The 254,456-nt window shown below is 43.9% G+C and overlaps 1 protein-coding gene across 1 annotated transcript; it reads left to right on the top strand.

Moving 5' to 3' along the window:
- The first annotated feature begins 62,171 nt into the window (after nt 1-62,171).
- ELP1 (elongator acetyltransferase complex subunit 1) lies at nt 62,172-225,023 on the top strand. Its single transcript, XM_077272515.1, has 37 exons — nt 62,172-62,261; nt 89,643-89,812; nt 98,738-98,890; nt 104,258-104,339; nt 105,324-105,404; nt 105,506-105,591; nt 119,199-119,298; nt 120,929-121,019; nt 122,511-122,634; nt 124,120-124,210; nt 127,059-127,289; nt 128,001-128,171; nt 128,261-128,354; nt 148,609-148,767; nt 148,868-148,977; nt 150,423-150,526; nt 154,189-154,242; nt 154,902-155,007; nt 155,169-155,284; nt 158,527-158,600; nt 164,349-164,427; nt 164,511-164,590; nt 165,172-165,309; nt 167,945-168,030; nt 174,523-174,668; nt 176,257-176,380; nt 176,936-177,033; nt 178,033-178,234; nt 178,355-178,416; nt 179,449-179,511; nt 190,593-190,653; nt 190,759-190,872; nt 193,341-193,452; nt 193,540-193,667; nt 196,476-196,630; nt 215,497-215,575; nt 223,408-225,023. The coding sequence occupies exons 2-37, from the start codon at nt 89,663-89,665 to the stop codon at nt 223,473-223,475; spliced, it is 3,972 nt and encodes a 1,323-aa protein (XP_077128630.1). The 5' UTR covers nt 62,172-62,261; nt 89,643-89,662; the 3' UTR covers nt 223,476-225,023.
- The last annotated feature ends 29,433 nt before the right edge of the window (nt 225,024-254,456 follow it).

Below are 254,456 nucleotides of genomic sequence, written 5' to 3' on the forward strand. Positions count from 1 at the left end.
TTAGCTGAATTGGCAGCAGAGCATGAGGAACCAGAGAGAGATGCAATCCCTCCAAGAACAATGGACAACTGGCCAGGAGTAATGAATCCTGCACACCTAAATACCTAGTAGAGCTGCAATCAGCAGAAACACCTGCCCTGGATTACAACCCCAAGACAACTGCACTACCATTAACAACAACCGGAGGGAGCCCAAGAGCAGAATTCACAACAGTACCCCCCCCTTGAAGAGGGGTCACCGAACCCTCACCAGAGCCCCCAGGCCGATCAGGACGAGCCAGATGAAAGGCACGGACCAAATCAGCAGCATAGACATCAGAGGCAAAACCCCAAGAATTATCCTCCTGGCCATAACCCTTCCATTTGACAAGGTACTGAAGCCTCCGCCTCGAAAGGCGAGAATCCAAAATCTTCTCAACCACATACTCCAACTCCCCATCAACCAACACAGGAGCAGAAGGATCAAAAGAGGGAACAACGGGCACCACATATTTCCGCAATAAAGATCTATGGAAAACATTATGGATGGCAAAAGAGGCCGGAAGGGCCAAACAAAAAGATAATCTCAGAAATCCTATAAGGACCAATAAACCGAGGCTTAAACTTAGGGGAAGAAACCTTCATAGGAACATGACGGGAAGACAACCAGACCAAATCCCCAACCCGAAGCCGGGAACCAACACACCGACGACGGTTAGCAAAACGCTGAGCCTCCTCCTGAGACAACACCAAATTGTCCACCACATGAGCCCAAATCAGCTGCAACCTGTCAACCACAGAATCCACACCAGGACAATCAGAAGGCTCAACCTGCCCCGAAGAAAAACGAGGATGAAAACCAAAATTACAAAAGAAGGGTGAAACCAAGGTAGCCGAACTAGCCCGATTATTAAGGGCGAACTCGGCCAATGGCAAGAAAGCCACCCAATCATCCTGATCAGCAGACACAAAGCATCTCAAATAAGTTTCCAAAGTCTGATTAGTTCGCTCGGTCTGGCCATTTGTCTGCGGATGAAATGCGGAAGAAAAAGACAAATCAATGCCCAGCCTAGCACAAAAGGCCCACCAAAACCTAGAAACAAACTGGGAACCTCTGTCGGACACAATATTCTCCGGAATACCATGCAAACGAACCACATGCTGAAAAAACAACGTAACCAAATCAGAAGAGGAAGGCAATTTAGGCAAAGGCACCAAATGAACCATCTTAGAGAACCGGTCACAAACCACCCAGATAACCGACATCCTCTGGGAAACCAGAAGATCTGAAATAAAATCCATAGAAATATGCGTCCAGGGCCTCTCAGGTACTGGCAAAGGCAAAAGCAACCCGCTAGCACGGGAACAACAAGGCTTGGCCCGCGCACAAGTCCCACAGGACTGCACAAAAGAACGCACATCACGTGACAAAGAAGGCCACCAAAAGGATCTACCAACCAAATCTCTGGTACCAAAAATACCAGGATGGCCTGCCAACACAGAACAATGAACCTCACAAATCACTCTACTAGTCCATCTGTCAGGAACAAACAGTTTGCCCACTGGACAACGGTCAGGTTTGTCAGCCTGAAATTCCTGCAGAACCCGTCGCAAATCAGGGGAAATGGCCGAAAGGACCACCCCTTCCTTCAGAATGCCGACCGGTTCCAGTACCTCAGGAGAATCAGGCAAAAAACTCCTAGAGAGGGCATCAGCCTTAATATTCTTAGAACCCGGAAGATACGAGACCACGAAATCAAAACGGGAGAAAAACAAGGACCATCGAGCCTGTCTAGGATTCACCCGTTTGGCAGACTCGAGGTAAATCAGACTTTTATGATCGGTCAAGACCACAATACGGTGCTTGGCTCCCTGTTGTGAATTCTGCTCTTGGGCTCCCTCCGGTGGTTATAAGTGGTAGCGCTGCTGTCTCTGGATCGCAGCATTCATCAGGTGTGACCACTTTTTGCAAATCTGACTGGGCTATTTAGTCTTGCTTGACCCTTTAGTCAGTGCCAGTTGTCCATTGTTCCTGGAGGATTCACATCCCTGCCTGGTCTCTCCTGCTTTGCTGTTCATTTCAACAAAGATAAGTTCTGGCCTTGATTTTTGCAGTCCAAATGCTGTGGGCCTTATTGTTCAGTTCTTTTCCATGTTTTTGTCTTGTCCAGTTTGGTCTGTATAAGGATTTGTTTAGCCAAGCTGGTATCTCTGGAGATGCAGATATACCCTCCATATCTTTAGTTAGATGTGGAGATTTTGTATTTTCTGTGGTGGATATTTTCTAGAGTTTTAATACTGACTGCATAGTACTCTGTCCTATCCTTTCTATTTAGCTAGAAGTGGCCTCCTTTGCTAAATTCTGATTTCAGTCTGTGTATGTTTTTTCCCTCTCCTCTCACAGTCAATATTTGTGGGGGGCTGTCTATCCTTTGGGGATTTTCTCTGAGGCAAGATAGTTTTCCCTTTTCTATCTCTAGGGCTAATTAGTCCTCCGGCTGTGTCGAGATGTCTAGGGAGTGATAGGTACATTCCACGGCTACCTCTAGTTGCGGTGTTAAGTTCAGGGTCTGCGGTCAGTACAGGTACCACCTTCTCCAGAGTACGTCTCATGCTGCTCCTAGGCCACCAGATCATAACAGTACAACTGGCCAACAATGAGTTAACCGCATCTCAGAAGAAGGGAAGGAAAGTGCTGAGCCATTTTTTTTTCTGTAGTCTGTTGTGTTTTTTTTTCCCTCTTTACCTCTGGGTGGCTCAGGAGTTTGGCGCTGGCATGGATGTTCAGGGATTGGCTTCTCGTGTGGATCAACTTGCTGCTAGAGTACAGGGTATTTCCGATTATATCATTCAGACTCCGGTTTTAGAGCCTAGAATTCCAACTCCTGATTTGTTTTTTGGGGACAGGTCCAAATTTTTGAGCTTTAAAAATAACTGTAAACTGTTTTTTGCTCTGAAACCCCGTTCCTCTGGTGATCCCATCCAGCAGGTTAAAATTGTTATATCTCTGCTGCGTGGTGACCCCCAGGATTGGGCATTTGCCCTGGAACCTGGGAATCCGGCTTTGCTTAATGTAGACACCTTTTTCCAGGCGCTTGGGTTATTGTATGATGAACCTAATTCAGTGGATCATGCTGAGAAGACCTTGTTGGCCCTGTGTCAGGGCCAAGAAGCGGCAGAATCATATTGCCAGAAATTTAGAAAATGGTCTGTGCTGACTAAATGGAATGAGGATGCCTTGGCGGCAATTTTCAGAAAGGGTCTTTCTGAATCCGTTAAAGATGTTATGGTGGGGTTCCCCACGCCTGCTGGTCTGAGTGATTCTATGTCTCTGGCCATTCAGATTGATCGGCGCTTGCGCGAGCGCAGAGTTATGCACACTATGGCATTGTCTTCCGAGCGGAGTCCTGAGCCTATGCAGTGTGATAGGATTGTGTCTAGAGCTGAACGACAAGGATTCAGACGTCAGAATAGGTTGTGTTTTTACTGCGGCGATTCTGCTCATGTTATTTCTGATTGCCCTAAGCGTACCAAGAGAATTGCTAGTTCTGTTACCATCAGTACTGTACAACCTAAATTTCTGTTATCTGTGACCCTGATCTGCTCATTATCGTCATTTTCTGTCATGGCATTTGTGGATTCAGGCGCCGCTCTAAATTTAATGGACTTAGAATTTGCCAGACGTTGTGGTTTCCCCTTGCAGCCTTTGCAGAGTCCTATTCCTTTGAGGGACATTGATGCTACACCGTTGGCTAAAAATAAACCTCAGTTTTGGACACAGCTGACCATGTGCATGGCGCCAGCCCATCAGGAAGATTATCATTTTCTGGTGTTGCATAATTTGCATGATGCTATTGTGCTGGGTTTCCCATGGTTACAGGTGCATAATCCGGTATTAGATTGGAAATCTATGTCTGTGACTAGTTGGGGTTGTCAGGGGGTTCATGGTGACGTTCCTTTGATGTCAATTGCCTCCTCCCCCTCTTCTGAAATTCCTGAGTTTTTGTCAGATTTCCAGGATGTATTCAATCAGGCCAAGTCCAGTTCCCTTCCACCGCATAGGGACTGTGATTGTGCTATTGATTTGATTCCAGGCTGTAAGTTCCCTAAGGGCCGACTTTTCAACCTGTCTGTGCCAGAACATACCGCCATGCGGAGCTATGTTAAGGAGTCTTTGGAGAAGGGGCATATTCGGCCATCTTCTTCACCATTGGGAGCAGGTTTTTTTTTGTTGCCAAGAAGGATGGCTCCTTGAGACCCTGTATTGATTATCGCCTCTTGAATAAGATCACGGTCAAATTCCAATACCCTTTGCCTTTGCTTTCTGATCTGTTTGCTAGGATTAAGGGGGCTAGTTGGTTTACTAAGATTGACCTTCGAGGGGCATATAATCTTGTTCATATTAAGCAGGGTGACGAATGGAAAACTGCGTTTAATACGCCCGAAGGCCATTTTGAATACCTTGTGATGCCATTCGGACTCTCTAATGCTCCATCTGTATTTCAGTCCTTCATGCATGATATATTTCGGAATTATCTTGATAAATTCATGATTGTATATTTGGATGATATTTTGATTATTTCAGATGATTGGGAGTCTCATGTGAAACAAGTCAGGATGGTATTTCAGATCCTTCGTGATAATGCCTTGTTTGTGAAGGGGTCTAAGTGCTTCTTTGGAGTACAGAAGGTTTCTTTTTTGGGCTTCATTTTTTCTCCCTTATCTATAGAAATGGATCCGGTTAAGGTTCAGGCCATTCATGATTGGATCCAGCCCACATCCGTGAAGAGCCTTCAGAAATTTTTGGCCTTTGCTAATTTTTATCGCCGTTTCATTGCCAACTTCTCCAGTGTGGTTAAACCCCTGACCGATTTGACGAAGAAAAAGGCGCTGATGTGACGAATTGGTCCTCTGCGGCTGTTTCTGCCTTTCAGGAGCTTAAACGCCGATTTACTTCTGCCCCTGTGTTGCGTCAGTCGGATGTTTCTCTTCCTTTTCAGGTTGAGGTTGACGCTTCTGAGATTGGGGCAGGGGCCGTTTTGTCTCAGAGGAATTCTGATGGTTCCTTGATGAAACCGTGTGCCTTCTTTTCTCGAAAGTTTTCGCCTGCGGAACGCAATTATGATGTCGGCAATCGTGAGTTGTTGGCTATGAAGTGGGCATTTGAGGAGTGGCGACATTGGCTTGAGGGGGCCAAGCACCGTATTGTGGTCTTGACCGATCATAAGAATCTGATTTACCTCGAGTCTGCCAAACGGCTGAATCCTAGACAGGCCCGATGGTCCCTGTTTTTCTCCCGTTTTGATTTTGTGGTCTCGTATCTTCCGGGTTCTAGGAATGTTAAGGCTGATGCCCTCTCTAGGAGCTTTTTGCCTGATTCTCCTGGGGTCCTTGAGCCGGTCGGCATTCTGAAGGAAGGGGTGATTCTTTCTGCCATCTCCCCTGATTTACGACGGGTTCTTCAGGAATTTCAGGCTGATAAACCTGACCGCTGTCCAGTGGGGAAACTGTTTGTTCCTGACAGATGGCCTAGTAAAGTGATTTCTGAGGTTCATTGTTCTGTGTTGGCTGGTCATCCTGGGATTTTTGGTACCAGAGATTTGGTTGGTAGGTCCTTTTGGTGGCCTTCTTTGTCACGGGATGTGCGTTCTTTTGTGCAGTTCTGTGGGACTTGTGCGCGGGCCAAGCCTTGCTGTTCCCGCGCTAGCGGGTTGCTTTTGCCTTTGCCGGTCCCTGAGAGGCCTTGGACGCATATTTCTATGGATTTTATTTCGGATCTTCCGGTTTCCCAGAGGATGTCGGTTATCTGGGTGGTTTGTGACCGGTTTTCTAAGATGGTTCATTTGGTACCTTTGCCTAAATTGCCTTCCTCTTCTGATTTGGTTCCGTTGTTTTTTCAGCATGTGGTTCGTTTGCATGGCATTCCGGAGAATATTGTGTCCGATAGAGGTTCCCAGTTTATTTCTAGGTTTTGGCGGGCCTTTTGTGCTAGGCTGGGCATTGATTTGTCTTTTTCTTCCGCATTTCATCCTCAGACAAATGGCCAAACCGAGCGAACTAATCAGACTTTGGAAACTTATTTGAGATGCTTTGTGTCTGCTGATCAGGATGATTGGGTGGCTTTCTTGCCATTGGCCGAGTTTGCCCTTAATAATCGGGCTAGTTCTGCTACCTTGGTTTCACCCTTCTTTTGTAACTCTGGTTTTCATCCTCATTTTTCTTCAGGGCAGGTTGAGCCTTCTGATTGTCCTGGGGTGGACTCTGTGGTTAACAGGTTGCAGCAAATTTGGGCTCATGTTGTTGACAATTTGGTGTTGTCTCAGGAGAGGGCTCAGCGTTTTGCTAACCGTCGTCGGTGTGTTGGTTCCCGGCTTTGGGTTGGGGATTTGGTCTGGTTGTCTTCCCGTCATGTTCCTATGAAGGTTTCTTCCCCTAAGTTCAAGCCTCGGTTTATTGGCCCTTATAGGATTTCTGAGATTATCAATCCAGTGTCTTTTCGTTTGGCCCTTCCAGCCTCTTTTTCCATCCATAATGTTTTTCATAGATCTTTGTTGCGGAAATATGTGGTGCCCGTTGTTCCCTCTGTTGATCCTCCTGCCCCGGTGTTGATTGATGGGGAGTTGGAGTATGTGGTTGAGAATATTTTGGATTCTCGTTTTTCGAGGCGGAAGCTTCAGTATCTTGTCAAATGGAAGGGTTATGGCCAGGAGGATAATTCTTGGGTTGTTGCCTCCGATCTTCATGCTAAGGATTTGGTTCGTGCCTTTCATTTGGCTCGTCTGGATCGGCCTGGGGGCTCTGGTGAGGGTTCGGTGACCCCTCCTCAAGGGGGGGTACTGTTGTGAATTCTGCTCTTGGGCTCCCTCCGGTGGTTATAAGTGGTAGCGCTGCTGTCTCTGGATCACAGCATTCATCAGGTGTGTCCACTTTTTGCAAATCTGACTGGGCTATTTAGTCTTGCTTGACCCTTTAGTCAGTGTCAGTTGTCCATTGTTCCTGGAGGATTCACATCCCTGCCTGGTCTCTCCTGCTTTGCTGTTCATTTCAACAAAGATAAGTTCTGGCCTTGATTTTTGCAGTCCACATGCTGTGGGCCTTATTGTTCAGTCCTTTTCCATGTTTTTGTCTTGTCCAGTTTGGTCTGTATAAGGATTTGTTTAGCCAAGCTGGTATCTCTGGAGATGGAGATGTACTCTCTATATCTTTAGTTAGATGTGGAGATTTTGTATTTTCTGTGGTGGATATTTTCTAGTGTTTTAATACTGACCGCATAGTACTCTGTCCTATCCTTTCTATTTAGCTAGAAGTGGCCTCCTTTGCTAAATTCTGATTTCAGTCTGTGTATGTTTTTTCCCTCTCCTCTCACAGTCAATATTTGTGGGGGCCTGTCTATACTTTGTGGATTTTCTCTGAGGCAAGATAGTTTTCCCTTTTCTATCTCTAGGGGTAATTAGTCCTCCGGCTGTGTCGAGATGTCTAGGGAGTGATAGGTACATTCCACGGCTACTTCTAGTTGCGGTGTTAAGTTCAGGGTCTGCGGTCAGTACAGGTACCACCTTCTCCAGAGTACGTCTCATGCTGCTCCTAGGCCACCAGATCATAACAGCTCCCTCAAGCCAATGTCGCCATTCCTCAAACGCCCACTTCACAGCCAACAACTCCCGATTGCCGACATTATAATTGCGTTCCGCAGGCGAAAACTTACGGGAAAAGAAGGCACACGGTTTCATCAAGGAACCAACAGAATTCCTCTGTGACAAAACGGACCCTGCCCCAATCTCAGAAGCGTCAACCTCAACCAGAAACGGAAGAGAAACATCTGGCTGACGCAACACCGGGGCAGAAGTGAATCGGCGTTTAAGCTCCTGAAAGGCAGAGACAGCCACAGAGGACCAATTCGTTACATCAGCGCCTTTCTTCGTCAAATCGGTCAGGGGTTTAACCACACTGGAGAAGTTAGCAATAAAACGGCGATAAAAATTAGCAAAGCCCAAAAATTTCTGAAGGCTCGTCATGGATGTGGGCTGAATCCAATCATGAATGGCCTCAACCTTAACCGGATCCATCTCTATAGATGAGGGAGAAAAAATGAAGCCCAAAAAAGAAACCTTCTGCACTCCAAAGAGACACTTAGACCCCTTCACAAACAAAGCATTATCACGAAGGATCTGAAACACCATCCTGACCTGTTTCACATGAGACTCCCAATCATCGGAAAAAATCAAGATATCATCCAAATATACAATCATGAATTTATCAAGATAATTCCGGAAGATATCATGCATGAAGGACTGAAAAACAGATGGAGCATTAGAGAGTCCGAATGGCATCACAAGGTATTCAAAATGGCCTTCGGGCGTATTAAACGCAGTTTTCCATTCATCACCCTGCTTAATAAGAACAAGATTATATGCCCCCCGAAGGTCAATCTTAGTAAACCAACTAGCCCCCTTAATCCTGGCAAACAAATCGGAAAGCAAAGGTAAAGGGTATTGAAACTTGACCATGATCTTATTCAAGAGGCGATAATCAATACAGGGTCTCAAGGGGCCATCCTTCTTAGCAACAAAAAAAAATCCCGCTCCCAATGGTGAAGATGTCCGAATATGCCCCTTCTCCAAAGACTCCTTAACATAACTCCGCATGGCGGTATGTTCAGGCACAGACAGGTTAAAAAGTCGGCCCTTGGGAAACTTACAGCCTGGAATCAAGTCAATAGCACAATCACAGTCCCTATGCGGTGGAAAGGAACTGGACTTGGGCTCATCGAATACATCCTGAAAATCAGACAAAAACTCTGGAACCTCAGGAGAGGTGGAAGAGGAGATTGACATCAAAGGAACGTCATTATGAACCCCCTGACAACCCCAACTAGTCACAGACATAGACTTCCAATCCAACACAGGATTATGTATCTGCAACCATGGAAAACCCAGCACAATAGCATCATGCAAATTATGCAACACCAGAAAACGACAATCTTCCTGATGGGCTGGCGCCATGCACATGGTCACCTGTGTCCAAAACTGGGGTTTATTTTTAGCCAGAGGTGTAGCATCAATGCCCTTTAAAGGAATAGGGTTCTGCAAAGACTGCAAGGGGAAACCACAACGCCTGGCAAATTCAAAGTCCATTAAGTTCAAAGCGGCGCCTGAATCCACAAACGCCATGACAGAAAATGACGACAATGAGCAGATCAAGGTCACAGATAACAGAAATTTAGGTTGTACAGTACTGATGGTGACTGAACTAGCGATTCTCTTTGTACGCTTAGGGCAGACTGAAATGACATGAGAAGCATCGCCACAATAAAAATACAACCTATTCTGACGTCTGAATCCTTGCTGTTCCGTTCTAGACAGAATCCTATCACACTGCATAGGCTCAGGCATCTGCTCTGAGGACAACGCCACAGCGCGCACAGTTCTGCGCTCCTGCAAGCGCCGATCAATCTGAATGGCCAGAGACATAGAATCACTCAGACCAACAGGCGTGGGAAACCCCACCATAACATCTTTAACAGATTCAGAAAGACCCTTTCTGAAAATTGCAGCCAAAGCATCATCATTCCATTTAGTCAGCACAGACCATTTTCTAAATTTCTGACAATACAATTCTGCCGCTTCTTGACCCTGAGACAGGGCCAACAAGGTCTTCTCCGCTTGATCCACAGAATTTGGTTCATCATATAATAATCCTAGAGCCTGAAAAAAGGCGTCTATATTAAGCAAGGCCGGATTCCCAGATTCCAGTGAAAATGCCCAATCCTGAGGGTCGCCACGCAACAGGGAGATGACAATTTTAACCTGCTGAATGGGATCACCAGAGGAACGAGGTTTCAGAGCAAAAAACAGTTTACAGTTATTTTTAAAACTCAAAAATTTGGACCTGTCCCCAAAAAACAAATCAGGAGCAGGAATCCTAGGCTCTAAAAGCGGAGTCTGAACAATATAATCAGAAATACCCTGTACCCTAGCAGCAAGCTGGTCTACACGAGAAACTAATCCCTGAACATCCATGCTAGCACAAGTTTCCTTAGTCACCCAGAGGAAAAGAGGGAAGGAAAAAAAAAACAGGCTACAGAAAAAAAAATGGCTCAACACCTTTCTTCCCTTCTTCTGAGATGCATTTAACTCATTGTGGGCCAGTTGTACTGTTATGATCCGGTGACCTTGGAGCCGCACGAGAGACTTTCTCAGGAGTAAGTGGTATCTGTACTGACCGCAAACCCTAAACTGACACCGCAACTAGAAGTAGCCGTGGGGTGTGCCTAACACGTCCTAGACACCTCGACACAGCCGGAGGACTAAATACCCCTATAGGTGGAAATGGGAATTCTATCTTGCCTCAGAGCAGAATCCCAAAGGATAGGCAGCCCCCCACAAATATTGACTGTGAGTATAAGAGGAAAGACACACGCAGGCAGAAAAACAGAATTTAGCAAAAGAGGCACTTCTAGCTAAATAGAAAAGGATAGGACAGAATTCTAAGCGGTCAGTATTAAAATCCTAAAAATATCCACAGCAGAAAATACAAATATTCTACATCTAACTAAAGACATGGCAAGTATATCTGCAACTCCTGAGAATCCAGCATGACTGAAAAATCCAAACAAAGTCTAAGCTGGACAAAAACACAATGAATTGCACTGAATTGCAAAGCACACTGCATGTGTGCACAGAGACAAAAAAACAGACACTTATCTTAGCTGAATTGGCAGCAGAGCATGAGGAACCAGAGGGAGATGCAATCCCTCCAAGGACAATGGACAACTGGCCAATCAGTGATTTGTGTCACTGATCAGCACTCGGCAGCTGCAGGATGCACACACAAAAGAAAACAATAAATGAATGGTCATTTACAACCTGTGCCATAACAAGATTAGCAGGTTCCTGACCACTACCATTCTGACCACCACCAGCATGCTCAGGAACATGTAATCCAAGCACTCAACTAAGTTGGCCGAAAGTCTGGTTCCCCAATCAGTGTCTGTGGGTAACTCTACTGTCTCTTCACCTGTGCTACATGCTTGCCAATCCCCTGTCCAGGAGACAGGAGCGGATGGCTCCCGTCCTGCAAATGTTGTTGCAAATACGCAACCAGCATCAGCAACCTGTTATGATCCTAGTGGCTTAGGATCACAAATCTAACCAGCTAAGTAGAAAATAATAGGACGAGCTCTGGGGATGTGGTAACTGGACTAACCGCAAACCTGATCCTAACCGCACACACTATAGGCAGCCGTGGAACGTTTCCTGAAATCCTAGACGTCTCTTCACGGCCTGAGAAACTGACTACCCCTAAAGAGAAAGTAAAGACCTCACTTGCCTCAGAGAAATCCCCCAGAGATATAGAAGCCCCCCACAAATAATAACGGTGAGTTAAGAGGAAAAGACAAACGCAGAGATGAAACAGGTTAAGCAAATGAGGCCCGCTAACGCTAGATAGCAGAAAATAGCAAGGGATCTGTGCGGTCAGTAAAAAACCCTATGCAAAAATATCCACGCAGAGAATGCGAGAACCCCCACACCAACTAACGATGTGGGGGGAGCAACTCAGCACCCCAGAGCACCAGCAAGCAGGGAAATCACATATTAGCAAGCTGGACAAAAACTCATCATATACTAGGAAACATCTTGAACACAGATGAGCAAAAATAAGCAAACAGAACTTAGCTTCTCTTGGAGAGACTGATAACGGATGTAGACAGGAGCAATCAGAATAGCACTGAATACAACGGCAACAGGCAAGGAATGAAGGACCAGGTGGATTAAATAGGAAACCTAACTAGCAGATGACGAGACAGCTGATCCTGCCAGAAACCTGCAAAATAACAAAAAGAGCCACCAGGAGGAGCCCAAAGAGAGAACTCACACAGTACCACTCATGACCACAGGAGAGAGCCCGGAAACAGAGTTCACAACAGTACCCCCCCCTTGAGGAGGGGTCACCGAACCCTCACCAGAACCCCCAGGGCGATCAGGGTGAGCCACATGGAAGGCACGAACCAAATCGGCCGCATGAACATCAGAGGCGACAACCCAGGAATTATCCTCCTGACCATAGCCCTTCCACTTAACCAAATACTGAAGCCTCCGTCTTGAAATACGAGAATCCAAGATCTTCTCCACCACGTATTCCAATTCTCCCTCAACCAGCACCGGAGCAGGAGGCTCAACAGAAGGAACCACAGGCACCACATACTTCCGCAACAAAGACCTATGGAACACATTATGGATGGTAAACGATGCCGGGAGGTCCAAGCGAAATGACACAGGGTTGAGGATTTCCAAAATTTTATAAGGACCGATAAAACGAGGTTTAAACTTAGGAGAAGAAACCTTCATATGAACATAACGAGAAGACAACCACACCAAATCCCCCACACGAAGTCGGGGACCCACACAGCGACGACGGTTAGCAAAGCGCTGAGCCTTCTCTTGTGACAACATCAAATTGTCCACCACATGGTTCCAAATCTGCTGCAACCTATCCACCACAGAATCCACCCCAGGACAGTCAGAAAGACTCAACCTGACCCGAGGAAAAACGAGGATGAAAACCAGAATTACAAAAAAAAGGTGAAACCAAAGTAGCCGAACTAGCCCGATTATTAAGGGCAAACTCAGCCAATGGCAAAAAAGTCACCCAATCATCCTGGTCAGCAGAAACAAAACATCTCAAATAAGTTTCCAAGGTCTGGTTAGTTCGCTCGGTTTGGCCATTCGTCTGAGGATGGAAGGCCGACGAAAAAGACAAATCAATGCCCATCTTAGCACAAAAGGACCGCCAAAATCTGGACACAAACTGGGATCCTCTGTCAGACACAATGTTTTCAGGGATGCCGTGCAGACGAACCACATTCTGAAAAAATAACGGAACCAAATCGGAGGAAGAAGGCAACTTAGGCAAGGGCACCAAATGGACCATTTTAGAAAAACGATCACAAACCACCCAGATGACAGACATTCTCTGAGAGACCGGAAGATCCGAAATAAAATCCATGGAAATATGCGTCCAAGGCCTCTTAGGAACCGGCAAAGGCAAAAGCAAACCACTGGCACGAGAACAGCAAGGCTTAGCCCGAGCACAAATCCCACAGGACTGCACAAAGGAACGCACATCCCGCGACAAGGAAGGCCACCAGAAGGATCTAGCCACCAAATCTCTGGTACCAAAAATCCCAGGATGACCCGCCAACACTGAAGAATGGACCTCGGAAATAACTCTGCTGGTCCATCTATCTGGGACAAACAGTCTCTCTGATGGACAACGGTCAGGTCTATCTGCCTGAAATTCCTGTAACACCCGTCGCAAATCTGGGGAAATGGCAGACAAAATTACCCCCTCTTTGAGGATACCAACCGGCTCAGAAACTCCAGGGGAGTCAGGCACAAAACTCCTAGAAAGAGCATCAGCCTTCACGTTCTTCGAACCAGGAAGGTACGAGACCACGAAATCGAAACGTGAGAAAAACAACGACCAACGAGCCTGTCTAGGATTCAACCGCTTGGCCGACTCAAGATAAATCAAATTTTTATGATCAGTCAAGACTACCACACGATGCTTAGCTCCCTCTAGCCAGTGTCGCCATTCCTCAAATGCCCACTTCATTGCCAACAACTCCCGATTACCAACATCATAATTTCGTTCAGCCGGCGAAAATTTTCTTGAAAAGAATGTACATGGCTTAATCACAGAGCAATCAGAGCTTCTCTGTGACAAAACAGCCCCTGCTCCAATTTCAGAAGCATCAACCTCGACCTGGAGGGGAAGAGAGACATCTGGCTGACATAAAACTGGAGCCGAAGAAAACCGGCGCTTCAGCTCCTGAAAGGCCTCAACGGCCGCAGGAGACCAGTTAGTCACATCAGAACCCTTCTTGGTCAAATCCGTCAAAGGTTTAACCACACCAGAAAAATTAGCAATGAAGCGACGGTAAAAATTAGCAAAACCCAAGAACTTCTGAAGACTCTTAACCGATGTAGGTTGAGTCCAATCATCAATAGCCTGGACCTTGACTGGGTCCATCTCAATAGAAGAAGGAGAAAAAATAAAGCCCAAAAAGGAAACCTTCTGGACTCCGAAGAGACATTTGGAACCCTTCACAAACAAGGCATTGGCACGCAGGACCTGAAATACCATCCTGACCTGCTTCACGTGGGATTCCCAATCATCTGAAAATACCAAAATATCATCCAGATACACAATCATAAATTTATCCAGATATTCTCGGAAGATATTGTGCATGAAGGACTGAAACACAGAAGGGGCATTAGAAAGCCCAAAAGGCATCACCAAGTACTCAAAATGGCCTTCGGGCGTATTAAATGCTGTTTTCCATTCATCGAACCTGTTTTATACGCACAAGATTATACGCACCGCGAAGATCTATCTTGGTGAACCAACTAGACCCCCTAATCCGAGCAAACAGATCAGACAACAATGGCAAGGGATACTGGAATTTGACCGTGATTTTATTTAGAAGGCGATAATCTATACAGGGTCTCAACGAACCATCCTTCTTGGCCACAAAAAAGAATCCCGCACCAAGAGGGGACGAGGAGGGGCGAATATGTCCCTTCTCCAAAGACTCCTTTACATAGCTCCGCATAGCGGCATGCTCTGGTACAGACAAATTAAACAGTCGTCCCTTAGGGAACTTACTACCAGGAATCTAATTTATAGCACAATCACAATCCCTATGAGGAGGTAGGGCACTGGATTTGGGCTCATCAAATACATCCTGGTAGTCCGACAAAAACTCAGGGACTTCAGAAGGAGTAGAGGAAGCAATTGATACCAAGGGAGCATCGCCATGAATTCCCTGGCAACCCCAACTCAACACAGACATAGCTTTCCAATCCAGGACTGGATTATGAGCCTGCAACCATGGCAGACCCAACACGACAACGTCATGCAAATTATATAACACAAGAAAGCGATTCACCTCCTGATGTGCAGGAGTCATACACATGGTCACTTGAGTCCAGTATTGAGGTTTATTCTTGGCCAATGGTGTAGCATCAATTCCCTTCAATGGAATAGGGAACTGTAATGGCTCAAGGATAAAACCACAGCGCTTGGCAAATGACAAATCCATCAGATTCAGGGCGGCACCTGAATCTACAAAAGCCATAACTGAGTAGGATGACAGAGAGCAAATCAAAGTAACAGACAAAATGAATTTAGGCTGTACAGTACCAATGGTGACAGATCTAGCAAAGTTTTTTGTGCGCTTAGAGCATTCTGAGATAACATGAGCTGAATCACCACAGTAAAAGCACAACCCATTCTGACGTCTATGATTTTGCCGTTCAATTCTGGTCAGAATCCTATCACATTGCATAGACTCAGGTTTCTGTTCAGAAAACACCGCCAGATGGTGCGCAGGTTTGCGCTCCCGCAAACGCCGATCAATCTGAATGGCCAAAGCCATTGACTCATTCAGACTCGCAGGCGTGGGGAACCCCACCATAACATTCTTAATGGCTTCAGAAAGACCTTCTCTGAAATTTGCAGCCAGGGCACACTCATTCCATTGAGTAAGCACCGACCATTTCCGAAATTTTTGACAATACACCTCAGCTTCATCCTGACCCTGAGAGAGAGCCAGCAAGGCCTTTTCTGCCTGGTTCTCCAGATTAGGTTCCTCATAAAGCAATCCAAGCGCCAGAAAAAATGCATCCACATTCAGCAATGCAGGATCTCCTGGCGCCAGGGAGAAGGCCCAATCTTGAGGGTCGCCGCGTAACAGAGAGATAACAATTCTAACTTGCTGAGCAGAATCACCAGAGGAACGAGGTCTCAAAGAAAGAAATAATTTACAATTATTCTTAAAATTCAGAAACCTAGATCTATCTCCAGTAAAAAACTAGGTACTTTTGGCTCAGACATAGGACTGTGAACAACAAAATCCTGAATGCTTTGCACCCTTGCAGCAAGATGATCCACACTAGAAGTCAGACTCTGAATATCCATGTCTGCAGCAGAACTCAAAGCCACCCAGAGATTAAGGGGAGGAGAGAAGCAGGACAGACTGCAGAGCAGAAAAAAAAAATTGAACTCAGGATTTCTCTTATCCTACTTTTGCGATGCATTTAACACTTTTGGCCTGTTGCACTGTTATGATCCTAGTGGCTTAGGATCACAAATCTAACCAGCTAAGTAGAAAATAATAGGACGAGCTCTGGGGATGTGGTAACTGGACTAACCACAAACCTGATCCTAACCGCACACACTATAGGCAGCCGTGGAACGTTTCCTGAAATCCTAGACGTCTCTTCACGGCCTGAGAAACTGACTACCCCTAAAGAGAAAGTAAAGACCTCACTTGCCTCAGAGAAATCCCCCAGAGATATAGAAGCCCCCCACAAATAATAACGGTGAGTTAAGAGGAAAAGACAAACGCAGAGATGAAACAGGTTAAGTGTTGTGAATTTGCTTTTTGGCTCCCTCTAGTGGTTACTAGTGATTTGACTCTGGGTATGTCAGTCATCCCTTGTATGCTCACCTGGGCCGTTAGTTCAGGGGTGTTGCTATATAAGCTCCCTGGACCTTCAGTTCAATGCCTGGCAACGTTGTAATCAGAGCTAATCTGTTGTGCTCTTGTCTACTGATCCTGGTTCCTGCTAGATTAAGCTAAGTCTGCTTTCTTGCTTTTTGCTATTTGTTTTTGTTTGCATTTTTGTCCAGCTTGTACTTAATCTGTATCCTGTCCTTGCTGGAAGCTCTAGGGAGCTGGTGTTCTCCCCCCGGGCCGTTAGACGGTTCGGGGGTTCTTGAATTTCCAGCGTGGATGTTTGATAGGGTTTTCGTTGACCATATAAGTTATCTTACTACATTCTGCTATTAGTAAGCGGGCCTCTCTTTGCTAAACCTAGTTCATTTCTATGTTTGTCATTTCCTCTTACCTCACCGTTATTATTTGTGGGGGGCTTGTATCCTACTTTTGGGGTCCTTTCTCTGGAGGCAAGAGAGGTCTTTGTTTTCCTCTTCTAGGGGTAGTTAGTTCTCCGGCTGGCGCGAGACATCTAGCGACCAACGTAGGCATGTTCCCCGGCTACTTCTAGTGTTGGCGTTAGGAGTAGATATATGGTCAACCCAGTTACCACTGCCCTATGAGCTGGATTTTTGTACTTCGCAGACTTACCTATTTCTCTGAGACCCTCGCCATTGGGGTCATAAGAGTTTGCCAGGCCAGTATTAAATGTTAAATGCATTGCAGAAGCGGGATTATAAGAAAGAAAATTCTGAGTTTTTTTTTTTCCTCTCTCTCATTTTTTTTTTTCTTTTCCCCTTTACCTCTGAGTGGCTCAAGCTTGCTGTAGACATGAATGTCCAGACCTTGATTACAAGTGTGGACCAGATTGCTGCTCGTGTGCAGGGCATACAAGATTATGTTACCAGAAATCCTATGTCAGAACCTAAGATACCGATTCCTGAATTGTTTTTCGGAGACCGATTTAAGTTTAGAAATTTCAGGAATAATTGTAAATTATTTTTGTCCCTGAGACCCTGTTCATCTGGAGACTCCGCTCAGCAAGTGAAAATTGTTATTTCTTTTTTACGGGGCGACCCTCAGGATTGGGCCTTCTCGCTGGCGCCAGGAGATGCGGCATTGGCGGATATTGATGCGTTTTTTCTGGCGCTCGGTTTACTTTATGAGGAACCCAATCTTGAGATTCAGGCAGAAAAAGCCTTGCTGGCTATGTCTCAGGGCCAGGACGAGGCTGAAGTGTATTGCCAAAAATTTCGGAAATGGTCCGTGCTGACTCAGTGGAACGAGTGTGCACTGGCCGCAAATTTTAGAAATGGCCTTTCTGAAGCCATTAAGAATGTGATGGTGGGTTTCCCTATTCCCACAGGTCTAAATGATTCCATGGCCCTGGCTATTCAAATTGACCGGCGGTTGCGGGAGCGCAAAACCGCAAATTCCCTTATGGTGTTGTCTGAACAGGCACCTGATTTAAGGCAATGTGATAGAAAAACCGCAAATTCACCTATGGTGCTGTCTGAACAAACACCTGATTTAATGCAATGTGATAGAATCCTGACTAGAAATGAGCGGAAAATTCATAGACGCCAGAATGGCTTGTGTTACTACTGTGGTGATTCTACACATGTTATCTCAGCATGCTCTAAACGTCTAACTAAGGTTGTTAGTCCTGTCACCGTTGGTAATTTGCAACCTAAATTTATTCTATCTGTAACTTTGATTTGTTCACTGTCATCTTATCCTGCCATGGCGTTTGTAGATTCAGGTGCTGCCCTGAGTCTTATGGATCTGTCATTTGCCAAGCGCTGTGGTTTTGTTCTTGAGCCATTAGAAAATCCTATCCCTCTTAGGGGTATTGATGCTACGCCGTTGGCAGAAAATAAACCGCAGTTTTGGACACAGGTTACCATGTGTATGACTCCTGAACATCGAGAGGTTATACGTTTTCTTGTTTTGCATAAAATGCATGATTTGGTTGTTTTGGGGTTGCCATGGTTGCAGACCCATAATCCAGTCTTGGATTGGAAGGCCATGTCAGTGTCAAGTTGGGGATGCCGTGGAAATCATGGGGATTCCCTGCCCGTGTCTATTGCTTCTTCTACGCCTTCGGAAGTTCCGGAGTATTTGTCTGATTATCAGGATGTTTTCAGCGAGTCCAGGTCCAGTGCACTGCCTTCTCATAGGGAGTGTGACTGCGCAATAGAGTTGATTCCAGGCAGTAAGTTTCCTAAGGGAAGATTATTTAACCTGTCGGTACCTGAACATACCGCTATGCGTTCATATATTAGAGAGTCTCTGGAGAAGGGGCATATCCGTCCTTCTTCTTCCCCTCTTGGTGCGGGATTCTTTTTTGTGGCCAAAAAGGACGGATCTTTGAGGCCTTGTATTGACTATCGGCTCTTAAATAAGATCACTGTCAAATTTCAGTATCCTTTGCCGCTGTTGTCAGACTTGTTTGCCCGGATTAAAGGTGCCAAGTGGTTCACCAAGATAGATCTTCGTGGTGCGTATAACCTTGTGCGCATTAAGCAAGGAGATGAATGGAAAACCGCATTCAATACGCCCGAAGGTCATTTTGAGTACTTGGTGATGCCTTTTGGGCTCTCTAATGCGCCTTTAGTTTTTCAGTCCTTTATGCATGACATTTTCCGGAAGTATCTGGATAAATTTTTGATCGTTTATCTGGACGATATTCTGTTTTTTTCTGATGATTGGGACTCGCATGTAGAACAGGTCAGGATGGTTTTCAAGATTTTGCGTGAAAATTCTTTGTTTGTTAAAGGCTCAAAGTGTCTCTTTGGTGTACAGAAGGTTCCCTTTTTAGGGTTCATTTTTTCCCCTTCTGCTGTGGAGATGGACCCAGTCAAGGTCCGAGCTATTCATGATTGGACTCAGCCCTCGTCAGTTAAGAGTCTTCAGAAGTTCTTGGGTTTTGCTAACTTTTACCGTCGTTTTATCGCTAATTTTTCTAGCGTTGTTAAACCTTTGACGGATATGACCAAGAAAGGCTCTGATGTAGCTAACTGGGCTCCTGCTGCCGTGGAGGCTTTCCAGGAGTTGAAACGCCGGTTTACTTCGGCGCCTGTTTTGTGCCAGCCTGATGTCTCACTGCCCTTTCTGTTGTGAATTTGGATTCTGGGCTCCCCCGGTGGCTACTGGTGGAATTGAACTGGTGTCTTCATCTTCTCTGTTCACCTGTTCCCATCAAGATGTGGGAGTCGCTATATAACCTTGCTGCTTTGTTAGTTGCTTGCCGGTCAACAATGTTATCAGAAGCCTCTCTGTGCTTGTTCCTGCTCCTAGACAACTACTAGATAAGTTGGACTCTTGTCCATGTTTGTTTTTGCATTTTTGTTCCAGTTCACAGCTGTAGTTTCGTTACTGTGTCTGGAAAGCTCTTGTGAACAGGAATTGCCACTCTGGTGTTATGAGTTAATGCCAGAGTTTTAAAGTAATTTCTGGATGGTGTTTTGATAGGGTTTTTAGCTGACCATGAAAGTGTTCTTTCTGTCTTCTGCTATGTAGTAAGTGGACCTCAAATTTGCTAAACCTATTTTCATACTACGTTTTGTTATTTCATCTTAATTCACCGCCAATACATGTGGGGGGCCTCTGTCTCCTTTCGGGGTATTTCTCTAGAGGTGAGCTAGGACTTATTTTCCTCTGCTAGCATTATTTAGTCCTCCGGCTGGTGCTGGGCATCTAGAATCAACGTAGGCATGCTACCCGGCCACTGCTAGTTGTGTGTTAGGTTTAGTTCATGGTCAACTCAGTTCCCATCTTCCAAGAGCTAGTTCCTATATATGCTGATGCTATGTTCTCTTGCCATTGAGATCATGACAGTTTGACCGGCCCACAAAGTGTTAATTGTTTGGGCTGAAGCAGGAGATAGAGAAGTGTTTAAGGGAAATTTTTTTTTTTTTTTTTTTTTTCCCTTCAGAGTTTTGCTGTCTAGCCCTTAATTGCTGTCTAGCTGCTTCTTACCTCCTCTTAACCCTTGAATGGCTCTGTGTCCACCTGTTTGTAATGGATCTTCAGAGTGTAACTGCAGGTTTGAATAATCTCGCCACGAAGGTACAAAATTTGCAAGATTTTGTTTGTCATGCACCTGTATCTGAGCCGAGAATTCCTTTGCCGGAATTTTTCTCGGGGAATAGATCTGGGTTTCAGAATTTTCGAAATAATTGCAAATTATTTTTGTCCCTGAAATCTCGCTCTGCCGGAGACCCTGCACAGCAGGTCAGGATTGTGATTTCCTTGCTCCGGGGCGACCCTCAAGACTGGGCTTTTTCATTGACACCAGGGGATCCTGCGTTGCTCAATGTGGATGCGTTTTTTCTGGCCTTGGGGTTGCTTTATGACGAACCTCATTTGGAGCTTCAGGCAGAAAAAACTTTGATGTCCCTATCTCAGGGGCAAGATGAAGCGGAAATTTACTGCCAAAGATTCCGTAAATGGTCTGTGCTTACTCAGTGGAATGAGTGCGCCCTGGCGGCGACTTTCAGAGAGGGTCTCTCTGATGCCATTAAGGATGTTATGGTGGGGTTCCCTGTGCCTGCGGGTCTGAATGAGTCCATGACAATGGCTATTCAGATCGATAGGCGTTTGCGGGAGCGCAAACCAGTGCACCATCTGGCGGTGTCCACTGAGAAGTCGCCAGAGAGTATGCAGTGTGATAGAATTCTGTCCCGAAGCGAGCGGCAGAATTTTAGACGGAAAAATGGGTTGTGTTTCTATTGTGGTGATTCTACTCATGTTATATCAGCATGCTCTAAACGCACTAAAAAGCTTGGTAAATCTGTTTCCATTTGCACCTCACCGTCTAAGTTTATTCTATCTGTGACCCTGATTTGCTCTTTGTCATCTATTACCACGGACGCCTATGTCGACTCTGGCGCCGCTTTGAGTCTTATGGATTGGTCCTTTGCCAAACGCTGTGGGTATGATTTAGAGCCTTTGGAGACTCCTATTCCTCTGAAGGGGATTGACTCCACCCCATTGGCTAATAATAAACCACAATACTGGACACAAGTAACTATGCGTATTAATCCGGATCACCAGGAGATTATTCGCTTTCTGGTGCTGTATAATCTACATGATGATTTGGTGCTAGGATTGCCTTGGCTGCAATCTCACAACCCAGTCCTCGACTGGAGAGCTATGTCTGTGTTGAGCTGGGGATGTAAGGGGGCTCATGGGGATGTACCTGTGGTTTCCATTTCATCATCTATTCCCTCTGAAATTCCTGAGTTCCTGTCTGACTATCGTGACGTCTTTGAAGAATCCAAGCTTGGTTCGTTACCTCCGCACCGAGAGTGCGATTGTGCCATAGATTTAATCCCGGGTAGTAAATACCCAAAGGGTCGTTTATTTAATCTGTCTGTGCCTGAACATGCTGCTATGCGAGAATATATAAAGGAGTCCTTGGAAAAGGGACATATTCGTCCATCGTCATCTCCCTTAGGAGCCGGTTTTTTCTTTGTGTCAAAAAAAAGACGGCTCTTTGAGACCATGTATTGATTATCGGCTTTTGAATAAAATCACTGTTAAATATCAATACCCATTGCCGTTGCTGACTGATTTGTTTGCTCGCATAAAGGGGGCCAAGTGGTTCTCTAAGATTGACCTTCGTGGGGCGTATAATTTGGTGCGAATCAGGCAGGGGGATGAGTGGAAAACCGCATTTAATACGCCCGAGGGCCACTTTGAGTATTTAGTGATGCCTTTTGGTCTTTCAAATGCTCCGTCAGTTTTCCAGTCCTTTATGCATGATATTTTTCGCGATTATTTGGATAAATTTATGATTGTGTATCTGGATGATATTCTGATTTTTTCGGATGACTGGGACTCTCATGTCCAGCAAGTCAGGAGGGTTTTTCAGGTTTTGCGGTCTAATTCTTTGTGTGTGAAGGGTTCTAAGTGTGTTTTTGGGGTACAGAGGATTTCCTTTTTGGGATATATTTTTTCCCCCTCTTCCATTGAAATGGATCCTGTCAAGGTTCAAGCTATTTGTGATTGGACGCAGCCCTCTTCTCTTAAGAGTCTTCAGAAATTTTTGGGCTTTGCTAACTTTTATCGTCGATTTATTGCTGGTTTTTCGGATATTGCTAAGCCATTGACCGATTTGACTAAGAAGGGTGCTGATGTTGCTGATTGGTCCCCTGATGCTGTGGAGGCCTTTCGGGAGCTTAAGCGCCGTTTTTCCTCTGCCCCTGTGTTGCGTCAGCCTGATGTTGCTCTACCTTTTCAGGTTGAGGTCGACGCTTCTGAGATCGGAGCTGGGGCAGTGTTGTCGCAGAAAAGTTCTGACTGCTCCGTGATGAGGCCTTGTGCCTTCTTTTCCCGTAAATTTTCGCCCGCTGAGCGGAATTATGATGTTGGGAATCGGGAGCTTTTGGCCATGAAGTGGGCTTTTGAGGAGTGGCGCCATTGGCTTGAGGGGGCCAGACATCAGGTGGTGGTATTGACGGACCACAAAAATTTGATTTATCTTGAGACCGCCAGGCGCCTGAATCCTAGACAGGCGCGCTGGTCATTATTTTTCTCTCGGTTTAATTTTGTGGTGTCATACCTACCGGGTACTAAGAATGTTAAGGCGGATGCCCTTTCTAGGAGTTTTGAGCCTGACTCGCCTGGTAACTCTGAGCCCACAGGTATCCTTAAGGATGGAGTGGTATTGTCAGCCGTTTCTCCAGACCTGCGGCGGGCCTTGCAGGAGTTTCAGGCGGATAGACCTGATCGTTGCCCACCTGATAAACTGTTTGTTCCTGATGATTGGACCAGTGGAGTAATCTCTGAGGTTCATTCTTCTGCGTTGGCAGGTCATCCTGGCATTTTTGGTACCAGGGATTTGGTGGCAAGGTCCTTCTGGTGGCCTTCCCTGTCACGAGATGTGCGAGGCTTTGTGCAGTCTTGTGACGTTTGTGCTCGGGCCAAGCCTTGTTGTTCTCGGGCTAGTGGATTATTGTTGCCCTTGCCTATTCCTAAGAGGCCTTGGACGCACATCTCGATGGATTTTATTTCAGATCTGCCTGTTTCTCAGAAGATGTCTGTCATCTGGGTGGTGTGTGACCGTTTCTCTAAGATGGTCCATTTGGTTCCTCTGCCCAAGTTGCCTTCTTCTTCCGAGTTGGTTCCTCTGTTTTTTCAAAATGTTGTTCGTTTGCATGGTATTCCTGAGAATATCGTTTCTGACAGAGGGACTCAATTCGTGTCTAGATTTTGGCGGGCATTCTGTGCTAGGATGGGCATAGATTTATCTTTTTCGTCCGCTTTCCATCCTCAGACGAATGGCCAGACCGAGCGGATTAATCAGACCCTGGAGACATATCTGAGGTGTTTTGTGTCTGCTGACCAGGATGATTGGGTTGCTTTTTTGCCATTGGCGGAGTTCGCTCTCAATAATCGGGCCAGCTCTGCCACTTTGGTGTCCCCGTTTTTCTGTAATTCGGGGTTTCATCCTCGATTTTCCTCTGGTCAGGTGGAATCTTCGGATTGTCCTGGAGTGGATGCTGTGGTGGAGAGATTGCATCAGATCTGGGGGCAGGTGGTGGACAATTTGAGGTTGTCCCAGGAGAAGACTCAGCTTTTTGCCAACCGCCACCGTCGTGTTGGTCCTCGGCTTTGTGTTGGGGATTTGGTGTGGTTGTCTTCTCGTTTTGTCCCTATGAGGGTCTCTTCTCCTAAGTTTAAGCCTCGGTTCATCGGCCCGTATAAGATATTGGAGATTCTTAACCCTGTTTCCTTCCGTTTGGACCTCCCTGCATCCTTTTCTATTCATAACGTTTTTCATCGGTCATTATTGCGCAGGTATGAGGTACCGGTTGTGCCTTCCGTTGAGCCTCCTGCTCCGGTGTTGGTTGAGGGTGAGTTGGAGTACGTTGTGGAGAAAATCTTAGACTCTCGTGTTTCCAGACGGAGACTCCAGTATCTGGTCAAGTGGAAGGGATACGGCCAGGAGGATAATTCTTGGGTGAATGCATCTGATGTTCATGCCTCTGATCTGGTTCGTGCCTTTCATAGGGCCCATCCTGATCGCCCTGGTGGTTCTGGTGAGGGTTCGGTGCCCCCTCCTTGAGGGGGGGGTACTGTTGTGAATTTGGATTCTGGGCTCCCCCGGTGGCTACTGGTGGAATTGAACTGGTGTCTTCATCTTCTCTGTTCACCTGTTCCCATCAAGATGTGGGAGTCGCTATATAACCTTGCTGCTTTGTTAGTTGCTTGCCGGTCAACAATGTTATCAGAAGCCTCTCTGTGCTTGTTCCTGCTCCTAGACAACTACTAGATAAGTTGGACTCTTGTCCATGTTTGTTTTTGCATTTTTGTTCCAGTTCACAGCTGTAGTTTCGTTACTGTGTCTGGAAAGCTCTTGTGAACAGGAATTGCCACTCTGGTGTTATGAGTTAATGCCAGAGTTTTAAAGTAATTTCTGGATGGTGTTTTGATAGGGTTTTTAGCTGACCATGAAAGTGTTCTTTCTGTCTTCTGCTATGTAGTAAGTGGACCTCAAATTTGCTAAACCTATTTTCATACTACGTTTTGTTATTTCATCTTAATTCACCGCCAATACATGTGGGGGGCCTCTGTCTCCTTTCGGGGTATTTCTCTAGAGGTGAGCTAGGACTTATTTTCCTCTGCTAGCATTATTTAGTCCTCCGGCTGGTGCTGGGCATCTAGAATCAACGTAGGCATGCTACCCGGCCACTGCTAGTTGTGTGTTAGGTTTAGTTCATGGTCAGCTCAGTTCCCATCTTCCAAGAGCTAGTTCCTATATATGCTGATGCTATGTTCTCTTGCCATTGAGATCATGACACCTTTCAGGTTGAGGTGGATGCTTCGGAGATTGGGGCAGGGGCCGTTTTGTCTCAGAAAGGTCCTGGTTGCTCTACTATGAGACCTTGTGCCTTTTTCTCTAGGAAGTTTTCACCTGCAGAGCGAAATTATGATGTGGGCAATCGGGAGTTGTTGGCCATGAAGTGGGCATTTGAGGAGTGGCGTCATTGGCTCGAGGGTGCTAAGCATTGTGTGGTGGTTTTGACTGATCACAAAAATCTGATGTATCTCGAGTCTGCTAAACGCCTGAATCCTAGACAGGCCCGCTGGTCATTGTTTTTCTCCCGTTTTGACTTTGTGGTCTCGTATTTACCAGGTTCGAAGAAAGTGAAGGCCGATGCTCTGTCTAGGATCTTTGTGCCTGATGCTCCTGGAGTCGCTGAACCTGTGGGTATTCTTAAGGAAGGAGTTATCTTGTCAGCTATTTCTCCGGATCTGCGACGTGTGTTGCAGAGATTTCAGGCTGGTAGGCCTGACTCTTGTCCATCTGACAGATTGTTTGTGCCTGCTAGGTGGACCAGTAGAGTCATTTCCGAGGTCCATTCCTCGGTGTTGGCAGGGCACCCGGGAATTTTTGGCACCAGGGATCTGGTGGCCAGGTCCTTTTGGTGGCCGTCCTTGTCAAGGGATGTGCGGTCTTTTGTGCAGTCCTGTGGGACTTGTGCTCGAGCTAAGCCTTGCTGTTCTCGTGCCAGCGGGTTGCTCTTGCCCTTGCCTGTCCCGAAGAGACCTTGGACACACATCTCTATGGATTTCATTTCTGATCTTCCGGTGTCTCGGGGCATGTCTGTCATCTGGGTGATATGTGATCGTTTCTCCAAGATGGTCCATTTGGTTCCTTTGCCTAAGCTGCCTTCCTCTTCCGATCTGGTTCCTGTGTTCCTCCAGAACGTGGTCCGTTTACACAGCATTCCTGAGAATATTGTGTCGGACAGAGGATCCCAGTTTGTTTCCAGGTTCTGGCGATCCTTTTGTGGTAGGATGGGCATTGATTTGTCGTTTTCGTCCGCTTTTCATCCACAGACTAATGGACAAACGGAGCGAACTAATCAGACTCTGGAGGCTTATTTGAGGTGTTTTGTCTCTTCTGATCAGGATGATTGGGTGACCTTCTTGCCGTTGGCTGAATTTTCCCTTAATAATCGGGCTAGTTCCGCCACCTTGGTTTCGCCATTTTTCTGCAACTCTGGTTTCCATCCTCGTTTTTCCTCGGGACATGTGGAGCCTTCTGACTGTCCTGGGGTGGATTCTGTGGTAGATAGGTTGCAGCAGATCTGGAATCATGTGGTGGACAACTTGAAGTTGTCACAGGAGAAGGCTCAGCGTTTTGCCAACCGCCGCCGCGGTGTGGGTCCCCGACTTCGTGTTGGGGATTTGGTATGGCTGTCTTCTCGATTTGTTCCTATGAAGGTCTCCTCTGCCAAATTTAAGCCTCGCTTCATTGGTCCGTACAAGATATTGGAAATCCTTAATCCTGTGTCCTTTCGCCTGGATCTTCCGGTGTCGTTTGCCATTCACAACGTATTTCATAGGTCCTTGTTGCGGCGGTACGTTGTGCCTGTGGTTCCTTCTGCTGAGCCTCCTGCTCCGGTGTTGGTTGAGGGCGAGTTGGAGTACGTGGTGGAGAAGATCTTAGATTCTCGTCTCTCCAGGCGGAGGCTTCAGTACCTGGTCAAGTGGAAGGGTTATGGTCAGGAGGATAATTCCTGGGTGGTCGCCTCTGATGTGCATGCGGCCGATTTAGTTCGGGCCTTTCACGCCGCTCATCCTGATCGCCCTGGTGGTCTTGGTGAGGGTTCGGTGACCCCTCACTAAGGGGGGGGGTACTGTTGTGAATTTGCTTTTTGGCTCCCTCTAGTGGTTACTAGTGATTTGACTCTGGGTATGTCAGTCATCCCTTGTATGCTCACCTGGGCCGTTAGTTCAGGGGTGTTGCTATATAAGCTCCCTGGACCTTCAGTTCAATGCCTGGCAACGTTGTAATCAGAGCTAATCTGTTGTGCTCTTGTCTACTGATCCTGGTTCCTGCTAGATTAAGCTAAGTCTGCTTTCTTGCTTTTTGCTATTTGTTTTTGTTTGCATTTTTGTCCAGCTTGTACTTAATCTGTATCCTGTCCTTGCTGGAAGCTCTAGGGAGCTGGTGTTCTCCCCCCGGGCCGTTAGACGGTTCGGGGGTTCTTGAATTTCCAGCGTGGATGTTTGATAGGGTTTTCGTTGACCATATAAGTTATCTTACTACATTCTGCTATTAGTAAGCGGGCCTCTCTTTGCTAAACCTAGTTCATTTCTATGTTTGTCATTTCCTCTTACCTCACCGTTATTATTTGTGGGGGGCTTGTATCCTACTTTTGGGGTCCTTTCTCTGGAGGCAAGAGAGGTCTTTGTTTTCCTCTTCTAGGGGTAGTTAGTTCTCCGGCTGGCGCGAGACATCTAGCGACCAACGTAGGCATGTTCCCCGGCTACTTCTAGTGTTGGCGTTAGGAGTAGATATATGGTCAACCCAGTTACCACTGCCCTATGAGCTGGATTTTTGTACTTCGCAGACTTACCTATTTCTCTGAGACCCTCGCCATTGGGGTCATAACAGTTAAGCAAATGAGGCCCGCTAACGCTAGATAGCAGAAAATAGCAAGGGATCTGTGCGGTCAGTAAAAAACCCTATGCAAAAATATCCACGCAGAGAATGCGAGAACCCCCACACCAACTAACGATGTGGGGGGAGCAACTCAGCACCCCAGAGCACCAGCAAGCAGGGAAATCACATATTAGCAAGCTGGACAAAAACTCATCATATACTAGGAAACATCTTGAACACAGATGAGCAAAAATAAGCAAACAGAACTTAGCTTCTCTTGGAGAGACTGATAACGGATGTAGACAGGAGCAATCAGAATAGCACTGAATACAACGGCAACAGGCAAGGAATGAAGGACCAGGTGGATTAAATAGAAACCTAACTAGCAGATGACGAGACAGGTGATCCTGCCAGAAACCTGCAAAATAACAAAAAGAGCCACCAGGAGGAGCCCAAAGAGAGAACTCACACAGTACCACTCATGACCACAGGAGGGAGCCCGGAAACAGAGTTCACAACAGCAACCATGTCGACTTCCTTGTCCGAGCACAGGATTCAGCTATCCCTACAACAGGCCTTGGAACACAAGCACAAATATGGAGCCACTCATTAATTGGCCTAAACACTAAACAATCACATTTCAAGATTCCTTGCCCTGGAGATGTTGCTGTTTAGGCTTGTGAGGCCTTTTGCAACCTAATGGGGGCAGCCGTCCCTTGGTACTCGCTACCCAGCCGATACTATTTATCCAGGAAAGCCATACCCACCTCACACCAGCATGTGTCCCATAACATTACCTGTGCCCTGTCTAATGTAGTTACTCGGAAGGTCCACTTAACAACTGACACGTGAACAAGTGCTTGTGTTCCTGCACCCCTTCCATTTCAGAATTTACAACAGCTGACATGTGCCCTCAATGGGCGCGAGTGGAATCGAGATCTGCCCGCGCCCATTAACTAGTTAAATGCCGCTGTAAAACTCTGACAGGAGCATTTAACAAGCGTTGCCGGCCGCGTGGCGGTAGTACGCACATTGCTGTAATTCAGCTACATAGAGGTTATCTGTGCATCACCTCTATGTAGCAGAGGCGATCTAGTAGTGGATGCTTCTAGCCTCCCATGGAGGATATTGAAGCATGCCAAAATAAAAAAAAATGTGTTTATAAATATTAAAAAATATATATCTATATATATAATTGTCTAAGGTCCACTTCCGTCTGTCTGTCACGGAAATCCCGCGTCGCTGATTGGTCACGGCCGGCTGGGCGTGACCAATCAGCGACAGGCACAGTCCGGCCGTGAATTGGCCCCTCCCTACTCCCCTCCCTTCCCTCCAGTCAGTGCCCCCTCGATACTCCCCTCCAGTCAGCGCCCACATAGCATTTTAGCAGTCCGTTAAATGGACTGCATTACACCGCGGCATAACGCGGTGTCACGCAGTCCGTTAACGCTGACATTAACCCTGTAAGTGTGACCAACGTTTTACTATTGATGCTGCCTATGCAGCATCAATAGTAAAAACATATAATGCTAAAAATAATAGTAAAAAAAAATCATTAAATTCTCACCTTCCGGCACCCGCGGCAGCCTTTCCCGCTCCTCGCAATGCTCCGGTCCCAATAATGCATTGCAGCAATGAACCCAGATGACGTAGCGGTCTCGCGAGACCGCTACATCATCACGGGTTATTGCCGCAAGGTATTACTGGGAACGGAGCATCGTTAGGAACATCGCAAAAGGCCTGGGCTGGATCCAGGGGCTGCTGGAAGGTGAGTATATAACTATTTTTTATTTTAATTATTGTTTTAACAGGGATATGGTGCCCACATTGCTATATACTACATGGGCTGTGCAATATAATACGTGGGCTGTGCAATATAATACGTGGGCTGTGCAATATACTACGTGGGCTGTGCAATATACTGTGTGGGCTGTGTTATATACTGTGTGGGCTGTGCTATATACTACGTGGCTGTGCAATATACTACGTGGCTGTGCAATATACTATGCGGGCTGTGCTATATACTACGGGGCTGTGCAATATACTACGTGGCTGTGCAATATACTACGTGGCTGTGCTATATACTACGTGGCTGTGTTATATACTATGTAGCTGTGCTATATACTACGTGGATGTGCTATATACTACGTGGCTGTGCTATATACTACATGGGCTGTGTTATATACTATGTGGGCTGTGAGACTCTTTCGCCCGGGGCCCTCAAAAACCTGGAGCTCATCCTGGCTTCACTGATTGGTCGTGCCTGGCCAGCCGTGAACAATCAGTGACAGATGCAGTCCGTCCGTGAATTGGCGTGGGATTTGAACAACGTTTCGCTAATTAGTCGATCCCGGATGGCCGAATCATGTGTATTCATTGCATTATTTTGAAATCTTCATAAATAAACTACATACATATTCTAGAATACCCGATGCGTTATAATCGGGCCACCATCTAGTATATATATAAAAGTTCAAATCACCACCCTTTCGCCCCAATCAAAATAAAACAATAAAAAAATCAAACCTACAGATATATGGTACTGCCGAGTTCAGAATCGCCCGATCTATCAAGAAAAAAAAAGGATTAACCTGATCGCTAAACGGTGTAGCGAGAAAAAAATTAAAACACCAAAATTACGTTTTTTTGGTTGCCACGACATTGTATTAAAATGCAATAATGGGCGATCAAAAGAACGTTTCTGCACAAAAGTGGTATATTTAAAATCGTTAGCCCGGCATGCAAAAAATAAGCCCTCACCCAACCCCAGATCATGAAAATTGGGGAAGGTACCAGTATTGGAATATTGCACCATTTTTTTTTTTTTTTTTAGCAAAATTTGGAAAACAATTTTTTAGATAAAAGAGAACCTAGACATGTTTGGTGTCTATGAACTCATAATAACATACAGAATCATAACAGCAGGTCAGTTTTAGCATTTAGTGAACCTACCAAAAAAGCCAAACAAAAAATAAGTGTGGGATTGCACTTTTTTTTGCAATTTCATAGCACTTGGAATTTTTTTCCAGTTTTCTTTTACATGACATGGTATCGTTCAAAAGTACAACTCGTCCTGCAAAAAAGAAGCCCTCATATGGCCATATTGATGGAAAAATAAAATAGTTATGGCTCTGGAAATAAGGGGAGCGAAAAACGAAAATGAAAAAAGCCCCCGGGGTTAAGGGGTTAAACTCATATGTTTACGTGACAAACAGCACACTGTGGCAGAGTTATTGAAAGGTTTAACAGACCAGACAGATCTGTGGCTCTGGTCGCTGAACCTACAACCTTGCATGGTCATGTGTGCCAATGGCCATAACCTGGTGGCGAGTCTGAAGCTTGGCAACCTTGCACAGGTACCATGCCTTGCCCACGTGCTCAATTTAGTGGCTCAGCGCTTTCCAAAAACCTACCTACCCCAATTTGCCGGAGCTACTTGTCAAGGTACACTAGTTTTACAGTGTTGGCGCAGCGTTTGCAACTCCCACATCACAGACTGGTTTGTGTCATGATCTCTGCAGGCAGAGATCATAGCAAGCCTATAGAGGGACAAGCTCTCGGAAGATGGAACTATACTGACCATGAACTAAGCCTGCCGCGCAACTAGAAATAGCCAGGTAGCATTTCCTATTTATCGCTAGATGCCCAGCTCTGGCCTAAGACCTAAATAGCTAGCAGAGGGAAATATAAGACCTGGCTCACCTCTAGAGAAATATTCCAAAGAAGACAGTAGCCCCCCACATATAATGACGGTGAGTTCAGATGAAACAACAAACGTAGCAGGAAAATAGTCTTAGCAAATTTGAGGTCCGCTTACTAGATAGCAGAAGACAGATAGTATACTTTCATGGTCAGCAGAAAAACACTAACAAAACACCATCCAGAGATTACCTTAAACTCTGGCATTAACTCATAACGCCAGAGTAGCAATCCCTGATCAACGAGAGCTTTCCAGACACAGTAACAAAACTTCAGCTGTGAACTGGAACAAATAGGCAAAACAAAACATGGACAAAAGTCCAACTTATCTAGTAGTTGTCTAGAAGCAGGAACAAGCACTGAGAGGCATCAGATAACATTGTTGACCGGCAAGAAACCACCAGAGAAATGAGCTTAAATAGCGACACCCACTACTGATGGAACCAGGTGAAACAGGAAAGAGGATGACAAGTCCAATTCCACAAGCGGCCACCGGGGGAGCCCAGAATCCAAATTCACAACAGTACCCCCCCCTCAAGGAGGGGGCACCGAACCCTCACCAGATCCACCAGGGCGACCAGGATGAGCCCTATGGAAGGCACGAACAAGATCAGAAGCATGAACATCAGATGCATTGACCCAAGAATTATCCTCCTGGCCGTAACCCTTCCAGTTGACCAGATACTGGAGTTTCCGTCTGGAAACACGAGAGTCCAAAATTTTCTCCACAACGTACTCCAACTCACCCTCAACCAACACCGGAGCAGGAGGCTCAACTGAAGGTACAACAGGTACCTCATACCTGCGCAATAACGACCGATGAAAAACGTTATGAATGGAAAAGGACGCAGGGAGGTCCAAACGGAAAGAAACAGGATTAAGAATCTCCAATATTCTATAAGGGCCGATGAACCGAGGTTTAAACTTAGGAGAAGAGACCCTCATAGGGACAAAACGAGAAGACAACCACACTAAATCTCCAACACAAAGCCGAGAACCAACACGACGATGACGGTTGGCAAAACGCTGAGTCTTCTCCTGGGACAACTTCAAATTGTCCATAACCTGCCCCCAGATGTGATGCAATCTCTCCACCACCGCATCCACTCCAGGACAATCCGAGGATTCCACCTGACCGGAGGAAAATCGAGGGTGAAACCCCGAATTACAGAAAAACGGGGACACCAAGGTGGAAGAACTGGCCCGATTATTGAGGGCGAACTCTGCCAATGGCAAAAAAGCAACCCAATCATCCTGGTCAGCAGAGACAAAACACCTCAGATATGTCTCAAGGGTCTGATTAGTCCGCTCGGTCTGGCCATTAGTCTGAGGGTGAAAAGCAGATGAAAAAGACAAATCTATGCCCATCCTAGCACAGAATGCCCGCCAAAATCTAGACACAAATTGGGTACCTCTGTCAGAAACAATATTCTCAGGAATACCGTGCAATCGGACAACATTCTGAAAAAACAGAGGAACCAACTCAGAAGAAGAAGGCAACTTGGGCAGAGGAACCAAATGGACCATTTTAGAGAAACGGTCACAGACCACCCAGATGACAGACATCTTCTGGGAAACAGGCAGATCTGAAATAAAATCCATCGAGATGTGTGTCCAAGGCCTCTTAGGAATAGGCAAGGGCAACAGCAGTCCGCTAGCCCGAGAACTACAAGACTTGGCCCGAGCACAAACGTCACATGACTGCACAAAGACTCGCACATCTCGTGACAGGGAAGGCCACCAGAAGGATCTTGCCACCAAATCCCTGGTACCAAAAATTCCGGGATGACCTGCCAATGCAGAAGAATGTACCTCAGAGATGACTCTGCTGGTCCAATCATCCGGAACAAACAGTCTATCAGGCGGACAACGATCCGGTCTATCCGCCTGAAACTCTTGCAAGGACCGCCGCAGATCAGGAGAAACGGCCGACAAAATTACTCCCTCCCTAAGGATACCTGTGGGTTCAGAATTACCAGGAGAGTCCGGGTCAAAACTCCTAGAAAGGGCATCTGCCTTAACATTCTTAGAACCCGGTAGGTATGACACCACAAAATTAAAGCGAGAAAAAAATAAAGACCAGCGCGCCTGTCTAGGATTCAGGCGTCTGGCAGTCTCAAGATAAATCAAATTTTTGTGGTCAGTCAATACCACCACCTGATGCCTAGCCCCCTCGAGCCAATGGCGCCACTCCTCAAACGCCCACTTCATGGCCAAAAGCTCCCGATTCCCAACATCATAATTCCGCTCTGCGGGCGAAAATTTGCGAGAAAAGAAGGCACAAGGCCTAATGACGGAGCAGTCGGAACCTTTCTGCGACAACACTGCCCCAGCTCCGATCTCCGAAGCGTCAACCTCAACCTGAAAAGGCAGATTCACATCAGGCTGACGCAACACAGGGGCAGAGGCAAAACGGCGCTTAAGCTCCTGAAAGGCCTCTACAGCATGAGGGGACCAATTAGCAACATCAGCGCCTTGTCTGGTCAAATCAGTCAGTGGTTTAACGACATCCGAAAAACCAGCAATAAATCGGCGGTAAAAGTTGGCAAAGCCCAAAAATCTCTGAAGACCCTTAAGAGAGGAGGGCTGAGTCCAGTCACAAATAGCTTGCACCTTGACGGGATCCATCTCAATGGAAGAGGGAGAAAAAATATACCCCAAAAAGGAAATTTTCTGGACCCCAAAAACGCACTTAGACCCCTTCACACATAAAGAATTAGACCGCAGAACCTGAAAAACTCTCCTGACCTGCTGGACATGAGAGTCCCAGTCATCAGAAAAAATCAGAATATCATCCAGATATATTATCATAAATTTATCCAGAAAATCGCGGAAAATATCATGCATAAAAGACTGGAAAACTGAAGGGGCATTAGAAAGACCAAAAGGCATGACCAAATACTCAAAGTGGCCCTCGGGCGTATTAAATGCGGTCTTCCACTCATCCCCCTGCCTGATCCGCACCAAATTATACGCCCCACGAAGATCAATTTTAGAGAACCACTTAGCACCCTCTATACGAGCAAACAAATCAGTAAGCAATGGCAATGGGTATTGATACCTAACAGTGATCTTATTCAGAAGCCGATAATCAATACATGGTCTCAAAGAGCCGTCTTTTTTTGAGACAAAGAAAAACCCAGCTCCCAAGGGAGAAGAAGATGGACGAATATGTCCCTTTTCCAAAGACTCCTTTATATATTCCCGCATAGCAGCATGTTCCGGCACAGACAAATTAAACAAACGACCCTTTGGATATTTACAACCCGGTATCAAATCTATGGCACAATCGCACTCACGGTGCGGAGGTAACGACCCAAGCTTGGGTTCGTCAAAGACGTCTTGATAATCAGAGAGGAACTCAGGGACTTCAGAGGGAATGGACGACGAAATAGAAACCAAAGGTACGTCCCCATGAATACCCTTACATCCCCAGCTCAACACAGACACTGCTCTCCAGTCCAAGACTGGGTTGTGAGACTGCAACCATGGCAATCCCAGTACCAAATCGTCATGTAAATTATACAGCACCAGGAAACGAATAATCTCCTGGTGATCCGGATTGATACGCATGGTTACTTGTGTCCAGTATTGTGGTTTATTATTAGCCAATGGGGTGGAGTCAATCCCCTTCAGAGGAATAAGAGTCTCCAAAGGCTCTAAATCAAAACCACAACGATTGGCAAAGGACCAATCCATAAGACTCAGAGCGGCGCCAGAGTCAACATAGGCGTCCGTGGCAATGGATGACAAAGAACAAATCAGGGTTACAGACAAAATAAACTTAGACTGAATGGTGCCAATGGAAACAGACTTATCAAGCTTCTTTGTACGCCTAGAGCATGCTGATATAACATGAGTAGAATCCCCACAATAGAAACACAATCCATTCTTCCGTCTAAAATTCTGTCGCTCGCTCCTGGACAGAATTCTATCACACTGCATACTTTCTGGCGTCTTTTCCATAGACACCGCCAGATGGTGCACCGGTTTGCGCTCCCGCAGACGCCTATCAATCTGAATAGCCATTGTCATGGACTCATTCAGACCTGCAGGCAAAGGGAACCCCACCATAACATCCTTAACGGCATCAGAGAGACCTTCTCTGAAAGTTGCCGCCAAGGCGCACTCATTCCACTGAGTAAGCACAGACCATTTACGGAATTTTTGGCAGAAAACTTCAGCTTCGTCTTGCCCCTGAGATAGTGCCATCAAAGTTTTTTCTGCCTGAAGTTCCAAATGAGGTTCCTCATAAAGCAAGCCCAAGGCCAGAAAAAACGCATCCACATCGCGTAACGCAGGATCCCCTGCTGGCAATGAGAAGGCCCAATCTTGAGGGTCACCCCTGAGCAAGGAAATCACAATCCTAACCTGCTGAGCAGGGTCTCCAGCTGAACGAGACTTCAGGGACAAATAAAGCTTACAATTATTTCGGAAATTCTGGAAGCTAGCTCTATTCCCTGTGAAGAACTCCGGCAAAGGAATTCTCGGCTCAGATACCGGAGCATGTACCACAAAATCTTGTAAATTTTGTACTTTCGTGATGAGATTATTCAAACCCGCAGTTACACTCTGGAGATCCATTATTGTCAGGTGCACACAGAGCATACAGAGATTAGGAGGAGAGAGAGAAAAAAGACTGCAGCAAGGCAGACTGGAGGAAAAAAAAAAAAAAAAAATTCCAGCAGACTTCTTATAACTCTCCTTTCTCAACCTGGGTCTTTAACACTTTATGGGCCGGTCAAACTGTCATGATCTCTGCAGGCAGAGATCATAGCAAGCCTATAGAGGGACAAGCTCTCGGAAGATGGAACTATACTGACCATGAACTAAGCCTGCCGCGCAACTAGAAATAGCCAGGTAGCATTTCCTATTTATCGCTAGATGCCCAGCTCTGGCCTAAGACCTAAATAGCTAGCAGAGGGAAATATAAGACCTGGCTCACCTCTAGAGAAATATTCCAAAGAAGACAGTAGCCCCCCACATATAATGACGGTGAGTTCAGATGAAACAACAAACGTAGCAGGAAAATAGTCTTAGCAAATTTGAGGTCCGCTTACTAGATAGCAGAAGACAGATAGTATACTTTCATGGTCAGCAGAAAAACACTAACAAAACACCATCCAGAGATTACCTTAAACTCTGGCATTAACTCATAACGCCAGAGTAGCAATCCCTGATCAACGAGAGCTTTCCAGACACAGTAACAAAACTTCAGCTGTGAACTGGAACAAATAGGCAAAACAAAACATGGACAAAAGTCCAACTTATCTAGTAGTTGTCTAGAAGCAGGAACAAGCACTGAGAGGCATCAGATAACATTGTTGACCGGCAAGAAACCACCAGAGAAATGAGCTTAAATAGCGACACCCACTACTGATGGAACCAGGTGAAACAGGAAAGAGGATGACAAGTCCAATTCCACAAGCGGCCACCGGGGGAGCCCAGAATCCAAATTCACAACAGGTTTGCAACTTGCCCACATGCTAGAACTCAACATGGCATATGTTAGCAAGGTTTTGTGAGCCTGCAGAGAGCAGAAGTTGAATACCAGCTACAACATGCCCATCAGTATTCCACTCAGCCTCAGCACATAACAATTGACAATTGTCCATTGATGTCTGACATCTGTGCGGTATTCCAAAACTTTGAGGAATCAACCTAGATGGTGAGAGGCGATTATTACATAATTAGCATGACTATCCAGCTTCTGTGTCTACTGAAATGCTTGCTGCTCACAAGGAAAGATGAAGCTTTGCATGCGGGGCAGCACGGTGGCTTAGTGGTTAGCACTGCAGCCTTGCAGTGCTGGAGTCCCGTGTTCAAAACCCACCAAGGACAACATCTGCAAAGAGTTTGTATGTTCTCTCCATGTTTGCGTGGGTTTCCTCCGGGCACTCCGGTTTCCTCCCACATTCCAAAGACATACTGATAGGGAATTTAGACTGTGAGCCCCATTGGGGACGATAATGTCTGTAAAGTGCTGCAAAATATGTTAGCGATATATAAAAAAAATAAAGAAAAAAATAAAGATGCGGACCAGGTGGCAATGGAGGAAGAAAGTAGACAGGGTGATACTACCCAGTCCTGCCTCAGCTCATCTTCTCAGCACGAATTGGGTGATAATGAGGAGAAGGAGGCTGAGGAGGAACAGAAGATGATTACTTGAGCTACAGATGGTACTATCAACACCAACTTCTTGTCAGTTCAGCATGAATGGCCCGAAGAGGAGATGGAAAGTCATCCTCCTGGTGCGGACAGTGAAATCTTGACCGTTGGGAGTCTGGCACACATGGCTGACTTTAGGTCCCGCTACCTTTCATGTGACCCTTGCATTAGATGAATTTTGGGCACCACTTGCTACTGGTTGTTTACTCTACTCAAGTTCAACCCATGCTACATTTCATCTCTCCCTCCTGCGGTGGAGAGGGCTACTAAAATGGTGTAATACCAGAAGGCCTTAGTAGAATTGGTATAAAAATTCCCATTTGGCAATGCTAGCAGCAGAAATCAGAGATAGAGAGGAGGGAGACACACAACAGTTCCAGCAGCGGCAGGGGAACACTATCAAATGTTTGGGACAGTTTCATCAAACCCTCCCAGCGACCAGGCAGTAGTTTGCAGGGTATTCTGACAAGGAAGGAAAGTTAATGAAGATGGTAAATGAGTACCTAGCTGACTATTCTAGCATTCCTCCGTGATTTGGTGTCCAAGCTGGACACGTGGCTGAACTGTCCCTCTATGCCATGGAGGTGCTGGCCCACCCTGCCGCTAGTGTTTTGTCAGAGCGGGTTTTTAGTGCTGCTGGGGGCATAATAACTGATAGGAGCATCCGACTGTGAAAATGCTGACATGATATCCTTCCATAAGCTTCTCACAATAGCTGGTTTGAATTTTGGCCCATTCCTCCTGATAAAACTGATGTAACTGATCCAGGTTTGTAGGTCACCTTGCTCGCACCTGCCTTTTCAGCTTTGGCCATAAATTTTCAATTGGATTGAGATTAGGGCTTTATGATAGCCACTCTAAAACATTTACTTTGTTATCCTTAAACCACTTTGTTACCATTTTGGCAGTATGCTTTGGGTCATTGTCTATTTGGAAGACCCATTTCCGCCAAAGCTTTAACTTCCTGGCTGATGTCTTGAGATGTTGCTTCAGTATTGCCACAATCTTCTTTGCTCATGATGCCATCTATTTTGTGAAGTGCACCACTCCTTCCTGCAGCAAAACAACCCCACAACATGATGCTGCCACCCTAGTGTTTCACCTTTGGGATGGTGTTCTTAGGCTTCCAAGCTTCTCCCTTTTTCCTTCAAATGTAACGATGGTCATTATGCGCAAAAAGTTAAATTTCAGTTTCATCAGACCACAGGACATGTCTACAAAAGTTAAGGTCTTTGTTCCTGTTTACATTTGCAAACATTAATCTGGCTTTTTTATGTTTCTTTTGGAGTAATGGTTTCTTCATGGCAGTACTCATTTCACTGTGGATATTGACACAATCTTACCAGCTTCCACTATCATCTTCACAAGGTCTTTCGCGTTTGTCATTAGGTTGATATACACACGCCGGACAAAAGCACGTTCATCTCTGGGACACAGAACCCATCTGCTTCCTGAGCGGTATGATGGCTGGACATTCCCATCTTGTTTGTACGTGCGTTCAATAGTTTGTACAGATGAATGAGGCACTTTCAGGTATCTTGAAATTGTACCCAAGGATGAGCCAGACATGGGCAAGTCCACAGTTCTCTTCCTGATATTTTGGCTGATTTCTTGAGACTTTCCCATGACGCTACACAAAGAAGAAGTGTGTTTCATGTGTGCATTAAAAAACATCTACAGGTGTGTCTCTAATTAACTCAGATGTTGCCAAAAAACCTCAGGTGTGTCTCTAATTAACTCAGATGTTGCCAAAAAACCTATCAGAAGCTTCCAAACACATGGCATCATCATATGGGCAGTCCAAATTTTTTTTTAAAGGCAACGTAATCTTAGTGTATGTAAACTTTTGACTTGCACTAAGTAATACAAATGCCTTAAAACATTCTATCTCTATCTCATTATTCTGGCATTTGGCAGATGTTGCCAAAAAACCTCAGGTGTGTCTCTAATTAACTCAGATGTTGCCAAAAAACCTATCAGAAGCTTCCAAACACATGGCATCATCATATGGGCAGTCCAAATTTTTTTTTAAAGGCAACGTAATCTTAGTGTATGTAAACTTTTGACTTGCACTAAGTAATACAAATGCCTTAAAACATTCTATCTCTATCTCATTATTCTGGCATTTGGCAAATATTAATAATTATGATAATCCTAATTTACCTAAAAAGTGAAAGGTTTATTTTGATCTCATGTCAGATATTGAGAAAAACATGCATATGTGTCTTTTTATATAGTGTATGTATACTTCTTGTTTCAACTCTATAGTTTCAGTATTTTCTGAGGCCTTTCTCTATGTCTCTTCCAGGATGTATCAGTGATTCATTCTAAATTTTGGCATCCCTTGCACGTACTGCATCTGCTTTACCACTCTAAGAGTCACACTCCTTACCAACGGTAAAACAATGTTTTCTGAGGACCTTCTCTGTCTCTTCTAGGGTGTACTGCAATCTCTAGTTTAAATGTTTCCTAGTACTTGCACTAAGTGCATAGGCATTAGCAGTGTAGAAGTTACACTGGTTTTAAAATTATCACTCATAATTGTTAACTGCCGGTTCATGGGTGGCGCTATCATTCTGCACTGATTAGCGTAGGGACAGGTCTGGAGTGAGGGGCAGTGTCAGGCTCTGTTGGTGGAATTGTAAAATAGCCTATGTGTGCAACTGTGCACCAGACTGTGTGGGGAAAATTTTCAAAACACAGTATTGCTTCTTTCAAAAACTGTAATGAAAGCAGGAATAATTTTCTGGCACATCAGTTTAAAGTGTTGCAATGATTTTAAATAATCTGTTTCACTGTCTTTTTTTTAGATTTTTTTCATCAACAATCCTAAAGTGTTAGCAGTACCTTTACTTGTAACAGATGCAAATTTTTTCCTTCTTTTTAATTTCGCGTAGTTATTCTTAGATTATAAGACTTTTTATTTGAACATTTACATGAAGGTCTAATAAGGGATGAAGCCTGTTTCCTGATTTGAGAAAACATTGTTTTGGAGGCATGTCCTACCACTTTTTTTTGTTTTGAACTCTTTCACACTCCACAGCATGAGGCCTTCTTTCTAGTGATGAGCAAACATGCTCAGTACTGCTTGTTATTTGTTCGAGCATTACGGTACTCAAGATTCTTGTTACTGGTACGAACATCCGGGTACTCGTCCGTCACGTTTGATTTGAAGTCCAGCACTTTTAGTGGCTGTTTTTCAGCCAATAAACATGGGTGGATTGCTTGAAAATCACGGTAATGCTATAGCCATCTTTGCTACTGGCATTACTGTGATTGGCAAGCTGTATCGCCTCATCGGGTCTATATTAGATCCGGTGATACCATGTTGGGCACAATGTATCCGGAGATAGTGTAGTGAGAGGTGCTGTTGGAGAAAGGACAGTGTGTCTGCTTTGTGGTACCTGCTGGTGCAAGATTAAACAAACAGTCCTTATCAGGGCTAATTCACAATGTTGCTGTTAGCTGTAATTAGTGGAGGCTTATCCATGGATTATTGATACCTTACAGTCCTTCATGCTGCGACCAAAAAACCGACAGTCCTTATCAGGGTTAGATGTATTGTATTCTACTCCCTACTGTATGTATGTTAACTGCATTTAGTATAGGGATAGGTGCCGGATAATAGGAGGAAGACACTAAAAATAATAAAACATGAACCGTATACCCTTTTGTGGGTGTGAAGCACTCAAAAAAAAGCAATACCTAAAACTTGGCATGGGAACTAGTTGTGTGTCGGTGCTCTGTGTTTCTCATTCTAGCCACCCAACTGCCTCTTTATGCCTGTTATGGTGCTGCTGATCCCTCCACCTCTGCACTGCTTCGTTCGCTCTTCATGTCACCTTGCCAGGTTGGGTCAGTGACTAAATCCTGACTTGTTGACTTAACAACATCACTTGTTGTCAACTGTGTCTCATTATCATCAACCTCTTGAGACTCATATTGACATAGCACACAGTCATCTTCTGACCATGGCTCCACAAATATTTGGCTATCACTGCACACGATCTCCTCATGTTCCTTTTGAAATGTCCAGGGCAAGAGGCTGGAATCAATAAATGCAAATGTCAACACTCGCTCCTCGGAATGCCCGAGTGTGGAATCACTTGTCTCCTTGCTATGGTGGGAAGAAGGAGGTTGATGATTAGGTGGATGAGCATATTTGTTGTGCTCCAAAATTATTTATTTATGAGTGAGGGCTGGCTGCTGGCCCACCAAAATTTATGAGTGTATTTATGAGTTCTCCTCAGAGCGTGGGTCCAGAAGGGTGAAACAAGTACTCAGTGTTGTCCAGAATGCATATAACGTGTGGATCGTGGGAAAAGCAGCAGGACATAAAGTTAGTGATGTCTGCCAGACTCCCAACAGTCAAGACTTCCCTGTCCCCACAAAAAGGAGGACTCTCCATCTCCCACTTCTCTTCCTAACATTTCAGTATTGTTGCTGTCCAAAATTTTTGAAAAATTTAGCAAAAAGCCAGAGACAGTTAATTTGAATGACAACACTGTCAACCGATGATCTGCCCAAAATGATTACTGCCATAAATGCAGCTTTATTAAATAATAAAGGCCCTCCCAAAATTAAGTGAGGGCCAAATGAGGGCCCTCCCAAATTAATAGTATAAGGCCACCTGAAGGCTGCCCCAAATTAAAGGTATAGGGCTGCCTGAAGGCACTCCCAAATGTATGGCAGAGTGCCGCCTAAGGGTTCTCCCAAATGTATGAGTGAGGGCCGCCTGATGGCCCTCCCAAAATCCTGGTTGAGAGCTGCATGATGGCCCTCCCAAATTTTTGGGAAAGCTGATGTTCAGCGGAGCGCCATTGTGTAATTTTAGGGTGTCAACATCCACGGTCTGGTAAAGACAAATCAGGATCAGGGTTAGGCAACTTCTATCCTGTATAGGGTCATTTGGTTATATCTCCTTTGCTTTGTACATCCTTGTGTGCATAAGGATGCAGTCATAAAAGAAAGGTAGCATCCCTGTCCACAAGCACTTGTTCACATGACGATCGTTAAGTGGACATTTACAGTAACAGTGTTAGTCAGGGAACGGGTGTTGTTATGAGTAGTGACGGGTGAATCCGTGGATGTTCGGATCTGGCGGGTTAGGCCGGTACCCAAACCCCATTCAGATGAATGAGGGGCCCAAAAACTAATTGTTTGCCACGCTGTCATCTGAATGACAGCATGGCAAACATGGGCTCTGATCGGCAGTAAGATCATTACAGCCGGTCAAAGAGCCGCGGTCCCCATGCTGTCAGATGACAGCATAAGAGCCAGCAGCTGGGACTGGTGGTAAAAAGGTTACCTCCTAGTAAAAAGTCCGATCTACATCGAGACACGCAGAAAATATTTTTAGGAGTCCTCCTCGACTCACATCGCATGATATCCTATCTACCCCTTATAAAGAGGGAAGAAATCAGAAACAGGATTTGATCCTTTCAAAGGAAAAGAAAAGTATCAGTCACATATGTTATGAAAATCCTAGGATTGATGATATCTTGCATCCCAGGCATGTGGCGGAGTCAGGCCCACTCGAGTGGGCTGCAGGGAGCAATTCTGTCAGCCTGGAACAGATATCCATCCGTGTTAGACAAGAAAATGAGCATATTTACTGATCTAAGATCCTCCCTGTCATTGTGGACGTCTCTGATAAAGCTACAGGAAGGGATTCCATGGATCCTATCCCATTTGTCTGGATAACTATCTATACAAGCCAACTAGGCTGTGGAGCAGCAGTAGAGGGTCGGTACCTTCAGGGCACATGGTCCCCCGGAGGAACGAAGGAGGTCATCCAAATACAGAGAATTAAGGGCAGTGTGGGATAAGCTCCAGCAGTGCCAGGACATTCTCAGAGATCAACATGTGAAGATCTTCTCGGGCAAGATCATGACTGTCTCCTTTCTCCGGCATCATGGAGGTCTGAAAGGCCAGCTTTTGCAGGCCCTAGCTGGGTAAATATATAAATGGCCAGAGAAAACTGTACTCTCCATTTCCGCTGTCCAACTAAGGGGTTCCCAGAACAAATTTGCAGACTTTCTCAGCAGGAATACAGTATGATCCTCTGAGTGAGAGCTAATCGAGGACGCTTTTCATTAGCTGACCCAACAAAGTGGTAACCCAGATGTGGGTCTACTTGCACCTAGAAGAAATACGAAAGTGGCAAGATTCATCTCCATAGATCCAGAGGACAGCCTGAATGAGGTGGATGCAATATCTCAGAGATGGGAGGAAAATCTTCTATATGCATTTTCTCCTTATTCTTTGATCCCAAGAATTCTAAGGAAGATCCAAGAAGATTGAGCCACAGTAATACTAGTGGCTCCCTCCTGGCCCAAAAGAAGTTGGATTCCATTGTTAAACCACATAGCTCCAGAGGATCCTCTTCCCCTTCCAGAGAGATACGACCTTCTGTCCTAGGTTCCCCTCATACATCAGGATATACACCTTCTGCTCCTAACAGCCTGGATCCTGAGAGGCAGATCTTCATTTTCAAAGACAGGTTGGATTGAGTAATCACAACAATGCAGGCAAGTAGAAAACTGGTTACTTCAGCCATTTGTGCCAAAATATAGAAAAGATTAAGCTCCCATGCCAGAGAATCTGTGGAAATTTCTTCCCAGGTTGACATGCCTAAGATCTTAAGGTACCTTCACACTGAACAACTTAACAACGATAACGACAGCGATCCATGACGCTGCAGCATCCTGGATAAGCGATATAGTTGTGTTTGACACGCAGCAGCGATCTGGATCCCGCTGTGATATCGTTGGTCGGAGCTAGAAGGCCAGCACCTTATTTCGTCGCTGGATCACCCGCTGACATCGCTGAATCGGTGTGTGTGACGCGGATTCAGCGATGTCTTCACTGGTAACCAGGGTAAACATCGGGTTACTAAGTGCAAGGCCGCGCTTAGTAACCCGATATTTACCCTGGTTACCAGTGTAAATGTAAAAATAAATAAACACTACATACTGTACTTACATTCCGGTGTCTGTCGGGTCCCCCGGCGTCCGCTTCCCTGCACTGTGTCAGCACCACGACGAAACAGCGACGCTGCAGCGATCGGCATCGTTGTCTATATCGCTGCAGCGTCGCTTAATGTGACGGTACCTTTAGAGTTTCTCCAGCTAGGATTTGAGAAAGGATTAAGCCCTATCACTCTGGAAGTGTAAAGGTCAGCTCTTAGCGCCTTCTTAGATTACCCACTAGTGGATCATCCTTGGGTAGCTACATGTGTTCGAGCAATCATCAAATTGAAACCTACAATTAGGGAGTCAGTGCCACCATGGGAAATAAATCGAGTTCTAGGCACTTTGTGTAAACCCCTCTTTGAGCCTCAAAAAGAGGAGGATATCAGATTACTTTTAGTGATGAGCAAGCACTAATATGCTCAGGTACTCGTTACTCGAGTCGAGCAAATCGTAATAATCAGGTGCTCGGAGCAAGTAACATTGGAAGTCAATGGTAAAACTAGCATTTTTCTGGTGACCCCCCAGAGGTCTGGAGGAGGTCTAAAAATTGCTGAAAAAGATGTAAACAGTGCTGAACAGCAAGGAGAAAACCCCTGGAAGCATCTCTGAATCCCAGGTCGGTGCTGAAAACAATGTTGTCAGAGTATCCACTTTTACGGGCTGACAAAAAACATACAAAACCGCACTTAAAATGGATATGACTGAAAAAATGTTAAAGGGAACCTGTCAGCAGGATTCTGCATAGTAACCTACACATAGTGTCAGGTCGGCGCCGTTATACTGATTAAAATGATAGCTTGGCTTATGAAATCCGTCTTATGCTCCTTTTTTAATCTTTATTTTCAGTCTGTAGTTAATGATATACTCGTTGATATACTCGTGCCCTAAGGCAGGCCTGGGGGGATCTTCATGTGATGCTCTGATTAGATATTCATAATGCAGACTGCTGACAGGTCACTGCTCCCTCAGAGACATGCCCCCTAGTTTGCATAATGAATATACTGTGTGTATTTGAAAAAAACATGTCACTTCATCAAAATGGCGGCGTCTGCGCACTATGACTTGTCAGTTAGTGCTTACTATGTTGCTGTGCTGAAAAGCGCATCAAAATGGCGCAGTCGGCTGTGCCTGCTGTTAGCATTTATCACGTTCTTATAGATGCTACTGCGCAAGCGCCTCCGCCCACCCCTTGTTGCTGCAGCCCAAAAAATTTACACCACAACAAAATGGAGCCGGAAGCGGCGCATGCGCAGTAGCATCTATCAGTACGTGATAGATGCTAATGCGCAGACGATGGCGCCATTTTTATGTAGTGTAATTTTTTTGGCTGCAGCAACAAGGACCCGGCAGAGGCGCTTGCGCAGTAGTATCTATCAGAACGTGATAGATGCTAATGCGCAGGCGCAGTAGATGGCACCATTTTGATGTAGTGCTATTTCTTTTGGCTTCAGCAACAAAGAGCCGGCGGAGGCGCTTGTGCAGTAGCATCTATCGGAACACGATAGATGCTAATGCGCAGGCGACGGCGCCATTTTGATGGTGATTTTTTTTTCTTTTCAGCACAGCAATATAATAGGCACTAACTGACAAGACGGATTTCCTCAACCAACGTATCATTTTAATCAGTATAACAGCACCATCCTGACACTGTGTGTAGGTTACTATGCAGAATCCAGCTGACAGGTTCCCTTTAAGAAACATTATTTCCGGGTTAATGACTTGTATATACAGTTATGCTAAAACATTTACATACCCCGGCAGAATTTTTGCTTTCTTGGCCTTTTTTCAGAGAATATGAATGATAACACCAAAACTTTTTCTCCACTCATGGTTAGTGGTTGGGTGAAGCCATTTATTGTCAAATTACTGTGTTTTCTCTTTTCAGATCATAATGACAACCCAAAACATCCAAAAAACCCTGATCAAAAGTTCACATACCACATTTCTTAATACCGTGTATTGCCCCTTCTAACATCAATGACAGCTTGAAGTCTTTTGTGGTAGTTGTGGATCAGGTCCTTTATTTTCTCAGATGGTAAAGCACTCTTCTTGGCAAAAAGCCTCCAGTTCCTGTAAATTCCTGGGCTGTCTAGCATGAACTGCAAGCTTGAGATCTCCCCAGAGTCGCTCAATGATATTGAGGTCAGGAGACTGAGATGGCCACTCCAGAACCTTCACTTTATTCTGCTGTGGCTAATGACAGGTCAACTTGGCCTTGTGTTTTGGATCGTTGTCATGTTGGAACGTCCAAGTACGTCCCACGCGGAGCTTCCGGGCTGATGAGTGCAAATTTGCCTCCAGTATTTGCTGAAAACGTGCTGCATTCCTTTGTAGCTTACAAATCCCCAAAACATCAGCAATCCATCTCTGTGCTTTACAGTAAGAATGGTGTTCCTTTCATCAAAGGCCTTGTTGACCTCTCCAAATGTAACATTTATGGTTGTGGCCAAAAAGTTAAGTTTTGGTCTCATCAATCCAAATTACCTTGTTCCAGAAGTTTTGAGGCTTGTCTCTGTGCTGTTTTGCATATTGTAGGTGAGATACTTTTGTGCCATTTGTGCAGTAACGGCTTCCTTCTGGCGAGTTGACCATGCAGCCCATTTTTCTTCAAGTGCCTCCTTATTGTGTATCTTGAAACAACCACACCGCTAGTTTTCAGAGAGTCCTGTATTGCAGCTGATGTTATTTGTGGACTTTTCTTTGCATCCTGAACAATTTTCCTGGCAGTTGTGGATGACATTTTTATTGGTCTACCTTACTGTGGTTTTGTTTTTACAGAGCCCCTAATTTTCCATTAGTCAATCACAGTTTGAACGCCGCTGACTGGCATTATCAATTCCTTGGATATCTTTTTGTATCCCTTTCCTGTTTTATACAGTTCAACTACCTTTTCCAGTAGATCCGTTGACAATTCTTTTGCTGTCCCCATGGCTCACAATACAGAAACGTCAGTGGCTGGATGAAAGATGCAAGAGCCTGTCTAGATCCCAGAAACTCAGTTAGCTTTTATGCACACACTGATTACAAGCAAACAGGTCACAGGTGAGGATGTTACCTTTAGTAGCCATTCAAACCGATTTGTGTCAACTTCTATGCATGCTATCAGGCCAAAGTCACCAGGGTATGTGAACTTTTGATCAGGGTCATTTGGATTTTTTGAGTTGTCATTATGATTTAAAAAGAGAAAACACAGTAGTTTGACAATAAATGCCTTCACCCAACCACTAACCATGGGTAGAGATAAAGTTCTTGTGTTATCATTCATATCCTCTGAAAAAAGGCCAAGAAAGCAAAAATTCTGCCAAGGTATGTAAACTTTTGAGCACAACTGTAAGGCAAAATAAATAAGAGAAAAAAATGCTCCTCCACACCTTTTGCTATGTTCACGTGCAGTGTTTCTGCACATTTGCATTGCTGTCAATGGTGAAAAAAACATTCAACAAGAAATGTAATTTTATCATTTTAATATCTAATCTGGCCATGTGGTGTGTGAGACATGATCAGACCAATTGAAAGTCACAATTTTTTTTTCAGGGCCATCAGTTCGGCCATCACTATTTGTAGAGGGCCATCAGGTGGCCCTTTCTATTGTTAGAAGGCCAGCTGGTGTTTTGTGGACAGATGAGACCAAGATAGAGTTTTTAGGCAAAGCACTATTCAAATTGCCTCTTCTGAGAAAAAGAGGACTTAAACTCTATAGCGCCACCTGTTGGAAGTAGCAATCCTACAAGTCACAATCAACCCTTTAACGAGTCGTGCAATATGACTTAGGATAAAAGCCAAATCAGTATCTCAATTTGCAGACACGGTGTTTCGGGCTGTTGGCCCTCGTCAGTGCGAAGCATGAGAACTGATTTGGCTAGGTGAGAGGCTCTGGACTGGGGTCTAAGGGGTAGCGTTTCTCCTTATGGAGAGTGACATACCAGCTGGCTTGTCAAGGTAAGGAGGCTTATTCGCCGTGCAATGCTCCTCTGGGAAATTAAATATTCAAATTGCCTCTTCTGAGAAAAAGAGGACTGAAACTCTATAGCGCCACCTGTTGGAAGTAGCAATCCTACAAGTCACCATCAACCCTTTAACGAGTCGTGCAATATGACTTAGGATAAAAGCCAAATCAGTATCTCAATTTGCAGACACGGTGTTTCGGGCTGTTGGCCCTTGTCAGTGTGAAGCACATAATTCTACTGTTTACTGCAAATGGTGTGGCAGGTTGGCTCACTCAGCTGGTCCCTGAGGTAGACACAGAAACACTTGCTATTAAAGTCTCTGGGTGGTTTATTGCTTCTTAAACCAGAAATCAAAGTAATAACACAAAAACAGCCTTTCTGGCACAAATGAAAATAAAAAGTCCATACAGTCCTTTCCAGTATGGCTCCAGCCCTCTCACATGCAACACACTTTAACTCCCACTGGAGCTAGCATCTGGAGACTTCCTTCCTCCAAACAAACAGAGAAAAAAAAACTCCGTCGCTGGATATTTAACTCTACCAACCACACCCTTGAGGTGGAGATATAGTGAGTAGGAGTCCCGCTCATCTCTCATCTACTCACAAAAAACCCAGACCCTTGTAACAACTGTTTTATCCCCCTTCAGCACATTGTATTCTGGAGAGAAACGTATAGATTTTAGATCACAGAAGAAAGCAATCTTCATGATACATATGCTCCCACACACACAACGCCAGGGACCCTGTCACATATCCCCCCTCTGCCCAAAGCTGGGGGTTTTGGCACCTTTAGACGTCAAACGGGAAACTCAGGAGAGAGCATCTGCGTTAACATGTAACTTCCTGGGTCTATGCTCTACGTGGAAACCGAAATTTTGGAGGCCTAAGAACCACTTAGTCACCTGGGCATTCTTACCCTTATTTTCTCTCAACCATTTCAGTCGCAGCAGACCATTTGATCATCGTCAATTTTGTGCCTTTAAGGAGATCCATCAAAGGTGCAGCAATTATGGCGAAACTTGGGATAAACCGCCGGTAATAACCCACAATTCCATGAAACGTCCTGACTTCTTGGAAAGCGGTTGTGGTTACTTCTGAATCGCCTCAACCTTGTTTATTTGTGCCTTGATTTCACCACTCCCGATGACATAGCCTAAGTACTTGGCCTCTTCCATCCCTATAGCACATTTTTCCAGGTTTTTGGTGAACCCCACATTTCTCAACGCATTCAGGATTGCCTATACCTTTGGTAGATGACTGCCCCAGTCAAAGTTACTTTTATGCGGAGCTAGGATCCGATCCATAGCCCTCTGGAAGGTTGCTGGCGCCCCCTGCAGTCAGTAGGGCATTCTGGTGTATTGGAAGCACACATCAGGCATCAAGAAGGCTGTCTTTTCCTTGGTACTCTGGGACTTGGGGATCTGGCAGTAGCCCTTCGTCAGGTCGGGGTTGAAATGTACCTTGCGGTTCCAAGTCTCTCAATGAGTTCATCCATGCAGGGCATCGGATACGGATCACAACTGTAGACCTCATTCAGCATGCAGTAATCATTACAAAACAGCCACTAACAGTCAGGGTTTGGCATGTGCATGATGGGACTCGACAATTCACTTTTCGACTCCTCTATCACTCCGAGGTCTAACATTCTCTTCACTTCATTTGATGCTACCTCCCATCGTGCTTCAGGAATTCTATAGGGCTTGAGGTTCACCCTCACATGCGGCTCTGTCAACACGTCATGGTCCACCACCTGCGTATGCCCTGGCAACTCTGAGAACTGGTCTCTGTTCCACTGAAGAGCTCCCAACAATGTTGCCTCTGGGCTGGCATTAGAGTTTCTGCAATTGTGACATTGTCCACTGTGGCTTTGGGACTGGCTCCCAGGCAAGGGGTTTCCAGCGATTCCCGATCTCGCCATGACTTGAGCAAGTTCACATAAAATATTTGGTGCGGCTTCCTTCGACCTAGAAGGTGTACCTTGTAATTCACCTCGCCCAGTTTTTCCACCACCTTGTATGAGCCTCACCACTTGGCTAGGAACTTGCTCTCTACAGTGGGGATAAGCACTAGCACGCGGTTATACACCCTTGCCTTTGCCTGGAGAAGATGCGTCTTTACGATAGGCATTACTTTCGCCATCCTCTCCTGTAACTGGGCGCCATGCTCTATGATGCTCCGGTGTGGCATGACCTCAGCTTCCCTGGTTTCCTTGGTGAGGTCCAGGATCCCTCGCGGATGTTGACCATACAAAAGCTCGAACAGCGAGAAGCCAGTGGAGGCTTGAGGAACTTCTCTGACGAAGAGCAGAAGAGGAAGCAGAGAGTACCAGCCTCGATCATCCATCTCAATGAGCTTCTTGAGCATGGCCTTTAAGGTCTTATTGAAGCGCTCTACTAGTCTGTCTGTCTGCGCATGGTAGACTGAGTTTCGCAGCTGGGCAATCTGAAGGACCTTACACAACTCTCTCATCACCTTGCTCATGAAAGGGGTTCCCTGATCTGTCAAAATCTCTTTCAGCAGGCCTGTCCTAGCAAAAATATGGACAAGTTCACAGGCAATACTCTTGACCAAAGAGTTCCTTGGTGGTATTGCTTTAGGGTACCGGGTCGCATAGTCCATTACCACTAGGATGTATTGTTGCCCTCTTGCAGATTTAACTAGAGGACCCACTAGGTCTATGGCAATTCTTTCTAATGAGACCTCTATTACAGGTAACGGGACTAGGTGACTTCGGAAGTGAGTAGAGGGAGCGGTTATCTGGCAGTTGGGCAGGACCTACAATAATTAAGGATCTCCCGGTAACAACCTGGCCAATAGAACCTCTGCATTATTCTCTCCTGCATTTTCTATATCCCCTGATGTACCCCTAAAACATGTGAATGGGCCATGTCTAAAACCCTCCACTGGTAGGGTCCTGGAACCAACAGCTGCTCCACTATCTCCCTTTTCCTCAGTGTGGTCACCCAATACAGTAACTGTCCATTGAATGCAAAGTGTGGGAACCTTGTGTCAGTCCCCTTCTCTTGTGCAACCCCATCTATCACAGACACATTTTCAAATGTCCCTTTTACTGTAAGATCCCACATTTGGGCAGTCCCCAAATTTTCCCCAGAAACCCCCAGTTCAGGTAACTCGGCCTCACTGGCCAACATCTCATCCTCGTCACCTGCCAGGACACACAAGGGGAACTAATCCATCTTTGATAGCGATGGGGATTTATCAGGGTTGAGCTGGCTCTTGTCTGAGTCACTTAGCATCCCCGACTTTCCTCACAAGTCCCAAAACAGGCTGAGGTCCCGCCCGATAATCACGGGGTGTAGTACATCTTTAACAACTCTGACTTCATGGACTCAGTATCCCAGCTCATTTTTATAGACATTCAATGGGGTATTCCTTGGCGTTCCTGTGGATACAGCGGACACCCACGTATTTTCCTGAGCTCAAGAGGTGGAGGAGTGTGGCCCTTATAAGGGTCACCAAACTCCCTGAGTCCAAAAGTCCTTACACCAGCACCTCATTTATAGTCACAGGACATACCTGTGGCCCCTCTCCTGGCTGATAGTCAAAACGGCTGGCAGAATAGACATAATAAGAACAGCGCCTCCCTAGGCTGCAGTCCATCTGCTTGGAGGACATAGGACAATGGGCGGCTGTGTCCAGTATCGTGGCATCTTCAGCAGACCAGGTCTTTACCAGCAGCCTTTGGCAACTCCTCAGCTACTCTTTGGGATTTTGGACTCCCCCAAGTGGAGGCTCTGTTACCCGTCTTTTGAGAGTTGGGCTCCTGCTGGATCTGGATACCCCAGTATGGAGATGCATCATGCCCCGACTTCGTTATAGATCTCTCGACCACCTGGTACCTTTCTATGAGGCCCACCAGATCATCTGCATTCCGGGAGTCTCCCTGGACAAACCAGGTCTGCACTGGCCTAGAGAGGGAGTGAATAAATATGTCCATGACCATCCGCTCAACCATCTGGGCTGGAGTGGAGGACATGCAGTTTGTCCCCAGCTGCTACTCGTGTTCCCAGAACATTGCCCACATCAAAAACACCACTTGTGGCAGGTCAGCTCACTCAGCTACTCTCCAAGATAGATACAGGAACTCTTGGTATTAAAGTTCTCTGGGTGGTTTATTGCTTCATAAACCACAAAGCAAAGTGATAACTTTAAAACAGCCTTTCCAGCACAAATTAAAATAAAATGTCCAAACAGTCCTTCACAGTATGGTTCCAGCCCTCTGGAATGTAACACACTTCAATTCCTGCTGGAGCTTGTGTCTGGAGACTTCCTTCCTAAAAAAACAGAAGAGAAAAAATACAGTCGCTGGACATTTACCGCTGTCAACCACACCCTTGAGGGGGAGATATGGTGAGTATCCTGCCCATCTCTCACCTACTCATTAAAAACCCAGACCCTTGTAACAACTAGTTTAACCCCCTTCGGCACTTAGTATGCTGGAAACGTTTTAGATCATGGAAGAAAGCAATTTTCGTGACACATGTGTCCCCTCATACACAGCGCCAGTGACCCTCTCTACAAATAAAAGAACACAGCAGTTACAGTCAAATATGGTAGAGGTTCAAAGATATTTTTGGGGTTGTTTTACTGCCTCTGGCCCTGGGTTGCTTCACTGTGTACAAGGCGTCATGAAATGTGAAAATTACGAAAGGATTTTGGGTCGGAATGTATTGCCAGAGGTCAGAAAGCTGGGTTTGCATCGCAGTAGGTCATGGGTCTTCCAGCAGGACAATAACCCCAAACAGACATCAAGAAGCACACAGAAATAGATGGAAACAAAGCACTAGAGGGTTCAGAAGTGGTAATTCCAGCTCCAGTAGCGTAAAGTCTCCCACCTCTACCTCTTTCTTACATACAGATGCACGGCCATGCGCTAGTATCATTTGTGTTTGGCAGTTGCCAGTGGATACTCTACCACGCTGTATATATGTGGTGTGAGTCTGTTTAGCTTTGGGGCTGTACACTCAGGCAGGCAGCTAGCGTCAGTGGAGGCAATTGGCCTTGGCTTAGCATCTGGTCCCTTCATGTGTGCGGTTAGCACAGAAGAGTTCCAGAGCAAGCACAACCCTAGTTAGGGTATTAGTTTCTGTGTACAGCGCGACTCTGTGAAGCAACAGAGGTCGCTTACATTTCACACGGGGTGAAGTTTAACCCACGTGTGAGCTCAGTGTCCATCCGCCATTACTTTACCCCCTGCCGGTGGTAGACAGGCCCTGGGAGATGGTCGGGATGGACTTCGTGGTGGGCTTACCCAAGTCTCGTAGCTGCACGGATATCTGGGTAGTCACCAACCATTTTTCTAAAATGGTGCACTTGGTGCCGCTTCCGCGGTTACCTTCTGCACGGGCCTTGGCGGCGTTGTTCGTTAAACATGTTTTCCGTCTACATGGCATACCTGACAAAATTGTCAGTGACCGGGGTCCCCAGTTTGCGTCTCAGTTTTGGAGAGAGCTCTGTCGTTTACTCAGCATTGAGCTGAATCTCTCTTCTGCGTACCATCCTGAGACGAATGGGTTGGTAGAGAGGGCCAACCAGACTCTGGTCACATACCTGCAACATTTTGTCTCCGCCAGGCAGGATGACTGGGCATCTTTGTTACCTTGGGCGGAATTTGCTTTGAACAACGCCGTAGCCGACTCCACCGGGCAAACTCCATTTCTCCTAAATTTGGGCCAGCATCCGCGTGTCCCTGCGCCCATGCCCGTGTCATCCACCGATTCTAGGGTGGCAGACTGGGCGGTGGAGGCACGTGACATTTGGGCCTCCAAGGAGAGAATGAGGGTTTCTGTAGATGCACACCGGCGCCCCGCTCCGACCTTTGCTCCTGGCGACTTAGTGTTGCTCTCTGCCCGTATCATCAGGCTGCGAGTTGAGTCAACTAACTTTGCGCCTCGCTATATAGGCCCTTTCAAGGTTCTGGAACAGGTTAACCCTGTGGTCTACCGTTCGGCTATTCCTCCGCGCCTAGGTATCACCAACACTTTTCATGTATCCCTCTTAAAGCCTGTCTATATGTCCCGGTTTTCCGAGTCATCTGTCGGAACATCGGGTTCGTCCACGGATGAGTACGAGGTGAACTCTATCTTGGGGTGCAAGGTGGTACGTGGCAAAAAATACTATCTGGTGGACTGGAAGGGCCACTGCCGAGGACAGAACCTGGGAACCTGTGGAGTACATTCGGGCTCCGCTGTTCATTGCAGCCTTTGAACGTAGCGAGGCCCAAGGAGGGGGGTTGCCCTAGGAGGGGGGGTAATGTTAGGTGTCGAGTTCCTGCTGCTGCACAGGGGGAATTTCGAACCATGTCCGCTGCGTTCTCCCATTCTTCTCCAGCCGCAGTGGAGCCTGCTCAGTGGAGACGTCAGTCCCAGCGCTTGGCTGGGACAGATACTGCACGTTTGGTTACTGCTGCTCTTCCAGGTTCAGCCATTGTAACCAGTACTGTTCGGCGGCGAGCAGGCACTCCTGGGACAAAGTCCTGCTTTTCTCCTTCTGAGCATGCCCAAGGGAAGAACTCTCATAGGAGGTCGGGGGTCAGACGCTCAGGTCCTGTAGCAGCTCCTATTGGTCCACTAGGAAGGTCCTGAAGAGCTACAACTATAAAAGGTTCGCATGGCCGCACGGCCATGCACTAGTATCATTTGTGTTTGGCTGTTGCCAGTGGATACTCTACTGTAAAGCACGGAGGTAGAACACCGATGTTTTGGGGATGTGTGAGCTAAAAAGGCACAGGAAACTTGGTTAAAGTTGAAGGAAAGATGAATGCAGCACATTATCAGCAAAAACTGGAGGCAAATTTGCACTCATCAGCCTGGAAGCTGTGCATGGGACGTACTTGGACGTTCCAACATGACAACGATCCAAAACACAACGCCAATTTGACTTGTCATTGGCTACAGCAGAACAAAGTGAAGGTTCTGGAGAGGCCATCTCAGTCTCCTGACCTCAATATCATTGAGCCACTCTGGGGAGATCTCAGGCACACAGTTCATGCTAGACAGCCCAGGAATTTACAGGAACTGGAGGTTTTTTCCCAAGAAGAGTGGGCAACTTTACCATCTGAGAAAATAAAGAACCTCATCCACAACTACCACAAAAGACATCTAGCTCTCATTGATGTTAGAGGGGGTAAAACACAGTATTAAGAAGTGGGGCATGTGAACTTTTGAGAGCTATAATTTTTCCATATTTCAGCCGACAGTCATGTTATGGGTTTTTTTGTGGGACACATGACATTTTTTGATCATTTTCTATTCTGATTTTTAGGAGGCAGAATGAACAAAAAACAGAAATTCGGGAATTTTTAATTTTTTTTATGTCATTCCGTGTGGGGTAAAATTGAAATGGCAGCTTTATTCTTTGGGTCAGTACGATTACAGCGATACTCCATTGATATGTTTTTTTTATTTTTGGAACTTTCACAATAAAAACTATTTTATAGAAAAAACAATTAATTTTGCATTGCTTTATTCTGAGAGCTATAACTTTTTTATTTTTCTGCTGATAGAGCTATAGGGCAGCTTGTTTTTTGCGAGACAAAATGACGCTTTCAGCATTTTTTATTGCCTTTTATTGCACTTTTTGTTCAGCGGTATGAAAATAAAGCATTGTTTATGGCCTCGTTTTTTATGGTGTTCACTGTAGGGGTTAACTAGTGGGACAGTTTTATAAATAAATATTTTTACACTTTTTAATAATTTTTTTACATTGTCCCAGGATGGAACATTACTATACAGTAACAGGTCGCTGATCTGATACTCTGTAATGCCTCTGCACTGCAGAGCATCGGAGCAGCCTCTGACAGGTAGGAAAGGAAGCATGTCAGCACCTACTCATCAGGCGCTCACAAGCCACCTTCCCTGCAGGACTTCGCAGCCATCTTGGGGCTGGGGGTCTCCATGGAGACCATAAGAACAACGAGATCGCATTGTCATGATTGACAGCGGCATCAGAGGGGTTAAACGCTAGCTAGCACTGATCATGGCTGTTGCTGCAGGGTGTCAGCTCTCACACAGACCTGCTCCCGCAAAGCAGTATATGTACGGTGCATGTTGGGAAAGGGTTAAATGGGATGTTCAGGACTTTAAATAATAAAATGTGCCTAAGAACTAACAGGCATATAGCTGCTAACAGTGGCAACTACCTGCCTGTTGCAACCTTGGAGCCAGTTATTGACCTCTCCTGGAGGAGATTCAGCAGCGCCCTGTCAACAGCACAACAGTTTCTCTACCTGTTGACAGGGCGGGACTACTGGCATCATGCTGATTGACAGCTGGCTTCCCCCAATTAGGCAGCGGGTAGCTGGGTGTCTATCAGGATGACGCCAGTAGTCCCGCCCTGACAACAGAAAAAGAAACTGCTGTTCTGTTGACGTGACGTCAGCAGAAGTCTGTGATCACTCTGTGATGGCGGAGAAAGTTTTAGCAACTACCTGCCTGTTATTCAGGTCTGTGGAGTCTGGAAGTGTGTTATTGGATCTCAGGAGCTCACTAGTAGCTCATATTTGGTATCCTAGTCTCGAAAGCTTGCAATTTGTTACCATCTTTTCAGTTAGCCATTAAAAGGTATCAACCACTGAGGATTCTCAATTCTAAACATTTTAGTAGCTCATAGACATTTTAGACGATTATTGATCATACACAAGAAAGATAAAACAGTCTTTAAATCATGAGATTTTTATGACAAGTAATTTCATGTTAACATGTCATGCGCATTCATCCTCCATCTATAACCGCTGCAGCAAAACACTGAACTAGAAGGAAAAATAGAGGAATGTGTCCAGGAGGAACTATGGAGAACGAGCACAATGCAGAAGAACTCTGCAAAAAAATTTGGGGGAATATAAAGTTTAGCTGTTCTAGTAGGATTTTTTTTTACATTTTCTTAGTTGCATTTTATAGTGAAAGCCATGATCCATAAACAGCTTACAACACAGTAAAGGGATCTCATTGTTGAACGTTATCTGTCAGGAGAAGAGTACAAAAATATTTTTAAGGCATTAGAGATAACTTGGAACGTTGTGAAGATTAAAGTAAAGAATTAGCATACATTTGGCAAAACAGTGACATTAAATGGAACTGGAAGTCCCTTAAAACTTGATGAAAAGATAAGAAGAAAATTGGTCCGGGAGTCTGTCAGGCCTAAAGCAGCTGTAGAAATTTCTGGCAAGTACTGCACATGAAAACAATTCCCGTGTTCTTCATAAGTCTGGCTTGTGAGGTAGGTTGGCAAGACAGAAGCTTTTTCTTACAAAGTAAAACATCCAAGCCAGGTTTTGCTTTCCCAAAACCTACATCCAAACTGCCAAAAATGTGGTAAAAGGTGTAATGCTCTGATGAGACAGAGGTTGAACTTTTTGGCCATAATCCCAAAAGGTTTGATTGGCACAAAGCCAAGACTGCACATCACCAAAAAAACACAATACCTACAGTGAAGCATGGTGGAGGCAGCATTATTCTTTGGGGCTGTTTTTGGCAGCTGAAGCTGGGGCTCTAGGCAAGGTGGAACGTATTATGAACAGTTCCAAATATCAGCCAATTTTGCATCAAAATATTCATGCTTCTGCTGAAAATGAAAAGAAATTTGACCTTTCAGTACTTTAATAACCCAAAGCATACCTCCAAAAGAACAAAAAAAAAGCTATGCTAGAAGATCACAGTTTTGGAATGGCCCAGCCTACACCTGTTGTTGCTGATACCAGTGAGACAAGCCGGCAGCTGGTGGGAGTTTTCATCACCCGCCGCCTGCGCTATAAATAAAAAAATTGACAGCTGGGCGTTGCAACCCTCAGCTGTCAGCTTCAGCAAGGCTGGTTATCAAGAATAGAGGGGTCCCCACGCTGTTTATTTATTTAAATAATTTAAAAAAAAAACAGTTTGGGGTCCCCCATTTTTGACAACCAGCCAAGCTAAAGCTGACAACTGGGGGCTGGTATTCTCAGGCTGGTAAGAGGCCATGGATATTGACCCCCCCAGCCTAAAAATAGCAGCCCGCAGCTGCCCTGAAAAGGCACATCCACTAGAAATTCTGGCACTTTGTTCGACTCTTCTCACTTGTCCTAACGGTGGCAAGTGGGGTTCATATTTGTGGGGTTGATGTCACCTTTGTATTGTCAGGTGACATCAAGCCCACAGCTTAGTAATGGAGAGGTCCTATAGTCATATATTAAAGACACAGCAAGTATAAAATCCTTTATTTGAAATAAAACAAAACTTTTACTAATACCACTGAATCCCTCGTCTCCTATAATTAAACAAAAATAAAAAAAAAGATATCCCTCACCTGTCCTTCGTTCTGTCCCATGCCGTAATCCATGTCGGGGGACAAATAGTTTTCGACCTAGACAGTGCCAAGATGCAACCGTCCAGGGTGAGAACCAGTGAGCTGCTGCGAGACATGTGACATCAAGTTTACCACCTGTCACGGAAGCTGCGTTCCCAGCAAGGCTGAAATGCGGTGACCTCAGTGCTGTGGGAAAAAGTCACTGAGTTCACCGCAGTTCAACTCAGTGAGCTCACCGCAGATTTTCACAGTGATTTGCGGTGAACTCACTGAGCTGAACTGCGGTGAACTCAGTGACATTTTCCCACGCCTTTTCTGGGTAGCTACTATTTTTAGGCGAGGTGGTCAGTATCCATGGTCCCTTAACAGCCAGAGAAAACCCTAGCTACCAGCTTTAGTTTGGCTGGTTGTCAAAAATGGGGGGGAACCGACGCCACTTTTTTAAACTATTAAAAAAAATGTGTGGACCCCCTCTATTCTTGATAACCAGCCTTGCTGAAGCTGACAGCTAAGGGTTGCAGGCGGTGGGTGATGAATACTACCATCAGCCACCGGCTCTCACTGGTCTTAGCGGCAGCAGGTGTAGTCTGATGGGAGTATTAATCCGCCTACTGTCGCTGTTATCAGTTGAATACAACTCTCACCATTCTCCCCAGCTTGCGCTGATCGCCGGCATAGCAGGGGAGAATGAGGAGAGCCGACTTTAGCACATGGTGCCATGGAACAGCGTTAACTGTATCGCTGCTTCTCAGGTGCCGGTACGTGTCACACTGATGCCATCCCTATGTGTCATCCATGTGCAGGATCTTTTGTGGCCCGTGCTGCTGTTAAAGAATGGACATGTCAGCGTATTTTGCCCACGGAAACACAGCCTGTGGAAACACACTGACGTGCACAGAGCTATTCACTTGAATGGGTCACGTATGGCAAGAAATAATTCCTTATATGGCTACTTCAGTGGAAATTAAAAATAATACATCATCAAGGGGTTACAGGGATTGTCTGTAAACATCGTGAATGTCTAATAGGCACACAAGACCCCAGAAAGTGTCCAATAGATGCCAAGAGGTCACAATTATATATATATATATATATATATATATATATATATATATATATATATATATATATATATACTAGCTGTACTACCCGGCTTCGCCCGGGTTAATGACGTTTGTTGGCAAAATAGAATGTGTTAACAAAAATTTATTCTGCACACAAAAACCACAAAACAAATAGATAGAAATGTAATTATTAAAAGGCAAAAACTAAGCTAATAGAAACATTTCTTAACATATATTAGCTTTGTTATACAGAGAATGTCTTTGTTGCCTATATTAACCAATCAGAGCTCAGATTAATTAACTGTAGCAAAATAGAAGCTGAGCTGTGATTGGTTGCTATTGGCAGCCTGATAAATCCCCAGCCAACAGTAAGCCCTCCCCCTGGCAGTATATATTAGCTCACACATACACATAATAGACTGGTCATGTGACTGAGAGCTGCCGGATTCCTATATGGTACAATTGTTGCTCTTGTAGTTTGTCTGCTTATTAATCAGATTTTTATTTTTGAAGGATAATACCAGACTTGTGTGTGTTTTAGGGCGAGTTTCATGTGTCAAGTTGTGTGTGTTGAGTTGCGTGTGGAGACATGCATGTAGCGACTTTTGTGAGATGAGTTGTGTGGCGACATGCGTGTAGCAACATTTTGTGTGTCGAGTTGCATGTGACAGGTTAGTGTAGCAAGTTGTGTGCAGCAAGTTTTGCGCATGGCGAGTTTTGCGCGTGGCGAGTTTTATGTGTGGTGCGTTTTGAGTATGTGCAAGTTTTGTGTGAGGCAACTTTTGCATGTGGTGCAACTTTTGTGCATGTGGCAATTTTTCCGCGTGTGCAAGTTTTGCATGAGGCGAGTTTTCCATGAGGTGAGTTTTGCACGTGTGGCGAGTTTTGCATGTGGAGAGTTTTGCGCGTGGCGAGTTTTGAGCGGCGACTTTTGTGTTTCGACTTTGATGTGGCGAGGTTGGTGTATGTGTGGTGAAATGTGCGCTGAGGGTGGTATATGTGTTTGAGCACGTGGTAGTGTGTGGCGCATTTTGTGTGTGTGTTCATATCCCCGTGGTGGTGTGGTGATTATCCCATGTCGGGGCCCCACCTTAGCAACTGTACAGTATATACTCTTTGGCGCCATCACTCTCATTCTTTAAGTCCCCCTTGTTCACATCTGGCAGCTGTTAATTTGCCTCCAACACTTTTCCTTTCACTTTTTCCCCATTATGTAGATAGGGGCAAAATTGTTTGGTGAACTGGAAAGCGCGGGGTTAAAATTTCGCCTCACAACATAGCCTATGACGCTCTCGGGGTCCAGACGTGTGACTGTGCAAAATGTTGTGCCTGTAGCTGCGACGGTTCAGATGCCAATCCCAGACATACACACATACACACATTCAGCTTTATATATTAGATATATACAGCTGCACATTATGAGAGCGAGTAATAATGGAATTGTCCAGGAGAAAAATCTGCAGTAACTCTATGTGAATCATAACAGTGTGTGGTGTGCGCACTATGATTACTCTCCTATATTCCCCAGGCCGGTGAGTGGTCACTTATTCACTAGTCTAACCTGGCTTCTCTCAATAACTGCGGGCATCGGGTCCACATCTGTCTGCAAATCTGCATAGATGATCAGCAACCCGCACAGTGACTATGAGGGAATCCCGACAGCGTGCACACCAATTACTAAGGCTGCAGTCCCATAGAGTGAGTGCACAGAGACTTCTGAGATTGGACAACCCCTTTAAAATTCAGGAAGTAATGAAAATAGAACCATTCATTACAGTACGCAGAAATCTTGAAAACAGTCAGGACTGAGAACACACAGATTGTACATTAGAAGGATATAGACCTGTACAATATAGGATGAAGGCGTTTATTGGACATAACACAAAGACGAACAACAAGACAAAAACAAAACAAGAAGCTGCAAGCAAAGCTCATGTAACAATCCCCCCAGAAGCCACCGCGGCTCTGCGGGCAGGACCCAGCATTGAAAGTTCCTCTGTGATCACTAGAGGCACAACAGCTGACTCTTCTCTGTCTCTAGCGCCGGCGCCATTTTGGTAATGTCATTTGTAATGCAGATTAGGAGGCTTGGTCTCCGGAAAGATGTCTACCGCACTAGATTTACAGCTACGAAGTAGCGGACAGAAGCCGTGTGCAAGCTTTGCTCTGACGCCTTATTCCTGAGTCCAGTGCTACTGTCAGTGTGGTATACGAGAAACGTGGACAGGTATAGTACAGCTGCTGCGCCAGGAGATTATTGTTACCATGGTCTGTATCCATGTAAATAACCCATGTCATATAGGGGGTCAGTGTTACCATGGTCTGTATCCATGTAAATAACCCATGTCATATAGGGGGTCAGTGTTACCATGGTCTGTATCCATGTAAATAACCCATGTTATATAGGGGGTCAGTGTTACCATGGTCTGTATCCATGTAAATAACCCATGTTATATAGGGGGTCAGTGTTACCACAGTCTGTATCCATGTAAATAACCCATGTTATATAGGGGGTCAGTGTTACCACAGTCTGTATCCATGTAAATAACCCATGTTATATAGGGGGTCAGTGTTACCACAGTCTGTATCCATGTAAATAACCCATGTCATATAGGGGGTCAGTGTTACCACAGTCTGTATCCATGTAAATAACCCATGTTATATAGGGGGTCAGTGTTACCACAGTCTGTATCCATGTAAATAACCCATGTCATATAGGGGGTCAGTGTTACCACAGTCTGTATCCATGTAAATAGCCCATGTCATATAGGGGGTCAGTGTTACCACAGTCTGTATCCATGTAAATAGCCCATGTCATATAGGGGGTCAGTGTTACCACAGTCTGTATCCATGTAAATAACCCATGTCATATAGGGGGTCAGTGTTACCATGGTCTGTATCCATGTAAATAATCCATGTTATGTAGGGGGTCAGTGTTACCACAGTCTGTATCCATGTAAATAACCCATGTCATATAGGGGGTCAGTGTTACCATGGTCTGTATCCATGTAAATAACCCATGTTATATAGGGGGTCAGTGTTACCACGGTCTGTATCCATGTAAATAACCCATGTTATGTAGGGGGTCAGTGTTACCACAGTCTGTATCCATGTAAATAACCCATGTTATATAGGGGGTCAGTGTTACCACGGTCTGTATCCATGTAAATAATCCATGTTATATAGGGGGTCAGTGTTACCATGGTCTGTATCCATGTAAATAACCCATGTTATATAGGGCTCAGTGTTACCACAGTCTGTATCCATGTAAATGACCCATGTCATAAAGCAGGTCAGTGTTACCATGGTCTGTATCCGTGTAAATAACCCATGTGATTTAGGGGGTCTATGTGATACCATGGTCTGTATCCATGTAAATGACCCATGTCATTTAGGGGGTCAGTGATACTATTCTCTGTATCCATGTAAATGACCCCTGTTGTATAGGGAGTCAGTGTTACTATGGTCTTTATCCATGTAAATGACCCATGTCATATACAGTTTTGGCCAAAAGTATTGACACCCCTGCAATTCTGTCAGATAATACTCAGTTTCTTCCTGAAAATGATTGCAAACACAAATTCTTTGTTATTATTATCTTCATTTAATTTGTCTTCAATGAAAAAACACAAAAAGAATTGTCCTAAAGCCAAATTGGATATAATTCCACGCCAAACATAAAAAAGGGGGTGGACAAAAGTATTGGCACTGTTCGAAAAATCATGTGATGCTTCTCTAATTTGTGTAATTAACAGCACCTGTAACTTACCTGTGGCACCTAACAGGTGTTGGCAATAACTAAATCACACTTGCAGCCAGTTGACATGGATGAAAGTTAACTCAACCTCTGTCCTTGTGTGTACCACATTGAGCATGGAGAAAAGAAAGAAGACCAAAGAACTGTCTGAGGACTTGAGAAACCAAATTGTGAGGAAGCATGAGCAATCTCAAGGCTACAAGTCCATCTCCAAAGACCTGAATGTTCCTGTGTCTACCGTGCGCAGTGTCATCAAGAAGTTTAAAGCCCATGGCACTGTGGCTAACCTCCCTAGATGTGGACGGAAAAGAAAAATTGACAAGAGATTTCAACGCAAGATTGTGCGGATGTTGGACAAAGAACCTCGACTAACATCCAAACAAGTTCAAGCTGCCCTGCAGTCCGAGGGTACAACAGTGTCAACCCGTACTATCCGTTAGCGTCTGAATGAAAAGGGACTGTATGGTAGGAGACCCAGGAAGACCCCACTTCTTACCCCGAGACATAGAAAAGCCAGGCTAGAGTTTGCCAAAACTTACCTGAAAAAGCCTAAAATGTTTTGGAAGAATGTTCTCTGGTCAGATGAGACAAAAGTAGAGCTTTTTGGGCAAAGGCATCAACATAGAGTTTACAGGAGAAAAAAGAGGCATTCAAAGAAAAGAACACGGTCCCTACAGTCAAACATGGCGGAGGTTCCCTTATGTTTTGGGGTTGCTTTGCGGCCTCTGGCACTGGACTGCTTGACCGTGTGCATGGCATTATGAAGTCTGAAGACTACCAACAAATTTTGCAGCATAATGTAGGGCCCAGTGTGAGAAAGCTGGGTCTCCCTCAGAGGTCATAGGTCTTCCAGCAGGACAATGACCCAAAACACACTTCAAAAAGCACTAGAAAATGGTTTGAGAGAAAGCACTAGAGACTTCTAAGGTGGCCAGCAATGAGTCCAGACCTGAATCCCATAGAACACCTGCGGAGAGATCTAAAAATGGCAGTTTGGAGAAGGCACCCTTCAAATATCAGGGACCTGGAGCAGTTTGCCAAAGAAGAATGGTCTAAAATTCCAGCAGAGCATTGTAAGAAACTCATTGATGGTTACCAGAAGTGGTTGGCCGCAGTTATTTTGGCTAAAGGTTGTGCAACCAAGTATTAGGCTGAGGGTGCCAATACTTTTGTCTGGCCCATTTTTGAAATTTTGTGTGAAATGATCAATGTTTTGCTTTTTGCTTCATTCTCTTTTGTGTTTTTTCATTTAAGACAAATTTAAATGAAGATAATACCAAAGAATTTGTGTTTGCAATCATTTTCAGGAAGAAACTGAGTATTATCTGACAGAATTGCAGGGGTGTCAATACTTTTGGCCACAACTGTAGGGGGTCAGTGTTACCATGGTCTGTATCCATGTAAATAACCCATGTTGTATAGGGGGTCAGTGTTACCATGTTCTGTATCCATGTAAATGACCCATGTCATGAAAACCCTTCATCCAATTTTAATGTGGATACCCTCAAATGAAAGCTGAAAGTTTGAACTTCATCGGCATCTGAATTGTTTTGTTTAAAATTAATTGTGGTAATGTCTATAACCAAAATTAGAAAAATGTTGTCTCTGTCCAAATATATGGACCTAACTGTAGGGGGTCAGTGTCACCATGTTCTGTATCCATGTAAATAACCCCTTGTCCTATAGGAGGTCAGTGTTACTATGGTCTGTATCCATGTAAATGATCCATGTCATATAGGGGGTCAATGTTACCACGGATGGTATCCATGTACAGTACAGACCAAAAGTTTGGACACACCTTCTCATTTAAAGATTTTTCTGTATTTTCATGACTATGAAAATTGTACATTCACACTGAAGGCATCAAAACTATGAATTTACACATGTGGAATTATATACTTAACAAAAAAGTGTGAAACAACTGAAATTATGTCTTATATTCTAGGTTCTTCAAAGTAGCCGCCTTTTGCTTTGATGACTGTTTTGCACACTCTTGGCATTCTCTTAATGAGCTTCAAGAGGTAGTCACCGGGAATGGTTTTCACTTCACAGGTGTGCCCTGTCAGGTTTAATAAGTGGGATTTCTTGCCTTATAAATGGGATTGGGACCATCAGTTGTGTTGTGCAGAAGTCTGGTGGATACACAGCTGATAGTCCTACTGAATAGACTGTTAGAATTTGTATTATGGCAAGAAAAAAGCAGCTAAGTAAAGAAAAACGAGAGGCCATCATTACTTTAAGAAATGAAGGTCAGTCAGTCCGAAAAATTGGGAAAACTTTAAAAGTGTCCCCAAGTGCAGTTGCAAAAACCATCAAGCGCTACAAAGAAACTGGCTCACATGAGGACCACCCCAGGAAAGGAAGACCAAGAGTCACCTCTGCTTCTGAGGATAAGTTTATCCGAGTCACCAGCCACAGAAATCGCAGGTTAACAGCAGCTCAGTTTAGAGACCAGGTCAATGCCACACAGAGTTCTAGCAGCAGACACATCTCTACAAAAACTGTTAAGAGGAGACTTTGTGCAGCAGGCCTTCATGGTAAAATAGCTGCTAGGAAACCACTGCTAAGGACAGGCAACAAGCAGAAGAGACTTTTTTGGGCTAAAGAACACAAGGAATGGACATTAGACCAGTGGAAATCTGTGCTTTGGTCTGATGAGTCAAAATTTGAGATCTTTGGTTCCAACCACCGTGTCTTTGTGCGACGCAGAAAAGGTGAACGGATGGACTCTACATGCCTGGTTCCCACCGTGAAGCATGGAGGAGGAGGTGTGATGGTGTGGGGGTGCTTTGCTGGTGACACTGTTGGGGATTTATTCAAAATTGAAGGCATACTGAACCAGCATGGCTACCACAGCATCTTGCAGCGGCATGCTATTCCATCCGGTTTGTGTTTAGTTGGACCATCATTTATTTTTCAACAGGACAATGACCCCAAACACACCTCCAGGCTGTGTAAGGGCTATTTGACCAAGAAGGAGAGTGATGGGGTGCTACGCCAGATGACATGGCCTCCACAGTGACCAGACCTGAACCCAATCGAGATGGTTTGGGGTGAGCTGGACCGCAGAGTGAAGGCAAAAGGGCCAACAAGTGCTAAGCATCTCTGGGAACTCCTTCAAGATTATTGGAAGACCATTCCCGGTGACTACCTCTTGAAGCTCATCAAGAGAATGCCAAGAGTGTGCAAAGCAGTCATCAAAGCAAAAGGTGGCTACTTTGAAGAATCTATTTAAAAACACAGAACACCCGAAACTATCCAAAAATCTAATATATATCAGTGATATTGAATAAAATGAACATGCAATTGTTGTGTACTGTGAGGGTTGTCAGTGGAAACCACTACAGAGACGAGACCAAGACCAAAGCAATACAGAACAAGAGACCACCAGAAAGTATACAGGCTAGAGAATAATTAAAATATGCCTTTATTTATAAAAATTGGCAATTGGTTACATAAAATAAAATAAGACAAAAGTGAACAAGAGCAGGACTAGACAGGATATTAAATAATATAATTATTCGCAGCAACCCCAGAATATATATATATATATATATATATTTGTCTAAGGGTCACTTCCGTCTGTCTGTCCTTCTTTCTGTCTTTCTTTCTGTCACGGATATTCATTGGTCGCGGCCTCTGTTTGTCATGGAATCCAAGTCGCTGATTGGTCGTGGCAAAACGCCCACGACCATTGCCACGACCAATCAGCGACGCGCACAGTCCGGAAGAAAATGGCCACTCCTTACTCCCCGCACTCAGTGCCCGCATACACCCCTCCGGTCACCGCTCACACAGGGTTAATGCCGGCGGTAACGGACCGCGTTATGCTGCGGGTAACGCACTCTGTTACCGCCGCTATTAACCCTGTGTGACCAAGTTTTTACTATCCTATATAATTTTCTGCAATAGTTTCACTCTTGTGGGGTTTTTTGTTTACCTTGCACAATGCTTGACCCTTAATTGTGGTCATTGCACTCTAGCACTTTATTTATCTATTTTATGATTGATTTTTTGGTACACATATTACATTTGGCTCAGTTTTGTGATGCACACTAGCACCTTATTTTGGCAAATTATTTGTTCTTGATTGATTTTTTTTTTTTTGACTGATTTCTTACACATTCCACATGTTTTAATCATTGTCTTTTTGCACAATATGGTATGCATAGCCGAGTAATACACTATGTTCCAAATTATTATGCAAATGACATTTTTCTCTGATTTTCCTAAATGGTTGGTGCAAATGACAATCCGTCTAATAAAAGTAATCACCCGATAGAGTATACATCGAATTTTATTGAAGAAACTTCCCAGTGATAACAGTATAATCTCCAAAATGAATAAAAACTCAAAATGCACTGTTCCAAATTATTAGGCACAGTAGTATTTCTAAACATTTGATATGTTTTAAAGAACTGAAAATGCTCATTTGAAGAATTTTCAGCATTAGGAGGTCACATTCACTGAGCAAAAAAGCTATTTAACTCCAAAACCTCCTAACAGGCCAAGTTACATGTTAACATAGGAGCCCTTCTTTGATATCACCTTCACAATTCTTGCATCCATTGAACTTGTGAGTTTTTGGAGAGTTTCTGCTTGTATTTCTTTGCATGAAGTCAGAATAGCCTCCCAGACCTGCTGTTGTGATGTGAACTGCCTCCCACCCTCATAGATCTTTAGCTTGATGATAATCCAAAGGTTCTCGATAGGGTTGAGGTCAGGGGAAGATGGTGGCCACACCATGAGTTTATCTCCCTTTATGCCCATAGCAGCCAATGACTCAGAGGGATTCTTTGCAGCAGGAGATGGTGCATTGTCATGCATGAAGATTCTTCTGCTCCTGAAGGCATGTTTCTGCTTTTTTTACCATGGAAGAAAGTTGTCAGTCAGAAACTCTATACACTTTGCAGAGGTCATTTTCACACCTTCAGGAACCTTAAAGGGCCCTACCAGCTGTTCTGGACCAAAACATGACTCCTCAACCTCCTTGCTGACGTTGCAGCCTTGTTGGGACATGGTGGCCATCAACCATCCACTACTCCATCCATCTGGACCGTCCAGAGTTGCTCGACACTCATCAGTAAACAAGACTGCTTGAAAAATAGTCTTCATATATGTCTGGGCCCACTGCAACCGTTTCTGCTTGTGATCACTGTTTAGGGGTGGCCGAATAGTAGGTTTATGCACCACAGCAAGCCTTTGAAGGATCCTACACCTTGAGGTTTGAGGGACTCCAGAGGCACCAGCAACTTCAAATAACTTTTTGCTGCTTTGTAATGGTATTTTGGCAGCTGCTTTCTTAATTCAATGAATTTGTCTGGCAGAAACCTTCCTCAATATGCCTTTATCTGCATGAACTCTGTTTCAGTCATAAATCTCTTCATAGTATGATGATCACTCCTGTTTTCGTGAAATATCTAATGTTTTCAGACCTTGTCCAAGGCATTGCACTATTTAACACTTTTCAGCAGCAGAGAGATCCTTTTTATTTCCCATATTGCTTGAAACCTGTGACTTGCTTAATAATGTGGAACATCATTTTTAAGTAGTTTTCCTTTAATTAGAATCACCTGGAAAACTAATTATCACATGTATTTAAGATTGATTTCAGTGATCCATTGAGCCCTGAGACACAATACCATCCATGAGTTTATTTGAAAAACAAAACGATTAAATCTTTATGACACAAATCCAATTTGCATAATAATTTGGAACACAGTGTATATAATAATCCCTTTATTGAGGTATTCTGGGGTTGCTGTGAATAATTATATATAATATCCTGTCTAGTCCTGCTCTTGTGCACTTTTGTCTTGTTTTATTTTATGTAACCAATTGCAAATTTTTATAAATAAAGGCATATTTTAATTATTCTCTAGCCTGTATACTTTCTGGTGGTCTCTTGTTCTGTATTGCTTTGGTTTTGGTCTCTTCTTTGAAGAACCTAGAATATAAGACATATTTTCAGTTGTTTCACACTTTTTTTTGTTAAGTACCGTATTTTACGCTTTGTAAGACGCACTTTATTTCCCCCAAATTTGGGGGGGGGAAATGTGGGTGCGTCTAACAAAGCGGATATACCGCTTACCATTACAGGCTGGGATGAGGGGGTGTCCGCCGCCGCTACCGCCCGCCGCCGCTGTCGGGGTTGTCCGCTGCTGCCCCGGGTGATGCTGGAGGCTCCGGTGCTGCGGGGGGCTCTGGCGACATTTTGTGACAGACCAGAGCCCCCCGGCAGTTCGTCCATGCGTTCCAGTATGACTAATTCCGGGAAAATGGCCGCCGGAATCTCGGGAGATGAGATTTCAGCGCTGAGATCTCATCTCTCGAGATTCCGGCGGCCATTTTCCTGGAGTCAGTCATACAGGAACGCATGGACGAACTGCTGGGGGCTCTGGCCTTTCACAAAATGTCACCAGAGCCCCCCGCAGCACCGGAGACAGCCCTACAGCATTGGAGACAGCCCTGCAGCACAGGAGCCCCCTGCAGACCCCTCATCCCAGCTTGCAGCACAGGAGCCCCCCTGCAGACCCCTCATCCCAGCCTGCAGCACAGGAGCCCCCCTGCAGCACAGGAGCCCCCTGCAGACCCCCTCATCCCAGCCTGCAGCAATGCTCCACTCCTGCCTCCAGCAACGACCCTGGGACCCTGATCCACCACAGCCACAACCCCTGGAAGTAATAAGACGCATGGATTATAAGACACCCCACCAATTTATTAAAAAAAGTTTTTTCCTATTTTTCTCCTCAAAATTTGGGGTGCGTCTTATAATCCGGAGCGTCTTACCAAAGCGAAAAATACGGTATATAATTTCACATGTGTTATGTTCTGTCCATTTTAACAAGGACCGTATGGTTCCAATTATCCATCAAAAAGTTTTAGTACTATAGTTTTGGTTTTGCTGTGTTATAGCACCATCTAGCGGTGGTTACATTTATAACCTGTGTTTTTAGTAATAATTAGTGTTGCATTGTGGGATTGCACCAAGGTATCATGGGATAGGGAAACTCCATTTTCTCTCTGTGTATTTCCCTGGACACACGTGTTAATCTGCTGTGTTGGAACTACCTCACTTACTTGCCATCCTGGTTAAGTTTATCCGGTAAGATTGTTACCTCTGTTCTTGCAATATAGTGTTCTACAGAATGTGATTTATTGCACAGCAGCTAGTACTGTCTCACAGTGGCACTTGGGTCGCTACGACGGCACGATCCGTGACGCTCCAGCGTCGCTCCATTATCGCTCCAGCGTCGTATACTGCGGTCACACGTTGCAATACACGGCGCTGGAGCGATAATTTCATGACGTATTTGCGATGTAGAAGCCGTTGGTTACTGTGCGCACATCGTATACAACCTTTGTTACACGATGCGATCATGCCGCCACAGCGGGACACTTGACGAGGAAAGAAAGTTTCAAACGATCTGCTACGACGTACGATTCTCAGCGGGGTCCCTGATCGCAGTAGCGTGTCAGACACAGCGAGATCGTAACTATATCGCTGGAACGTCACGAATCGTGCCGTCGTAGCGACCAAAGTGCCACTGTGAGACAGTACCCTTAGGAAATCTATTATCAGTCACTTGCTGTATGTACCGTATTTTCTGGTGTATAAGATGACTGGGCGTATAAGACGACCCCCAACTTTTCCATATAAAATATGGAATTTGGGATATGCCTGCTGTATAAGACGGGGGTCAACTTATACACTCAGTCATCTTATACGGCGTGTGGTTCCCGGGGTCTGAGGAGAGGAAACTCTTCTTCAGGCCCTGGGATCCATATTCATGTAAAAAATAAAGAATAAAAATAAAAAATATGGATATACTCACCCCTCCGACGGACCCTGGACCTCAGCGGTGCAAGTGTCTGCCTCCGTTACTAAGAATGCAGTGAGTGAAGGACCTTCGATGACGTCGCGGTCACGCGACCGTGACGTCATCGAAGGTCCTGTTCACTCACTGCATTCTTAGAAACGGAGGCAGACGCTTGCACCGCTGAGGTCCAGGGTCCGTCGGAGGGGTGAGTATATCCATATTTTTTATTTTTATTCTTTATTTTTTACATGAATATGGATCCCAGGGCCTGAAGAGGAGTCTCCTCTCCTTCAGACCCTGGGAACCATCCAGGATCGCTCTGTACACCCGTACCTGGCGTATAAGACGACCCCCGACTTTTGGGACAATTTTTAGGGGTTAAAAAGTAGTCTTATACGCCGGAAAATACAGTAGTTATATGTAGAAGTTGCATCATCCTGTATATTTTTTCCTGCTAGTTGTAAAGTATCAGCTGTGCTGTTATTTGGCTCAATACTTATCCATATAATTTGTATTCTTATAGTTTTACCACATTTTCAATACCTGTTACTGTTATGCTGTAAGAATCAGGCTGCACTCAGATGTCACCCGAGTGCAGTCCTATTTAAGTGTGACGATTCAAAGAGGGAAAACGGAGAGTGGACCCTCTAGACCGCGACGACGAACCCCTCACGGACGAGCTGACCAGATAGACCGCCCCCTATACAGGGAGAGTTAGGGGCAGGCCCGTGAGGGACTATCGCCACGGAAGCTGGAGGACCAGGACGGGAGAAGACCAAGAAGAGGCGGAGATAGTAGGACCACAGGAAAGGTGAGTACTGCAGAGAAACAGGACTGATGGGTAAAACAGGACTGATGGGTAAAACAGGACTGATGGGTAAACTGCAGCAGTGCAGGGACTGGCGGAGGAGCTGAGGAAACGCAGAGGCTAGCAGGATACAGGAAAGACAGGATAAACCCAAAGTCAGAGGGAAAACGAACTTCACAGAGACTAAGAGCGGCCAGGAACACCTGAAGGAACAAATGATAACCAGGCACAGATGGACGGCAGGAAGCAGTTTAAATACCTAAAGGCAGGGTAGCACTTCCGGGTAACAGACCTCCAGAACCATAGAGAGGACAATAAGGAGGACCGACTTCCAGGTACTAGTCCTCCAGGACCATAGAGGAGACGAAGAGGAGCGCCAACAGAAGATCAGAAGTGCACACGCGCAGCACTGAACCTGGTATGCGCGCACGCACGAGAAGCAGAGGCCGGGAGCGAACGAGGAGGCGGCAGCAGCGGTATGATAGTTACCAATAAACAAGTTAGACTACAGAGAACAGTCTGCTTATTTGGAAGACAGAAGTGGTTTATGCTGTATGTTGGATCACACACCGTATCAACGTGTATGAAGACAGAACATGTTAATTCATAGTTTTGATGCCTTCAGTGTGAATTTACAATTTTCATAGTCATGAAAATACAGAAAAATCTTTAAACGAGAAGGTGTGTCCAAACTTTTGGTCTGTACTGTAAATGATCCATGTCATATAGTGGGTCTGCTTTTCTAAAATCTTGATGTAAACTGAACACCTCTATCAGAAATTACATTGTCAGCAATTCCATGCAGCCTAAATATATCTATTTTACCATTAAATCTGCACTTTTTTCCGCAATAGGAATCCCTTTAATGGAAATATAATGGGTCATCTTTGTGAGCCAATCCAACACACCAAGAATAACGGAGGGAGGTAGATCCATGATAAAATTCATTTAGATTGATCCTCAAAGCCTGGATGGAACTGGAAGAGGTTGAAGAAGTCCTAGAGGAGAAGATTGTGGTGTCTTGTTCCATGCACATGTTAAACTGGAGGAGACATACAGGTGCATCTCACAAAATTAGAATATAATCAAGAAGTTAATTTATTTCCGTTCTTCAATACAAAATGTGAAACTGATATATTATATAGAGTCATTATAAACATTGATGTTTTTCAAGTGTTTATTTCTGTTAAGGTTGATGATTATGGCTCACAGCCAATGAAAACCCAAAAGTCATTGTCTCAGTAAATTAGAATCTATATATATATATATATATATATATATATATATATAATTGTCTAAGGGTTTTTCTGTCTGTCCTGGAAATCCCGCGTCTCTGATTGGTCGAGGCCTGGCGGCCTCAACCAATCAGCGACGGGCACAGTATCGACGTAGATGTCATAATGGTTGCCATGGCGACGATGATGTCATAAAGGTTGCCTCGACTAATCAGCGACGGGCACAGTCTGCCGCGAATTCTGGAATCATCATTGTCCATATACTACGGGAACATGCATATTCTAGAATACCCGATGCGTTAGAATCGGGCCACAATCTAGTACTTTATAACACCTGCTTGAAAAAATGATTTTAACATTTGAAATGTTGGCCTACTGAAATGTATGTTCAGTAAATGCAATCAATACTTGGTCGGGGCTCCTTTTGCTTCAATTACTGCATCAATGTGGCGTGGCATGGAGGCGATCAGCCTGTGGCACTGCTGAGGTGTTATGGAAGCTCAGGTTGCTTTGATAGCAGCCTTCAGCTCGTCTGCATTGTTGGGTCTGGTATCTCATCTTCCTCTAGACAATACCCCATAGATTCTCTATGGGGTTAAGGTCAGGCGAGTTTGCAGGCCAATCAAGCACAGAGATACTGTTGTTTTTAAACCAGGTATTGGTACTTTGACAGTGTGGACAGGTGCCAAGTCCTGCTGGAGAATTACATTTCCATCTCCAAAAAGCATGTCGGCAGAGGGAAGCAAGAAGTGCTCTTAAATTTCCTGGTAGACGACTGCACTGACTTTGGTCTTTATAAAACAGTGTACCTATACCAGCAGATGACATGGCTCCGCAAACCATCACTGACTGTGGAAACTTCACACTAGACTTCAAGCAGCTTGGATTGTCTGTCTCTCCACTCTTCCTCCAGACTCTGGGACCTTGATTTCCAAGGTCTAGTGTGTAGTATCAACAATCAATGATGGTTTCGAGAGCCATGTCATCTGCTGGTGTAGGTCCACTGTGTTTTATCAAGACCAAAGTCAGCGCAGGCATCTGCCAGGAAATTTTAGAACACTTCATGATTCCCTCTGCAGACAAGCTTTCTGGAGATGGAAATGTAATTCTCCAGCAGGATTTGGCACCTGTTCATACTGCCAAAAGTACGAATACCTAGTTTAAAAACAACAGTATCACTGTGCTTGATTGGCCAGCAAACTCGTCTGACCTTAACCCCATAGAGAATCTATGGGGAATTGTCAAGAGGAAGATGAGACCCCAGACCCAGCAATGCAGACGAACTGAAGGCTGCTATCAAAGCAACCTGGGCTTCCATAACACCTCAGCAGTGCCACAGGTTGATCGCCTCCATGCCACGCCGCAGGGATGCAGTAATTGATGCAAAAGGAGCCCCGACCAAGTATTCAGTCAACGTAATGAACATACGTTTCAGTACGCCAACATTTTGGAAGTTAAAATCATTTTTTCAAGCTAGTGTTATAAAGTATTCTAATTTAGTGAGATAATCACTTTTGGGTTTTCATTGGCTGTAAGCCATATTCATCAATATTAACAGAAATAAACACTTGAAATACATCAGTCTGTTTGTAATGACTCTATATAATATATGAGTTTCACTTTTTGTATTGAAGAACTGAAATAAATTAACTTTTTGATGATATTCTAATTTTGTGAGATGCGCTTGTATTTTCTCACATCCGTCCTACAATTTGGCCACCAAAAAGAACGTAACAGTAGTTCTTGCATTTTTCATGACTTCAGGGTGTCCTACAAGTTTAGAATCATGGACAGGTTTGAGGACTTCAAGTCGAACAGATTTGGGGACCTATATTTGGTGGTTCTGCATTCAGAAAGATCAACGTCTTTAGAAGGATGGTAAAGAAAGTCAGTTTGGTATTTATCTTTAATCTGCGTAAAAAAATTATTTGGTGTCCAGTATTCCCCAAAACATTTTTGGATGTATGATGGTACAGTCAGTGCTGGTCCTCTCCTGATGTCCAGGTTCAGTAAATATCCTGGGCAGAGTATCAGCCTTGCCTTTTCTTCAACCAGGCTGATAAGAAATTATAAAATTAAACCTGGAGAAAAATAAGGCCCAATGTGGTTGATTTGTAGACAACCTCTTTGCTGTACAGATGAATTCAAAATTTTTGTGGTCAGTAAGGACACTCACCGGATGATTGGCCCCTTCCAAAAGATGTCTCAATTCTGAGAAGGCGACTTTAAGGGTATGTGCACACGATGAGTAAATGCTGCCGGTTGGATGCTGCATACTGGTGCGGTGTCCAACCCGCAATGTCCAGCTGTTACAGCATAGTGGATGGGATTTCAAGAAATCCCATGCCCACTATGCGTCCAGAGACACCCGTGTCTCACCCGTGGAGGCCGACATGCGGTTGTCATGTCGGACGCTGTTCAGACCAGGTCGTCCGACAGACAGCTGTAGTTCCGCTTTTGACCACTATTTACTCATTGGCGTCGGCTAGATTTTGTCTAGCTGTTCCGGGGTTAATTTACCTGATCCTCGGATTGGAGGCTGGGCCATGCTTATTGCCTTTTTATAGTTCTCCTGATCATTGGGTGTCGCCGATTATAGCTTCTGTCTTGCGCATTTGTTATCTCGGTCTGGAGTGGAGAGCTGGTCATTGGAGTATCATTGCTGGTGGTGTATTTTCCCTTGTCTTATTTACCCCTTCCTATATTTGTGTTTATTTTGCCCTGCACATTTATAGTGTATTCCTGTGTGACTGCAGCGTGATGTATATTTTCCTTTATCCTTGTCTGTGCTAACTGTGGGTACTGGTGTATTGCATTCACTGGGTGGAGGGCGGAGGTTTTCAGCTCAGGGTTGTATCAGGAGGCAGGGTGATGTTCGAGGCCTGAACATGCACACCATCAGTGTAAACTTCAGGTAGAGGGCCAGTCAGTATTTCCCTAGTCTTAGGGAAATTGCAGGGGCCCGGGTTATAAGCTCTCGCCCACCTAGTCTCTCCGTGACAGCGGTGAGTCTCTCCAGACTTCAGCATGTCAATTTCTCTTGCAAGACGCGAATCTCCACAAGAGTTTTTCACCCATAGAAAGTATTGGACGCTGTGAATCCTCATGATTTAGTGAACACGTTGTTGTTGTTGTTATTTATTTATATAACATGCGGATTCACCTGCGTTCAATAGACGGCAGCATTTTGGACTCAGCGAACTTGTGCTGCATCTAAAGCGCAGCCGGTTCCGGATCGTCTGCACATACCTTAACTGAAAGTTATTTTTTTCTAATGTCCTAGTTCTTTCTTCAGTTAACCTGGTATGAGAAAGGAATGCACATGAATAAAAGTGCATTTCCAGGACTTCTCCCCTGACAGCACCATCAGGAGGTTGTCCTTCTTATCCTTGGTAGGAACAGGAACACACAAGAGGTCCCTCCATCCACCACCCCTCAGTGTTTTTCCTGTCCCTATCGGGGACAGACGCAGAAGAGGTTTACCTGACATGTTCCACCGAGCTGGAGCTTCTGATGCCGGACGCAGGAGGTTTGGATCGGGGTCCTCGTCATCTCTCCCCCTTCATCCTGCAGGAGGTCCGGAGGCTGACCCCCTGCCGAACAAGGGGTTCCTCCGCCTGTCCAGATGAGTGGTGGCTACTGGAGTGAGCCGCTTCTCCTCCAGGGGGGCTCTCGGCTCCTGCTGCCCATCCCTGCACATGGCTCTATTACTCGCTGAAGATTAGGAGGCGCTTCTGATTAGAGGGATGATGCGCAGGCCTCTAGCACCCGTCGTGCATTCCACCGTGCAACGCACTTCCGGGTGATTGGGAAAAAAAAAGGTGCAGAATCTTAATTTAAAGGGGAACTGCCTTTTGACGATTCAGATGGAAGACAGGTGAGACAATACTATTTAAAGTATTGGCAAGGGGTATCTGAGGTTCCAGTTCATCTAGTCAGCCAGCTATGGAAGTTCAAACCGCTAGCCGGCCTGATACCCCTGCTGAAACCCTGGTACAAGTGAGTTTCTGTAAGTTTGGGTCTCGCACTGTCACACTGTCTGTCATCTACGGTATAATTCATAGTACGTTCCCTTGTTCCTTTATAGGACAAGAAAGCCCCTAAATGGTCCTTGACGCCATCCGCAACTAAAAAGAAAGGGAAAAAATGTGCCATGTGTAATACTAAACTGCCGGACACATATGGGGAAACAGTTATGCCCTGAGTGTATTGCCAAGGTGGTTAAAGATGAACACATCTCATTTATGACCGATATAAGGACCATAATAAGAGAGGAGGTTGATTTACCCCATAATCCTCCCGCATGGCTCCCATGCAAAAAAGACCACGATGGGAGATGGTGTCCAGTTCAGAAGGGGAGGAGTTATCAAATTACACTGACCCTGAGCAAGGGGAAAGGAAAGAATTTGTTGCAAATCCCTCAGAAGAAAAGAAGTACCTTTTCTCTTGGGAAGATACTGACGCACTATTATCAGCCGTCAGGAATACTATGAATGTGGAGGATACCCACCAGCCCCCTCCTCAATACAGGATTAAATGTTTGGAGGTTTAAGGAACCATATGAACAAAGTGTTCCCTGTTGGCTAGACAAGCAATATGTCACAATTCCACCCCTTACTGACAGCTCAGCCATCCAATCTGGTACAGGGGTGTGCTGAGCTGTCAGTGTTTTGATTGACAGCTCGACTATCCAATCTGAGACTGTGTCGGCTGTCTCATGTCTTCTCTATTCCAGTAAATGGCCATGCTTCCTAACGGAGCTGAGTTTCCCAGAACACTGCCAGACGTACAGTACAGACCAAAAGTTTGGGCAGACCACATTTAAAGATTTTTCTGTATTTTCATGACTATGAAAATTGTACATTCACACTGAAGACATCAAAACTGAGTTAACACATGTGGAATTATATACTTAACAAAAAAGTGTGAAACAACTGATATTGTGTTATATTCTAGGTTCTTCAAAGTAGCCACCTTTTGCTTTGATGACTGCTTTGCACACTCTTGGCATTCTCTTGATGAGCTTCAAGAGGTAGTCACCGGAAATGGTTTTCACTTCACAGGTGTGCCCTGTCATGTTTAATAAGTGGGATTTCTTGCCTTATAAATGGGGTTGGGACCATCAGTTGTGTTGAGCAGAAGTCTGGTGGATGCACAGCTGATAGTCCTACTGAATAGACTGTTAGCTGCTTTTTGTTGCCATAATACAAATTCTAAGTAAAGAAAAATGAGGGGCCATCATTACTTTAAGAAATGAAGGTCAATGAGTCTGAAAAATTGTGAAAACTTTGAAAGTGTCCCCAAATGCAGTTGGAAAAACCATCAAGCGCTACAAAGAAACTGGCTCACATGAGGACTGCCCCAGGAAAGGAAGACCGAGAGTCACCTCTGCTTGTGAGGATAAGTTTATCCGAGTCACCAGCCTCAGAAATCGCAGGTTAACAGCAGCTCAGTTTAGAGACCAGGTCAATGCCACACAGAGTTCTAGCAGCAGACACATCTCTACAACAACTGTTAAGAGGAGACTTTGTGCAGCAGGCCTTCATGGTAAAATAGCTGCTGGGAAACCACTGCTAAGGACAGGCAACAAGCAGAAGAGACTTGTTTGGGCTAAAGAACACAAGGAATGGACATTAGACCAGTGGAAATCTGTGCTTTGGTCTGATGAGCCCAAATTTGAGATCTTTGGTTCCAACCACCGTGTCTTTGTGTGACGCAGAAAAGGTGAACGGATGGACTCTACATGCCTGGTTCCCACCATGAAGCATGGAGGAGGAGGAGGAGGTGTGGGGGTGCTTTGCTGGTGACACTGTTGGGGATTTATTCAAAATTGAAGGCATACTAAACCAGCATGGCTAACACAGCGTCTTGCAGCGGCATGCTATTCTATCCGGTTTGCGTTTAGTTGGACCATCATTTATTTTTCAACAGGACAATGACCAGAAACACCTCCAGGCTGTGTAAGGGCTATTTGACCAAGGAGGAGAGTGATGGGGTGCTACACCAGATGACCTGGCCTCCACAGTGACCAGACCTGAACTCAATCGAGATGGTTTGGGGTGAGCTGGACCGCAGAGTGAAGGCAAAAGGGCCAACAAGTGCTAAGCATCTCTGGGAACTCCTTCAAGATTGTTAGAAGACTATTTCCGGTGACTACCTCTTGATGGTCATCAAGAGAATGCCAAGAGTATGCAAAGCAGTCATCAAAGCAAAAAGTGGCTACTTTGAAGAACCTAGAATATAAGACATATTTTCAGTTGTTTCACACTTTTTTGTTAAGTATATAATTCCACATGTGTTAATTCATAGTTTTGATGCTTTCAGTGTGAATTTACAATTTTCATAGTCATGAAAATACAGAAAAATCTTTAAATGAGGTGTGTCCAAACTTTTGGTCTGTACTGTACATTCATCTTGTGAGGTTTGTGCTTAGAGCTCTTCTGTGTCTTGAGTTCTGTTTGCTTGATCTGTTGCCTGATCTTGGACTTTGTTCTTACCATCCGCCTGTTTAACCCTTTTAGCTCGGGTGGGGGGGTGGAGAATCCAAAACTTTCTTCAGGCATGGACAGCGGTATTCAAGAACCCATGGATATTGCAAACGGTATCAGAGGGATACAAAATACGATTTGTGCAGATACCCCAGGGAAGATTCCATCTGACAACTACTCAGTCTCCCCAGGTTTTAGGAAGGCTGCTGGCAGACGTAAAGAAGTTGATGGATTCAGGAGCAGTGGTTCCAGTGCCGGAGTCAGAATGGGGTCTCTGTTACTATTCGAGCCTGTTCTCAATAAACAAACCCAGGGGAGACTATCACACCATAATAAATCTGAAGTCCCTAAACAGATGGGTATCCTACAAAAAATTAAATATGGATTCTATAAGATCTACGACTCCATTGATCAAGGGAAATATGGTAATCTGTACGTTAGATCTTAAAGAAGCTTATTATCATGTGCCTTTTCATCCTCACAGCCAGCTTTATCTAAGATTTTAGTTGGTAGAGGATTGCAAAATTCCGATCAGTGACCACAGTACATTTGAAGGGGACTCAGAATTTGGTAGCGGACTTTCTCAGACGAAAAACAGTCCAACAGTCAGAATGGGGGCTGAATTGGGAAGAATTCAGTCACATAATATGCCGATGGGGTTCCCCCCAGGTGGAACTGTTCGCTACAAGAAAAAATTCAGATGCAAAGAAAGTGAGTGAAAAGAATCAGGGAGACAGGCCGACAGGAGTAGACCTCTTATCTCAAAAATTGAACATGGACCTGGCGTATGGTTTTTCCCCATTTCCTCTAATCCCAGCGGTGCTGAGGAAGATACTGGAAGAGCAAGCCAAGGTGATCATAATATTACCATTTTGACCCAGGAGCTGGTTTCTTGTACTAAGAAGGATGGCCATAGAAGATCTCCTCATGCTTATAGAGAGGCACAATCTATTGGTCCAGAGGCCAATACACCATCCCAATGTGAAGCTCCTACAGTTGACTTGCTGGATCCTGAGTGGCAGATCTAGAGGTCTCTCGGACTCTGTCATAACAACAATACAAAAAAGTAGAAAACCGGTAACATCGGCGATATATACTAAAATATGGAGAAAATTTTGTGCGCAATGTCCCGTGGCGACAATGGTATTATCGAAGCGTTATATTCCCAAAATCATAAAATTCCTCCAAGCGGGGTTTGAGAAAAGCCTAAGACCCAGCACTCTGAAAGTGCAGATATCTCCTCTGAGTGTTTTTATGGCCTATCCACTAGCAGGACATCCATGCATTGAACAATTCGTGAAGGCCACAGGCAGAATTTGACCCACGGTTAGAGCCTATGTCCCACCTTGGGTTATGCACACGGGCTTAAATGGATTATTCAGATCACCATATGAACCACTTGAGGATTCAGACATAAAATCTCTCTCCCTTAAAATTACATTCCTGGTTGCCATAACAATATCCAGGAGGATTGGGAAATACAGGTGTTTTCCATAAAAAGCCCATACTTAAGGATCATAGATGAATGCATTATTCTTAGATTAAACCCTGTGTTCTTGCCAAAATTAGTAACGTCCTTTCATATGAGTCAAGAGGTAGTCTTGCCTTCCTTCAGCCAAGACCATAAAAATAGCCAGAAATGGTCTTTTCATTCCCTAGATGCCAGAAGAGTAGTCCTCCAGTACATGGAATCCTCAGAGGACTGGCAAATAGATCCCAATCTGTTCATACAGTTTTGAGGGAAAAATAAGGGGAAAAAGATGTCAAAAGTGACGTTGGCATGATGGGTTAGATCAGTGATCAGCCTGACCTACACATCAGAAGGGAAGTCTCCTCCAGTCAATATCAGAGCCCATTCCACGAGAGCAGTAGCCACATCTTGGGCAGATAAACCACCTTATTTTTTGTACATCCCATCACATATTTCCCTTGGGTACAAAAAATGAATTGAAGTGACCACAGATTTCTTGTAAAAAAAAACAAAAAAAACATTTTTATTAATTCAGTCCAATTTTTTTCTTTTAAATTCAGTAACTAAGGTAACTGGAAAAACAGAGGTTACTCTACAAAATGTCCATCATATTAATTATATAACATCCAAAAACTTTGTCCTCAATATATACTAGCTAGATTCCCATGGAAATCCATGTACCAATATAATGACCAGTCATAAAATAAAGTGCTTAGTGCCGTGCATTGCAAGCCATCAAATGTGCAAAGAAGCATAAACGGTTAATATCCCTGTAATTGATAAGCAACAGAACCATCTTGTGGTTAAGTTAATTTAAAGCTAATATAGGACAAATCTTATCTATTTTAAAGGGAACCTGTCACCCCCCCCCCCAGGCGTTTGTAACCAAAAGAGCCACCTTGTGCAGCACTAATGCTGCATTCTGACAAGGTGGCTCTTTTAGTTATTGGTGCTGTAACTTCAGAAATAATCCATTTTATAATTTGTCCCAAATACCTTGAATCAGTCAAGGAGGCAGGCCTTCCCCCCCCTGCTGCAAACGCAGCACCGCCGTCGCTCATGTCCTCTTGGCGCCTTCTCAGCGCTGATTTCAAATGAGCCGGCGCCTGTGCTCTTTTCTTCTGCCTTGAGCAGGCTCAGTGAGCGCTGCCCGTCCGTCCTCATTTGCAGTCTAGCTGACTGCGCCTGTGCGGCCGCCCTGCCTGTGAGTCGCAGCCCCGCAGTGTCTTCTTATTTATTCTCACTGTGGGGCTGGGATTCCTGGGCATGCGCAGTGCATATCTAAGCCTCTCACTCATCTCCCTCCGCCGCCTTCAGACTGTGCGGCGCCAGCTGATCCCCAAACGCATGCCACGGCAACAAATGGCAGTTCAGGATTTGGATGGACTAGTAATGCTGCAGAAGTAAAAAGAGTCTTTAGTTTGTCAAACGCCACTTGTGCCTGTGGAAACCAGGAAAACATTTTGAGTTTTTTTGTGAGTGAAGTAATTGGTAAAATGATTTTTGAACAGTTTTTAATGAGTCTTCTGTAGAAATTAGCAAATCCTATAAAGCGCTGGACGTCTTTTGAATTTCTTGGGGTAGGCCAGTCAACTACCGCTCTGATTTTACTGGGGTCTATGCTCAGACTTTCTGAGAGATGAAATATGCCAGAGGTTGAGTCCTGGTTTTCTTCAGAGAGAAAAAAAAATAAATAAATTATATATATCTATATCTATATCTGTATGTGTGTATGTATGTGCGTGTGTATGTCTGGGATTGGCATCTGAACCGTCGCAGCTACAGCCACAAAATTTTGCACAGTCGCACGTCTGGACCCCGAGAGCGTCATAGGCTATGTTGTGAGGTGAAATTTTAACCCCGCGTGTTCCAATTCACCAAACAATTTTGCCCCTATCTACATAATGGGGAAAAAATGAAAGGAAAAGTGTTGGAGGCAAATTGACAGCTGCCAGATGTGAACAAGGGGGACTTAAAGAATGAGAGCGACGGCGCCAAAGAGTATATACTGTACAGTTGCTAAGGTGGGGCCCCGACATGGGATAATCGCCACACCACCACGGGGATATGAACACACACACAAAATGCGCCACACACTACCACGTGCTCGAACACATATACCACCCTCAGCGCACATTTCACCACACATACACCAACCTCGCCACATAAAAGTCGAAACACAAAAGTCGCCGCTCAAAACTCGCCACGCGCAAAACTCTCCACATGCAAAACTCTCCACATGCAAAACTCTCCACATGCAAAACTCACCTCATGGAAAACTCGCCACACGCAAAACTTGCACACGCAGAAAAATTGCCACATGCACAAAAGTTGCAACACATGCAAAAGTTGCCTCACACAAAACTTGCACATACTCAAAAGGCACCACACATAAAACTCGCCATGCGCAAAACTCGCCATGCGCAAAACTTGCTGCACACAACTTGCTACACTAACCTGTCACATGCAACTCGACACACAAAAAGTTGCTACACGCATGTCGCCACACGCAACTCAACACACACAACTTGACACACGAAACTCGCCCTAAAACACACACAAGTCTGGTATTATCCTTCAAAAATAAAAATCTGATTAATAAGCAGACAAACTACAAGAGCAACAAATGTACCATATAGGAATCCGGCAGCTGTCAGTCACATGACCAGTCTATTATGTGTATGTGTGAGCTAATATATACTGCCAGGGGGTGGGCTTACTGTTGGCTGGGGATTTATCAGGCTGCCAATTTAGCTTACAAATACTGTGGTAAAAATACTGACCAAATAACGTGTGAACGAGGGCTAATACAGCAGGAGATGACATACAGATATATACTATATACAGGAGAGATGACACACAGGTATATACTATATAGAGGAGGAGATGACATACAGGTACATACTACATACAGGAGGAGATGACATACAGGTATATACTATATACAGGAGGAGATGACACACAGGTATATACTATATACAGGAGCAGATTACCTACAGGTATATAGTATATACAGGAGGAGATGACATACAGGTATATGCTATGTATAGGAGGAGATGACATACAGGTATATACTATATACAGGAGGAGATGACACACAGATATATACTATATATAGGTGAGATGACACACAGGTATATACTATATACAGGAGATTACATACAGGTATATCTAATATATAAAGCTGAATGTGTGTATGTATGTATGTATGTGTGTATGTCCGGGATTGGCATCTGCACCGTCGCAGCTACAGCCACAAAATTTTGCACAGTCACACGTCTGGACCCCGAGAGCGTCATAGGCTATGTTGTGAGGTGAAATTTTAACCCCGCGCGTTCCAATTCACCAAACAATTTTGCCCCTATCTACATAATGGGGAAAAAGTGAAGGGAAAAGTGTTGGAGGAAAATTGACAGCTGCCAGATGTGAACAATGGGGACTTAAAGAATGAGAGCGATGGCGCCAAAGAGTATATACCGTACAGTTGCTAAGGTGGGGCCCCGACATGGTATACTCACCACACACGGGGATATGAACACACACACAAAATGCGCCACACACTACCACGTGCTCAAACACATATACGACCCTCAGCACACATTTCACCACACACACACCAACCTCGCCACATAAAAGTCGAAACACAAAAGTCACCACTCAAAACTCGCCACGCCAAAACTCGCTACATGCAAAACTCGCCATATGCAAAACTAGGCTCACGCAAAACTCGCCACACGTGCAAAACTCACCTCATGGAAAACTCACCTCATGCAAAACTTGCACACACAGAAAAATTGCCACGTGTACAAAAGTTGCAACACATGCTAAAGTTGCCTCACACAAAACTTGCACATACTCAAAACGCACCACACATAAAACTCGCCACACGCAAAACTCGCCATGCACAAATCTGGCTGCACACAACTTGCTACACTAACCTGTCACATGCAACTCGACACAAAATGTTGCTACACGCATGTCGCCACACAAAACTCATCTCACAAAAGTCGCTACATGCATGTCGCCACACGCAACTCAACACACACAACTTGACACATGAAACTCGCCCTAAAACACACACAAGTCTGGTATTATCCTTCAAAAATAAAAATCTGATTTAATAAGCAGACAAACTACAAGAGCAACAATTGTACCATATAGGAAATACGGCAGCTGTCAGTCACATGACCTGTCTATTATGTGTATGTGTGAGCTAATATATACTGCGAGGGGGTGGGCTTACTGTTGGCTGGGGATTTATCAGGCTGCCAATAGCAACCAATCACAGCTCAGCTTCTATTTTGCTACAGTTAATTAATCTGAGCTCTGATTGGTTAATATAGGCAACAAAGACATTCTCGGTATAACAAAGCTAATATATATGTTAAGAAATGCTTCTATTAGCTTAGTTTTTGCCTTTTAATAATTACATTTCTATCTATTTGTTTTGTGTTTTTTGCGTGCAGAATAAATTTTTGTTAACACATTCTATTTTGCTAACAGCAGTCATTAACCCGGGCAGTACAGCTAGTGTGTGTGTGTGTGTATGTATGTATGTATGTATGTATGTATGTATGTATGTAAATATATATATATATATATATATATATATATATATATATATATATATATATATATATATATATATATATATATATATATATATATATATATATATATATATATATATATATATATATATATATATATATTATATATATATTAGTTCTCCTTCATGACTAACTGCACATGCCTGCGATGCTTCTCAAAGGAATCTGAAAATATAAGACTGTCTTTGAGATACACCGCAACAAATCAATCCAAGAAATCTTAAAAAACTTCAAAGGTAGCAGAGGCGTTGCTAAGGCCGAAAGGCATAACCACATATTCAAAATGTCTATATCTAGTTCTAAAGGCAGTCATCTCCCAGGTGAATTTGTATGAGATTATAAGTCCCTCTTAGATAGAGTTTGGTAAATATCTTGGCAGAACGCCGTCTCTCAAGCAACTCTGGAATTAAGGGTAGGTCATCAAACACTTGATCCATAGTTGTCATGAAGGAAACTAAGTTATTAAGGAGGTCAGAATTATTTTCTATGTAAGGTGAGGCCCATGCAAGAGCCTCATCAGTCAGGAGCTTAGTGATTAACAGAACCTTTTTGCAGTCAATGGTGAAGGTTGCATCTGAAAATTAGATATGGCATTGATTAACGAATCCACAGTAATGATAACAATCCCCACTGGATTTTGCAGGCAGCGGAATTTGTGCGTTTGAGTCCGGGCCTGAATTGCCTCTGTAATTCAATAATTTCTTTGTGCTGACCCAACACCTGTGTTTGCAACGTAGAACATTTTTCTTGGTATGTGGCACACAAATTCTAAAGTTCAGCAACTTGTTGCTTCAGGGTGGTAGCAACAGACTCCATTTTATGCTCAAGATTATTCTGTTATGGACTAACCTGGGTTGGAGTAGTGGTATTGCAACCACTAGGGGCAGCACTGGCAGGTTGCGTTGTCAGGAATAGCCAGGAGTCAGCACAGAGGAGCAGCAATATAATCTTGGATGAAGCAGTAGGTGAAAGGAAAGCTTGACTAAACGTACCTTCACACAAATCGACTTTACAACGAGAACGACAACGATCCGTGACGTTGCAGCGTCCTGGCTAGCGATATCGTTGTGTTTGACATGCAACAGCGATCTGGATCCTGCTGTGATATCGCTGGTCGTTGAATAAAGTTCAGAACTTTATTTGGTCGTCAGACCAGCGTGTATCGTCAGGTTTGACACCAAAAGCAACGATACCAGCGATGTTTTACGCTGGTAACCAGGGTAAATATCGGGTTACTAAGCGCAGGGCCGCGCTTAGTAACCCAATGTTTACCCTGGTTACCAGCGTAAAAATAACAAACAGTACATACTCACCTGCGCGTCCCCTGCCGTCCGCTTCCTGCTCTGACTGAGCGCCGGCCCTAAAGTGAAAGTAAAAGCACAGCGGTGACGTCACCGCTCTGCTGTTAGGGCCGGCGCTCACACAGTACAGGAAGCTGACGCCGGGGGACGCGCAGGTGAGCATGTACTGTTTGTTATTTTTACTTTTACGCTGGTAACCAGGGTAAACATCGGGTTACTAAGCGCGGCCCTGCGCTTAGCAACCCGATGTTTACCCTGGTTACCCGGGGACCTCGGCATCGTTGGTCGCTGGAGAGCGGTCTGTGTGACAGCTCTCCAGCGACCAAACAGCGACGCTGCAGCGATCGGCATCGTTGTCGCTATCGCTGCAGCGTCGCTTCGTGTGAAGGTACCTTTAAGACTGGGAGCTCAATAATCTCCCAAGGACGGAAGTGAAATGCCAAGTTTAAGGAGGGTGTTCAATCAGAAACAACACAGGTACTAGTATCTGGGTTAGCAAGGAACTGTCCAGCAAGCTAAATAGCTCAGAGGGAAGAGCTGGTGCACAAGAGCTGCTGTGATGCGAGTCCTGACACTTTGTATCCATGTAAATAACCCATGTATTCTTCCTGCATTCAAGATGACTGTGGTTCCAACTTGCCAGTATGCTCACCATGCGAAAGCATCAGCCATCTTGGATGCAGGACTGCAACGCCAATCTCTGCACAGGAGACAAATAGAGATCACCATATAGGATGACTGTAAATGAGAAATGTATAGTCGCTTCTCAGTGCCACAGTGGGGCGGATCTCTCGCCAGATTGCACAATGTGTAGATAGTTAAAAAGATCTTATACCTGATGAGACGGTTACTGTTAAAATCCATGTTATAATTGTGTAATCCTGATGGTTAATTGAGCATTTCATGAGCCCAGCTATAGAATGAAATCGCTCATGAGCCCAGGTGTATTAAATTTCCACCCACCCTGACTGACCGCTGCAGCTTATACTGAGCATAGTGAGATCTCAGCAGCAGTAGGGAGGAAGGTACTGAGGAATTGTCAATCATTATAGTTGATCGTTGGGGGACTGTATAATCCTTTCAGAAAATGTTCACCATTCTGTCATGGATTTTTAAAGTAAGTTCACCTGCCTCAATAGACCGAAGATATCTATTTATGTATGTAGTTTGAAATCTGGTGGCTTTTAGCATCTAAGTTTCAGCACTTCTTAAGATCTTTAAATGAACAGTTTATCAACATTTGTTTGAGACTAAAAGGATTCTGTAAGACTTACTTATATACGTCCTTAGACTTGTCAACGCTAAAATAATAAAACTGATCCTTACTTGCCTTCTTCTGCTATTCCGCTGCCCGCTTTTCTTTGTTGATGGGCTGCAACAGTGATATCTTGACTTCAGCACACGTGATCTTGCTGCCAAGCATTGGGCTCCGCTGTCATGCTGGGGTAGGCTACACTAGACCGCTGCGCCCTTTGATTGGCTGCAGTTTTCACATACATTTTAGTCGTGATCTACACAGATTGGGGCAGCACTCAGCATTGTTGGTTGAGATAATATTTATAAATAATTCTTGGAAAACTCCTTTCAACATATAGTCCGGCATAGGTAATTAAAAAAGAATACTCTTCTAGATCTTCATCCGGTAGGGATTGCTTGTGACCACTGCAAGTGGTGACTCGTTGGCCACCATTGTGGCTACTGACTCAAGTTCATTTTTATCAATAAATGCAATGTAAAGTGAATTAACAACAAAAATAATCTTAATAATATCAATATCTGATGTGACCACCCCTCCACACCAGCCTAAAACTATTGCACAGTACTGTACATACGTGGCAACTTGTAACAGCCTTATTGTAGCAGGAACTGTTCCTGTAGTCATTCCCCCTATTCATGCCATGCCTCTTCCTGAATGGCATGGATATAGGGAATGGCTGCACATACATAGAACTTTCTGACATATATAAGAAATATCTTCAGCTGCATGCAGAATAACAAGAAGGTGGTCCGAGAGCTGCCAGGAGGGGCTGGAGACCACAGGGCACAGCTGTTCATGAGGAATGGGGAGATGTACACATTACACATCTCATATTCTCTTTATTGTTTTTTTTCCTACAGAGCATTTAGAATTTATCAAGATGCGAAACCTGAAGTTACTGAAGTCTTTGCACTGTAGCTCAACTCAAGGTCTTGGCACTCCACAATGCTTCACTGTGCGGACAGACACTGGGACTGTTCTCATTGGATCATGTTTTGGCGTGGTAGAGTTGGATCCTAATACAGAGCAGGTGACTGATTTATACATTATTCTCGTCATCAGAAAATGTATTTTTTTTCATTATCCTCTGCATTATCAGCAATTGCTTTTAGAGGGTTGTCAGGTGAAAACAAGTTTATTACTAGGGATGAAGGGACACGTGGATGTTCGTCAGGATCAACTGAACTTTGGCCCAAAGTTCGGTTTGGGTACCATAACTCTACCCAAACTTTAACCCGAACCCCATAGAAGTTAATGGTGACCCAAACGTTAGTGTTGTAAAATGGTTGTAGTAGTTTTCCCCGCTCACTCTCCCTCCTCAGACTTCGTTTCGGAATTCCAAACACTAAAATGGACTTCTGTGAAAAGTCCGTGTTGAGAGTTCAGTCCCAGTACAAATCCCGAACTTTACAGTTTGGGTTTATGCAGCGCCCCAGAGTCTGGTCGTTGCAGTAACGTCGCTCTTCCACCAGGGGGAGTGATGGGACGTCTGATTGTGCTAAAAGAGTTCACCTGACCAGGTATCACAGTCACACACTACACTTCACACTCCGGCCACCAGGGGGAGCAAAAGGTCCTATCTACTAGGCCACTCCTCACATATGGGTAAAACTGGGGGTTGGATAGGAAGTTAGAGCAGAAAGCAGCCTGGGAGAGTTCCAGGGAGGACCTGTCAGGTGTGGGATCCTGACAGCGGCCTAGCACAGAAAGATTGTTACGGAGCCGTGCCTGCACCTCATTGCGGCGGCATCCTAAGAAAGGACAAGAAGCGAAGTATATTGTGGAGAGTGAGAAACAAGATCACAGCACAAAGGAGATAGAACCAGGAGGAGTCGTGCCCCAAGATCGGCAACATCCTTCTGAGGCGCGTAGCCGGTGGCCGGAACGCCGAGGAAGTAATAGACTCTACGCATTACTCTGAACTACGGCAGGGCAGTTTATACCAAGTTGGCTGTCCAACCTTTACACCTAATGAAGACAACGGAGGCAATCGTGGGAGAGGGGCGTCTCTAGGGTCCCTATAAAATAACTCCAGGCCTACCCCGTCATACGGGTGCGTCCTATCCAAACCATCTGGGGGACGGAGAGAGAGAACAGAAACATACACGACAGTTGTGAGGACTATCCCGTGGTGCTCAGCAGGGAAGTACTACAACACCCAGGCGCTAGTAGGAAGGCTACTGATTTCCACCTGCAAAGGGAACTCTGGATGTGCCTTCGGACCGGCCGGTCTCAGCCAGCCCTGTTAGCAGTGCCCTGGATTGCGGATGCCGAAGCCTTCAGTAAAAAGGTAAAGAGACTGCAACCTTTGTGTCCTCATCATTTACTGCGACCTACACCATCACCATCTATTCATCAAGGGAAGCCCTGGGGACATACTACTCCTGTGGGAAGTTGCACCATCTAGCTGCCATTCCATCACCCCAGCGGACCCCTAGCAGCGTCGGTCACCCTGACCGAATACCACAGGTGGCGTCACGAACACTAGACAAACAAGACCTATTAATTGGATGCCCCTCAAAGGGCCACGGACTGGGTCAGGCCACCGTGACATCCCCCGAACCGAAAGACCGGTACCGAGTACCCCATTGCCCTTAACGTGGGGGTGCTCCATTTACTCATCTCTAGTTATTCCCTATCTGCAAGATGGGTACTAACTTACTGAAAAGTGGATGTCTCACCTCTATCACATGCACCAATTGACATTGTTTCCTCTCCCCCTTTATTATTAAACTAAGGAGAGTCAGCTCACTGCAGCCTGAAGCCTCTTGTCAGCGGAATACACCGCACGGAGCCGCTCTAGTCCAGGCAGATGTAATCATGTAGGAAAAAATTAGTTCTCCAGCGATGATGAAAAAACAGGTAAGTATAAAACTTCACATTTATTTAAGCATATTAAAAGTCCAACTTGTTGGTATGACACAGCACTATAGAGAAGACAAACGCGTTTCGGCTAGCGTACCTTAATCATATGGTCAGGTCTGATGATAACTAAGGCACACTAGCCAAAATATGTTGGCTGTAGTGCTGCGCTGTGTCGTGCTGACATGTTAGACTTTTAATATGTTTAAATAAATGTTAAGTTTTATACTTAACTGTTTTTTCATCATCGCTGAAGAACTACTTTTTTTTTCTACATAATTGGGCACTTTTATCCTTTACTTTGTTGGTAAATTTAGATTGATATGGTTTTCGTATTTTTTATTTTTTTTTTTATATCTGACATTTGTTTGTTGACAGTTTAGAAAAATTTGTGATTTTTCAAGCTTTGAATGCTTTTATTCTTTAACGGAATCGGTCAGGTCCCCCGTATCCCAAGAACCACCAGCAGTTGTGTCTGCATTTGTAAACCCCCTGCCAAATAGTCCCTGTATTATACTGTATAACACACAAATAGATCTTTAGAAAAAGTATTTCTAAGGTCCGTTAATGATATCTAAATAAGGGCTTTGACTAGTCGAAGGGGCGTTAGTGTCCCCAGACTAGTCGGCCCACTTAGATGAGATCACGCCCCTGTGGGCGTGAGAACATACAGTGGGGCAAAAAAGTATTTAGTCAGTCAGCAATAGTGCAAGTTCCACCACTTAAAAAGATGAGAGGCGTCTGTAATTTACATCATAGGTAGACCTCAACTATGGGAGACAAACTGAGAAAAAAAAAATCCAGAAAATCACATTGTCTGTTTTTTTTATCATTTTATTTGCATATTATGGTGGAAAATAAGTATTTGGACAGAAACAAAATTTAATCTCAATACTTTGTAATCTATCCTTTGTTGGCAATGACAGAGGTCAAACGTTTTCTGTAAGTCTTCACAAGGTTGCCACACACTGTTGTTGGTATGTTGGCCCATTCCTCCATGCAGATCTCCTCTAGAGCAGTGATGTTTTTGGCTTTTCGCTTGGCAACATGGACTTTCAACTCCCTCCAAAGGTTTTCTATAGGCTTGAGATCTGGAGACTGGCTAGGCCACTCCAGGACCTTGAAATGCTTCTTACGAAGCCACTTCTTCGTTGCCCTGGCGGTGTGCTTTGGATCATTGTCATGTTGAAAGACCCAGCCACGTTTCATCTTCAATGCCCTTGCTGATGGAAGGAGGTTTGCACTCAAAATCTCACGATACATGGCCCCATTCATTCTTTCATGTACCCGGATCAGTCGTCCTGGCCCCTTTGCAGAGAAACAGCCCCAAAGCATGATGTTTCCACCACCATGCTTTACAGTAGGTATGGTGTTGGATGGATGCAACTCAGTATTCTTTTTCCTCCAAACATGACAAGTTGTGTTTCTACCAAACAGTTCCAGTTTGGTTTCATCAGACCATAGGACATTCTCCCAAAACTCCTCTGGATCATCCAAATGCTCTCTAGCAAACTTCAGACGGGCCCGGACATGTACTGGCTTAAGCAGTGGGACACGTCTGGCACTGCAGGATCTGAGTCCATGGTGGCATAGTGTGTTACTTATGGTAGGCCTTGTTACATTGGTCCCAGCTCTCTGCAGTTCATTCACTAGGTCCCCCCGCGTGGTTCTGGGATTTTTGCTCACCGTTCTTGTGATCATTCTGACCCCACGGGGTGGGATTTTGCGTGGAGCCCCAGATCGAGGGAGATTATCAGTGGTCTTGAATGTCTTCCATTTTCTAATTATTGCTCCCACTGTTGATTTCTTCACTCCAAGCTGGTTGGCTATTGCAGATTCAGTCTTCCCAGCCTGGTGCAGGGCTACAATTTTGTTTCTGGTGTCCTTTGACAGCTCTTTGGTCTTCACCATAGTGGAGTTTGGAGTCAGACTGTTTGAGGGTGTGCACAGGTGTCTTTTTATACTGATAACAAGTTTAAACAGGTGCCATTACTACAGGTAATGAGTGGAGGAAAGAGGAGACTCTTAAAGAAGAAGTTACAGGTCTGTGAGAGCCAGAAATCTTGATTGTTTGTTTCTGACCAAATACTTATTTTCCACCATAATATGCAAATAAAATGATAAAAAAACAGACAATGTGATTTTCTGGATTTTTTTTTCTCAGTTTGTCTCCCATAGTTGAGGTCTACCTATGATGTAAATTACAGACGCCTCTCATCTTTTTAAGTGGAGGAACTTGCACTATTGCTGACTGACTAAATACTTTTTTGCCCCACTGTAGCTTACTAGTGCCGGCGTCATCGCTAGCGCTGTACTTACCTCGCGTATGTGCACGGCTTCTTTCCCTCACTGCGCTCATCCTCTGAACCCTGGTGTACGCTTGCCATCTTCAGAGAGAGAGATAAAACAATAGAGTTTTCATCTTCACTAAGAAAACTCCCATGATGGGGTTTTTTACACTTCCGACTGCTGATTGGAAGTGTAGAAAACCAGATCATACGCGGTGTGCTTCTCCGAAGCCAGTAATTTTCACGAAGGGGAATTGGAGACAGTAGACCCCATAATTTGTTATGCAATTTCTATCGAAAGCAGTGGTCCCCCATTTGGGAAACTAAGTCTGCTCCGTCCGGTGTTATCCGTCTTTTTAGTGCACACAACTGTGGTCCTCACTCAGTCATTTCTCTCCTGCGGTATCACTTTTATCTGCCTCATTGGTTCCATTGTGGGTTTTATCTGAATTGCATTTTTTGGGAGATTTATATGGAAACACCAAGGCAAGTGATCAGCAGAGAGGACAGGATAAATGGAAACCAAGCCTTATTCCAATTTATTATTGACCAACAGAGCTGTATGAGCTGTATTATTTTTTTATTGCTTTTATTCAGATTTTTCAGAATGCACAAAAAACAGCAATTCAGTTATAGGTTGCATATATTTATTTTGCTTTGCTGACCGTTTTTATTTGAATTATTTTTTTTAAAGTTTTGACTTAACCCACTGTGGGACATGAATATTTTTAACTTTGAATGCTGGTCTCATGCACTGCAGTACTTGTGTATTGCAGTGCATGAGACCTGTCAGTTCTTCACTGACACAGCCAGTTAGACCCTGGCTTAATAGGCCACCGAATCCTGAGGTCATCACATGACCTAGGGTTGTGATAGAAACTATCGGAACATGCAATGACGATCGCAGGGAGCCAATAGTGTTAAAGAGAGAGCCCTCTTCCTCTTTTAACTATCTAGATGACGCTGTCGCAATTGACAGTGGCATCTTTGGGGCTAATTGGCTCTGTCATATAGCTGACACCTGCAGCATTTTCACCCACTGCGAAGCACTATCCAATTATCCCTTAGTGCCATGAAAAGCGGCACTGAGGAATAAGGCCCCTTAATGACTGCTGTGAAAAGGTTATATCAAAGGTTATAGAAGCTCTCTTGTTGTTTTTTTTTTTAAATTTCCTAAACTGTGTAAATGTTAGTGTATAGTGTCATTGTGTGAATACGTTGACCAATCGCTATCTTCCTATATTTCCAATTCTGTTTCGCTCCTCTTCTAATTCATGTGACAGCGATTCAGACTGTCCGGATCACACTGTGCTCTATGAGTGATCCTAAAGTCTCTTTAAGGCTAAGTGCACACGTTGCAGAATTGCCGCAGAAATTTCCGCGGCAATTCTGCAACTCCTGCCGTGGGTATATCGCATGTGGAATTGGCATGCATAATTAGCTTGCAGAATACTAGCGTTTTCCAAGCGATCTGTAGCATCGCTTGGAAAACTGATTTGACAGGTTGGTCACGCTTGTCAAACATAGTGTTTGACAAGTGTGACCAACTTTTTACTATTGATGGTGCCTATGCAGCATCAATAGTAAAAAGATATATAATGTTAAAAATAAAAAAAATGGTTATAATCACCCTCTGATGGCCCCCGATCTCCTCAGCGCTGCACGTGGCCGCTTCCGTTCCTATAGATGCTTTGTGTTCAGGACCTGCGATGACGTCGGTCACGTGACCCCGACGTCATCGCAGGTCCTTCACACACAGCATCCATGGAAACGGAAGCGGGCGCGTGCACCGCTGAGAGGCTGGAAGACTCCGGGGCCATCAGAAGGTGAATATATCACTATTTTTTTTAATTTTAATTATTTTTTTTTACCAATTATATGGTATATAATCTCCTCTCCTCCACCCTGGGTACCAACCGCACATGATCTGCTTACTTCCCGCATTGTGGGCATAGCCCCATGCGGGAAGTAAGCAGATCAATGCATTCCTTGGTGTGCGGGATCCCCGCGATTCCGCAAATTCAATGAACATGCTGCGTTTTTTTCTGGAATGCGATTCCGCTCAGGAAAACAACGCAGCATGTGCACAAAAAATGCGGATTGCATTCTATTAAGTAGGATGCTTAATGTATGCGTTTTTATAGCGAAAAACCGTGAAAAATCTGCTACGTGTGCACACCGCTTAACAGTGAGTCTATGGAGCCTCGTTGTAATTCTTCATGGGCTTATATTTTAACAGCCACTTTTCAGTCACACGGAGCGCTACGTCACTCAGTCTGAACCGTGATGAGGTGACTCAAGAGGAGCAGAGATATGCATGATTCTGGGGAAAACTGCAATTGGTGACTATATTATCACCCTAAATAAAAATTGGAAGTCAGGCCGCACCCTAAATTAATAACGTCTCTATGGACAACAGGGTGCCCGTCCACACCAGGGGATCCATCCCAGTATAAAGTCCAAATGCAAAAGAAGAAACGGACAGCACCACAGCAATTGTGACAGAACAGCTTACGCGTTTATTCTGCCATCTGCAACGTTTCGGTCCTGAGACCTATGCTTGATAAAGGTCTCAGGACCGAAACGTTGCAGATGGCAGAATAAACACGTAAGCTGTTCTGTCACAATTGCTGTGGTGCTGTCCGTTTCTTCTTTTGCATTTGTATATTATCACCCTGGCACTAAACTACACTGACATTTAGACATGTTTGGGGAGTAAAAATATTAACTGGAGTGCTTCTTTAGGCCACGTTCACACTTTCAGTATTTTACCTCAGTTTGTGTAAGCCAAAACCAAGAGTGGAACAATTGGAAGAAAAGTATAATAGAATCATATGCACCACTTCTGCATTTATCACCCACTCCTGGTTTTGGCTTACAAATACTGAGGTAAAATACTGAATGTGTGAACGTGGCTTTAAAGAAATCTAAGTGGTTAGACAAGGGGCTTTTACACTTGTCACCTCATCAGTTTCTTGCAGCAATGTCACAGGTAGTTGATGAGGCAGCTCCTTCCTGCAATAGCAGTTTTTTCTCCCATGTCTTTCTTGAACCATATTTTACTTCTAAGGCTTTTTTTGGTGTGATGACTTATTGACTTGAGTACCACCATTTATTTTCGTATATCATGTACTAAAAGCAGTAAAAAAAATGTTGAATAGAGGGAAAAATACACTTCTCTTGTGCTCTGGTTTTGTTTTTCCCTGTTGACTGTGTAAAAATGTCGTCTTAACGAAATGTTGTGGGCCAGTGTCATTATGGTGATACTAAATTTATGTACCGTATTTTTCGCTTTGTAAGATGCTCCGGATTATAAGACGCACCCCAAATTTTGAGGAGAAAAATAGGAAAAAAATTTTTTTAATAATTTGGGGGGGCTTCTTATAATCCATGTGTCTTATTGCTTACCAGGGGTTGTGGCTGCGGTGGATCAGGGTCCCAGGGTCCGTTGCTGGAGGCAGGAGTGGAGCATTGCTGCAGGCTGGGATGATGGGGTCTGCAGGGGGGCTTCGGTGCTGCATGGGGGCTGCTGTGCTGCAGGCTGGGATGAGGGGTGCTGGAGGGGGCTCTGGTGCTGGAGGGGGCTCTGGTGCTGCAGGGCTGTCTCCAGTGCTGCAGGGTTGTGTCCAGGGCTGTCTCAGGTGCTGCGGGGGGCTCTGGCGACATTTTGTGAAAGACCAGAGCCCCCAGCAGTTCGTCCATGCGTTCCTGTATGACTGACTCCGGGAAAATGGCCGCCGGAATCTCGAGAGATGAGATCTCAGCGCTGAAATCTCATCTCCCGAGATTCCGGCGGCCATTTTCCCGGAATTAGTCATACTGGAACGCATGGACGAACTGCCGGGGGGCTCTGGTCTTTCACAAAATGTCGCCAGAGCCCCCCGCAGCACCGGAGCCTCCAGCATCACCCGGGGCAGCAGCGGACAACCCCGGCAGCGGCGGCGGGCGGTAGCGGCGGCGGACACCCCCTCATCCCAGCCTGTAATGGTAAGCGGTATATCCGCTTTGTTAGACGCACCCACATTTCCCCCCCAAATTTGGGGGAAATAAAGTGCGTCTTACAAAGCGTAAAATACGGTAGATAATTTTATCTTTTACTACTTAAAAAAAAAAATGTGATTTTTGTGACCATATCTTAAAAACAAAAAACTTAATTTTGAGAGGTGCAAGAGGGGTTATATTTATTTCTGCAGGGTGATTATTCGTTTTTATTGGTTCTATTTTTGGGTACAAACAATACATGAGAACCCCGCAATCATGCTGCTTCTGTCCAACCACTAAGACGGCACTATTGGCCATTGCAGTGTCTACATTGGTGGGTTAAACTGCAGCAATCAGAACACGCTCTGATCACTGCAGTTACAGGTGGGTATTGGCTGTATAACACAGTTGGCACCCATTGTATATAGAGCTGTTTCGGCTCCTGAATTTGGGCCATTCACGCATATCCAACATGTGATGTACATAAAAATGTGTAAGTTTAAATCCTCCCCGTCTTCTCATTTGTAAGATTAAAAAAGTCTAAAAAAGATAAACATATTTATTAACGTTGAATTTGTGAAGGTCCAAACTTGCAAAATATTATAAAATATTTATCTGCTCAGTTATTGAGCAACAATAGCAGAATTGCTGTTTTGTGTTTTTTTTTTTTTTTTTTCTCATTCTGACACACATTTTGGCTGTTTTGTATTCAAACATGAACGAAGGCAAAAAAAATGACTGCGGCGCCATTGGGTTAATAGACTCTTTCGTAAGTGTGAGAAATTCCTTTATAACAATTATATGTTTGTGCATTTTTTTTTAAGATCATCACAGATATATCTTTAACAGTTGAGCATTTTCTACCAGATGATGGAAAGGGTCATGTTGTTGGGATACAAGACGTTCCTGATCAGGAGTCTGTGTGCGTTGCTACTGCCACTGGTGATGTCATCCTCTGTAACCTGAACACTGGCCAGGTAACTTTTATTATAATGCTGTGTTTAAACCACATCTCCAGATAAAGATTCATGGGACTTTGTGCAAGCTTCATCTTGTAGCTTTGTCAAGCATCCAGCGCAGATGCTCTGGTCTCTGTACATTCAGCCATCCTTGGATTGGCTGCATCAGTCATGTGCAGTGGCATGTAAAAGTTTGGGCAACCCCGGTCAAAATTACTATTATTGTGAACAGTTAAGCAAGTTGAAGATGAAATGATCTCTAAAAGGGTTAATGATAAAGATGACACATTTCCTTTGTATTTAGGCACAAAAAAAAATTCTACAAATTCTTGATGCAAACATAACACTATCTTTTCAACTTCAGCTTTTTTACAGATGGTGTTATATTTCCATCAAGAATTTGTTGAAATTTCATAGAATCCGTTCTTCCCTGTACCTGTGAAATGTTCGCCGTGCTATTGGCTGCAACCCCAAAGCATGATTGGTCTACCCACACGCTTAATGATTGTCGAACGTATCAAGCTTGTTTAGATGTTCTTTTCCATACTTCTGACGCTGAATTTTATGGTGAGGACGCAGGAGAGGTTTTCTTCTGATGACTCTTCCATGAAGGCCATTTTTGTGCAGGTGTCTCTGAACAGTAGAACAATGTACCAATGTACTGCTAAATCTTTCTGAAGGTCTTTTACAGTCAAGCTGGGGTTCTGACTTGCCTCTCTAGCAATCCTACGAGCAGCTCTCACTGAAATTTTGTTTGGTCTTCCAGTCCTTATCTTGACCTCCACTGTTCCTGTTAACTGACATTTCTTAATTACATCTGAACAGGGCCGGCGTTAGGGGCAGGCAGACTAGGCAGCTGCCTGGGGCCCCCGCTGCCCTAGGGGCCCCCAGCCAGGGGCAGACATACTGTTGATGGCACTGCTCCAGGGCCCAGAGGTGGAGGGGGGCCCCTGCAGGCAGGCCCGGTATCATGCAGGGTCGGGCCCCTCTCACTCCCTCCTGTAATCATGGAACACCGAGTGTCGGGGAGAGAGCGGGCGCGAAGTGCAGGAGATCAAAAAGGGGGCGTGTCATGCAGGGAGAGACGCTGGCCAATGAACGCTTTCCTTACCTCACAGTGACCAGACTGAGGAGAGCGCTCACTGGCTGCCGTCTGTCCTCCTGCATGGCGTGTCCTAATGGTGAGTGCTCACCTACAGTCAGGGGCCCCGGCTGCACAGCACATAGAGACAGCAGTGGAGGAAGAGCAGGACTTACAGGGGGTCTTCTGCTCCCAGGACTTACAGGGGGTCTTCTGCTCCCAGGACTTACAGGGGGTCTTCTGCTCCCTCCACTGTTCTGTTCAGAGCAGGCTGCACCTCACAGAGAAGAGATGGGGGAGGAGCTCACTGCAGGGGCAGCACGGCAGCAAAATGTATGCGGTGAAGTGACCTGAAGAGTAATGTGCAGTTATACTGCTCTTTATAACTTATCTCTTTATAATTTTAGTCATGGAACTGTTTGAATTTGAGTCTTTTCCTCCCTTACTGGGAATTTATCATCAGGTGCTGTCTGCTCTGTGCCCCATCCCCCACAGTGGGGTCTGCAGCCTTCTCCAGCTGAGCTGACCTGCAGGGCTCATGTGATCACCTATACAAGATTAGTATGTATGTATGTATATGCTTGTATATGTATGTGTGTGCATCTGTGTGTATCTATGTGTATGTTTCTATCTGTGTGTATCTGTGTATGTACAGTATATGTGTGTATGTATGGTATAGTTGTATGGCTGTGTGTGTATGCATGTACAGTATGTGTGTATCTGTGTATGTGAAATAAATTTGTATGGATATATGGTATATATGTATGTTTATGTGCATGTACATACAGTATATGTGTATGTATATGTGTGTACGGTATGTGTATATACTGTATGTGTGTATGTACGGTACGTGTATGTGTATCTGTATGTTCGGTATATGTGTGTGTATGCATGTACGGTATATGTATGTACGGTATGTGTATACTATGTGTATATACTGTATGTGTGTATGTACGGTACGTGTATGTGTATCTGTATGTTCGGTATATGTGTGTGTATGCATGTACGGTATATGTAGGTATGTACGGTATGTACATTTGGGTGTATTTTATATGTATGTACGGTATGTGTGTACTATATGTATATAACTATCTGTGTATGTACGGTATATGTGTGTGTATCTGTGTGTATGTACGGTATATGTGTGTATGGCATTTGTGTGAATGTACGGTGTATGCATGTGTGCATGTACGGTATGTGTATGTATGATGGTATTTGTATGTGTATCTGTGTGTATGTACGGTGTATGTATGTGTATTTGTGTGTATGTATGGTATATGTATGTACGGTATGTGTATACTATCTGTGTATATAACTGTATGTGTGTATGCATGTAAGGTGTATGTCTGTGTATGTACGGTATGTGTATCTGTGTGTATGTACGGTGTATGTATTTACAGTATATGCCGGAACAAAAATCATTGTTCTCATCAGCACATCGCCCAGTTAAAACTGCAGATATTCTGCTAAGATGATATTGTATGGGGACATATTGATTTACTAGTGATCATTCTGTCCCCAGCCAGTGTAAAGAGGCTGGAAACAAGTGGCGAATGACTTCAATATTGTTGATCACGCTCGTTTAGTGGCCTGAAATCAGCGCATGTAGCTACAACCAAAATGTTTCTGTTGGTGCAATATGTTAGCATTTGGGGCCCCATTTTAAACTTTTGCCTAGGGCCCCACTTTGCCTAAAACCGGCCCTGCATCTGAAACTGAGGAAAGAGCAGCTTCAAAATGCTTGGCTATCTTCTTATAGCCTTCTCCTGCTTTGTGGGCCTTCTCCATTTTCCTTTTCAGAGTGCTAGTAATCAGCTTAGAAGAACCCATGGCTGCTGTTATATGGCACAAGGCTAGTGGAGGCTGTTAAAATAAAATATATATAATCACCTGGCCTTTCCTAACAATGATAGTGAACAAGCTATAACCCTAACAGGCTAATTAAGGTCTGAAACCTTGGGTCAATGTTATCTGAGCACACAAATCTCTAAGGGTGCCCAAACTTTTGCATTGGCCCATTTTCCTTTTTGTAATTTTTATAATGTAAAAAAATTAATGTTTATTTTTTGCCTAAAATACAAAGGAAATGTGTCATCTTTAACTTTAGGCCTTTCAAACATCATTTCATCTTCAGCTAGCTTAACATTTCACAATAAAAGTAATTTTGACCAAGGGTGCCTAAGCTTTTACCTGGCAAAAAAAAAAAAGAATTTTCTGCACTTTTTAAGAAACCAAATAACCACTTTATGTTCTGTAAGTTATGTGGTGCAGCCTCTATTGAATTGGGCTGTTTTTCCAAACTTATCTCACAGATGCTTGTTCTTTTTCAGACCTGGGTATGGGTATTCTGAGACCTGGGTCAACTCCTTAAATGTTTTATGTTCCTTACAGTACCGCTCCAATTTTTCATCTCTTATCCCTCAGTATTGTTAACAAGAGAATGAAAAAGCAGTCCAGAAACAGGTGCATTCATAGATACAATGATGGCTTAAGTTTCATTAGAGCATTACTCTAAAATTAAAAACAATGAAAAACATGAACTCCCCATCAGCATAAATATCAATATACATGTATAAATTGTCTAACAAGTATATGTTTAGGGAATCTGTCACCCCCTGGACGCTTTTAAGCTATTACTATGGGCACACAGATAAGGGTGGTTTCACACTTGCGTTGAGGAGGGCTGCGGATGGCAGCGTACTTCCTCCTTGCTTCCTCCGTGAAGCTCCGCCTAGTGCCGCATGCGTCCTGCGTTTCCCTAGCTTTAACATTGGGTGCGCAGGGACAGGCGTTGTATGCGGATGTGTCCGCATGCGGCGATTTGAGGTGTGTGGCGCCTCAAACACTTGATGTGTAAGGGTGCTTTCACATTGCATTCTGGCACCTGCTCAGTCAGAGCTTATTTCTGAACCGTATGCGCTGACGAGGCCATAGACTAATGGTGCTGGCAGAGCAAATGTGCAGTCTGGGTGTCCGCCTTCACTAGGTGTACACACTCAAATTATGCACAGCAGAGTGGCACCATTATAGTCTATTGCTCCATCAGGGCATGTGTCCAAATCCTGTTTTGCAGCGAACTCTCCCCGAAGGGGCCACCAAATGGGTGTCTGAGCGCAATATGGAAGCACCCTTAGGTGCTGCCTTGTAGACCAGATATGTAGACCAGATATGGTAGACCAATATGGAAGCACCCTCAGGGTCCTGCCTTGTAGACCAGAGAGCGGATGGAGTAATGAGACAATTCACTGTGCGCTCGGTCTCTGTGGGGTAACAGAGTGACACAACGCCACTCTGTTGCCCTCACAAGCCTTTATATGAAAGAAAAATGTAAATCATAAATAAAAAAAACACAAACCTAAGGTAAAAACGGAACTGGATCCAGACCAGCACAGGCCGCCCCGGAACACGAGCAGATCATTAACTCAAAACTGAAAATAAGGATTAAAAAACAATGTGCACAATCCTGCTGACAGGTTCACTTTAAGGTCTGTGGGTGTTAAAGTGGGTTGAATGTACACAAACGCGGAGCTGAAAGAAAAGAAACACGAAGTTGAATGACAAAAGACTTAATATATTAGGCGCCACTGCCAGTAGTTTCGGCATCCTGTATCTCCACAAAAGAGTGAAGAAAATCCGTAAAAATATTTTATCTGCATTCCTGCTACTATGTGAAGGAATGTACAGTTTAAGGTCAAAAGTTGTGAAAGGTCATATCTAAGCTTGCTTAAAAGGAACCTGCCAGCAGGACTGTGCACAGTAGCCTACAGACAGTCAGGCCCCTTATACTTATTACAATGATACCTGGGTGATGAAATCCGTCTTGTGGTTGTTGTTTAATCTTTATTTTCAGTTTTGTGTTAATGATCTGCTCGTGCTCCGGGGCGGCCTGTGGGGGGTCTTCATGTGGTGCTCTGCTTAGCTGTTCATAATGCAGCAAAAATGAAAATAAAGATTAAACAACAACCACAAGATGGATTTCATCAACCCAGGTATCATTTTATCCAGTATAACAGCGCTGACCTGACACTGTCTGTAGGTTACTGTGCACTATCCAGAGATAGGTTCCCTTTAAAAATGATTGTTCTCGGCAGAACATCATCTGTGTAAATAGGATATGTGCTGCTGAGAAAAATAACAGTCTATGTACACAGAACGATCTAACACATTGTTCTATGAGCATAGTAAGCCTGATCTAAGCAGGCCATGACCACAGATCAGCAAATAAGTAATTGTGATTTGTTTGTTTCTTGATTGTTTTTTTTTTTTTTTATTTGTGTACTAATTTTTTTCTTTTTTCCTCACAGTTGGAATGTGTGGGGAGTGTGGATAGTGGTATTGTAGCTATGAGTTGGAGCCCTGATCAGGAACTTGTTCTACTTATAACAGGTATATATCCAATAGAATGGAGATGACAATTATTTTATACACATATTGCGTTAATGTCAAATTACCTTTAAATTCAAATTGGCGTATTTTAAAGATTTGGTCAATCAATATGACTGTCAGCCATGTGCTTAACTTCAGTGATATGCTTTTACCCTAATACGAAGGCCTAGATTGCGTTGAGTCCCCTTGTGCCAATAGTGTGAATTAGCACATATAATTGTCAAAAACTCAAGAGTCTCATGCCACAGGCCCCTGAGCACTATACGTTGCACTGGGTGGGAAACATTGATATAGTCTGTCAGAAATAAAAAGGTACATGTGCATCATTTACGATCACATTTTACAAACTCTTGTTTGTAGACTACAAAATTTTTTTTTGTTTTTTTTTGTAGTCTGTTTCTATGGAGACCCAAAATTATGCATTGGAGCTGTAGACAAAAAAAAGGTCGATTGACAGGGAGATGCTTATCAGAGGAGTGGGCGTGGTCAGACAGGGGCTCATGCTCTGCTGTAGTCCAGTAGGGTTTACCTCCTAGTGGTAAAACCTTCATTGTAAGTAAACATCACACAGCAAAAAAAGTGACACATCGCTGAAATCAGTGTCCCAGCTGATACCTCATGCTGTCCTCAGATTGCATAGCAAAAACCTCCTCGCAGATTCCCTTTAAGCCATAATGGGTGGATTCAAAAGAAAAAAGATAGAAGTTACAATATTTTTAATGTGTTGGCTTTAAAAATTGGATATGAAATGACAAAATCTACAAGATGTGAAAATAAGCTTGGGAAATTAATGAGTTCAGTGCCATGAGTTACATCTTAACACATTTTCCTGTGTTTTAGCCATTGTTATATTTTATAATGGAAGGAATTATAAATCTGATTTCTTGTGTTGCTGTAGCTCATTAATGTACGGTAATCCACCCAGAATATATTTGTTAAATTGCATTTGGAGCCATTGTTCAGCAATTTTGCTTCTTCTTCTAGGCCAGCAGACAATCATATTGATGACAAAAGACTTTGAACCAATTGCTGAAATACCGATCCACCAGGAAGACTTTGGAGAAGGTGATGTCTGTTTGTCTAAAGTGAAGTCTGGGTGTGAAAAATGTATAAACTACATTTTTTTTTTTTTCAGCTGGTTAATTTATCTTCTTAAATTTATACAGGGAAGTTTATTACAGTCGGCTGGGGGAAAAAAGAGACCCAGTTTCATGGATCTGAAGGAAAACAAGCAGCCAGACAGAGAGCAACGGTAATGTATCAGGGACATAACAGTATAAAAATATAAAAGTCCCCAGTTGTCTTTTATTTAAAGACAACATGTGACCATGAAAATGTCGTCCATTCTGCAGGCCCCATGTTATAGAGCAGGGGGAGCTGAGCAGATTGTTTTGTGAGAAAAGATTCAGTATAGCCCGTGTATTACTCATGTAAACCGCTGCTCTTTCTTGGGTTTTCGGTCAGGTGGGCGGTGCCATCAGTGACTGACAGCTGTGTGTTTGTACAGTTATACAAATAATGCTGTCAGTCACTGATCGGACCACCCACAGGGCTGAAAATCACAGAAAGAGCAGAGGATTAAATACACAGGTTATATTGAATGTTTTCTAACAAAACTGTATATCAATCTGCTCCTCTTCCCGGCTGTATAACCTGGCATTGGCAGATTGAGCTGTATTTTCATGGCGACCCTATTTATTAAAGAGCTTTTCCGAATGTCCGATGCATATATGCCATAACATAAGTATGCCCATTCACGTGTAATGTGAAACACGTTGGCCCCAATGCAAATTCACCAAATGGGTCCCCATTTATTACGGGTCTTTTACAGTACTGGTCTGATCATATAAGAGAAAGGGACATTTTGGGCCGACATAGGCGACTGCAATCCCTTCACCCACTACAGTTACTCCTGTCAAACGGAACCTTTCAGCTTGCCTGTCTGAGGGGAGCGCAATTTAATTGACATGCTGATTTCATCCTTCCGTCACTTATGTGTTCCTGTTCTGTATCACTGTTTATGGCCAGTGAGGAGTCTGATGTATTCCTAATATGTGGGCACCTTGCGCCCTTTCGGCTTTTCTCCCCATGCACAGTAATGGCATGAATATTAGGACTCTGTGCTTTACAGTGGACTCCTTGCTGTACTAAGCGGCCTCTCCCCTGATGATTGGGAAACAAGAAACTCGTTGGGAGAACCTATTATGAAGGAGGACGTAACGATGGTTGGATGAAATTCAGAGCAATGAGGTCTTGAAAGGGCACGTGGAGAGCCCCCTCATGTGTAAAAGCATCACAACTCATCTTGTCTTAAGCTGCGAAGCAAGGGACCTGTATTTGGGTGAGATTGTTCCTGCATTCTAGCGGCTAATATAAGTGGCATATTTTGAACAGTTTAATATATAGGCCACTTGAGAAACACTTTTTGTGGTGTGATATCCCATGAAAAAAGGTGTATTATGCTGGAGTTTAATGGCGCATGATTGAAGCGCCTGAGAGTATTTGTATGTTGTCTGTTGTGTGTTTTTGGTTAATATGGATTTTATGAGACAATATGGCTCGTTTTAATAGATAAAATTAAAAGTTATATTTTACATTATTTAACTACAGCCCTACCTTGCTAAATATTGATTTTTGAGCTGATTGGTGGTACCAGATTACTTAATTCTATTAAATGAATAGCGGCATGGCCGGTTTTCTGACAAAGGGGATCAACACAGACACCTGGGCGGCAGAAGTAAAGGAGGTTTTTTCAGAGAACACTTTTGTGCAACCGAAATATACCCCCTCCTATAATAATGCGTTTAAGGAATTAACTAAAATTTATAAGAATCAAATTTCCAGCTGGTGGGAGGTGCAGAGCTTGGAAAACTATATAAAGGCGGACATTGTCCCAAGACATCTGAGGATAACCCTTCAACCAGGGTTTAGGTATAAAGGGTGTCCCCTGGGAGAACGGTGGGAAAAAGAGGCAACGTCAAGCTCCTTGAGATTCATGAATATTCTTCTGGAAGAGGAGAAAAAGACCTTGTCAACTGCTAGTGATCTATTGAAGGAACAAATAGAAATCACTAGAAAATTCTCAGCGGAGCCTGACTTCCCCTCAAAAGAGACACTTCTCCAAAATATAATCGAGAGGTATCAATATAATTTAAAGGAAAGGAAACACCGTAATTTCGTACGGGACTTGCAGGAATTTAAAGAGAATAAGGCATATAACATCCCAGTGAATAGGAACTTCCCAGGCAATTCCAATAGGAATTTTGAGACGGACGTATCTTCCACGGATACGGACTTTTCAGATTCGGAGACACGTACGAAGACATCTAGGGGGAGACCGAGAGGGAGGGGAAATCAAAGAGGCAGACCAGGGGATAGAACAGCTAATACCCGTTTTTTAGACCAGGGGTACTTCCTGAGAAGCAAACCGGGATTAAACAACTGATTGAGGCTGAGCCTAATCAGGTTATCAATTTGTCAGAGAGAGTTCTAAATGACATTGAATTGCAAGTGCTGAATAGAGGTTTAAGTTTTGTGCCTACATCAGATTTTCAATTGTTTGAGAGTGTAAAAGACCTGCATCTCTTTATAAGAAAAATTGAAGTGGAGAAAACACTTCATTAGGGAGGATAAACGTACAAGCATGGAGATGAATGTTCCAGACACGTTATTACCAGATATAAGACTACTTTATGGGTTGTCAGACCCTCTACCGGAACACACTGGGGAGGGCCCATTTACTGATTGTAAATTAAAAAGCTGTAAAATGCCCCCTAATTTAGGTGACCAGTCTACATTGGATGTGTTTCTGGAATTAGTAAGTAGGGATCTGGAGAGTCTGGCCACGAAAAGAAATAGGGGGACCAATTTTAATTTGTCTAAGCAAGAAATGGAGGCATTGTTGAATCTAGAGCAGGATCGGAGTGTAGTATGCAAGCCCTCGGACAAGGGTGGGAATACAGTAGTAATGGACTTCATGAAGTACCAACTTATGTGTGAGAATATATTGAATAGTCGTGAGTCCTATGAACAGCTATCAATTAACCCTACTCCCACCTTTGTCAGAACTCTAAAAGAGATCTTGGATAGAGGTTTTACTAAATCACTCATCGATAAGAGTATAATTTTTTTATACCCAAAACATCCAACAATGCCAACATTCTATTGCCTCCCGAAGGTGCATAAGGGTCTATCGCCCTTAAAGGGAAGACCAATAGTGTCTGGAATTGAGAGCATCAGCCATCATGCTGGGATATATCTTGACAAGATCTTAAAGCCTTTTGCCTTAGCTCTCAATTCCTACACTAGAGACTCAACAGATCTCTTGAGAAAACTGGATGGTTTGATCTTGGATCCACAATCCATACTATGCAGTATAGACGTTGAGGCCCTATATTCATCCATTAATCATGTTGACGGAATAAGGGCAGTTGAATATTTTCTTAAAGGTAGAGGTCAACAATGTCAAGATCATAACAGGTTTATTCTTGAATTACTTGAATTCTGTTTGACAAAGAATGTCTTTACATTCAATGGCAAAATCTTCCACCAGCTCAGGGGCACTGCGATGGGCATTTCTTGTGCACCGTCGTATGCAAATTTGCTCCTGGGCTGGTGGGAGGAGACAATTGTCTTTGGGGACCAATATAGTGATGAATGTTCAAAGATATTGTTTTGGGCACGTTATTTGGACGATGTCCTATTAGTCTGGAATGGGGAAGTATCGGAATTGGTGGATTTTGTTACTAAGCTGAATGTGAACCCTTTGAGTCTGAGATTTACCTTTGAGTATCATAGGGACAAACTCCCTTTTTTGGACATCTGTATTCAAAAGACATCTGAAGGACAGGTCCATACAAAAACATACCGCAAACCTACCTCTACAAATGCCTTTTAAGGTGGGAGAGTCGCCATCCCTCCCCCTTGAAAAAGGGCATCCCTAAAGGGCAATACATGAGGATTCACCGTAACTGCTCCTCAGAAGTTGATTACAGGGAGCAGGCAACGGAATTACGTCAGCGTTTCCAAAAAAGAGGATACCCTGACGGGATTTTCCGGAAGGCCTATAGGGAAACGAGAAGTATGAGTAGAACCAGACTGTTGAATCCATCAAGTCAAGAAGAGGGAGACTTGAAGAGTCGATTTATTACGACTTATAGTTCAGGAGCGGATCAAGTGAGATCGATCCTTAAGAAACATTGGTCGATTCTGAGGATGGATGACGACATTGGAGACCTAGTGGGTCCCTATCCCCTGATCACCTACAAGAAAGGGAGATCAATAGGTGATAGGATTGTACAGAGTCATTTTTCCCCCCAAAAAAAGTGAAATGTGGTTGACCAATAAAACGAGAGGATGCTACCGATGTAGTGGCTGTGTAGGTTGTCCTTTAATGAAGACGGGTCAATATTTTAAAAGTAATGTCACCAATCAGGAATACAAAATCCGCCACTTTATAAACTGTCGGTCCAGAGGAATTGTGTACAAGGCAACATGCTCATGTGGCATGGAATATGTGGGAAAGACCACACGTGAGCTTAGGAGAAGAGTGGGGGAACACCTGAGGGATATTGCTCAGGAGAGATACACCATTGGCAAGACATATTGCCACTGCACATGACGGGGATGCATTGGGCTTGAGGTTCATGGGGATTGATAAGATAGAGGCACCGAAAAGGGGTGGAAATTGGGACAGGAGGGTGCTGCAATGCGAGACGAAGTGGATATTTCGCCTCAAAACACAGCAACCTTTAGGTCTCAATGAGAACCTAACCTTCTCTTGTTTTTTATAGCATATCTTAGAGATACTGCATTGTCAGCAGCCCTCCTGTATCTCTCCCCCAAAAAAACCCCTCTTTACTCTGTTCTATCATTTTCATGGAGTTCCTTTTTCGGGCACCTATGTAGAACATCTTTAAGATAGGGATTGGCAGGACCTTATAGGGACAGCCGCCGTGGAGTTGGGGGCGCCAATTCTCGTGCTTAGGGTGCCAACCCCCACTGACCAGGTAGGATAAGAAATTAGGGTTCACTAGGGATAAATAGGAGGCCCATGGCCCACTAGGTCTCCATTTGTCGTCTAATAACAATGTGTAGGAACAAATACACATTTGAAAATATTAAGAGATACTCAATGGTAAATTTAGACCTATTAATAATGAACTTTTTTTGTCCCCTCTATCCCTCTCTGTCCCCCAATCTAATCGACTCTGATAGGGGACTTTTGTTCCCTCCCTGGAGTCCCCATGACATGAATTCTAAAGTGATCAAAAGTGAAATATAGTTTTTCTAAATAAAAGAGAAGCAATCCTGCGGGAGTATTTACGTTTGGGGAGCTCCTCATAGTAAGCGCTAGGATAGATGTGTTGCATACCTGGAGTTGGGAAACCACTAAGGCATTGTTTTGTGAAATCCTCCTTCCAAGGACTGGAAGTTGTAGGATTCGTAGAAGATATATGTATACATACTAAAAATTACTTCACTATTCGTTAAGGTGTTCAACTAGTGGTTTGAAGTATTTGAGGGGTTAAAATTATTTTATACATGACAGTCACGTCTTCTGCTCCTCCTGGAGGTGGAGTTGTTTCTCCTGTCCTCCGGACCGGTAGTGACGTCTGCGTGTCACTGTGCGCTTCATGAGTCACAGAATATACATGGAGACGCTTGCGTGTCACTATGCGCCTCACGAGGATGTACTTCCTTATGGGGCGTTCTGAGTTATAGGTCATGTGACCGCTCGATAACCGGAAACAGAGCTCCGGCGAGTCACACACGCGGAGAGATCGGCACTTCTATATATAATGAAGGTATCACACGCGCGGTGACCCACCCTCCTAAGTGTGCATGGTTAATGGCACACATTTGACTGTACTAAGCGGCCTCTCCCCTGATGATTGGGAAACAAGAAACGCGTTGGGAGAACCTATTATGAAGGAGGACGTAACGATGGTTGGATGAAATTCAGAGCAATGAGGTCTTGAAAGGGCACGTGGAGAGCCCCCTCATGTGTAAAAGCATCACAACTCATCTTGTCTTAACCCCTTCCCGACATTTGACGTACTATCCCGTCGAGGTGGGGTGGGCCCGTATGACCGCCGACGGGATAGTACGTCATCACCGATCAGCGGCGCTCACGGGGGGAGCGCGGCCGATCGCGGCCGGGTGTCAGCTGCATATCGCAGCTGACATCCGGCACTATGTGCCAGGAGCGGTCACGGACCGCCCCCGGCACATTAACCCCCGGCACACCGCGATCAAACATGATCGCAGTGTACCGGCGGTATAGGGAAGCATCGCGCAGGGAGGGGGCTCCCTGCGGGCTTCCCTGAGACCCCCGGAGCAACGCGATGTGATCGCGTTGCTGCGAGGGTCTCCTACCTCCTTCCTGGCTGCAGGTCCCGGATCCAAGATGGCCGCGGCATCCGGGTCCTGCAGGGAAGGAGGTGGCTTACCGAGTGTCTGCTCAGAGCAGACACTTGGTAAGCCTGCAGCCCTGCACAGCAGATCGTCGATCTGGCAGAGTGCTGTGCACACTGCCAGATCAATGATCTGTGATGTCCCCCCCTGGGACAAAGTAAAAAAGTTAAAAAAAATTTTTTCCACATGTGTAAAAAAAAAAAAAAAAAAAAATCCTAAATAAATAATAATAAAAAAAAATATATTATTCCCATAAATACATTTCTTTATCTAAATAAAAAAACCAAAACAATAAAAGTACACATATTTAGTATCGCCGCGTCCGTAACGACCCAACCTATAAAACTGCCCCACTAGTTAACCCCTTCAGTAAACACCGTAAGAAAAAAAAAAAAAAAACGAGGCAAAAAACAACGCTTTATTACCATACCGCCGAACAAAAAGTGGAATAACACGCGATCAAAAAGACTGATATAAATATCCATGGTACCGCTGAAAATGTCATCTTGTCCCGCAAAAAACAAGCCGCCATACAACATTATCAGCAAAAAAATAAAAAAGTTATAGTCCTGAGAATAAAGCGATACGAAAATAATTATTTTTTCTATATTTTAGTTTTTATCGTATAAAAGCGCCAAAACATAAAAAAATGATATAAATGAGATATCGCTGTAATCGTACTGACCCGAAGAATAAAACTGCTTTATCAATTTTACCAAACGCGGAACGGTATAAACGCCTCCCCCAAAAGAAATTCATGAATAGCTGGTTTTTGGTCATTCTGCCTCACAAAAATCGGAATAAAAAGCGATCAAAAACGGTCACGTGTCCGAAAATGTTACCAATAAAAACGTCAACTCGTCCCGCAAAAAACAAGACCTCACATGACTCTGTGGAGCAAAATGTGGAAAAATTATAGGTCTCAAAATGTGGAGACGCAAAAACTTTTTTGCTATAAAAAGCGTCGCTGGTTTCACACTTGCGTTTTTGTCTGCAGCGTTTTTTGCACAAAAAACGCATGCATTTTTTCCCTATATTTAACATTGAAAACGCATGCGGTTTTTTTGTACGCGTTTGGTCGCGTTTTCAAACGCATGCGTTTTTTTTCTGCATGCGTTCATTTTCAGAAATACAACCTGCAGTATTTTCTTGCGTTTTTAAGCACATGCGTTTGTTTGCGTTAAAAACGCATGCATTTAAACACACTGAAAAGCCACCCACCACCATCAAGGTGATAAAGGGATCCAAACCCTAACCCTAACTCTACCCCTAACCTCACCCCTAACCGTTTAATGAACATTTTCTGACAGTCATAGTGCCACGTATTTCAGTGCCACGTATTTCAGTGCCACGTATTTCAGTGCCACGTGTTTCAGTGCCACGTATTTCAGTGCCAGGTATCACATATTTCAGTGCCACGTATCACGTATTTCAGTGCCACGTATCACGTATTTCAGTGCCACATATTTTAGTACCACGTATTTCAGTGCCACGTATTTCAGTGCCACGTATTTCAGTGCCACGTATTTCAGTGCCACGTATTTCAGTGCCACGTATTTCAGTGCCACGTATTTCAGTGCCACGTATTTCAGTGCCACGTATTTCAGTGCCACGTATTTCAGTGCCACGTATCACGTATTTCAGTGCCACGTGTTTCAGTGCCACGTATTTAAGTGCCACGTATCACGTATTTCAGTGCCACGTATTTCAGTGCCACGTATTTCAGTGCCACGTATTTCAGTGCCACGTATTTCAGTGCCACGTATTTCAGTGCCACGTATTTCAGTGCCACGTATCAGTGCCACGTATCAGTGCCACGTATCAGTGCCACGTATCACATATTTCAGTGCCACGTATTTCAGTGCCACGTATTTCAGTGCCACGTATTTCAGTGCCACGTATTTCAGTGCCACGTATTTCAGTGCCACGTATTTCAGTGCCACGTATTTCAGTGCCACGTATCACGTATTTCAGTGCCACGTGTTTCAGTGCCACGTATTTAAGTGCCACGTATCACGTATTTCAGTGCCACGTATTTCAGTGCCACGTATTTCAGTGCCACGTATTTCAGTGCCACGTATTTCAGTGCCACGTATTTCAGTCACGTTTAGGGTTAGGGTTAGGGGTAGGGTTAGGGTTAGGGTTAGGGCTAGGGTTGGAGGTAAAGTTAGGGTTGGGGCTAAAGTTAGGGTTGGGGCTAAAGTTAGGGTTAGGGTTTGGATTACATTTACGTTTGGATTAGGGTTGGGATTAGAATTATGGGTGTGTCAGGGCTAGGGGTGTGGTTAGGGTTACCGTTGGGATTAGGGTTAGGGGTGTGTTTGGGTTAGGGTTTCAGGTAGAATTGGGGAGTTTCCACTGTCCAGGCACATCAGGGGCTCTACAAGCGCGACATGGCGTCCAATCTCAATTCCAGCCAATTCTGTGTTGAAAAAGTAAAACAGTGCTCCTTCCCTTCCGAGCTCTCCCGTGCGCCCAAAAAGGGGTTTACCCCAACATATGTGTTATCAGCGTACTCGGGACAAATTGAACAACAACTTCTGGGGTCCAAGTTCTCTTGTTATCCTTAGGAAAATAAAAATTTGGGGGGCTAAAAATCATTTTTGTGGGAAAAAAAAGATGTTTTATTTTCACGGCTCTGCGTTATAAACTGTAGTGAAACACTTGGGGGTTCAAAGTTCTCACAACACATCTAGATAAGTTCCTTGGGAGGTCTAGTTTCCAATATGGGGTCACTTGTGGGGGGTTTGTACTGTTTGGGTACATCAGGGGCTCTGCAAATGCAACGTGACGCCTGCAGACCAATCCATTTAAGGCTGCATTCCAAATGGCGCTCCTTCCCTTCCGAGCTCTGTCATGCACCCAAACAGTGGTTCCCCCCCACATATGGGGTATCAGCGTACTCAGGACAAATTGGACAACAACTTTTGGGGTCTAATTTATCCTGTTACCCTTGTGAAAATACAAAACTGGGGGCTAAAAAATCATTTTTGTGAAAAAAAAAAAGAATTTTTATTTTCACGGCTTTGCGCTATAAACTTTAGTGAAACACTTGGGGGTTCAAAGTTCTCAAAACACATCTAGATAAGTTCTTTGGGAGGTCTAGTTTCCAATATGGGGTCACTTGTGGGGGGTTTGTACTGTTTGGGTACATCAGGGGCTCTGCAAATGCAACGTGACGGCTGCTGACCAATCCATTTAAGTCTGCATTCCAAATGGCGCTCCTTCCCTTCCGAGCTCTGTCATGCGCCCAAACAGTGGTTCCCCCCCACATATGGGGTATCAGCGTACTCAGGACAAATTGGAAAACAAATTTTGGGGTCCAATTTATTCTGTTACCCTTGTAAAAATACAAAGCTGGGTGCTAAAAAATCATTTTTGAGAAAAAAAATAAAAATTATTTTCACGGCTCTGCGTTATAATCTGTAGTGAAACACTTGGGGGTTCAAAGCTCTCAAAACACATCTAGATAAGTTCCTTAGGGGGTCTACTTTCCAAAATGGTGTCACTTGTAGGGAGTTTCAATGTTTAGGCACATCAGGGGCTCTCCAAACGCAACATGGCGTCCCATCTCAATTCCAGTCAATTTTGCATTGAAAAGTCAAATGGCGCTCCTTCCCTTCCAAGCTCTGCCATGCGCCCAAACAATGGTTTACACCCACATATGGGGTATCAGCGTACTCAGGACAAATTGCACAACATTTTTTGGGGTCCAATTTCTTCTCTTACCCTTGGGAAAATAAAAAATTGGGGGCGAAAAGATCATTTTTGTGAAAAAATATGATTTTTTATTTTTACGGCTCTGCATTATAAACTTCTGTGAAGCACTTGGTGGGTCAAAGTGCTCACCACACATCAAGATAAGTTCCTTAGGGGGTCTACTTTCCAAAATGGTGTCACTTGTAGGGGGTTTCAGTGTTTAGGCACATCAGGGGCTCTCCAAACGCAACATGGCGTCCCATCTCAATTCCAGTCAATTTTGCATTGAAAAGTCAAATGGCGCTCCTTCCCTTCCAAGCTCTGCCATGCGCCCAAACAATGGTTTACACCCACATATGGGGTATCAGCGTACTCAGGACAAATTGCACAACATTTTTTGGGGTCCAATTTCTTCTCTTACCCTTGGGAAAATAAAAAATTGGGGGCAAAAAGATCATTTTTGTGAAAAAATATGATTTTTTATTTTTACGGCTCTGCATTATAAACTTCTGTGAAGCACTTGGTGGGTCAAAGTGCTCACCACACATCTAGATAAGTTCCTTAGGGGGTCTACTTTCCAAAATGGTGTCACTTGTAGGGAGTTTCAATGTTTAGGCACATCAGGGGCTCTCCAAACGCAACATGGCGTCCCATCTCAATTCCAGTCAATTTTGCATTGAAAAGTCAAATGGCGCTCCTTCCCTTCCAAGCTCTGCCATGCGCCCAAACAATGGTTTACACCCACATATGGGGTATCAGCGTACTCAGGACAAATTGCACAACATTTTTTGGGGTCCAATTTCTTCTCTTACCCTTGGGAAAATAAAAAATTGGGGGCGAAAAGATCATTTTTGTGAAAAAATATGATTTTTTATTTTTACGGCTCTGCATTATAAACTTCTGTGAAGCACTTGGTGGGTCAAAGTGCTCACCACACATCAAGATAAGTTCCTTAGGGGGTCTACTTTCCAAAATGGTGTCACTTGTAGGGGGTTTCAGTGTTTAGGCACATCAGGGGCTCTCCAAACGCAACATGGCGTCCCATCTCAATTCCAGTCAATTTTGCATTGAAAAGTCAAATGGCGCTCCTTCCCTTCCAAGCTCTGCCATGCGCCCAAACAATGGTTTACACCCACATATGGGGTATCAGCGTACTCAGGACAAATTGCACAACATTTTTTGGGGTCCAATTTCTTCTCTTACCCTTGGGAAAATAAAAAATTGGGGGCGAAAAGATCATTTTTGTGAAAAAATATGATTTTTTATTTTTACGGCTCTGCATTATAAACTTCTGTGAAGCACTTGGTGGGTCAAAGTGCTCACCACACATCTAGATAAGTTCCTTAGGGGGTCTACTTTCCAAAATGGTGTCACTTGTAGGGAGTTTCAATGTTTAGGCACATCAGGGGCTCTCCAAACGCAACATGGCGTCCCATCTCAATTCCAGTCAATTTTGCATTGAAAAGTCAAATGGCGCTCCTTCCCTTCCAAGCTCTGCCATGCGCCCAAACAATGGTTTACACCCACATATGGGGTATCATCGTACTCAGGACAAATTGCACAACATTTTTTGGGGTCCAATTTCTTCTCTTACCCTTGGGAAAATAAAAAATTGGGGGCAAAAAGATCATTTTTGTGAAAAAATATGATTTTTTATTTTTACGGCTCTGCATTATAAACTTCTGTGAAGCACTTGGTGGGTCAAAGTGCTCACCACACATCAAGATAAGTTCCTTAGGGGGTCTACTTTCCAAAATGGTGTCACTTGTAGGGGGTTTCAGTGTTTAGGCACATCAGGGGCTCTCCAAACGCAACATGGCGTCCCATCTCAATTCCAGTCAATTTTGCATTGAAAAGTCAAATGGCGCTCCTTTCCTTCCGAGCTCTGCCATACGCCCAAACAGTGGTTTACCCTCACATATGGGGTATCAGCGTACTCAGGACAAATTGTACAACAACTTTGGGGGTCCATTTTCTCCTGTTACCCTTGGTAAAATAAAACAAATTGGAGCTGAAATAAATTGTGTGTGAAAAAAAGTTAAATGCTCATTTTTATTTAAACATTCAAAAAATTCCTGTGAAACACCTGAAGGGTTAATAAACTTCTTGAATGTGGTTTTGAGCACCTTGAGGGGTGCAGTTTTTAGAATGGTGTCACACTTGAGTATTTTCTATCATATAGACCCCTCAAAATGACTTCAAATGAGATGTGGTCCCTAAAAAAAATGGTGTTGTAAAAATGAGAAATTGCTGGTCAACTTTTAACCCTTATAACTCCGTCACAAAAAAAAATTTTGGTTCCAAAATTGTACTGATGTAAAGTAGACATGTGGGAAATGTTACTTATTAAGTATTTTGCGTGACATATGTCTGTGATTTAAGGGCATAAAAATTCAAAGTTGGAAAATTGCGAAATTTTCAAAATTTTCGCCAAATATTCGTTTTTTTCACAAATAAATGCAAGTTATATCGAATAAATTTTACCACTAACATGAAGTACAATATGTCACGAGAAAACAATGTCAGAATCGCCAAGATCCGTCAAAGCGTTCCAGAGTTATAGCCTCATAAAGGGACAGTGGTCAGAATTGTAAAAATTGGCCCGGTCATTAACGTGCAAACCACCCTTGGGGGTGAAGGGGTTAAGCTGCGAAGCAAGGGACCTGTATTTGGGTGAGATTGTTCCTGCATTCTAGCGGCTAATATAAGTGGCATATTTTGAACAGTTTAATATATAGGCCACTTGAGAAACACTTTTTGTGGTGTGATATCCCATGAAAAAAGGTGTAATGCTGGAGTTTAATGGCGCATGATTGAAGCGCCTGAGAGTATTTGTATGTTGTCTGTTGTGTGTTTTTGGTTAATATGGATTTTATGAGACAATATGGCTCGTTTTAATAGATAAAATTAAAAGTTATATTTTACTTTATTTAACTACAGCCCTACCTTGCTAAATATTGATTTTTGAGCTGATTGGTGGTACCAGATTACTTAATTCTATTAATGCATTTACCTTACTGAATCAGTGACGTCACTGTTGGTTTAGATTCCCGACCTTTATTGTTGGCGTTTTGCATTTTTAACTATTTCCCAACGTGGTGGAGAACTGACCTTAGAGGTATTGTTAGGGCATTGAGAGGTTTTTGTGAAACTCCAGTTGGGGGAGGCAATATTTGGCGCAAGCAATCATCGGATTGCTAATGGTGCAGTGTTAACAGAAACTGAAAATCGAGTGGCTGCCTCTAACTGATTAACTCTGCTTGTTGGTTTGTAAACTGGAAAGTGGTGCCATCTTTCACCCTCTCCTCCCTCCAACACTTGACTTGAAGATTTGATGACTCTTGTTATTTCCTGCAAACACTGACAGTAAGGGTGGGCGATGGAAAACCATCTCTACATCAGTGTGGACATCTGCTTGTCACCATGAGGCTGTTGTTTGTTCTATAAAACAGTCCAAGTTTAGTAATATTAGTATTATAGCATCCTCTGTGATCCTAGGAAGCCACCTAGAGTCACACAACAGCGGCCTGATCCAAAGTAAGGCCACTACATGGCCTCCACTCTCTGGTTAGAGCAGATGGGCCAAGTATCTTGAGGGTCATCTCCAAATTTCTTGATTGCACATGGGCTATCAGACTACAAAGTACTACCATTAGTGTAGTTCACGTGGTTACTGTCTGCTCCTGGACAATGTGTGCAGAGTTCAGTATAAGCTCCTGTGTTAACATTGCTCCTTTGTTTTAGAGTGTTCAATCTGCTATGCCCTGGGATGACCACAAACCTCGCTTGACTTGGAGAGGAGACGGTCAGCTCTTTGCAGTGAGTGCCGTATGTTCAGAGACAGGTAGGAAGACCACGAAAGATGCACAATCATGACCGTTTTCACCGCATTGAATGATTACCAATCAAACTACTTATTCTACTGCAGAATAAACTTGTAATGGGTTTCAATGGATCCAGTGTTTGTTTACTGCCTATGCATAGTGTGTACTGTAGGTTGTGAACCTGTGCAATATATATACATTTTCCTGGCATGCACTGATTACTATATCTCTGCTCCCTCCTCTCTCTTTATTTTTCAATTTTTCATCTCCAATGTGGAGATATTAGCTTGTAAAATTTAGATATTAATGCTACTACAGCCAAGGGGGCATTAGAAGATAATCTTCTCTGGGGTGAGTACTTACTTCCCTGCCTGATGTTGACCAATCATAAGCAGAAGACGAAATGTATGGAACCAAAAAAAAAATGAATTCTCATAACTTAGCTTAGAACAGCTTCTTTTTGGTACTTTCAATGAAACACAGCACTGCTCTCGTTGATGATCTCTGCACCACCTGTGTAGGTTACAGCGGGGCTGTGTGTCATTACAACACCTCTTGCTGCTTTCATCTCAAGTCATTATCCGCTATGATGTACTCCACCTGCCCCCACACTTGATTGCCGTGAGATGAGAGCTGCAGAACAAAGGGATCTGCAATTCAAAATTGGATCCTTATATTCCCTGGCATTATTTGTTGAGGGATAGACAGTTGGCCCCCATATACATTAAACTGATATCCGAGCCCACTGTTATCAGTGGATGTTGTATGGGGGCCTAAAGGTACCGTCACACTAAGCGACGCTGCAGCGATAGCGACAACGATGCCGATCGCTGCAGCGTCGCTGTTTGGTCGCTGGAGAGCTGTCACACAGACCGCTCTCCAGCAACCAACGATGCCGAGGTCCCCGGGTAACCAGGGTAAACATCGGGTTACTAAGCGCAGGGCCGCGCTTAGTAACCCGATGTTTACCCTGGTTACCAGCGTAAAATGTAAAAAAAACAAACAGTACATACTTACATGCGTCCCCCGGCGTCCGCTTCCTGCAATGACTGAGCGCCGGCAGTAGCAGGGCACAGCGGTGACGTCACCGCTCTGCTATGCTTTCACTTTCACTTTGCGGCGCTCAGTCAGTGTGGGAAGCGGACGCCGGGGGACGCATGTAAGTATGTTCTGTTTGTTTTTTTTACATTTTACGCTGGTAACCAGGGTAAACATCGGGTTACTAAGCGCGGCCGTGCGCTTAGTAACCCGATGTTTACCCTGGTTACCAGTGTAAAATATCGCTGGTATCGTTGCTTTTGCTGTCAAACACAACGATACACGGCGATCGGACGACCAAATAAAGTTCTGAACTTTATTCAGCGACCAGCGACATCACAGCAGGATCCTGATCGCTGCTGCGTGTCAAACTAAACGATATCGCTAGCCAGGACGCTGCAACGTCACGGATCGCTAGCGATATCGTTTAGTGTGACGGTACCTTAAAGTGTCTTGGTCCCAGCAATCTGATCTACATAAACTAATATCATCTAATTGATTTTGTTTTGATTGTTTGCGTGACTCTTTGGAGAAATCTATAGTTAAAAGTACTGTATATCCTATGTGAAATCTCAGTTCTCCATCTTATCTGTCCTCTAAATTGATTCCCAGGCTCTCGTAAGATAAGAGTGTGGAACAGAGAACTAACCTTACAATCTACCAGTGAACCTGTGGACGGCTTGGAGCAGGCTCTGTCTTGGAAGTGAGTTTTATCTTGTCAACAGGAATGCATTATTCTTCTATTTTCTACTTTAAAACCCCTTCACGACATGCGCCGTACTAGTACGGCGCATGTTGTGTCTCCCCCTTTGATGTGGGCTCCGGTGGTGCGCTTTTTTGTACAGCTGACATGTGCCCGCAATAGCGGCATGTGGAATCGTGATCCACCTGCCGCTATTAACTAGTTAAATGCCGCTGTCAAACGCAGACAGCGGCATTTAACTAGCGCTTCCGGCCATCGGGCCAGAAATGCTCGCATCGCTGACCTCCGTCACATAATTGGGGGTCAGCGATGTGTCGGCATGACAACCAGAGGTGAGCGCCCTGTGGTCGGCGCTCATAGCAATGCAGGAATTCAGCCACATAGGAGCGATCTGAGCATCACTTCTATGTAGCAGAGGCGATTGAGTTGTGCCAGCTTCTAGTCTCCCATCAAGGCTATTGAAGCATGGCAAAAGTAAAAATAAAAATAAGTTTTAAAAAGTATGAAAAAAATTAAAATATATAAAAGTTTAAATCACCCCCATTTCACCCATTTAAAATAAAAAAAATCGAACCTACACATATTTGGTATCGCTGCATTCAGAATCGCCCGATCTATCAATAAAAAAAAAGGATTAACCTGATCGCTAAACAGCGTAGCGAGAAAAAAATAAAAAACTCCAGAATTACGTTTTTTTGGTCACTGCGACATTGTATTAAAATGTAATAACGGGCGATCAAAAGAACGTATCTGCACCAAAATGATATCATTAAAAACGTCAGCTTGGCACGCAAAAAATAAGCCCTCACCCGACCAGAGATCCCGAAAAATGGAGACACTCCTTATACCGGAAAATTGCTCAATTTTTTTTTTCTTTTAGCAAAGTAAAAAAGAACCTAGACATGATTGGTGTCTATAAACTCGTAATGACCTGGAGAATCACAATGGCAGGTCAGTTTTAGCATTTAGTGAACCTAGCAAAAAAGCCAAGCAAAAAACAAGTATGGGATTGCACTTTTTTTTGCTATTTCACCGCACTTGGAATTTTTTCCCATTTTCTAGTACAAGACATGGTAAAACCAATGATGTCGTTCAAAAGTACAACTAAATAAGCCCTCACATGGAAAAATTCACGTAAAAGTTAAAAAGTTATGGCTCTGGGAAGGAGGGAAGCGAAAAAACGAAAATGCAAAAACGAAAAATGGCTCCGTTATGAAGGGGTTTAAAAGAATTATTTTATTTGTGTTGCATTATTAATGGTTCTACATCAATGTAAAAACAAAGGGACTGATTCATCAAGACTGGCGTAGTACACAGTTGCACAGAAAAGTACAGCCAAGCGTTTTTCCAAAAATGCTGATAATTGGAAAACTGTTATGTATAGTGTGATTTAGCAGTAAATTTGAAGGTCATCCATTGAAGGACTTGTCTGGGATATATATTATATTATTATATTCTGTCTTTTTTTTTTTTCTCTTTTAAAATGTCAAGGCCATCAGGTAGTTTGATTGCCTCTACGCAGAGCAAGCCCAACAAACATGATGTGGTTTTCTTTGAGAAGAATGGGCTTTTACATGGAGAATTCACACTTCCTTTTGCAAAAGGTGATGTTCAGGTAAGTCAGGACTGGAGAACTAACCCACATCTGTTGGATTTAGACTCAAACGTTACACTAATATGTTTAGTTCAGCATACAGATAGAGAAAAGTGGAAATGATCTAATTTTTTCTTGTAAAGTGGAAGCATAATACTGGTAATGTAACAGGGAACGGTAATAAGGTAACATACAAATAAATGATCGGGGGCAGGAAGGTATGAATATGACATAGCTAATACACTGTAATCATCGGTGCTGTGATATCTGTTCATAATGGAAGCCATATTGTGCTGTTATATCCTCGCCACCCTGAGCCCGCATCCGTGTCCGCCCGCGGCTTTTAACCTGTTCAATCCTGCTCTGTGGAAAAAAATATGAAATAAGAGTATGAAACACAAGTCCAAATCACCCTGCTTTTACCCCATTAAAAATAAATAAATACAAATATTTGATATTGCTGCATTCAGTATTGTTCGATCTATCAAAATATAAAATAAATTATTCCGATCTGTGAGCAGTCTAATGAGAAAAAAATCGAAACGCCACAATTCTATTTTATTGGTCGACGCAACACTAACCCAAAATGTCATCTCACAAAAAATAAGCCCAGTCAGCCCAAGGTCCTGAAAAATAAGAGTCTTGGAAAATGGCAACGCTGCAAAAGCAAAAACTTTTTTTTTTCATACAAATTTGGGAATTTGTTTCACCACTTAAATAAAGAATAAACTATATATGTTTGGTACCTGCGTACTCGTACTGACCAGGGGAATTAGGACAGTTTTACCATATAGTGAATATGGTAAAATTTAAAAAAAAAAAACAATTGTGGAATTGCACTGTTTTTGCAATTTCACCCCACTAATTTTTTTTTCCCGTTTTTCCAGTTCACTATATGGTAAAATCAATGGTGCCATTCAAAAGTTCAACTCATTCCCACCCAAAAATATTCTCTCATACGGCTGTATTGACAGAAATGAAAAAAATGTGGTCTTGGAAGAAGCAGAGGAAAAAGCAAAAATGGTCCTGGGGTGAAGGCGTTCAATATTGGCAATATGGCTAATGAATCTCACAATAGTGGGTTCCTAATGGTCAGATAACACCAGTCATACTTTTTATTGCACGTTTAATGAATTTATTTCAGTACACCTTCCAGGTTGCCAAGGTCTGACATAATTTTAGGAGCAGTGTGGCTGACACTGGCATGGGCACTGTTAAGTACGGGACTGTGAAACCAAAGGAAAGACTGAGCAATACATGTGCCACTACCAACATGTCTTGTAACTGTAGATATAATGGTCACTTATTGGTGTAGTCTTGTCTATCTGAAAACTGATGTCATGTGTTCTACCCATAATCAAAGGGAATTGGGTCAAGCACACTTTTGGTAATGATGGGCATATTGACTATTAGATTATGGATGAATGGACTTTTAGTTTTGCTACACCTTATTGGATAAAAAACCGAACAATAAATGTTTGCCTATATATATTGTCTTTGGAACAGGTGAAAGAACTCTTGTGGAACTCAGATTCCACAGTTTTAGCTGCTTGGCTTCAGGATATTGAGAAGGATGGTTCAAAACCCAATACTTATGGTAAATGCAAAGAAAAGAATTGCTTAAAGTGTAACCGTCGTTTTAATTTTTGTGTCTTGCATCAATAGTACTCAGGAAATTAAGCCACTTTGTAATATATCTTATCATAGAAATCTGCTTCTTTCTCTGCCAGAACTGATCAGTCATTATCAAAATTCTTAGGTAAAATCTGTATTCAGTGAAGACAGAGATTATGGATACAATTCTATGTAGATGGCAGGAGGAGCTAGAGACAGAGCTTCCTCCCCCTCCGATCTACCTAGAATCTCGTCAGTGGCAACTGGCATCTCCTATCTTAGTAATAGAAATGTATTCCCATGAAGACCCGTCATGGGCCTTATAGCAGATCGTACCAATGCAGTACATAGAACAAGCAATAAAATGATCGTAGGTTCAAGCTGCCTAAGGGGACTGAGAAAAAAGTAAAGTAAAAATAAATTAAATGTTTTTAAAAATAAAAAAAATGTAAAGCTTGAATCCACCCAAGATAAACATTCAAAATATATGAAAATATAAAATAAAAGGGGGTATACTGGACTTTACAGAAAAAACAAAAAATGTATCTAAGCACTAATAGGCAGGTAATTGCAGCTTACCTGCCTGTTGTGCGCGGCACCGTTCTTCTCCGGCACATCCTGCTGGGGATTCAGACGCCTCTGCTGACATCATGTCATGCTCTAACGACAGGGCAGGACTTCTGAGGTTATTCTGGTAGGGGATCCAGCTGTCAAACTGATCGATCCGGCTGTTAGTCAGAATGACCTCGGAAGTCCTGTTGCATCAGAAAAATCTTGAGAATCCCCGGCAGGATCAGTCTGACCGCTCTGTACCTGGGGGAGAAAGGCGCCGAGCACTTAAGGCCCCGTCTCACTAAGCGATTTACCAACGATCACGACCAGCGATACGACCTGGCCGTGATCGTTGGTAAGTCGCTGTGTGGTCGCTGGGGAGCTGTCACACAGACAGCTCTCTCCAGCGACCAACGATCAGGGGAACGACTTCGGCATCGTTGAAACTGTCTTCAACGATGCCGAAGTCCCCCTGCAGCACCCGGGTAACCAGGGTAAACATCGGGTTACTAAGCGCAGGGCCGCGCTTAGTAACCCGATGTTTACCCTGGTTACCAAAAAAACCAAACAGTACATACTCGCCTTTCGGTGTCCAGGTCCCTTGGCGTCTGCTTCCTGCTCTGACTGAGCCGCCGTACAGTGAGAGCAGAGCGCAGTGGTGACGTCACTGCTGTGCTCTCACTTCTCACTGTACGGCCGGCAGTCAGTGAGAGCAGGAAGCAGACGGCAAGGGACCTGACGGACATCAGATGGTGAGTATGTACTGTTTGTTTTTTTTTTACATTTACACTGGTAACCAGGGTAAACATCGGGTTACTAAGCGCGGCCCTGCGCTTAGTAACCCGATGTTTACCCTGGTTACCAGTGAAGACATCGCTGGATCGGTGTCACACACACCGATTCAGCGATATCAGCGGGGCCTCAACGACCAAAAAAAGGTCCAGGCCATTCCGACACGACCAGCGATCTCACAGCAGGGGCCTGATCGCTGGTACGTGTCACACATAGCGAGATCGCTATGGAGGTCGCTGTTGCGTCACAAAACTTGTGACTCAGCAGCAATCTCGCTAGCGATCTCGCTATGTGAGACGGGGCCTTTAGGCACATTTTTTGTTTTGTGTAAAGTCCGTGATATACCCTCTAATCTTTTTAAATCTTTATGGTTACCACCTTGTAAAGAGAAAAAAAAAAAGTCATAATCCCAGAATTGCCGTTTTTCGGTCACTGAACCTCCCCCCTCTTTTTGTTTTAAAACTACTAAAATATGTTAAAAAAAAAATGTGCAAGTTTGTTACCATCATAAGCATGGAGACCTGATGAATCATGTTGCCAGATCTTTCTTACCACATAATGAACATCGTAAAAAGAAAGGCAGAATTGTGGGGTTTTTTTGGGTTTTTTTTTCACAATTTCACTCACCTTGAAAAAACTTTTCCCCATTTTCAGTACAGTATATGTTAGTGAATGGTTCAATTTAAAACTACAACTCATCCTGCAAATAAAAAAAAAAAGTTCTAATAAGGTTATCCTAATGGAAAAATAAAGTTCTTAACTATTGGAGGAACAAAAACAAAGTTCAAAATTAGCCTGTTTTGAAGGGGTTAAAGTGTTTTTATTTTAAATTATCCATTGTCATCTTCTATACTTCCATATCTAATACCGAATAACCATATTACATTTTACAATGTTTGAGATGGAAACCTAGAAGGCAGAACAAACTTGTCCTGCAAAAACATGACGGTCAGAAGAAATATGTAAAAATTATAGCTCTTAAAATATGCAAAAGTTATATAAATCTGGTGTCGCTGCAATCGCACCGACCCGAAGAATGAAGTTGTCTAATCGCTTATATCGCACAAGGATCGAAGTAAAAAATAAATCAATTCTTCAGCTGCTGTTAATTTGTTCATTTTGCCCCGCAAAGTTCGCCGGAAGGCTCGGTCAACATTTATCCTGCGCTCTGCACTGAGCGCTTACACCGGGATGTCCCTGTAAATCTCTGAAATACATGATTCAGATGAAACCCCCGGCAGAAGATTCCCTATAATGAGGCAGATGGAGGCACTGTGGACGCTGCCTATGATCCGGCGGTGTCCATTTTTTATGGCGTGCATAAACGTGATGTCTGCCACAGTTTTCTGCATTTCTGAAAAGAAATCCAAAGAAAAGAAGTACAATGCTGAGCAGGGGCAAGGACATGTTTTGCCTTTATTCTGTTCTTGTGACCTAGACTTGTCGATTGTTTTATTTTAGTTTGTTTGTTATACATTTCTTTTTAGTGCAACTCTGGGTGGTTGGAAATTATCACTGGTACCTAAAGCAAAGCTTACATTTTGGGAGTGAAGAAAACAGGAGCGTTGTCTCTGTAGCATGGGACCCTGAGATCTCATACAGACTGCATGTTGTGTGCTGTGGATGGCAGTACCTCTGTTATGACTGGACCTGGTGTACAGACCGCAGTGGTGGGCAGGGATCTGGAGGGCGGACTGATGTGGCTGTCATTGATGGTGGTAAGAATGTTTAAGAATTTTATTTGTCTCTTTTTAATTAAACTTTCACTATTTGGTTTTTCAAGGGGCTGTCCACTGTTCGGAGGTATGTCTAGGTTTCCCACACTAAAATAGTAATGCTTATACTCCCGTCCAGTGCCGATGCCATTGCTATGATGTCGGAATTAGCTTTCCTGGGGATTGCGTGACATTGTCAATGGATCCCTGCTGCCCATCAGCGCTAGCTTCACTATCCCAGCCTTCGGACAAATCAAGATTGAGCGGGGGGTTGGATACAATGATCCTTGAGGTCCCTTCCAACTCTAACATTCTATGATTCTATGAAGATATCTGGAGGACATGAGAACTGCTTCTTCAGATGTCAATTTCGTATGCAGGACAGGAGAGTGAAGCCAGCACTGATTAGTGCATGGATCGTGAGACATTCAATGCTAACACTGCTGAAACCATGCCGTCACCGGAGGTGAGTATAAATGTTATTCTTTTACTGGGGGGAAAACACAGGAATTCAAAAGAGGTTGTTCTAGTAGTGGATAACCCCTAACAATATGGAATTAATTCTGTAGTATATTACACTCTAGGTTGATTTTGTAGTTTGTGAGTGTCTAATATGGTTAATTTGTTTATATGGTAAATTTATTGGGAATGATTATTTTTCAGTGAGTGTAGTAGACATTCGCCAGCATATTTTATCTTTTTTTTTCTGTATAGATAACGTTTTGGTGACATCCTTTGGTCAGTCTGTGGTTCCTCCTCCAATGTGTACATTTCACATGCATTTCCCGCATGTTGTGAATGAAGTTGCTTTCCACCCAGATCCTGACAAGTGCAGTGACTTTGCCGTGCTTGATGCTGACAATTCCCTGTACATCTGCAGATATGGTCTGTAAAGAATTCTTTTTTCAAATTGAGTTACATGTTTGTTAGATACAATGTATAGATCTGTAAGTTTGTGTTCTTTTGTTCTGCAGGAATTGACATAGTTAAGGATTGTAATGTAAAAGCAGTACCGGGAAGTGGGCATAAGCTAAACACTAAAATGGCAGTACTAGAAAAGCAATACAGGTAATGTTTTAGAGTTAATTACTTGTGTATTAAAGGGAACCTGCCAGCAGGATTGTGCACAGTAACCTACAGACAGTGTCAAGTCATCACCGTTATACTGATTAAAATGGTACCTGGGTGATGAAATCCGTCTTGTGGTTGTTGTTTAATCTTTATTTTCAGTTAATGATAGCTCGTGCTCCGGGGTGGTCTGTGCAGGGGTCTTCATGTGGTGCTCTGATTAGGTATTCATAATGCAGACTGCTGACAGGCCACTGATCCCTCACTGACCTGCCCTCTAGTTTATATACTGAATATAATATGTATTGAAAAAAAGAAAAAAAAATCACATTCAGCTGGCAGGCAGCATGATCACATGTATAAATATGCATTAAATTGTTTTATTTAGTCATATACATTTATTCTGAAAAACATTTTTTTTCTTAAAATGGCACCAGCCGTGCCTGTGCAGTAGCATCTATCAGCAATCCGATAGATGCTACTGCCCAGGCGCCGCTGGCGCAATTTTGTTAGAGGAGAAAAAAAATTGTCTCCACTAAGATGGTGGCGCCTGTGCAGTAGCATCTATCAGATCACTGATAGATGCTATTGCGCAGGTGTGGCCAGACCATTTTGAGAAAGATTTTATTTTTCAGAATAAATGTAAATAAAACAATTTAATGCATATTATAGATGCGATCATGCTGTAGCACCGGCGCCTGCCTGCGGAGTGTGATTTTGTTTTTTTTTCTCTCAGTACATATTATATTCACTATGTAAAATAGGGGTCAGGTCACTGAGGGATCATACCTGTTAGAAGCCATACACATGAACACCTAAGCAGAGCACCACATGAAGACACCCTCCCCCCACAGGCCACCCCGGAGCACGAGAATCTCATTAACTGAAAACTGAAAATAAAGATTAAACAACCACAAGACGGATTTCATCAGCCAAGGTATCATTTTAATCAGTATAACGGCGCCGACCTGTCACTCTGTGTAGATTACTGAGCACAGTCCTGCTGACAGATTCCCTTTAAACATTGATGATGCTGTACTGCTTCACTAACCTAAGGGCTTGTTCACATGTTGCATTTCTACAGCGAAAAACCCCCTGACAATGTTTTTCAGTACCAACAAAGTAAAGATTTCTGAAATCTCAAGAATATACTGCTTATTTTCTTCCTGTGTATTAGTACCTTCAAAGCGATTCTTCAAATCTGCAACATGTCAGTTCTTTCAGTGGTTTTGCAGCTTTTTTCACCCATTCAAATGAATGGGGGTAAACACTTAAAAAACGTTCATATTTTCCGCAACATTTTTCATGCCAACATTCCAGTATTTGTAGCAGAAAAATATGCTGTAAATATTAAACGTGTGCACATACCCTTAGGAGTTCTCCAAGGATGCAATAAAATGTTCTCCATGTCAGTTCCAGCTGCATCCTTAAAGGGAACCTGTCAGTAATAGTGATGAGCAAATATACTTGCTACTCGAGATTTCTCGAGCAAGCTCAGGGGTCCTCCGAGTATTTTTTAGTGCTCGGAGATTTAGTTTTTCTTGCCGCAGCTGAATGATTTCCATCTGTTAGACAGCATAAGTACATGTGGGGGTTGCCCGGTTGCTAAGGAATCCCCACATGTACTTATGCTGGCTAACAGATGGAAATCATTCAGCTGCGGCAAGAAAACTAAATCTCCGAGCACTAAAAAATACTCGGAGACCCCCGAGCGTGCTCAGGAAATCTCGAGTAACGAGTATATTCGCTCATCACAAGTAAAATGTACTATGGGGGGTATCATATTGTAAGCGGAATGATTTACATCTGTTAGCCAGCATAAGTACATGTGGGGATTCCCTAGCAACCAGGCAACCCCCACATGTATTCAAGCTGGCTAATAGATGTAATTCTTTTTGCTGCCGCGAAGAAAACTAAATCTCCGAATGCTAAATACTCAGAGGACCCTTGAGTGTGCTCGGGAAATCTCGAGTAACGAGTATATTCGCTCATCACTAGTCACTAACCTACAGACACTGTTAGGTCGCCGCTGTTATACTGATTAAAATGATACCTGGTGATGAAATCCATCTTGTAGTTGTTGTTTAATCTGTATTGTAGTTTTCAGCTAATGATATGCTCGTGCTCCGGGGTGGCCTGTGGGGGCTTCATGTAGTGCTCTGCTTACATATTCATCTGTATGACTTCTGACAGGTCACTGATCCCTCACTGACCTGCCCCCTATTTTACATACTGAATGTAATATAATATGTATTGAAAAACAAAAATTCACATTTAGCAGGCAGACTCCGGTGCCTCTGCTGCAGCATGATCGCATCTATAAAGCCTGCGTCACACTGGCGAGTTTTACGGACGTATGAGCGCAGAAAATACACCGTAAAATACGCATAACACACGGCCCAATGATTCCCTATGTCCCAGCTCCTATCAGCCGTATTTTACTGATCCGTATTATACGGTCTTGTACGGCCGTAGAAAATCGCAGCATGCTGCGTTTGTCACCGTATTGCGCAAAAAAATCGCCAATGAAAGTCTATGGGGGTGAGAAAAATACGGATTCCACACGGACCAGCAGTGTGACTTGCGAGAAATATGCAGCGGTGTTAGTGAAAAGCCGGTAATTCAATTGCCGGCTTTTCATTTCTCCTTCCCAAACCCGACATGATATGAGACATGGTTTACATACAGTAAACCATCTCATATCCCTTTTTTTTTTCATATTCCACACTACTAATATTAGTAGTGTGTATGTGCAAAATTTGGCTGCTGTAGCTTTTAAAATAAAGGGTTAAATTGCGGAAAAAATTGGCGTGGGCTCCCGCGCAATATTCTCCGCCAGAGTGGTAAAGCCAGTGACTGAGGGCAGATATTAATAGCCTAGAGAGGGTCCATGGTTATAGGACCCCCCCTGGCTACAAACATCTGCCCCCAGCCACCCCAGAAAAGGCACATCTGTAAGATGCGCCTATTCTGGCACTTGGCCACTCTCTTCCCACTCCCGTGTAGCGGTGGGATATGGGGTAATGAAGGGTTAATGTCACCTTGCTATTGTAAGGTGACATTAAGCCAGGTTAATAATGGAGAGGCGTCAATTATGACACCTATCCATTATTAATCCAATAGTACGAAATAGTTAATAACACACACACACAAACACATTATTGCAAAGTATTTTAATGAAATAAAGACACTTGTTGTTGTAATATTTTATTAGACTCTTAATCCACCTGAAGACCATCGTCCTGAAACAAAGTTAAAAAAAACAAACAACAATATTCCATACCTTCCGTCGTTATGTCCCACGATGTAAATCCATCTGAAGGGGTTAAATCATTTTACAGCCAGGAGCTGTGCTAATGCACTCGCTCGTGCCTGTAAAACCCCGGGTACTGAATGGAAAGCAGGGTGATCTGTAGTTACCTTGAGTTGCGGTGAGGCGCCCTCTACCCCTTCAGATGGATTTACATCGTGGGACATAACGACGGAAGGTATGGAATATTGTTGTTTGTTTTTTTAACTTTGTTTCAGGACGATGGTCCTTTTCTGGGGTGGCTGGGGGCAGATGTTTTTAGCCAGGGGGGGGGGGCAATAACCATTGACCCTCTCTAGGCTATTAATATCTGCCCTCATTCACTGGCTTTACCGCTCTGGCGGAGAAAATTGCGCGGGAGCCCACGCCAATTTTTTCCGCCATTTAACCCTTTATTTTACAAGCTACAGCGCCCAAATTTTGCACATACACACTATTAACATTAGTAGTGTGGAATATGCAAAAAAAGGTCATAGTTACTCACCGTTAACGGTGTTTCTCGGAGCCCATGACAGCACTACGGAGAGAGGGGATCCGCCCTTCAGGGACAGGAAACCTACAAATAAAAGCGCGGTACCTCTCCCTCGCATCAGTTGGTTTACAGAGCATCAGAGGACCTCCAGGTTAGTTACAACAGAGAGAACATTATATTATAACATTTCTTAAAAGAGGAACCCCGTGCCTAAACCTATAGTATATACATCATATAAATTATATTTAAAAAGGTGCTCACCGCACTCGTGATGGGAGGGAATAAGCGGGTGCTGTCATGGGCTCCGAGAAACACCGTTAACGGTGAGTAACTATGACTTTCTCGGTCTCCCATGACAGCACTACGGAGAGAATTGCAGAGATTAAGCTTAGGGAGGGACCACCGCCTCAAGGACCCTTCGTCCGAAGGTTAAGTCAGATACAGAGGCTAGATTTAGTCTATAGTGCCTAAAAAAGGTTGATGGTGATGACCAGGTGGCCGCCTTACAGATTTGCTCTATTGATACCTCTGACCTCTCAGCCCATGAGGTAGCTACTGCTCTTGTGGAATGCGCTTTTATGCCATCCGGGATTGTATTCCCTGAAGATGAATATGCCAAGGCTATTGCCTCCTTAATCCATCTGGCTAAAGTACCCTTGGATGCCCGGAATCCTTTTCTGGGACCCTGAAAACAGACAAACAAAGAGCCTTCCTTCCTATACTCCCTGGTGGAATCTAAGTATTGGACTAGGCATCTTTTAACATCTAAATTATGGAAGTTTAGCTCTTTCTCGTTTTTCGGGTTTGGACAGAAGGATTGCAGGGATACTTCTTGTGACCTATGAAATTTTGATGCCATTTTTGGCAAATAGGCTGGGTCGGGTCTAAGAGTGACTCTATCATCCAATATTTTAGTGAAAGGTGGATTAGAGGAGAGGGCTTGAATGTCACTTATTCTGCGCGCAGATGGTAATGCTACTAAGAGAATAGTTTTAAGTGATAATGTTTTTATGGGAATCGTTTGTATAGGTTCAAATGGAGGGCCCGTTAATGCTGAAAGGACTAAATTTAGGTCCCATGAGGGTATCTTTTGAATAACTAAGGGTTTTGATCTTGTAACCGCCTTGATAAATCTTATTATCCATGGGTTAGCTGCAATGTTTTGGTTATATAGAGCTCCTAAAGCTGCTATTTGCACCTTAAGAGTACTGACTGCCAACCCCTGCTCCAGACCTTTTTGTGGGAACTCAAGGATTTTAGGAATTGAAGGCCCGTCCTGGATCTTTACCTTGGAGACAGATAGGAATTTTCTCCATGTTTTCCCATATATTTTAGTAGTGATGGGTTTTCTACTTTTTAACAGCGTAGCCACTAAGTTATCCGAGAAACCCTTTTCTCTTAATAGTCCCCGTTCAAAAACCAGGCTGTCAAATGGAGGTTCGACTCCTGTGGGTGGAAGATTGGACCTTGATGTAGAAGGTCTGGCATATCCGGTAGAACCCACGGGTCTGATATCGATAGCATCCTTAGCCAGGAAAACATGCCCTTTTTGGCCAGAATGGGGCAATCAGAATCATTTTTGTTTTGTCCTCTCTGACTTTCCGAATGACTGCCGGAATCAGAATGGTTGGCGGAAAAGCGTATGCCAGTTTGTGTGTCCATGGAATCAGAAAGGCATCCAGAGCCTGGGGATTCCCTTCTGGGCTTAGAGAACAAAATTTGCCTACTTTTTTGTTTTTGCAATTGGCGAACAGGTCTATTGTTGGTGTCCCCCACATTTTTGTGATCTGATTGTAGATGGATTGGTTTAGGGACCACTCGCCTTGTTTCAACTGAGTCCGGCTCAGGTAATCTGCCCTTTCGTTGTTTGAACCCTGGATGTGTAGTGCCGAGAGGGATAGTAAGTTTTCTTCCGCCAGTTTGATAATTTTGGCTGAAGAACTCATCAGTGAACGAGACCTTGTTCCCCCCTGGTGGTTTATATAGGCTACAGTCACTTTGTTGTCTGAAAGAATTCGGACATGGTGTCCCTGAATGTCGGCTAGGAAATATAGAAGAGCATGATATACCGCCCAAAGTTCTTTTTGGTTTGAGGATGCTAACAGTTTTTGATCTGACCAATTTCCCTGAGCTACTTTGTCCCCCAGGTGGGCCCCCCACCCTCTGGGGCTCGCATCGGTAGTTATTTTCCGAGAGATGTTTGGTACCCAAGGGACTCCCTTTGACAGGTTTTGGTCTTTTCCCCACCAAAGAAGGGAATGAATAAGGCTACGTTCACATTTGCGGTCAGCGCCGCAGCGTCGGGCGCCGCAGCGGCGCCGCATGCGTCATGCGCCCCTATATTTAACATGGGTGCGCATGGACATGCGTTGTGCTGCGTTTTGCGCCGCATGGCCGCAAGCGTTGGACGCAAGAAACGCTTCAAGTTGCATTTTTTTTGCGTCCAACTTTCGGCCAAAAAGGACGCATGCGGCGCAAAACGCAGCGTTTTAGCGTGCGTTTTGCCGCGTTTTTGTTTGCGTTGTGCGCTGCGGCGCCGACGCTGCGGCGCACAACGCAAATGTGAACGTAGCCTAACTGATGAATCTAGGATGACCCGGCTTTCCAATTTGTTTTTTAGTGACAACTGCCATTGTAGTATGTGCCATTGAAGCTCTCTTGTGTGAAATTGTGCGAAGGGTATCGCTGGTAGACATGAGGACAGAGAGCCTAGAAGCGACATTGCTCTCCTTAGAGTCATTGAGGGATTGTGTAATGTTCGCGCTATCATAGATAATATGTTGTCTTTTTTGGGGCTCGGGAGTCGGCATTCTTGGACCCGAGAGTCTAATGTCAGTCCTAGGAACTCCTGTACTTGACAGGGTTCCAATTTTGATTTTTTTTTTACATTTATAAGCCATCCCAAGTCCGTCAGGATGGTCATCACTTGGTCTCTCTTTTCCCTGCAACTTTGCGCTGAGTTGCTTGCGATAAGAAAATCGTCCAGGTAAGGGATTATTAGTATATTTTGTTTCCTCACGTGGGCCATCATTTCCGCTATTATTTTCGTAAATATATGAGGAGCTATTGAAATCCCAAACGGAAGAGCCTTGTATTGAAAAAACCTTATTTGACCTTTTATGGAGACTGCCATCTTGAGGAATTTTTGGGATTGATCGTGGATGGGCACATGGTAGTATGCGTCGGTTAGGTCTATTACAACCATGTAGCAGTTCGGAAAAAGAATCTTTATAGTGGACCTTATTGTCTCCATTTTGAATTTGTAATTTACGACGTATCTGTTTAAGTTTTTTAGATTTATGATCGTCCGAAAGGACCCGTCGGGCTTTGGTACTAAAAATAGAGGGGAGAAAAAACCTTCCCCTATTTCCTGAGGAGATATTTCCCGAATCACCGATTTTTGCAGAAGGGAAATAATTTCTTCCTCTAATGCAGCTTGTTCTGCTGCTGAGGATCTTGTTTTTGTTAGTACATAATTCCAGGGAGGGAAAGAGACAAAATCTATTTTTAGACCAAACTGTATGATATTTAGAATCCAGATGTTGTTGGAAATTTTCCTCCAGGCGGGAAGGAATGATGTTAGCCTTCCTCCCACCGAAGGGTAAGTGTCATTTGGAGAGCTTTTTATCACGGGAGGTGTTGCCAAGGAGGTAACCCTTATCCCTTCTCCTTCCGTCTTCCCACTTATTCTGCTCCCTGGGGGGTCTACGGCGAAAAAATCTGCGGCTCCGAAAGGATTGTTTTAAATGGAGCCGGACCCAGATTTGGAAACCCCTTTTTCTTGTCTCCCGCTTTCTGGAGGATGTCATCCAGGGTTTCTCCGAATAAAAAATTTCCCTCACATGGGATAGAACATAATTTCAACTTCGTTTGTAGATCTCCCGGCCAACTCTTGAGCCACAAGGTTCTTCTGGCTGCGTTGGAAAGAGCTGCGGCCTTAGATGTTAGGCGTACGGAGTCCGCTAGGAACGCTGCTGCTGCTCTCATTGCAGGGAATGAATCCAGCAATTTATTTCTGGGTAACCCGTCTTTAATCTGACTTTCCAGCTGGTCGATCCACACCATTAGGGATCTGGAGGTGCAAGTAGCTGCAACTGCAGGTCTCAGGCTACCCCCAGCCGATTCCCATGCTCCCTTGAGGAAGGTATCCGCTTTTTTATCTAACGGGTCTTTGAGGGTACCCATGTCCTCGAACGGCAGCACGAATTTTTTCGAGGCTTTGGCTACTGCCACGTCTAGTTTTGGTGCCTTATCCCAGAAAGAGGAAGCCTCATCCTCGAAGGGATATTTTCTTTTAAGGGAGGGTACCGAGGAATTTCTTCTATCCGGTTTCTCCCATTCTTTTTTAATTAATGTCTGGACATTAGGATTTAGGGGAAAAGTTCTTCTCTTTTTTTTGTCCCAGACCTCCAAACATTACATCTTGGGCCGTTTTGTCGGGTTTGGGTTCCTCCACCCCCATAGTAGCCCTAACTGCTCTCACTAAAGAATCCACTTCTTCTAGTGGGAAGCAATGTCGGCCCGACTCTTCCTCGGAAGAGAAAAGGGGGGAATTTGAATCATCCGAATCAGCATTTTCAGATGAGGATCGGACCGAGTGGGAATGTACCGACTCCTTTACTTTCTTCATCTCTTTTTTGGAGGATAAAAGGGCATTCTGAACCTCAGACCTGATTATATTTTTAAGTTCAGATGCAAAGTCGGGTGTCTCCTCACATAGTAAGTGTTGGATGCATGACTTGCAAAGCTTTTTGTCCCAGGTTACTGGTAAAGCTTTGTTACAGGTGGGGCAAACTCTATTTTTCCTTTTCTCCAGGCTCTTCTTACCCTAGTAAGGGAGAAGAGGGAGCCCCATTATAAAAAATGCACATTCACGGAGATCACTCACCATTCGGATGTGGATGCAGGTACCGGTTCTGGAGGGGGGCTCGGGCCTGGCAGGGAAGGTCCTTGGGAAGGAGTATCAGTCTTCGCAGCAGATCTGCTGCGCCGTGTGGAATGGCTGCTAGACCCACTCCTGGTACTCTTTGTTTCAGATTTTCTGTGGCGCTGCTGTCCAGGCTGCAGCTCCTGTGGATCGCTGTCCTCCATGGTTACAGGGAGAAAAGTGCGACAACCATGTGTGTACCATCTCCCTTTTTGAATTTGGCGCCACCCCCGGCGTTCTCCCTCACTTCCGGTCCTGCGCACATCCCCGGGAGAGGAGAAATTACTGCGCATGCGCGCGGAGATGACCCGGGAGTTGATGCCGCATTTCCGGAGCGGCGGCCATCTTTCTTCACCCGGAGAGTGCAGCGGCCGGCACAGGAGCTCCGGGTGATCAGCGCCCCTTCTTCCCTCGGAGTCTGGCGGCGACCTCTCCCCCGCACACCCTGAAGAACCCCTCGGTTCCAGCGGTGGCGGCTTCGGGAGCCGGACAAGCCGCGGCAGGAGCCTCCTCGCTGCCGGAACTCGACCGCCCGGTCCATCAGTCTTCATACAGGTACCGTCCGAAGAGAGGTTCCCTTGTCAGGGACAGGAAACCAACTGATGCGAGGGAGAGGTACCGCCCTTTTATCTGTAGGTTTCCGGTCCCTGAAGGGCGGATCCTCTCTCTCCGTAGTGCTGTCATGGGAGACCGAGAAAAGGGATATGAGATGGTTTACTGTATGTAAACCATGTCTCATATCATGTCGGGTTTGTGAAGGAGAAATGAAAAGCCGGCAATTGAATTACCGGCTTTTCACATATATCGCGCTGAATTAAATATAACTACAGAATATATGTATATATGTGTCTCAATGACATATATACATACTGTATATATGTTTTAACGAACATTTGACCCCATAAATCCATTAGATGTCGGTTTTGCAAGCCTGCGAGAAAATATCGCAGTACGGATGCCATACGGATTACATACGGAGGATGCCATGCGCAAAATACGCTGAAACACCCTGCCTGCGAATGACATACATATCACTATTTTGGGGACTTTTCTGCATATTACGGCCGTAAAAAACGGACCGTATTTACATACGCTGAGTGTGACGCCGGCCTAATACTGTGGAGACTAATTTTTTTTTTTCCTCTAGCAAAATGGCATCAGCTGGCACAGTAGCATCTATCGGATTGCCGATATATGCTACTGCGCAGGCTCGGCCGACGCCATTTTGAGAAAGATATATATTTTTTTCACAATAAATGTATATGACTAAATAAAGCAATTTAATGCATATCATAGATGCGATCATGCTGCAGCATCGGCGCCTGCCTGCTGAGTGTGATTTATTTTTTTTTTTAATTTATTTATTTTTTCTCAGTACATATTATATTCCTATTTAAAATAGGGGGCAGGTAACTGAGGGATCAGTGACTTGTCAGAAGCCATACATATGAATGTATTCAGAGCACCACATGAAGACCCCCACAGGCCGCACCAAAGCACAAGACTCTCATTAACTGCAAATAAAGCTTAAACAACAACCACAAGACAGATTTAATCAACCAAGGTATCATTTTAATCAATATAACGGCACCAGCCTCAGTGTACGTAGGTTACTCGGCACAATCCTGCTGACAGGTTCACTTTACGAAAAACTGCTCTCGAAACCTGTATCTCAACTGACAAAGAAGCTGTCTCATGAGCACGCATACTTCTGTGAGCTGAGGAGGAGAGCTACGACATCAGAAATAAAAATATTCTCGGCTGACTGCACACAGAGGATTTTTTTCTTTAGCCTGAGTCCTCTGTGCTCAGTCAATTTTGGCTCTTTTTTTAACCATGCCACTTAGGAGGCCATGCGCTTTCTTGCTAAGCCTCCACCTGCTGTCAGCAAAGCCACACCTCTAGTCGGACAAAATGCAGAAAGTGTCAAACACATAATTATGTTGTAAGTAATGAAATACTTTTTATTATGGCGCAAAATGTGCATGAATTCTAGTGCATTTAGTTTGATTCTTTTTGTCTCTTATTTTTCCTAGTTGTCTGACATATAGTCATGTATAGACTCCATGAAAATAGTATAAGAACATACATGAAAAATATATACCTTTGTACTGTGTTAGCCACGTCACTTGCCTTATCCATTGCATTATTCCTGTGTTCTGTTCTGTATAAACATGTGACACTTCAGATTTTGTGTTATTCTATGCCCGATGAAGAGACCTGAGTAGTCTTGAACGCTTGCAGTTTACCATCTTTTCAGTTAGCCATTAAAAGGTATCAACCACTGAGGACTCTCAAATTTTAATATTTTTATAGGAATACCGAAATGAAGAAGAGATCACCTCAAACCTAAATGGAGAACTGATTCTCTTGTTGGGAATCCAAAAAGGAATAGTTTCAGTAGACAAATGAAAGGAGACATATAGGTGCTTCTCACTAAATTAGAATATCATCAGAAACTTAATTTATTTCACTCCTTCAATACAAAAAGTGAAACTCACATATTATACAGTCATTACAAACAGAGTGATCTATTTAAAGTGTTTATTTTCGTTTATGTTGGTGATTATTTCTTACAGCCAATGAGATTCTAATTTACCGAGATAATGACTTTTAGGTTAATTAACAAAAAACACCTGCAAAGCCTTCCTAAGAATTTAAAAAGGTCCCTTAGTCTGTTTCAGTAGGATCCACAATCACGGAGAAGATTGCTGACTTGACAGATGTCCAGAAGGCAGTCATTGACACTCTCCACAAGGAGGGTAAGCCACAAAAGATCATTGCTAAAGAAACTGGCTGTTCACAGAGTGCTGTATCCAAGGATATTAATAGAAAGTTGAGTGGAAGGAAAACGTGTGGTAGAAAAAGGTGCACAAGCAACGAGGATAACCGCAGCCTTGACAGGATTAAGAAAAGGCCATTCAAAAATTTTGCTGTTGATTCACAAGGAGTGGACTGCTGCTGGAGTCATTGCTTCAAGAACCACCACACTCAGGACATGCGCTACAAGTGTCACATTCCTTGTGTCAAGCCACTCATGACCAATAGACAACTCCAGAAGCGTCTTCCTTGGGCTAAGGAGAAAAAAGACTGGACTGTTGCTCGGTGGTCAAAGGTGTTGTTTTCAGATGAAAGTGAATTTTGCATTTCATTTGGAAATCAAGGTTCAAGAGTCTGGGGTAAGAGTGGAGAGGCACACAATCCAAGCTGCTTGAGGTCTAGTGTGAAGCTTCCACAATCAGTGATGGTTTGGAGAGCCATGTCATCTGGTGGTGTAGGTCCACTGTGTTTTATCAAGACCAAAGTCAGCGTAGCCATCTAGCAGGAAATATTAGAGCACCTCATGCTTCCCTCTGCCGACAAGCTTTTTGGAGATGGAAATTTCATTCTCCAGCATGACTTGGCACCTGTCCACACTGCCAAAGTACCAGTACCTGATTTAAAAACAACAGTATCACTCTGTTTGATTGGCCAGCAAACTCGCCTGACCTTAACCCCATACAGAATCTATGGGGTATTGTCAAGAGGAAGATGAGCGACACAAGACCCAACAATGCAGATGAGCTGAAGGCTTCCAACCTGGGCTTCCATAACACCTCAGCATTGCCACAGGCTGATCGCCTCCATGCCCCGCCGCATTGATGCAGTAATTGATGCAAAAGGAGCCCCGACCAAGTATTGAGTGCATTTACTGAACATACATTTCAGTAGGCCAACATTTCTAATTTCTCCATCGCCACATTGGGGGACACAGGACCGTGGGTGTGTGCTGCTGCCACTAGGAGGCTGACACTAAGTAAATGCAAAAAAGGTTCGCTCCTCCTCTGCAGTATACACCACCCACTGGCTCCTGATAGAACCAGTTTAAGCTTAGTGTCCGTAGGAGGCACACTGGGGTCTGTCATTCAGACCACATTTTCCTTATTTTTAATTTTTATTTTTTAACCAATTTTGAGCAAGAGGAAGACTGGGGCGACGGAACCTTTCAAGGGGCCGATCTCCCCCAAACATCAACAGGCGAGCACGGCGAGTGTCACCTCCCCGTACCCTCTCCTGCAAAGTGGGATGCCACAGCCGGGACACAGCCCTGTGAAATCCTAGGGGATCAAACCCTTAGGATACACAGAGGCCCTCTTGCCATGGTGTCCAGCTGCCCCCCTCTGCACCACCACTGTTTAAACAGTGGTGCTGCATGGAACTGGACGGTCCCTCTCCACCACCACAGCAAAGCGGATGATGGATCGAAGGCTCCTGCACCTTCCCCCCTGCACTTTGCCGGACCCCCAGCACAGCGGTGAGTCTTTTCGGTGAGGGGGGCTCCCTAGCGCATCGTCGGCCCAGCAGCCGGACTCGCCTAATTTAGTCCCCGACTTTGGCCTTAGCTAGGCCGCAGGCAGGAAAAACGCCACCCACAGCGGCGTCACGCCCGCAGGCCACGCCCGCCGGTCTGGCGCTTCTTGGACACTGCGAGAAGTGCCCTTCTAATCTCGGCGGCCATCTTCTGCCTCCCTAACACCAATAAAAGGACGCAGGAACAGTCACTCCGCCGGGGCACACGGGCACAGGACCTGGGTAAGTGATCTGTCACACTACCGCAGGTCCCCCCTTTATATAGCCTCTTAGTCAGCTGCACATAAAGTGCTCTGCTAATTTTTCACCTGCACCCAAAGTGCTCCGCTGATTTTTTTTTTTTTCATTTTCTGCCGCAGCATCCCTGCAGCTCCTTTGGAGGTTAACAAGGTTCAACATGTCTCTACCTAAAACCTCCAAAGAGTCTTCTAAAACACATAGTGTTTTTCACTTCTTGCACCTCCTGTCAGGCTGCGCTACCAAGCGGGCATACTGCTCCGCTCTGTCATACTTGTGATCCTAAATGCGCTCAGGGGCCCCCCACCGTGACTCAGCCCACGGTGACCAGCCCCCCTGAGTGGGCTTTGTCACTCTCGCAATCTATGGCTTCCTTGACTAAAGTGATCGAGTCCCTCCAGGATCCATCCAGGAGCAGGACCACTAATCCGCCTACCCAAGAAAATTCCCCTACAGCAGGGGAATCATCGGCCTGCAGGGGCCACTCTCATTCTTGACACAAGCGAGCATCTAGGAAGCGTGTTCATAGCTCGTCACCCAGGCCTTCCGGTGCCTCTGCGTCCGTTAGCTCTGCTTCCCGCTCTCACTCTCCAGGCACCTATAGCGACCAGGACTCTAAATCAAGGGCCCTATCAGACTAGGTTCAGAGTCGCCAGGTTGTCAGACTACTATCGATAGTCTCATTGAGGCTGTCAACCAGTCACTGCAGGTTGACGAGGAACCTGCGACCTCCCATACGAATAATTTGGTGTCCTTCAAAAGGACCAAGCGTCCTCATGGGCTGTTTGCCAATCACCCGGAGTTCCAGGGGCATAGTTCAGCGACATAGGGAGCGTCCGGACAAACGCTTTGCAGGTCAGAAATCTCTGGAGTCCAGATATCCTTTCTCTGCTGACCTCCGCAAACAATGGATAGAATCCCCTCCAGTGGATCCTCCTGTTTCACGTTTGTCCTCCAAAACTCTTCTATCCTTGCCGGATGGATCTTCGATCAAAGATCCCACGGATCACCTGGTTGACAGCTTCGCCCGTTCAGTTTTTGAGGCATCAGGCTCGGCACTTTTTCCCTCAATTGCTGCTACCTGGGTAGCCAAAGCCATGACTTTTTGGGCAGATTCTCTGCATAAGGCCTTACAGAACAGTGATCTCCCCTCTGACATAGCGGAGCTAGCTAACCAAATTTATTTGGCTGGCGATTACTTAGTAAACGCTTCCCTGGACGCGGCTAATTTCTCTGCACTTACACGCTGTGGCGATTAGAAGAGCATTATGCCAGAGAAACTGGCGAGCGGACTCTGCATCTAAAAAGTCCCTAACGTTCCTTCCATATTTCAGTGGCCGCTAGTGAAAAGCTGGACCAACTGATTTCAGACGCTACAGGTGGGAAAAGTACTTCCCTTCCCCAGCAGAGATACAGACAACCGATCCGCCGACAGGGCAGGGTCGTTTTCGGTCCTTTTCATGGCAACTACGCATGGTCCTCCTCGGCCCGCCCACAGGCCTCGTACAGGCCCAACCAGTCCTGGAGGGGCCGCACCATGCAGACTAGGTCCAGGGGATCCAGACCGACAGAGTAGGCGGATGCCTTCTCTTGTTTCGTCATGCCTGGCTTGCAGTCGTTCACGACGAGTGGGTCAGGGATCTGGTGTCCTCCGGATACAAGATCGAATTTCCCCCCCCCAACTCGATTTTTTTTTTTTTTCTTTGCTTCCCGGCCTCCCAAAGTGGGAACGCACGCTCTGGCTTTTTCCCAGGCCATCGAGTCACTCCATCGAGACGGGGTCATTGTCCCTGTCCCAGAGGACGAAAGATTCCGAGGCTTTTATTCAAATCTGTTCATGGTCCCCAAGAGGGATGGAACAGTCAGGCCCATCCTGGACCTAAAGTTCTTAAACAGATTTGTCAAGGTCCAATATATTTCAGGATGGAGTCCCTCCGTTCCATCATCGCCTCAATGGAGCAGGGCGAGTTCTTAGCCTCCATCGACATTCAGGATGCGTATCTTCACATCCCAATCTTCACGCCTCACCAAAGGTTCCTTCGCTTCACTGTCCGTGGGGAACATTTTCAGTTCACAGCCTTACCTTTCGGCCTCACCACCTCCCCCAGAGTTTTCACAAAGGTCATGGTGGCGGTCATGGCCATTCTACACGCTCTGGGTCTAGTCATGCCCCCCTATCTAGACGACCTACTGGTCAAAGGTCCATCCTTCCAAGCCTGCGAGGAGTGCGTCCGCATTTCCTTGAATACTCTTTCTTGGCTGGGCTGGTTGATCAACTTAAAAAAGTCATCTCCTGTCCCAGCTCAGCGGATCCCCTTCCTGGGCATGACTTTGGACACTTCCCGAGGGTTGGTGCTTCACCCTCGGAACAAGGTCCTAGCTCTTCAACAGGGGGTCTGGAATCTCCATCAACCGTCTCCCTGTTCCATCCATTTCGGCATGAGGATTCTCTGGAAGATGGTGGCCCAATGGAGGCAATTCCATTTGTGCAACTGCATCTTCGTCCCGTTCAGCACACACTGCTGGGTGCATGGGACGGAAGTCCTTTTTCCCTCGACCAACCGTGTCCTCTGACCCCTCGGGTCAAGCAGGCACTCCAATGGTGGACGCTCCAAACCTCTTTCCTCCCAGTCCATTGGCTGGTAGTCACTACCGATGCCAGTCTCCTTGGCTGGGGAGCAGTTTTTCGCCATCACACTGCACAGGGGACCTGGACTCCTCACGAGTCTCGCCTTCCAATCAATATCCTAGAGATCCATGTTTGGCTGTCCCTGAGGCGGTTCCATCATCTCCCAGCAGGCCGCCCCATCCGTATCGCAGCAGGGCTGCAATGCGTGACGTAGAGCACATCCTTCGCTGGGCCGAAAACAACCACTCGGTCATATCGGCCATTCACATTCCAGGAGTAGAAAATTGGGCCACTGACTTTTTCAGCTGTCAAGGTCTTGCATCGGGAGAGTGGTCTCTCCATCATTACATTTTCCAACAGATCTGCCTTCGTTGGGGTAATCCGGATATAGACTTGATGGCTTCCTGGTTCAATGCCAAGGTACTTCAGTTTGAAGCCCGGTCTCAGGACCCGAGAGCAATTGGGGTGGACGCGCTGGTCCTTCCTTGGAGTCAGTTTTGCCTTCCTTATCTGTTTCCTCCCCTGCCCTTGCTTCTGAGAGTGAACAGGAAGATCAGGGCGGAGGGCGTGCCGGTGAGTCTCATCGCTCCGGATTGGCCTCACCGGGCGTAGTACACAGAGCTGGTCCAGCTCATCGCAGATGTTCCTTGGCGACTACCAGATCGTCTGGATCTGCTTTCTCAGGGGCCGATTTACCACCAGAACTCGGGGTCGAATTTACCACCAGAACTCAGGAGCCCTGTGTTTGACGGCTTGGCCATTGAATCCTGGGTTCTGACTCAAGCAGGTTTTTCCCGCGAAGTAGTTTCCACCTTGATCAATGCTCGAAAGCCGGTGTCATTGCGCATCTATCATCGGACCTGGAATACCTTCTTTGAATGGTGCAGAAGTAGAGGTCGCCCTCTGTTGGTTTTCAACATTCCTACCATCTTAGAATTCCTTCAATCTGGCCTGGACTTGGGGCTATCGCCGAGTTCCCTTAAGGGGCAGGTCTCGGCCTTGTCAGTCCTTTTCCAGCACAAAATTGCTTCAAACCCCAGGTGAGAACGTTCTTTCAGGGAGTCTCCCACGTGGTGCCTCCCTATAGAGCACCTCTAGAGGCTTGGGACCTTAATCTGGTTCTAGGCGTCCTGCAGGAATCTCCCTTTGAGCCGTTGCAGGACATCTCTCTATCTCTCCTCTCATGGAAGGTGGCTTTTCTGGTAGCCATTACTTCGATCAGACGAGTCTCAGAGTTGGCTGCCATTTCCTGTCGGACGCCGTTTCTTAAATTCCACCGAGACAAGGTGGTCCTCAGACCGTCTCCTACCTTTCTTCCAAAGGTGGTGTCTTCCTTTCACCTTAACGAGGATATCGTACTTCCTTCATTTTGTCCTGCCCCGTCGCACCGCGTGGAGAAGGCTCTTCACTCCCTGGATCTTGTAAGAGCTCTCAGGAACTATGTGTCTAGGACGGCGCCTTTTCGACAGACGGAAGCTCTGTTTGTGCTCCCGGCAGGACACCGGAAGGGACTGGCCGCTTCTAAGTCGACAATTGCCAGATGGATTCGGTCGACTATTCAAGAGGCTTATCGCATCAGAGGCAAGCCTATCCCAGCGGGCATCAGGGCACACTCCACCCGGTCGGTGGGTGCTTCCTGGGCCATTCAGAATCAAGCGTCTGCAGAGCAAGTTTGCAAAGCTACGACCTGTAAAACAACACTAAATGGTTATACACAAATTAAATCCTAGAAATATAAGTATGCACACACATATACGTGTGTGTGTGTGTGTATGTATGTGTATGTATATATATATATTAATATATTATATTTCTCACGAAAGTGTTCGTGACAAAGAGTGATAACCACTCAAGAGGAAAAGCAAAAACATCCCCAGAAGAATGGACTTATATAAGACAAAAAAATATTGAATATAAAATTGCCTTTATTGAATACACATTGGCAAACAGTAATACTAATTAAAAGAACAATGCACGCGTCTGGACAATTACTCCAGCAGAAATGTACATCAATTATATAAAAGTTTTAAAGAAACCTAAAATAGAAACCGGACCAAAGGATAATATAATTTATAATCTATATTGCTGACAAATAAATAATCATATACGAGCCCCCAAAAAAGGGATGATGCTTAAGGAATTTTATGGATGCATGAAATAAAAAAAAATAAAAATAAAATATATATAAAAATGTGGATGTCAAATTAAGTTAAATACAAATCTCAGCGTAATATAAAGTGCATAGTAATGTTTAGGAAAAACAGAATAAATGAGACTTAACTCATAGTGAATAGCAAGAAAGTGGAAAAAACTTCACCATTAATGTAAATCCATGTTGGATAGTGAGGGTGCCGGTGTGCAAACAAAAAAATCCCACAAATATATAAAAGCAATACTTGGGGCAATATACCTTTTAAGGTCCGGTCTGGTGGAGTCACAGACAATGCGCACACCCCGACGCGCGTTTCAAATTATAAATCCTTCGTCAGGGGATGGCATCCTGTACAACCAGTGGATCTATATATTGTGTGACCGATAATGATGGTCGCGGTATAAACAGTGCATGCGCAGCTTGCGGAACCCAGAAGTCCAACCATCCGCATCATGTGACCGGATGCACGGGATCAGAGTACCTGGCGTTGCCTATGACACATTGATGCAGGATGGCAAGAGCACGGGACACGAACGGCGCATGCGCACAGCACGGACCACACAGTATGGGTAGATAAAGTAATCAAATGGACGGTAGTCAGTGAATGCTGTAAATATCGTACAGTGTCACAGCAAACAAATAGGGAGAATAAGGGAAACAAAATAATGGGGAACGAAAAAAAGAACAAAAATAGAGAATTGTGGAATAGCAAATATATATATATACAGCAATAGAAACAAAATGAATAATATAAATAAAGAAGTGAAAAAAAGGGGAATTGTCCTGGAAGAATAGGATGTGTAAAACCAAAATTATATGAATAAAAAACATGTGAAATAACAAATATATATACAGTAATTAAATCATTAAAAATGAATAATATAAATGAAATCTATAAATATATGCAGAGGCCAGCAAATTACACGTAGATAACCATATAAAATAATAATAATAATGATATTAATAAATTAACAAAAATTATATAGTATTGATACTTAGAAATAAAAATAAATATTAATAATAATAATAATAATACAAATAAAAATAAATCAAAATATAGATAAAATAATATAATGTAAAAAAAATATATATAAATAAAATATAAAAATATATATATATATATGTATATATATACATACACACATACATACATACATTTAATATATATTATATATATAATATATATTATATATATATATATATATATATATATATATATATATATATATATATATATATATATATATATATATATATAGTAAATAAATAACAAGAAATAATTAATTAAATATGAATAAATACAGGCAATTTTATATTCAATATTTTTTTGTCTTATATTTTATATAAGTCCATTTTTATGGGGTTGTTTTTGCTAAAGCTACAACCTGGTCTAGCCTGCACACTTTCTCAGTGTTTTCGTATTCCGCAGGCAGCGGTAGCGCACCTTTCCCACCCAGGGACTGCTTTGGGACGTCCCCCAATGTGGCGATGGAGAAATAAGGATTTTTGTGTACTCACCGTAAAATCCTTTTCTTCGAGCCACTCATTGGGGGACACAGCACCCACCCTTCTTTGGCTTGTTGCCTATGATGAGCGTTTATAGATTTGACATGTTGTGCCTACGGTTAAAATTTTTGTTAATCTCCTACTGCTCGGTTACTAAACTGGTTCTATCAGGAGCCAGTGGGCGGTGTATACTGCAGAGGAGGAGTTAACCTTTTTTGTATTTACTTAGTGTCAGCAGCATACACCCACGGTCCTGTGTCCCTCAATGAGTGGCTCAGAGAAAAGGATTTTACGGTGAGTACACAAAAATCCATATTTTAAAATCATTTTTCAAGCTGGTGTTATAAAGTATTCTAATGTACTGAGATAATGACTTTTGGTTTTTAATTGGCTGTAAGCCATAATCATCAACGTTAGCAGAAATAAGCACTTGAAATAGATCACTCTGTTTGTAATGACTCTATATAATGTGAGTTTTACTTTTTGCAGTGAAGAACTGAAATAACTTTCTGATGATATTCTAAATTTGTGAGAAGCACTTGTATATGATTGTAGATGGGAATTGAAATGCTTGTAGTGACTGGTTGTCAGAGCAAAATACTTGCAAAAATTTTTATTTTATTTTTACATCAGTTTACTTAAAATGAGATTTTTTTTTTTTCTGTTCTTAGAGTTCAAGTTCCATCGCGTAGCGCACATCCCCTCTGCTTCCGCCACCTCACATGGGTGCAGGATGACACTTTTTTGGTTGTAAGTCAAGGAGAGCGTGCCAGTCAATCAGCTATTCACCACATTAAGATCACAGTGGATGGTCAGACAATTGATGTCCCGTATGTAAACCTTTTTGTTTTTATGTTATACCCTATAGCACTGTATAAATATTATGTATTTTATTATCATTCTATATATGTATCTTTCATTTTGTTTAAGAAAACCTGCTGTATCTCTTAATGGGCATATAATTAGTGTGTCCTATAACACAAAGACCAAGACATGTGCTCTACAAACAGCCAGTGGACAAATCTGGAAGTATCTTTGGGGTGAGTATCTGACAGCAATTTTTTTAGAAATGAGAAATAATCGGTTTAGCTATATCAATCCTATGTATATCTGTCTATAGCTCTCTCCTTATCTATCTATCTATTGATCTATCTATCTCATATCTTGTTGTTGTTGTTGTTGTTATTATTATTTATATAGCACCATTGATTCCATATAAGTGACAGATGTCACTTACAGTAAGCAAACTAACAATTACAGACTGATACAGAGGGGCGAGGACCCTGCCCTTGCGGGCTTACATTCTACAGGATGGTGGGGAAGGTAGTAGGTTGGTGGGTTGCAGCAGCTCCGGTGTTGGTGAGGCGGTAGCTCCGGTAGTGGTGAGGAGGCAGCTGAGTCAGTGCAGGCTGTAGGCTTTCCTGAAGAGGTGGGTTTTCAGGTTCCGTCTGAAGGATCTGAATGTGGTTGATAGTCGGACGTGTTGGGGCAGAGAATTCCAGAGGATGGGGGATATTCGGGAGAAGTCTTGGAGGCGGTTGGGTGAGGAGCGAATAAGTGTGGAGGAGAGGAGGAGGTCTTGGGAGGACCGGAGATTACGTGAGGGAAGATATCGGGAGACTAATTCAGAGATATATGGAGGAGATGGGTTATGGACGGCTTTGTAGGTCAGTATTAGTAATTTGAACTGGATACGCTGAGGGAATGGGAGCCAGTGAAGAGATTTGCAGAGGGGGGAAGCGGAGGAGTAGCGCGGAGAGAGATTAATTAGTCAGGCAGCACAGTTAAGGATGGACTGGAGAGGTGCGATAGTGTTTGCAGGGAGGCCACAGAAAAGGACATTGCAGTAGTCGAAGCGGGAGATGATAAGGGCATGCACAAGCATTCTAGTAGATTGAGTGTTGAGGAAAGGACGGATTCTGGAAATATTTTTGAGCTGGAGGCGACAGGAGGTGGAAAGAGCTTGGATGTGCGGTTTGAAGGACAGGACAAAGTCAAGAGTTACTCCGAGGCATCGGACTTCCGGTACGGGGGAAATCGTGATGTCATTTGTGATAGATAGGTCAGGTAAGGAAGATCTGTGAGATGGAGGAAAGATGATGAGTTCAGATTTGTCCACATTGAGTTTGAGGAAGTGAGAGGAGAAGGAGGATATAGCTGGTAGACACTCTGGGATTCTGGACAGTAGAGAGGTGACGTGTGGGCCAGAGAGGTAGATCTGAGTGTTAGATCTATCTATATACTGTCATTTGCACACACATCTATTGGCCTGGTTTATCATCCCCCACCCCCTCCTTTTGTCAATTTTTTTTTTAAATGTTTCTCCCCCATAAAACCCCATTACTATTTAGATTTTGAAATTGTACTCCTATTTGTCAGCTTTTGGGTGAAAAATTAATATATAGTACTCGCTAACCCTGTTGTGCCCAATTTTTCACTCAGTGGTATTATGTTTGAATATAGTCCAACATCTTAATATTTTCAGAGCCCCCTGCCCCTGTCCTAGAACCTTGGAAGGATTCACTGGGCCAAGATGTAAAGTTTCAACAATCTTGTATTCAAACTGCCATCACAGAAGTAGATGGAGAGGTACAGTGATACAATACTTGACTTTATTAGAAACTCCGGTACATTAGAGTTTACAATGCCTATTAACATTAGTCACAAAACATGTATGTCTGCAATAATCATGAATAACAAATTCACCGCATGACTTTGTATGTATCCATGTGTTAAGAATATATTAATAGTCCTAAATTAATCATGTGCATCCTGCTAATGCTGGTAATAATCTTACCACGGCAGTGTTTGCCACGCTGTCATGCAGATGACAGTGTGGCCAACAAAGGATTTTCGGCCCCCGTTCAATTGAATGGGGCTCGGGTACTGTTCTGGTTCCTGAGCCAAACTTTTTTTAAATGATCGTCCAAACCTTTCATACCCGAATATCCAGGGGTTCGCCCATCACTAGTCACCATCTTTGTCAAAAGAAGATCCTGTATAATGCAGTTGCCTGGGATGTATCCTCACACTTTTTCCACATGTAGGACAGAAGCTTATATCAAAGATTATGATGATGACTACACAGTGCCTCTCACACAGTTATAATGTAGATGATCACAGTTCAATTAAGCGACAAACTGGGAATACTTACCAAAACTATCCCGCAGATTTTTAAACTAAAGGGTCATCTACAATGTCCTGTGTTTACTTGAAAACTGATTTCAGCATGAATTCTCTTCTTAAAGGGAACCTGTCAAAACAGTAGTTTCAAACTAAAAGAGCCACCTTGTGCAAAAGTAATGCTGCATTCTGACAAGGTGGCTCTTTTAGTTCTGGGTGCTGTAACTGCAGAAATAATCCGTTTTGTAATTTGTCAGAAAATACCTTTCTTCAGTCAAGGAGGCAGGCCTTTCCCCCCCCCCCCCTTCCCGCTGCAGACTCCGCACAGCCGTCACTCAAATCTTCTTGGCGCCGGGCGCCGCCTCCTTGGTGCTTTATTGAAATGAGCCGGCACCTGCGCTCTTTTATCCTGCCTGGTGCAGGCGCAGTGAGCGCTGCCCGTCCGTCCTCATATGCAGTCTAGCTGACTGTGCTTGTGCGGCCGCCCTGCCTGTGATTCCCAGCCCCGGAGTGTGAATAAATCAGAAGACACTGCGGGGCGGGCCGCACAGGCGCAGTCAGCTGGACTGCATATGAGGACAGACGGGCAGCGCTCACGGCGCCTGCCCAAGGCAGAAGAAAAAAAAACGCAGGCGCCGGATGATTTCAAAACAGCGGTGAGGAGGCGGCGCCCGGCGCCAAGAAGACTTGAGTGACGGCTGTGTGGCGTCTGCAGCAGGGGAGAAAGACCTGCCTCCTTGACTGAAGACAAGGTATTTAGGACAAATTACAAAACGGATTATTTCTGCAGTTACAGCACCAATAACTAAAAGAGCCACCTTGTCAGAATGCAGCATTACTGCTGCACAAGGTGGCTCTTTTAGTTTCAAACGCCTGGGGGGGGTGACAGGTTTCCTTTAAGACTTTAGCTGTTAGGTGTCATAAGGACCAGTTGAAGTGAGGGTCCACTTAAATAGCAGTGTTTGCTAGATGCATTATAATGTACACTAAAGATGTTTAAGATACAGTTATATGAAAAAGTTATTAATCTTAAGCTTAATGTTTTATAAAAATTGTTTTTTTTGCAACAGCTATTTCAGTTTCATATATCTAATAACTCTTGGACACAGTAATGTTTCTGCCTTGAAATGAGGTTTATTGTACTAACAGAAAATGTGCGATCTGCATTCAAACCAAATTTGACAGGTGCATAAGTATGGGCACCCTTATCATTTTCTTGTTTTAAATACTCCTACCTACTTTTTACTGACTTACTAAAGCACTTTTTTTGGTTTTGTAACCTCATTGAGCTTTGAACTTCATAGCCAGGTGTATGCAATCATGAGAAAAGCTACTTAAAGTGGCCACTTGCAAGTTGTTCTCCTGTTTGAATCTCCTCTGAAGAGTGGCATCATGGGCTCCTCAAAACAACTGTCAAATGATCTGAAAACAAAGATTATTCCACATAGTTGTTCAGGGGAAGGATACAAAAAGCTGTCTAAGAGATTTAACCTGTCAATTTCCACTGTGAGGAACATAGTAAGGAAATGGAAGAACACAGGTACAGTTCTTGTTAAGGCCAGAAGTGGCAGGCCAAGAAAAACATCAGAAAGGCAGAGAAGAAGAATGGTGAGATCAGTCAAGGACAATCCTCAGACCACCTCCAGAGAGCTGGTGTCACTGTGCATCGGTCAACTATACAACGCACTTTGCACAAGGAGAAGCTGTATGGGAGAGTGATGCGAAAGAAGCCATTTCTGCAAGCACGCCACAAACCGAGTCGGCTGAGGTATGCAAAAGCACATTTGGAGAAGCCAATTTATTTTTGGAAGAAGGTCCTGTGGACTGATGAAACCACGATTGAGTTGTTTGGTCATACAAAAAGGCGTTATGCATGGCAGCAAAAAAACACAGCATTCCAAGAAAAACACTTGCTACCCACAGTAAAATTTGGTGGAGGTTCCATCATGCTTTGGGGCTGTGTGGCCAATGCCGGCACTGGGAATCTTGTTAAAGTTGAGGAATGCATGGATTTCTCTCAGTATCAGCAGATTCTTGACAATAATGTTCATGAATCAGTGACAAAGTTGAAGTTACGCAGGGGATAGATCTTTCAGCAAGACAATGATCCAAAACACCGCTCCAAATCTACTCAGGCATTCATGCAGAGGAACAATTACACTGTTCTGGAATGGCCATCCCAGTCCCCAGACCTGAATATCATTGAACATCTGTGGGATCATTTGAAGAGGGCTGTCCATGCTCGGCGACCATCAAACTTAACTGAACTGGAATTGTTTTGTAAAGAGGAATGGTCAAAAATACCTTCATCCAGGATCCAGGAACTCATTAAAAGCTACAGGAAGCGACTAGAGGCTGTTATTTTTCCAAAAGGAGGATCTACTAAATATTAATGTCACTTTTCTGGTGAGGTGCCCATACTTATGCACCTGTCAAATTTTGTTTGAATGCAGATTGCACATTTTCTGTTAGTACAATAAACCTCATTTCAAGGCAGAAACCTTACCGTGTCCAACAGTTATTAGATATATGAAACTGAAATAGCTGTTGCAAAAAAAACAATTTTTATAAAACATTAAGCTTAAGATTAATAGAGGTGCCCAAACTTTTTCATATAACTGTAATGTTGAAATGTCTTCTCATGGTATAAGCGAGAAAGAACAAAGGCACTGCCACAAGCTGTATTACTAGCTTGTACTAAATACACAATCTATTGGTGCATGGAACGTTGGAAACAAGGAGACGCTGTGCTTAGAGACTTCATTGACCCTTTAATCAGGAATGTTGCTGAAAGCTTGATCCCACAGATCTAATATTTAAAGGCACTTTTACCAATTTGAAGATATATATATATAATGTATGTATGTTCATGGTAACTGTATGAATGCGAGTTTATGTGAAAGAATCTCTTTTAGTTATTGCAATTTTATTGTTAGCATCTCTTTAAGTAACTTCCATTTCAGTTGGTTGTTGGTAGATTGTGCCTCTTCTCGTTCTATTTAACCCAGGCGACTGTTAGCTGGTTTTTGAATACTTTTAATAAAACATCATTTGATATCACATAATGACATAGTTACATAGGTTAAAAAAAGAAAATTATCCACCAAGTTCAACATTTTTCATTGCAGGAAGTTGTTTTGGGCATTACCGATAGATCCCGTTTATTCATCAATAATTTGGTGGTAAGTGTTTTTCATTTTAGCTTTATAACTTTAAAGGGAATCTGTCAGCAGGCTTTTGCTACCCTATCTGAGAGCAGCATGATGTGGGGCAGAGACCCTGATTCCAGCTATTACTTACTGGGTTGCTGATTAACAGCTTTCTGCATGGCTTGTGGCAGTGGAATTTTTTTATGTTTTGCTATTTCACAACCTTTTAATTTAACTTTGAGGGTTGGTATCAGTTCCTGTAAAGACTATGCCTACAACTGTGAACATTTTGATTTCTTTTTGTGAAGCAAACAACAAATAGGACAAATTAATTGAACACTTGAATTGAAAAGTCAGTACTTTGTAGAGCCTCCTTTTGAGGAGGTAAAAAGCCCAGGGGGTGAATACTTTTGCAAACCACTGTATGCAGAGTTTCCAATCAGTGGTGTGGGTGAGGTTACACAGAGCCCATAAATATAGAGGACTACCTGGCAGCAGGTTTAGTAGTCCTCTAGTGATAATCTTTCTGATGAAAGACTGCAATAAGCAGCCCAGTAAGTGACACATCTTCAGAGACCAGGTCTCTTTCTCTACATTATGCTGCTCTGATTAGGTGGCAAAAACCTGTTTCTGCTTATTGATCTAATTGTTAACGTTGTACATTTATACATTGTAATGTGCTTATGTGCCAGGTGGCTACAAATATCACATCTTTTGCTATATATGAGGACTTTCTGCTGTTAACTACCCACTCTCATACCTGCAGATGTGTATCACTGAGAGAGCAATCCGTGAAAGGTAAATAACCGTACATAACATGAGCTTCCTTATCTTATTAGTGAGTTTGCCGTGCTAATCGGGTCGTATACAGTATGTTGAATTGATCCTTTTGATTTTGGGCAATATTCCGAAATAATCCACAAATTTGACTGTCTCAATTCTCCAATTACTCATTGTAGCACTAGAATCACTCCTAAATGGCACATCAAGCGCCAACGATGAGACTGTTCGTAAAGTGGAGCGAGGATCTCGCATTGTTACTGTGGTTCCGCAGGATACCAAAGTCATCGTACAGGTCAGCCAGTGTTTCATTAAGCTGCGGACATTTCTCTGGAGAACAATAACCAGAACAGTGACATACTGTATTTTGTGGATTATATGATGCACTGAATTATAAGACGCACCCCAAATTTTGACGAGAAAAATGGATAATTTTTTTTTTTTTCATAAAATGGTGGTGCTTCTTATAATCCATGCATCTTATTGCTTACCGGGGGTGGTGGCTGCGGTGAAGCGGGGTCCCAAGGATGCCGCTGGAGGAGGCAAGAGTGGAGCGTTGCTGCTGACCGCAGGCTGGGATGAGGGGGTGTTTGGATGTGCGCTGGTGTTCGGTGGTATAGGGCCTCTGCCGACATTTTGTGAAAGCCACACTTAAATGGTTTACTATGCGGTGGACTCCGGGAAAATGGCTGACGGGGGCGGCACATGCACAGATGGAGATCTCGGTACCAAGGTCTCGGGAGATGAGATTTCAGCGCTGAGATTTCATCTCCTGAGATCTTGGTGCCAAGATCTTCATGTGCGCATTCGCCGCCCCCGTCGGCCATTTTCCCAGAGTCCACCGCATAGTAAACCATGTAAGTGCGGGGGCTCTGGGCATTCACAAAATGTCAGCAGAGCCCCCGCAGCACCAACAACATCTCAGCCTGCCGCCTGAAGCAACGCTCCACTCTTGCCTCCTCCAACAGCGATAATGGGACCCTTCTTCACCGCATCCGGTAAGGTATGTCCGCATTATAAGACGCACCCCCATTTTTCCCCAAAATTTGCATCTTATAATCTGAAAATTACGGTAAATGACACCACCTTTACCTCGTTCTCAATAGTAATATTTTCTGTATTCTTGCAATAATCACTAATAACTTGTCCAATGACCGTGATGTCACCACTGTGGAAAAATTTTCACCCAGAACCGCAATACTTGTGTTATCATTTGGAACACATTACCACAAAGAACTGTCCTTGAATGGGTTGTCTCAAGTTCTTAAATGGTTGACATTGCATAGTTCTTGTAAAAACAATCAACTTTGCAATTTACCTCTTAACCCCTTCACGACATGCGCCGTACTAGTACGGCGCATGTCGTGTCTCAAAGCCAGGACATGTCAGCTGTTTTGTACAGCTGACGTGTGTGCAATAGCGGCGAGTGGAATCGCGTTCCACCGCCGCTATTAACTAGTTAAATGCCGCTGTCAAACGCTGACAGCGGCCTTTTTACTAGCGCTTCCGGCCATCGGCATGTGTCGGCATGACAACCAGAGGTCTCCTTGAGACCTCTATGGTTGTTGATGCCGGCTTGCTGTGAGCACCACCCTGTGGTCAGCGCTCATAGCAATGCAGGAATTCAGCTACATAGGAGCGATCTGAAACAATTATATAAAACAATAAAAAAAAAAAAAATCAAACCTGCACATATTTGGTATCACCGCGTTCTGAATCGCCCGATCTATCAATAAAATGGATTAACCTGATCGCTAGAAGGTGTAGCAAGAAAAAAATTCAAAACTCCAGAATTACGTTTTTTTGGTCTCTGCGACATTGCATTAAAATGCAAACACGGGCGATCAAAAGAACGTATCTGCACTAAAATGGTATCATTAAAAACGTCAGCTCGGCACGCAAAAAATAAGCCCTCACCCAACCCAAGATCCCGAAAAAAAAAAAATGGAAACGCTACGGGTATCGAAAAATGGCGCAGTTTTTTACATTTTTTTTTAGCAAAGTTTGGAATTTTTTTTCACCACTTAGATAAAAAATAACCTAGACATGTTTAGTGTCTATGAACTCATAATGACCTGGGGAATCATAATGGCAGGTCAGTTTTTGCATTTAGTTGAACCTAGCAAAAAAGCCAAACAAAAAACAAGTGCGGGATTGCACTTATTTTGCAATTTCACCACACTTGGAATTTTTTTCCCGTTTTCTAGTACAAGACATGGTAAAACTAATGGTGTCGTTCAAAAGTACAACTCGTCCCGCAAAAAATAAGCCCCCACATGGCCATATTGACGGAAAATAAAGTTATGGCTCTGGGAAGGAGGGGAGTGAAAAGCGAAAAAGGGCTCCGTCATGAAGGGGTTAATGGAGGGATTTTTAGTTCTACAGTGTGCAGCTCATCTGCAGTCTCAGAGTGACCAGTTACCTAGGTAAAGATTTCACTCCACTTGTAGGTGCTCATGCCACTATGAAGATAGCCAGCCTCTGGCCCCCTGAGCTTCTACTATGGTGTAAAGGCAAAGCTGCCTCTGCTTGCTGTTTGGGAGAGTACTCCATTCGGGCCAGTGGCCCAATTATGCTGCTGACCCGAACTGTCAATATTCTGGAGTTCACTGCCCTCTACAAAGCAGGAAGCTTTGGACTTCACTTTGCTCCTGATGAAAAGAAGATAAGACTTTAAAAGGCTTTTCCACTACAAAGATATTGATGATCATAAGATTAGGTCATCAGCAACAGATCAGTGGGGATCTGACAGCCAGCACCCTCACCAATCAGCTGCTAACAGCTCTGACAGTCAGACTGTGTATTGGCTGGGTACAGCACCTCAGGTCCTATTCACTTAAATTGCATCTGATCTGCAGTACCAGTAAGCGGCCACTAAGCCGTGTGACAGCTGATAACAGCTGATCTGTGGGGCTGCTGGGTGTCGGACCCCCACCGATTTTATATAATTGACTGATCCTACAGATAGGTAATCAATATCCTAGTAATAAAACATCCAGTGAATAACAGACTGATCAAAGGAAGAATCAGCTCATAAAGGGTTATTCCCAAATCAAACATTTAAAGCAAATCCACATGATATGCCTTAAATGTATCTATCTAGTAGTAGTAGTAGGTCCCACCACTGGTACTTGTACCTGTTTGCCAAGAACGAGATTTTTAATGGTTAGAAAACTATATGTTAAAGGGTTGTCTACTACTTGTAAACCCCTTCATAAGCACTGTTTCCTCTAAGTAAAGTGAAAACAGCGAATACTCGCCTCCGGTGTGAACACTGTGCTAGCGGTGTCAGCACTGGGTCTCGCATGACGATCAGCAGCTGCTTACTGACCCCTCTCCTTAGGAGAAATGAAAAGCCGCTGCAGCTCTGACTTCTCCAGATGTCAGCTACGTCCCAAGGAGGGAGACAGTGTCCAAGTAGTAGACAGCCCTTTTAACATTATTATTTTTTTTATTTGAAATATGTAAATGTTTAAAGTGTGTTTTTTGTGGGTTTTTTTAACTTATTTTTTTTTTTTATTAATTTTTAATTTACAGATGCCACGGGGTAACTTAGAAACTATTCATCACAGGGCTCTTGTTTTGGCCCAGATCCGCAAGTGGCTAGACAGGTGAGTGATTTTAAAGCATTATAGGTCATATTTAACCTAAACTATTCTAGTGTTGTGTAACATCTGCCTCCTTTTACTTTATATGCTTTTGAGAACACATCTACAATGGACTAGTGCTCAAATTGTTTGATACTTTTTTTTTTTTGCCTGTTACTTTTGATGTATCTTGATAGTGTAAACTCAGGTTGAAACAACTTTCATGGAGTGGGTGGTTTGGATAAGGCATGTAGAGGGAACCAGTCTCACTCATTGTGACCCTTGTGACCCACAAGACACTGTGGACCCTTGACGTTGGGTTGCGAGCTTGCATATTTTGGCCAAAATATCGACTAATACCTCGTATATTTTTTACTTTTTATTTTTTTAGTTGCACGTTTTTCATCTTTTGCAGGCTTCAGCCAGGCCCTTTAGTGTTGGCTGGGAGAATTGGGTGTCTTTCCTTGCGGGGTGTACTTTTATATAGTACCGGGCGGCCCGCTTCATCTATTAGTAAGGTTGCCACTAATAAGCTGTAAGCCAGACACTGTGCAGGTTCCTTATCTGTGTGATTAGCACTCTATACCAGCCTTCTTTGTGTTCATTTATAATACTAGCTGGGACCAGGTGATCATCTGGTACGGAACGAGGTAACAGGCACCCTTTTTTTCTGTTCAATACACCCCAAAGGGCCTTCTATATTTTTCTCCTGATGAGCCTCCAAAACTGGTCAAGGGGAAACTCGTTGGGACTGTGACCAACAGGAGGTGCGAGCCATGGATATACATGTGCATTTCCTCTGTTCTGTACTCTGTAACATATAAGAGTAAGGCTTCTTTTACACTTCACGTTGTGAAAATTCGGCACAACGTGGGCAGCGGATGCAGTTTTTCAGCGCATCCGCTGCCCATTGTAAAGTCCCGGGAAGGAGGGGGCGGAGTTCCGGCCGCGCATGCGCAGTAAGAAATGCAGGACCTGACATACGAAAAAACGTTCCCTTGAACGTTTTTTCGTGACGACGGTCTGCCAAAACACGACGCATCCAGTGCACAACGGACGCGACATATGGCCATACGTCGCGATCCGTCGGCAATACAAGTCTATGGGAAAAAAAGACATCCTGCGGGCACATTTGCACACTCATCAGTGTGGAGTAGGAAACTGGCTATTGGGAGCAGCTGTCTGTGGATGGATACCATGTTTTGGTATATGTCTATGTTTATAGTCTTTTCACTAGGCGCTGCTCCTAATAGCCAGTTTCCTACTCCACACTGATGAGGGGCAAACACCCCGAAACAGCTGTCTGTGGATGGATACCATGTTTTGGCATAGGTGGTTTTCCTTTCTTGGATGCTGCCCTTCCCGTGGTTGTTCCTTCCCGGTGAAAGACCTGGCTATTCATTGCTTGCGTTGAGAAACACGTGATGGTGTCTCCGCGGCTTTTCTACATGCATTTGCATATTTCCCATAAGGGATGGGGGCAGTGTTCTGGATCACTGCGTTGAGAAACACGTGATGGTGTCTCCGCGGTGTTGGATGTTTTGATCTCCCCGAGGTCATTCATCCTTATGTTTATAGTCTCTATATGGACATAATAAATGTTTATTTTATATATAAAGTGAAAAACATTTTATAGGGCTTTTTTTTTTTCTTTCTTCTAACCCATCTATGATACTACGGAACAACGCCCTCCATGAATAGTAGGTGTGTGAGTAGTTTTGTCAGTATTTTACACCTGTGCTGCACCAGTCTTTTTCGTGGGGGTCTGCGGCATCCTGCAGTGCATTAATATTGTGACTTGGTGTTGGTGCAGTTCCGACACAGAATCTGGGGAGGGCGAGTGTTTGCTCTTTGTTATTTGACGAGTCTAATACTACTTGGGGACCTGTTTTTCTTAAAGTTGAAAAATTATGGACTACGGTCACATACTGTTACATTGCTTTATAGAAGCTCAGCTAAGCTGTTAGGTTGTTTTACACTGTCCTTCTGAGTTCAAAAGTTCTGTCCCTTATGTTGGTGACAAAACATGAGTCTGAACCCTGGTACCTCAGGCTCTTAGTGGATCGGTCATAGCACAGGGCCAACACAGCATTTAGGCTTCTCTTACATATTATTTTCTTTGAAACACAGTCCTTATAGCCAAGCAAAAAGTTGTGTTAAACTTTACACACGGTGGGAAACCCACTTATGGATTGGAATAAAAACATGGCTTAGTAGGTTGATTCTCGAGTGACCTATACAGAAAACTTCAGATTATTGGCTGCAATATTTGTGCTTCTGCAGATTTGGTGTCTAGTTAGCTTTTGAGTAAAGAAGACCAAATGGGGCATGCTGTGTGTCATATTTATTAATTGTTTAAAGAAAATGCGAAATAGAGCAACACCGTCCAAGGAAAGAAGTCCTTTCACAATATAGAAGGCAGACATCTAGCAGTTTCAGAGATCAATAAAGTGAAGGCAAGCTGACGCCTTTGCTTAAAGGGGTTGTCATGTTTTTGTGGGCCCACGAAAACCTGCAGCCGGCCCTGTCCATACAGTATTATGAACACTACATAATGCTCCATACAGAATAATGAGCCCCATATATTGCTCCATACAGAATGGACTCCATATAATGCTCCATACAGTATAATAAGCCCCATATATTGCTCCATACAGTATATAATAAGCTCCATATATTGATCCATACAGTATAATGAGCCCCATATATTTATACATACAGTATAATGTGCCCCATATAATGCTCCATAAAGAAAAATGAGCCCCATGTATTTCTCCATACAATATAATGAGCACCACATAGTGCTCCAAACAGTATAATCAACCCCATATAATGCTTCATACAGTATTATTGAGCCCCATATATTGTTTCACACAGTATATGATGGGCCCCATATATTACTCCAGTATATGATGGGCCCCATATAATGCTCCATACAGAATGGGTCCCATATAATGCTCCATATATAATGGGCCCAATAAGATGCTCCATATATAATGGGCCCCATATGATGTTCCTGTATATGATGGGTCCCATATAATGCTCCATATATAATGGGCTTCATATAATGCTTCATATATAATGGACACCATATATGAGGCTCCGGTGTATAATGGGCCCAATATTATGCCACTTATATAATGGGCCTCATGTATGATGCTCCAGTGTATAATGGGCCCCATATGATGCTCTCTATATAGTGGGCCCCATGTGATGGTCCTCATACTCCCCTATCCTCACTGGTCGCTGCTCTGCTCTGGACTCCTCAGCGTCGGCCTGCTCTCATCACACCCTCTGACTTGAAACGTCAGTCAGTAGACGCCACAACGGTGGAACGGTAATAGGTAAGTATTGCAAGAGCCAGGGCCCTGAGTAAGCTGGGGGGACCCACTCGCTCGGGTGCTGACGCCAGCCCTGGGGTTCTCCAATACTTGGACAACCCCTTCTTGACATAAATGTTTGGTCGAGATTTAAAAAAACAAAACTATACTCTCCCGTGCCTCTTTTTCCAGCGGTGTCAGCACTCGCAGTCCTGGGGCCATCATGCGTTCGTTGTGACATGTGACCCTGGCGCCCAATTAGCACTGGCGTCCCTGTCCCCGCCTTAGAACAAATCGAACATGAGGAGGAAATCCTGACTGCAGCTGCTCTCTCACTTCCTCTTCATGTTCAATTCGACAGTAGGCGGGGACAGTGACGCCAGTGCTGATTGGGCGCCGGGGTCACGTGTCTCAACAACAGCACGGGAATTCCGCAGACAGCGAGTATCGACACCGTGGGCAGCACCAGCACGGGAGGTGAGGACAAGCTTTTTTTATTTTCTCTGGCCCAAGCGTCCAAGTAATGCACAACTTCTGTAAGGCTGGCCGAGGTCACATGAGTGTTGATTCTCTCACGCGAGAGAATCCGATAGATTATGCTAATGACACTCTGGATCACACTAAGCTGGCACTCTGGATCACACTAAGCTGGCACTCTGGATCACACTAAGCTGGCACTCTGATGAAACTTGGATCAGAGTTTGAGCAGTTATCTCAGATGAGAGAATCAGAGCACAGATGAGAAGATGGATAACAAGATTTCTCCATTCTGTGAGTGCTCTGAAAATTGGACTGCAATCAGATGTCATCTGAGTGCAGTCTGATGTTTTCCACGCACTCATAGACTTGTATGGGTGAGTGAGCCAGCTCTTAGAAAGACTTCAGTTCGGAAGCAGATATGTTGCATTGGTGAATTTAACCTCAAATTTATTGATCGGTGAAACTGCATGTTGGAGGTAATTTAATTTTATTGCCACGTGTAACTGTTGGCACCGAATTCCTGCATTTCCTGCGCCATCTGTCTTATATAATGGTAGCTGCACAAAGCATTAAAATTAGATTTCTCTGTGCCAGCCGACTCTGTATATAGTATAGCATGGGGGGACATATTATTGGTGAAACCGGTGCTGCCGCAAAGGGGCCCAAAAGATAAGGGGTGACATTGGGCACTATGATGAGAAATTGGACAGCAGAGGGCCCATACACGGTTTTTGCTCTTTTTTCTGTGTCCGGCAGTGTACTGTTTTTACTGCTGTTGAAGGGAGATGGATGGGACGGACAGATGAGCACAGTGATTCTGACAAGAGAATAAAGAATTACAGCACATGCTCAGCCATACAAAGAACAAAGGCTATATTATAGGGCACCATCCTTATAATAAAGCATATTCAATATTTTTATTAGGAGTACACTTTAAAAATTTCAAAAATATGTACGGTGTGTGTGTATCATATATATATATATATATATATATATATATATATATATATATATATATACATACATACATACATACATACATACATACATACATACATACATACATACATACATACATACACACATATATATATATATATATATATTTTACAAATAAGATCACGGCACAACTACTTCTATCGATCATCTAGTGAGAGCTACTGCATATACAGTTTAATTCTTGCACCATTTTGTAGTACTTTTGTAAAGCACTCACATATAGACGACAGCAGTGCTGTTGTATCAACTGTGATATGTCAGACTTCTAGACTAGCCAGACCAGACACAGCCGTGGCTGATATTAGTACGCTACAAACCCAATAATTCCCAAATATATACAAAAAAATGTGTAAAATGGTTAAAAAAAAAAAAAAGTCAGATTAATTGTGAGAAAAGATCCAATTGAAACCCTTTAATAAAAGGGTGCTCACATTTTTATCGGGTTAAAAATGCCAGAGAGTCCATTTTATCCTCTTAGGCTACGTTCACATTTGCGTTTTGCGCCGCATGCGTCCTTTTTGGCCGAAAGTTGGACGCAAAAAAAATGCAACTTGATGCGTTTCTTGCGTCCAACGCTTGCGGCCATGCGGCGCAAAACGCAGCACAACGCATGTCCATGCGCCCCCATGTTAAATATAGGGGCGCATGACGCATGCGGCGACGCTGCGGCGCCCGACGCTGCGGCGCTGACCGCAAATGTGAACGTAGCCTTACACTTCAGCGTTCCCTAGAATTCGGCTAAAAAGAGCTTTGTTTTCCGCATCATGCGGATAGTCCAAAACATTCTAATGTGTTACTGAATTGGCAACATTCATTGCCAATTATTGTGTATTCTTTTTTTTTTTTTTTTTTTGTTTTGTAGTTTTCAGATGTTTATGGGGTGAATCCTCTATAAATATCTATGGCTGTAATGCTCCTTTACATCCGCAGTATGAAATTCCCACTATGAAATATGTCTTTTTTTTTTTTTCAGTCGTCTGTTCAGAGACGCCTTTGAATGTATGCGGAAACTTCGAATTAACTTGAACTTAATTTATGATCACAGTCCAAAGGTATGTCTTTTTTATGTCCTGTCTTTTATTATCTGTGATACCTGTAGGAATACTAAATATGTATCCCTTCTTCTGTGTTGTAGGTGTTCTTGGACAATGTGGATTTATTTGTAAAGCAGATTGATTCTGTAAATTATATCAATCTGTTTCTTACTGAAATCAGGTAAGTACATGAAGCTATAGAAAAGGACTATTGTTTGTATGATGCATATGATATTGATCAGTGAAGGTCTGAATCCTGGGAACCCCAATATGCAGCTCAGTTCTGAGTGTAACGACCGCTGACTGGTACTGCAGGTTATTATGCTCACTTATATAGCGCCATTAATTCCACAGCGCTGTATAGACATTATCATCACTGTCCTCACTGAGGCTCACAATCTACATTGCCTATCTGTACATCTTTGGAATCCGTGAGGAAACCCATGCAAACACGGGAAAACATACAAACTCCTTGCAGATGTTGTCCTTGGTGGGATTTGATCCCAAGACCCCATCGCTGCAAGGCTGCAGTTCTAACCACTGAGCCACCTATTATATTGAAAAAGAGATGCTCTGCAGTATTTGGCAGCAGCCTCCGATAAGTCTTCAATCATACGTTACATAGTTAAAAATTGTGACCGCAGTTACATCCGCACAGTGTGAATTGTAAATAAATGGCGCTTTAATAATAATTATTAATAATAGTTGTTCAGATTCTCGAGCTTTGATCCCTGATTTCTAATGGCGTGTCTGTGTTTTCAGGGAGGAAGATGTAACTGCTACAATGTATCCCTCTCATTTGGCTTCTCCAGCTCCTTCCACCCAGACACCTGGCGCCAAGAAGGTTGATATAATCTGTGACGTAATGCGAGCAGCCATGGAAAAACTAAATCCTCAGAAGTATGTACAATTGCTAAGAATTTTATTTTGTCACTGAATGTCTTTGTAGATCTGCAAAACATTGTAGAATTTAGGCTCCTTTCACATTTGCATATATCGGCCAGTAATGCTCTCTGCTCAACTCTTGCTAATTAAGTCATCTTTAAATACACTGTACATTGAGTGGAACCTAGCTCAATGATACCCACTGCCAGTTTGGAAATGCCGCTTTTACCCGTATCAATGTCACAAAGAGCGGCCAGCAATCCTGAACTTCCAACGGTATTGACGCTCTGTGGTCCTCGCATGTATCAATGTGAAGAGAGCCAGAGAACCCACAATGAGGGAAGCACTGCTAATATAGGCAGGCAATCAGCATTGCTTTCCAAGAGGGTTCGCTGCACAGTCTGTTTTGGAGTGATTTTATTTGGCTTCTGAGAGATCAATATATGCTTTGGGGCTAACTGCCCGCCTTTATTAGCGGCGCTTCACTATTGTGGTTTTTATGGCTCTCTACACTTAGGTAGATCTGGGGAGAGCACCACTTCAGTACTCGTGAAGTTTGCTGGCTGGTGTTTGTGATCTGGATATTGGGAGATGGACACCACTATTTCCAAATTGACATAGTTTAAAGGGAACCTATCACCCCGTTTTTTTCGGTATGAGATAAAAATACTGTTAAATAGGGCCTGAGCTGTGCATTACAATAGTGTAGTTTGTGGACCCCGATTCCCCACCTATGCTGCCGAAATACGTTACCAAAGTAGTCATTTTCGCCTGTCAATCAGGCTGGTCAGGTCGGATGGGCGTGGCTTCTTCCCCCAGATATTGCGTAGTTTTCCGTTGGTGGCGTAGTGGTGTGCGCATGTCCAACGTCCCCAATCCTGCACGGGGGGGTGAAAATAGCAGCGATGTCCGTTATTCCATTGGTGGTCGGTGGGCGCGGCCATCTTCCTTTGGCCACGCGTGCGCAGAAGCGGCGCTCTGCTGGCCGCGGCTTCAGGAAAATGGCCGCGGGATGCCGCGCGTGCGCAGATGGAGATCGCGGCGGCCATTTTCCTGAAGCCGCGGCCAGCAGAGCGCCGCTTCTGCGCATGCGCGGCCAAAGGAAGATGGCCGCGCCCACCGACCACCAATGGAATAACGGACATCGCTGCTATTTTCACTCCCCCGTGCAGGATTGGGGACGTTGGACATGCGCACACCACTACGCCACCAACGGAAAACTACGCAATATCTGGGGGAAGAAGCCACGCCCATCCGACCTGACCAGCCTGATTGACAGGCGAAAATGACTACTTTGGTAACGTATTTCGGCAGCATAGGTGGGGAATCGGGGTCCACAAACTACACTATTGTAATGCACAGCTCAGGCCCTATTTAACAGTATTTTTATCTCATACCGAAAAAAACGGGGTGATAGGTTCCCTTTAAGGAGAATCTGTTAGCGGGTTTTTGGTGTATAATCAGAGATCGGCAAAATGTAGGTCAAGAAATCCTGATTCCCAGCAATGTATCACTTACTGGGATTTTTGGTGTAGTTTTCATAGAATACCTGTTTGTTCTTCTGTAGATGTATCAGAACCAAGTCTTCTGCTCTGTGTACAACCCTACCCACACCCCTGACTGGCAGCTTCCTGTGCACACTGCATTGCGACCAAGCTGCAATTCTGTGGTGGGGTTACACAGATTAGCCTGACTGCTGGTCACGTGAGCTGTAGTCCTGTGATGTTAAAGGGAACCTGTCGCCCCCAAAATCGAAGATGAGCTAAGGCCACCGTCATCAGGGGCTTATCTACAGCATTCTGTAATGCTGTAGATAAGCCCCCGATGTATCCTGGAAGATGAGAAAATGAGGTTAGATTATACTCACCTGGGTGGGCGGTCCGATCCGATGGGCGTCGCGGTCCGGGGCCTCCTATCTTCATAGGATGACGTCCTCTTCTTGTCTTCACGCTGTGGCTCCGGCGCAGGCGTACTTTGTCTGCCCTGTTGAGGGCAGAGCAAAGTACTGCAGTGCGCAGGCGTCGGGTCTCTCTGACCTTTCCCGGCGCCTGCGCACTGCAGTACTTTGCTCTACCCTCAACAGGGCAGACAAAGTACGCCTGCGCCGGGGCCGTAGCGTGAAGACAAGAAGAGGACATCATCGTAAGAAGATGGGGAAACCCCGGACCGGACCGCAGTTGGACCGCCCCTGGATGAGTCGAATTTAATCTCTCTTTCTCATCTTTCAGGATACATCAGGGGCTTATCTACAGCATTACAGAATGCTGTAGATAAGCCCCTGATGACAGTGGCCTTAGCTCATCTTCGATTTTGGGGGTGACAGGTTCCCTTTAATCTGCTGCTGATAAAACACTGTAATGAAACTACAGCACACACCCTATTAAGTGACATATCACTGGAATCAGGCTGTCTTGTCACATATTATGCTGCTTTCGATTAAGTGGCAAAAACCTGCTGACAGATTCCCTTTAACATCGAGCTGAGTTCAATGTATCTACGCAGTGTATTGAGAGTTGACTTTTTTATTTGGGGATTTGACAATACCCATTTGCACCTTTGTCAATATTCTACTGCTCAGTGACCTTTTTGGTATTTATTTATCAAGTTTACATACTGTATCTCTTGCTTATTAACTTTTTTTTTTGCTTAGATACTGTTTATCAATACTCACATCTTATGTAAGGAAGTCAACCCCGGAGCTGGAAACTGCTCTTCAGAAAGTCCATGAGCTCAGAGGTAAGATTTGTCCGCTGTAATCCTCAGAACTGTTCTAATAGCAGTAAGAAGATATGTTCGATTGCAGAATATACAAGGAGGAAACATTAAATTTACTCTGCACTGTAAACAACTGTTAAGCGGTTGTCCAACATAAAAAAAAATGCCTTCTTGAATTATACTTAAGCAAATTTGTCAATTCGTTTTTTTGATTAATATTTTAGACAAAAAGTTTGAAAATGGAGGTTTGTGTATTTTTGTTTCTTAATAAATTACGGTAAATCTTAAGTATAATGAGAAAGTTACTTTATTTTAAACTGCTGAAAACTTTTCACTTGGTTTTTAGCAGATCTCCTTGCAACAATCCCTTGCATACCCTATTAGTTTCATCTTGGGACTTTGAAACACATCAGAGAACCTCAGTTGGCAAGGACCTCTGGGCATTCATTTGGATAGTCAGAATGTAGTAATACTATACAATGGGTACGGAAAGTATTCAGACCCCTTTAAATTTTTCACTCTTTGTTTCATTGCAGCCATTTGGTAAATTCAAAAAAGTTCATTTTTTTCACACTATTGTGCACTCTGCACCCCATCTTGACTGGAAAAAAACAGAAATGTAGACATTTTTGCAAATTAATTAAAAAAGAAATACTGAAATATCACATGGTCTTAAATATTTAGACCCTTTGCTCAGACACTCATATTTACGGTAAGTCACATGCTGTCCATTTCCTTGTGATCCTCCTTGAGATGGTTTTACTCCTTCATTGGAGGCCAGCTGTGTTTAATTAAACTGATAGGACTTGATTTGGAAAGGCACACACATGTCTATATAAGACCTCACAGTGCATGTCAGACCAAATGAGAATCATGAGGTCAAAGGAACTGGCCAAGGAGCTCAGAGACAGAATTGTAGCAAGGCACAGATCTGGCCCAAGGTTACAACAGAATTTGTGTAGTACTCAAGGTTCCTAAGAGCACAGTGGCCTCCATAATCCTTAAATGGAAGTCTTCCAAGACCTGGCCGTCCAGCCAAACTGAGCAATCATGGGAGAAGAGCCTTGGTGAGAGAGCTAAAGAAGAACCCCAAGATCATTGTGGCTGAGCTCCAGAGATGCAGTAGGGAGATGGGAGAAAGATCCACAACTATCACTGCAGCCCTCCACCAGTTGGGCCTTTATGGCAGAGTGGCCCGATGGAAGCCTCTCCTCAGTGCAAGACATATGAAAGCCAGCATAGAGTTTGCTAAAAAACACATGAAGGACTCCCAGACTATGAGAAATAAGATTCTCTGGTCTGATGAGACGATGATAGACCTTTTTGGTGATAATTCTAAGCAGTATCTGTGCAGAAAACCAGGCACTGCTCGTCACCTGCCCAATATAATCCCAACAGTGAAACATGGTGGTGGCAGCATCATGCTATGGGGGTGGTTTTCAGCTGCAGGGACCAGATGACATTGAAGGAAACATGAATGCGGCCAAGTACAGAGATATCCTGGATGAAAACCTCTTCCAGAGTGCTCTAGACCTCAGACTTGGCCGAAGGTTCACCTTCCAACAAGACAATGTCCCTTAGCACACAGCTAAAATAACAAAGGAGTGGCTTGAGAACCACTCTGTGACCATTCTTGACTGGCCCAGCCATAGCCCTGACCTAAACCCAATTGGGCATCTCTGGAGAAACCTGAAAATGGCTGTCTATCAACGTTCACCATCCAACCTGACTGAACTGGAGAGGATCTGCAAGAAAGAATGGCAGAGGATCCCCAAATCCAGGTGTGAAAATCGTGTTGCATCATTCCCAAGACGACTCATGGCTGTACTAGCTCAAAAGGGTGCTTCTACTCAATACTGTGCAAAGGGGCTGAATACTTATGACCATGTGGTATTTCAGTTTTTCTTTTTTAATAAATTTGCAAAAATGTTTGTTTTTTTTCAGTCAATATGGGGTGTAAAGCGTACATTAATTAGAAAAAAAAAAGACCTCTTTTGAATTTACCAAATGGCTGCAATGATACAAAGAGTGAAAAATATAAAGGGGTCTGAATGCTTTCCGTACCCACTGTATGTATTTATTCCCGCTAGAGCATTTTCTGGCAATAAAAGCTGATTCTCTTGAAAATAGGGTAGTCATAATGAGATAAAACTGATAAGTAAGCAAGCCACGAGCACTTAAATGAGGTTTATGATCACCCCTCTTCTTCAGATAAAGACTAGGCATGACCTTAACATAAATCTGCAGAGTTTAAATAGATATAAAAGGTACCACAATTGTCAAATTAGCACAATAGGCATTGTCAATGACACATAGGGCGCACTCAGACATCCGAGATCGGACCACTACTGTAAAAACTGGCTGTAGCTCTCCCGACCCGTGCATGACAGCCGCATAGAAATACATGAAGCTGTCATGTTCGGGGTTAAGTAATTGCTGCAGACATCTCTGCATCAAAAATGTGCCTCATGGCAGGAAAAATGCTGCCTAAAAAAACGCTTGTTTTACAGCATTTTTTGCATACATATCATGTATGTGTTTTTTCCCCCATTCATTAGAATGGGTGAAAAAGGCAGCTGACCATATTGACATGCTGCAGATTTGAAACCACTTCAAATATGCAAGAAAAAAGTAAGCAACATGTGCATGAGATTTCAGCAATTTGATTCACTTTACTGGGACTGTAAAATGCGTTTTTGCTGCAAAAACGTGAGTTAAGAAACGAGACGTGTGAACGTACCCTAAAATGGCAACTGTTGGAAGTGGAAGCCGTAATAAAAGGACACTTGCTGGAAGGGACAACTGCCATGTAGGTAGTCTGAAATTTTCATGCATGCTATAAATGTTGTAAAAAAAAAAAAAAAAAGTGCATGTGCTGCTAGAAACCACCAAAAAGATGGATGCTGCGGACAGGGAGAAATTTAATAATAATTTTATTTCTATAGCACCAACATATTCCACAGCACTTTACATTTTAGAGGGGACTTGTACAGACAATAAGACATTACAGCATAACAATAATCACATAAATCAACAGATACCAAGAGGAATGAGGGCCCTGCTCGCAAGCTTACAATCAATGAGGAAATAGGGGAGACACAAAAGGTGGATGGTAACATTTGCTTTCATTGTTCTGACCAGCCATAATATGAGAAATCGGGTGTTAATGTAATGCTGCATGAACCGGTTACCAACCAGAATGTGTAAAAGTACAGACACAGGGGCTATTAAATGCATAAAGCATGTGAGAACATGATACGAGGAACCTGGTTATGAAGGAAATTTTGGATGGGCAACACAGGGATAGTTTGATAAATGTGTTTAGGCAGTAGGCCAGCCTGAAGAAATGCGTTTTTAGGGCACGCTTAAAAGTGTGGGTATTGGGGATTAATCAAATTATCCTGGGTAGTGCATTCCAAAGAATTGACACGGTACACGAGAAGTTTTGGAGATGGGAGTGGGAGGTTCTGATTATTGAGGATGTTAACCTTAGGTCATTAGCAGAATGGGGAGCATGGGTAGGGTGGTTGACTGAGATGAGGTAGGAGATGTGTTGGGTGGTGCTGAACCATGGAGCGCTTTGTGGGTCAGAATGTTAAGTTTATATTGAACTCTGTAGTGGATGGGTAACCATTGCAATGACTGGCACAGGGTAGAGGCATCTGTGTAGCAGTTGGTGAGGAATATGATCCTGGCTGCAGCATTCAAGACAGATTGGATATTGGAAAGTTGGTAAGAGGGAGACCGATTAGTAGAGAGTTACAATAGTCCAGAAGAGAATGAATAAGAGTTTTTGCAGAGTCGAAAGTAAGAAAAGGTCGAATTCTAAAAATGTTTTTAAAGTGTAAATAACAAGAGCGAGCCAGTAATCGGATGTGGGGGGTGAATGGAAGCTCTGAATCAAGTATGACCCCAAGACAGCGGGTATGTTGCTGCGGAGTAATGGTAGAACCACACACAAATGGCAATGTCAGGCATAGGTAGGTTAGTGCAGGGAGGAAACACAGAGTTCAGTTTTTGACAGGTTCAGTTTCAGATAGATGGAGGACATGATGTTAGAGACAGCGGTAAGACGATCACTGGTATTTTGTAATAATGCAGGCGTGATGTCAGGAGAAGAGGTGTATATTTGAGTGTCATCAGCATAGAGATAGTACTGGAAACTAAATCTACTGATTGTTTGTCCAATAGGGGCAGTATACAAGGAGAAGGAGAGGGGGCCTAGGACTGATCCTTGAGGAACTCCAACTGTAAGGGGAAGACCAGAGGAGGAGGAGCGAGCAAAAGATACTGTGAAGGAGTGGTCAGAGAGGTAGAAGGAGAACCTGGAGAGAACTGTGTCCTTGAGGCTGATGGAGGAGCAGCTGATGATGATTTAGCTGTTAGTAGATCATTAGAGACTTTAGTGAGGGCAGTTTCGGTAGAGCGTAATGAGCGGAAACCGGATTGTAGATGGTCGAGAAGAGTTATCTGAGAGATAGCGGATTAGGTGGGAGTGGACCCAAGCGTTCCAGGAGTTCCGAGATGAAGGGAAGATTAGAGACACGTCTATAGTTAGCAGCACAGTTTTGGTGGAGGGATTTTTTTTTTAAGTAATGGATGTATGATGGCATGTTTAAATGAGGAGGGAAAGATACCAGAAGAGAGAGAGATTTAATATTTTTGTTAGGTGAGTGGTGACAGCACGGGAAAGGGGACTGGGGGAGATGTCAGGCAATAGGGTCACTGGTGCAAGTAGTAGGGTGAGAAGATGCAAGGAGCCTGATCACTTCTTCTTCTGTGACTTGTTCAAAGACACAGAATGAGCTAGATGTGGTGGGGGAGGGAGGACAGTTCATGGTATGATGGGACTAGGAGAAAATTTCGTGTCAGATATGGTCAATGTTTTCATTGAAATAATTGGCCAGATCGTCAGGGCGGAGAGCTGTGGTTGGGGCCTGCACTCTTGGATTGAGTAGGGAATGAAAAGTGTCAGAGACGTTGAGGATTATTAGATAGTGAGGTGATGAGAGTGTTGAAATAGGTTTGTTTGGAGAGGTGAAGGGCAGAGTTGTATGTTTTAAGCTTAAATTTGTAATGAATGAAATCTTCAGGCAGATTGGATTTTCTCCACAGATGTCTGGAGCACCGCTGTAGGAAACGTGTTTGCAGCGTGTGCCAGGGTTATCGCAGTTTGGGACGAGTTGTTCTATGTATAGGAGGTGCAGCTTCATCCAGGGCACTTTGCAGTGATTCATTTTAATATTTCAATGCAGAGCCAGTACATGAGAGGGAGGACATTGGGACTGTTCTTTTCTGAGCTCCACAGTGTGTCAAAGTTTTAAAGTTCTTGATCTGATAAATGGTGAATTAGGGGCAAGCTTACAAGCAGCACAGTCATTGCCTGTAAAGTAGTTTTTTGATACAAAGCAATTATGATTGCATGTTGTAAACCTGGTGGATGTGAAACCACTATACCACCAGCCGGGTTTACTATGGAGGGGCGTGACTAAGTGACTATGGCTCTGATGGTGAGTATAGGCTTGGCCGCCGATAGTCACCAGGTACCATTCCTGCAGTCCTCTGGTCTGCAGCAGCTAGCCAGAGGGTTAGAGAAACCGGTCCGATGTCATGGCAGGCAGCACAGGTTCAGTGTACGCAGCAGACGGTGGAAGATAGGTCTGGAATAAAGGTAAATGAGCCACACAGAAGAGACTGAATGAACATGCACAAACAGGAACTAGAGACAAGCTACTAGGAATCTAAGTTCAGGAAAGGAGTCGAGGGTGGAGTTGCCTGATATATCACCTGCTGGCAGTTGATAGGCCAGGGAAGCAGATCTCTGCAGGACAGAGTGGATACAAATTCCTGAAGAGTGTGGCTGCACCTCCCTAAAGCCAGGTGGAGATTCGATGCTGGAAGTGTTCCACAAGGCAGCTCAAAGTGATGGTCAAGTCCTGGGTGGAGCAGGGCGGAACATGCAGCGAGTAGGGTGGAGCTTAGAAGACGTGTGCATGTAACACACATATATTTCCTTGGAGGCAACCAAGGTTAACAGAAGACAATGTAATCACTGCTCCCATTTTAAAACAAACAAGTCTACTCTTGTCACTTCGTCATGCTGATTGAATTATATCTGCTGTCTTGTCCTTGTTAACACTTTTTCCTGAGCAAAGATCACTGAAATGTACGCAGGTCATTTTGTGACAGGCCTGAATTCAGTTGGAAATATTTTCTTTCATGATTTAAGTTAATTTTCATAGCAAGGAGTACCTTTTGTAATTTTTTTTAGAATCCCTATGATCACTATTCAAAACAATCTACAGTTAATGCAAATTGTTCCTTATACCGCATTTACTATTCTTTTAAAATCCCCTTTTTTCCCTTTTTTTCCTTGTTCAGGAGGGTGGGAGCAGTTCTTGAATGAAGTTTATTTTAATGATACCTATGTCAGGGGATATATTATTAGAATACCTCTTTCTATTACTATTCTTATTCGTTCCACCTCATGGTACCACCTTATTCCTTTTACAGAGAGTCCCTCATCTGCAGATGCAGTGAGTGCAGAGGAAGCCTTGAAGTACTTGCTGTTCCTTGTGGATGTCAATGAGCTGTACGATCATTCCCTTGGCACATATGACTTTGATTTGGTCATTATGGTTGCAGAAAAGTCACAGAAGGTGAAATTACTTTTTTATTCTGTATTTTGATGGTTAAAGAAAATGTTGCAGGTTATAAATGCATTAAAACTTTGTTTTGGAGGAATGTACACATTTAAGTTGATGTAGAATCCATTTCCACCTGGGGAGAACACAAATTGTAATGTACGGTAAATAGGTGTATGACATGTTTATGGCATAATACACCCCTTCTTTACAGAAAGTGGTTTCTATTATGCTTGTACATGTTTTGTATTATGGCATGAAAATGAAAACCATCTCCACCATAGACTGCCTAGGCCATGCCCTAGTAAAAACTAACCTAATTTTAGGCTGTGCAATGTGATGCAGATACTTCTATAAAGGACATATTTACCCCACTGACCCATTAATCTAGTGCTGAGGTAATGATATAGTTTACCACTGTACTCCCTGCATTCCTGATGTGGAGTCGGGGCTGTTATTTAAAAATGGTCATAAAACTATTGATGTGGCAGTGTGGTTGATGTGGTTCTAATATTTAATTTATTATTTTCATTGGATATTTTCCATTCACTGGTTTCATATACCGTATATACCCGAGTATAAGCTGAGGCACCTACTTTTGCCACAGAAAACTGGGTAAGCTTATTGACTCGAGTATAAGCCGGGTATGCATTGTCCCCTCATCCCTGTCCTGCTATGCATGGCTCCCCAGTCCCTGTGCTGGTATGAATGCCTCCCCATCCCTGTCCCTGTCTGCATGCCTCCCCCTTCCCTGTCCTGGTATGAATGCCTCCCCATCCCTTCCCCTATCTGCATGCCTCCCCTGTCCCTGTCATTGTATGCATGCCTCCCCCTTCTCTGTCCTGGTATGAATGACTGACTCCCCATCCCTGTCCCCTGTCTGCATGCCTTCCCTGTCATTGTATGCATGCCTCCCTCTTCCCTGTCCTAGTATGAATGCCTCCCCATCCGTGCCCCTGTCTGCTTGCCCCCCTTACCTTCCCTGTCTGCATGCCTCCCCCGTACCTTCCCTGTATGCATGCCTCCCCCGTCACCAGACCTGAACCCAATCGAGATGGTTTGGGGTGAGCTGGACCGCAGAGTGAAGGCAAAAGGGCCAACAAGTGCTAAGCATCTCTGGGAACTCCTTCAAGATTGTTGGAAGACCATTCCCGGTGACTACCTCTTGAAGCTCATCAAGAGAATGCCAAAAGTGTGCAAAGCAGTCATTAAAGCAAAAGGTGGCTACTTTGAAGAACCTAGAATATAAGACCTAATTTCAGTTGTTTCACACTTTTTTGTTAAGTATATAATTCCACGTGTTAATTCATAGTTTTGATGCCTTCAGTGTGAATGTACAATTTTCATAGTCTTGAAAATACAGAAAAATCTTTAAATGAGAAGGTGTGTCCAAACTTTTGGTCTGTACTGTATATAATTCCACATGTGTTAATTCATAGTTTTGATGCCTTCAGTGTGAATGTACAGTTTTCATAGTCTTCAAAAATCTTTAAATGAGGTGTGTCCAAACTTATATTAATTAATATATATATGTATATATAATATTCATACCTTAATACCTGAAATGATAATTATGCGTTAATCTTTATTTCTTTTGTCATAGGACCCAAAAGAGTATCTTCCATTCCTCAACACACTAAAGAAAATGGAAACTAATTATCAAAAATACGCTATTGATAAGCACTTGAAACGATATAAAAAAGCTCTGGAACATCTCAGCAAATGTGGTAAGTAATGTTTACTTTATGATCTCAGAAAAATAAGAAATCCCTGAATTGCACCACAAGAATTTAGTTGCAATTAAGGAAGCTGACACTAATTTCTGGAAATTTCTCACGCTAACCTAAATGACTATTAAAAAAGGAAAAATAGACTATTATTTATTTACAATATTTTTATCCCCATTTAATTTGAATTATTAAAATGTATTGGTAGTTACTCCCATTTAGGTTAAGGTTAAATAAATGGCTTGAACTCACAAAGTCCTAGATAAGGTGCGACCTGCCCTCTAAGCTCTATTATAGATCACCTCCTGTTTGAAAACGTTCACATGTGTATGATAACTTACTATTGTGCACGAGTGTCCTTGTGAAATATTTGGTACATCATTATTGGCGGGTCATAGAAAAGATGGATATAACTGTGTCTGGGGTCTCATGGTAATGGATATTGTGTGGCGGTGGCTTGCGATACGTTAAGCTCGTTTTGACCAATAAGCTAAGTTTGACCAATTTGTACTGTAGTATGAATTTGTATAACTATCAATCATCTTGTTACTACAGGACAAGAGCATTTTATAGAGTTTCTAAACTTGGTTAAAGATCAAAATCTCTACACTGAAGCCCTAAAACTTCATCCTGTTGGATCTAGTGAATTTAAAGTGAGTAACATATCTTTAAAAAATGTATACATTCATGGCAGATAGTTTTGAGGCTGACACAAATTTTGTTTCCACAAAGCTTGCTGTTTCATTGTTAGATCTTTTAGACAGATGTTTCTATGGGTGCTGAAATACTATTATAAGCATAAGTTTTTTTTAAACTCTTTTGGACAAATACATCAAGTTTATGCAAAGACTCAACATTTACAGTTTTGATCCTTATTTTTCAAGACTTCTGTATTTTGGCCCGGCAAATGATTATTTGCTTCTGAGCCAAATCCTGACTAATGGCAACCCATTTATCTCTAATCAGTGCTTTGAGTTTTGCAGAATTTCATTAGTTTTGTTTGTCCGCTGCCTTTTTGAGGATTGACCACAGTTCTTAAAGGGAATCTGTAACCCTCCAGAACGTATATGACCTATTAATATGGGCATACAGGTGATAGAAATGTTACACTAGTCCTACCTGTATACCTCATATTAGCGGGCTTGTTGTTGAGAAATCTTATTTCATTTCTGTATGCTAATGATTTCTTCCAGGCTCCGGGGCGTGCAGTGCCTGGAAGAAAACTCTGCCTCAGAGCTCATATGACTTTAATTAGCCCCTGAATGCTGGATTTCATGCTTACAAAGGCCAGTTTTATTCCCTGTTCGTTGTTCACAATGGCAAAGACAAGTGAGTTGTCTGACCACAACCAGAAATGCTATTATCACCATTCACAAGTAGTCTAAAACATACAAGACTATCTCCAAAGATCTTGGCATCCTGGCTTCAACAGTTCAAAATTGTATCAAGAACTTTGCTAACTACACTTGGAACTGTCGAGAACCTTTCAGGTGGTGGAAAGCATAAAACTGAGAAGAATAAAATCTACGAAGATAGGTTTAGATCATAGACCAACCACAATGCAATGCTGTCTTGTCTGTCTAAACACATATTGTATTGTCATGCCAGTTGTTGCTTTCTAGTGCACCATATATGATTTGTTGTTTTTTTAGGCCATTAATGATGCATATGGAGACCATTTGCTGGCAAGAAAACACTATGAACAGGGTGGCCTAATCTTTTCTCGCTGTGGAAGTCTTGAGAAGGCTCTTGATGCTTTTGTTACATGCAGTAGTTGGCAGCATATCTTATCTACAGCTTCCCAATTGCAATATTCCGAAGACAAAATGGCTAATTTGGCTAGGAACGTATCAGGTGAGTGGGAGACTAGTCTGCTGGGGCATCTGTTCTTTCATATTAGGACACATTGCTTTTACACAATGCTTAGTTTGTAGGTGGCTTGGTTTTACAAAGATAGATTTGTTTCTTTTGCAGGCAAACTGGTGGAGCAGAGGAAGTATGGGAATGCTGCTGTGCTACTAGAGCAGTATGCTATGGTATTATTGAGTTTGCTACCTCCCTTTTTCTTTCCATCTACTTGTCATTTCAAATTTTGTAGAAATGTTTATTCTGTGGATGTGTTTGAGATAATTGGTGCTTCTTCAATGATACAGTTGTTGAAAAAGCATTGAACAGTTAACTGACATGACTTCATGCAGCACCATAGAGAATAGACAGAGATGGCTAGAAATGCTATCAAAAATTGGTAACATTCAAGGGACTATATTTTAGCTCATACACTGTATATAATTAATTCCTGTAGTATTATGCCAGATAAGGGAGCAATATCAAAGGTACTAAACGTTGTCCTCCGATTGATTGCTTTAAGTTACAGCATACACAGCAATTATCATGCAACGTTTCGGCCATAATAGGGCCTTTGTTGAGCTATAAGTGAACAGAGATGAACAATAACGCCTTATGGCTTGATGAAGGCCCTATGTGGCTGAAACGCTGCATGTTATTTGCTCTGTGTATGCTCTAACTTAAAGCGATTTGTCGAAGAAGAAAGATTTGTGGTGGCTTGGATGATTTGGCAACACTAGGAGTGTTGTACCAAGCTTGCACAGACTACGGTGTGCAAGTATTGTACCAGATAGTCCAACATCCAGCCAGTTCATCAGTCAGAACAATTAGTCCTGAATTCTAATCTACTGTAGTTCAAAAGTGTAAAAAAAAATGCCAAATCCAAACGGCAACCATTTCCAACACAGAATGGCTGGGAAAAAAATACAGTATATATGTTTCTCTGCTTTGTTAGGATGAGTTGTGAACCTTAAAAAGTGCCAATCGTAGGACAAATCTTATAATATAGGGCTGTGGCTAGAAAATGATATGCCAGAAACCATTATAACCATTTCCAAGCAAATAAATAATTATTCACTAATAACCATTCACTAATGCAAAACCCCATCAAGCAGTCCCAGTAATGAAAGTCTCTTGAATAATTTAGTTGTTCTAGTTATCACAATTATGACGGACAGGAGGCAACGTACCGTCTGCCTAACAATGCCAAATGTGTTTTTTAGGATTACGAAGAGGCAATTATTTTACTGCTGGAAGGAGCTCTATGGGAAGATTCCTTACGTTTGGTAAGACATTTTTTATTGATGTTTGTGAACGCCTTTATCTTTTAAGAATATAAAACATCAGTAACTTTACATATAATATAACCAAGATCAGAAGTTGTTTTTTTTTTGTTATTTACTGCATTCCTTTGTGTTGTTTCTTGTCTGTTCAGTCTCTGTTACTACTGTATACACCGATAACACGTATACACTGATTTACATACAATTTTTAAGGCGGCTTATCATGGTTCAGACGATGCTGGAACCAAGTGGAAAGGTGGAACAGAGGGAGCAAGGTGGGAAAGGCACTGTGACCCTAAAATGCTTCCTTCAGTTTATAGTATTGCTTGTAAAGGACTAAAGGTGCATTTACACCAGTTGATTTTGTGGCGTTAATCAATTGCTAACTGGTAAATATTTACTCATCGGAGGTTATTAGGGCTCATCCAGACTTCCATATTTCACATATGAGTGCTATTTGTGTTTTTCACAGAAAGCAATCGTACCTGTGATAGTCTATTGGGCCGTTCACATGGCTGTGATTTTTCGCGGACCGACCAGTCTGCAGAAAATCGTGGAGACATCCGTATTTGATCCAAGGATTAAAATCAGCAAACCAAATTTATAGTACTAAAGTACTATAATGAAGAAGGTGGAGAATCTTTTTTACATTTCATTCCATGTACAAGAAAAACTGCTGACACTCTGATTAAAGTCTGATAAGAATAACCAGTCCGTTTTTCATACTTGTATGTGTGAGTTAGTCCTCAGTCTGTTTATACAGGCAGATCGCCCTTCAGATGATCACTGAGCAATCTGTAATAGATTATTGTGAAATTAACATTCCTTGGAATTCTCATTCACCATAATTGTGCTATGCAAAATGGACTTTGAGTTCATTATTTCGGAACGTACAATTGCTAGTGGATTGCTAGAGATACATTTAGGGGTAATCCATGCTGACTTATTCAACAGCACAGGCGCCATGTACTGAGCTTTTATGAGAGCCCTATTTTGTGTGTATGCTCCAGACTAGGAAAACCCAATTTTTGTTTTATGCCCTGTTTTGACAGTTTTTCTTGTCATATTTGCTCTTAAAGGGTATCTGTCACTGGGATACTGTGATAGAGCGGGGCCAGAAGACCTCAGAGTCTGGTTTCACAAACTCCTTCACTGGTTAGAAGTACTTCACAATCTTATTAAACAGTGCAAGTTTTTTCTTGCTAGCAGTGCAAGGGTTAATCTGTTCAGTTGAAGCTCCTGGAGCTTTCCTACTTGGATTGTCTAAGGTGTTCAGTGTTGGTCACTCCCCTCTACTATATATGCTCGCCTCTAACACTTAAAGATTGCCAGTGTTAGTTTTTACGGCCTGGTTCTGGAGTTGGAGGTGTAGTTCCTAGTTGGAGTGTTTGGAAATTGTCAGGAGAATATTGTTTGAAGTTTTGTCTGTGTGCACATCCTTTCCTATTTGGTTTCTTCCTTTAACTCCCTTGTGTCCCACTCTGTTGTTTTGGTATGTATTTTGTATGACAGGTATTTTCATTCATCCCTGTCCATCTTCCCTTGTTTGTCTGTTTGTTTTGTGTTTCGATACACTTCAACTTTCCACTACCCTAGGTGGGGGAGAGGACAGATCAGGGTTGATATAGAAGCATAGCAAGGCACCTTCAGATATAATCCGAGGGACAAGATTAGACTAGAGTGTCCTTAGGTCTCAGGACCTGGTTAGTGCCCATAGTCTCAACACCATGGTGACAGTATGATAATGAACGTCATAGAAAGTTTAAAATGATACCTTGAGATCTACTATCTGATGTTTTATTGTACAGAAATCTGTGTGTTTTTTAAACATGTATGTAAGCTGTTAATATCTCTGGACAGGACATGGATATCTCTGAGAATTTGCCTACAGAGCTTGTTTTATATGAAAGGAGGGAGTTACCAGTGTGATATGTAAAGGCCGTTCTTATTATCTCACTGCAGAGCTGTGTGTGATTATAACTAGCACAGTACAGCAGAGTTTCTGAACTTTGTCTCATTACAGACACATCTGCAGCAGCAGTTGTCCTTCCGCAGTGCCATCAGCTGCAGAGCTGTGTGTGTCTACAGCTAACACTTCTCTAGCTTTCACTTCACAGGTAGCCAGTGTGGGAGAGAATGGTATAGTTGCGCTGACAGCACTATGGGAGAAGAGCTACAGCAGCAGATGTGTTTGAAATGAGACAAACTGTCAGTCATTACATGCCTCACACTGGTAATGCCTCCTTTTATTTAAAATAAGTTCTGGAGGTAGATTCTGAAAGAGATCTGTATCCCACCCAGAGATCTTAACAGCTCATTTATGTAATAAGAAAAACATGGATTACCATAGAATAAGAGTTCAGATTGCAAATATCAAGATATCATTTTATTCATCTTTCTATGACCTAGTAGACCGATTTATTTTACTGACAGATTCCCTGTAAAACCTTTCCGGGTTTTACAAAATTCTGTAATTTTAACATTTGTAGCATAAATATATCATATAGCTCATGTCACATTTATGTAACACATAGATCAAGAGTGTCCCACAAACGTAAATAAAATCCATAATACTTTATTTCAAATATAAAATATGACAAACACAACAGATAAAAAGGGTTGCCTCAAACCAAATAACACATAAGCGGGGAGAACGGCTACAGCAGTAGGATATTAGTTGTACAGTGGGTATGGAAAGTATTCAGACCCCTTTAAATTTTTCACTCTTTGTTTCATTGCAGCCATTTGGTAAATTCAAAAAAGTTTTTTTTTTTCTCATTAATGTACACTCTGCACCACATCTTGACTGAAAAAAAACCCCAGAAATGTACAATTTTTTTCAAATTTATTAGAAAAGAAAAACTGAAATATCACTTGGTCATAAGTATTCAGACCCTTTGCTCAGTGTTGAGTAGAAGCACCCTTTTGAGCTAGTACAGCCATGAGTCTTCTTGGAATTGATGCAACAAGTTTATCGCACCTGGATTTTGGTAAACTCTGCCATTCTTCCTTGCAGATCCTCTCCAGTTCCGTCAGGTTGGATGATGAACGTTGGTGGAGAGCCATTTTCAGGTTTCTCCAGAGATGCTCAAATGGGTTTAGGTCCGGGCTCTGGCTGGGCCAGTCAAGAATGTTCACAGAGTTGTTCTGAAGCCACTCCTTTGTTATTTTAGCTGTGTGCTTAGGGTCATTGTCTTGTTGGAATGTTAACCCTACGGCCATATCTGAGGTCCAGAGCACTCTGGTAGAGGTTTTCATCCAGGCTATCTCTGTAATTGGCCGCATTCATGTTTCCTTCAATGGCAACCAGTCGTCCTGTCCCTGCAGCTGAACAACACCCCCTTAGCTTGATGCTGCCACCACCATGTTTCACTGTTGGGATTGTATTGGTCAGGTGATGAGCAGTGCCTCGTTTTCTCCACACATACCGCTTAGAATTATCACCAAAAAGGTCTATCTTCGTCTCATCAGACGAGAGAATCTTATTTCTCATAGTCTGGGAGTCCTTCATGTGTCTTTTTTTATCAAACTCTATGCAAGCTTTCATATGTTTTGCACTGAGGAGAAGCTTCCATCGGGCCACTCTGCCATAAAGGCCCAACTGGTGGGTGGAGGGCTACAGTGATAGTTGACTATGTGGAACTTTCTCCCATCTCCCTACTGCATCTTTGGAGCTCACCCTCAGTGATCTTGGGGTTCTTCTTTACCTCTCTCGCCAAGGCTCTTCTCCCAGGATTGCTCAGTTTGGCTGGACGGCCAGGTCTAGGAAGACTTCTGGTGGTCCCAAACTTATTCCATTTAAGGATTATGGAGGCCACTGTGCTCTTAGGAACCTTGAGTACTGCAGAAATTCTGTTGTAACCTTGGCCAGATCTGTGCCTTGCCACAATTCTGTCTCTGAGCTCCTTGGCCAGTTCCTTTGACCTCATGATTCTCATTTGGTCTGACATGCACTGTGAGCTGTGAGGTCTTATATAGACAGGTGTGTGCCTTTCCAAATCAAGTCCTATCAGTTTAATTAAACACAGCTGGACTCCAATGAAGGAGTAGAACCATCTCAAGGAGGATCACAAGGAAATGGACAGCATGTGACTTAAATATGAGTGTCTGAGCAAAGGGTCTGAATTCTTTTGACCATGTGATATTTCAGTTTTTCTTTTTTAATAAATATGGAAAAATGTGTACATTTCTTTCTCGCTTCATTGGGGGACACAGGTAACCATGGGTGTATGCTGCTGTCACTAGGAGGCTGACACTATGCAAATAAAGAAGAAGTAACTCCTCCCCGGCAGTATACACCCTCCGACAGGCACCAGGCAACTCAGTTTTTGCTTAGTGTCTGTAGGAGGCGGACCTGGATCTAACACCAGATCCGCATTTCTTTTACAGGGATTTGTTGTTTGTTTTTAATCATTTCCCCTTTCTTTTTCAGATACTTTCTTCAGGGTAACAGGGTGCAGTTTTCTCACCCTGTCTTCCCCACTTTGAGCGACCGAGAGAGCAGTGTGGTATCACCCACATCGCATCCTCTCGGACCCGCTGGGCAGGACTTTGTCCCCTGTCACCCATTTGGGTGTTCAGGGTGACTCTTTCCTCGGTGGCCAGTCCTGCCCGTTTCCCCTCCTCATCCCTCTCCTCGGAGCGGGCTGAGAGGAAGACGGCGGTCACATCCAGTGACCCTCTCCCCCTGTGCAGGGGTCGACGCCGTCTTCTGCGCCGGAGAGTCGTGGCGCGGGAAGGAGGACTACTTCCAGGACCCTCTATCTACCAGGGATCCTGATGATTCCTCATCTGCAGGTAGGGAATCTTCAATCAACAAAATCCCCCCCCCCCCACCCCCACGAATACCCTGCCCAGCGGCGATCTCCTCTTACCATAGGGGAGCATCTGACAGGGAAGTGGGCTGCATATTCGGGCGTTGAGACCACGTAGGAATGGGAGCAGGAAGGCTGGCATCTTTTCCCCCTCCTTATTCAAACTTGCAGGCTCCTTCGCCCGCCATTTCTCTCTGCCTCACGGTTTTTTTCCCTTTCTTAGCGCTTGAGCGCCCTCTGGTGGTGGCTGGAATTAGTGTGGCCGGGATGTGCAGCGTCTCCCTGCTTTTCCCTTTCTTGCCGCTTGAGCGCCCTCTTGTGGCGGTCGACGGTATAGCGGCCGGATTGCTTTCAGTTTTACAGGGGGCGTTCCTTTCTTTCCCCCCTTCGGTCCTGTGCACGCCCACAGCGTCGCACTTTCTCCGCGCTCTTTTCTCCTGCTTCCTGCTCCCTGTCAGCGTGTCAGCGTCTGCTCATCGCGAGGGACACAGGATTTCTCGGGGGAACACAGGCACCTGCGGTTACCGCTGTCTTTCACCAGGCTCAGCGCTACCTCCTACTCCACCTGGCAGTATTCTCTGGGGACAAGGTAATATCCACCTATGTCCGACCCCACCCCGGCCTTTGCCCCTACGGCCATCCATTACGCCTGCGCTCACTGTAAGAAAAAGTGGGTTTCAGGTCAGCCATCTCCTTTCTGCCCGTCCTGCGTTCCTCCCACCATGTCAGCTCCCCTGGAAGCTTCAAGGTCCCGGGATGAGTGCACCCCCCCTCCCCCGGAGTGGGCTGTTGCTATGTCTCAATCTGTGTTCGACCTGACTAAGGTTTCTCAGTCCCTGGTCCAGGCACTGGAACACATACCGCTTCTCTCTAATGCCACCAGTGCCACGAACGCCTCTCACGGCGATTCGCCCGCACCTGTCCTAGACTCTCACAGAGGCAGACCGGACAAAAGAGACAGAAAACGGACCTTATCTAGATCTCCCTCCTGTTCACCGGACCACATCGGGATTCCCCTATCTGCCCGTTCCCCTTCCTCACAGGCGGACCTCGGGTCTGACGTAACTTCTCAGTCGGAATCTGACTCGGATGCAGATCAGACTTCCGGAACACAAGACATGGTTGATAGCCTTATTTCAGCTATCGTTCAGACGCTTGATCTTAAGGAGGATGAGGCAAGCTCTCAGGACGTCTCCATTGCTTTTAAATGGATTAAACGTCCCTCTAGGGTTTTCCCTAATCACAAGGAGTTTGACAACACTACCGCCACTCACTGGGAAAACCCTGGCAAGCGTTTCCCAGGTAGGAAACTGCTTGATGTGTTATACCCTTTTCACTCCGACCTGGTCTCCAAGTGGTCCGAGTCTCGTAAGGTCGACCCGCCTGTGTCCAGGCTATCCTCACAGACAGTTCTGTCTATTCCGGACGCGGCTTCTCTTAAGGACCCCTCGGACAGACAAATCGAGGCGCTAGCAAAATCAGCATTTGAGGCCTCCGGAGCCTCCCTTTGCCCTATTTTCGCCTCATCATGTGTAGCCAAGGCTGTATCAGCCTGGGCCAAGACCCTGCGCAGGGGCATTTCGGCCTCTGCTCCTGCTGAAGAACTGTCTGAATTAGCGGATCAGATTTCACTGGCAGGAAAATACCTGATGAATGCCTCCCTTGATGCAGCGGCCTGCTCTACCAGGGCTAATGGCAACATTGTCGCCATTCGCCGGATTCTTTGGTTAAAGGCGTGGAACGCTGACCCTGCATCTAAGAAATCGCTCACTGGTCTGCCCTTCCAGGGCTCCAGACTCTTCGGCTCGCAGCTAGATCAAATGATCTCGGACGCTACTGGCGGTAAGAGTACCTCCTTACCCCAGTCCAAGCCTAAACGTCCCTTCAACAGGAGGGGTCCCCAGTCCTTTCGTCCCTTTCGGTCTTTTGCCTCTTCGGGAAACCCCGTCCAGGACCGTTCTTCCTCACAAGGGGACCGAAGAAAACCTTCTTTCAGGCCTCCGCCACGCTGGAGAGCCAAGAGCCACCCCGCAAAACCATCGGGATCTCGGGGCCGCAGGTTTTCTAATAAATGACGGGTCGCCCCCACCTGGAACTCCTTCCAGGGTGGGAGGCCGCCTGCTTCTATTCTCAGAGGTTTGGCTTTCAGTAGTCGACGACGCCTGGGTCAGGGAGATCGTCACGTCAGGCTACAAAATAGAGTTTTCTTCGCCCCCAGGAAGACGTTTCATGCTCTCTCGTCCTCCCAAACAGCCCTCTCATCTCCCAGGGCTTCTCCAGGCCGTCGATTCGCTCCTCGCCTCGGGAGTCGTAGTGCCGGTGCCTTTTCGCCAGCGGTTTTCCGGGTTTTATTCAAACCTGTTCGTGGTTCCAAAAAAGGACGGCTCTCTCCGTCCGATTCTGGATCTCAAACGATTGAACCGCCACCTTCGGATTCAACACTTCAAAATGGAATCTCTGCGCCCGGTGATCGCGTCCATGGAGCCGGGAGAGTTTCTGTGCTCAGTGGACATTCGGGATGCGTACCTTCACATTCCTATTTGCGTGCAGCATCAGAGGTTCCTCCGATTCGCGATCAGGGAGCATCATTACCAGTTCACTGCCCTCCCCTTCGGGCTGGCATCTGCTCCCAGGGTCTTTACGAAGGTCATGGCAGCTGTCATGGCCATCCTGTGTTCAAAAGGGATTCTGGTAATCCCATACCTCGACGACCTATTGATCAAGGGCTCATCCCAGGGGGATTGCAGCCAGAGCCTCAATCTTACTCTGGACACCTTAGTTCGCCTAGGCTGGTTGATCAACTACCAGAAGTCTTCCTTGATTCCAACCCAGCGGCTGGAGTTCCTAGGCATGGAATTCGATACCTTTCGGGCTCAGGTCTTCCTTCCCAAGGAGAAGTTTCTTTCTCTTCGTCGGGGTGTCAGAGCGCTAAAGGGTCCGAGTCCTCTGTCCCTTCGTCTAGCCATGAGAGTTCTGGGGAGAATGGTCGCTTCTATGGAAGCGGTCCCCTATGCTCAATTCCACTCTCGTCCCCTCCAGCTGGCTCTTCTGTCTGCCTGGGACAGGAACCCGCTTTCCCTGGACCGTCCGTTTCGCCTCTCCCCCAGGGCGAGACAGTCTCTCTCTTGGTGGACGCTGTCCACCTCCATTCTGCGCGGGAGGTCATTTTTACCCCCCCACTGGCAGGTGATTACCACCGACGCCAGTCTCCAAGGTTGGGGAGCGGTCTTTCTCCACCTCACAGCCCAGGGCCGCTGGACTGCTCGAGAGGCGTGCCTCTCGATCAACCTCTTGGAAATCAGAGCCATCTTCCTAGCCCTCATCCACTGGGAGTCCCTCCTTTCGGGAAAGCCGGTCCGCATTCAGTCGGACAACGCCACGGCCGTGGCATACATAAATCACCAAGGGGGGACTCGCAGCAGTCAAGTCATGGCGGAAGTAGCAAAAATTTTCCGCTGGGCGGAGGGTCATGTTCCCTCTCTGTCAGCCGTCCACATCCCAGGGGTGGACAATTGGGAGGCCGACTTTCTAAGTCGCCAGGGCATCGTGGCGGGCGAGTGGTCTCTTCTTCCAGCAATCTTCAGCCAGATTTGCCAGCGGTGGGGCATTCCAGACGTCGACTTGATGGCCTCCCGGGCAAACCACAAAGTTCCCCAGTACGTCGCCAGGTCTCTGGACCCGATGGCCGTCGGATGCGACGCTCTCGTGATCTCTTGGGCCCAGTTCCGGATGCCCTATCTGTTCCCGCCTCTCCCTCTGATCCCAAGGGTCGTAAAGAAGATCAAGTCGGAAGGGGTCCCCGTACTCTTGGTAGCTCCAGATTGGCCTCGCAGAGCCTGGTACGCAGAGCTGATAAACATGTTATCGGATGTTCCGTGGAGACTTCCGGATCTTCCGGACCTTCTTTCACAGGGGCCTCTCTCCCACCCGAATTCTCGGTCACTGAATTTAACGGTATGGCCGTTGAGGCCGCGGTCCTGAAGAACACGGGTTTTTCTTATAGCGTCATCCAGACTATGATAAGAGCGAGGAAACCGGCCTCATCGCGTGTCTACCACAGATGTTGGAAGGCCTTTTTCCGGTGGTGTCAGGATAACAATCTGTTTCCTATGACCTTTTCTCTTCCTTCCCTTCTCAGCTTTCTTCAAACGGGCCTAGATTCGGGTCTTTCCCTTAGCACCTTGAAGGGTCAGATCTCCGCTCTATCAATTCTTTTTCAAAGAGACCTGGCTTCCCTGCCTCAGGTGAGGACCTTCATCCAGGGGGTCGCTCATATAGCTCCCCCTTACCGGTGTCCTGTTGAGCCTTGGGATCTCAACCTCGTCTTAGATGCCCTGCAGCGGCCGCCCTTTGAACCGCTTCAGGATGTTTCCTTCTCGCTTCTATCCTGGAAGGTAGCCTTTTTGATCGCCATCACCTCCATTAGAAGGGTTTCAGAGCTGGCGGCTTTATCCTGTCGTTCTCCCTTTCTGGTCCTGCATCAAGACAAGGTGGTTCTTCGTCCGGTTCCTTCCTTCTTACCGAAAGTTGTCTCATCTTTTCATATCAACGAGGACATTGTCCTCCCGTCCTTTTGCCCTTCCCCAGTTCATCCATTGGAGAAATCCCTTCACAAGCTGGATGTGGTCAGGGCTATCCGGATTTACATCGCCAGAACTGCCTCTTTTCGTCAGGCCGATCCTCTGTTCGTCGTCTCGGATGGGCGTCGAAAGGGTCTTCCTGCCTCCAAGTCCACGATTGCTCGTTGGATCCGTTCGGCGGTTTTGGAGGCATACCGCGTCCAAGACAAACAGCCTCCTTCGGGGGTGAAGGCTCACTCTACCCGGGCAGTGGGAGCTTCCTGGGCAGTTCGTCACCAAGCTTCGGCCTCGCAGGTTTGCAAGGCCGCTACGTGGTCTTCCATGCACACCTTTGTCAAATTCTACGGGGTGCATACTCAGGCTTCCGCGGACGCGAGCCTGGGTAGGAGGATACTGCAGGCGGCGGTTTCTCACCGGCCAACCTGACTCCTCTTTTTCTGCAGAATACCCGCCCTAGGGACTGCTTTTGGACGTCCCATGGTTACCTGTGTCCCCCAATGAAGCGAGAAAGAAAGAGGGATTTTTGGTTCTTACCGTAAAATCTTTCTTGGAGCCTTCATTGGGGGACACAGCACCCTCCCTTGAAGTTGTACCGTGTTGGCTAACGTGCCGTTGTTGTGGGTTGGTACATAGGTTGAGTTTTATATTACCTGTTCCTACTACTGCTTTTGCACCAACTGAGTTGCCTGGTGCCTGTCGGAGGGTGTATACTGCCGGGGAGGAGTTACTTCTTCTTTATTTGCATAGTGTCAGCCTCCTAGTGACAGCAGCATACACCCATGGTTACCTGTGTCCCCCAATGAAGGCTCCAAGAAAGAGATTTTACGGTAAGAACCAAAAATCCCTCTTTCTGTGTTTTTTTTTCAGTCAAGATGGGGTACAGAGTGTACATTAATGTGAAAAAATTAACTTTTTTTGAATTTAACAATTGGCTGCAATGAAACAGAGTGAAAAATTTGAAGGGGTCTGAATACTTTCCGTACCCACTGTATATATAATTAGCCATATTCGGCACTCAAACTATGTTTTTCATGCACATATATCCAAATTACACAGATACACTCATATTAAGGATGATACTTCCACATTTGCACAAAGTCCGGATAATATTACACACATTGGTGAGGCAGGGATTGAAATCATTCCCTGTCACACTAAAGGAATCTTTTTCTTTGGTACCATGTATCTGTGACAGTATTGAAGGTAAATGTTATAGCGTGCAAAGATGCAGAGACTACAGCAAGTGGTAATGCAGAGGTATATTTGTTGCTATATTGAAAGACCACAGCTATTTTTACCTAACAAACTTGTTGGATTCATGTGCCCAATTACACATTAGAGTCTCCAGCCTAAATACAGGTATATTGCATCCCTGTGCTTGATTACACATAGATTCATGTACTCGGTTCACATTAACGGCTGTAGTAACAATAATGCCCAATTACACATAGACATCCCATAGATGATCAGCTTATGTTCCTGTACGGTCAGACACTGCCATTACACAGTACACAGCAGGGGCACATTTATAAGATTATCTCAGCACAGGGACATTTTATTTAAACACATGCAATTGTTGAAATTATTATTATTCGAAGATATATTGATTAACAACAACTTTAAAATTAACTTTGGTTGTGGGAAAACCCCTTTAATATTTATTAATTAGTAACTATATTGTTCCCCACAGATACACAAATACAAACGTCTTGATATAATAGAGACAAATGTGAAGCCTGCTATAATAGAAGGTAATTAAATTCATTTAAAGTGGCTCAAGCCACAGCTTTATAATCTTAATTTTATATAGTGTATAAAAATTATAACTTTTTTTTTTTTTTTTTTTCTGGACGTAGCTAAAAAAAATCACATGATATTCCTGGATAGCCAGAAAACGACATTCATTCGTCACAAGCAGCGCCTTTCTGTTGTACGCGACCTGAAAGAAAAGGCACAACAAGGCTTACTAGGTACTATTGTGTATGTTATGTTCTGTACAGTAATGAAGCCAAAAAAGTGTAATGTAATTTTTCTGCAAATTATTAGAAACTTGATCCTTCGGTCACATAAGCAATCTGTGGCCAATAGACTGGATCATCATATCTGGTTGACTGGGTCATCACATGTGCGTCGTCATTGCAGCATAGTTCTCACTGCTTCTGTCCACTGACCACAGATTGCTAAAATAACCCATCTTCTCCTTAGCAAAATAAAAAAAAATGTGAAAAAACTGATAGAAAATAATGGCTATGTGTTCTCATGAAAGAAGAATGATTGTTCTCTGTAACAGAAACAAAATAATAATTTTGTAGTTGTGATACCTTGCTAACAAAAGTAAAATAAGTGATGTTACAAAGCAAGCTTTCAAGACTGCTTAGGTCTCTTTATCATGTATGATATAACAAAGTACTTGAAGAAACACATGTATACAAAAAAAACAGACAGGTGATTTAGCAAATGGACTTGAAGAGTAAATCCTTCAAGGGGCTGTCTGGTCTTTTGCTGAAAATCTGCAGACACTCAATGTGACTGCAGACTTCCTTACAATGTGCGTCAGGATTATTCAGGGTTCTCTGGTGTTATAAGTGAATTGAGCAAGGCCAAGCATGTCTAGTCGAAATGTGGCCGAAAGTATTCAAATTGCATCTCTGTCAACCAGAGAATCCTGACAGTGTGCAGTGCACACGCTGTAACGATTCAGAAGTCTGCAATCACATTGAGTTTCTGTAGATTTTAATCAAAAGATCAGACAACCCCTTTAAAGAGAGTCTTCCATCCACTCCTCAAATGTAAATCTAACGCATAGAAAAGTCATACATGCAGTAATAAAAAAAATTTTTTAGTTTCTGAAAAAAGCATTTTAATTCATATGCAAATGAGGGAGCTTTGGTGCAACATGGCACCACCTCAGTATTCTGAGTACTTCTGCTTATCCTGATGGACAGCGCTCACTTGCCTAGAGCAAGCATTACTTGAACTTAATCCGCAGCACACTGACTGTGTGGGCACGCTCTCATCCCTGGGTCTTGTCTGTGGCCAACAGTGTTACACTTCCGGGTGTATCAATGCAGCCAGTGGTGGATACAGATGGGAACAATGAATGAGAGCCTGCCTGCATCCAGACTAAGCACCTCTAGGCTCCTTCAGGATCAGTGTATCATGCAGAGTTTGCTGTGGGCAAGTGAGTGCTGACAATCAGGATAAGGGGACATGCTCAGAATGCAAATTGAGGGGCATAATGGTACTCTGAGCCCTTGGTCACGCCAGGAATGTGCTGAAGCTTCCTCGTGCGCTTATGTCTCAGGCACAAAGACACTTAAATGTATGCTGAGGTTATGATTTCTTTTGGGGACTGAAACCCCTATATAAATCTATAACAAGTCTAATATACGTGTTGGAGGTGACAGCCTCCCTTTAATATTAAATTTATGTATGATAGAGACGAGTGGATCAGCCAAACTTCAAATTTCCTGGGGGAAAAAAACAGGTGAATTCGAAGTTATTGTCCACAAATTTAATGTTCCACTAACTCTTAAGTCCCCAAAGCATAATATGTAAAAAAAAAAATTGTTAGTCACTTCACCGCTGACTTCTTGGGTTCCTCCGCTACTCACTGCCACCCATGAGGTCTTCGCCGCATCTTCAGATTCCTTGCCGCCCATGATGGATTCTTTGTGTCTCCCACATAGTGCCCAGATTTTTGGGTGTCATGGCTCCCCGGAGGATTGAGCATGCGAGAGGTCATTGGCATCATGACATCACAACGTTTGGTGTAACCTCTCGTGTGCAAAACCCTCCTGGGCGCCATGACACCTGGAAGTCACAGCACGGAGTGGAAAGTCCGAAAATTCCATCATAGGTAGTGGGTGATCTGATGATGTGACCAGGACCGAATAAGTGGCGGTTAGTAGCTGTAGCTGAGGGGTGGGTGGAGAGAGAGGTCAGTAGTGAGTAAGTATAATGATTTTTTTTTTTTTAACCTTTGGATGGCTCATTATGATTCAGCAAATTGGCAACCAGTGGCTGCTATTTTGCTGAGTTATTGGAAAGCGAATTTCAAACAATCCACATCTTGGCGAATGCAGATTTTTGTAAAATTCTAGTAGAATTCAATTTCATATCCAATGTAGGATTGGAGACTGATACACTTACTGCAAAATCTGAGAAACCAGATCTAGAGATAGTATGACGTGAAAAAGCAGACAGTCTATTTCAACTGGCTGACATGGTACCAAAAATGGTTATCTTTTGACTAGACATGGAAACCACGAATCGAACCTACAGCAAAATTTAACGTCTGAATGAAGCCTGACTGCTCATTTGATTTACATATCCCAGAATGTTACCTTTTTGTTCATTCCTAAAAATATTATGAAGACTAAAACATTTGTATTATGCTTTATACAATAGTAAACTATACGTCAATATTTTTTGTTAGATGATGAAATTCCAGGCGGTCCAGAATCCGACCTTTTCTCAGACACAAGCAGCATCATGACAACAAGTGATATGAGTGGAAAATATTCTCATAGTAATTCCAGAATTTCCTCGTAAGTTATTAAAGTAATACAAATTCTTAAGAAAATTCTAATTGCTAATTGTCAGAACTAGTGACTTTCTCCTCTTCCTCAATGTAGGAGATCATCTAAAAACCGTCGAAAAGCAGAACGCAAAAAGCACAGTTTGAAGGAAGGTAGTCCCCTAGAGGATGTGGCCCTTCTGGAAGCTCTGGGAGAAATTGTCCGTACAGTGGATAATATGAGGAGTGAGTTATGTGGCCCCATGAAAACTATCAGTTTTAGAAATAGAAGTACAGCAAGGCTTGGTATTAAGGGTGATGTTTGAATTCTCGTAATGCAGGGCATTGGACTGCTTGTAGTCCATGCTGCATCCATAAAATGCATTTTGTTGCCTAAACTTCAGTATTAAGCACAGAAGTTTCAACTTTTGCCTCCTTTTGGCTACAAAAGGAGCAGAGGAACGAGTACCAAGTTCTGGAGCCAAAAAGATATTTTATGAAGATCATGCAGTTCAACAATTGCCTGGCTTTGTTAAAGGGAACCTGTCACCCGGATTTTGCTAAGTAAACTACAGGCATTGTCATGTTGCCACTGTTACACTAATTAAAATGATACCTGGGGTGAAGAAATCAGTCTTGTGGTTCTTGTATAATCAATGTTAGAAGTTTTCAGCCAATGAGATGCCCGTGCTTCGGGGAGGGACTGTAGGCAGAGTCTTATCTTTCTGCTCTAAGCCAGAGAAACCAAGGAAAGACCTGCACACAAGCCGCCCTGAAACCTCTGTCTCTATGATGAGAAACATGTTTGTGCTTCAGGGCAGCCTGTGGGCAGGTCTTTCATTGGTTTATCTGGCTTAGAGCAGGAAGATAAGACCCTGCCTAGAGTCCCGCCCCGGAACACGAGCATATCATTAGCTGGAAACTTCTAACACTGCTTACGTAAGAACCACAAGAAAGATTTCTTCACCCATGGTATCATTTTAATCAGTGTAACAGTGGCAACATGATAATGCTTGTAATTTGCATAACAAAATCCTGCTGACAGATTCACTTTAACCCCTTCACGACATGCGCCGTACATGTACTGCGTACGTCATGTCCCTCCTTTTGATGTGGGCTCCGGCGCTGAGCCCACATCTTTCCCAGCACATGTCAGCTGTTTTAAACAGCTGATATGTGCCCCTAACAGCTGCATGTGGAATCCATTAACCCGCGAAATGCCGCTGTTAATCTCTGACAGCGGCATTTAATGTGATTGTGCTGAAAGTGCGTAACTTTTCCTGCCCATCAGTGCCCATGTCACATGACAGTCGGTCGCCGATGGGTTAGCATGACAACCTGAGGTCTGCAGGAGACCCACGTGGTTGTCCTTGCCAGACTGCTGTCAGTGCTGTCCAGCAGTCGGCGCTCATAGCAAGTGAGCATTTCTGCTACACAGGCGATCTGATCATTGCCTGTATGAAGCAGCGGCGGCTGGATTTTCGCAGCTTCTAGTCTCCCATGGAGACTATTAAAGCATGCAAAACGTTAAAAAAAAAAAAAAAAAAAAGCTGATCGGGAAACGGCGTAGCGAAAAAAAAGTCAAAACACTTTTTTTTTTTTTGGTCGCCACAACATTGCATTAAAATGCAATAATGGGCGATGAAAATATTGTATCTGCACCAATATGGTGTCATTAAAAACATCAGCTTGGCGCGCAAAAAAATAGCCCTCACCCAACCCCAGATTATGAAGAATGGAGACGCTACTTGTCGCAGAAAACGCTTTTTTTTTTTTCCAATAAACTTTGGAAAAACAACCTGTACATGTTTGATACGAACTCGTAATGACCTGGAGAATCATTATGGCATGTCAGTTTTAGCATGTGGTGAATATGGTAAAAAAAGAAAAATTTAAAAAACAGTTGTGGAATTGCATTTTTTTGCACTTTGCAATTTCACCACACTTGGAATTTTTTTTGCCCGTTTTCTGTTAAACAACATGGTAAAACCAATGATGTCGTTCACAAGTACAACTTGTCCCTCAAAAAATAAGCCCTCACGTGACCATATTGATGGAAAAATAAAAAAGTTATGGCTCTGGGGAGAAGGGGAGCGAAAAACGAAAAAGGGCTGCGGCGTGAAGGGGTTAAGTCATCTTATAAATTATATTGTGTGCAAAGTAGCTCTGACAGCTGATCCTATCATAGCGGCAGCTATTTGAGGTAGCGCCCAATATGTCAATATCTGACCTGAAAGCTGACCAATTGTATACTGACTTCAGGTCGGAAGCATAAATCTGATGACCGATTCATTATGACTGGCGTTGTGAACTACAGCCATAAGGAACGGGCTCCCTGGAATCCGATGCGCCTTATTCTGAAGGAAGCGCATGCCAGTTAAAGAATTAAGCATGTTTCACATCTGGCCTGTGCTGTTGCCAGAAATGTTCTTCAGCCAGGGCTGCAGTATGTTTCAGGAGTAAGTTATGCCAATAAAGTGACTTTAACTTTTCATGAATTTGGTGGTAGTCTTGCCTCATCCTGCCCATGTTGTATCGATTGTAATTGGCTGAGTCTGGTGTCAAAATGACAAAAGTTGCAATATTTTTACGTAACTTCCGAGTTGTGCAAAAATATTGCCACTTATTAACATGTTTAATGCCAGAATTCTAAAGTAAACACCTTAATGAATCAGCCCCCTTGAATTTTGATTAAATTACTGTTTTATCCATGCAGCCGCGGGGACTTGAACATATTTTTTGAGCACGTCGAAGACACTCGGTTAGCACCCGAACATGTTCAGATAACACCTTATTAGCTCATCAATAGTTACAATGTTTTAGGGTACTTTGCCGCCATCAGTGAAGAAGGCGTTTTGATGGCTGAATGAGCCATTTTAGATGCAGCTGTGTGGGAAGGGTGAGGCACTACCAGCTGTGGATAAAGCCGTTTTTGTCAATGGTTCATGGGAAAAATATTCAAGTGATCTCTCTGAATTACAGCTAGAAAAAAAGAGAGAGAAACAATTCTGACAAAAAAAACCTCTTCAAATCAGTTATGTTCTTTTATTTTAGGTGAAGTGAATAATCTCTTGCAAGTGCTCGTCCTGTTTCTTTATGATTCGGACGCTAGAGAACTGCAACACCTTTATCATGAATTGCTCCTGTTAATGGAGACTTCAATACCGGACATCTGGACTCCATGTACACAGCCAGTTATCGCACCTCCAGTAAGTCTAGAACTTCTACAGAGATGTTCTACTCAATATCTAAATAAAGCACTAATTAGTGATGAAACTGTGACTTGATTAATTGATAAAAAAGCAAGCTATGTAACTGTTATAGACCGGTTACAGTCTCTGCTTGCAGCTCCATTTGTACTTGTCCATACAGCACATGGGTGCTGCCTGCATTTACAAGCACTAGTCAGATCTGCAACAGCAGAGCATACTGCAATTATTTTTTTATATACAGTACAGACCAGAAGTTTGGACACATTTTCTCATTTAAAGATTTTTATGTATTTTCATGACTATGAAAATTGTAAATTCACACTGAAGGCATCAAAACTATTAATTAACACATGTGGAATTATATACGTAACAAAAAAGTGTGAAACAACTGAAAATATGTCTTATATTCTAGGTTCTTCAAAGTAGCCACCTTTTGCTTTGATGACTGCTTTGCACACTCTTGGCATTCTCTTGATGAGCTTCAAGAGGTAGTCACCGGGAATGGTCTTCCAACAATCTTGAAGGAGTTCCCAGAGATTCTTAGCACTTGTTGGCCCTTTTGCCTTCACTCTGCAGTCCAGCTCACCCCAAACCATCTCGATTGGGTTCAAGTCTGGTGACTGTGGAGGCCAGGTCATCTGGCATAGCACCCCATCACTCTCCTTCTTGGTCAAATAGCCCTCACACAACCTGGAGGTGTGTTTGGGGTCATTGTCCTGTTGAAAAATAAATGATGGTCCAACTAAACGCAAAGCGGATGAAATAGCATGCCGCTGCAAGATGCTGTGGTAGCCATGCTGGTTCAGTATGCCTTCAATTTTAAATAAATCCCCAACAGTGTCACCAGCAAAGCACCCCCACACCATCACACCTCCTCCTCCATGCTTCATGGTGGGACCCAGGCATGTAGAGTCCTTCCGTTCACCTTTTCTGCGTCACACAAAGACACGGTGGTTGGAACCAAAGATCTCAAATTTGGGCTCATCAGACCAAAGCACAGATTTCGACTGGTCTAATGTCAATTCCTTGTGTTCTTTAGCCTAAACAAGTCTCTTCTGCTTGTTGCCTGTCCTTAGCAGTGGATTCCTAGCAGCTATTTTACCATGAAGGCCTGCTGCACAAAGTCTCCTCTTAACAGTTGTTGTAGAGATGTGTCTGCTGCTAGAACTCTGTGTGGCATTGACCTGGTCTCTAATCTCAGCTGCTGTTAACCTGTGATTTCTGAGGCTGGTGACTCGGATAAACTTATCCTCAGAAGCAGAGGTGACTCTTCGTCTTCCTTTCCTGGGGCAGTCCTCATGTGAGCCAGTTTTTGTAGCACTTGATGGTTTTTGCCACTGCACTTGGGGACACTTTCAAAGTTTTCCCAATTTTTTGGACTGACTGGCCTTCATTTCTTAAAGTAATGATGGCCACTTGTTTTTCTTTACTTAGCTGCTTTTTTCTTGCCATAATACAAATTCTAACAGTCTATTCAGTAGGACTATCAGCTGTGTATCCACCAGACTTCTGCTCAATACAACTGATGGCCCCAACCCCATTTATAAGGCAAGAAATCCCACTTATTAAACCTGACAGGGCACACCTGTGAAGTGAAAACCATTTCCGGTGACTACCTCTTGAAGCTTATCAAGAGAATGCCAAGAGTGTGCAAAGCAGTCATCAAAGCAAAAGGTGGCTACTTTGAAGAACCTAGAATATAAGACCTATTTTCAGTTGTTTCACACTTTCTTGTTAAGTATATAATTCCACATGTGTTAATTTATAGTTTTGATGCTTTCAGTGTGAATGTACAACTTTCATAGTCATGAAAATACAAAAAAAACTTTAAATGAGAAGGTGTGTCCAAACTTTTGGTCCATCCTAACCGATATGATGACTTGTTATTAGTTTCTGAGAATTTAAAGCGGTTTGCCACTTGTGAAATTTTCAGAATCCCAGAAATGCATGTGAAGCTACAACAGAACCCTGGTTCTGGGCCCCCTGTTGCTTATGGATCCATTATATGAACAGTGCCCATAGTGATTAACATGCTGTGTCCTTTTCTGGGCAAGCCCTGAAAGCTTTCACTGCCTGCACAGTTACAGGTGGCAGAATCTCCTGTATCTGTGACTGTTGGACTGTGGTCCACTTCTCCTGTTACCCTTGTGAAAATAAAAAATTGCTTACTAAAACATAATTTCTCCTACGCCTCATTGGGGGACACAGGACCATGGGTGTTATGCTGCTGCCACTAGGAGGACACTAAGTAAACAGAAAGATTAACTCCTCCTCTGCAGTATACACCCCTTCACTGGCTACAATTCAACCAGTTCTTGCTTAGTGTCTGTAGGAGGCACTTGGGTCTTTTTTTTTTCAGACCCCAATTTTCTTATTTTAATTTTTATTTTTCCGTAAATTTTTATTTTTTATTCAACGGAGTGAAGGGGGCGACGGATCCCTTTTATAGGGCCCGCTCTCCCCCGAACCAGCAACAGGCGAGCACGGCGAGTATACCTCCCCGTCCCTCTCCTGCGACGATGGAGCACGCCAATTCTTTTCTGGGGCGACGGTCTGCCATCTTTGGTCCCGATCTCCCTTCCCCCTACAAGACGGCAAGTACATAAAGCCTGCTCTACTGTACCTCTCCGGGGGCCCGACATACAAGGCCCACTTTACACGGCGTTGCACAAAGGGAACGTACTAGTTCCAGAAGAGGATCCGAGGATGGATGGAGCGCGCAGGGACAGGGGGACCTGCACCGGCAATGGAGGCCGCACTGTGAGTACACAGGAGTTCCTCCTGCGCTCCGGATCTCTTGCGCGTCGGGCAGGCCGGAAATTTAGCCCCCGGTTTTTCACCGGAGTAGGCCGCAGTGGTCCCTATCTTGCGGCAGAGTCCCTGGAGAGAGGCGCCGGCGGTCGGGAGACTGCGGCGGTTAGCGTCGCTCTGTTGCGGCCGCCGCGCATTGCCGGGCAGGCCGAAAATTTAGCCCCCGGCTTTTCAGCCGGAGTAGGCCGCAGTGGGCAGATCCCTCCCACGGCCGTAACCCCGCCCTCTATATCGGCGCTTCTCGTCTGGGACGAGAAGCGCCCTGCAGATCTCGGGGGCCATATTGTTCCCTCTCCCTGCAAGGAGCCCACGCGTCCACAGCACTCCAGAGAACCGCCATGGCTAATTCCTCCCCGGGGACACAGGCACAGGACCGTGGGTAAGCTTCAAGAAAGCTTAACCCCTTCCCTGCGTATACTGCCCGCTGTGTCTCCAAAGACACTATGTCTCAATCCAAGGAGACTAAAAGGGGTAACAAGAAGCACACAGTATTTTTCACTGTATGTGCCACTTGCAATGCGGCCCTGCCCCGAGCTCACACTAGTCCTTTGTGTGCGGATTGTGTCCCGACCTCTGTGCAGCCGCCTCCCGCTGATACCGTTGCCGCCGCCGACGACCCTGTGGAGCCTAGTTTCCCTGAGTGGGCAGCTTCTCTGACACGATCTATGGATTTACTAGTTAGGGTGGTTGATTCCCTCCGGGGCCCCCCTTCAGGTCAGCCCGTGGTGGATTCGGGCGACGGTACGGATCCGTCCACCAGCAGGGGGGGCGTACTCTATCTCCTCCTTCTCGGGGTTCCAGAAAACGGGTCCATGTTCCATCCCCTGACCACGGGCCAGTTGGTTTTTCAGCGTCTGCGACCTCCGCTTCCCGGTCCCCTTCTCCAGACAACCCGAACGATTCTGAATATGAGTCCGACGATTCCTACGTTCAGGATTTCTCCCCCTCTCAAGAGACACTCGACTCTCTCAGAGGCGGTTAACCAGACCCTGAAGGTGAACAAGGAATCCGTACCTACCCCCGAACACGTGGTGTCGGTCAAAAAGACTAAACGTGTCCAAAAGTTTTTTGTCACTCATCCTGAGTTCAAGGAAATTGTACAAAAACATAGGGATCGTCCCGATAAACGCTTCATGGGTCAAAAGGCCATAGAGGCCAAATATCCTTTTTCTCAGGACCTAATCAAGGACTGGCTGCAGTCCCCCTCAGTCGACCCTGCTGTGTCACACCTCGCTTCCAAAACCATCCTATCTCTGTCAGACGGCTCCTCTATTAAGAACCTCTCTGACCGCCAGATTGATTATCTGGCTCGCTCCGTCTTCGAGGCCACAGGAGCCTCCCTCTTCCCATCCTTCGCTGCCTCCTGGGTGGCTAAGGCTATGGTCGTTGGGCCGAGTCGCTTTCCACGACCATGCAAGTTAGAGACTTACCTCCAGAAGCGGTCAACCTGGCTAACCAGATAGCCCAGGCTGGGGACTTCGTAGTCAATGCCTCAATAGACGCAGCCAATTGCGCGGCACAGGCAGCCGCGAATGCAGTTTCCATTAGAAGAGCCCTGTGGCTCAGGGATTGGCAAGCAGATTCGGCCTCCAAGCGCTCTTTGACATCTCTGCACTACCAGGCTGGTCGTTTGTTTGGAGAAAAGCTAGACCAAATGATCTCGGATGCCACCGGGGGAAAAAGTAAATTTCTTCCCCAACAAAAGCCTACCCGGCCGTTTCGGTATCAACAACAATCCCGATTTCAGTCTTTTCGTAACAATACCAACTGGTCTTCCACTCCCTCTACCTCCGCATCAGGGCAAGGCCCGCGCGGTGGCCGAGGCTCCCAGGTCTCTTACAGACCTAACCGTAATTGGAAACCCAGACCGAGACCACCCGGGTCTAAGGGATCCACATCCCATAGATCCTCCACGCAATGACTCCTTGCGGCTTCCGGGGGGCACCAACAGGGTAGGAGGGCGTTTACTTTTGTTCCGCCAGGCCTGGCTCTCGGTCATTTCCGACGAATGGGTCAGGGAACTGGTATCCACCGGATACAAAATAGAATTTTCTTCCCCCAACCCCCCCCCCCCTTCCCGACGCGCTTCTTCCAGTCTTGCCCTCCAAAATCAAAGTCAACAGCTCTTCTTCAGGCCATACGGGCACTTCAAGGGGACGGAGTCATCATTCCGGTTCCCCTAGACCAAAGGTTCAAAGGGTTCTACTCGAACCTATTCATGGTCCCAAAGAAGGACGGATCGCTCCGTCCGATCCTGGACTTAAAACTGCTAAACAAATTTGTAAAAATCCGTCACTTCAGGCTGGAATCTCTCCGATCTGTGGTCACGTCCATGGAAAAAGGAGAATTCCTGGCGTCCATAGAAATCAAGGATGCTTACCTCCACATCCCAATTTTTCCTCCGCATCAACAGTTCCTCCGCTTCGCATGTCGCGGAGAGCACTTCCAATTTGTGGCCTTGCCTTTCAGTCTCGCCACCGCTCCCAGGGTCTTCACGAAGGTCATGGCGGCTGCGTAGAGTCCGTCGCTCTCACGGTGGATACTCTTTCTCGCCTGGGTTGGAAGATAAACTTCGAGAAATCCTCTCCGATTCCGGCTCAGCGGATCTCTTTTCTGGGGATGACTCTGGATACTTCCCGCGATCTGGTCATCCTTCCTCAAGACAAGGCCTTGGCCTTGCAGCAGGGAGCTCAGAGTCTTTCCCGTCCATCCGATTCTGCATGCGCGTTCTCGGGCAGATGGTAGCTGCCATGGAAGCGGTTCCATTTGCGCAATTTCACCTCCGTCCTCTCCAGCATGCGCTACTGTCGGCGTGGGACGGCAATCCGTCCTCCCTCGACCGCCGCTTCTTCCTGCCCCCACGGGTCAGAAAGACCCACAGGTGGTGGACGTTGAAGTCCTCCCTAACCCAGGGAAGATCTTTTCTCCCTGTGCAGTGGCTGGTGGTGACCACCGATGCCAGCCTCATAGGCTGGGGGGCGGTTTTCAACCACCACACAGCTCGGGCGGTGGTCCGCTCGAGAGTCTCGCCTCCCCATCAATCTCCTGGAGATACGAGCTATCAGACTAGCATTGTTCCAGTTTCACCACCTTCTGGCAGGTCACCCAGTCAGAATTCAATCCGACAACGCCACGGCCATGGCGTACATCAACCGTCAAGGGGGAACCCGCAGCAAGACGGCTATGCTCGAGGTGTCCCTCATCCTGCACTGGGCAGAATCCAATCATTCGCCCATCTCGGCGATCCACATTCCAGGGGTGGAGAATTGGGCGGCGGATTTCCTCAGCCGCCAGGGTCTCGCTTCCGGCGAGTGGTCCCTTCACCCGGAGGTTTTCCAGCAGATTTGTCATCGCTGGGGGACCCCGGATGTGGATCTCATGGCATCCAGGTTGAACAACAAGGTTCCACAGTTCTTTGCTCGGTCACTCGACCCACGGGCCATCGGAGCAGACGCCCTGGTCTTGCCTTGGCACCAGTTCCGCCTCCCGTACATTTTTCCCCCTCTTCCCCTGCTACCGAGGGTCATCAAGAAGATCAGAGCAGAGGGGGTACCAGTGATTCTCGTCGCACCGGACTGGACGCGCCGGGCATGGTACGCGGAACTGGTTCAGCTGGTCGCCGACGCCCCCTGGCGTCTTCCAGATCGCGTGGATCTTCTATCACAGGGCCCGATTTACCACCAGAACTCAGGGGCCCTGTCTTTGACGGCCTGGCCGTTGAATCCTGGATTCTAGGCCAAGCGGGTTTTAATCCCAAGGTGTCTTCCACCATGAACAGGGCTAAGAAACCTGTTTCCATGCGCAGTTACCACCGTACCTGGCGAATTTTTTTCTCACGGTGCGACGCACAGGGGCGATCTCCTCTGGTATTTTCTATCCCTACCAAACTGGAGTTTCTTCAGTCTGGACTAGAGTCGGGACTTGCCCTTAGTTCTCTAAAGGGTCAGGTTTCGGCATTGTCAGTCCCTTTTCCAGCGAAAAATTGCCAATAGGTTGCCGGTGAAGACTTTTTTCCAGGGAGTCTCCCACGTGGCGCCTCCCTACAAAAAGCCTTTGGATCCGTGGGATCTTAATTTAGTTCTCGGAGCTCTCCAGGAGACTCCCTTCGAACCCCTACAGGACGTTTCCCTGACCTTCCTCTCCTGGAAGGTAGTTTTCCTATTGGCCATTACGTCCATCAGACGGGTTTCGGAGTTGGCTGCACTCTCCTGCCGCCCTCCGTTTCTAAATTTTCATCCGGACAAGGCAGTATTGAGGACCTCTCCCGCTTTTCTGCCCAAGGTCGTATCTTCTTTCCACCTCAATGAGGAGATTGTTCTACCTTCGTTCTGTCCGGCACCAGTCCATCGCATTGAAAAGGCTCTGCACACTCCTTTTTTGAAGAAAGAAAAATTATTTTTTTATTTTCACGGCTCTGCGTTATAAACTTCTGTGAAGCACTTGGGGGTTCAAAGTGCTCACCACACATCTAGATAAGTTCCTTGGGGGGGGGTCTAGTTTCCAAAATGGGGTCACTTGTGGGGGTTTCTACTGTTTAGGCACATCAGGCGCTCTGCAAACGCAACGTGACGCCCGCAGACCATTCCATCAAAGTCTGCATTTCAGAAGTCACTTCTTCCCTTCCGAGCCCCGACGTGTGCCCAAACAGTGGTTTACCCCCGCATATGGGGTATCCGTGTACTCAGGACAAACTGGGCAACAACTATTGGGGTCCAATTTCTCCTGTTACCCTTGTGAAAATAAAAAATTGCTTGCTAAAACATCATTTTTGAGGAAAGAAAAATTATTTTTTTATTTTCACGGCTCTGCGTTATAAACTTCTGTGAAGCACTTGGGGGTTTAAAGTGGTCACTGCACATCTAGATTAGTTCCATGGGAGGTCTAGTTTCCAAAATGGGGTCAAATGTGGGGGAGCTCCAATGTTTAGGCACACAGGGGCTCTCTAAACGCGACATGGTGTCCGCTAACGATTGGAGCTAATTTTTCATTCAAAAAGTCAAATGGCGCTCCTTCCTTTCCGAGCCCTGCCGTGTGCCCAAACAGTGGTGTACCCCCACATGTGAGGTATCAGTGTACTCAGGAGAAATTGCCCAATAAATTTTAGGATCCATTTTATCCTGTTGCCCATGTGGAAATGAACAAATTGAGGCTAAAAGAAATTTTTTGTGAAAAAAAAAAAAAAAAAGTACTTTTTCATTTTTACGGATCAAATTGTGAAGCACCAAAGTCAAAGTGCTCACTATGCATCTAGATAAGCTCCTTGGGGGTCTAGTTTCCAAAATGGGGTCACTTGTGGGGGAGCTTCAATGTTTAGGCACACAGGGGCTCTCCAAACTCGACATGGTGTCCGTTAAATGATTGGAGCAAATTTTTCATTCAAAAGTCAAGTGGCGCTCCTTCTCTTCCAAGCCTTGGCGTATGCACAAACAGTGGTTTGTGACCACATATGAGGTATCGGTGTACTCAGGAGAAATTGCCCAACACATTTTAGGATCCATATTATCCTGCTATCCATGTGAAAATGAAAAAATTGAGGCTAAAATAAATTTTTTGTGGAAAAAAAGTATTTTTTCATTTTTACGGATCAAGTTTTGTAGCACCTTGGGGTTTAAAGTGCTCACTATGCATCTAGATAAGCTCATTGGGGGGTCTAGTTTCCAAAATGGGGTCACTTGTGGGGGAGCTTGAATGTTTAGGCACACAGGTGCTCTCCAAACACGACATGGTGTCCGCTAAAGATTGGAGCCAATTTTTCATTGAAAAACTCAAATGGCGCTCCTTCCCTTCCGAGCCCTGTTGTGCGCCCAAACAGTGGTTCCCCCCCCCATATGGGGTATCGGCGTACTCAGGACAAATTGTACAATAACTTTTGGGGTCCAGTTTCTCTTTTTACCCTTGGGAAAATAAAAAAATTGTTGCTAAAAGATCATTTTTGTGACTAAAAAGTTAAATGTTCATTTTTTCCTTCCATGTTGCTTCTGCTGCTGTGAAGCACCTGAAGGGTTAATAAACTTCTTGAATGTGGTTTTGAGTACCTTGAGGGGTGCAGTTTTTAGAATGGTGTCACTTTTGGGTATTTTCAGCCATGTAGACCCCTCAAACTGACTTCAAATGTGAGGTGGTCCCTAAAAAAAAAATGGTTTTGTAAATTTCGTTGTAAAAATGAGAAATCGCTGGTCAAATTTTAACCCTTATAACTTCCTAGCCAAAAAAAATTGTTTCCAAAATTGTGCTGATGTAAAGTAGACATGTGGGTAATGTTATTTATTAACTATTTTCTGTCACATAACTCTCGTTTAACAGAATAAAAATTCAAAATTTGAAAATTGCGAAATTTTCACCAAATTTCCACTTTTTTCACAAATAAACGCAAAAATTATCGACCTAAATTTACCACTAACAGGAAGCCCAGTATGTCACGAAAAACACTCTCAGAACCGCTAGGATCCGTTGAAGCGTTCCTGAGTTATTACCTCATAAAGGGACACTGATCAGAATTGCAAAAAACGGCCAGGTCATTAAGGTCAAAATAGGCTGGGTCATGAAGGGGTTAAGGGTGAAGCCAGAACATGTTGTACATGCATTTCTCTTTGAAAGTCTAAGAAATATGGGTTGTTCGAGACATTGATCAGAAAAACAGCATACTTTGATTAGAAAGTTTATTGAAGAGAGTAAAACTTGTAAAGAAGTGCAGACAATGATGGCCTGTTCAGTGAAAATGATCTCCAATGCTTTAAAATGGAAAGCCAAACCAGAGAGACGTGGAAGAAAATGGAAGACTACCATTCAAATGGATGGAAGAATAGCCAGAATGGCAAAGGCTCAGCCAATGATCAGCTCCAGGATGATCAAAGACAGTCTCAAGTTACCTGTGAGTACTGTGACGGTTAGAAGAGACTGCAGGGACTTCTTGCTAAAAGATTAGCTTCACACAATTTCCCACTGTAAAAAAAAAAAAAAAAAAAAAAAAAAAAAACTGAAGCGGATACAATTTGCCAAATGAACACTTCATCTGGCCTTAAAGAGAAGTGGAGAAACATTTTGTGGACTGATGAAAGTAAAATTGTTCTTTTGGGTCCAACGGCCGCAGACAGTTCATCAGCCGACCCCCAAACTCTGCATTCAAGCCACAGTACACTCTGAAGACAGTGAAGCATGGTGGTGCAAGCATCAGGATATGGGCATGTTTCTCTTACTATGGTGCCGGACCTATTTACCATATACCAGGGATCATGGACCAGTTTGCATATATTAAAATACTTGAAGAGGTCATGCGGCCTTACGCTGAAGAGGATATGACCTTGAAATGGATGTTTCAACAAGACAACGACCCTAAACGCACCAGTAAACGAGCAACATCTTGGTTCCAATCCAACAAAGTTGAGGTTATGGAGAGGCTAGCCCAATCCTCGGACCTTAATCCAATAGAGCACTTGTGGGGTGACATACAAAATGCCGTTTCTGAGGCAAAGCCAACAAATGCCAAAAAATGTGGGACGTAGTCCAAGTATCCTGGGCTGGAATAACAGTTGACAGTTGTGAGACGTTATTATTATTATTATTATTATTATTATTATTATTATTATTTATTGCTATAGCGCCATTTATTCTATGGCGCTTTACATGTGAGGAGGGGTATACATAATAAAAACAAGTACAATATTCTTAAACAATACAAGTCATAACTGGTACAGGAGGAGAGAGGACCCTGCCCGCGAAGGCTCACAATCTACAAGGGATGGGTGAGAATACAGTAGGTGAGGATAGAGCTGGTCATGCAGCGGTTTGGTTGATCGGTGGTTACTGCAGGTTGTAGGCTTGTCGGAAGAGATGGGTCTTCAGGCTCTTTTTGAAGGTTTCGATGTTAGGCGAGAGTCTGATGTGTTGTGGTAGAGGGTTCCAGAGTAGGGGCGATACGCGAGAGAAGAAATCTTGTATACGATTGTGGGAACAGGAGATAAGAGGGGAGTAGAGAAGGAGATCTTGTGAGGATCGGAGGTTGCGTGTAGGTAAGTACCGGGAGACGAGATCACAGATGTATGGAGGAGACAGGTTGTGGATGGCTTTGTATGTCATGGTTAGGGTTTTGTACTGGAGTCTCTGGGCAATGGGGAGCCAGTGAAGGGATTGACAGAGGGGAGAGGCCGGGGAATAGCGAGGGGACAGGTGGATTAGTCGGGCAGCAGAGTTTAGAATAGATTGGAGGGGTGCGAGAGTGTTCGAGGGGAGGCCACAGAGCAGGAGGTTGCAGTAGTCAAGGCGAGAGATGAGGGCATGGACTAGGGTTTTTGCAGATTCTTGGTTGAGGAATGTACGGATTCGTGAAATATTTTTGAGTTGAAGTCGGCAGGAAGTGGAAAGGGCTTGGATATGTGGTTTGAAGGAGAGATCAGCGTCAAGGATTACCCCGAGGCAGCGAGCTTGTGGGACTGGGGAGAGTGGGCAGCCATGCACTGTAATGGATAGGTTCGTTGGGGGGGTCGCGTGAGATGGGGGAAAGATGATGAATTCTGTTTTGTCCATGTTAAGTTTCAGAAATCTAGCGGAGAAGAAGGATGAAATAGTGGACAGACATTGAGGGATTCTGGTTAGTAGGGAGGTGATATCTGTTCCAGAGATGTAGATCTGTGTGTCATCAGCATAGAGGTGATACTGGAAGCCATGAGATTCTATGAGCTGTCCCAGGCCAAAGGTGTAAATGGAGAAGAGCAGGGGCTCAAGGACTGAACCTTGTGGGACTCCGACAGATTGGGGGGCGAGGTGAGGAGGTGGTGTGTGAGTGGGAGACGCTGAATGTCCGGTCTGTTAGGTATGATGAGATCCAGGATAGGGCCAAGTCTGTGATGCCAAGGAATGAGAGAGTCTGTAATAATAGGGAATGGTCCACTGTGTCAAAGGCAGCCGACAGGTCGAGGAGGAGGAGGACAGAGTAGTGTTGCTTGCTCTTGGCGGTTAAGAGGTCATTGGTGACCTTAGTTAGGGCAGTTTCAGTGGAGTGGTGTGACCGGAAGCCAGATTGTAAGCGGTCAAAGAGGGATCAAGAAGAGAGATGGGAGGACAGTTCAAGGTAGACGTGGTGTTCCAGTAGTTTAGAGACATAAGGGAGAAGTGATATAGGGCGATAGCTAGATACAGAGGATGGGTCAAGAGAAGGCTTTTTGACGATAGGTGTGATTGAGGCATGTTTAAAGCTTGAGGGGAAAACACCAGTTGTTGTGATAGGTTGAAGAGATGGGTTAGGGTTGGGATGAAGACTTTGGTGAGGTTTGGGATGAAGTGGGATGGCAGCGGGTCAAGTGCACAGGTGGTGAGATGTGATCTTGAGAGTAGAGTGGAGAGTTGATCTTCTGTAATGGTGGAGAAGTTGGATTTGAAGGTGGAGGGCTGGGAAGTCGGGAGGAAGGGCTCTGGGGGTTGTTGACCAAAACTGTCTCTGATGTTATCAATCTTCTGCTTGAAAAATGAGGCAAAGTCTTCAGCTGACATAAGTGGGGAGGGAGGAGGTGCTGGGGGACGGAGGAGAGAATTGAAGGTGTTGAATAACTGTTTAGGGTTGTGAGACAGTGTGGATATGAGAGATGAGAAGTAGGTTTGTTTAGCTGTGGCGAGTGTGGTCTTGAAAGTAGAGTGGGACTGTTTGATTGCGATGAAGTGCTCGTTGGAGTGGGATCTTTTCCATCTGCGCTCAGCAACATTGCAACGTTGCAACATAGATGTGAAGCAGTTCTAAAAACTGTGTGTATACAACTAAATATTAGGTTAGTGATTCACAGGAATGCTAAATCCACAAAACAAAGTACATATTTCGAGTTTGTAAAGACAAATGCAGACACTGCTATATTTTAGAACAACCCAATGGTCATGTTTTATTTTCTGTAAAGCAGTTAATAATTATATAAATGTCTCTTCATGTTTTGAATTAGAAAACAGCGTGCAATGTTCCCAATGCATGGAAATAAAAACTAGTTTGAAGACTTTGTGATTAACTCGTGTGTTTGAACACACTGCTTATACTGTCCTCATACATGTTAGCAGGGTGTGCAATGAGACATGTAGCTAAACCCTCTGTCTTCTTTAAGAAAAAGAGGCTGTAAAGTTGTAACCTTATTTAATTGCTTGAAGATGTGACAGGAAAGGGTGGAACTATAGGATGCAATAACAGGATCATTTCAGAGTATATAACCGCACAGAGCATAAAACACAAATAGTCTGCAATACACAGTAACATGAGGTAACACACCGGTAACATGAGGTAATACAAACTGATGATTACCTACTTAGTACAGCAAATATATTGATAAACACAGGATTATAACACACAGATAGTGGCTTACCCAACTATGCTTAGAGCAGGCTGTTTAACCCCTTAAGCCCCGAGGGTGGTTTGCACGTTAATGACCGGGCCAATTTTTACAATTCTGACCACTGTCCCTTTATGAGGTTATAACTCAGAATCGCCAAGATCTGTTGAAGCGTTCCAGACATTGTTTTCTCGTGATATATTGTACTTCATGATAGTGGTAAAATTTATTCGATATAACTTGCGTTTATTTGTGAAAAAAATGGAAATTTGGCGAAAATTTTGAAAATTTCGCAATTTTCCAACATTTCCCACATGTCTACTTTACATCAGCACAATTTTGAAACCAAAATTGTTTTTTGTTAGGGAGTTATAAGGGTTAAAAGTTGACCAGCAACTTCTCATTTTTACAACACCATTTTTTTTAGGGACCACATCTCATTTGAAGTCATTTTGAGGGGTCTATATGATAGAAAATACCCAAGTGTGACAACATTCTAAAAACTGCACCCCTCAAGGTGCTCAAAACCACATTCAAGAAGTTTATTAACCCTTCAGGTGTTTCACAGGAATTTTTGGAATGTTTAAATAAAAATGAACATTTAACTTTTTTTCACACAAAATTTATTTCAGCTCCAATTTGTTTTATTTTACCAAGGGTAACAGGAGAAAATGGACCCCGAAAGTTGTTGTCCAATTTGTCCTGAGTACGCTGATACCCCGTATGTGGGGGGGGGGAAACACTGTTTGGGCGCATGGCAGAGCTCGGAAGGAAAGGAGCATCATTTGGAATGCAGACTTAGATGGATTGGTCTGCAGGCGTGACGTTGCATTTGCAGAGCCCCTGATGTACCCAAACAGTACAAACCCCCCACAAGTGACACCAATTTGGAAAGTAGACCCCCTAAGGAATTTATATAGATGTGTTTTGAGAGATTTGAACCCCCAAGTGTTTCACTACAGTTTATAACTCAGAGCCGTAAAAATAAAAATTCCTTTTTTTTTTTCACAAAAATGATTTTTTAGCCCCCATTTTTGTATTTTCACAAGGGTAACAGGATAAATTGGACCCCAATAGTTGTTGTCCAATTTGTCCTGAGTACGCTGATACCCCATATGTGGGGGGAACCACTGTTTGGGCGCATGGCAGAGCTCGGAAGGAAAGGAGCGCCATTTTACTTTTCAATGCAAAATTGACTGGAATTGAGATGGCACGCCATGTTGCGATTGGAGAGCCCCTGATGTGTCTAAACATTGAAACCCCCCACAAGTGACACCATTTTGGAAAGTAGACCCCCTAAGGAACTTATCTAGATGTGTTTTAAGAGCTTTGAACCCCCAAGTGTTTCACTACAGTTTATAACGCAGAGCCGTGAAAATAAAAATTCTTTTTTTTTTTTTCACAAAAATGATTTTTTAGCCCCCAGTTTTGTATTTTCACAGGGGTAACAGGATAAATTGGACCCCAAAAGTTGTTGTCCAATTTGTCCTGAGTACGCTGATACCCCGTATGTGGGGGGGAAACACTGTTTGGGCGCATGGCAGAGCTCGGAAGGGAAGGAGCGCCATTTGGAATGCAGACTTAGGCTACTTTCACACTAGCATCGGTACGGGGCCGTCGCGCTGCGTCGGCCCGACATACCGACGCATACTGTGCAAGCGCCACACAACGGGGGCAGCGGATGCTGTTTTTCCACGCATCCGCTGCCCCATTGTGAGGTGCAGGGAGGTGGGGGCGGAGTTCCGGCCGCGCATGCGCGTTCGGAAATGGCGGACGGTCGGCACAAAAAAACGTTACATGTAACGTTTTTTGCGGCCGGCGGTCCACCACAACACGGCACAACCGTCGCACGACGGTTGCGACGTGTGTCAATACGTCGCAATGCGTCGCTAATGTTAGTCTATGGGGAAAAAACACATCCTGCAGACGACTTTGCAGGATGCGTTTTTTCGCCAAAACGACACATTGCGACGTATGCAAAAAAACGCTAGTGTGAAAGTAGCCTTAGATGGATTGGTCTGCAGGCGTGACGTTGCATTTGCAGAGCCCCTGATGTACCCAAACAGTACAAACCCCCCACAAGTGACACCAATTTGGAAAGTAGACCCCCTAAGGAACTTATCTAGATGTGTTGTGAGAACTTTGAACCCCCAAGTGTTTCACTACAGTTTGTAACGCAGAGCCGTGAAAATAAAAATTCTTTTTTTTTTTCACAAAAATGATTTTTTAGCCCCCAGTTTTGTATATTCACAAGGGTAACAGGATAAATTGGACCCCAAAAGTTGTTGTCTAATTTGTCCCGGGTACGCTGATACCCCATATGTGTGGGGGAACCACTGTTTGAGCGCACGGGAGAGCTCGGAAGGGAAGGAGTGCCATTTGAAATGCAGACTTAGATGGATTGGTCTGCAGGCGTCACGTTGCATTTGTAGAGCCCCTGATGTACCCAAACAGTAGAAACCCCGCACAAGTGAACCAATATTGGAAACTAGACCTCCCAAGGAACTTATCTAGATGTGTTGTGAGAACTTTGAACCCCCAAGTGTTTCACTACAGTTTATAACGCAGAGCCGTGAAAATAAAAAATCTTTTTTTTCCCACAAAAATGATTTTTAGCCCCCCAAATTTTTATTTTCTCAAGGATAACAAGAGAACTTGGACCCCAAAAGTTGTTGTCCAATTTGTCCCGAGTACGCTGATACCCCATATGTTGGGGTAAACCCCTGTTTGAGCGCACGGGAGAGCTCGGAAGGGAAGGAGCACTGTTTTACTTTTTCAACGCAGAATTGGTTGGAATTGAGATCGGACGCCATGTCGTGTTTGGAGAGCCCCTGATGTGCCTGAACAGGGGAAACTCCCCAATTCTACCTGAAACCCTAATCCAAACACACCCCTAACCCTAATACCAACGGTAACCCTAACCACACCCTTAACCCTGACACACCCCTAACTCTAATCCCAACCCTAATCCCAACCGTAAATGTAATCCAAACCCTAATCCTAACTTTAGCCCCAACCCTAAACCTAACTTTAGCCCCAACCATAGCCCTAACCATAGCCCTAACCCTAGCCCTAATCCTAATGGGCAAATGGAAATAAATACATTTTTTTTATTTTTTTTATTATTTTTCCCTAACTAAGGGGGTGATGAAGGGGGGGTTTGATTTACTTTTATAGCGTTTTTTATATCGGATTTTTATGATTGGCCGGTGTCACACACTAAAAGACGCATTTTGAGAGCTATAATTTTTCCATATTTTAGTCCACAGAGTCATGTGAGGTCTTGTTTTTTGCGGGACGAGTTGGCGTTTTTATTGGTAACATTTTCAGACACGTGAGTTTTTGATCACTTTTTAGTCTGATTTTTGTGAGGCAGAATGACCAAAAACCAGCTATTCATGAATTTCTTTTGGGGGAGGCGTTTATACCGTTCCACGTTTGGTAAAATGTTGTGAATTCTGCTCTTGGGCTCCCTCCGGTGGTTGTTGGTGGTAGTGCAGTTGTCTTGGGGTTGTAATTCTGGGCAGGTGTTTCTGCTGATTTCAGCTCTATTAGGTATTAAGGTGTGCAGGATCCATGAGTCCTTGCCAGTTGTCCATTGTACTTGGTGGGATTGCATCTCTCTGGCTCCTCATGCCCTGCTGCCAATTCAGCTAAGATAAGTGTCTGTTTTTTTGTCTCTGTGCACACATGCAGTGTGCTTTGCAATTCAGTGCAATTCATTGTGTTTTTGTCCAGCTTAGACTTTGTTTGGATTTTTCAGTCATGCTGGATTCTCAGGAGATGCAGATATACTTTCTATGTCTTTAGTTAGATGTAGTATATTTGTATTATCTGCTGTGGATATTTTTAGGATTTTAATACTGACCGCTTAGAATTCTGTCCTATCCTTTTCTGTTTAGCTAGAAGTGCCTCTTTTGCTAAATCCTGTTTTTCTGCCTGCGTGTGTTTTTCCTCTTATACTCACAGTCAATATTTGTGGGGGGCTGCCTATCCTCTGGGGTTCTGCTCTGAGGCAAGATAGAATTCCCATTTCCATCTATAGGGGTATTTAGTCCTCCGGCTGTGTCGAGGTGTCTAGGACGTGTTAGGTACATCCCACGGCTATTTCTAGTTGCGGTGTTAGTTTAGGGTTTGCAGTCAGTACAGGTACCACCTACTCCTGAGAAAGTCTCTCATGCGGCTCCAAGGTCACCGGATCATAACAGTAAAATTGATAAAGCAGTTTTATTCGCCGGTCAGTACGATTACAGCGATTATCTCATTTATAGCATTTTTTTATGTTTTGGCGCTTTTATACGATAAAAGCTATTTTATAGAAAAAATAATTATTTTGGTATCGCTTTATTCTGAGGACTATAACTTTTTTATTTTTTTTGCTTATGATGCTGTATGGCGGCTCGTTTTTTGCGGGACAAGATGACGTCTTCAGCGGTACCATGGTTATTTATATCCGTCTTTTTGATCGCGTGTTATTCCACTTTTTGTTCGGTGGTATGATAATAAAGCGTTGTTTTTTGGCTCGTTTTTTTTGTTTGTTTTTTTTTCCCTTACGGTGTTCACTGAAGGGGTTAACTAGTGGGACAGATTTATAGGTTGGGTCGTTACGGATGCGGCGATACTAAATATGTGTACTTCTATTGTTTGGTTTTTTTATTTAGATAAGGAAATGTATTTATGGGAATAATATTTTTTTTTTCTTTATTTAGGAATTTTTTTTTTTTTATTTTTTTTTTTACACATGTGGATTTTTTTTTTTTTTTAACTTTTTTACTTTGTCCCAGGGGGGGACATCACAGATTGCTGATCTGACAGTTTGCACAGTCAGATCAGCGATCTGACTGACAGCGCTGCAGGCTTACCAGCGCCTGCTCTGGACCCGGAAGTAATCCCTGCAGGACCCGGATGCAGCCCCTGGGCCTGCAGGGATAGGAGGTAAGAGACGCTCGGAGCAACGCGATCACATCGCATTGCTCCGGGGGTCTCAGGGAAGCACGCAGGGAGCCCCTTCCCTGCGCGATGCTTCCTTATACCGCCGGAACACTGCGATCATGTTTGATCGCAGTTTGCCGGGGGTTAATGTGCCGGGGGCGGTCCGTGACCGCTCCTGGCACATAGTGCCGGATGTCAGCTGCGATAGTCAGCTGACACCCGGCCGCGCTCCCCCCGTGAGCGCTGCCGATCGTGCTGGACGTACTATCCCGTCACTGGGAATTAAGTCCCAGGTCACCTTGACGGGATAGTACGTCCAATGGGATTAAGGGGTTAAGGAGCATGCAGAAAACGAATTATGTGGTTTCTCCAAAGACGCATGGAGGAACAATGGCTGCTGTTCCCTTCTCAGTGTCATAATAAGACCACAATGCAACAGGAACAATCCCGCAATGCCCTAGGAACTTTCCATAATACATTGCAAACTAAACTAGAATCTATGCATTAAATCACCAGCTGATGGTGCTGTTACCTTACAATATGAAATATAGGAAGGATTAATACACACAAAAATAAAATGCCTGTAATAACGGAGACATAAAAAATATGACTAAACTTTCCAGACAGCAATTATATTGCTGGACAGAACACTGCTATTATTTTGAACACTACTGTACAGCACATGAGAAAATGTTCTCATACTTTAACATTTGAGTTTGTGTCTTAAAAGGCCAACATTTTCCCACATAAAAGCAGTTTGCATGTAAATGTTTTATGTCAATATTTTTTAAATTAATTTTATTGCCATTTTCTCTCTAGGTTCTAGGTCCTCATTCAACTGCCAATAGTATCATGTCTTCTTATCAACAACAGAAAACCATAAAACCTGCAGAGCAAGGTAAAGGTCCTTTGAGGCTATGTGCACACGTTCAGGTTTTTTCGCTATAAAAACTCATTAAAAATGCATACATTATGCATTCTATCATTTAGAATGCATTCTGCATGTTTTGTGCACATGGTGTGTTTTTTTCCGTGAAAAAAACGCATCGCGGTAAAAAAGCAGCATGTTCATTAATTTTGCGGATTTTCCGCGTTTTTCCCGCGATTCTATGCATTTGGAAAAAAACGCGTCTAAAAGCGCGGTAAAAACGCATGCGGATTTCTGGCAGAAATGTCCGTTTTTTGTCAGGAAAATTTCTGCCAGAAATCCTGATGTGTGCACATTGCCTTATATGTCCAGATAAATTGCCTCCAAGGCAGTGTTCACAGCAGTCTTTGGCATGATATTGGTAAAACCGCAACTCTTTTGCTACACATTCAAAACCTTTGTATAAAAATGCAATGTGCGATTGCAGATCAGTGATACATGGCATGTTAATCGGCAGTTATTTTACTTAAAATGATATGTTGGAATTATTGTATTGTTGTTTTCCCCCTCCTCTCCGGTTTACATTATTGTTGGTAGCACATCCCCAGTTTCCATATAGAGATGTGCTGCAAAAATTAATTTCTTGAGCTTTAGTCGCTGACTCTAGCTGCAGTCTAGCCGGCTCCTCTCCGACCATTCCCTCTACCTTCTTATCCAGTGACTGCTAGTGTGGATTTTTCTCAGTGTCTTTTTCACTTTCTGCCCCCCCCTTTTTTCCCACTGGATGTTTGCTGTTATTTTGCTCCCAGCACTGCAGAGGAAGGAAGCTTCCCTGTACCTCTTCACACACTTATCTTTCTCCTTAATGTATCTTGCTCCCTTCTGGCATTGACCTTATTCTGTCTTACCTCCTCTTTCTATACTTTTCTTTGTCATGCCTGACAAGAAGACCGATTTACACCAGCCAGTCCAACCATTTTGCCTGCGCTACATGTAAATGCTAATTCCCATCTAACCAGTTTGTAGCTACCTGTAATGCCTGCACCTGGCAACAGCTGTCTTCCGCAGACAGCTTAGGCACTTACCACAACCTGTGAAGAGAGTGCATCCTGTCTGTATGTGCTATAGCTCTATCTCAGTCGTGGCCAAGCTAACTTAGCAGCTGGTGGGTCTGACTCACCCTGTGTATTCTCTACCAATGTCCCGAAGGCGTACCCCTTGTGGTCTCTTCAAGGTTATATTTTCTCACTTGCTCCCCCTTCCCATACAAGGCACCTTCTGCGAGAGAGGAAGAACTTTCCTCCGAGTCTGGTCAGGGTCTACATCCAAGTTAATAGACATGGTTGACAGTCTAGAGCAGGTGGTCAGCATGTCCTTGCATGTTAAGGAAGCAAACTTCTCCCTACAAAAGCCGCTCTTTTAACAAATTCTAGAGCGCAACCATGCACTTCGTCAAACTCAGAATGGTTGGCAATGTCCTAGTCAAGAGAATGGACGCACTCAGAAAGTGCTTCCACAAACTGAAGTGCATGGACATTCTGTATCCTTTTTTAGACTAGTTGCTTGCTCGCTGAGACACCTTCCCTATGGAAGACCCTCTGGTTTCTTAATTCTCCAGGACCACCCTACCAATCTCAGATGCCGGGACACTAAAAAACCCAACAGACAAGCACTTCGAAAATTTGGCTTAGTCCACAGTCTACTTTTTTTCCAGATGTGTAATTCTCCACAGTTAACAAAATTTTGGTCAGAGAGATAGTTTCCTCTGTATACAAGATGGTTTTTCACTCCACCTCATTATCACTTCTTCTGATAATTTCAGTTTTTATCGGTCCTCTCTTGGCATCCTCAGCCCCCAGGGTATTCATGAAGATAAAGGCTGGGGTCATGGCCCTTCTACGTACCAGGTAGAGTGTGGTCATTGCCTATCTGGGCAATATCATGAAGGCTCCGTCTTACTCTGAGAAGATGGAATGTCAACAGTCTTTCTTCGGATGTATGATCAGTAGTCCCAAGTCCTCCCTGATTCCTTCCCAATACCTTTCTTCCTAGTAATGTTATTTTACATTACTAAGGATAGAATATTCCTTCCAGAAGACAGTATTGGAGCTGTGAGATACCTGTTACCTGTCCTTCTTTGCCTTTGCTTGAAAATACTGGGCAGAATAGTCCATCTGAGCTTTTCTCATCGCACAGTGTCGTACCAGACCTCTTCAGCTTGCCCCCTCTTTCTTCAATACCCTGTATGCCATAATCTTCTGCACTGAAACTTGGTAAGGTTGCAACCTAGTCTTCAGTTAACAACTTCTCGAAGTTCTACAATGTACGTAATTCCACAATGCGAGCCTTGGCAGGAAGGTGCTGCATGCGGCAGTATCTCAGGTGATTGCCTGAGGGATTGTCATGTATTATCCTTTAAAACTCTTTTCCCAACCTCCGAGGACTGCTTTTAAGATGTGCTGTGCTTCATATGCCCCCCCCCCCCCCCATGAAGCAACCGACAGGTGGATTTTTTATTTTACTGTAAAAGCTCTTTCTCGTAACTTTCCTTGGCATACACAGCTCCCAATCTTGCCATATGGAGAGACTATGGCTAGTTTTTTTTTTCTCTGGTTTCTCACTCTGTTCTTTCGCTTCTCCTGCTTTCTCATTATCTGGTATTACCCTGGTGCCTAAATGTCGGTGTACTTTGTGACAGAGGACCTAACTTTTTCAGTTCGTAGTGTAAGCCTTCTTAGGGCAGCAGGCCACACCCTTGGTTCCTGTGTACCCCTCAGCCACCCTCAATGAAGGCAATGAGAGAAAATTTTAGATAAGTTGTGAAAATCTTCTTTTTGTCAACCCAAATGATGAAATCAGCAACAAGCGAGCAACTGTGTACACTGGGCAATGATCGATTTTGAAACAAATAATAGTTTGAGCTATTACTGCCCTTGGTAAAAGGCCATTAACAACCACTAGTGATGAGCGCGTATACTCGTTGCTCGAGATTTCCCGAGCATGCTTGGGTGACCTCCGAGTATTTTTTTGTGCTCGGAGATTGTTTTCTTCGCCGCAGCTGAATGATTTACATCTGTTAGCCAGCATAAGTACATGTGGGGGTTGCCTGGTTGCTAGGGAATACCCACATGTACTTATGCTGGCTAAGAGATGTAAATCATTCAGCTGCGGCGAAGAAAACGAAATCTCCGTGCACTAAAAAATACTCGGAGGACACCCGAGCGTGCTCGGGAAATCTCGAGCAACGAGTATACTCGCTCATCACTAACAACCACCTATCACCACCATAACTGTTTTAGTAAATTCTTGCATTATCCATTAACCCCTTTCTGTCATTGGATGTACTATTCCGTCCATGTGGAGTGGGCCCTACTTCCCAAGGACGGAATAGTACGACCATCGCGATCGGCCGCGCTCACGGGGGGAGCGCGACCGATCACGGCCGGGTGTCAGCTGCCTATCGCAGCTGACATCGGGCGCTATGTGCCAGGAGCGGTCACGGACCGCCCCCGGCACATTAACCCCCGGCACACCGCGATCAAACATGATCGCGGTGTGCCGGCGGTATAGGGAAGCATCGCGCAGGGAGGGGGCTCCCTGCGGGCTTCCCTGAGACCCCCGCAGCAACGCGATGTGATCGCGTTGCTCCAAGGGTCTCCTACCTCCTTCCTCGCTGCAGGTCCCGGATCCAAGATGGCCGCGGCATCCGGGTCCTGCAGGGAGGGAGGTGGCTTACCAAGTGCCTGCTCAGAGCAGGCGCTTGGTAAGCCTGCAGTGCTCTAAGTCAGATCGGTGATCTGACAGAGTGCTGTGCAAACTGTCAGATCACCGATCTGTGATGTCCCCCCCTGGGACAAAGTAAAAAAGTTTTTTAAAAAAATTTCCACATGTGTAAAAAAAAAATAAATAAATAAATAAAAAAATTCCTAAATTAAGAAAAAAAAATATATATATTCCCATAAATACATTTATTGTTTTGTTTTTTTTATTTAGATAAAGAAAAGTACACATATTTAGTATCGCCGCGTCCGTAACGACCCAACCTATAAAACTGTCCCACTAGTTAACCCCTTCAGTAAACACCGTAAGAAAAAAAGAGGCAAAAAACAACGCTTTATCATACCGCCGAATAAAAAGTGGAATAAAACGCGATCAAAAAGACAGATATAAATCATTTTGTCCCGCAAAAAAAGAGCTGCCATACAGCATCATCAGCTTTATCAATTTTACCAAACGCAGAACGGTATAAACGCCTCCCTCATAAGAAATTCATGAATAGCTGGTTTTTGGTCATTCTGCCTCACAAAAATCGGAATAAAAAGCGATCAAAAAATGTCATGTGCCCGAAAATGTTACCAATAAAAACGTCAACTCGTCCCGCAAAAAACAAGACCTCACATGACTCTGTGGTCTCAAATATGGAAAAATTATAGCTCTCAAAATGTGGTAACACAAAAAATATTTTTTGCAATAAAAAGCGTCTTTCAGTGTGTGACGGCTGCCAATCATAAAAATCCGCTAAAAAACCCGCTATAAAAGTAAATCAAACCCCCCTTCATCACCCCCTTAGTTAGGAAAAAATTAAAAAAACATATTTATTTCCATTTTCCCATTAGGGCTAGGGTTAGGGCTAGGGTTAGGGCTAGGATTAGGATTAGGGTTAGGGCTAGGGCTAGGGTTAGGGCTAGGGTTAAGGCTACAGTTAGGGTTGGGGCTAAAGTTAGGGTTGGGGCTAAAGTTAGGGTTAGGGTTTGGATTACATTTACGGTTGGGAATAGGGTTGGGATTAGGGTTAGGGGTGTGTCTGGGTTAGAGGTGTGGTTAGGGATACCGTTGGGATTAGGGTTAGGGGTGTGTTTGCATTAGGGTTTCAGTTATAATTGGGAGGTTTCCACTGTTTAGGCACATCAGGGGCTCTCCAAACGCGACATGGCGTCCGATCTCAATTCCAGCCAATTCTGCGTTGAAAAAGTAAAACAGTGCTCCTTCCCTTCCGAGCTCTCCCGTGTGCCCACACAGGGGTTTACCCCAACATATGGGGTATCAGCATACTCAGGACAAATTGGACAGCAACTTTTGGGGTCCAATTTCTCCTGTTACCCTTGGGAAAATACAAAACTGGGGGCTAAAAAATAATTTTTGTGGGAAAAAAAAGGATTTTTTATTTTCACGGCTCTGCGTTAAAAACTGTAGTGAAACACTTGGGGGCTCAAAGTTCTCACAACACATCTAGATAAGTTCCTTGGGGGGTCTAGTTTCCAATATGGAGTCACTTGTGGGGGGTTTCTACTGTTTAGGTACATTAAAGGGTCTGCAAACCCAATGTGACGCCTGCAGACCAATCCATCTAAGTCTGCATTCCAAATGATGCTCCTTCCCTTCCGAGCTCTGCCATGCGCTCAAACGGTGGTTCCCCCCCACATATCAGGTATCAGCGTACTCAGGACAAATTGGACAACAATATTTAGTGTCCAATTTCTCCTGTTACCCTTGGAAAAATACAAAACTGGGGGCTAAAAAATAATTTTTGTGGAAAAAAAAAATTGTTTATTTGCACGGCTCTGCGTTATAAACTGTAGTGAAACACTTGGGGGTTCAAAGCTCTCACAACACATCTAGATGAGTTCCTTAGGGGGTCTACTTTCCAAAATGCTGTCACTTGTGGGGGGTTTCTACTGTTTAGGTACATTAGGGGCTCTGCAAACGCAATGTGACGCCTGCAGACCATTCCATCTAAGTCTGCATTCCAAATGGCGCTCCTTCCCTTCCGAGCCCTCCCATGCGCCCAAACGGTGGTTCCCCCCCACATTTGGGGTATCAGCGCACTCAGGAGAAATTAGACACCCAAAGTTGTTGTCCAATTTATCCTGTTACCCTCGGAAAAATACAAAACGGGGCTAAAAAATAATTTTTGTGGGAAAAAATTTTTGTTTTATTTTTACGGCTCTGCATTATAAACTTCTGTGAAGCCCTTGGTGGGTCAAAGTGCTCACCACACATCTAGATGAGTTCCTTAGGGGGTCTACTTTCCAAAATGGTGTCACTTGTGGGGGGTTTCAATGTTTAGGCACATCAGTGGCTCTCCAAACGCAACATGGCGTCCCATCTCAATTCCTGTCAATTTTGCATTGAAAAGTCAAACGGCGCTCCTTCCCTTCCGAGCTCTCCCATGCGCCCAAACAGTGGTTTACCCCCACATTTGGGGTATCAGCGTACTCAGGACAAATTGTACAACAACTTTTGGGGTCCAATTTCTTCTTACCCTTGGGAAAATAAAAAATTGGGGGCGAAAAGATAATTTTTGTGAAAAAAAAAATGATTTTTTTATTTTTACGGTTCTGCATTATAAACTTCTGTGAAGCACTTGGTGGGTCAAAGTGCTCACCACACCTCTAGATAAGTTCCTTAGGGGGTCTACTTTCCAAAATGGTGTCACTTGTGGGGGGTTTCAATGTTTAGGCACATCAATGGCTCTCCAAATGCAACATGGCATCCCATCTCAATTCCTGTCAATTTTGCATTGAAAAGTCAAACTGCGCTCCTTCCCTTCCGAGCTCTGCCATGCGCCCAAACAGTGGTTTACCCCCACATATGGGGTACCGGCGTACTCAGGACAAATTGTACAACAATGTTTGGGGTCCATTTTCTCCTGTTACCCTTGGTAAAATAAAACAAATTAGAGCTGAAGTAAACTTTTTGTGAAAAAAAGTTAAATGTTCATTTTTATTTAAAAATTCCAAAAATTCCTGTGAAACACCTGAAGGGTTAATAAACTTCTTGAATGTGGTTTTGAGCACCTTGAGGGGTGCAGTTTTTAGAATGGTGTCACACTTGGGTATTTTCTATCATATAGACCCCTCAAAATGACTTCAAATGAGATGTGGTCCCTAAAAAAAAAAATGGTGTTTTAAAAATGAGAAATTGCTGGTCAACTTTTAACCCTTATAACTCCCTAACAAAAAAAAATTTTGGTTCCAAAATTGTGCTGATGTAAAGTAGACATGTGGGAAATGTTACTTATTAAGTATTTTGTGTGACATATCACTGTGATTTAATTTCATAAAAATTAAAAGTTGGAAAATTGCAAAATTTTCAAAATTTTCGCCAAATTTCCGTTTTTTTCACAAATAAACGCAGGTAATATCAAAGAAATTTTACCACTATCATGAAGTACAATAAGTCACGAGAAAACAGTGTCAGAATCACCGGGATCCGTTGAAGCGTTCCAGAGTTATAACCTCATAAAGGGACAGTGGTCAGAATTGTAAAAATTGGCCCGGTCCATAACGTGCAAACCACCCTTGGGGGTAAAGTGGTTAAATAACAATTCTGGAGCATCTTTTTTTAGAGCTCCATTTTGTTTCGATCATCAGTCTGCATGCCAGACAGCCACTTTATTCAAAGTCTATGGGATTGACTTGGAGAATTAAATTATCTGTCTGTACTCTGCCTAAGGCTTGTCATACACATTAGATTGGCTGCTCGCTGAACAATGCCTCAGTCGATTTTTCATCCGACAGTCATCTCAACCGACTCTCCCATATACAGGAGAGTACATGCTCTCTTGGCCATGCACTCCTGTAATTTCTATTAAAAAGCTGCCAATTGACACATTGGCTAGCGGCTTATCTCAGGGAGAAAAATGTGATCGACTTTTCAAAATTTGACATACGCGATCGACATCTCTCCCGACCATCAGTCAGTCTTCACCCGCATATATATTAGACTGTCGGACAACCGTCGATAACTGTGGCTTCAGCCTGCATTAGTCTAATGTATATGAGGGCCTTCAACTTGGAGTTGCTCTTTTTAGTACTTATACTTTGTGTAAAGTTGTCACTGTTTTTCATTTTGTTTTTCAGAAAATGAACTCTTCATCGCTCCCAAGCTTAGTAAAACCATTCCGTGGAAGCTTGACCTACTTGACTAGGACAGATTATCTCTGTATCAAAGACTGGCACCACTTCAGATAACAATATACATGGAGAACATTGGGGCATTGCATCCACTTATATATGCAGACACCACAGCACTCTGCCTTGAATCACTGGGGAGTCAGTCAGTCCACCAGTTAGACATGTTATTTATATATGATGTTTATATGTATTATATTTGAAAATGGGTGTTTTATTATTGAGCGCTCTGCTAATTTTTAATGGCCTATTTTTTACACCTCTCTTGTAAAATGTATTATTTCATGTTGGTCTAGTTCTTATGCACTCCATTGTTCTCTGATACTAGAAGTGTCACAACAGAAAGGTAACTAAATTACATTAGATCAGCATTTCCCAAACTCTGGTCCTCATGGCCCCCAAGAGATTGTGTTCAGGATTCCCTCACTATTGCACAGGTGAGAGAACCTGTGGCAATTTCTGATGCCTTGATAATTCCATCTCCTTTGCAATGCTAAGATGATCCCGAAAACATGATCTGTTTGGGGCTGTGAGGACTAGAGTTTGGGAAACACTGTCTTATATGTATATGAAGGTCTGCTGTCTCCCAGAAAAAAATATTTGTCCATGATGTGTAATGTGTGATATGTTTTCTTTGCAGTTTCGAGTTTATAGCATAGCGACTATTGCTGATCGGATCAGGCATAATTCAAAATCGCCGGTTCATGCAGATTTTCCCTGGAAATTGAATTCATGTAGAAGTTATTTTCTGCAAATTTAATGCCACTCCTTATTCTCCAGACTCCAAAGCATAATAAACATAATATCTAAAAAATAAGAAAACCCTTATACTCGCCTCACGTCTCTGGCTCACTGCTCCTCACTGCCACTTCTCTGGTTTTCCTCACATCTATGGCTGTGCTGAAATCCCCAGGCCTCTCTTACTAGGCCAGGGCTTCTGGGTTTGGAAGGACTCTGCTCTTGTACCCACAAAGGTCACGGTGCACACTGTGATGCCAGGATGTCTCAGGGTAGGCCATAACCTTTACCATTTTGCAGAATCCTCACGGAAATGAATTAAGAAACTACATTGTGGCAAATTTTGATTTTTTTTTTTCTTTTGTGGGGGGGGTATGATTCGAAGACCATTTCCACTCAAATTTATTTGTACATCTCGAATAGTCACAGGGAGATGATCCACAAAAATGACTGTTCATAATATACATATTATACTTAAACCCTAATCTGCATCCTATAGTTAATGATTGTATTCTCAGAGGGGGAAAAACAACAAAAAAATATATTTAAAATCCTTCATAATTAGATAGGAACCACTAGATATAATAGAATATTTCTTTCCTCCTACTGTATCGTGTAGAAGTAATTCAGGTCAAGCTGTAAGACAAAAAAGTCTGATGACATGGAAGCTTATTCAATTCCTTCTGAAATTGTTTAGGAAATTCATCAATAATGATCATGCCTTGAATAGTAAAATGTTGTTAAGTACACTTTTCTTAAATTATAACTAGCATTAGATAATATAAACATTCTAGATGGACAACAAAATCACTCTTAATTTTTACTGTACTGGTTTCTCTTCACAATTTTTTAACTTGCCTTACCTTGCTTTGCCTGTACCTCTGAGCTGACATCATTTTTAACTAAAAGAGGTTTATTAGCAGTACTTTTATAGAATAGGCCAAAATCTGTCATTTAGACCTAGTTTAGGAGTCTTTATATTCAGTCCATGCTCCCTCACTCCATTGATCCACTGAGCATCAAAAATATTTGGGCAACGTCTGTTGTTTGTACATTGACCTCTGTGTATGTCACAGAAAAATGCCAACAACACTGCCATCAATTCCTTTTGTTTTATAAGTATTAAATCTAAAACCATAATATCCAAGTTATATTTTTCAGCATGCACAAAAATATGCACACTATACAAATGGAGATGTAACACCTTGCTTTGGTTCCAATTGGTTCTAAGCCCAAACAAATTAGATATACAGATCTCATGCCGTTTTGGTGCACATATTAATGCCCACTTCATGAGCCAAGCGAGAAGACAAAGATTTACCATCTCCTCTGTATGTTCTGGGTGCCCCTTTTTTTCGGCTTCAGACAGTCTTATTTTCAGCACGTGTGTGTGTGTGTGTGTGTGTGTGTGTGTGTGTGTATGTGTATGTGTGTATATATATATATATATATATATATATATATATATATATATATATATATATATATGTATAATGTGTGTGTGTGTGTGCTTCTCACAAAATTAGAATATCATCAAAAGTTATTTTATTTCAGTTCTTCAATACAAAAAAGTGAAGTGAAACTTGTATATTACATAGTCATTATAAACAGAGTGATCTATTTCAGGTGTTTGTTTCTGTTAATGTTGATGATTATGCCTAACAGCCATTGAAAACCCAAAAGTCATTATCTCAGTATATTAGACTACTTTACAACACCAGCTTGAAAAATGTATGTTCAGTAAATGCACTCAATACTTGGTCGGGTCTCCTTTTGCATCAATTGCAGCATCAATGCGGCGTGGCATGGGGGCAATCAGCCTGTGACACTGCTGAGGTGTTATGGAAGCCCAGGTGGCTTTGATAGCAACCTTCAGCTCATCTTCATTGTTGGGTCTGGTGTCTCTCATCTTTCTCTTGACAATACCCCATAGATTCTCTTTGGGGTTAAGGCCAGACAAGTTTGCTGACCAATCAAGCACAGTGATATTGTTGTTTTTAAACTAGGTATTGGTACTTTTAGCAGTGTGGACATGTGCCAAGTCCTGATGGAGAAGAAATTTTCCATCTCTAAAAAGCTTGTCGGCAGAAGGAAGCATGAAGTGCTCTAAAATTTCCTGGTAGACGGCTGCTCTGACTTTGGTCTTGATAAAACACGGTGCATCTACATCAGCAGATGACATGGCTCCCCAAACCATTACTGATTGTGGAAACTTCACAATAGACCTCAAGCAGCTTGGATTGTGTGCCTCTCCACTCTTCCTCCAGACTCTGGGACCTTAGTTTCCAAATGAAATGCAAAATTTACTTTCATCTGATAACAACACCTTTGACCACTGAGCAACAGTCCAGTTCTTTTTCTCCTTGGCCCAAGGAAGACGATCCTGGCATTGTCTATTGGTCATAAGTGGCTTGACACAAGGAATGCGACACTTGTAGCCCATGTCCTGGATGCGTCTGTATGTGGTGGCTCTTGAACCAATGACTCCAGCAGCAGTCCACTCCTTGTGAATCTCCCCCAAATTTTTGAATGGCCTTTTCATAACAATCCTTTCAAGGCGCTGGTTATCCCGGTTGCTTGTGCACCTTTTTCTACCACACTTTTTCATCCACTCAACTTTCCATTAATATGCTTGGATACAGCACTCTGTGCCATAATCCTCAAAATTAACCAAAATAAACACTTGAAATAGATCACTGTTTTATGACTCCATATAATGAGTTTCATTTTTTGTATTGAAGAACTGAAATAAATTAACTTTTTGATGATATTCTAATTTTGTGAGAAGCACGTGTACATTACACATGCAGTAGGGGAAGATATGTATTTTATACACTGCCGATTTTGCTAATTTTCCCACCTACAAAGAATGGAGAGGTCTGTAATTTTTACCGTAGGTACACTTCAACTGTGAGAGACAGAATCTAAAAATAAAAAACAGAAAATCAAATTGTATGATTCGGGTAAAAGTTGAAACAGGTGCAATTAATACAGGTAATGAGTACAGAGTAGGAGGGCTTCTTAAAGAAAAACTATCAGGTCTGTGAGAGCCGGAATTCTTGCTGGTTTTGTAGGTGATCAAATACTTATTTCATGCAATAAAATGCAATTTAATTATGTAAAAATCATACAATGTGATTTTCTGGTTTTTATTTTTAGATTCTATCTCTCACAGGTGAAGTGTACCTACAATAAAAATTATAGCCCTCTTCATTCTTTGTAGGTGGGAAAACTTTGAAAACCGGCAGTGTATCAAATACTCATTTTCCCCACTGCGTGTGTGTGTGTGTCTGCGCATAATAAATATATATACACTGTGTTCCAAATTATTATGCAAATTGCATTTAAGTGTCAAAGATTTAATTGTTTCGCTTTTCAAATAAACTTGTGGATGGTATTGTGTCTCAGGGCTCAATAGATCACTGAAATCAATCTTAAACACATGTGATAATTATTTTTCCAGGTGATTCAAATTAAAGGAAAACTACTTAAAAATGATGTTCCACATTATTAAGCAGGCCACAGGTTTCAAACAATATGGGAAATAAAAAGGATCTTTCTGCTGCTGAAAAGTGTAAATAGTGCAAGGCCTTGGACAAGGCATGAAAACATTAGCTATTTCACGAAAACTTAAGAGTGATCATCATACTGTGTATGCAAATTGCCTCTTCTGAGAAAAAGAGGACTTAACTCTATAGCGCCACCTGTTGGAAGTAGCGATCCTACAAGTCACAATCAACCCTCTAACGAGTCATGCAATATGACTTAGGATAAAAGCCAAATCAGTATCTCAATTCGCATACTTCATCATACTGTGAAGAGATTTGTGACTGAAACAGAGCGCAGAGTTCATGCAGATAAAGGCATAATGAGGAAGGTTTCTGCCAGACAAATTCATTGGATTAAGAGAAAATACCATTACAAAGCAGCAAACAGTTATTTGAAGCTGCTGGTGCCTCTGGAGTCCCTCAAATATCAAGGTGTAGGATCCTTCAAAGGCTTGCTGTGGTGCATAAACCTACTATTCGGCCACCCCTAAAGAGTGTTCAAAAGCAGAAACGGTTGCAGTGGGCCCAGACATACATGAAGACTAATTTTCAAACAGTCTTGTTTACTGATGTGTGTCGAGCAACCCTGGATAGTCCAGATGGATGGAGTAGTGGATGGTGGATGGCCACCATGTCCTAACAAGGCTGCGACGTCAGCAAGGAGGTGGAAGAGTCATGTTTAGGGCCAGAATCATGGGGAAACAGCTGGTAGGGCTCTTTAAGGTTCCTGAAAGTGTGAAAATGACCTCTGCAAAGTATATAGTTTCTGACTGACAACTTTCTTCCATGGTATAAAAAGCAGAAATGTGCCTTCAGGAACAAAATCATCTTCATGCATGGCCATGCACCATCTCATGCGGCGAAGTATACCTCTGAGTCATTGGCTGCTATGGGCATAAAAGGAGATAAACTCATGGTGTGGCCACCATCTTCCCCTGACCTCAACCCTATAGAGAACCTTTGGAGTATCATCAAGCAAAAGATGTATGAGGGTGGGAGGCAGTTCACATAAAAACAGCAGCTCTGGGAGGCTATTCTGACTTCATGCAAAGAAATACAAGTAGAAGCTCTCCAAAAACTCACAAGTTCAATGGATGCAAGAATTGTGAAGGTGATATCAAAGAAGGGTTCCTATGTTAACATGTAACTTGGCCTGTTAGGATGTTTTGGAGTTAAATAGCTTTTTTGTTCAGTGAATGTGACCTCCTAAGGCTGCAAATTCCACAAATGAGCATTTTAATTTCTTTAAAACATATCAAATGTTTAGAAATTCGACTGTGCCTAATAATTTGGAACAGTGCATTTTGAGTTTTTATTCATTTTGGAGATTATACTGTTATCATTGGGAGGTTTCTTCAATAAAATTTGATGTATACTCTAATGGGTGATTACTTTTATTAGACTGACTGTCATTTGCACCAACCATTTAGAAAAATCTGAAAAAAACGTAATTTGCATAATAATTTGGAACATAGTGTACAGTACAGACCAAAAGTTTGGACACACCTCATTTAAAGATTTTTCTGTATTTTCATGACTATGAAAATTGTACATTCACACTGAAGGCAACAAAACTATGAATTAACACATTTGGAATTATATGCTGAACAAAAAGTGTGAAATAACTGAAAATATGTCTTATATTCTAGGTTCTTCAAAGTAGCCACCTTTTGCTTTGATGACTGCTTTGCACACTCTTGGCATTCTCTTGATTAGCTTCAAGAGGTGGTCACCGGGAATGGTCTTCCAACAATCTTGAAGGAGTTCCCAGAGATGCTTAGCACTTGTTGGCCCTTTTACCTTCACTCAGCGGTCCAGCTCACCACAAACCATCTTGATTGGGTTCAGGGCTGGTGACTGTGGAGGCCATGTCATCTGGTGTAGCACCCCATCACTCTCCTTCTTGGTCAGATAGCCCTTACACAGCCTGGAGGTTTGTTTGGGGTCATTGTCCTGTTGAAAAATAAATGATGGTCCAACTAAACGCAAACCGGATGGAATAGCATGCCGCTGCAAGATGCTGTGGTAGCCATGCTGGTTCAGTATGCCTTCAATTTTGAATAAATCCCCAACAGTGTCACCAGCGAAGCACCCCCACACCATCACACCTCCTCTTCTATGCTTCACGGTGGGAACCAGGCATGTATAGTCCATCCGTTCACCTTTTCTGCATCGCACAAAGACAGTGGTTGGAACCAAAGATCTCAAATTTGGACTCATCAGACCAAAGCACAGATTTCCACTTCTATAAAGTCCATTCCTTGTTTTCTTTAGCTCAAACAAGTCTCTTCTGCTTGTTGCCTGTCCTTAGCAGTGGTTTCCTAGCAGCTATTTTACCATGAAGGCCTGCTGCACAAAGTCTCCTCTTAACATTTGTTGTAGAGATATCTGCTGCTAGAACTCTGTGTGGCGTTGACCTGGTCTCTAATCTGAGCTGCTGTTAACCTGCGATTTCCGAGGCTGGTAACTCGGATAAACTTATCCTCAGAAGCAGAGGTGAATCTTGGTCTTCCTTTCCTGGGGCGGTCTTCTTTGTAGCACTTGATGGTTTTTGCCACTGCACTTGGGGACACTATCAAAGTTTTCCCAATTTTTCGGACTGACTGACCTCATTTCTTAAAGTAATGATGACCACTCGTTTTTTTTACTTAGAATTTGTATTATGGCAAGAAAAAAGCAGCTAAGTCTATTCAGTAGGACTATCAGCTGTGTATCCACCAGACTTCTGTACAACACAACTGATGGTCCCAACCCCATTTATAAGGCAAGAAATCCCACTTATTAAACCTGACAGGGCACACCTGTGAAGTGAAAACCATTTCTGGTGACTACCTCTTGAAGCTCATCAAGACAATGCCAAGAGTGTGCAAAGCAGTCATCAAAGCAAAAGGTGGCTACTTTGAAGAACCTAGAATATAAGATCTATTTTCAGTTTCACACTTTCTTGTTAAGTATATAATTCCACATGTGTTAATTCATAGTTTTGATGCTTTCAGTGTGAATGTACAACTTTCATAGTCATGAAAATACAGAAAAATCTTTAAATGAGAAGGTGTGTCCAAACTTTTGGTCAGTAGAGTTAGGGTTGGAATTAGGGCTAGGGTTGGAAATGGGGTTAAGATTGAGCTTGTGGTTAGGGGTGTGTTGGGGTTAGGGTTGTGGTTAGGGTTAAGTTTGTGGTTAGGGTTAGGGGTGTGTCGGGGTTAGGGTTGTGGTTAGGGGTGTGTTGGGGTTAGGGTTGTGATTAGGGTTATGGCTAGAGTTGGGATTAGGGTTAGGGGTGTGTTGGGGTTAGTGTTGGAGTTAGAATTGAGGGGTTTCCACTGTTTAGGAACATCAGGGGTCTCCAAAAGCAACATGGCGCCACCATTGATTCCAGCCAATCTTGCGTTCAAAAAGTCAAATGGTGCTCCCTCCCTTCCGAGCGCTGACGTGCGCCCAAACAGTGGTTTACCCCTTCAGTGTGAATGTACAATTTTCATAGTCATGAAAATACAGAAAAATCTTTAAATGAGAAGGTGTGTCCAAATGTTTGGTCTGTACTGTATTTATAATATGAGTTCATATAAGCATTCAGCTCCTATAGTCTGTTCTGGTGCTTATATTGTAGCAAGCACTAAAAAAACTGGAACTTAATACATACAATTGACATGGAAAGTAAATGCTGACATACTGAGGTCTGTATCCAGGGAAGATACAGTATGCATTTACTGATATTGTGTTCACAAATTCTAGATCTCAACACTAAATGTCAATATTTTATCAGCTCTGCATTAGGTCCAGTGTTTCCTTAAATGCTCCTTTAACTGAGGGATAGTGGCTTGCTGAATTTTGCACACATTACACTGGAGGGAAGACTTCAACAGCTCGGAGGCTCCATCTCTTAGTTACTTTCCCCTTTAACCTTTATCATGTCCATTACTGCTGGAAGAAAAAATAATGGGAAAAAATCTTATCTCTATTGGAATTTGATTGTGTATAATTTTTTTCCCACTCTTAGCATAAGAAAAAAATGTATAACTATGTATTCTCAGCATCCAATTCTCTTTCAGAGAATGGGTTGTATGTGTTTTTGTGTGTGTGTATATGTCTCTTATGGATACTTTAGTGGATGACCCTGTTTTGGTGATGGGTGTCCATCTCCTGTAGACGTATACACCCGACAATGATGCATCATAGAGCACATATTATTCACTCTGTTGGCACCATTATGGTCTATGGCCCCATCAATGTAGACTCCCAAATCCCTTTTTTTGGGTGTGAGGTTGGACGCAAGTCCCAACGTGCAATGTCAAAGCACCCTTGGGAGCCCTGCAACATTTGCACATTCCTCATGCACAACCTGCACATTCCAGTAGATTTGGATTGCCTATTAGTTGTAAAGTCCTATCAGTTTTTTTCACCAGGTAAGAAGTTAACCTTATAATACTCACTGACAGCTCAGTGCTTCTAGCTGGCATGTATTTCACATTTCTTTTCATGTACAGTAGTCTTCCTACTGATAGTTTAACTGTAACCTGCACAAATAAGTAAACTGTAAAGATAGAAGCTACATTCTCAGAACCATGCAAAGTCTGCACGGGCAGTAACGCCCAATTACTTGGTGCACCCTATAGTTTCTGATGGGTGTAGATTGTGGATTAGTTGTTTGAAAAAACTGACCGTCACATCCATACATAGACTAAGTGTGAACAGGTGCTGAACCTAGAGTAACCAACTCATATATAGTCAAGTAAAAAAGGCAGCACACTGCAGCGCTAAGACATGCAAACATGAAACATGAAAACTGAACTGCAATACTGCACTAGAAATATGAAAAATGAGAGCGTTTAGCGCATAAAAATGGCCAATTTTATGTGTACCTGATAGCCCCTTTACGGCATCTCTCTCCTGATATACGCTATCTATCTGGTTAAAAAAAATAAGTCTGTTATTCAGCCTTAGGGTCCCTTTCCACTTGCGAGGAAAACGGACGCGTGCAATCCGATAAAAAATCGGATTGCACTCGGACCAATGTTAGTTAATAGGTGTCTTTTGATTTGCGATTTTTTTCTCAGCCGAAATCGGACTGAGAAAAATCTAGATCGGCTGAGAAAAAAATCGCAGCATGCTGCGTATTGCTGCGATTCTCGGACGAGACTCACCAATGCAAGTCAATGGGTGCGAGAAAAAAATCGCACAGCACTCGCACCATGCGAGTTCTGTCCGATTTTTACGCACCGGTGTCCTTTGAAAAGCCGGTAATTCAGCGCGGTGTACAGTAAAATCACACTGACAGGTTAGAATAGACTAGATATATACACATAGAATGTGTCTATATACATATATAGATGTCAGTGAGACACCTATATATGTATATTTATATTTAATGCAGCGCTAGATAGCATTAAAGCCGCTAATTCAATTGCCGGCTTCTCATTTCTCCTGCACAAACCCGACAGGATATGAGACATGGTTTACATACAGTAAACCATCTCATATCCCCATATTTTTTGCATATTCCACACTACTAATGTTAGTAGTGTGTATGTGCAAAATTTCAGCGCTGTAGCTGCTGAAATAAAGGGTTAAATGGCGGAAAAAATTGGCGTGGGCTCCCGCGCAATTTTCTCCGCCAGAGCGGTAAAGCCAGTGACTGAGGGCAGATATTAATAGCCAGGAGAGGGTCCATGGTTATTGGCCCCCCCGTGGCTAAAAACATCTGCCCCCAGCCACCCCAGAAAAGGCACATCTGGAAGATGCGCCTATTCTGGCACTTGGCCACTCTCTTCCCACTCCCTGTAGCGGTGGGATATGGGGTAATGAAGGGTTAATGCCACCTTGCTATTGGAAGGTGACATTAAGCCAGATTAATAATGGAGAGGCGTCAATTATGACACCTATCCATTATTAATCCAATTGTAGGAAAGGGTTAAAAAACACACACACACATGATTTAAAAGTAGTTTAATGAAATAAACACAGCGGTTGTTGTAATAATTTATTGTTCTCTCAATCCATCAGGAAACCCTCGCTTGGCAAAATAATAACCGCACAAGATACATACCTTCTGATGTCCGATCATGTCCCACGAGGTAATCCATCTGAAGGGGTTAACTAATATTACAGGCACGAGCTGCGATAAACCACTCACTGGTGCCTGTAATCCCCCGGGTGCTGAAAGGAAAGCAGGATCTGTACTTACATTGAGTCGCGGTGATGCGCCCTCTGGTGGATGTTCTCATAAACTGCAGCCTGGGAACTTTTTCCCACGCTCCAGGTCATATGAGGACATCCACCAGGGGGCGCATCACCGCGACTGAGGGAAATGTAGGTCAATGACCTACATTTCATTCATTCGCAGGGGAATTACAAGCACGGAGCACAGCTGCATTTAGCAGGGCTCCTGCCTGTAATATTAGTTAACCCCTTCAGATGGATTACATCGTGGGACGTGATCTGACATCTGAGGGTATGTATCTTGTGCGTTTATTATGTTGCCAAGCGAGGGTGTTCCTGATGGATTGAGAGAGCAATAAATTATTACAACAACCGCTGTCTTTATTTCATTAAACTACTTTGTAATCATGTGTGTGTGTGTTTTTTAACCCTTTCCTACAATTGGATTAATAATGGATAGGTGTCATAATTAACGCCTCTCCATTATTAATCTGGCTTAATGTCACCTTCCAATAGCAAGGTGGCATTAACCCTTCATTACCCCATATCCCACCGCTACAGGGAGTGGGAAGAGAGTGGCCAAGTGCCAGAATAGGCGCATCTTCCAGATGTGCCTTTTCTGGGGTGGCTGGGGGCAGATGTTTTTAGCCACGGGGGGGCCAATAACCATGGACCCTCTCCTGGCTATTAATATCTGCCCTCAGTCACTGGCTTTACCATTCTGGCGGAGAAAATTGCGCGGGAGCCCACGCCAATTTTTTCCGCGAGTTAACCCTTAAATTTAATAGCTACAGCGCTGAAATTTTGCACATACACACTACTAACATTAGTAGTGTGGAATATGCAAAAAAAAGGGGGATATGAGATGGTTTACTGTATGTAACCATGTCTCATATCATGTCGGGTTTGGGAAGGAGAAATTAAAAGCCGGCAATTGAATTAGTGGCTTTTATGCTATCTTGCGCTGCATTAAATATAAATATACATATATAGGTGTCTCACTGACATATATATATGTATATATACCTATTCTATGTGTATATATCTAGTCTATTCTAACCTGTCAGTGTGATTTTACTGTACACTGCGCTGAATTGCCGGCTTTTCAAAGGACACCGGTGCGTACAAATCGGACAGTAATACGGATGTCATACGGATGATGCGATTATAAAAAACGGATGATGCGATTAAAAATCGCATTGTACTCGCATGACACTCGCATGAAAATCGCATACGTTCCATCCGTTTTTTCGGTCCAGATTACGGACCGTTTTTTATCTCGCAAGTGGAAAGGGACCCTTACTGACAGACTTGGACTCTTAGATGGCACACTTCTTTTCCTACTGAAACCATAAATTATACAAATAAGTGTACAATAAAGCCCACTTTTCGGGCGCTTCTTGTCCAGGACGAGAAGTGCCTCTGCAAATCTCGGCAGCCATTTACATCCTCCTGCCGCTCTCGGACATGAACTGGCATTCAGAAGCGGCTGCTCATCTCCTTCTGCTGCTTCTGGACACAAGCTGGCATCCGGAAGCGGTGACTGCATGGGACCCGGCGATATATGGAGCGGAGGACAGCGATTCCAATGCAACGCCGGGGATCACAGGTTCTGGGTAAGGAGGCCCCGCTCCCTCCCCTCTGCTGTATTCCCCTGCAGCCTTCCCCGGTCGAGGATGTCCCTATTAAAGGCAGTATGGGTAGAAATCCCTATTAAAGGCACCATGGGTAGAAATCCCTATTAAAGGCACCATATAGGGGCCCAATCTTAATAGGACTATTGCATTCTTTTTCACAAAGCCCGTGACCCCAAATGTGCTCAGGAGCCCTCTGCCACCACCGATACCAGTGTATTTAGTCCCCCTGAGCGGGTTTAGTCACTGTAGCAATCCATGGCTTCTCTGGCCAAAGAGATTGAATACCTCCATGACCCATCTGTGGATCGGAGCATTCGCAGGACTGATTCAAATGGATCCTCTCCTACACAGGAGCCGTCGGCTAGCTGGGGCCACAAGCATTCTATAAACTTACAGGCATCTAGAAAACGGATCTGTAGTACGTTACCTGAGCAATCACGTGCCTTGGCGTCGTGAGCTCTGTCTCGCTCAGCGGCAAATGCCCCCAGATAAACATAATCACGTTTAAATGAACATTATGGATCTGTATAGAAAACGGACTCCATGTGTAAAAAAAAATAAAAGTCTCTGACATCTCTTCCGTACTAGAGTGACCGTTTATTTGGAGTGAAGCTGGTTCAGCTTGTCTCTGATGCTACGGGAGGAAAGAGCAAAATTCCTCCGCAGCAAGGCTTAGACATCCTTTTCGGCGTCAACAACAAAACCGTATTTCGGACACCAAAGATTCACTGCGTTAAGACGGAATCATTGTTCCGGTCCCAGTAAACGAACAATTCAAGGGGTTCTACTCGAATCTGTTTGCAGTTCAGTCATTCCTTTGGCTACAAGGGGTCAAGATCCCACCATGGAGGTTATCGGACCTGCAGCACTCATAGGGTCAGAGCACTTACCCAGGACTGTTGCCTGAGGCCTCATTGCTTTTCCCTGCAAATGACACATGGGAATAACGTGTCATAATTCGGTGGTACAGCCTCATTTTGCAGGGACTGGATCTAGACTGCACTATACCCCCCAAGTGGTTTTCGTCACTGTCGCAGCCCATAGCGTCACTGGTCACAGCGATGCAGTCCCTTCCTCTATCGGTCGGGGTCTTCGCTAGCTTGCCTCGGATGATTCCTCTAATGCAGCATGTTGATTCAGTGGTTAGCACTGCAGCCTTGCAGTGCTGGAATCTTGGGTTCAGATCCCACCACAGGTCATGCAAACTCGTCGATAAAAGAGGGGCGTTTGTAGTATCCATCGACAATGGGATACTTACCTCCTTATTCCGATTTTCTCTTCTCTAGACATTCCTGTGCTTCACCATTCCCGAACAGCATTTTCAGTTCACCACCTTGCTACCATTCCCACAGTGCTCTCGAAGGTCATGACGGCCGTCATGTCCATCTTGCACTCTCGGGGTGTGATCGCTCTGCTCTACTCAGAACCTTCTAATCAGGGGTCCATCCCACCAGGACTGCGCGAAGTGCCTTTTGTATCACTGACGATACTCTTTCTCTCCTGAACTCCTGGATAAACGTATACAAGTCTTCCCTCATTCCATCCCAGTTGATATCCTTTTTGGGAATGACCCTGGATACCACCGAGGGTTGGCGATTTTCCCTCAAGACAAGGTCTGAGCCCTTCAACAAGGAAACTGCGCACTTAGCTTCTCATCCCGTGATTCCATCCGGTTTGCCATGAGGGCACTGAGGAAAAATGGTAACCGCAATGGAAGCAATCTCTTTCCGCTCAGTTGCATTTCCATCCCCTTCAACATGAACCCGCTTTCCCTTGATCACCGATGCCGCTTGCTCCGGAGTGTCAGGCAACCTCAGAGGTGGACATTGAGGTCTTCTCTCCTCCAGGGGAAGTCCTTTTTCCCAGTTTAATAGCTAATCGGTGACTACCGATGCCAGTCTCATTTGGCGGGGGAGTAGTCGTTTGTCACCTCACTGTTCAGTGGCGCTGGTCAACTCGGGAGTCGAGCCTCCCGATCAATGTCCGAGCAATCAGGAAAGCCCTGCAGCAGTTCCATTATCTCCTGGCAGGTCTCCCCAATCATCAAAGGGGTACTCGCAGCAGGGCGGCCATGCACGAGGTAGCCCATATTCTCCGATGAGCAGAGAGGAACCACTCGGTATTTTCAGCAGCACATATCCCAGGCGTGGAAAATTTGGTGGCAGTTCTTTCTTAGCTGTCAGTCTTGCCTTGACACAGTGGGAACTTCATCTGGAGGTCTTTTGACAGATATGTATTCGCTTAAGGATTCCGGATGTGGATCTGATGGCTTCAAGCTTGAATGCCAAGGTACTCAACTTCCCAAGACCATCAAGGTGCATGCATGGGTTTCTCCGTAACATCAGTTTCGTCTTCTGTTTTCTTCCAAGGGTCATCAGGAAGATCTAAGCGGAGGAGGCTCCATTAATCTTTGTCGCCCAGGTTTGGCCACCCTGGGCATGATATGCAAATTTAGTGCAGATTGTCACCTATGTCCCGTGGCGACTGCCATATTGTCCAGATCTCCTTTGCCAACGTCCATTTTGTCATGAGAAATCAGGGTTCCTGTGTTTAACGGCATGACCGTTGAACCATGGGAGCTATCTCAAGCTGGGTTATCTCATCAGGAGTTTCCCACCATGATGGCATTGGAAAGCCTGCATCTGCTAGCATCACCGCACCTGATAACCTATTTCGAACGGTGCAGGTACTGCGGACGTCCTCATGTCTTCTCTGTTCCCTCCATTTTGGCAATTTTCTCCAGTCTAGTCTGAAATCAAGTTTGGCGCTCAACTTTCTTTCTCTAATGCCAGATCTCAGCCTTATCGGTTTTATTCCAGCGCAGGATTGCTTCCAATTAATAAGTGAGGTTTTTTTCATTCAAACAGCCTCCCATGTGGTATTCCCCTATAGAATGCTGTTAGAGGCCTTGGACCTTATATTGGACCTGGGTGCTCTTCAGCAGACTCCTTTCGAACCATTACAGGATGTCTCGTTACCAGTTCGGTCTCGGAAGGTCGTATTTTCTTGTTGCAGTGACGTCAGACAAGTCTCAGAGCTAGCCACTCTGTCCTGTCTAGTTCCTTTCCTGATTTTCCACCAGGACAAGGTGGTCATCGAATCATCTTCGTTCTTTGTCAACCAAGGTGGTCTCGTTTTTCACCTTTATCGAAGACATTGTCCTTCTCTCTTTTTTTTGTCCAGCACCGGTTCATCAGGTGGAATGAGCTATTCACACCCTGGATGTAGTGAGGGCGCTCAGAAGGTTCGTCTTGAAGACGGCGCCCTTCAGTAGGTCGGATGCCCTATCCGTGCTTCCTGAGGGTCTCAGGCAGGGTTTAGCTGCTTCAGGGCCACAATACCAAATGGATTCGCTTGGCTATTCAGAAGTCCTGCTGCACCAGAGATAGGCCTATCCCAGTGGGGATTAAGGCACACTTTACTCGGTCGGTGGATGCTTTTTTTTTTTTTTTTTTTGAGCCATTCGGCATCGGGAGTTGACAGAGCTGGTCTGCAAGGCTGCGACTTGGTACAGCCTAAACTCTCAGACTTCTGCACATTCAGCCTTTCGCAGATGTATTCTTCAAGCGGCGGTAGTGCAACTTTAGTCAGTTGGGACATGGGGGTCGATCTATTATGTTGTTCCCCACCCATGGACTGCTTTGGGACATCCCATGGTCTGTGTCCCCCAATGAGGCGAAGGAGAAATGGGGATTTTTGTGAGTACTCACCATAAAATCCTTTTCTCCGAGCTATTCCTTGGGGGGGGACAGCACCCACCCTGTTAATCTTTTGGCTTGTGCTTGTTTTTTTCTTTAATTTGATGTGAACTGGTTCTCTGGGAGCCAGCATAAGGGTGTATACTGCAGAGGAGGGGCTAACTTTTTTTGTATTCACTTAGTGTCAGCCTCCTAGTGGCAGCAGCATACACCCATGGTCTGTGTCACCCAATGATTGGCTCGGAGAAAAGGATTTTACGTTGAGTACTCACAAAAATCCCCATTTTTTTTAAGTTGATAAAAGCATTAAAGTACATGAAATCCTACAATTAAACAAAACTATTTTTAAATGTAATAAAAAAGTCTTACCTATAAACCACAAAGCAGAGAGTAAAAAAACAGAACAACTGAAAGGGGGGAAACATTTAAATGGCACACAGTTCATGTTTCAGTATCTATATATATATATAATTGTCTAAAGGTCACTTCCGTCTGTCTGTCTGTCTTTCTTTCTGTCTGTCCCGGATATTCATTGGTCGCGGCCTCTGTCTGTCATGGAAATCCAAGTCGCTGATTGGTCGCCGCAAAACAGCCACGACCAATCAGCGACGGGCACAGTCCGGAAGAAAATGGCCGCTCCGTAGTCCCCGCAGTCAGTGCCCGGCACCCGCATACTCCCATCCGGTCACCGCTAACACAGGGTTAATGCCGGCGGTAACGGACCGCGTTATGCTGCGGGTAATGGACTCCGTTACCGCTGCTATTAACCCTGTGTGTCCCCAACTTTTTACTATTGACGCTGCCTATGCGGCATCAATAGTAAAAAATGTAATGTTAAAAATAATTAAAAAAAAAAAAAAAACCTGCTATACTCACCCTCCGTAGTCCGCTGAGCCGCTCGCGCCGGCAGCCATCTTCCGTTCCCGGCGATGCATTGCAAAATTACCCAGAAGACTTAGCGGTCATCTGGGTAATTTCGCAATGCATCCTGGGAACGGAAGATGGCGGTCGGCGCGCGCGTATCGCTGGAGCTTCGGTGGATCCTAGGGGGTGAGTATATAACTATTTTTTATTTTAATAATTTTTTTTTAACAAGGATATGGTGCCCACACTGCTGTATACTACGTGGGCTGTGTTAGATACCGCGTGGCTGCTATATACTACATAGGCAGTGTTACATACTATGTGGGCTGTGTGATATATTGCGTGGCCTGTGCTATATACTGCGTGGGCTGTGCTATATATTACATGCCCACTGTTATATACTGCGTGGCCAGTGTTATATAGTATGTGGCTGCTATATACTGCGTGGGCAGTGTTATATACTACATGGCTGCTATATACTGCGTGGGCTGTGTTATATATTGCGTGGCATGTATTAATGCATCGGGTATTCTACAATATCTATGTATATAGCAGCCACATAGTATAGCACAGGCCACGTATTTGTCTGCTATATACTACATGGCTCCTATATACTACGTGGCCTGTGCTATATACTATGTGGCTGCTATATACATACATATTCTAGAATACCCGATGCGTTAGAATTGGGCCACCACCATGTATTATAGACATAAATACACTGCTCAAAAAATAAAGGAAACACTAAAATACCATATCCTTGAATGAAATATTTCAGTTGCAAGTCTTTATTCATTGCATAGTGGAATGCATTGAGAACAATAAAATATAAAAATGATCAATGTAGATCATTATTAATATCTCACAGAGATCTGGATTTGGAATGATACTCAAAATCAAAGTGGAAGATCAAATTACAGGCTAATTCAATTTCAACTACCTCAAAACAAGGAAATAATGCTCAGTTTGTGTTGCCTCAACGTGCCTGTATAACCTCCCTAGAACACCTGGGCATGCTTCTGATGATGCAGCGGATATTCTCCTCCCTGACCTGGATTAAAGCATCAGTCAACTCCTGGACAGTCTGTAGTGCAATGTGGCGTTGGTGGATGGAATGAGACATGCCTCCCCACACCATTACTGAGCCACTGTCAAACCGGTCATGTTGCAGGCACCAGAATGTTTTCCATGGTGTCTCCAGACTCTGTCACGCCCATCACATGTGCTCAGTGTGAACCTGCTCTTACCTGTGAAAAGAACAGGGCACCAATGACATTTGCAAAGAACACCAAGACTAGCAGATTCGACAATCACCCTGCACGGTGTTGGGTTGTAAGCTCAATGCCTATTTGTGGACGTAGGGCCCTCACACCACACTCATGGAGTCTGTTTCTGACAGTTTGAGCAGACACATGGATGTTAGTGGCCTGCTGCAGGTCATTTTGCAGGGCTCTGGCACTGTTCTTCCTTGCACAAAGGAGGAGTTAGCTGTCCTGCTCCTGGGTTGTTGTCCTCCTACGGCCCCCTTCCACGTCTCCTGGTGTACTGGAAGGTCTCCTGGTGTCTGCTCTATGCTCTGGACACTGTGCTGAGGACACAGCTACCCTTCTTGCCACAACTCGCATTGATGTGCCATTCTGGATGAGCTGCACTACCTGAGCAACTTCTGTGGGTTGTACAGTAGACACCACCTTATGCTACTGTACCTCTTTGGGTGTCAGAGGAATGACAAAATGTAAAAGTGACCAAAACAAGTCAAAAAGGATGAAAACCAAGAAATGGTATGTGGTCAACACCTGCAGAACCACTCCTTTATAGGAGATGTCTTGCTAAGGCCTGTCCCACACATCCAGATAATTCCGGTACCGGAAAAATCGGTAGCGGAGTTGTCCGTGAGCTCACGTGGCACACGTGTGCCGCCCGTGTGCTGACTGGGTACCACACGGACCGTGCAGGAGACAGCGCTAAAGTAAGCGCTGTCCCCTGCTTTGGGTGCTGAAGCCGCCATTAATTTCTTCTCTCCAGCAGCGCTCGCTGGAGAGAAGAAATGAAAAATCATTGTTTTTTTTTGTGGTTGTAATAAAGATCTTTGTCACCACCCCCCTCCCACCCCCTGTGCGCCCCACCGCTGGAAAGAAAATACCCGGCTCCCTCAAAGCGTCCTCTCCACGCCGCAGCTTCTCCTGTATGAGCGGTCACGTTGTGCCGTTCATTACAGTCATGAATATGCGGCTCCACCTCCCATAGGGGTGGAGCCGCATATTCATGACTGTAATGGGCGGCACCACATGACCGCTCATACAGGAGAAGCTGCGGCGCGGAGAGGACGCTTCGAGGGAGCCGGGTGAGTATTTTCTTTCCAGCGGTGGGGCGCACAGGGGGTGGGAGGGGGGTGGTGACAAAGATCTTAATTACAACCGCAAAAAAACCCAAAAAACAATGATTTTTCATTTCTTCTCTCCAGCGAACGCTGCTGGAGAGAAGAAATGAATGGCGGCTTCAGCACCACGCTGGGGGCACAGCGTTTACTGTAGCGCTGTCTCCTGCATGGCACACGGACAGCATCCGTATGCGGTACGTGTTTTACATGGACCCATTGACTTTAATGGGTCCGTGTGATCCGTGCGCTCCCACGAACACTGACATGTCTCCGTGTTTTGCACGCGGACACACGGTCCGCGAAAACATGCTGACATGTGCAGAGACACATTGATTTTAATGTGTCTACGTGTGTCAGTGTCTCCGGTACGTGAGAAAACTGACACCTCACGTACCGGAATCACTGACGTGTGAAAGCGGCCTAATTGCCTATCGTTTCTACCTGTTGCCTGTGCCATTTGCACAACAGCAGGAGAAATTGATTCACAATCAGTGTTGCTTCATAGCTGGAAAGGTTGATTTCACAGAAGTGTGATTGACTTTGAGTTACATTGTGTTGTTTAAAAGTGTTTCCTTTATTTTTTTGAGCAGTGTATATAAATAATGGCACAAGTGGATACTTTATTGCTCCGTATATACCATTGAAAAGGTGAATACAAATTGATTAACCCCTTTCTGACCTCGGACGGGATAGTACGTCCGAGGTCAGAACCCCCGCTTTGATGCGGGCTCCGGCGGTAAGCCCGCATCAAAGCCGGGACATGTCAGCTGTTTTGAACAGCTGACATGTGAACGCAATAGCGGCGGGTGAAATAGCGATTCACCCGCCGCTATTAACTAGTTAAATGCCGCTGTCAAACGCAGACAGCGGCATTTAACCGGCGCTTCCAGCCGGAAATGAGCGCATCGCCGACCCCCGTTACATGATCGAGGGTCAGCGATCCCGATGCTTCTGCAGAGTAACCATAGAGGTCATTGAGACCTCTATGGTTACTGATCCCCGGTAGCTGTGAGCGCCGACCACTGAGCGCCACCCTGTGGTCAGCGCTCATAGCACACCTGCATTTCTGCTGCTATGTAGCAGAGCCGATCGCGTTGTGCCAGATTCTAGCCTCCCATGGAGGCTATTGAAACATGGCAAAAGTAAAAAAAAATGTGAAAAAAATAAAAAACATATAAAAGTTTAAATCACCCCCCTTTCGCCCCATTCAAAATAAATAAATAAAAAAATCAAACCTACACATATTTGGTATCGCCGCGTTCAGAATCGCCCTATCAATAAAAAAATGCATTAACCTGATTGCTAAACAGCGTAGCTAGAAAAAAATTCGTAACACCAGAATTATGTTTTTTTGAAAGCTGTGACATTGCATTAAAGTGCAATAACGGGCAAACAAAAGAACGTATCTGCACCGAAATGGTATCATTAAAAACGCCAGCTCGGCACGCAAAAAATAAGCCCTGAAACGACCCCAGATCATGAAAAATGGAGACGCTACTGGTATCGGAAAATGGTGCAATTTTTTTTTTTTTTTTTTAGCAAAGTTTGGAATTTTTCTTCACCACTTAGATAAAAAATAACCTAGTCATGTTAGGTGTCTATGAACTCGTAATGACCTGGAGAATCATAATGGCATGTCACTTTTAGCGAACCTAGCAAGAAAGCCAAACAAAAAACAAGTGTGGGATTGCACTTTTTTTGCAATTTCACTGCACTTGGAATTTTTTTCCCGTTTTCTAGTACACGACATGCTAAAACCAATTATGTCGTTCAAAAGTACAACTTGTTTCGCAAAAAATAAGCCCTCACATGGCCATATTGACGGAAAAATAAAAAAGTTATGGCTCTGGGAAGGAGGGGAGCGAAAAACGAACACGGAAAAACGGAAAGTCAGGTCATGAAGGGATTAAATAATGCTGCAGGGGAAGACAATTACTACATAATTGCTGCATAATATGTAATAATAATAATAACATCTGGCACCATAGCACTATAAGTTAATCAGTAGAAATGGGCGGACACCTGGATGTTCGGGTCCGATGGATTCGGCCGAAAAGTTATAAAAAGTTTGGGTTTGGGTGCCATAACACTACCTGGACCCAAACCTGAATTCGGACCCCATTCACTTGAATGGGGAGCAAGAACACTGCTTCTCATCGGTGGTGAAACCATCACCGCCGGTCAGGGAGCCGACAGTGTGAGTGCTTAGCTGTGATAGGAGGTAAAAAGTTTATCTCCGGTCACTGGTGTCAGCTGATGGGATAACTGCTCCCATCATCTAAAACCTGCTGCTGCTAATAACAGCGAGAGCAGGACCAGTGGATGGGAGTATTCATCAGCCGCTCCTGCGCTGTAAATAAATAATTAAAAAAAAACCCCAGGGGTGGGGTCCCTTGTATCTTTGTTAACCAGCCAGGCAAAACTCACAGCTGGGGAATGCAACCTTCAGCTGTCAGCTTCAGCAAGGCTAGTTATCAAGAATAGTTGGATCCTGACGCCGTATTTTTTAATTAATTAAACAATTTAAAAAAATGGTGTGGGGTCCCCCCATTTTTGACAACTAGCCTTGCTAAAGCAGACAGCTGGGGGCCGGTATTCTCAGGCTGGTAAGGGATCATGGATATTGGCTTTCTCTCCAGTCTGAAAACAGCAAGCTTGTAGCTACCCAGAAAAGGCACATCTATTAGATGCGCCAATTCTGGTGCTTTGCCTTGCTCTTCCCACTTGTCCTGTAGCGGTGGCGAGTGGGGTGATAGTTTGGGGGGGGGGTGATGTCACCTTTGTATTGTCCGGTGACATCAAGCCCCGAGGTTAGTAATGGAGAGGCGTCAATAAGATGCCCCCATTACTAACCTCAGTCACACTGTATGAAAACATAGACACCAAGAATAAAAGAATAAAGTTAAATTGAAAAAATGACAGACTCCTTTAATAATCTCAATTAAACCATACTTACGATCTCGCCTAATTCCTCCAAAGCCCTCATTCTCCTGTAATAAACCAAAAATAAAAGACAATATCCCTCACCTGTCCGTCGTACTGTCCCTATTGATGGGGTCAGGGTGTAGGAGAATAAAGGTGGTGGTGAGGTGGATAAAACGAATGAAGCAAACAATGGGATGCATATGACAAATTAGGAAAAGGGGGTGTGTAAGAAAGGAATGATGGGGATGGGTGGTATGGGAGACAAGAGAGGAGATTGTGAAGATTAGGACATGGTGAATAGGATGGAGCTCCGGATGAATTGAAGCAAAAGTGATTACAGCTTGTCAGAGTAATATTCCTTGTATTATGCAGCAGTCTCTTCCTTGTAAATCAAGAACAATTGCAACCATTTAGAACATCACTCACATAGCATGGGTGTAAAGGGTCCTCCAAGCTTTTTTTGCGTTACATAAGCTTATATAACAAAAAGATCATATAGGTAATTTCATAATGCGCACAAGCAAACAGAAAACTTAAATAGCTGAATCTGCTATTTTCACTATTCACGTGTTAATAGCCTTGCATTTCACATGCGCCTCAAAAAATAATGTTTCTGCTGGGCGTTATGACAAAAAAAATTAGAATCTGGCGTCACACCAAGAAAAATTCTTCACTAATAAATACATCATTAAGTAAAAACATACAAAATGCCTCTTACTTTAACATTTTTCTCTCTTTTGTTTCATTTATTAGTCCTTGTCAGCTAACTACTTTTGGTCAGCTTCCCTAAACCAAAGGTCATGGCCATTCTCTTGTCCACTATAGATATACAGTTGTGCTCAAATGTTTACATACCCCGGCCGAAACTTTGCTTTCTTGGCCTTGATGATATCAAAACTTTTTCTCCACTCATGGTTAGTGGTTGGGTGAAGCCATTTATTGTCATACTATTGTTTTCTCTTTTTAAATCATAATGACAACCCAAAACATCCAAATTATCCTGATCAAAAGTTCACGTACCCTGGTGATTTTGGCCTGATAACATGCACAGAAGTTGACACAAATGGGTTTAAATGGCTACTAAAGGTAACATCCTCACCTGTGACCGGTTTGTGTGCATAAAAGCTTTCTGGGATTCAGACAGACTCTTGCATCTTTCATCCAGCCACGTGAGTCATGGGGAAAACAAAAGAATTGTTGACAGATCTATGGGAAAAGGTAGCTGAACTGTATAAAACAGGAAAGGGATACAAAAAGATATCCAAGGAATTGATAATGCCAGTCACCAGCGTTCAAATTTTGATGAACAAATGGAAAATTAGGGGCTCTGTAAAAACAAAACCATGGTTAGACCAACAAAAATGTTGTCCACAACTGCCAGGAAAATTGTTCGGGATGCAAAGAAAAACCCACAAATAACATTGTGTGAAATACAGGACTGTGGCTGTTTCAAGGTGCACAATAAGGAGGAACTTGAAGAAAAATGGGCTGCATGGTCGAGTCGCCTGAAGAAAGTCATTACTGCACAAAAGCCTCAAAGTATCTTGCCTACAATACGCAAACCAGCACAGAGACAAGCCTCAAAACTTCTGGAACAAGGTAATTTGGAGTGATGAGACCAAAATTTAACTTTTTGGCCACAACCATAAACATTACATTTGGAGAGAGGTCAACAAGGCCTATGATGAAAGGAACACCATTCCTACTGTAAAGCACGGAGTTGGATCACTGATGTTTTGGGGATGTGTGAGCTACAGAAGCACAGGAAACTTGGCCAAAGTTGAAGGAAAGATGAATGCAGCACGTTATCAGCAAATACTGAAGGCAAATTTGCACTCATCAGCCTGAACCTGTGCATGGGACGTTCTTGGATGTTCCTACATGACAACAATCCAAAACACAAGGCCAAGTCAACCTGTCATTGGCTACAGCAGAACAAAGTGAAGGTTCTGGAGTGGCCATCTCAGTCTCCTGACCTCAACATCATTGTGCCGCTCTGAGGAGATCTGAAGTGTGCAGTTCATGCTAGAGAGCCCAGCAATTTACAGGAACTGGAGTTTTTTTGCCAAGAAGAGTGGGCAGCTTTACCATCTGAGAAAATAAAGAACCTCATCCACACCTACCACAAAAGACTTCAAGCTGTCTTTGATGTTAGAGGGGGCAATACACAGTATTAAGAAATGGGGTATGTGAACTTCTAATCAGGGACATTTGGATGTTTTGGGTTGTCATAATTTAAAGAGAGAAAACACAATAGTTTGACAGTAAATGGCTTCACCCAACCACTAACCATGAGTGGAGAAAAAGTTTTGGTGTTGTCATTCATATTCTCTGAAAAAAGGCCGTGAAAGCAAAAATTCTGCTGTGGTATGCAAACTTTTGAGCACAACTGTAGATGGTGATTCCGCGAGGCTGAATTCTGTGGCACTCATGGCACATGGTGGAACAGTACCAGCAGGTACCAGTAACTTTTGCTGGTATAGGGCATTATCATCAACTTCACTGACATCAGAGTGGTGCTTTTGTTTTCTTGAGAGAGAACGAGACTCACAGTTACCCAATTCACTTAAGACCTAAAAATATTAGTTTCACCAATGGGTGATCCAATAATAGAATCCCATCTAAATCCCATTAAAATCCCACAGGCAATAGTCCAGACATGCATTTCCCATAATCTCATAAACTACTTATAGGGGTTTAACTACAATAAGACTGGTGAGTTGTAAGCCTCAATATGAGTTTTCTTAAATTCCTCCTTCATTTCATTCAATCATTCTAAATTTACATGGATCTGCAATATACCTTCTGGATCTATGTAGTGACAACAGGTTGGTCTACCCCTTGGCACATACCACTCTGGGCCGATGTGAGATAATCATGTGACGATATATAGCATGGTTCCCGAGATGATAGGGAAAAAGAGTACAGTCAGCAGTCTGTAAGATTTATTTTCATGATGCTTTATAAATGTATCATCCCACTTGTTCTTTAGAAAGATTTGTAATGGGTGAGTTTTTTCTTATCCCATGAATCGGCATTAACATTGTGATCATCAATCTGACTTCTCTTATGGCTCAGACACTCTCTTGCATAGAGAGGTGTGTATTCAAGTAGTCCTTCATTCAACCTTGACCGATGTGGAAGTGCTCAACTGGATCCTAGTTCTTTTCTCATGTTTTTTTTTTTTATTACAACTTACTATCCTGGATGAAGATCATGATTTTTCCCTTAAATTCATCTGGATCTGGAATAGAATAGTACACGCTGTGCAATTGAGTTAACCCCTTTACCCCACAAGGTGGTTTGCACGTTAAGAACCAGGCCATTTTTACAGTTCTGATCAATGTCGCTTTATGAGGTAATAACTCTGGAACGCTTCAACAGATCACAAAGATTCTGAGATTGTTTTTTCACGACATATTGTACTTCATAATAGTGATAAAAATTTATTTGATATAACTTGCATATATTTGTGAAAAAAATGGAAATTTGGCAATTCTCAAACTTTGAATTCTTATGCCCTTAAATCACAGATATGTCACACAAAATAGTTAGTAAATAACATTTCCCACATGTCTACTTTACATCAGCACAATTTTTTAAACATTTTTTTTTGTTAGGAAGTTATAAGGGTTAAAAGTTGACTAGCCATCTCCCCTTTTTCCAACAAAATTTAGAAAACCATTTTTTTAGGGACCACCTTATATTTGCAGCGACTTTGAGGGGTCTGTATGATAGAAAATACCCAAAAGTGATACCATTCTAAAAACTGCACACCTCAAGGTGCTCACCATCACATTCAAGAAGTTTATTAACCCTTCATGTGCTTCACAGGAATTTTTGGAATGTGGAAAAAAAAAATCAACATTTATCTTGATTTTCATAAAAATTTACTTTAAACCGAACCAATTTTTTTATTTTCTCAAGGGTAACAGTAAAAAATGGACCCCAAAAATTGTTTTGCAATTTCTGCTGAGCATGCCGATACCCCATATGTGGGGGAGAACTACTATTTGGGGGCACTGCAGAACTCAGAAGGGAAGGAGCGCCATTTGACTTTTTGAATGTAAAATTTGCTGGAGTCATTAGTGAACACTATGTCCCATTTGGAGAGCCCATGATGTTCCTAAACAATTGAAAACCCCAAGTGACCACATTTTGGAAACTAGACCCCTCAAGGAATGTACTTAGATGTGAGGTGAGCACCTTGAACCCCCAGGTACTTCACAGAAGTTTATAATATTGAGCCGTGAAAATAAAAAAGATCAAATTTTCCCCACAAAAGTTATTTTAGCCCCAAATTTAGCATTTTCATAATAACAGGAGAAATTGCACCATACAATTTGTTGTGCAATTTCTCCTGAGTACGCAGATACCTCATATGTCGGAGAAAACTACTGTTGGGGTTGCAAGGCAGGGCTTTGAAGGGAAGGAGCATCATTTGACTTTTGGAATGTAAAATTTCCTGGAATCATTAGCGAATGCCATGTCCCGTTTGAAGAACCCCTGATGTGCCTAAACAGTGAAAATCACAAACAAGTGACCCCATTTTGGAAACTTGACCCCTAAAGGAATGTATTTAGATGTATGGTGAGCACATTGAACCCTCAGGTGCTTCACAGAAGTGTATAATGTCGATTCGGCAAAATAAAAAAAAAAAAATCACATTTTCGCTTCAAATTTTGCATTTTTAGAAGGGTAACAGGAGAAATTGCACCTTACAATTTGTTGTACAATTTCTCCTGAGTACGCCGATACCCCATATGTTGGGGAATACTACTTTTGAGGCACAGTGCAAAGCTCTGAAGGTAAGAAGTGCCATATTGGAGTTCAGATTTTGCTGGAATGCTTTGAGGGTGCCATGTCACATTGGCAGAGCCCCTGAGGTGCCAGAACAGAAACCCCCCATATGTGAACACCCCCCAATGAATTCATATAGGGGTGCAGTGATCATATTGACACCACATATGCCTCACAGAATTTTATACTATTAAGCGGTGAGGAAAGAATAAATTACATTTTTACCACTAAAATGTTGTTTTTGCCCCAAGTTTTTAATTTTTTTAAGGGCTAATAGGAATTTTTTTTACAACAAACTGAGGTCCACTTTTTCGGGAGCGCCATCACATCCATTATCATGAAATGAAAAGGACATGGCACCACAACTAACCTGCCAAGAGAGGGGACGCCCACCAAAACTCTCAGCCCGGGCAAGGAGGGCATTAATTAGAGAGGTACTAAAGAGAACAAAGGCAACCCTGAATGAGCTGCAGAGTTCCCAAGCAGAGACTGGAGTATCCATAAGACCACAATAAGCTGTACACTTCATGGAGGTGTCCTTTATGGAAGAGTGGGCAGAAAAAAAGCCTTTACTTACACACAAAAATTGTAAGACTTGTTTTGAGTTTACCAAAAGACATGTGGGAGACTCCCCAAATGTATGGAGGAAGGTGCTGTTGTCAGATGAGACCAAAATTGAACTTTTTGGCCAGAAAGATAAACACTGTCTGGCGCCAAACCAACACAGCTCATCGCCCCAAGAACACCATTTCCATAGTGAAACGTGAAGGATCATGCTAATGGGATGTTTTTCAGCAGCAGGGACAGGTAAAATGGTCTGAGTTAAGAGGAAGATGGGATGGTGTGAAATACAGGGATATACTTGAGCAAAACCTATTTCAGTCTGTCAGTGATGTAAGACTTGTACAGATGTTAACCTTCCAACAAGACAATGACCCAAAGGGTACTGCTAAAGGAACACTCGAGTGGTTTAAAGGGAAATAAGTGTTTTCAAGTGCCCTAGTCAAAGCTCAGACCTTAATCCAATTGAGAATCTGTGGTCAGACTTGAAGATTACTGTTCACCAGAGGAAACCATCTAACTTCAAGAAGCTGTTGGTTTGTTTTTTGGTTCCACATTATTTTTTTTGTTATTGTTGTCACAACTCATAATAAATAACTGAAAGTAACTAAATATAATATGCAACACATAACATTATTACACAATGAATATTTTACAGAATATATTTGTTCTCAGAAGTTTTTTTGATTAAATTGATTCTTCCATGACTGGGCCAAATTTTACAGTGTCACTTTATGAGGCAATAACTCTGGACCGCTTCAACGGATCCCACTGATTCTCAGACTGTTTTTTCAAAACATATTGTACTTCATGTTAGTGGTAAAATATCTTTGATATGACTTGCGTTTAATTGTGGAAAAAAAATGCAAATTTGGAGATTTTACAATTTTCAAACTTAATTTGTATGCCCTTAAATCAGAGTTGTCACACAAAATAGTTAATAAATAATATTTCCCACATGTCTACTTTACATCACCACAATTTTTTAAACATAATTTTTGTGTTAGGAAGTTATACGGGCTAAATTTGACCAGCGATTTGTCATTTTTCCATCAAAATTCATTTTATTTAGGAACCACAACACATTTGAAGTGACTATTTGAGGCATCTACAGGTACTTCTCACAAAAGTAGAATATCATCGAAAAGTTACTTTATTTCAGTTCTTTAATACAAAAAGTGAAACTCATTATATAGAGTCATTACAAATAGAGTGATCTATTTCAAGTGTTTATTTCTGTTAATGCTGAAGATTATGGCTTACAGCCAATGAAAACCCAAGAGTCATTATCTCACATTAGTCATTAAGTCACAAAAGGTCATTGCTAAAGAAGCTGGTTGTTCACAAAGTGCTGTATCCAAGCATATTAATGGAAAGTTGAGTGTAAAGGTACCTTCACACGAAGCGACGCTGCAGCGATAGCGACAACGATGTCGATCGCTGCAGCGTCGCTGTTTGGTCGCTGGAGAGCTGTCACACAGACCGCTCTCCAGCGATCAACTATGCCGAGGTCCCCTGGTAACCAGGGTAAACATCGGGTAACTAAGCGCAGGGCCGCGCTTAGTAACCCGATGTTTACCCTGGTTACCAGCGTAAAATCTAAAAAAAACAAACAGCACATACTTACATTCACGTCCCCCTGCGTCCACTTCCTGACTGACTGAGCGCCGTACAGTGAGAGCAGAGCGGTGACGTCACCGCTGTGCTGCTTTCACTTTCACTTTGCGGCGCTGAGTCAGAGGAGGAAGCAGACTGCAGGGGACGCAATGTGAGTATGTGCTGTTTGTTTTTTTTACATTTTACGCTAGTAACCAGGGTAAACATCGGGTAACTAAGCGCGGCCCTGCGCTTAGTAACCCGATGTTTACCCTGGTTACCAGTGTAAAATATCGCTGGTATCGTTGCTTTTGCTTTCAAACACAACGATACACAGCGATCGGACGACCAAATAAAGTTCTGGACTTTATTCAGCGACCAGCGACATCACAGCAGGATCCTGATCGCTGCTGCGTGTCAAACGAAACGATATCGCTAGCGAGGACGCTGCAACGTCACGGATTGCTAGCGATATCGTTATAATGTCGTTTCGTGTGAAGGTACCTTAAGGAAAAAGTGTGGTAGAAAAAGGTGCACAAGAAACCAGGATAACCGCAGCCTTGAAAGAATTGTTAAGAAAAGGTCATTCAAAAATTTGGGGGAGATTCACAAGGAGTGGACTGCTGCTGGAATCAGTGCTTCAAGAGCCACCACACACAGATGTATCCAGGACATGGGCTACAAGAGTTGCATTCCTTGTGTCAAGCCACTCATGACCAATAGACAATGCCAGAAGCGTCTTACCTGGGCCAAGGAGAAAAAGAATTGGACTGTTGCTTAGTGGTCCAAGGTGTTATTTTCACATGAAAGCAAATTTTGCATTTCATTTGGAAATCAAGGTTCCAGAGTCTGGAGGAAGAGTGGAGATGAACACAATCCAAGCTGCTTGAGGTCTAGTGAAGTTTACACAGAGAGGTTTGGGGAGCCATGTCATCTGCTGGGGTAGGTCCACTGTGTTTTATCAAGACCAAAGTCAGCACACCTATCTACCAGGAAATTTTAGAGCACTTCATGCTTCCTACTGCAGACACGCTTTTTGGAGATGGAAATTTCATTCTCCAGCAGGACTTGGCTCCTGTCCACACTGCCAAAAGTACCAATACCTGGTTTAAAAACAACAGTATCACTGTGCTTGACTGGCCAGCAAACTAGCCTGATTTAAACATTGACAAATCTCCTGGCCCAGATGACAGTCATCCACGGATACTGTAGGAATTGAGCTCAAAAATTGACAGACCACTGATCTCATATTCTTAGTCTCTCTTGTAACAGGGGTGCTGCCACAGGATTTGAGTATGGCTCATGTGGTACCAATATTTAAGAAAGGTAAGAAGGTCGATCTAGGCAACTATTGTCCGGTAAGCCTGAAATAAGTAGTGTGCAAAATTTTTGAGGGCATTATAAGAGAAGACCTGCATAAATATATTGTAGATAATATAATAATTGACAACCAACTCAGATTCATGAAGAATAAGTCATGTCTAACTAACATGTTGGGTTTCTATAAGGAGGTAAGTGCAAACCTGGATGTTGGTTATGCGGCTAATGTGATTTATCTGGACTTTGTAAAGTCATTTGATACTGTTCCACATAAAAGCCTTATACTGAAGCTACAGAAGCAAGGACTGTGGGAAAGTATATACAGATGGGTAACAAATTGGCTAAATGACAGGAAACAAAAAGTTGTCATAAATGGTACATTGTCTAAATGGGATAAAGTCAGCAGTGGGGTACCGCAGTTATCTGTGCTAGGACCGATTCTTTTTAACCGCTTTATCAATGACTTTTGTGGATGAGATTAAGAATAAAGTGTCAGTCTTTGCTGACGACACCAAACTATGTAGGATATTAAAATCTGACCTTGACATTACAATATTGCAAAACGATCTGAATAAGATGACTGAATGGGCAAACACTTGGCAAATTAAATTTAATGTAGATCAATGTAAAGTAATGCACCTAGGACGGGGTAATCATATTGCTTCATATACAGCTCTGGCAAAAATTAAGAGACCACTGCAAAATTTTCAGTTTGTCTGATTTTTCTCTTTGTAGGTATATTTTTGAGTAAAATGTAAATTGTCCTTTTATT

This window comes from Ranitomeya variabilis, chromosome 1 (assembly GCF_051348905.1).
Source record: "Ranitomeya variabilis isolate aRanVar5 chromosome 1, aRanVar5.hap1, whole genome shotgun sequence".
Taxonomy (NCBI): domain Eukaryota; kingdom Metazoa; phylum Chordata; class Amphibia; order Anura; family Dendrobatidae; genus Ranitomeya; species Ranitomeya variabilis.

What these genes read in the sequence shown, in the direction of transcription:
- ELP1 (XM_077272515.1), top strand. Translation starts at nt 89,663, where the DNA reads ATGCGAAACCTGAAGTTACTGAAGTCTTTGCACTGTAGCTCAACTCAA. An exon ending in GTACTAGAAAAGCAATACAG is followed by an intron (nt 128,355 to 148,608) that starts GTAATGTTTTAG and finishes TTCTGTTCTTAG; the next exon opens with AGTTCAAGTTCCATCGCGTA. An exon ending in TACAGTGGATAATATGAGGA is followed by an intron (nt 193,668 to 196,475) that starts GTGAGTTATGTG and finishes CTTTTATTTTAG; the next exon opens with GTGAAGTGAATAATCTCTTG.